The sequence below is a fragment of the Aotus nancymaae genome, unplaced genomic scaffold (genome assembly GCF_030222135.1).
Source record: "Aotus nancymaae isolate 86718 unplaced genomic scaffold, 86718_ANA_hifiasm-v0.15.2.pri h1tg000059l, whole genome shotgun sequence".
NCBI classification, from domain to species: Eukaryota; Metazoa; Chordata; class Mammalia; order Primates; family Aotidae; genus Aotus; species Aotus nancymaae.
The window spans coordinates 13,429,725-13,682,231 of record NW_026988473.1 but is presented as its reverse complement, the minus strand read 5'-3'; the positions used below and the strand labels follow the sequence as shown (position 1 = coordinate 13,682,231).

General features: G+C 38.3%; 21 protein-coding genes across 21 annotated transcripts; 11 read left to right on the top strand and 10 right to left on the bottom strand.

Annotated features, from left to right (window-relative positions):
* Positions 1 to 10,103: 10,103 nt before the first annotated feature.
* LOC105717443 (olfactory receptor 4C3) lies at positions 10,104 to 11,118 on the top strand. Its single transcript, XM_012452647.3, has one exon. The coding sequence runs from the start codon at positions 10,185 to 10,187 to the stop codon at positions 11,091 to 11,093; it is 909 nt and encodes a 302-aa protein (XP_012308070.2). The 5' UTR covers positions 10,104 to 10,184; the 3' UTR covers positions 11,094 to 11,118.
* A 6,648-nt stretch (positions 11,119 to 17,766) lies between these two features.
* On the top strand, positions 17,767 to 94,173 carry LOC105713383 (olfactory receptor 5D13-like). Its single transcript, XM_012447087.3, has 3 exons — positions 17,767 to 17,911; positions 26,357 to 26,559; positions 91,830 to 94,173. Exon 3 carries the CDS (start codon positions 91,849 to 91,851, stop codon positions 92,788 to 92,790), a length of 942 nt encoding a protein of 313 aa, XP_012302510.1. The 5' UTR covers positions 17,767 to 17,911; positions 26,357 to 26,559; positions 91,830 to 91,848; the 3' UTR covers positions 92,791 to 94,173.
* On the bottom strand, positions 28,799 to 29,719 carry LOC105713388 (olfactory receptor 4C45). The gene has a single exon (XM_012447091.2). The coding sequence runs from the start codon at positions 29,717 to 29,719 to the stop codon at positions 28,799 to 28,801; it is 921 nt and encodes a 306-aa protein (XP_012302514.2).
* Positions 42,412 to 43,418, bottom strand: LOC105713384 (olfactory receptor 4C5). Its single transcript, XM_012447088.3, is given in 2 exon segments — positions 42,412 to 43,347; positions 43,350 to 43,418. Coding segments are annotated over 2 exon segments (1,005 nt in total).
* Positions 69,957 to 71,015, top strand: LOC105713387 (olfactory receptor 4C12). The gene has a single exon (XM_012447090.2). It carries the CDS (start codon positions 69,991 to 69,993, stop codon positions 70,918 to 70,920), a length of 930 nt encoding a protein of 309 aa, XP_012302513.2. The 5' UTR covers positions 69,957 to 69,990; the 3' UTR covers positions 70,921 to 71,015.
* On the bottom strand, positions 77,985 to 79,012 carry LOC105713386 (olfactory receptor 4C46). The gene has a single exon (XM_012447089.2). It carries the CDS (start codon positions 78,987 to 78,989, stop codon positions 78,051 to 78,053), a length of 939 nt encoding a protein of 312 aa, XP_012302512.2. The 5' UTR covers positions 78,990 to 79,012; the 3' UTR covers positions 77,985 to 78,050.
* A 4,991-nt stretch (positions 94,174 to 99,164) lies between the features above and the next one.
* Positions 99,165 to 100,109, top strand: LOC135270193 (olfactory receptor 5D14-like). Its single transcript, XM_064365529.1, has one exon. The coding sequence runs from the start codon at positions 99,165 to 99,167 to the stop codon at positions 100,107 to 100,109; it is 945 nt and encodes a 314-aa protein (XP_064221599.1).
* Positions 100,110 to 111,761: 11,652 nt separating this feature from the next.
* On the top strand, positions 111,762 to 112,640 carry LOC135270192 (olfactory receptor 5L1). Its single transcript, XM_064365528.1, has one exon. It carries the CDS (start codon positions 111,762 to 111,764, stop codon positions 112,638 to 112,640), a length of 879 nt encoding a protein of 292 aa, XP_064221598.1.
* Positions 112,641 to 122,659: 10,019 nt separating this feature from the next.
* On the top strand, positions 122,660 to 123,598 carry LOC105713382 (olfactory receptor 5D18). Its single transcript, XM_012447086.3, has one exon. The coding sequence runs from the start codon at positions 122,660 to 122,662 to the stop codon at positions 123,596 to 123,598; it is 939 nt and encodes a 312-aa protein (XP_012302509.3).
* A 6,971-nt stretch (positions 123,599 to 130,569) lies between these two features.
* On the top strand, positions 130,570 to 131,673 carry LOC135270191 (olfactory receptor 5L1-like). Its single transcript, XM_064365526.1, has one exon. The coding sequence runs from the start codon at positions 130,666 to 130,668 to the stop codon at positions 131,614 to 131,616; it is 951 nt and encodes a 316-aa protein (XP_064221596.1). The 5' UTR covers positions 130,570 to 130,665; the 3' UTR covers positions 131,617 to 131,673.
* A 12,532-nt stretch (positions 131,674 to 144,205) lies between these two features.
* LOC135270236 (olfactory receptor 5D16) lies at positions 144,206 to 145,162 on the top strand. Its single transcript, XM_064365601.1, has one exon. The coding sequence runs from the start codon at positions 144,206 to 144,208 to the stop codon at positions 145,160 to 145,162; it is 957 nt and encodes a 318-aa protein (XP_064221671.1).
* A 5,302-nt stretch (positions 145,163 to 150,464) lies between these two features.
* LOC110569409 (olfactory receptor 5I1-like) lies at positions 150,465 to 151,418 on the top strand. The gene has a single exon (XM_021676308.2). The coding sequence runs from the start codon at positions 150,486 to 150,488 to the stop codon at positions 151,416 to 151,418; it is 933 nt and encodes a 310-aa protein (XP_021531983.2). The 5' UTR covers positions 150,465 to 150,485.
* A 5,672-nt stretch (positions 151,419 to 157,090) lies between these two features.
* On the bottom strand, positions 157,091 to 158,032 carry LOC110569407 (olfactory receptor 5W2-like). The gene has a single exon (XM_021676294.2). It carries the CDS (start codon positions 158,030 to 158,032, stop codon positions 157,091 to 157,093), a length of 942 nt encoding a protein of 313 aa, XP_021531969.2.
* An 8,466-nt stretch (positions 158,033 to 166,498) lies between these two features.
* LOC105712996 (olfactory receptor 5W2) lies at positions 166,499 to 167,431 on the bottom strand. The gene has a single exon (XM_021676290.2). It carries the CDS (start codon positions 167,429 to 167,431, stop codon positions 166,499 to 166,501), a length of 933 nt encoding a protein of 310 aa, XP_021531965.2.
* Positions 167,432 to 169,541: 2,110 nt separating this feature from the next.
* Positions 169,542 to 170,482, top strand: LOC135270190 (olfactory receptor 8K3-like). Its single transcript, XM_064365525.1, is given in 2 exon segments — positions 169,542 to 169,902; positions 169,905 to 170,482. Coding segments are annotated over 2 exon segments (939 nt in total).
* Positions 170,483 to 173,096: 2,614 nt separating this feature from the next.
* On the bottom strand, positions 173,097 to 174,020 carry LOC135270189 (olfactory receptor 9G19-like). The gene has a single exon (XM_064365524.1). It carries the CDS (start codon positions 174,018 to 174,020, stop codon positions 173,097 to 173,099), a length of 924 nt encoding a protein of 307 aa, XP_064221594.1.
* Positions 174,021 to 187,309: 13,289 nt separating this feature from the next.
* On the bottom strand, positions 187,310 to 188,305 carry LOC135270188 (olfactory receptor 9G1). The gene has a single exon (XM_064365523.1). The coding sequence runs from the start codon at positions 188,303 to 188,305 to the stop codon at positions 187,385 to 187,387; it is 921 nt and encodes a 306-aa protein (XP_064221593.1). The 3' UTR covers positions 187,310 to 187,384.
* A 9,249-nt stretch (positions 188,306 to 197,554) lies between these two features.
* LOC135270187 (olfactory receptor 9G1-like) lies at positions 197,555 to 198,475 on the bottom strand. The gene has a single exon (XM_064365521.1). It carries the CDS (start codon positions 198,473 to 198,475, stop codon positions 197,555 to 197,557), a length of 921 nt encoding a protein of 306 aa, XP_064221591.1.
* A 29,335-nt stretch (positions 198,476 to 227,810) lies between these two features.
* Positions 227,811 to 234,358, bottom strand: LOC135270235 (putative POM121-like protein 1-like). Its single transcript, XM_064365600.1, is given in 7 exon segments — positions 227,811 to 228,092; positions 231,708 to 232,577; positions 232,579 to 233,397; positions 233,399 to 233,451; positions 233,606 to 233,723; positions 233,862 to 233,939; positions 234,035 to 234,358. Coding segments are annotated over 7 exon segments (2,544 nt in total).
* Positions 234,359 to 235,649: 1,291 nt separating this feature from the next.
* LOC135270186 (neuronal PAS domain-containing protein 4-like) lies at positions 235,650 to 238,243 on the bottom strand. Its single transcript, XM_064365520.1, has 4 exons — positions 237,927 to 238,243; positions 237,010 to 237,161; positions 236,728 to 236,830; positions 235,650 to 236,609 (listed from the first exon to the last, which is right to left on the bottom strand). Exons 1-4 carry the CDS (start codon positions 238,099 to 238,101, stop codon positions 236,338 to 236,340), a joined length of 702 nt encoding a protein of 233 aa, XP_064221590.1. The 5' UTR covers positions 238,102 to 238,243; the 3' UTR covers positions 235,650 to 236,337.
* Positions 238,244 to 241,942: 3,699 nt separating this feature from the next.
* On the top strand, positions 241,943 to 242,884 carry LOC135270185 (olfactory receptor 8K3-like). The gene has a single exon (XM_064365519.1). The coding sequence runs from the start codon at positions 241,943 to 241,945 to the stop codon at positions 242,882 to 242,884; it is 942 nt and encodes a 313-aa protein (XP_064221589.1).
* Positions 242,885 to 252,507: the final 9,623 nt, after the last annotated feature.

Sequence of the window (252,507 nt, the reverse complement as noted above, 5' to 3'; positions counted from 1 at the left end):
TCCATTTCTTCCAGGTTTTCTAGTTTATGTGCATAGAGTTGTTTGTAATAATCTCTGATGATGGTTTGAATTTCTGTGGCATCTGTGATGATATCCCCTTTATCATTTTTTACTGCATCTATTTGGTTATTCTCTCTTTTCTTTTTTATTAGTCTGGCTAGTGGTCTGTCTATTTTGTTGATCTTTTCAAAAAACCAGTTCCTGGATTTATTGATTTTTTGAAGGGTTTTTCGTGTCTCTATCTCCTTCAATTCTGCTTTGATCTTAGTTATTTCTTGTCTTCTGCTAGGTTTTGAGTTTTTTTGATCTTGCTCCTCTAGCTCTTTCAATTTTGACGATAGAGTGTCAATTTTAGATCTCTCCTTTCTTCTCATGTGGGCACCTATTGCTATATATTTTCCTCTAGAGACTGCTTTAAATGTGTCCCAGAGATTCTGGTATGTGGTGTCTTTGTTCTCGTTGGTTTCGAAGAACATCTTTATTTCTGTCTTCATTTCAGTGTTTATCCAGTCAACATTCAGGAGAAAGTTGTTCAATTTCCATGAGGCTGTGCGGTTCTGGGTTGGCTTCTGAATTTTGAGTTCTAACTTGATTGCACTGTGGTCTGAGAGACTGTTTGTTATGGTTTCCGTTCTTTTGCATTTGCTGAGGAGTGATTTACTTCCAATTATGTGGTCAATTTTAGAGTAGGTGTGATGTGGTGCTGAGAAGAATGTATATTCTGTGGATTTGGGGTAGAGAGTTCTGTAAATGTCTATTAGGTTTGCTTGGTCCAGGTCTGAGTTCAAGTCCTGGATATCCTTGTTAATTTTCTGTCTTGTTGATCTGTCTAATATTGACAATGGGGTGTTGAAGTCTCCCACTATTATTGTGTGGGAGTCTAGGTCTCTTTGTAAGTCTTTAAGAACTTGCCTTATGTATCTAGGTGCTCCTGTATTAGGTGCATATATATTTAGGATCGTTAGCTCTTCTTGTTGCATTGATCCTTTTACCATTATGTAATGTCCTTCTTTGTCTCTTTTGATCTTTGTTGCTTTAAAGTCTATTTTATCAGAGATGAGAATTGCAACTCCTGCTTTTTTTTGTTCTCCATTTGCTTGGTAAATCTTCCTCCATCCCTTTATTTTGAGCCTTTGTGTATCCTTGCTTGTGAGGTGGGTTTCCTGGATACATCACATTGATGGGTTTTGGCTTTTTATCCAATTTGCCAATCTGTGTCTTTTGATTGGGGCATTTAGTCCGTTTACATTTAGGGTTAATATTGTTATGTGTGAACTTGATCCTGCCATTTTGATGCTAGCTGGCTGTTTTGCCCGTTGGTTGATGCAGATTCTTCATTGTGTTGATGCTCTTTACCATTTCGTGCATTTTTGGAGTGGCTGGTACTGGTTGTTCTTTTCTATGTGTAGTGCCTCCTTCAGGAGCTCTTGTAAAGCTGGTCTGGTGGTGATGAAATCTCTGAGTGCTTGCTTGTTCTCAAAGGATTTTATTTTTCCTTCACTTATGAAGCTTAGTTTGGCTGGATATGAAATTCTGGGTTGAAAGTTCTTTTCTTTAAGGATGTTGCATATCGGCCCCCACTCCCTTCTGGCCTGTAGGGTTTCTGCTGAGAGATCTGCTGTAAGTCTGATGGGCTTCCCTTTGTGGGTAACCCGACCTTTCTCTCTGGCTGCCCTTAGTATTTTCTCCTTCATTTCAACCCTGGCGAATCTGACGATTATGTGCCTTGGGGTTGCTCTTCTAGAGGAATATCTTTGTGGTGTTCTCTGTATTTCCTGGACTTGAATATTGGCCTGCCTTGCTAGGTTGGGGAAGTTTTCCTGGATAATATCCTGAAGAGTATTTTCCAGCTTGGATGCATTCTCTTCGTCACATTCAGGTACACCTATCAAACGTAGATTAGGTCTTTTCACATAGTCCCATATTTCTTGTTGACTCTGTTCATTCCTTTTTACCCTATTTTCTCTAATCTTGCCTTCTCGTTTTATTTCATTGAGTTGATCTTTGACCTCTGATATCCTTTCTTTTGCTTGGTCAATTCGGCTGTTGAAACTTGTGCATGCTTCGTGAAGTTCTCATGTTGTGTTTTTCAGCTCCATCAATTCGCTCATATTCCTCTCTAAGTTGTCCATTCTCGTTAACATTTCGTCAAGTCTTTTTTCAAGGTTCTTAGTTTCTTTGCATTGGGTTAGAACATGTTCTTTTAGCTCACGGAAGTTTCTTATTATCCACTTTCTGAAAGCTGATTCTGTCATTTCATCACGCTCATTCTCCATCCAGTCTTGTTCCCTTGCTGGTGAGGAGTTGTGCTCCCTTGTAGGAGGAGAGGTGTTCTGGTTTTGGGTGTTTTCATCCTTTTTGCGCTGGTTTCTTCCCATCTTTGTGGATTTATCCACCTATCGACTTTGTAGTTGCTGTCTTTCTGATTTTGGTAATTTTAAGTCTGTAGTAGCTGAACTCATAAACCCCCTTTTCTTCCCCCAGGTGGTCTGTCCCAGGGAATTAGGGTGTTATGATTTTCCGCTGTTGCAATGGTTTTCCCTGCCCACAAGGTGGCAGCCTAGTCACACTCAGCCTGCAGAGGCTTCGTTGAGCTGCTGTGGGCAAATTGTCCTGGGAACTGCAGGGTGTTTCCCGGTGGGTGACGCCCCTCCTCCACAGAACTGGACGGTCCCGTGTTCAGCCGTGTTTCTGGAGGCGTCCTCTTTGCCCAGGAAACTCTTGGGTTGAGTCCCTGCCACAGCTCCCGTTGCTGGCCCAGAGGGGATCTGGTCTCGCTCACTCTGCACAAGGGGCCGCTGCTCCCTGCCTCGGGTGCAGGCAGAGCAGCCGCGCCAGTCCAACCAGCGGCACTGGCAACCCGTGGAGCTTCTCCACCTTTGAATCTCCTGGTCTGTGGGCAGTAAAAATCCGCTGCCCTGTGAGCCACTGCATCAGCCAAAGCAGCGGCTCTGAGATTCGTGGCGCGCCCTTGCCCGGGAGTGTCCTGGCTTGAATCCCTGCTTCAGCTCCCCTTGCTGGCTCAGAGGTGATTCAGTCTCTCTCGCTCTGTAGGTGGATCCGCCGCCCCCCACCTCAGGGCGTAGGCCGAGCGGGGCGCCGCTCCGCTCAAACCAGCGGCGCTGGTGACCCGTGCGGCTCCTCCTCCTGTTAATCCCCTGGTCTGTGGTCAGTAAAAATCTGTCTGGAAATGCGGCGTCCACTCACCCTCTGCGCCTTCTTTCGGAGCTGCGATCCCGACTTCCTCCTAATCGGCCATCTTGAAACAGAGCCCTGGACCTGGGATTTTTTTGGGTGGTAGGCTCTTAATTGCTGCCTCGACTTCAGACCTTGTTATTGGTCTATTGAGGGTTTTGACTTCTTCCTGGTTTAGGCTTGGGAGGAGGCAACTGTCCAGGAATTTACCCACTTCTTCCAGGTTTTCTAGTTTATGTGCATAGAGTTGTTTGTAATAATCTCTGATGATGGTTTGAATTTCTGTGGAATCTGTGGTGATATCCCCTTTCTTGTTTTTTATTGCATCTATTTGGTTATTCTCTTTTTTTTATTAATCTGGCTAGCGGTCTATTTTGTTGATCTTTTCAAAAAACCAGGTCCTGGATTTATTGATTTTTTGAAGGGTTTTTCGTGTCTCTATCTCCTTCAGTTCTACTCTGATCTTAGTTATTTCTTGTATTCTGCTAGGTTTTGAGTTTTTTTTGATCTTGCTCCTCCAGCTCTTTCAATTTTGACATTAGGGTGTCAATTTTAGATCTCTCCTTTCTTCTCATGTGGGCACTTATTGCTATATATTTTCCTCTAGAGACTGCTTTAAATGTGTCCCAGAGATTCTAGTATGTGATGTCTTCGTTCTCATTGGTTTTGAAGAACATCTTTATTTCTGCCTTCATTTCATTGTTTATCCAGTAAACATTCAAGAGAAAGTTGTTCAGTTTCCATGAAGCTGTGCGGTTCTGGGTTGGTTTCTGAATTCTGAGTTCTAACTTGATTGCACTGTGGTCTGAGAGACTGTTTGTTATGGTTTCCGTTCTTTTGCATTTGCTGAGGAGTGATTTACTTCCAATTATGTGGTCAATTTTAGAGTAGGTGTGATGTGGTGCTGAGAAGAATGTATATTCTGTGGATTTGGGGTGGAGAGTTCTGTAAATGTCTATTAGATTTGCTTGTTCCAGGTCTGAGTTCAAGTCCTGGATATCCTTGTTAATTTTCTGTCTCTTGATCTGTCTGATATTGACAATGGTGGGTTAAGGTCTCCCACTATTATTGTGTGGGAGTCTAAGTCTCTTTGTAAGTCATTAAGAACTTGCTTTATGTATCTTGGTGCTCCTGTATTAGGTGCATATATATTTAGGATCGTTAGCTCTTCTTGTTGCATTGATCCTTTTACCATTATGTAATGTCCTTCTTTGTCTCTTTTGATCTTTGTTGCTTTAAAGTCTATTTTATCAGAGATGAGAATTGCAACTCCTGCTTTTTTTTGCTCTCCATTTGCTTGGTAAATCTTCCTCCATCCCTTTATTTTGAGCCTTTGTGTATCCTTGCATGTGAGATGGGTTTCCTGGATATAGCACACTGATGGGTTTTAGCTTTTTATCCAATTTGCCAGTCTGTTTCTTTTGATTGGGGCATTTAGTTATGTGTGAATTTGATCCTGTCATTTTGATGCTAGCCGGCTGTTTTGCCCGTTGGTTGATGCAGATTCTTCATTGTGTTGATGCTCTTTACCATTTGGTATGTTTTTGGAGTGGCTGGTACTGGTTGTTCTTTTCTATGTGTAGTGCCTCCTTCAGGAGCTCTTGTAAAGCAGGTCTGGTGGTGATGAAATCTCTGAGTACTTTCTTGTTCACAAAGAATTTTATTTTTCCTTCACTTATGAAGCTTAGTTTGGCTAGATATGAAATTCTGGGTTGAAAGTTCTTTTCTTTAAGGATGTTGAATATTGGCCCCCACTTTCTTCTGGCTTGTAGGGTTTCTGCTGAGAGATCTGCTGTGAGTCTGATGGGCTTCCCTTTGTGGGTAACCCGACCTTTCTCTCTGGCTGCCCTTAGCATTTTCTCCTTCATTTCAACCCTGGTGAATCTGACGATTATGTGCCTTTGGGTTGCTCTTCTTGAGGAATATCTTTGTGGTGTTCTCTGTATTTCCTGGACTTGAATATTGGCCTGCCTTGCTAGGTTGGGGAAGTTTTCCTGGATAATATCCTGAAGAGTATTTTCCAGCTTGGATTCATTCTCTTCGTCACATTCAGGTACACCTATCAAATGTAGATCAGGTCTTTTCACATAGTCCCTTATTTCTTGTTGACTTTATTCATTCCTTTTTACCCTGTTTTCTCTAATCTTCCCTCCTCATTTTATTTCATTGAGTTGATCTTCGACCTCTGATATCCTTTCTTCTGCTTGGTCAATTCGGCTGTTGAAACTTGTGCATGCTTCGTGAAGTTCTCATGTTGTGTTTTTCAGCTCCATCAATTCACTTATATTCCTCTCTAAGTTGTCCATTCTCATTAGCATTTCATCAAATCTTTTTTCAAGTTTCTTAGTTTCTTTGCATTGGGTTAGAACATGTTCTTTTAGCTCACGGAAGTTTCTTATTACCCACTTTCTGAAGGTTGATTCTGTCATTTCATCACACTCATTCTCCATCCAGTCTTGTTCCCTTGCTGATGAGGAGTTGTGATCCCTTGTAGGAGGAGAGGTGTTCTGGTTTTGGGTGTTTTCATCCTTTTTGCGCTGGTTTCTTCCTATCTTTGTGGATTTATCCACCTGTCGGCTTTGTAGTTGTTGACTTTCTGATTGGGTCTCTGAGTGAATATTCTGTTTGTTGTTGATGAAGTTATTTCTGTTTCTTAGTTTTCCTTTTAACTGTCTGGCCTCTCTGCTGTAGGACTGCTGAGGTCCACTCCAGGCCCTGCTTGCCTGGGGATCACTTGCAGCAGCTGCCGAACAGTAAAGGTTGCTACCAGTTTCTTCTTCTGCTTTGTCCCAGAAGGATACCTGCCAAATGTCAGTCTGAGCTCTCCTTTATGAGGTGACTCTTTGGATATACGGGGGTCAGGGAGCTGCTTGAGGAAACAGTCTGTCCTTTATATTAGCTCAGGTGCTAAGCTGTGAGCCCCGTTGTTCATTCAGAGCTGCTGGGCCGGTAAATTTAAGTCTGCAGCAGCAGAACTCATAAACCCCCTTTTTTTCCCCAGGTGTTCTGTCCCAGGGCGTTAGGGCTTTATTACTACTAATTTTTGTATGGTAATTTTGGATATTATAACTTTACTAAATTTGTTTATTAGTTCTAACAGCATTTTTTTTTTTTTGGCAGAGTTTGTGGGGAGAGAGACTTTAGGATTCCTGTATATAAGATCACACATCTATAAACAGAGACAATTTAACTTCTTCCTTTCTACTTTGGATTACTTGTATTTCATTTTATTGCTTAATTACTTGGGGTAAGACTTCCAGTATGATGTCGATGAGCCACCCAGGTTCCAGCTGTGCCTCTATCACCCATCACTCATGTGACTTTAGATAAACTGCACTTAATCTTTCTGAGTCTCAGGTCCACCATTTACATGGAGGTGATTGAAAAAGATAGTTTGAAATATCATAGGATTCTTCAGCAAATAGAAGGGAAATAAGATGCTACTCTTGGAGGAAACGGGGTGAAGGGCCCATGAGATTGACTCTGTTATCTACTTTTTGTGACTTCTTACGAGCCTATATCAAAATAAAAAATTGAAAAAAGAAAATGAAATATAAACTTTTTCAGATGTGCAAAAGCTAAAAGAATTCATCACCAGCACACCTGCTCAAGAAATATTGAAAGAAGTGCTTCAGGCAGAGGCAAAAATAATACCTAAACAAAGGAATAAAGAGCACCAGAAATGGTAAATATGTGGGTAAATATTAAAAAAAATGAAAAAGGGAAATGGATGATGGAACAAATTCCCAGCGACTTGTTAATAAATAACCCCCCTTTGGATTTTCACTTAGTACTATTCTAAGAGACTCTTAGCTTAGCTGAGCTTCTGTAATCAATAGCAACTTCCCAATCTGTGCCCTGCCTCAATGTAAAAAGCAATTTGAATCTCACCAGGAATTTAAAAACATGAAATAATGAAATTTGGGATCATACGCTTGAAGTTGGCCTTGATGACACTTTAAAAACTCCTCCAGATACGCCATTCCATGAAGTTCAAAAGAAATCTGAAGACCTGTGGTCTGTTGATGCTCTCAGATCCAGTCAATGTAAGTTTTCTATAATGTATTTTTATAATAAAATGCAAGAAAAAGCCAGGCTTGGTAGCTCATGCCTGTAATCCTAGCACTTTGGGAGGTCGAGGCAGGCAGATCAGGAGGGCAGGAGATCAAGACCATCCTGGCTAATGCGATGAAATCCCATCTCTACTGAAAATACAAAAAATTAGCCGGGCGTGGTGGCATGTGCCTGTAGTTCCATCTACTCAGGAGGCTGAGGCAGGAGGATCGCTTGAACCTGGGAAGCGGAAGTTGTAGTGAGCTGAGATTGCACCGCTGCACTCCGGCCTGGGCGACAGAGCAAGACTCCATCTCAAAAAAAAAAAAAAAAAAAGCAAGAAAAATGTAACCCCAAAAAAATTGCAGTGGAATAAATTTACTAGAATTCTTATTATTTTCCACAAAATAATTTTATTTCTCATAGATAATTCAAACAGGAGACTTCCTTACTTTACTAATTTTTAACAAACACTTTATTTGACACTCACAGATTTGAGTCACAGAGATGAATCAGCTTATCATTTTTATTTCTGGCCATATAAATCCATTATTTGGCTACATTGTATACTACTCACACTGATTACATTTTCTCCACCCCTGTTGTGTTCTGTATGAGGATCGGTATTAGAGAATTTTCGTATTTATACCCATATTAATACCTGCTTAGTTTTGAATGCATACATTTAAGTCTTTGCCTCCTTACGCTGTATGAAGAATTTATTGCCCAGGATGTTGATGATGGTGATAGAGACTCCATGTATTGAACGTTTTTCTGTATAAACTCTTGATCTGAATTGTTTTTTATGCCTCTCTGCAGCCTCAGGGTGTTGCTCTACTCTTGTCTTTATTTTACAGATAAGAGCATTGAGTCTTGAGAAGTTGTTCATAGTAACACAGCCAATAAAATGGCAGAGGAGGGATTCAAACCCAGATGTGTCTAAGTGACAGTATGGTACCATGAATCCCACAAACTGTGGCAAGGCTGCCTGGGTACAAGCCCCAGTTCTGCCCCTTATTCGTTGCGTCTCTTACTTTCTTACTCTGAAAAATGAGGATATAAACAGTACTCTACTTCATGGGAATAATCTGAGGATTGAACAAGCTGACGTATTAAGTGTTTGGATGGTGCTTGGCAAAGCCTAAATGCTACGTTTTTTTGGCAATAATGTTCTACCCTGAAAAAGTCCCCATCAGACTTGTCACTTGCAGAGGCTATATTTACCTTCTTGCAATAAAATGCAGAGAGAGAAAAAGGTAGCTGTTTCATGAGGAGTACGTGAATTTTCTCTCCAGTGTTTCTATGTCTAGGTACCTCTTTTTTCTTCTGACACTTGATGGTTTTCCTTTAATTCTTATCACACTGAGCATTAAATCTTCAGCAAGTTGGAGGATGCAGCTACTTTAAGAAGATCTATGTTTCCAGGAAAAGGATAGGGTTGGTGCAGATGGTTGGTGACAGCTTTAAAATTTAAGATAGGCACAGGTGTCACCAAAGTGCCAAGGCTTCTGTCTAAGTCCTGTTGTCCACCGCATAGAAAGGCAGTTGCTGAGACAAGGAGTATTCCTGGGGAAAAAGGCTTTAATTGGATGTTGAGCTGTAAGATAGATTAGTCTCAAAACCATCTCTTCAACCAACTGAAATTAGAGGTTTATATAGCAGGGAGGAAATGTAACGGTGTGTGGGAAAACAGGAGTTAGGGACAGGTAAGGAAGAGGAGTTGGACAATAAGAAATAGGTGGTTGGTTAGGAAAACAGGGAGGGCCGAGGAAGCAATTATGATGAATGTGGGATCTGATACCTTATTGTCTGGATGCAGTGATTTGGTGAGTTTTAGTTCTGTGATCCTTTTTGGGATATCCGAGGGCTGATATTTTGAGGAGGGAATTTGGATAAGAATTTAAAATGTAAATTTTAAGTTTTAAGACCAGAAGAGCAAGTTTTATGTTTATCCATGACTCTATTAGGTCTATTTCACAGACATTTCCTTAGTATCATTAGGGGAATGAAGGGGGAGTCAGGATACTCTGTCATATGAGGTTATGATTGACAACTGGTTAAGACAAGGCATCTGTTCCCTCTGCCCTTGTAGCTTCTCTTATGCAGTTATAGGCAGATAATCATCTAATAGTACGTTTTACTGATGCTCCCCATTTTTTTAAATTTTGCTTTTTACTTTGAGTCCTCCCTGTAGATTGCAGAGGAACTAGTAGTCCTTAACTAAAAGGATTACACCAAGGTCAGAGAAAGCAAAACTCAGAAGTATGTAAAATGTATAAAGCAAGGGAGAGGAGAAAGTTAAGTTGTCTTCCTAGGTATGACGCCGTTGACAGCGTGTGGATGCAGTAAACGAGAAAGTGGAGAAGTAGAGAATTTGGTAAGTCTCCAGCCACAACCAAGTCAGTTTCTCCCAATCCTGCTTTAGTTTCAATTTAGGTAATCAATTTGTATTACCATTGGGAAAACCGACAAAAAGTATAACCAAGCTCGCTGCAAACTCCAAGAAGAAAGCTTTAATTTAAAGTGTGGACCATATATGCAGAGACTTCAGGAGGTCCTAATTCTTCTTGGTTTTCTCAAGTGCGATCTTATCTGTGCTGAAAGTGATTGGAGATTTATTCCAGTTTGAATTAGAAAATAAATGTCTGTTAAATGTTCAATCCCAGCCGCCACAAAAAATGCAAATTTAGATAATTAAGTTATTATTTTCATCTAATAATTGAGATATGTAATGCCTCGTGATGCTCAAGTTAACAGATATACATATGCTTACAATTTGTGGTCAGCAGATTAAATTTGTATAAGAATTTTGGAACAGAAGTGGGTTAAAACACATAAAGGGTATGTTAAAGAAAAACTTGCAATGTTCCCCCCATGCAATTCTCTGTGTCTTTATAGGCAATACTGCACCTGCATTCTCAGTGAACTTGGAATCTATGGAAATACCACACAATATCACAGAATTTTTCATGCTGGGACTCTCACAGAACTCAGAGGTACAGAGAGTTCTCTTTGTGATCTTTCTGATGATCTATGTGGTCACGGTTTGTGGCAACATGCTCATTGTGGTAACTATCACCTGCAGCCCCACCCTGGCTTCCCCCATGTATTTTTTCCTGGCTAACCTATCTTTTATTGACACCTGTTATTCTTCTTCTATGGCTCCTAAACTCATTGCTGACTCCTTGTATGAGGGGAGAACCATCTCTTATAAGGGCTGCATGGCTCAGCTCTTTGGAACTCATTTTCTGGGAGGTGTTGAGATCATTCTGCTCACAGTGATGGCCTATGACCGCTATGTGGCCATCTGTAAGCCCCTGCACTATACTACCATCATGACTAGGCATCTCTGTGCCGTGCTGGTAGGGGTGGCTTGGCTTGGGGGCTTCCTGCATTCATTGATTCAGCTCCTCCTGGTCCTTTGGTTGCCCTTCTGTGGGCCCAATGTGATCAATCACTTTGTCTGTGACTTGTACCCTTTGCTGGAACTTGCCTGCACCAACACGTATGCCATCGGTCTGCTGGTGGTTGCCAACAGTGGTGTCATCTGCCTGTTGAACTTCCTCATGCTGGCTGCCTCCTACATTGTCATCCTGTACTCCTTGAGGTCCCATAGTGCAGATGGGAGACGCAAAGCCCTCTCCACTTGTGGAGCCCACTTCACTGTTGTTGCTTTGTTCTTTGTGCCCTGTATATTTACTTACATGCATCAATTTTCTACTTTATCTATAGACAAAAGCATGGCATTGTCTTATGGTATTCTGACACCTATGTTGAATCCACTCATTTATACCCTGAGAAATGAAGAGGTTAAAAATGCCATGAGAAAGCTCTTTACATGGTAAGAAATTGCAGGTGGATAACGAGTGGTAAAGCAGGAAATAAAAATGACTTTAGTTTTGTAAGTGAAACAAACCAAGGCTTACTTTTTTGTATCATGTATCATCGTATTCCATCTTAAGCATTATTTCATCTTCACTGACATTTTTTTTCTTTGAGATGGAGTCTCACTTCATCACCCAGACTGGTGTGTAGTGGCACAATGTTGGCTCATTGCAACCTCTGCCTCCCAGGTTCAAGTGATTCTTGTGCCACAGCCTCCCGAGTAGCTGCGATTACAGGCACCAGTCACCACTGCCCACTAATTTTTGTATTTTTAGTAGAGATGGAGTTTTTCCATGTTGGCTAAGCTGGTCTCAAACTCCTGGCCTCAGGTGATCTGCCTACCTAGGCCTTCCAAAGTGCTGGGATTACAGGTGTGAGTCACCATGCCCAGCCTTCATTGACTTTTATTGTCTATTATTTTCACTTGAATTGCATAATTTAATTATAATATGAAATATACATGGTATGTCCTATTTTAGAAATCAAAAACTCTGTTTACTGATGTGGTTAGTCAATTAATCAAGATGATCTAGTTTTGAAATGCCTAAACCAAATTTTGATCCATCATCTAGATCTTTAAGTAGCAATTCATGTTGACATCATTTGAGCCTCTGTAATAATTAACTAAGTTGTAGAAACACGAGGCAAAATGTTACTTAACACTTAGCCATATATAGCAGGCTCTTCTGCATCCAGGCCTGGCTTCTGTTTCTTCTCGTCACTCTGTGTGACATTAGCAATACCGCTGCTACACTATAGCAGAGAGGTTAGGAGTTTGGCTCTGGAGACAGAGCATTCTGAGTTTGATTCTTATTTTCTTTCTTTTTTACAAGTTCTGGGGTACATGTGCAGGACGTGCAGTTTGGTATATAGGTAAACATGTGCCATGATGGTTTGCTGCACCTATCAACCCCTCCCCTAGCTATTAAGCCCAGCATGCATTAGCTGTTTTCTCTAATGCTCTTCCCTCCCAACCCTCCCCTGACAGGCTCCAATGAGTGTTGTTCCTCTTCCTGTATCCACCTGTTCTCATTGTTCAGCTCCCACTTATAAGTGAGAATTTGCGGTGTTTGGTTTTCTGTTCCTGCGTTAGTTTGCTGAGGATAATGGCTTCCAGCTCCATCCATGTCCCTGCAAAGGACATGATCTCGTTCCTTTTTATGGCTGCATAGTATTGAATCTTATTTTCTATGCTTACTAGTGGCATGACCTTGAGTAAAGTGGTGAGATTTCTACAAACCTCTGATGCCTGTCTTTAAAATAAAAGTAAAGATATTTTAGATTCCACATATAAGTGAGATTATGCAGTACTTGCCTCTCTGTGTCTGACTTACTTCACTTAGCATAATGTCTTCCAGGTCTATCTACCTTGCTGCAAATGACAGAACCCTTTCTTTTTTAAGGTGTCACCTATATACCTCAATAAAGCTGGTGAAATAAAAGGTAATGATAATACACATCTGAAAGTGTTATTGGAACACTTATTAATCTCTCCAAAGTTCTTAATGGAGTTTCTGGCACACGGTAAACTCTCAACATGCTTATTTGATATTACTGTGTCTCCCTCAACCCTTTCCTAACCTTCTATAAAGAAATTGCTTTCTTTTGTTTTTCTATCTCTTTTAGGCTTGAAATACATGCTGCCCTTAGAGTAATTTTTTTTGGTCGAGTAATACATCATGGCATATATTTTTATTTTTCCTAAGCCTTCTCATTTCAAACTCTGGAATCTAAAATGTAGGTCTGTTTTCATTCCATCTTTGTCCGGGTTTTACAAACTCTCACCATATCCCTTCCAAAGCTTCACCTTTTAAGATTGCAGGCTCCCATAATTTATATTAAACTTACCCTTGGTTTGACAAATAGCCTGTAATTCCTCCTATTACAACATATTCACTTTTTACACTAAGCAAAAACAAACTAGAAATTCATATGAAAAGAAATTTCTCTGTTATAAGAAGAAATATTCAAAATTAATATCCAAGAGGCCATCATCCTAAGTGAACTAGCGCAGGAATGAAAAACCAAAACTGCACATTCTTACTTATAAATGAGAGCTAAACACTCAATACACATGGCCACAAAGGAGGGGACAACAGACACCAGGGCCTAGTAGAGGGAGGAAGGTGGGTGAGGATCGAAAAACCACCCATTGGGTATTATGCTATGCTTATTACCTGGGCGACAAAATAATCTGTACACCAAACCCCATGACACCTATTTAACAAACCTGCACATGTACCCCTGAATCTAAAATAAAAGTAAAAAAGTCACAAAAAGTGCAAAATTAGTCTCCAAGAAATTAGTTTCCACCACATTTGGGAGATTATTAGGAAATATTTCTCTTCTTATCCCCATAACTGTAATGAAAACGACAATTGCAGAATTTTTAGCAAAAGAAATATTGTCTTCTTTCACTTTGTCAAATTTTGGGAAGCTAATTAAGAAAAGCTAGCTATAGCTGAGACCTTGAATTCTGTACCCATTCATTTCTGCTGTTAGATGATAAAAATATTATTTAATTAACTAAGAAATATGAAATCATGATGAGGATCACTAAAAAATAGCCTTTCTTTTGACCAGCTTGCTATGATTTTATCTCAAAAGGCTTTTTAGAAAAGCAAACTTATTTTAGTTGTAATTTAAAGGTACCCTGATTTTCAGTATTAAAATATCAAATAGCAAAAGGACTAATATTAGTGCACCCTTATTTTTATTGTCCAAATTATGAAGAACAACATCCCCATTAAGTTACAAATATTGCTTATTTTTGAAAAATATCAACTTGCTAAATTAAATACATGGGTAAATATTCTGAGTTGTTTTCTAGTAATTAAAAATTATTACTAATCTTGTTTATAAAGGTAGTTGTATCATTTATTTTAGAGACCCTATAAAATGTTTTTCCTTCATAATCCGTATTTGTTTTAGAAAATTTAGAAAATAAGAAAATAAAGATGGTCAACATACATCCTCCAACACACATGTATAAATCCAGCTATAAGCCCATTAGAGATAATCACTATCAACATTTTGGTAGATATTCTTCTAGTCCTCATCATCTTTTTCTTCTCTTTTCCTCCCCCTTTCTCTTCTTCCTCCCTTTTCGTCTCTATTTCCCTTCCCCTCTATATACAGTATATCATATGGTATATATATGACATAAATATATGTGATACATTATATATGGGATAATATTTTATTTGTTTAAATCAGATTAAACAAATATCAGATTTGTTTAATCTGATTTTCATATTTCAATTTATGCCTGTGATATATATCTACATAATGTAAATTTTTTCTGTGACATCAGTATGGATGACTGTTTAGTATTTATTGTATAGCTTTACTAAATTTATTTAACTGAACCCCTATTGATGAATTTAGATTGGTTCTAGTTTTTGCTATTATAAAGAACACTGCAACAGATATTCTTTTAATCAAATATTTTTACACATCTAAGAGTGCATCTTTAGGGAAGAAAAACTTAGTGGAGTCAGAGTTAGGAACAAAAGTAGAAAAGAACATTCTCATTCTAGAGGAATAAGCTCTTTCATAAGTTAGAAGCAAGAAGACACAGTAGGGCAGTCATCAATTACGGGGTATTTTGGAAGCAAGAGTCGAATCTTGGCATGGAAATGATTTCACAATGTGGTGAATGCAACAATAGTGTATGAGCCAGGTATAGGAGATGAGTAAAAGGTGTTCAACACTGTTTGAGTGGATCAAGGAGTATTACATGCAAGAGGCTATATTTCACTAGATTTTGAAGTATGAGTAAAAGGAGTCGGATGAGTCAACTAAAAATGTGAGGGGTGAAAAGTGAATTACAGTCACAGAAACAGCATGTGCTTTCAGGATACAGTGTACTGGCCTCAGTCCTGTAAGAAAATGTTAAGCCACTTGAAGCTTTTAACATTAAATTAGACTCAAACATTTCTTTTTAAAAATTAATAGAAGATATTATTTGAGACTATATTCATGATCTAGGCCAGAGAAAGCTTTCTGAAATGAAAGATAAAATTTGGATCAATAAATTTGGCCATGTAATAAATAAATTGCTTTTGAATGATAAGAAGACATCATAAACAAAGTCAAAAGATCAGTCACTGCCTGGGAGAAGGTATTTGCAACATGTAGCCAGAGAATCAGAATATAAAAAGCACTGCTACAGTATAAGAAGAAAAAGTTAAATAACCAATAGACAAATAGGTAAATGTATAAACAAAAAATTTACTGTTTATACAAACATTTTAAATATGCTCAAATTTGGTGGTAATCGGGGAAATGCCAATTATAGTAACAATAAGAATCAATTTTTGGGCCGGGTGCGGTGGCTCACGCCTGTAATCCCAGCACTTTGGGAGGCTGAGGCGGGAGGATCACGAGGTCTGGAGTTCAAGACCAGCCTGACCAACATGGCGAAACCCCTTCTCTACTAAAAATATAAAAATTAGCCGGTTGTGGTGGCTTGTGCCTGTAGTCTCAGCTACTCAGGAGGCTGAGACAGGAGAATCGCTTGAACACGGGAGGCGGAGGTTGCAGTGAGCCGAGATTGCGCCACTGCACTCCAGCCTGGATGACAGAGCGAGACTTTGTCTCAAGAAAAACAAACAAACAAACAAAAAAAGAATCAATTTTCACATATTATCTTGGCAAATACTAAAGCACTTGACAATATCAAGTGTGGCCAGAGATGGGAAGTGGCAGCTCTGTCATACACTGATGGTGGCATAGTCAGCATGGAAAGCTCTTTGATGGTATTTGTTAAAAATGAGTACAAACCATTTGATTCACTCATAGGTATCTATTTAGAGAACACCTAATTTAGGTATTTCTACTTAACACCTAAGAATTTCATGAATTCACACATGGGAACATGTACAAGGATTTTCACCATAGAATTGTTTGTAGTAAAACATAGACGTAATCAACTAGGGGATTGCTTAAGCAACCATGGTGTATAATGGGTTACTGTACAGCAGTTAAAAGAAATGAACTGTATTTTTATTTGTTAATACAGATCAATCTGAAAAACAGTGTTGAGTGTAGAGTAAGTTGAAAATGATGCGTCTAGTATAACGTTAATAGAAAAAACCACTGAACACCAATAATATTTTCTTTGTGCATGTGTGAGTATGTATTTGTGTGTATGAAGGCAGATAATAGCGTTTTTTTGTCATGAGAAGTAGAAGAGAAGGGGGTCTTTTACTTCTACTTTTTATATCCTAATTTAATAAGCACAATATATCAGCAAGTGACTTTGTGTAATTAAAAATGGAAAGAAACCCCATAAAACAGTTATGTTAGACTTAAAAGTTGTTGCTTATTGATTATAAGAAAACAGCACTTGTTTTTTCTCTTCTTTGTATTTTTTATGTATTTTTAAAATCTCTAAATGAGACAACTTAGATTTTTCTTTTTCTTTTTCTTTTTGAGATGGAGTCTTGCTCTTGCCCAGGCTGGAGTGCAGTGGCCCGATCTCGGCTCACTGCAACCTCCACCTCCCAGATTCAAGTGATTCTTCTGCCTCAGCCTCCCAAGTAGCTGGGACTACAGACACACGCCACCACACCTGGCTAATGTTATGTATTTTTAGTAGAGATGGGGTTTCACTATGTTGGCCAGGATGCACTCGATCTCCTAACCTCGTGATCTGCCCGCCTCGGCCTCTGAAAGTGCTGGGATTACAAGCATGTGCAACCACGCCCAGACTAGATTTTTCTCTAGATGAAGTCAAAATAAAGATATTGTGCTGGTGTCCCTCTCCTGGTCCCATGGATTCCCTATGCCCTTACTTTCACTGCCAATTACTCTGACTTATCCTCCTATTCAAGGTCAGTCTTTCCATTGGTCCGCATGACCCCTCCCATGACATTACCTCCAAGACCTCTTCACTTCCCAATTATTGTTTGTTTGTTTGTTTTTTTTGTCATAACTTCAGCTTAATCTGTACACTTGGTTAAGCCTCTGCTAACCTAAAAGGTGGAAACTACACTCCAGGGCTAAATTACTTATTTGTTCAGCTTACAAGTAATCATAGGCAAATAAATTTATCTGATGCTCTGTTTCATCTATAAATAGATATTTTATTCCTTAGGTCATGCCTTTGTAAAAGGAAAGCGTGTAAGAAGAACACAGTGTTGGGCAGGTGATAGTGTTACTGGGGGAAGGGAGGAACTCACTGTTTCCCAATCGAATGTGTTTTTTTCTAGGTCCTTGGGCTCTCACTGATCCAAGAATAGGGAGGAGACCCCGGAAGCCATGATATCGTTCAAGTAAATATCGGACCCAAAGAGTTTTTCAGAAAAGCGATTTATTAGGCAGGGATTGAGAGAGAGAGAAAGAGAAGCAGGGAGAGAAAGAGAGGGAATTCCCTCTATGTCATGGGAAGGGATCCAGAGGCGGAGTCAGCACAGGTGAGGGACAGGGGGGTTTTTAAATCTGGGAGTTACTCCCGCCCATTCAAGTTCTTCCAATGAGAGGAGCTCTTCTTAACTTCTTCTAGAGTGATTGATTTATTGACTTTGACATCTGATTGGTTGTTGGACCCACAGTCCTCCCATAGCTTTTCGCAGGCTTTCTAAACAAAAGCAGCTCACCTGGGCAGTCTACTTCCGGTGGCTGGAAAGTTAGGCAAAGACCTCTAAGATCCCGGATGGGGTCGTGAAAGAAGGCAGGTCAGGCATGTCGCTGGAAAGTTCTTGTCTTTGAAACCACTCGCTTGTGGACTCGGGAAGAAAAGTTAACACATTCCCTCGATAGGAGCCTGATAAATGTGAGTTTCCTTCCTTGCCAGTGAGAAAAGGGTAACAGAAGAATAAAGGTTAGAAATAATGTGATCCTCTGAATGTTAAGTACTGTGGGAAATATACTGGTCAAGTAAAAAGGGGAGACCTGTGTTTGAGATTTTTATTCCGCAACTGATTGTTAGGCGGCCACTGGCAAGCTACTTAAAAAAAATCATTCTTTTTCACTTCTCTTGAATGCCTTTCCCTTAAGTGGAATTTTGTTTTAATGAACAAGAGCAAAATGAATGCATGCGCATATAAAAATATTTGCTAATTTTTTCTTTTGTTATTTATCAGAGGAAAGTATCACTGTATAAGTTATGGGCTGTTCCTTCATGTACAGAGTGGTGCAGGTGGAGAAAAAGAGTTAATTTCAAAGACGTTTCCTGATATGTGTGAATCAAAACATTTATGGAGTTATTATATATTACTGACAAGTCACTAGCTGGTTCTTTGCAGACACATTTTCAGCCTGATCTGTCTTTGAAAACTAGTTCACCTGCAAATTAGTTCAAAAAGTGATACGCACAATAAAATTTATTAAAAAAAAAGAAGGTCAAAGAATTTCAAGAAAACAATTTCAATGTAAATGTAAGAAATTTAAGACAAATTAACTTGTTTATTTATATTAAGTGGAAGCAGAATAGAATTTGGCAATGCATGAGGGTTTGGGTTGTGCAGACCTAGACCCAAATTCATTTTTAAGCCAAATTTTAGCTAGTTACCTTTGAACATTATAATTAACCTTCTGTCTCTTGGTTTCTTAATTTATGAAATGGGAATATCAAGGTTATTGTGTTTATTGGGCTGCAATGAAAATTATCCACAAATAATAGAAAGAATATAAATACTTTGCACATAGTAAACACTCAAAAATAACCATAATTTTAAATACTATATCATTGTTTTGTTGGTACTCACACCTTTCTGTGAGTAGGGTCACAATTATGTTCAAATAATGAAACCTTTTAGACAGAGGTAAATTCTATGCTTTAAGGCTTAAAAAAAGTAAGCACAGACTGGGCGTGGTGGCTCATGCCTGTAATCCCAGCACTTTGGGAGGCTGAGGACGGTGGATCATGAGGTCAGGAGCTCAAGACCAGCCTGGCCAAGTTGGTGAAACCCTGTCTCTACTAAAAATACAAAAATTAGCCAGGCGTGGTGGCATGTGCCTGTAATCCCAGCTACTCGGGAGGCAGAGAATTGCTTGAACCCAGGAGGTGGAGGCTGTAGTGAGCCGCGATAGCAACCCTGCATAGCCTGGGAAACAGCGAGACTCCGTCTCAAGAGAAAAAAGTAAGCACAGAAATAACTTAACGTCACAGATTCGCTGCCTTCATGGTGTAGGTCAAAGGATACAAAATTTCAGTTAGATGGGAGGAATAAGTTCAAAAAATCTATTGTACAGCATGGTGGACTATAGTAAATAACAATATCTTGTATTCTTAAAAAATGCTAAGAGGGTAGATTTTAAGTATTTTCATCGCAAAAAGATAACTACGTGAGCTAATGCATATGTTAATTAGCTTGATTTAACCATTCTGATGCAGGCAAACCCCCAAATTGGGGCTTTGACCAGCTGCATGATGGGTGGAGTTGTGACTGGTGCTTGGAACACAAGTCCTGCTGATCTACCTCATTCCCCGCTCAGAGATTATATACTCCTTAAAGAGTTGCAGAAGGGTGGAAGTTGTTGAACTTGCAGTTCAACTAACCCTGAATTGTTAACATAAGAACAACAGGTGTGGTTTATTACTGCACATCCTTCTCCTCGTCATGTTACTTGTCTGTGTGTTTGTGAAACAACAGCTTTAAATCTTCTAGGGGTTCACAAGTGTAGGCCATGGTGTTCTTCTCTTGCACCTGCAGGGACTCATGAGAAAATAGGTTTAATTCTATCCAGGTGTACCCAATTAGTGACTCCCCAAAGTTTCATAGCAGCAGGGGAGGGGAATATTTAACAGCACCTGATAGGGGGCCTTCCATTTTGGTTGTAATAGATCCTTGGGGGAGCCTTCTTTACAAGTTTTTAGTAAGACTAAGTCTCCAGATTAAAGAGGGGAGTATTCTTTTCCTTTGAGGGAAGGAGAAATACTTTATTTCCATATTTTTGAAAGGCCTTTTGAAACTGGCCTAAGTTGATAGTAGGAGTGAGCAAGTGTTCTAGGTGTCTCCTCATCAAACAGGAAATCTGAAGTTAAAAAGGGCCTCCCATAGGTTATTTATTTATTTATTTTTAAGACAGAGTCTTGCTCTGTCACCAGGCGCCAGTCTGGAGTGCAGTGGCATAATCTCGGCTCACTGCAATCTCCACCTCCCGGGTTCAATCAATTCTCCTGCCTCAGCCTCCTGAGTAGCTGGGATTACAGGCGTGTGCCACCACGTCCAGCCAATTTTTGCATTTTTTAGTAGAGACGGGGTTTCACCATGTTGGCCAGGATGGTCTCAATCTCTTGACCTCGTGATCCGCCTGCCTCGGCCTCCCAAAGTACTGGGATTACAGGCGTGAGCCACCGCGCCCGGCCTCCGTAGATTATTTCAAATGGACTAAGTTTTAGAGTCCTCTTGGAGCCCTCCTTATGCACAAGAGGGCTATGGATTGGAGAAAAACTCAGGCCTCTGAGGTCTCCCGACAGAGTTTTGCTAATGTCTTTTTAAAAACATGGTTGGCTCTTTCTACCTTAGCAAAGGATTGAAGCCTCCAGGAGGAATGAAGATGACAGGTAATGCCCAAGGCTGAGGAAACCTGCGGGGTCACCTTAGCTATGAAGAGGGTCCATTGCCACTTTGCAAGCTTTTTGGTAATCCAAACCTTGGGATGAAATTCTTTAAGTAAAAATTTGGACCCTTCCAATACTTTTTCTGTTCTTGCGGGAAAAGCTTCTATCCACCTGGTGAAAGTGGCTATAAGTACTAGCAAATATTGTAGTCCTCTGTAAGGTGGTCTGAGTGAAATCTATTTGCCAGTCTTCCCCAGGGTATGTTCCTTGATGTTATAAAGGTTTGAGTTGGTGACTTCCTGGGTTATGGGCACATAGTTCACAGGCCCTGGTGACCCCCTTTTCAGTCTGGAAGAGTCTCTTCTCCAAGAATATTTGGGAAACCAATTTGAAGAGGGAATTCCATCCCAAATGTGAGGAGTTATGATAATGCTTAATGGGCCGGTGTGGTGGCTCATGCCTGTAATCTCAGCACTTTGGGAGGCCGAGGTAGGTGGATCACCTGAGGTCAGGGGTTCGAGACCAGCCTGGGCAACATGGTGAAACCCCTGTCTCTACTAAAAATACAAAATTAGCCGGGCATGGTGGCGTGTGCCTGTAGTCCCAGCTATTTGGGAGGCTGAGGCAGGAGAATCGCTTGAACCTGGGAGGGGGAGGTTGCAGTGAGCTGAGATCACTGCACTGCACTCCAGCCTGGGCGACCAAAGCAAAACCAAAGAAATGAAAAAAAGAAAATGTTTAATGATTTTCCATTGCTTAGCCTTGGGGAGAAAGTTTATTGTTTTCTAGCAACTACGACGAGGGACCGTTTTGTAAGCCTTTCTGTTCTGTTCATTTAATTTCCTCAGGTGTATAGTATGGTTCTGCTGACATGGGTGGAGCATCAGGCATTAGTGCAGTGGCCAGTGGTCCTGATCTTCTTGTAGCGGCGGCCTTGGCGGCTCTGTTTGCCAGAGCATTTCCTCTAACAACAGACATGTTTCCCTTTTTATGTACCCTACAATGAATAACTGCTGTTTCTTTTGGGAGTTGGACAGTTTCTAAAAGTTCCAAGATCTCAGAGTGATGTTTTATGGGGAGCCCTCTTAGCTGTTAATAGTCCTCTTTCTTTCTACAAGGCATCATAAGCATGGAGAATCAGGAACCCATATTTAGAATCAGTAATATATTGACTCTTAAGTCTTTTCCCAGTTGGAGGGCTCTGATTAGAGCGATTAATTCCACTTTTTGAGCAGAAGTCTGGGCTGGTAACGCTTTGGCCTTAGTAACTTCTTATTGGCTAACCATAGCATTACCTGCCTTCTTTACTACTCCCTTATGAATAAAGCTACTCCTGTCTACAGGCCACAAAACAGCAAAGCTATCAGGGGCTCATCTTTAAGGTCAGATCTGCTAGAGTAGGTCTGTTCTATGGTTTTCACATAGGAGTGGATGAATTGGGGATCTGTTTCTTGGTATGTGGAGTCTGTGAACAGGGTAGCAGGGTTTAAAACTTAACGTACCTTAGGGGTAACATCTGGGGGTGTCAAGCAGCAGGGCCTGATATTTAAGTAACTGGTCCCCTATTAGCCATCGATGTCCTTTTGACTCTAGAACCTCCTGTACTTGATGGGGAGGTCATAACATCTAACTAGTGCTCCAAGGTGAACCTACTGGCTTCTTCTACCAATAAAGTGGTGGTGGCCATGCAAGAATGCTGGCCATTCAGCTACCACCTGTTCCAGCTCTTTAGAGAAGCCACTGGTCTAGGATTATTCCTGAGACTTTGAGTTAGAACACCCAAAGTTGTCCCTTGTTTTTCAGCCACATAGAGGGTGAAAGTTTTTTCTAAGTTTGACAGCCCCAAAGCAGGGGCTGTGCCCATTTCTTCTTTTAAGGTTAGAAATGCCTGTTGGCAGGTTCCATCCCAGTTCAAAGGCTCATGATCATTCCCTTTTAGAGCTTCATAGAGTGGTTTTGCTATGAGCCCAAACCCAGGAATGCAAATCCAGCATAATCCAGTCATTTCCGCAAAGGTTCTTAATATTTCTTAGTCTGAAGGGGCTGGAGTGCCAGGATGGTCTCTCTTTATTTCTGGGTTACAATCCTTGTCCCAGGAGGGAACATGTAGTCCACATAGTTAACATTTTGAACAGATATCTGGGCCTTGTGGTTGGGGAAGGGATACCCAATACCCTTGTTTTCTCCCCAGATTAAGGACCTGAATTGTATTTTTATCAGAGTATTCCCTAGTAGGGCTGGAAATTAATAGGTTATCTATATATTATAAAATGAATCCATTGTTTATAATTCCTTTAATTCTTTTGCCAATGCATTCCCAAAGAGATGAGGACTTTCCTTAAGACCTTGGGGGAAAGACAGTCCAGGTAAACTAAGATATAGCATGAGGGTCTGGATCAGTCCATTCAAAAGCAAAATATACTGGGAGTCTGGGCATAAAGGTATGCAAAAGAAAGCATCGTTTAAATCTACCGCTGTGAACCAATTAGCATCTTCAGGGATTTGGGTCAATATTGTGTAAGGGTTAGGAACTATTGGGTAGACAGGGACTACTGCCTCATTAACTGTCCTCAGGTCTTAAACAAATCTGTATTCCCCATTTTCTTTTTTTTTGCAGACAGGATGGGGGTGGTACATGGAGACTGCCAGGGTTGTTGTAGTTTATACTTTAGAAACTTCGCTATCAGGGGTTGTATGCCTGATTGTGCTTCAGGTCCCAAGGATATTGTTTCTTCCATGGGTAACCAGCATTGGGCTTCATGGTAACCTGGACTGGGGGTACATTAACAGCTTTACCAGCAACTTCTGTTTCCCAGAGGGGTCTACTTGAGAAGTAACATTCAGTGGAAGGGAGCTCTCTTATGTATCTATCGGTATTAAGGTATGTACTTAGAGCCAGGAGCAGTGCACCTGCCTGGCCTATTGCCTTATCATAATGCTCCTCAAATTGAACTGTGGCCTGTCATTGGGAATGTAAGTCTCTTCCCAGTAAAGTCATAGGGCACTCAAGTTTAAAACCAATGGTCCGGCACATTGCAACCGAGGCAGTGGGTGAATCTCCTAATTCTTGGATATCAATCTCTGTTATGGTATAAGAGCACGAAGACATTGGCCCTGAGAAATGGGTCAGAACCTAGAAAGAGGCTCCTGTATTTGGTAAGAACTCGGTCTTCTTACCTACCACATCAAGGGTTATCCAAGCCTCCTCTGTGGAGATGGCAGAGTGTCCAGTGGGAACCATGGACAACTTTGGGCCCCCTCCATTCTCTGTTTTCTCAGCCATTATGAGTGTGGGCGGCCAAAGCGTTCTCCAGAGCCTGAGGAAATCCCTTTCCCAGTGGCCCTTTTGCTTACAGAAAACAAGGGGACAGCAGGGGACAGCAAGTCAGGGACTCTCACCTGGGCATCCCAGAGGCTGATTTCATGACACTTTCTCAGAATACGTAACCCTGAGGAGGCACATGGTTTAAGACAGCCATTAACAATTGTTGCAAATTTGCTTAAAAAAATTTTTTTTTTTAATTTTTGAAAAAAATTTAACAAAAAAAAATTTTTTTTTTTCACTTCCTCTGCCCTGTCCCTATTGTTGCAAACTCCAAAGGCCATGTTTAAGAGTTGGCTCTTGGGTGTTTGAGGTCCCATTTCTGCCTTTTGTAGTTTCCTTCTAAGTCAAGGGCAGATCAAGTAATAAAATGGATACCTAGAAGAACTCGCCCTTCCCAGGAGTCTGGGTTTGCATTAGTCTATTTCCTGAGTGTCTCAGCTGTACTGTCCTGAAACAGAGCAGGATGTTCTTCCTTCCCCAAAGTTACTTCTCTAACCTCGTCATAATTAACTGGTTTAATCACACACTTTTCCATACCTTCTGTTAAATAAGTTACCATGTGATTTCTGCATTTGAAATCTTGGGAACCTCTCTGGCAATGCCACTGAGGGTCCAGGTCTGGAACTGCATCTCCCTCCACGTGGTGAATGGCATGGCTTCTGTTAAAAGCAGCTACTCCATCTGCATATTCATGGGCGGTACCCAGAATCCTTTGTTTCTTTCTTATGGTAAAGCAGGTGGACTATAATAGTTGCAGATCTTGCCAAGATGAGTCAAAATATATGGTCAACTTAACAAACTCCTCTATAAACTTCCCTGGGTCCTCCAAAAATTGGCCAAATTTTTCCTTGCATAAAGTCAAGTCAGTCACATGTACTCTGATTGTTCCCCTATCTCTGTCAGCTACCTCTTGCAATGGACACAGGTTCAATTTTAGGGGGTGATATGGGGCCTCACTCCTGGTGGTACTGTTGGGCTCATTTCCTCAAGCAGCAGGAGGTATAGGCTGGACCTCATTGGCTGAAGGGGAGGGATGTCTGATGACCTTAGGGTGGAATCCTGCACTGGAGAACTAGTGGGACTCCCCCAAGAATTGGGGAGCTGAGGAGGCTCCAGGAGGCACGTGGTCCTCCTAGGGGGAGCAGCTAGGAGGGGATCATCTAGGAAGTGCAGCTTCTTGTTATTTAGAAGTAACATGAGCCAGACACATCCTACAGCTCTCCCTTAAGTGAGGGTCCTGGTAAAGGCCCGTAAACACCCTTACATAAGGGACCTCTCTCCATTTCCCCTCCTTTTCACAGAGTAAGTCCAATTGTAAAATCGTATTATAATGTAAAGAACCATTTTTAGGCCAAATTTCTTGGTCTTCCAATTTGTATTGGACCCAAATTGTGTTGCAATACGAAATGAATTTCTTTCTCTTGAAGCTGTCTAATTTGGATTTGCTCCAATTGCCTAAAAGGCATCCTAGTGGTGAGTCCTTCAGGATTCTCACCATTGTCCCTGCGTCTAATGAGCATCTCTACGGAAGTTTTTCTATGTCTAGTGAGAGCCCAGTTATCTTCCCTTTCAAATTCTCACCTTTTTTCCTCAAGAAAGGTCAGTAGAGAAATTGCCACCAGTTCGGGCAAAGAGGGTGTAAGTACAGTTAGCAGGGTGTGATGAAAGTGAATTATGAGATATGAGCGGGCAGTGGAGTGGTGAGTGTATTCACTGGCAAATGGAATACAAGAAAAGAGGTGTTCTAATAAGCAGAGTATAGAAGGAGAGGTGAAAATGGGGTGACAGTAAAAAAGAATGAATTGGCCGGGCGCGGTGGCTCATGCTTATAATCCCAGCACTTTGAGAGGCCGAGGTGGGTGGATCACGAGGTCAACAGGTCGAGACCGTCCTGGTGAACATAGTGAAATCCTGTCTCTACTAAAAATACAAAAATTAGCTGGGCATGGTGGCGCACGCCTGTAGTCCCAGCTACTTGGGAGGCTGAGGCAGGAGAATTGCTTGAACCCAGGAGGCAGAGGTTGTAGTGAGCCGAGATCATGCCATTGCACTCCAGCCTCAGTAATAAGAGCGAAACTCTGTCTCAAAAAAAAAAAAAAAAAAAAGAATGAATTCATGTCCTACTGTTGTTTGCATGTATTTATAACATAGACACTCATAGGAAATTATGACAATGCATTTATTTTCAAAAAGGCATTGTATGTGAGATGCAACCTGATATAATGTCCCAAGAACACAAAAAATATCTGCATCTGGTGATATATAGCTCCATGGGTTAGAAATGTCCTGAAAACATGTTTCTGAGCTCTCCCACAGGAACCACAGGCTGAGTACAGAGACAGAACCTTTTGGTCCCTGACACTGACTCTCCTTTCTCTTTCTTTCAGAGGACCAAACCAGGATGGGATCTGTCATTCATCAGAGCTTTCAAACTTAGTTCTGCTCAGGCACCTCACAGTGGCTCCCACCAGCTCCCTCGTTTGTAACTGCAGAGACATTTAAGAGTATTTTCATCTCCAAACAGAAAGTAGGTGATGGGATAGCCTTTAATTTCCAAAGACCTGGTCCCTGGCTCCAGTGAGCATCCTAGGTGAGAAAACAGCCTACCGTTGTTCTGTCTGTATGTGTAAATGGATGACATTAATGGTAGATTTTGAAATACAGTGGTCTGAGACAGACATTGAATCCTGCTGTGACTGTGATTACTGAAGAAGGGTAGTGATGTTCTTGTCATCCTTTGTCAGGAGCTGCAGTCTGCAGCACACCTTAGTCCCTGGAGCCACCCCTGAGGGGTGTTCAGTGTTGGAGCAATTTTCACAACTTTTCAGCTGACTCAGGGTTTCAATTTAAATCATTTAATTATCATTATTGAAAAAAACATGCAATGCTATTTTACTTTTCACCTCTCTACCTGATGAAGAAATAGGTAGACAGGCGAAACAATTTGCCTACATTTATAAGGCTAATTAATGCTGGAGACTAGATGAGAAATCAGGTCTTTTTGATCCAAGGCTTTTAATCCCTAACTTCAAAGCATCTGACTATATCTGAATCTTTTAGCATTTCATTACATTCATGGCATGGACTCTTTTCTATAATCTAGATTTGTGATCATTGTCATCCAGTTTCATGACACAAACTTATTTCTACATAACTGGCAATTTCCTATTACAGCTGTTTTGTTTACAGAGCTTTCTTTTCCTTTGCTGGCATCTAAACCCAGATTTCTTTTTTGCCTTTATTGTTACTTTTATCAGTTATATTTATCAATCATATTTCTTTTGCTCCAGCCAATAATACTTTCAATTCTTGCTGGATGCAGTGGCTCACACCTGTAATCCAGGCACTTTGTAAGACCGAGGTGAGCTGATTACCTGAGTTTGGGAGTTTGAGACCAGCCTGGCCAATATGGTGAAACCTCATCTCTACTAAAAATACAAAATTAGCTGAGTGTGGTGGGGTGGGCCTGTATTCCCAGCTACTTGGGAGGCGGAGGCACAAGAATTGCTTGAACCCAGGAGGCAGAGGTGGCAGTGAGCTGAGATTGTGCCACTGTACTCCAGCCTGGGAGACGGAGGGAGACTCTGTCTCAAACAAAAACAAAAACAAAAACAAACAACTTTCAATTCTTTTTGTAGATAATTGTATACTATAGGGAGTGGAGGTATAATTTTTTAAAAGTAAGTTTTTGATTGGGTGCAGTGGCTCATGCCTGTAATCCCAGCACTTTGGGAGGCTGAGGTGGGCAGATCACCTGAGGTCAGGAGTTTGAGACCAGCCTGGCCAACATGGAGAAACCCTGTCTCTACTAAAAATACAAAAATTAGCTTGGCATGGTGGTGGGTGCCTGTAACCCTAGCTACTCGGGAGGCTGGGGCAGGGAGAATTGCTTGAATGCGGGAGGTGGAGGTTGCAGTGAGCCGAGATTGTGCTATTGCACTCCAGTCTGGGCAACAGAGCAAGACTCTGTCTCAAAAAAAAAAAAAAAAAAGGTTAAGCTTTCATGAAAATGCTTTGTTTTTAGTCCTTTCATATATAGTTGTTGGTCCTCTTGTAAAATAAAACTTCATTCTAGCTGTAGTGCTGGGTATGAAAGGTGTCAAGAATATTGCTGTTGATCTGTTTCATACCAACAAGCAGGACAACGATATACATTTTGTGAGCCCTTGAAGCTTTTGCCCTTGTGAGTTCTTTCTTCCATAAATAGTATTGAAAATTATATTTTATGGCCGGGCACGGGCATGGTGGCTCATGCTTGTAACCCCAGCACTTTGAGAGGCCTAGGCGGGTGGGTCATGAGCTCAAGAGATTGAGACCATCCCGGCTAATACGGTGAAACCTCATCTCTACTAAAAATACAAAAAAATTAGCCGGGCATGGTGGCACACACCTGTAGTCCCAGCTACTCAAGAGGCTGAGGCAGGAGAATAGCTTGAATCCAGGAGGTGGAGGTTGTGGTGAACTGAAATCGCTCCATTGCACTCCAACCTGAGGAACAAGAGTGAAATGCTGTCTCAAAAAAAAAAAAAATTATATTTTATGAGTGTATTGGCATAAAGATAAATATAATCCAGTTGGACTTAGATTATATTCATTTTCTTCTTCTTTTAAAGAAATTAAGCATTTCAGGGGCCCCTAAAATATCATGGGCTGTTGGGACTATGATTGTCCCTTAATGAATATGTCAGCTCAGTTTACTATATGTGCTTCTAATAAAAATTGATGGAGACAAGATAATTGACTATTCCAAGTTTAATCAATCAAGAATTAGAATAAATCTCTATAAAATATCACCAGATATTCTTGCCCAAATGTTTATATCACACGACTTATTTATCATCAGTTTTCATTATTTGCTTCCAGAGTTGCTTAATGACATTTTTCACTTCTTCATTTCTGAGTGTGTAGATTAAAGGGTTCAACATAGGTGTAAATAGGGTGCAAAACACAGTCACAGCTTTGTCAGTGGGGAAGGAGGTTAGAGGTCTTAGGTACAGGTATGAACAAGGGACAAAGAATAAGATGACAACGATGATATGAGACGCACATGTAGACAGAGCTTTGCGACGCCCGTCAGAGCTGTGAGTCCTCAGGGAGCACAGGATGATAACATAGGAAGCAACCAGCATGGAAAAAATGAGGAAACACAGTGACCCACTGTTGGCAGCAATCAGAGGCCCCAAGGTGTGAGTGTCTGTGCAGGCCAGCTCCAGAAGAGGTACTAAATCACACATAAAGTGGTCAATGACATTAGGGCCACAGAATGGTAACTGAGCTATGAACAAAACCTGGATGCCTCCATGCACAAATCCCAGAATTCCAGCCACTCCTAACAAGAATCCACACATAGGTTGGCTCATGATGGTTGCATAGTGCAAGGGCTTACAGATGGCCACATAGCGGTCATAGGCCATGACACTTAATAAGATGATCTCAGCTGCTGCAAAGAAATGTTCTGTGAAGAGCTGAGTCATGCAGCCATTGAAGGATATGGTGTTCTTTTCAGAGATCAAGTCAAAGATCATTTTGGGGGCTATGGAAGAAGAGTAGAGATTATCTATAATGGATAAATAGGACAGGAAAAAGTACATGGGAGAACCCAGGGCTGGGCTGATGAGGATGATCACTGAGATGAGCAGGTTACCTGCTAATGTGATCAGGTAGGTGATTAAAAACATAACAAACAAGAATTTCTGCAGTTTTGGATTGTGAGTGAGGCCCAGCAGGATGAATTCTGTTACATTGTTCATCTTGTTCATAGATGTAGCTCAGGTTGTGGGTATATGGCCCATCTGAAAAAAAAATAGCTTTTCTGAATGATGGTATTTTAAATTCAATACTAAAATATTTCATTACCTCTTTAGTCTTGGTTTTCGGGGTTGATGGAGCTACATTGCCACTCACCTCTGCTGTTGTGCAGAGAGTTGTAAAGAAGAACAGAAGATTAGATTTCTCCTAATTCATAGTAATGAAATAGTGACAATATCGTACAAGTACCACGATAAAACAAGGTCTTGTTATAAATGTTGACTTCCAAACTTCCTTTCTGGCTCTAAAGTTTCACATATGTCTTTCTTTCATTTTTGGGGAGGAGAAATCTTATCAATGACAATTGTTTTGAAATTATACTTTCTATTGTTATGGTTAATTGTAGGTATATGAACCCAGTATGTGTATTAGATACTAATTTGTGCAATATATACTAAAGTGCAAAGCCTTACTAAATCAAAGCTAGCTGTGTTCTGTGATCTATTACCCTTTTCTATCATATAAACACACATGTACACAGATGGAGAAAGAGCTGAAAATGGAGATATTTTTCTTTTGGAATGCCAAGTAACTATCATAATAACAGCTCATTGAGCATAATTCATTCAGCATCCCTGAATGCTGCATCCTATCCCTTTTTTTTCATGCTCACTCTTTCTGCATCTTTGATTGTGGCTATGTAAATGGTATGAAGTTTTTTAAAATTTAATATTTCATAAAGTTTTCCTCACAGTTGACTTCTATCACATATAGAATTGTACACTGGATTAGATATATTTCTCCATTCACATCTTACAAATGGAATTAAATGAGTCATGATGACTTCCCTGAGTTTTCTATTGGCAAGACAGAAATGTCAGGGTCACCTGAGATAATGCAATTTTCTCTTTAGGCATAAGTTCAGTCAGTTAAGATGAACTTGTAGTTTTCATTGCTAACTGATAAACAACTGGAAATTTCTATTGCTAACTGAAAACATTGAATATATATATAAGAATCTAGATATTTTTGAATAATCTAGACAAAGAGTTTCAAGAGTAAGTACATGTCGCTACAAAAGAGTGTAAGATATTTTATTTCTTCTCCTCCCCCTTTTCTCCTTCTTTCCCTAATCCCTGGCAGAAATATAACCACAAAGTTTTCCTCACAAATTTCTAGAAACAGAAGTCAGTCAGCATCACGACCTCTCAGTTTCATTAAAGGTGAGTAAAAATGTCTTTGGTTTTCAGGAAAACTTGGTCACTAAGTTGCTGCTTCTTTTTTTATGGCTTCTGTAGATGGTACTATATGTTTAACCATTCTCAGTGGATTTAATTTACAAATTCTAACCTCAATGTGGCAATATGGAACTCACAAAACGGGGAAAAGCATTTCAAGCCATGACAAACTGAAATCTACAGAATCAGTGTATTCAGCAAGACATAAATGTTAACCAGGATGTTTTAAAAGTGACTTCGGTAGTTCTTAGCACATCAGGTCTGGGAACATTATGCATAAGCTTTTCTACTGATATTTTTATGTCGGTGTGTCCAAATACATTTTCAGAGAAAAATACTAAACTTCAAGTCAAGTATGTAATGACAAAAACGACTTCACTGAAAACAAATTGGCTAAAACAAGTTAATCTGCCTAAAATTTGGGAAAAAAGATTTAGTTTTCACTGACCAGGATGTGTTGATTGTGGATTCCTCCATTTTTAGATTGAGTGCAGTCACTGCTTTCCTCCCCTCTAGGTGTGGAACGCGGCCACAAATAGACTCCGTGAGCTGACAAGTGGGACACTGGAATTCTCTAGATGGCTCTCCCAATTCTGATATTTTAGTTTACTTTGCTTTCCATTGTCAGTCTGAATTTACTAAGAAAACAAGCTGGTTCAGTTAGAAAACTTCAGTATCTCTAGGATTTAGTGTCTACTCACTTTCTGGGTTTCCAATGAATGTATAAGCCAATCTTCAAAATATATGTATTTTTCAGATCTCTTAGGACTATATTCAATCCAAATTAAAAATTAGGAATAATGCAAAATTCTTCAAATCTGGAAAATGCAACTATAAAATGAATAAGTGAATCAAGTCCACTTGATTGGGTATTTTCTCAACTCTATTCTGATGAGTCCTTGAGTCCCTGAAAAATGTGGTGAGAGAATTCCTTTCATTTCTGATTCAAGTTCTTCTTTCAACTCTGTTTCCTTAGAAACCCACTAAGCTCAGGAGTGGTGTTTCCTGAACAGATCTTCATCTTTTTGGTTCCTGTCTCTGCTGCTGTCATTTGCTCATAGGCCCTTCTTTGTAATTCTTTCTTCATTGGCGCTAGAGAAATATTTAAATAGACTTTCACAGACTGTAGGATTTGGCAATGCATTGACCTTTCAAGTACCCAGAGGATTAGTAATTGGCCTTGTTGGAATGTTTGGCAAAGCAATAGTCAGGTCCTTCATTTACTCTCACTTGGCACTCACAAACATCATTAGTGGCTAGTTTTAGAAATGGAGTTGAACTTGGGTTAAAGAGATGTCTGTGGCTATTGTTTAGGATAAGATTTGGAACCCTTCATTATAGGGCTGTTTTGCTAACTGTGGCATTGTTGAACCTAGCCCAGGATATGGGGTAGTTTTAGGCAGAGGTCAGAGTTTAGAGAATAAATTTCTTTCTGAACGCATATCTGGTCTAAATGGTATGGTTTCTCTGAAGAATGGGGAATACCAGTATTCAAGGTCATGTGTCTGATTACTCTGGGAGATTGTGAGATTTTTATTAATGACTGACTGAGAGAACTTACATGGCAGGATTTTCAAATACCAAAGATTGGGAAATTTCAAGTGACAGAGATATCAGCTTTCTGTAGGATGATTCCTAGATGACATATTCTTATGATGAATTCAAAAGTATATATGTTTTCTTTCTACCCCACAAAGAGGGAATGGTGTGACTTGGAGGAGGTACCATGCTTTCCCACATTGCCATTGAGAATCAATCACACTCAGCCAAGCACTCATATATGATGACATCCAGAGGTGGAGAATAGAGACTCTAGAAGAAGGCTCCACTACTATCTTCTCTCCTTTAGCTTCTGAAGTGATCAAGAACTGACTGCAGTTTTACATGGAATCACTTTTTCTGCTCTCAACTTTTGCTTTTAAAACAAACTACACTTCCCAAAGTCCAGAACCAGGAAACAAAAGCAAAACTTTCCTCTATTCTCAATAGAATGGGGGCCTTCTGGACTGGCTTCGAGCCTGGAGCTAGCCTAGTGCTGGGGCAAGAATGGACCCTGGATCTGCAAAGACTAATCTGGAGTCTGGGATTGCAGGGGCTGGCCTGGTGCCTGGAGTCATGAGGTTCTGGAGTATGGAGCTATGGGGATCTGCTTAAAACTTGGGTCTTCAGGGGCCAGCCTGGAAACTGGATGTATAAGTGCTAGTCTGGGTGTTGAGTTCATGATGGATGCATGATTCCTAGGGCCTCAGGTACTAGGCTGAAATTTGAGTCCACGGTAGCAGTCCTAGAGCCTGGGTCCAGTGGGTGTGGCCCAGTGCTGGGGTTTATTGGGATAGGCCTGGATCCTGGGTATTCAAGAAGCCCTGGGTCCTAGGTCTGCTAAAGTATAGGAATGCTGGGGTCAGCCTGATGAGTGGGGCCACAGGGACCAGCCTCATACTGCATAAGCCTGGAGCCTATGTCTGCGAGTGCTAGCCTCGCAGACCTGGTATCTGAGGTCAAGGTGCTGACCTGATGCTGGAGTGGGCCTGAAGCCTGGGGCTCTGTGGGCCCACCTTGCTCTGAGCTGGTCTGGAACCCGGTGCAGAGCTGGAAACTCAGGTCACAAGGGCTGGCCTGGTACTGGGCAGGCCTGGAGCCTGGATCTGAGGGTCAATTTGGAGTCTGGATCTGTGGATGTGGACCTTATGACTAAGGCTATGGGGCCTGCCTCACACTGGGGTAGGCCTGAAACCTGGAGCTACTGGAGTTGCCCTGGCAATGTTGCGGGTCCAGAGACCAAGTCAGCAGGGGAGTCCTGGAACCTGGGGCCATGGGGTACTGGCCAGTGCTGGATTTTACTGAGGCTATTCTGATGTTAGAGTCTGAGGGAAAGTCTAGTGCTCTTCTCCCTCCTTCCTTCATGCAGAGGCTGTTTCTCTCCATGCCATGCTGCCTGGGATTTATGTGCTACACCCAGGTGTTATAATATCTCAGCTGATTTCCTTAGCTCTTGTGAAGGTATTTTTGAATGTAGATAGTTGAAGCTGATGCTTCTGTGGAGGGACAAGAGTTGTCTGGTGAGACTTTTCATGCCATTATTGAGGAAGAAGCTTAAGGTTGAGAGATTCTGCTTTGGTTCCTATTTTCCTGACAAGTAGGAGGTGTAATCTTCTGAGATTAAAGGAAAATTTGTGGAATATAGATGTATTAGCTCTCATACTGCTATAAGGAACTATCTAAGACCAGGATGTTTATGAAGAAAAGAGATTTAATTGACTCACAGTTCTGCAGCCTGTACAGGAAGCATGGCTGAGAGGCCTCAGGAAACTTACAATCATAGTGGAAGGTGAAGGGGAAGAAAGCACATCTTACTGTGGTGGAACAGGAGACAGAGTGAAGGGGAAAGTGCTACACACGTTTAAACAACCCGATCTCATGAGGACTTACTATCATGAGAACAGCAAGGGGGAAATTCACCCCCATAATCCAATCATCTACCACCAGTTTTCTCCCACAACATTGAAAATCACAATTCAACATGAGATTTGTGTGGGGACACAAACCATGTAACTCCGCCCCAGCCCCTCCTAAATCAAACGTCCTTATCACATTTCAAAACACAGTCATGCCTTCCAACAGTCCCCGGACATCTTAACTAATTCCAGCGTTAACTCAAAAGTCCAAGTCCAAAGTTTCATCTGAGACAAGGCAAGTCCCTTCCTCCCATGTGTGTATAAAACCAAAAAACAAGTTAGTTACTTCCAAGATACAATAGGGGTACAAGCATTGGGCAAGCAAATGTTCCCATTCCAAAAGGGAGACATTGGCCAAAACAGAGCGGCCACAGGCTCCATGTAAGTCTAAAACACAGCAGGGTAGTCATTAAATCCTAACCCCACAAGATAATCTCCTTTGACTACGTGTCTCACATCCAGGTCACACTGATGCAAAAAAAAGTTGGGCTCTCAAGTTGGGCAGCTCCATCCCTGTGGCTCTGCAGGGTACAGTCCCTGTGGCTGCTTTCATGGGTTAACACTGAGTGCCTGCAGCTTTTCCAGGTGCATAGGGCAAGCTGTGGGTAGATCTATCATTCTGGGGTCTGGAGGATGGCAGCCCTCTTCTCACAGTTCCATTATGCAGTGCTTCAGTGAGGACTCTGTGAGGGCTCCCACTCGACATTTCCCCTCTCCATTGCTCTAGTAGAGATTCCTCAATGAGAACTGCAGCTGACGTCTGCTTGGATGGACATCAAGATGTTTCTGCATTTCCTTTGAAATCTAGGCAGAGGCTCCCAAAACTCAACTCTTTCCTTCTGACATGTACAGGCCCAACACCATGTGGAAGCTTGGGGCTTGCACCCTCTGAATCAATGACCCGAGCTGTACTTTCGCTCTTTTAAGCCATGACTAGAGCTGGAGCAGCTGAGAGGCAGGTTGCTGTGTCCTGAGGCTGCACACAGCGGGGCTTTGGGCCTGGCCCATGAAACAATTTTTTTCCTCTTATGCCTCCAGGCCTGTGGTAGGAGGGGGCTGCCGCATTAAGTTCTCTGAAATGCCCTGGAGGCATTTTCTCCATTATCTTGGCTATTAACATTTGACTCTTCTTTACTTATGCAAATTTCTGCAGCCTTGAATTTCTTTCCAGAAAATGAGTTTTTTCTTTTCTACAGCTTGGTTGGGCTGCAAATTTTCCAAGCATTTATGCTCCGCTTCCCTTTTTAATATAAGTTTTATTTTCAGGTCATTTATTTGTTTATGCAAATGAGCACAGGCTTTAAAAAGCAACCAGGCTACATTGTAAATGCTTTGCTGCTTAGATTTTTTTTCTGCCAGATACCCTAAATAATCTCTGTCAAGTTCAAAGTTCCACAGATCTCTAGAACAGGGGCACAATGCTGCCAGTTTTTTTTTGCTAAAGCATAGCAGGAGTGACCTTTACTCTAGTTCCCAGTAAGTTCCTTATCTCCATCAGATACCTCATTAGCTGGGCCATCTCTGTCCATATCACTATCAGCGTTTTGGTCAAAACCTTCACAAGTCTCTAATTTTCCCACATCTTCCTGTATTCTTCTGAGCCCTCTGTCTGTTCTAATCTCTGCCTATTACCTATTTCCAAAGTTGCTTCCACATTTTCAGCTATCTTTATAACAATGCCCCACTTCTCTGAAACCAGTTTTCTATCTTAGTCCATTCTCACATTGCTATAAAGAACTACCTGAGACTGGGTAATTTATGAAGAAGAGAGGTTTAATTGACTCCCAGTTCTGTAGGCTGGGAGGCCTCAGGAAACTTACAATAATAGCAGAAAGTAAAGGGGAAGCAAGCAAGGGAGAGAGAGAGAGAGAGAGAGAGAGAGAGAGAGAGAGAGAGAGAGAGAGAGAGAGAGAGAGATCTCGAGAGCGCGAGAGAGCAAAGGGGGAAGTTCTAGGCACTTTTAAACAACCATATCGCATGAGAACTCACTATCAACAAGAAACAACAAGGAGGAAATCCGTTCCATGATCCAATCACCCCTCCGCTAGGTCCCTCTGCCAGCAATGGGAATTACAATTTGGCATGAGATTTGTGTGGAGGCACAGAGCCAACCATATCAATAGGTTATTGAAACTAGAAGAATCTATAGAAAATAGAAAAACATGCCATGCTCATGGATTGGATAAATCAGTGTGAAAATGACCACATTACTCAAAGCAATCTATAGATTGAGTGCAATTGCTGTCAAAATACCAATGTCATTTTTCACACAATTAGAAAAACAAACCTAAAATTCATGTGAAACCAAAAAAGAGCTCAAATAGCTAAAACAATCCTAGGCAAAAAGAACAAAGCTGGAGGTGCCACATTACCAGACTCTAAATTATCATACAAGGATATAATAACCAGAACAGCAGGGTATTGGTATAAAAGTAGGCATGTAGACAAATGGAAGAGAATAGAGAACCTAGAAATAATGCCAAATATCTACAACCAACTGATCTTTGATAAAGCAGACAAAAAAAAAAAAAAAAAAAAAAAACCCAAAAAACAAACAAAAAAAAATACACAGGAGAAAGGACAACCTATTCAATATGTGGTGCTGGGAAAATTGGATAGCCACATGCAGATGAATGAAACTGGATTCCTATCTCTCATATACAAAAATTAAGATGGATTAAAAAAATTAAATGTAAGACCTGAAACCGTAAAAATTCCAGAAGAACTTAGGAAAAACTCTTTTGAACATTGACCTAGGCAATGAATGTATGTCTAAGACCCCAAAAGCAAATGCACAAAAATAAAAATAAATAGGACTTAATTAAACAAATAATTCTGCATAGCAAAAAGAAAAAAAAACAAAAAGCAGAGCAAGTAGACAACATACAGAATTAAAGAAAATATTTACAAACTTTACATTTGATGAAGGACTAATATCCAGGGTCTACAAGGAACTCAAATAAATTAGCAAGGAAAAAACCAAATAATCCCATTAAAATGTGAGCAAATGATATAAATAGACATTTCTCAAAAGAGGATATACAGATGGCCAACAAACATAAAAATACTCAACATCACTAATCATTATGAAAATGCAAATTAGAGCCACAACAATAGATGTTGGTGTGGTTGAGGTGAAAAGGGAATGCTGAAACATTGTTGGTAGAAATGTAAATTAGTACAACCTCCATGGAAAACATATGAAGATTTCTCAAAGACCTGAAAGTAGGTCTACCATTTAATTCAGCAATCCCACTACTGGGAGTCTAACCAAATGAAAATAAGTCATTACATTAAAAAGAAACTTGCATATGTATGTTGATATTTACAACTGCAAACATATGGAGTCAACCTAAGTGAACATCAACTGATAAAGAAAATGTGGCGTGTATATACCATGGAATACTACTCAGCCATAAAAAAGAACTAAATAATGTCTCTTGCAGGAACTTAGATGGAACTGGAGGCCATTATCCTAAGTGAAGTAACTTAGGAAGAAAAAACCAAATACTATATGTTTTCACTTATAAGTGGGAACTAAGCTATGGATACACAAAGGCATGCAGACTGGTATGCTGGACATTGGAAACTCAGAAGTGGGAAGGGTGAGAGAGAGACAAGGGGTAAAAAGGTCAGCTGTTGAGTACACTGTACACTATTCAGTGACAGGTACGCTAAAAGCCCAGACGTCACCTTTAAACAATTTACCTATGTAAACAAAACCGCTTATACTCATAAAGCTATTGAAATTAAGAAAAGAGATGTTCTAAAATGTAAAATAATGATACTCTTCTAATTTTTTTGTTAGAAAATATATTTGTGGAAAATATATCAAAGAAATGATATCAGAAAAACTTCCAAACCAAAGGATATGTTTCCAGATTAAAATGACCTTCTGTTGCTTAACACAGTAAATGAAAAACAGAAAGAGGAGGAGATAAAAAAAGAAAACTCACACAAGGCCATGTTATGAAATTTCATCACACTGTAGATCCCATGAGCAGCACAAGGTCAGAGATAACCGACACCATGCACACTTGTGTCTCTGTGATGTCCAACTTTTATTGATGGCATCTCAATCATAAAAGCCTCAAGCTACATGGATTTCCCAAGGAGGCAATTCTCCTTAGTCCTTCCCATTCACTTGGTAGTCAGAGTCGCAGGCACAGAGCCCAGCAAGCCATTCCATAAGTCAATATTGCAAATCCTACGTGATAGTACACTTAATATATAAATGTTATAGATTAAACATTCCACAACAAAGTAATGTTTAACATCCAGAGAAAGGGAATAGGAAGAGAGGTTAACAAACCAGTACAGGGAGAGCAATGTAGACAAAAAGAATTTCCTTGTCTGGGCCAAGTGGTCCATTGGTCTTGCAAGAAATCATCTTCGATGTGGGCAGAACCTTCAGTGGCAGGTGCCAGGTGTTTCTCACAAGTGACAAGACAGTGTCTGTTAAGACAGCTGATTCAAGCTACTGAAGTCCTGTTCTTTTTATGGCCACAGAGTCCTCTGGTGAGGACTGAGAGTGGAGGCATGTGCTTGGTTATGTCCTTATCTGGTTGTATACAGTCTTTATTTATTTATTTATTTTTTAACAGTACTGGAAGCTACAAGACAATGCAGCAATGCTTTCATTCTTAGAAAAGATAGTTATAAATCTAAAATAATATTGCCAGGCAAACAATCAATTGTGCATGCAGAGGAAAGACATTTTTAGACATCGTATGGGGGATTGTTATAATGATCTCAAAGAACCACACATCTCTGTATCCACACCACTTTGCAATGGAACTTTGCTGTTTCTCCCAGTGAAAGAGGGAGTCTATATCTTTACCCTTTTGATCTGGGTTGGCCTTATGACTTGTTTTGACCCAATAAGACAAGAAGGGACGTTGTGTGATTTCCATTGCTGAGGCTTTAAGAGGTCTCAAAACTTCCCCTTTCACCTTCTTGGAACCCTGAGACCACCGTGCTCTGAGAAACCATTGGAGAATGAGACATGTCTAAAACTCGTACGTCAAAACACAGCAATGTAAAGTGAAGTTCTTAAAGCAGCTGAATGCTAGTCTCTATTTGACTTTTTCTTTGGAATTATTTATATATTTAGTGCATGAGATTTTTGTTATATTTTGCGAGTGTTTTCATTATAGCTCTTAATTGTGGCATTTAAAAAATAATGCAGAAGGTTTTAAAATTTTTTTGGTGATCCTTTCATGCTTTTGAGGTTTTGTTTCTTGGTTAGGAAGGATTTCTCTATGCAATGATTTAATCTTATTTTTTTAAAAAAAGCAAAACAAAAAAAGAAAAAAAAAAACTAACAGTATAAGCAACTGGTTGGTGCAACATAAGAGAAAGCTAGGAATCTAAAGTAGTTGTCTCTAAGGAGTGTCTGGAGAGGAGGGCCAGGCAGGAGCTTGCTGCTTTTCTATATACCTTTCTTTCCCTAGCATCTTAGCCTGAAAATTGCACTGATAAAGTGTGTCCTGAATCTGACCATTTACTATCCTAACTTCTACTAGTCTGCTCAAGTCCATCATTTCTTCCCTAAATGACTGCAAAAGCTGGCCCACTGGTGTCCTGTGTCTGTCTTCCACCTTTGCCCATTTCAGTTATCTATTGCTGTGAAATAAACCCCTTACAAACAAAAACAAACAAATAAACAAGAATATGTAGAAAGAAGGACCTGTCTATAATAGCCAGAAATTTTGATCAGGAAGATTTGAAGACCTAGTTCATATTAGAGTTCACAATTATTTTGGTACCCCCTTAGTGCATAATTGTATAATTTTCTTCAGCATTGCCTTACATCTTAGGTAGAGGGAAAAAGAAGATGGTTTATAAATTTATGGTTTAAATATATCAGTTACCATAGTGTGTTACACCAAAGCTGAAAAAGACTCTATTTGGACTTGATTTTGTAAGGATTGCTATTCACCCATTATGCTATTTGAGAATCAAGATGATTGCAAAAGTTATGTTAACTGTTATAAGTGTATAAGTCCCTTAAAGATAAAGTTAGTTGTATCATTAGTCAGCATAAGCTGCATTTTGCTGTGGTAACAAATAAATTCTGAACTCTCAATGGTTTAACACATACAATTTTATTTCTCGTTTAAGCCAAATCCGTTGAGCTGAGGGTTGGGTGATCCTCTAGGGCAGCTGTTCTCCCGGTAGTTACTCAGTAATCCAGGCTGTTGTTCCTGTGTGGCTGTTTCATGTCAGTTTGTGTCTCCCAGGTTTGCTGCAGCCACTCCCCAATAAAGCTGGGGAGTGGCTTGCTGGCTTCTAAATGGTTATGCCTGAATGTGACTTATATCACTTCTGCGAACATGGCCCTCCTTAAAAAGGAATGGCTGGAAATCATGGTGGTAGCACATAGATATTTCCAGAAAATGGGTTAGCCACAGTTGAGAAAAACTGATCTCCTATTTGGAATAAATTGTTTACTAAATTGTTGAATATCAATTTATATGTAATATATACTGAAGATTTAAGCATGGTTGTGGAGTCCTGTGGGTTAATTCAGGACGAAGGTAGAGATGAAGTTGTTGAGATTTGCAGGACATCTGGCCTGGCCCTGGTCTAGATCTTTTAAAAAATATGGATGATTTTTCTTAGGATTGCACTATAGCTGCATCTCAAATTACTTCGCATCTCAGTGGTCTGCAGTTGGGCAGCATTCTTTATTCAAATTTGAATGTGCAGAATTTCTGCCTTAATTACTCACATATCACCAGTTCCCTTTTTTCCCCCCTTCTTTTTGAGATGGAGTCTTGCAGTGTCACCCAGCCTGTAGTGCAGTGTCATGATCTTGGTTTACTTCATCCTCTGCCCCCCAGGTTCAAGTGATTCTTGTGCCTCAGCCTCCCAAGTAGTTGGGATTACAGGCAAGGACACCATGCCTGGCTCAGTTGGTATTTTTAGTGGAGATGGGGTTTCACCATTTTGGCCAGGCTTATCTCAAGCTCCTGGCTCAAGTAATCTGCCTGTCTCTGCCTCCCAAAGTGTTGGGATTACAGGTGTGAGCCACGACACCCAGCCACCAATTCTCTTTTGTGTCAGCTACTTTATTCCTATTAGCTAAGGCACAAATCCATCCAATAAAAGCCATTTTTGAAGTGAAGTGGTGTATAGGATATTTTTGACAGAAAAATAGTGCTTCAGGAAATATCTTCTATCTGAGAAATAATGTCCAAGATTGTTCTAGGATCGAACCTGAATGAATTTTCTATTCCTCTTTGGCTTTACACAGAGAAAATAATTTAGTAATAAATTATTTAATAATATATTATTATATAATATGATAATATTAAATATATTATATATTAAATGACATATTTAAGAGTTTCAATATAATATTGAGTGGGATGTTACATAATAATTTATAATAATATAATACTATTGAATAATAATTTATTTTGGAGAAAGCCAGATTATAATGTAAATGGTAACCCTTGAAGTTGTGCAACATGACAGCATTAATTTTGGATGAGTTCTTCCTTAATGACTCTCATTCCTCAAATCCCAATCATTTCTGATCAATCTCTCTCTCTCACATACAATAATAGTTCTACTTTGATTTTATTAGTTGAGATTAAAACTGTGCATTTTCAACAAAATATTTAGCCATTAGGCCTTTTTGTTTATTTTAATTATTTGGCCTGTTAGTTATATACTTTATACTGAAGCTTTGCAGATAATTGTTCTATTAAACACATAAACTCATGGATTTTCCATATACTATAACATTTTTATGTTGACTAGTAATGTCCCCCTGATAAATAATTTGTAAGTGTGAAGAAGTTTCTAATTGGTAGAAACTTTAGTTGTCATTTAATCAAATATTGATCTTTTATGAAAAAGCATCATTAAAGATTCCAGAAAATAAGGGGAACAAAATATACTTAAATGCACATGTTCTGACCTCAAGACCTTTACTCTTTTCATTAGTCATACCTGTGGTTAAAATACGAGTAGGTTTTCTTTTTATCTTCTCTAATCACACAAATTGTTATCCCAGATTATTTGACTCCAGAGCTTCTTTATGGCATTTCTCACCTCTGTGTTTCTGAGGGTGTAGATTAAAGGGTTTAACATGGGTGTTACCACAGTATAAAACACAGATGCAGCTTTATCAATGGGGAAGGTGATCATGGGACGAAGGTACACGAACAGACAGGGAACAAAGAATGGGATGACTACGGTGATATGGGAGGTGCAGGTAGAGAGAGCCTTCCGCTGTCCTTCTGTGCTGTGAGTCTTTAGTGAGCAGAGGATTAGGACATACGAGCTAATAAGAAAAGAAAAAATGAGCATACACATCAGCCCACTGTTGGCGACAACAAAGAGTCCGAAGATGTGAGTATCAGTGCAGGAGAGTTTTAGCAGAGGGAAAAGGTCACAGATGAAATGGTCAATGACATTGGGGCCACAGAAGGGCAGCCAGATTATCAAAAGCATTTGAATCAGAGCGTGAAGAAATCCCCCGACCCATGCCATGGCCACCAGGAGGTCACACACCTGCCTGTTCATTGTGATCAGGTAGTACAGGGGCTTGCAGATGGCTACGTAACGGTCATAGGCCATCACCACGAGCAGAATGATCTCAACTCCCCCAAAGAAATGTTGTGCAAAGAGCTGGGTCATGCACCCACTGAAGGAGATAGTTTTCTTTTCAGTGAGTAAGTCAAATAGCATTTTGGGGGCCACGGCAGAAGAGCAGCAGCCATCTATGAAGGACAAGAAAGACAGAAAAAAATACATAGGAGAGTCCAGGGTTGGGCTGGTGGTGATTGTCACTACAGTGAGTAGGTTGCCTACCATGGTGAGAAAGTAGATGAATGAAAACACAGCGAACAAGAGTTTCTGTGCCTCTGCGTTCTGTGTCAGGCCAAGCAAGATGAATTCCGTTACGTTGTTCACTTGCTTCATACATGCAGTTTGGCATTTGGATAATTGATTTATCTGTGAATAGCACAAGGAGTGCAATTTGGTACACACATTTTGAATAATAAAATAATTTTAGTCAGGATTATTTTCTGTAACACTAATGTAATCCCCAAATCAATAAACCTAAGACTTTAAGTTGCGCCATATTATTCATCACATAGTGAACACACATTCCTCTTCTGTCTCATACACAGACACAGAAACACACACAGACACAGACACACACATACACACATTCATTTATACACACAACCATGATTTCATGATGTTGACATGTCAGGCATTTTTCCCATAATTGTACATGGATGGATATTCTTCTAATCACATTATAGTGTTTTTTTCCCCCATAGATAAACTAGAGTAAAAAGAGGAGGAGCAGAGGTTTGAATTCGTGAGTTGATTTCCTAGTTTCTTTTTTCTAGCCAATCATATTCCTGAGATTACAGTGCAGAGTTTGTTATTCTTGTTATTTTTAACTTGCTTCAGGGTAACTATAAAACATCAGGTGGGTTCAAATTGAAATTAGGAATGATGCCACCACATTTCAGATCAACTGAACTGAGTGAATGTTTGAGGCTGTAGTAAGATAAGCCCTGGCAGTTAGCTTTGTGAATTTATGCCACATCCAAACAGGAATTGTCTAAGAATACAATCAGACACGTCTGGAAGCATATCCTGGAAGAGGATAAAACAGTATGGTGCAAGGCAATGTTCCCCAAATGTATTAGGAAACTTTAGAATTAACTTGCAGAACTGCCATGTTTAGATTTTAGGGCATTTTGCAAATCAAAACCCAACTTAAGAATGACTATGAAAAATTACATGGACCTGTTTAGAAAAGATAATTTTAAGGCGAGTAAACAAAAGCACCATAATTTATTGGACAGAGTGTTTTTTAGAATCAGATGCCGTATTTTTACATTCTATTTTCACTATTAGCCACGTGATATTGTGTACAGATCTTAGTCTCACTGTGCTTAAACTTCTTCATATATAAAATGGGAAAAATAACAAACGGTATGGAGGAATTAAAGAATATCATAATTAAATATATCAAGCTTTGTATCCTAAAGGTAAACCTGTACCTTACCATGTACTCCATGTCTTGATAAAAGAACACAAATGAACAAAACCTTGCATATCATTATTTTTATCTTTAAATTATTTTATTGTGGTAATATTAAGAGAGAAAATAAATGAACTAAGTACCCAATTCAAGATAAAGAACAAGCAATTATTTCAGAAAAAAAGAATATAGAAGCACATTAGGCAATGAAAAAATTAGACTTGATAACTGAATTCAAAAGCTTTTTGATATTTGAAAAATACAAATAAAACTAAAGAAAACAAATGAGCTCAATAAGAAACAAATATAGCAATACCATTAAAGAATATTATTTGTGAAGAATATTTAGAAAGGTATTATGTATAGTTCAGAAAAGAATCCAATTATTTCTTAAATAATTGGATAGGTGTTTTTCAAAACAAAATAAGTCTCTTCTTAATGCCATCATAAAAAAAAGAAAAAGAAAAAAGAATAGCATGTATTTAAAGACTTCAGATAAAATATAGATCTTTACAAAACCAAAAGATAATAAAATCAATATATATTTCATTCATAGCGAATAAAGGATATTTTAAAATAAAAACATAATGGTATAAGATACAAAACAAAACTGATGAACTCAGCTACATGGAGATATGGAACACCCTGGAAAAACAGTTGCAACAAGTATGACAGTTGTTATTATAGAAGCAGTTTTTAACAAATTAAAATATTTACTCACATCCTTAAGGTAAAATAAGGGTAAAACTAATAAAAAGACAATTCTCAGAGAAAACATTAAACATCTAAGAAGTCCTCTATTTCATAAGTTACCAAAGAATTGCAATTTAAAAACAGTGAAATACTGACAAATTGGCAAAGATTTATGACAGTTGTGTTATTCAGTAGTGGTGAATGTGTGTTGACATAAAACATTATAGAAAGAAGTTTGACCCCTTATAATAAGGGTTATATAACTAGTTATGACCCTTGGTACAGTACTCCTTATGTTTAGAAATCTACTCTAGATAAAAAAATATAGACAAAATTATATATACAAGTTGTGTTTCACAATATTTTTTATATTAATAAAAAGGTAAAATCCAAATATACATAAAGAGGAACAGTTAAATGAATTATAGTTATATGTCAAGTGGACATTAAAGTTATTTGCAAAAGAATTGATGTGGAAAGTCTTTCAATGTAATATTGAATGGGGAAATACAAAATATAAAATAGTTGATATGACCCAAACTGTTTAAAATGCCATATTTCCACTAAAAATATATCTGAAAAAAGTAAATCAAGGATAATAATGCTTATATGAATAATGGGATTAAGGGAAATTTTAATGTTCTTTTAAAAAGTTTCTGATCTGAGTTTTCTACAGAGGGAATATACTACCTTTGTAGTCAGTAAAATAATTTAATGAAAGTTTTATTTACTATCAAGTCAGACTCTGTAATACCCTGGGTGAATGTGTTTCTTAGTGGACTGAGTATTTTGGTCATTATTCATACAAATCTGTAACAGTAAAACACATTTAAATATAACTCACCTGTAAATTGAAGATCCTAGTATTATCTTGAGAAAAATTACTAATAAGGTGAAGAAGTAATGGGGTCATTCAGTAGCAAGGCATCTTATTTGTAGAGAGCAGTTTGCATGGAGTTAGCATTCACTGGCTCATCACTAACTGCTGCTTTGCAGATTTCATCCATTTTTAACTTATTATAGATGTTTTCCTCAACTGGTAACCTAAAATGATGGTAAAAGACTTCCTAAATACAGCTGAGTTCTGGGCTGGATTTATTTTGCTCTATTGAGTCACACCATCCTGTGAGTGTGAGACACAAGCACCTGAGCGTAGAAATGAATCTGAATTTCTTTCGTCAGCTTCCAAAGGCTGGCTTAGGTTTCCATTAGTCTTCAGTAGATATTGATGGGAAAAATACCTAGCCATTGAAGGACATCTTTCTCCAAGTTGCGTTATAACGCATTTGCCAGGCTTTCTTGATGACCAGATGAAGACTATTGTAAAAAATCACTTGATCTGAGGTCTAAACCATTTTAAAGCCCTGAATATAGAAAACTTAAGTTAAAATAGAAAAATTTGGAATTGAAAGCATCATGAAATCAGCAACAAATGAAAGCTATCTTGAAGTAGCAGGTCTCTCTCTCTCTCTCTCTGTATTTTTTTTTTTTTTCTGGTAAGCCTGTGCTCAGGCTGGAGACAGCTTCTTTGGTCCTGGAAGTCTGGATCCAAATTTGGAAATTCAAAATGAAACAGCATCTGTGATTTGTGGCTGGTTATGCTTATGTGGTCTTCCTGGGGCAGAAATCCTTAGTCTGTCCTTATCAACGTTTTCATATGTGGATTTGGGAAAATATTTAATGGATATTATTCAAGTGTGAGGAGTTGGGAATGCTCGACATCTCCCAGATGACTGGAATTAGCATCTGCCAAGGTGGTAGCCAAACCAATTTATCCTGTTCTCTCTCTTGTGGCCATGACATCTGTGACCAAAGGGTTAGGGAGAGCCAGCTAGGCTAACAGCCTCTCTTATGATTGTAATTAGGAAGTGATCTTAGATCCTGAGACCCTAGACCCAGAATGTTCTAGTCATGGGGATATGGATGCATGGGCCAGTCAGAGCCTATAAAACAACCCTAATAATACCGGCCCCATAGAGTTACAGGGAGAGTTGAGCAATATAACGTGAAAATGTCTACATCAGTGAAAAACTGCTGTTCTTTAATTAATACTCCAAAGATGCTCTTTAATATTATAAATCTGAATCATGCTTAAGAGTAAAAGTTCTACTGACTCTTCTTTTTCTTTTCTTTTTTTTTTTGGAGACAGTTTCGCTCTTTTGCTCAGGCTAACGTGAAATGGTGCAGTCTCAGCTCACTGCAACATCTGCCTCCTGGGTTTAAGCAATTCTCTTGCCTCAGCTTCCCAAGTAGCTGGGATTATAGGCACCTGCCACCACGTCTGGCTAATTTTTGAATTTTTAGTAGATACGGGGTTTCATCATGTTGGCCAGGCTGGTCTTGAACTCCTGACCTCAGGTGATCTACCTGCCTCAGCCTCCCAAAGTGCTAAGATTACAGGCTTGAGCCATTGAGCCCAGCATCTACTGACTCTACTACTTACTAATTAGGTAACCTTGTTTCCTCAGCCTTGAGTTTCTACATCTGTAAAAAGGGGGCTGATAATAGTTCTTGGCTCCTAGGACTTTTGTGGTGGTTACATGAGATAATGCATGTAAAGTACTTAGTTAGAATGGTGCTTGGGAAAGCATAAAGGCTTACTGTTACCTGTTATCATTTTCTGTACAGGAAATCAGAACTCATGGTGTGACTCAGGTTTCTGGCAAGTATTGTCTCAACTCATATGTATAGCTTGTTTTCTTTACTCTTATGGTTGAGTTCTAGAAATAAAAGCCACATTTTGAGGTATTGAATACTGATTCATAAGTCATAATTATGAAATATTACTATGAGTGTTTGATCTTCTCTCCACTAAAAAATCTGACAATGAAGGGATGATTCCCTGAAATGGTTGCAGGAGATAAAGGAAATGAGGATATGCTGAGAATTAACAAATAATCAGCACGATCACTCTGGTAAGTGTGGAATCTCATCTAATTCACACTTAGTCCCCATGAGGAAGGTATTCATTCCATTTTATGTGTAAGGAAATTGATGCTCACTCTGGGTATCATTTGGTCAAGGTCAAAAAGCAAATAACTGGCAGTTCAAATGTAAATCCAGATTGATTTAATTCTAAGCCTGAGCTCTATTATGTCATTATGTGTGATTAGATACTGATTCCATAATGTGTCTCATCCATTGGTGGTGATGGGAGAGGAGGTGCTGATACATACCAGCTTTGCATTGCTTTGCAAACTTTGATTTGACCACCAATGGCAGGCAGAACAAATTCTTCCATCAGATAACATGGGCATCAGTAGTTTATAAAAGAGGCATAGAGAAAAGAAAATGCCTTTCATCTTCCTTTCCTGCCTTTGGATCTCATCCTGAGGAACTGCTTCAACATTATCTTGGAAGATTTGATTCTGGAAATTTCCTGATGCCTGTAGAGTGGAAGGGAAGACTGAGCAGAATTCAGACGTAGGACCAGGGACATCCTCTACATAAATGGGATATGGTAGGGTCTTGGAGAAATAATACACAGTAGACATAACCTTGGTATAATTTCAAATTCTTCTATTTACCATACGGCTCTATGCTTGCACTCAAAATCCTTTAATATACTGAGCCTGTAAAGCAGCCTTAAATAAAGGTTATTGGGGAGAATTCCAAAAGATAGCATGTGAAATCCATCTAGTATATTAAGAATGGAAAATATTTGGAAAGTTTTTTCTCCACTAAATTGAGAGACATTTGCATTTTCCACTGATGATATAATGTTTGTTATCTTTATTAACTACTGGCCAAGCTGTGTGGTTTTGGGCAAGTTGCTCAAATTCTCTGTACCTCAGTTTCCTCTTGTGTGAAACAGGGATAATATTACTACATGGGGTTGCATAGAATCACATTAGTCACTAAAAAGGGAAGTGGGGTTGATGATAGCTTTTTTTTTTTTAAGAGGGGGAAAATTTATGTCTAAATGCTAGTAGGAAGAAGCTAGGGAGAGAGAGGGAGAGAGAAAGAAAGAGAAGTTAAAGATACAAGAGGGCAGGGAGTTATCAATGAAGGCCTGTTGGATGGGTAGGCAGTTATTTACCCACAAAGAAGCTATTTTCTATCTTCTTCCTCTTTAATAGAAATCCATTTGGTTCTGGTGTGAGGTGGTCATATGTTTGGGGCAAAATGGAATCTGTCCAGGCCATAGGTATGAATCAGGATTAATTGAAGCCAATTATAATAATGCTCTTCACTTTCCAGTGATTTACGTAGGCATGTGACACAATTCTAGCCCATGAGACAAGAAAGAAAAACTGCTGGAGAGCTTCTGTGCGATGCTTCTCCAATCCTAAAAAGGGAGTCATGAGGAAAAATGTCTCTTCTGAAAAATGCCTTCTGCAAAAGATTTGGAATTAACAGTGGTAACTATTAGCATTTTGGACTGGGGAGTTTCCTGAAACAGCTAAAAAGTACACTCTTATTTGAAAAGTGATTTATCATTTATTATTGGACTTCAGTTGAAACTACTTTTACTGAAGGAGATACATTGTTATTATTTTTTTACTTTTTTTCCGTTCTGACTTTTATTTTAGGTTCAAGAAGTACATGTGAAGATTTGTTACATGGATAAATTGTGTGTTTTGGGGATTTCGTGTTCAGATGATTTTGTCACCCAAGTAATCAGCACAATACCTGATAGGTAGCTTTCAGTTTTTACCTTCCTCCCAACTATACCATCAAATAGGTACCAATGTCTGTTGTTTCCCCACTCCCCCGCTGCTTTTTGTGTTTTGAAACGGAGTCTCATTCTGTCTCCCAGCCTAGAGTGCAGTGGCTGGATCTCGGCTCACTGCCACCTCTGCCTCCTGGGTTCAGGTGATTCTCCTATCTCAGCCTTGGGATTACAGGTGCTCACCAGATTGCCTAGCTAAGTTTTGTATTTTTAGTAGAGATGTTCACCATGTTATGTTGGTCAGGCTGTCTCGAACTCCTGACCTCAAGTGATCCGCCCCCCTTCAGACTTCCAGGGTGTTGGGATTACACACGTGAGCCACTGTGCCCAGTTATTGTTCCCTTCTTTGTGTCCGTGTGTACACAATGTTTGGCTTCCATTTATAAGTGAGAACATGTGGTATTTGGTTTTGCTTAAGGTAATGGCCTCCAGCTCCATCCATGTTGGTACAAAAGACATGATTTTATTTGTTTATTTTTTTGAGGATTTCATTCTTTTTTATGGCTGCTAGAACACATGTTATTTTGAGATGGGAAATACCCATATGTCTTGAGCTATATCAGACAGCCAGCAGGTAGGAAAATGAACAGGAGAATTCCCTTATAAAAGAGAAATACAAACTCAAAAACTTGTGAAAGGTGGGCCAACACATTGCCTCCATAAACACATGGCTGCTCTGCCTCTGAACTACCTGTTTGATGCCCCTGAAGAGTTAGCTAACCTCAAGGTTGAATGAGCCCCTGCCTGTGATCAGTTATTAGAGGATGTTTAACAAGCAGCATAGTTTACAGATGGCCTGGGGATTAGTGAAAATTTAAAAAAACTTGCAGATGAGCAATGTAGCCTAGTGACATAAAAAATTAAAAAAGACTTTATTAATGCATAAAATATAAGTAGATAACAGTCTATTTTATCATTTATTACTGTAAAATATATACAAATCTATTATAAAGTTAAAATTTATAAACACAGAAACACAGACCACATGTGTTGTCATTCTAAGTGGAGATAAATGTAAACAAATGTAAAGATGCAATATTAAATCATAACAGCAAAGATTAACTGTATAATTAATAGAATTGATAATCCCTGACCAAGACTAACCAAGAAAAAAAGAGAAAACACAAATTATCCATATCAGAAATCAGAAAGGTAACTAAATTACTAAAGATTCTATTGACATTGAAAATTTTTTTGTTTTATGCTTTTGTTCTTTAAAATGTAATTAATTTATTAAATTGACAAATAAAAATTGTACGCATTTATCCTGTATAACATAATGTTTTGAAATATATATACATTGTGGAATTGCTAAATTGAGCTAATTAACAAATTCATTGCCTCACATACTGATAATTTTTGTGATGAGAACACTTAAAGTCTATTCTCTTTATAATTTTAAAGAATACAATACATTCTTTAAACTGAATTTTTAAATATCCATCTTGATTTCCTTGTTGACCCAATGATTATTCAGGAGCAAGTTATTTAGTTTATATGTACTTGCCTGGTTTTGAGGATTCTTTGGAGTTGATTTCCAATTTTTTTCCACTGTGGTCTGAGAGAGTACTTGATATAATTTCAATTTTCTTAAATTCATTGAGACTAATTTTGTGGCCTATCATATGGTCTGTCTTGGAGAATGTGCTGATGAATAGAATATACATTCTGCAGTTGTTGGGTAGAATGGTCTATAAATATCTGTTAAGTCCATTTGTTGTAGGGTGTATTTTAAGTCCGTTGTTTCTTTGTTGACTTTCTGTCTTGATGACCTGTCTAGTGCTGTCAGTGGAGTATTGATCTCTCCCAATATTGTTGTGTTGTCATCTATTTTATTTCTTAGGTCTAGTTGTAATTGTTTTATAAATTTGGGAGCTCTAGGGTTAGGTGCATATATATTTAGGATTGTGGTATTTTCCTGTTGGACTGTTCCTTTTATCATTATATAATGTTCCACTTTCTGTTTTTAAACTGTTGCTGCTTTAAAGTCTGTTTTGTCTGATATAAGAAGAGCTACTCCTGCTCACTTTTGGTGTCCATTTGCATGGAATATCTTTTTTTTTTTTTTAATCCCATTTACCTCAAGTTTATGTGAGTTCTTATGTGTTAGGTGAGTCTCTTGTAGACAGCAGAAATGTGGTTGGTGACTTTTTATCCATTCGTCAATTCTGTGTCTTTTAAGTGGAGCACTTAGGCCATTTACATTAAATGTTAGTGTGGAGATGTGAGGTACTAGTCTATTCATCATGCTATTTTTTTGCCTGAATACCTTTTTTTTTTTAATTGTACTACTGTTATATAGATCCTATGAGATTTATGTGTTAAGCAGGTTCTGTTTTGATTTATTTCAAGGATTTGTGACAAGATTTACAGGTTCTTTTAGCAGCTCTTATAGTGCTGGCTTGGTAGTAGCAAATTTTCTCAGCATTTGTTTGTCTGGAAAATACTATCTTTCTTCATTTCTGAAGCTTAGTTTCACTAGATACAAAATTCTTGGCTTATTTTGTTTAAGGAGGCTAAATAGGACATCAATTCCACCTAGCTTGTAAGTCTTCTGCTGAGAAATCTGCTGTTACTCTGAAAGGTTGTGTTTTATAGGTTACCTGCTGCTTTTGACTCACAGTTCTTAAGATTCTTTCCTTCGTCTTGACTTTAGATAACCTTATGACTATGTGCTTAGGTGATGATCTTTTTGCAATGAATTTCCCAGGTGTTCTTTGAGCTTCTTGTATTTGGATAGCTAGATCTCTAGGAAAGCTGGGGAACTTTTCCTCAATGATTCTCTTAAATATGTTTTCCAAACTTTCAGATTTCTCTTTTTCCTTAGGAACACCAATTATTCTTAAGTTGGATGCTTAACATAGTCCTGAACTTCTTGGAGGTCTTGTTCATTTCTTTAAAAAAATATTTTTCCATTGTCTTTGACAGATTGGGTTAATTTGAAAGCCTTGTCTTTGAGCTCTGAAGTTATTTCTTACGTTTCTTTGATTGTATTACTGAGACTTTCCAGTGCATTTTGCATTTCCCTAAGTGTGTCCTTGATTTCCAGAAGTTGATTTTTTAAATTTATGATATCTATTTCAGTAAAGAATTTTCCTTTCATAGCCTTTATCATGTTTTCGATTTCTTTAAGTTAGACTTCACATTTGTCTATTGCCTCCTTGATGAGCTTAATACTTAACTTCTGATTTCTTTTTCTGGCAATTCAGATATTTCATCTGGGTTTAGATTCATTGTTGGTGAGCTGGTGTGATCTTTTGGCGGTGTTAAAGAACCTTGTTTTGTCATATTACCAGAATTGTTTCTCTGGTTCCTTCTCATTTGGGTAGACTATGTCAGAGGGAAGATCTGGGACTCAAGGTATGCTGTTAAGATTTTTTTGTTCCACAGGGTGCTCCCTTGATGTGGTATTCTCCTCATTCTCCTATGGATGGGCCTTATTGAGAGCTGAACTGCAGTTACTGTGTTTGCTCTTTTGGGTCTAGTCACCCAGTGGAGCTGCCATGCTCCAGACTGGTACTGGGGAGTATCTATAAGAGTTCTTTGATGTGGTCTGTCTTCAAGTCTTTCAGCTGTGGATACCAGCACCTTGCTCCAGTGGGGGTAGCAGAGGAATGAAGTGGACTCTGTGAAGGTCCTTGGTTGTATTTTTGTTTAGTACACTGGTTTGATACTGATTGGCCTCCAGCCAGGAGGTGGTGCTTTCAAGAGCACATGAGGTGTGGTACTATAGAGAGGACAGAGAGGATACAAACTTGTCCTAGGGTCACCTGATTGAGGATTCAGCTTTCTCAGGTGGTGGGCAGGGCCATAGAGCTCCCAAGAGATTATGTTCTTGTCTTTGGCATTCAGGGTGGGTAGAGCACGGCCACCAGTTGAGGGCAGGATTAGGTGTGATTGAGCTCAGACTCCTTGGGTAAGGCTTGCTGTGGCTGCTGTGGGGATGGGGTGTGGTTCTGAGGCCAATGGAGCAATGTTCCCATAAAGATTATGGCTGCCTCTGCTGAGTCATACAGGTCACCAGGGAAGTTGGGCAAAGCTGGCAGTTACAGACCTCACCCTGCTCCCATACAGCCTGCAGTCCTAAAGGCCAGTCTCACTCTCACTGTGCCCCCACAGCAGCACCAAATCTATCTTCAGGCAGCTGGTTACCAGGGCTGAAAACTTTCCCTATACCACCAGCCTCCCTATTAAGAAAGCAAATAGACTCACAATTTTTCAGCATCTCAGAGGGTCTGCAGCAGTGATCCAGTTCCTTCAGAGGATCCATGGATTCTCTCAGCTTTCTTGGAATATTCCTGGAGCAAAAGGTTATGATGTCCATCTCCACATGCTGCTCTATCTGAGCAGGAACTGCATGCTAGTCCTGCCTCCGATCCATCATTCTCTATTACCACTTTCTAATTCATCTTTCTGTTTTGTGGTCTTCTCTTCTTTCTGAAGTGGCATGGTTTGACTGGGGTAAATACTCAAGGTTTGTCATCTCACACCAAGAAACTTAAAGGTGTGAACACACAAGAAGGGAATTTAATAGTAGAGATTTAATAGGTGAGAGAAAAGAGAAAAACTCTCTCCTGCAGAGAGTGGGGGACTCTTGAGTGGGTCTTCTGGTTTTGTAGTGAAATGCATGGGGTTTTATAGATGAGTTTGAGGAGGTGGTGTCTGATTTATATAGGACCCAAAAGATTGGTTGGACCAGCTGCGCCCTTTACATAGCATGTCAAGAAGCTGGCCGCTCCATCCTAATGGTTTATTATGTGAATGGGTTCTCTACCTGGTAGGTGCCACGTTGCCTGCTTCTTTACTGCACACGTGGTTGACAAAGGAAAGGGAAGATGGAGTCTCCATGGTGAACATGCCTGGCCCCCAGGTAGACTTTTCCTATTGGCACAGCTGCTGGCATTCGCCCATGCAAGCTGCTGCTTTGCTTTTCTATGTCTGCGGCTTGATTTTTCAGGCTGCTCTTTGTTAGAAAAGAAATGATTTTGGGGCTGCTTTTTATTAAAAGGGAAACCTTACCAAGGACTCTCTTATCCTCTCTATCTGCCTAAGTAATTTCTTTCTAGCTCCTGTATTATTTCCCCCCCGTTAGAAGTGGTAACCCTAACTACCGTTAGTGGGTGCTGGATTACGACTCTTTCTGCCTACTTCCTGCTGAAAAAGGGGCGCTGTGTGGGGAATGGCAGCTAGGGCTCCTCCTGGGGTTGACCTAAGGATCCTCAGAAGAATGGCATGTTCATGGATGTTCCCTCTGCAGTACCATTTGGAGTTTAATAGCTTCTTGGTGAAAATAAACAATTTGGGTTATTAGAGGACATGTATCAGAATAAAACAAGGCGGGGTAAGGACAGCTCAAAAAGTCCTGAGGCTGCTGTAACCCCTTGATAACTGGTAGCTATGGTTATACTTGTTAAGATTTAGGTGTGTGGGGCTTGGCTTTTGTTAACCACTTTGGTTTTATTTTCCCAAAGAAACCTCTGGGTTATGGGTATCCTGTTTACTTTTATTACCTGGCAGGATTTGCAGGATGATTGCCAAGAACTAGCATATTGATCCAGATTTTTACATTACCTATCCCTTTTTGTTTCTTCTGAGCTGGGGAGTTTACTACTTAATTCACAGGAATAAGCAAGGTTAGCCTAAAATGTATGCAAAAAACTTAAAAACAACCAATGAGACTATAATTTAATTACAAATGTATGATAAGTTTTGGAGCATAATTTTTCTATGCCCAGTCCTAATTTTCAGTAAAGCCAAATTTTGATAGGATGTGGTGTTTGTAGAAAAGATTACTCCAGACTTCTATTAGTGTAGTTCATGCAGTTAACTCCTGTCTGATATTCATGAACATATCAGCTCTTCATGAGTCTTATACATTTTTTCTCTCTTCCAATGTTACAATATTAAAAGCTATAAAAAAACCCTGCATTTGAGAACATCTGTTAAAGTCCTATAGCCTGATTATAAACCATCTTTTGAAAAGAACAAAGCAAGGCAACAATTGTCTGTGAATGACAAAGTTTCCAGGGTAGTTACAATTTGGTTTACAATAACTTAACATAAAAACCTTAATTACAATTTTTAGCATATACTCAGACAATAGAATTTTATAAATTTCACACAATTATGGAGCATATATTAATATTATTCACAAAAATATAACCTGAAGAAGATTAAACATTATTTTGGCAATCTCACATACCTAAATGTGTTAAATAAGCCTGTTTACCTCTCTTTTGAATGCTCTAGGGGCCCTCTGTAGAGGTCAGGAAAGACAACCTTGAAACTGAGGTTTGATTTTAGGAAGCCTATTACATATGTGAGAGGTTTAAAATACTTGATATTATGAAATAGAATTACAGATTACCATGTCATTAATTTTGCCATAATGATGAAAAAAAGGCAGAACCTTTTATTAACCTTTACTATTACATGAAAATCCTGTTCAAACCCAAATTTTACCCTTTTATTATTTTGTTAATGTGAACTCAATTTTTAAATGAAACCTCATAGACAATTCTTTCCAATCTTAACCAATTTGACCATTATGTGAAATTTTTATAAACCTTTTATAACCCTTTTGCTAAAGGGCAGATTAATGTCTTAAGACAACTTTGTTGTGCTTTTATTTCAGTGCTCATTTTATGAAAAGACCGTATAAAATACCCTTTTGAAATTAGTTCATATTTACACATGGGATTTTTTGCAAGATTAATTTTTACAATCTTTCAATTACTTGCTTAAACCTTCAGCTTTATCATATCTAATTTAAGACAATCCTTTATCCCTAGGCAAAATGTGTACATTTCCATGCTTTCTTATAGCCTTTTACTAAAAACATATTTTACTGTTTTTACACGCCTTGCATCTAAATCTATTTTTAGTAGTTTCAATTGCAAATTATAATGGTGACTTTTAGCATCTTTTAACTTTAATGTGAAACCTGGCAAGTTGTTTTATGTAGAAGGCACAGATAAAGTTTGACTTTTTCCAGCATAGTTAGGGACATGGTTAATTTTGTATATCCCCAGGCCTTACCAAGTTGTAAAGCAGGTAGTTTACATGGAAACAGTTAGCAAACTTAGCAGCTGACTTATGTGATTTAGACCACCTATTTGCATTTTAATGACACCTGTATTTTACTAATAATCCTTAAAACTATTTTTTAAAAATTAAAGTCACTTGAACTAAAAGGCATTACAGATTTTATCTTTCAGTTAAAAACATTTGATTTAAGTTCTCATTTCTCTTTAATTCAGTCAATTAGAGTTCATTTTATAGACACTGCATAAAATACACATAACTACACAGCAAACAGAAAAAGACTCAGTTGTTATAAGATTTATCCCTAATTGGATTATCGGTCTCTGGGTGAGGACCTTTAAGAGCAGGGCTAGGAGAGCATGCAGTTTTTAGGGAAGACAAAAACAGATTTTGAGAGGGATCTATCCACCATTAATTCCTGGAGTTCCATGAGGAAAAACAAATTTCTCCCAAAATGGGACTTGTGGTGCCTTTTCTGTTTTCCCAACGAGTTTCATGATATCAGAAGTTATCTTGGGGCCTCATGTGTGCATTAAGTAATGCATGCATTAAGAGTGACAAAACAAAATGGAGAAAAGGAATTTAGTTGACTGAGAAAAAACATTTTTCAGAAAAACAAGATCCAAGAAGAAAAAAACATAAAGGCCTTTTAAACATACCTGTAACTTGGATATCCACTTTTAATTAAGCTGAGTGCTCTTTAAGAAAATCCTTTTAATCCCTTGTTACTCAACTTTAGCCACACCAAGCAGTTACGATTTTCAGCTTTTGAACTTTACCAAAAGTTACCTCACAGGTGAAATCGACAGGCCTTGGTTAGGTTATGACTTCACCGTGAGTGTACAAGGTGTTTTCCAAGGAGCAATAAGTAGCTTTTTAAACTGTTTTTGCAAAATTGTGACTGAGACAGTAAAAGAGATACAACCCAACCAACTCCATCTTGCTTCCAGCCCCCAAGCTATCCTTGCCCATCCCTGGGCATAGGTGGAACCAACTCTGGGAGGAGCTTGGTTTACAGTTTATAGTTTAAAACAAAGTCAATAACAGCCCTTCTCAAAATAAACCTACCTTTTACCTAGGGACCAGACCAAGAAACTAGCCACAAGATTAGAAAACATGGCTCGAGAGTCATGCAGCTGGAGGCTACAAGATTTAGACCCTTCCTAAACTGCTTTCAAGATCAGGCTTAAGATACTTTGCAAATCCTGCCTTTGTTGGATCAACTGGCATCACCCAGATTGATAAACTGGCTTATCTGTTTTGTGGTCCTCACCCAGGAACTGATTTAACATAAGTAGACAGCTTTGACTCCCTATGATTTCATCTCTGACTCTACCAGTCAGCATTCCTGGCTCATTGGCTTCCCCCCACTACTAAGCTGTCCCCAAAAACTGTGCTCCCCAAATGCTTGGAGAGACCCATCTGAGCAACAACATAACTCCCATCTCCCACACAGCTGGGTCTGTGTGAATTACTCATTCTCTACTACAATTCCCCTGTTTTGATAAATCAGCTTTGTCTAGATAGCATGCAAGGTGAACCCATTGGGCAGTCACACTGTTGCAAAATCTGCAACATTTAAAGGCAACTTAGAGAGAGGAAGATTTAAGAAAGGCAGATAGAAGTTTTTCATGAAGGGGGAAGAGAATCAGCAAATAGTAAAAGCAAAGTATTCATTTCCCAAGCCAGAATTGAATCTGGGCCACCACTGTAAAATGGTGGAGACTAAAATGTAGTATTGCCACATGGTTACAGGTCATGTTCCCAAGGACATAAAACAAGGACATAAAACAAACTTGCCTGCAGCAAAGTTTGTTACTGACCATTTTGTTGGGGCTGGGTTCAACAGCAGACTTTTGGAGTCCTAGACCTCTATCCTAGGCTGGGATATGCTTTCTTTTGACAAAACCATACAGATACAAAATACTTTTGACAAAAACATACAATCTGCTGTGCTTTTGTCTACACAAAGCACAGCAGATTGGCTACAGCTTGAGACCAACCTTACAAACAGTTTTTCACTAATTAAAATTTTGCAGAAAATGTAAATAGTGATCCTTATTATTCCTTTTACTGGTTCGCACAGGGAGAGAGAAGCCAAAATCCGACTGGTTAAAAAAAAACAAAACTTTTACCCTTTGCTGGCCTGTCAGGTTTCTGGGTTCCCTCCCCTTGAGCTCAACTTTTAGCCAAGCAGTTTAACGTTTGGGGAAATTAACTTTTCCAAGTTTGGAGGAACATTATAAAAGAAGAGATAGGAGCCATTTTAAACCATGAAAGGAGGAAGGAAAAATACCATAGAAAAGTCTAAGGGTTTGTGTGGTAGAACTGGAGTAGTTGATGATGTGAATAGGGGGAACAGGAAAAGCTGGGGCATCTGGAAGTTGCATTTGAGAATTTCCTGGGGGTTGTTTCTCTAGTTTGGGGGAATCATTTCCACTGGGCCCACCTGGTATGACTGCTAAAAGAGCTAAGTCGATTGTGCAATGCTTGCAAAGGTCTCGTAAGGACGCCATGCCCTTGTGCAAAATAAAATGATTTTCTTCAAAGTCTCAGGACCAGAGGAATTCCAATGCTTCACAATACACTTCAGAGGAGTACAGGTTGAAGATTTTTTTTGACCATCTACAAAGGGAAGCCAGAAAAAAGGCATCCCTTTAATCTCCTTCCTTTTGGTGTGACCCAAGATGGAGGGGAAGACAGTGGGGGGGTTTATCCCCCCACTGTTTTCCCTCCTTGGTTCCTGGGGCCCCAGCGCCTTGTTAAACATGCTGTCTGTAGTTGAAGGCGTGACCTGCAGCCATGGAGGTGGAGGAACTAAGCAATTGGGATTACTCACAGTTACCCATGTGACTCTAGTCTTCTGTTTATGATTTCCCTTTGACTTCTTAGACTTATGTGGCCTGTGTGGCTCCAGACAGATGGTCTTGAGAAAGACTGTGTAATAGTTGTATTTGGGCAAGCCCCCTTTAATGGAGGTGGTGTATTAGATTGAACTCTAGATCCTGCTATTATGGCTCATGCCAAAGTGTTTACCCTTAAGTCTCCTTACTATGTAAGTACCATTTTAATTGGAGGCAGAGTAGGTGCTTTAAAAGAATGTAGGGACCAAATGGTGGTTTTCCTGCTGATGGGACACTATTGAGACTAAAATTTGGTTTCAGAGGGCATTTTCCTCATCCTTGTTGAAGGAAGAGTTTTTCCCTTTCGCAGAAAAGGCATAAAGCTTGGTGTCTAGTAGAGGAGCACAAAAAGGGAGGAGAATCGGGAAGTGTTTCGGCAAAGGGCCAACAATGTGCCTCATGGAGAGGATTCCTATTCCACTAGGTGGTGCTGTTAACCTTGAGATACTATGTGCTCGCCAGACCTAGCACAGAGAGATGCTCACTGTGAGGGATGAGGGGAAGCCCCTCTCTTCCTAGAAAAGCACAAAAACAGCATTCCCTTGAGCTGTATTTCCAGTTACTATGGCATTTGCTGATCTTTCCTAACAGGACTATTTCCCTGGACTGTAAAAATTTCCAGAGCATTGCATACAGAGAGATGATAGGAGACATAGCAATTGCCGATAGGAAAGGAGAAAATTTGAGACGGAGAAGCTGCAGATCTTGTTGCTGATGGCCGGTCGGGCAGTCAAAGGCTGGGGTTGGTCCAGAAGCCTTCAGATAACACCAGGGCATAGTCCTGGCCAGAAATTCTGAGTCACTCCAGGACCTCTTTCAGCCCCATGTGACAGCTGGGTCCTTCATGAAGGGAAACTGGTTTAAAACATAGGCAATATGCCAAGCAACCCTAGGGCACTGGGAGATTCTCCATGTTCTCCCCAGCAAGCTTGTCACCTGGTCTTGGAAGGCTGGCAGCCACTCTAACCATTTTTAAATGGCTGACAGGGGCCCAGTATTTACTTTGATTTGATTTAAAAATGGAGGCCAAGAGCCTCAAAATGTAAGGGCAGAGTTGGGGTCCACTCCTATACTCACTCTTCTGATGATTATACCTGCATCCCAGATGGGGCCCCAAAGTGAAGCAGCTTTGTTTGTCTCAGGTAAATACCCTAGGTTCATTGTCTTACGTCAAGGAAATCAAGGGTGTGGACACACAAGAAGTGAGTTTAAAAGCATAGGTTTAACAGGTGAGAGGAAAGAGAAAAGCTCTCCCTATTCTGCAGCGACAGAGGGACTCTGGAGTGGATCCTTTAGTTCTGTGGTGAAACGCATGGGGTTTCATAGATGAGCTTGAGGAGGTGGAAAGCACACGATCAAGGCATCAGCAGATTTGGTGTCTGATAAGAGTCTACTTTCTGATTCTAGATGATCATCTTCTTGTTTTAATAATTTAACATGTAGGAAGTAGCAAGGGATCTTTCTGGGGGTGAGAGATCTCTTAGATAAGGGTCCCTATCTTATTAGTGAGATTATTCATGATCTAATAATCTCTCAAAGCCCCAACCTCCAAATACCTTCACATTGGAGGTTAAGTTTTAACATATGAATTTTTGGAAGGACACTAACTTTTTGACCATAGTGTATGTGCACACACACACACACACACGTATACTTTTATATAGACATGTATATATATGTATATTCTAGTTTTCAACAAGAAAAATATGACACATGAAAAAAAACAAAGTATGACCCATACATAGGGAAATAATGCAGTCAGTAGAAACTGTCTCTGGGAAGCCCAGACTTCAGACTCACTAAACAAAGACTTTCAATTAACTATTTCAAATATATTTAAGAAAATAAAGAAAATTATATGTAAAGAACTAAAGAAAATTATCAGAATGAGGTCTCAACAGATAGATCATTTCAATAAAGAGACAGAAATTATTAAAAAAATGAAAATTCTAGAGGTAAAAAGTACAATAATTGAAATGACAATTCACTAGAGGAACTCAGTAGCAGATTTGAATAGGCAGAATAAAGAACTAGTGACCTTGGGTAGACCAATGGGAATCATCCAGTCTCAGGAGCAGAAAGAGAAAGAAAGGAAGAAACAATGAACAGAACCCCAGAGACCTATCAAGCACCATCAAACATATATACAATGGGATTTCCAGAGGTAGAGGAAAGAAAGGGGCAGAAAGAATATTTGAGTGGCCGGGCGTGGTGGCTCATGCCTATAATCCCAGCACTTTGGAAGGCCGAGGCGGGTGGATCACGAGGTCAAGAGATCGAGACCATCCTGGTCAACAAGCTGAAACCCCGTCTCTACTAAAAATACACAAATTAGCTGGGCATGGTGGCATGCGCCTGTAGTCCCAGCTACTCAGGAGACTGAGGCAGGAGGATTGCTTGAACCCAGGAGGCGGAGGTTGCGGTGAGCTGAGATCGCGCCATTGCACTCCAGCCTGGGTAACAAGAGCGGAAAAAAAAAAAAAAAAGAATATTTGAAAAAAAATGTTGGCTTAGAATTTCTCCAAATATTATGCATCCAAAAACCTCCTCAAATTCTAAGTAAGATAAATTCAAAGAGATTATGGGATCATAATGAAATATCAAAAATCAAACACAGTGGGAGAATCTTGAAAGCAGCAAAAGAGAAGTAACATCATATCTAAGAGATTCTCATTAGCTAAACAGCTGATTTCTTGTCAGAAATCAGGCAGCAGTGGGATAATATATTTAGAGTATAGAAAGGGAAAGATTGTTGATTAAGAATTGCCTGTCCAATAAAATTACCCTTTGAAAATGAAGGAGAAATTAAGATATTCATAGGCAAACAAAAACTGAGAGGCTTTATTGTTAGGAGGTCTTCTGTTTAAGAAGTACTAAAGGAGTCCTTCAAGCTGAAATAAAATTCCACCAGACAATAATTTGAATTCACATGAAGAAAGCAAAAGTTCTTGTAAACATAACTACATAGGAAAATATAGAAGACGGTATTTACATATTTTAGCTTGTTACTTGTTTTCCTCTCATCTGATTTAAAAGACAACTGCATAAAGCAATAATTATAAATATGTGTTGATGGATATGAAATGTGTAAAGATGTAATTTGTATTTCAATAACAACACAAAGTAGAAGGGAGGAAATAGAGCTATATAGGAGTGCTATTCTTACGTACTAGTCTATTTAAGTTGGTGTTAATCAGAACTAGATATAAAATCCTGATCCAAATATATGTTGTCTACAAAAGCCATCCTTTAGATTCAAAGGCCCAAATAAGTTGAAAGCAAAAGTGTGAAAAAAATATAAACCACACAAACAGTAAGCAAAGGATAGCTGAATGGTTATACTTTAATAGTAATATCAGACAAAATGAACTTTAAGACATAAATTGCTATCAGAGAGGAAGAAGAACATTTCATAAGGTATACTAGTCAGTTTACCAAGAGCTGCTTATAAACAACAGAAATTTATTTCTTACAGTTCTGAAGGCTTGGGAAGTCCAAGATCAAGGCATTGGTAGATTTGGTATGTGGCAGAAAGGTCCATTTCCTGGTTCTAGATGGCCATTTTGCTATAATCTCAGATGGTGGAAGGGGCAAGAGATCTCTGGGGATTTTACCTTTTGTAAAGGTGCTAATCCCATGTTATAATGTCTATAATTATAGATGTATATGCATCTAACAACAGAGCCCCAAAATATATGACATAAAAACTCACACAGTAGAAAAGAGAAATAGATGATTCAACAACAGTAGATGGAGACTTTGATATCCCACTTTCAATAATGGGTAGACAGCTAGGCAGAAGTGCATCAAGAAAACAAGACTTACACAATGCTATAAACAACCATACATAACAGTACTCTGTTAGGGGTACACCTAACTACATCTATACTGTGCTCTCTTCAACAACAGCAGAATATACAGTCTCTTCAAGAGCATATGCATCATTCTCGAGGTTAGACCATATGTAACCTAAAACAAGACTCAATACACTTAAAGTAATTAATTAGACAAAGTATGTTCTTCAGAATGTAATAAAATTACAAATCATAATAGGAGGAAATTTGGGAAATTCACAAATACATAAAATTTAAACAACACATTTTTAAGTAACCAATGTGTCAAAGAGGAAATCATGAGGGAAATTAGAAAATACTTTGAGATAAGTGAAGATGAAAACACCATAACATAACCTATGGAACGCATCTAAATCAGTGCCTAGGGGGAAATTTGTAGCTGTTAATGTGTGTATTTAAAAAAGAAGACGGATCTCAAATCAATCACTTTACCTTCCCCTGTTAAGACATTGGAAAATGAGAGCAGACTAAGCCTAAAGCAAGCAGAAGGAAGGAAATAGCAAGAACTAAAGCAAAAACAAATGAATTAGAGAATTGAACAGAGAAAAGAGAAACAACAAAACAGGAGGGGATTTTTTAAAACGATCGCCAAAGTGACAAATCTCTAGCTAGACTGACCAGAGAAGAAAAGAGATGGAAGACTCAAATGACTAAAATCAGGAATGAAAGAAGGATATTACTACTGACCTTACAAAAATAAAAGGATTATAAGGCGTACTATAAGCCGTTACATGCAACAAATTATATGACTTAGATAAAATGAATACATTCTTAAAAAGTCACAAGCCACTGAAGTCAACTTAATAGATTATCTGAATATAATATTATAATAAGTAACAATATGAAATTAGTAATAAAAATATTTATCACAAAGAAAACTCAGGGCAAGATGGCTTTACTGGTGAATTTTATTAAGCATTTAGGTAAGAATTAACACCAATCCTCCACGTTTTTCTAAAAAATAGGAGAAAACAATTCCCTATTCATTCTATGATACAAGTATTACCCTGATACCAAAATCAAACAAAGATATCATAAGAAAAGACTACAACCATCTCTTAGTACAAAAATCCTCAACAAAAGTCCAGCAAATGGCATCCAGTAGCCTATGAAAGGAATTATACATCATGACTAAGTGGAATTTACTTAAGAATGTAAGGTTGTTTCAATATATGAAAACCAATCAATGTAATACACCATGTCGATAGAATAAAAGTCATCGTGTTCAGTAATGATAGCTGCTATTATTGCTATTTTTCTCAGTTCTCCATTCACTGCTTACCCATGTTTTAAAATATAGCAGCAGTTACAACTCTTATGATTTATGATTTAAACAGCATTCTATTCTTGAGACTGTGGAGTGATTGCTATAATGTATGTTGGCAAGGTGGCAAAACATATTTGGTTCGCAAATTTTCACTGTCCTGAAAATTATGAGGGAAGAAAATTTGAAGTGTGTTTGCCTAGGTGAGGCTTTTTCCACTGAATGGCTGGTGGAATTTCTAGACTTCCAAGTTTCAAGGTTCATTTCTATGGATGGAATGTGTCCTGATGTGTTTATAGTACAGTTGAGAGATTGATTCAGAATCTCAGCCTCCTCTGTGACCTCAGACAGTGAAGAAACTTCCTCAGAGATATCTAGCCTGAATGAAACCCCATTTTTTTTTAATCCACAAGCATTTAGAATCCTTCATGATACCTAAGAGCTTATAAAAGGAGTGCTCTATTGCATAATATTACAGGCTGGAGATGTAGGATGTTAATAGATTAAAATACATGGCCAAGCTTGATGGCTCACACCTGTAATCCCAGCACTTTGGGAGGCCGAGGTGGGCAGATCACGAGGTCAGGAGTTCGAGACCAGCCTGGCCAACATGGTGAAACTCCCGTCTCTACTAAAAATACAAAAAAATTAGCGAGGTGTGGTGGTGCATGCCTGTAATCTTAGCTACTCAGGAGGCTGAGGCAGGAGAATTTCTTGAATCCAGGAGGCAGAGGTTGCAGTGAACTGAGATCATGCCACTGCACTCCAGCCTGGGCAAAAGAATGAGACTCTGTCTCAGAAAAAAAAAAGGCAGGGAAAAGAACTAATCAGGTGAAGATGTGTTATTAATAGATGAATACTCCCAAATATCTGTTTCTAAGGAAAAATCTTTTAAAAAACAGAGATAATTAATCCCTGGGAGGGCAAAGCCTTACATATAACGATAGATCCTTTAATGTTCTCAGTATCTTCTCTAAACACTATGATTCAAGAGAAGCTGTTTTTCTTATTTTGAAGGCTCAAGAAGAGAGGTGATGGTGGTAGAATATTTGTGTCCCTTGTTCTATAATATAGATCTAGATGCTGGAGAAGATCTGGAGATTCTCTTTAGTAACAAAGGACTTTGGGTTTCAAATTCAACTAACATTTTCTTTCCCTTTAACTTGAACTTCAAAGGCACTGGAGCTTTGAAAATGCTTGCTGAATCCATTTGGAGAAATTGCTGTCATCTTGACATTCTGTGCTTTTTGTAAAATTGTCCAGTCAGTGCAGTTTTGGGTATATACATTACATAACATGCTGTTTGAACAGGTACATATAATGGTTACTTCGTATTTCTGAATACATTGGCCATTCTCCTAAACTATAGACGCAATCACAGTAAGTTAGTTTTAATCCATTTCCTTACATTTCTTCTTTCTCCCAAGGGGTTTATAATTAAAATCATTAAAGTATTACATCTGATATTTGATGGACAATGACTTCTAAATGTTTTAGGAACATTTGCAGAAATATTTATTCTCCTCACTGTGTATTGATATAACTACAATTTGTCAGGAAAAGGTTAACATTTTATGGATTCCTGAGTCAATTTCTAGGCTTTTAAGTGTGAAGAGAGTGCAGTAGGTGGATGGGTCACTAAAGGTTTCCTCCAGGTGTAGGGCATATGATGTAATGATTTATGTACATAAACAGATTGGCTTTTGTACAATCACTCATTTCCTTGAAATAATACTCTAACTTTGAAAGTCTCCAGGGATGAAAAAGAGGTAAAATTTCACCTTATACTAGTAGGAGGAGGTGTGAGAAACAACTGAAAATAAAGAAAGGCAAATTTAAAGTAGAGCTGACAGGGTGTGTGACCTTCACTGAGCTCAGGACAGGTCAGTATGGGAGGGAAGTGAAAGAGAGAATTTGGATTCTGTTTTTCAAAGAAAAACTTCAGCTCTAAGACTGGAATCCAAAAGGGAAGTGCATTAAAATACAGGGTCTGCAAGTAAAGAGTGTAGCCTCTGCTGTAATTGGGAATCTATGTTAAACTGCAGGCTTAGGGGTATTTCTTATTTTGATTCTATTCATGTGTTCTCGATACTGTTTTAATCAGGTGAGAACTTGTTTCTTTTACAATGGATGTAGTCTCATGGCTGAATTTCTGCATCTCTGAACTCAGACTTAGCCCTCTTTCTTAGACAATCAAGACAGGTATTGGAAAAGATAAGACATGAAAGTCAATTTTGTCACTGTAGGGTGATTTTTTCTTGTCTACGCTCGTATTAAGGTATGTTAAGGAAGACCAGATGTGATGGAAAAACCTCACTGTGTTGGGCAGGCATTATTAGACCTGGACTTTCTTATTATTCTCTGTCACAAATAAATTAGCTGTGTTTTCATGGACGTTACCTCTTGAGACTTCAGTTTCTTCATCTTTAAAGTACAGACAAATTGATGCAATGCAAGATGCCTGAGGATTTTTAATATGTAACAATTCTAGAATCTTGTCCAGTTGGACCCTTGAACTCATTACATCTGACTCTGCATTTCTTAGCTTAGCAAAAGGAATGCCATTAATTTCTTACGGTCACAGGTGGTAGCTTTAGGTACTAGTCCACTTGACCAAACTCTGGCGCTGCTGAGTCCCAGAAGTAAACTGGACTGATACTAGAGAAGCACTGGTGAAGTGCTGAAGAGCTAGAGGCAGACATCTTATGCTTGAATACAGGCTTCTCTCTTTTTGTTTTTAAACTATAATTTTGGGTAAGTTGTTTTTCTTTTCATCACAGTTTACTTTTCTTTAAATATGGATAGTTGTGTACCAACTTCATTGTTGTGAGAATTAAGTGAAAAAATGCATGTAAAGCATTTACTGTAGCACCAAGTACATGGCAAGCACTCAATAAAACGAACAATTATTATAGAAAGTACATTAAAAATAAATCTCTGCATGCTAGAAAGTAAGAATGGGGAAAAGCAGAGTTATAGTAAAAGTTTGCATTTCAAAATGAGTATATGAAATTTAAAAACTAACAAAAGTTTCTCTGTTTGGGAAGAAGTTGGTTTATGTCCTGACCTCTCAATTGCAGTCTGAGGGCCCTTTTATGGGATATCAAGGTCTTTATTCTAGGTTGACACTTTTTTCCATTTCTAATTTCTGTAAAAATATGGGTATTAGAGGATTGAAGTGGTAATAGGCACACTATTGGTATTTGGACTAGGACAGAAAAAGAAACTGATCCTGTGCTTGAGTCTGCCAATTAACAGTGAATATTAAAGACGTCAATTTTGACATGGACTGAGTTGTTCTGTTTGTATGTTTGTGTCTGTAGGGAAATAAGAAGGAGATGAAAATTGCAAAAAAAGAACTGTTCTTTAAATATATTCTAATTACTTCAAGATATGCAAGAAATTGAACTACTAAGTGAAATAATGAAAGTGAGTCAAGTTTGGGGTTTTCTGTCTGGTTTTGATCAGGAAGTTTAACCTTTGGCATAGACCTTCAGGAAGTTGTAAAAACATTAGTTGATTATTGGTTCTCTCAAAGGCCATCTCCTCTAGGGAAAAGTTGGCAATTAGAAGTGCATTCAACCTTATTCTCAAGAGTTCTTGTCCCTGAAAAGATTCTCTGGAGCACTGGGCTATCCAGAAGGGAGACCAAGATCCTGGAGCTTGGAGCTCTTAGGCCAGCTTCTCAGTGAAGCATTTGTGGGATCACCAGGAAGATGTTACCTTTTCGTGCACCTCATCAGGTGTCGTACCTACATGTAACAGGGGCAATTGATCTTACCTGTCACTGCCTTTGTGCTTTAAGGTCACATAAAGATAAAAAAAAATTGAAATCTAGGAAAAAGTGAGAATTAATAATAGCAAAACTTAGTTTTAAGTTAAAAACTTAAAACAAAACTCAGTTTAAAGTTAATTGAATGAAATGTACGTTCTTCATTAAGTAAATGAAAATGGACTATATATTAAACAGATTATCATCGATTATTCAGACTTGACTTATTGACTATCGTATTGATGGTTTAAAACCAGAGATCAAAAATCTTTGACTGGTAGACTAAAAATTGTATTAGGAAGATTCTAAAAGATCCATGGGCAGTTATGGCAGCCTCATCCTCTGTCCTGATCTTCTCAGAGCAGTTATGGTCCAGTCAGGCTCTCTCCCTATGTCCGTTTGGTGACTTGGTGAAAAAAATTTCATGAGCATGTTACAGCAACTATACCCAGATATTTCCTGGATTCCCATCGTGTACCAATGTATAATTCCCTGTATTTGTTTTTCTACATATTCTGCTCAATTTAAACATTTATGATTTCAGCCTCAGGACTCCAAGAAAAAAATAGAAACTGTATTTCTTTTCTGACTATACAATTAATTATGCAAGCTGTAGAAAATACTAAAAAACATAAAGAAATAAAAATCACCCTTAGTTTCACATCCAGAAGTAAGTGTCCTAAATATATTATTTCCTTATCAACTTGTTTGTACACATATGTTTTAACATAGGTAAAACAAAACCTACATAAGGTTTTATAAGTGAAATTTTTGAACTTAAATTTTATTAAAATATACATATAAAACCTATAATCTTAAAATACTGAATCTATAATTACTATCACTAACTTTTAGCCTATAGAATACTTGCATAATTATAATTAAGAGATACAGACTATTTTGTGGTTTTTTAGTTCATGTCATTTCATATATACATTTCAAAGGCCTATTAGTCTCCAAAACTATTACCTCTAATGACTGCATTAATTCATCATATTGATGTCTAAGTGAAGTTTTGCAACAACTACCCTCTAGGAAATGAAATCTCTCTCTTCAGGGTGTCCTATGTCTTCTAATAATATTTTTGAGGTCAGGCTAATTAAAAACTAAGAAGTCAGCTAAAGAAGTTTGCAGGTATCTTAAAAATCATGTTTAGGGGAATTAAAAAAAAAAAAGAAGTCTACAGGTATCTATTCCTACAGAGTTTTCAGAAAAGAAGGAATCATCTGTGAGATGGCAGAGTACTGAAAAGGCAAAGTTTTGGACTATTTGATTATATCACGCTTCTTTGTTTTCCTTTCTTTTTTCTGAAGGTAAAATATTCCTTCCTGGAGGTTTTATCACCCACACTACATAGATGGAGAATAAAAGGAATGTGACTGAATTCATTTTAATAGGTCTTACACAGAACCCCAAAATGCAGAAAGCCATGTTTGTAGTATTTTTGGTTCTGTACATGGTAACACTTTCAGGCAATCTGCTCATTGTGGTTACCATTACCACCAGCCAGACTCTGAGCTCCCCCATGTACTTCTTCCTGACCCACCTTTCTTTGATAGACACAGTTTATTCTTCTTCTTCAGCTCCTAAGTTGATTGTGGATTCCCTTCGTGAGAAGAAAATCATCTCCTTTAGTGGGTGTATGGCTCAAGCCTATGCAGAACACATCTTTGGTGCTACTGAGATCATCCTGTTGACAGTGATGGCCTATGACCGCTATGTGGCCATCTGCAAACCTCTGCACTACACAGCCATCATGAGCCACAGCCTGTGCATTCTCCTCGTGGCAGTGGCCTGGATGGGAGGATTTCTCCATGCAACTATTCAGATTCTCTTTACAGTATGGCTGCCCTTCTGTGGCCCCAATGTCATAGACCACTTCATGTGTGACTTGTACCCTTTGTTAAAACTTGTTTGCATGGACACTCATACCCTTGGTCTCTTTGTTGCTTCCAACAGCGGGTTCATCTGCTTATTAAACTTCCTTCTCTTGGTGGTATCCTATGTGATCATCCTGAGGTCTTTAAAGAACTATAGCTTAGAGGGGAGGCATAAAGCCCTCTCCACCTGTATCTCTCACATCACAGTAGTTGTCTTATTCTTTGTGCCCTGTATATTTGTGTATCTGCGCCCAGTGACCACTCTGCCCATTGATAAAGCTGTTGCAGTATTTTATACTATGGTGGTCCCAATGTTAAATCCTTTGATTTACACACTCAGAAATGCTGAGGTAAAGAGGGCAATAAGGAAGCTTTGGAGAAAAAAAGTGATTTCAGGTAATGATTAAATAAGACTGTCGAGCACTCAGCATAGAGGTAATAGGTATCTAAACTTCTTGATTTGTAGATGAATATATTGACTCTAACAAGGGTTTGGCTAATGTTGCAGATAGTCATTAAAGCATAAAGTAAAAGTTTGGACTCTAAAGCATACTCTTGTCATCCCCACTATTGCTTTTTAATCAATATGTATTCGTCAATTGCCTGGAAATTTGAAACATCTCTGGATGCTAAAAAGTATAAATGTAGAATATTAGATTGATGTTGAAACAATCTTATAACGAGCTGTTGGTTACTGCTGATTATTGAAATTCACATGTTTAATAATATTTCTTTACTTTGGACTCTGGCTTAATATATACACACTTTCTTTTGTAAATTTTCTTGGTCACTATATATTGGTTGTATTGTAAAAAGATGTGCTGTTCATTGAATGCCTGCAAGGTTGCATTATATTAAGTTTTTTCTGTACTGTATCAGTTAGGGATCACACAACTTCCCTGATTTGAGCAGTGAAAATTTATATAAAATTATTAATTATATTGAGAGATTAACTATAAAGAAGTAAAGAATGCCCTGTGACTGAGAGATGTGTATCTAAGAAAGGAACACATTCAGGGCTGGGTGCTGTGGCTCACGCCTGTAATCCCAGCACTTTGGGAAGCTGAGGTGAGTGGATCACAAGGTTAGGAGATTGAGACCACCCTGGCCAACATGGTAAAACCTTGTCTCTACTAAAAATATGAAAATTAGCTGGGCATGTTGGCATATGCCAGTAATCCCAGCTACTCGGGAGGCTGAGGCAGGAGAATCACTTGAACCAGGGAGTTGGAGTTTGCAGTGAGCTGAGATGGCGCCACTGCACTCCAGTCTGGCAACAGAGTGAGATTCCATCTGAAAAAAAAAAAAAAAAAAAAAAAAAGGGACACATTTGGGAGCTGGGCTCCCTTCCCAAGGCTGAGATTACAATATTTTGGAGAAAGTGTAGTTGTTGCCAATTGGATGTTGGAGAAGTTCACTGGGTAGTCTTGCGCCAGAACTAGTTCATGGTAGCTGGACAGAAGGTGACACACTAGAAAGTTGTCCTGGACTGGTCAGCTGGGAACCTCCCACTGGGATGCTGGTGGGCTGAGGCTGGTAAATGAGGAACTGTAGCCTGGACCTGCAAGCAGGAAACAACCCTTTGGGGTGTAGGTGGACCAAGGCTACCCCATCACAGATAGGCAGTTTTGGAAAACTTATTGCTGGAGTATCTGTGTGATTCATTGGAATCTCCCTGCAGAGGTACCACTGAAACTCGATGAGAAATTGTCCATGAAGTTTTCAGTGAAACTCAATGGAAGTGAGCACCTCTGAATGTCTCTCCCTCCCCCTGCCCGGCCCAGCCAAACACACATGCTACTGGAAGCTACATAGAGCAAGATGAAAACAGAAACATTTAAATCAGGAGGACACGCCCCTTTCGATTCCCTATACTGACAAAATAACATCAAAGCAGACTATGTGCAGAGAATAAATTCTTACAGGGCTTATTTTCATTATGGAGCAGGCAATGATGGTTGTATTTGGAGCTGAGAGAAAATATATTGATAACTAGCACTCAAATTTTATCCTTAATTCTTATAATACATTTTACAGGATATCGAAGTGCATATATGTTGCATGATTTGACCAAACCTCAAGTTAGTGGCAGAATGAGGTATAAATTGAGATATGGCTCCTTATTCTACGTACTTTGTTGGTAGTAGGTAGCTGCAACTATCTTTTTTATTGTAAAGCCTAAAAATGAACACAATTTATTAAACGATTCTATATAAACTAATGTTAACAATTTCATTTAATTTTACTATTATGCACTGGAATCTGATTAATCCTTTCACTGAAGGTAGACAGAGGATGAACAATTACTCAGAAGTGGTTTTATAGAAAAAAATTTTAACATTGTTATTTAAACATTTTTTTTTTTTTGAGACAGAGTCTTACTCTGTCACCCAGGGTAGAGTGCAGGCACAATTTCAGCTCACTGCAACCTCCGCCTCATGGGTTCAAGCGATTTTCCTGCCTCAGCCTCCTCAGTAGCTGGAACTATAGGAGCGTGCCACCATGCCTGGATAATTTTTATATTTTTAGTAGAGATGGGTTTTTGCCCTATTGGCCATGCTGGTCTCAAACTCCTGACCTCAAGTGATCCATCTGCCTTGGCCTCCTAAAGTGCTGGGATTACAGGTGTGAGCCACCGCGCCTGGCTTATTTAAACTTTTAAGTAAATTTTCATGATTTGGCAATTGTACTACTCTTCAAAGCATGAAAGATCTAGTTTCTGCTCCTTTATCAAAAGGTGTATGATGGGTCCCTAGGCATTAGATTTTGGCACCAGAACGTAGAAAGGTAAAGTCGTGAGAAAATCTGAGATACATAGCATCCAAGGACAAAGCCAGAACTGATATCCAAAGGTGATTGAAATTTCGATCTGGCAGAAAGGCAAAATCACACATAAGTCACCAAGACAGGTACCTGCCTCAAGCTACCCAAGAAAGTTTAGATGGTGGGTAGAAGATGGATCCAGGAGAGATCCTTGGGACACAACTCTAGAGTGTCTTTTGACTCATTCTAGAGTAGTGAAGAAATTAATAAAGATGAACGGACAGTTTGAATAGAAAGGTTGTCAATGAAGCTGGTAATGCTTGTTAAAACTTTCATAAGGGTTCCCCACTGAGCATATGCAGGTGGTCTTAGAGGTGATCATTAGGTAAACAGCCTTAGTAAAGATGACTTATATGCACAGTGCACTTCATCGTTTATGTGTTTAACTTTTTTCCATGCATTTCTATTTCCTTCTATTACTCATGGAATTAAAAAGATTAAAAGCCGTTATCAGAGATATCTCATTCTCCATTCCTGTTTGTATCCCTGAATCTGTGTTCCTCAGACCACCGTGCCTCGACTTCCAGCTCTACCATCCATATCCAGCTCATTCCTGAATGTTTCTGTACTTTGATTTAGCATTAATAATTCCATCAACTGTCATAGAGAAGCCAAACTACACTTAACATATTATGCTTTTCATGAGCACTTTGGATTTAGAAAGATATTAATCACAAATAGTAGAATCTTTTTTTCTTGGTATAATCCATTGTATGTGTTTAAAAAATTTTTTTGCCATAAGTTATTGGGGTCAGGTGGTATTTGGTTACATGAGTAAGTTCTTTAGTGGAGTTTTGTGAGATCCTGGTGCACCTATCACCAGAGCAGTATATGCTGCACCAGACTTGTTGTTTTATCCCTCAACCCCCTCCCACTCTTCTCCCCAAGTCCCCAAAATCTATTATATCATTCTTATGCCTTTGCATCTTCATAGCTTAGCTCCCACATATCAGTGAGAACATACGATGTTTGGTGTTTCATTCCTGAGTTACTTCACTTAGAATAATAGGACAGGTATTAGTATCTTTACAATAAAAAATCAACTACATATTATAAAATAATTACATCGCACAATTTAATTTCCAGTATTTCTTAGCTTTATTGAAGTAATACTGACAAATAAAAATTGCATATATTTAAGGTAAGCAATATGATGTTCTGATATATGTATACACTGTAAAATGATTACCACAATCAAGCCAGTTGACGTAGCTCTCACCTCACATAGGTACTTTTTTTTTTGTAAGATTTAAGATCTATTCTCTTAGTAAATTTCAAGTATACATTGCATTATTAATATTAACTATAATCACCGGGCTGTACATTTGATCTTCAGAACTTTATTCATGTTATTGAACTGAAACTTTGCACTTTTAGACCAACATCTCTCCATTATGCCCATGCCTCCAACCCCTGCCAACCACTATTCTGCCTCTATGCCTTGCCTCCAGGTCTCGTTTCTGAGGATAGCTCCTAGGATCACCTATGTGTGTAATATTTAATAGTACGTTGAGACTTGAACATGATTCAACATATTTGAAACCTCATTAATCTTCTCTCTCTCTCCCTGACATCCAGTGATCTAAGCCGGGGCCCAAGTTTCATCCGTGACTTCTGTATCTCTCATCTTCATCCTATATCAAGTTCTTTTGTTTAGCATTCAAAAATATTCTTCAAGACCTTCTATATCTTTCCATGTTAGTTTGATTTCCCTAGATTCAGAGGATGATATAAGAAATTTAATAAAAGTGATCTATAAGGGGAAAAGATTGAAGGAAATCTTGTATAGCAGGGGAAGGAAGGATGTGCTGTCAACTAGTCTTCCTTTAGCCTGGAGCCCTGGGAACTCTGAGGTACACATTATACTACAGAACTGCTTCCACCTTGAGACAAAGTAACTAACCTCTTAAACCCTATTCCAGTCAATCATCGCTGGTGGGCCTGAGGAGGGGGAACAAAATACCCAAGTGATGCAGCTCCCATTTTATCTGGTGCGATTGTCCAGAAAAGGGTAAGTCTGTGAGCTGTTAGCAGCCTAGGCCCACAGTAGCTGGGGCATGCATGCACTGGCCTGGTGAAGGGGATTTGAGCTGGACACTATTACACTCTGTGTCCTCACTGACAACAGCAGGACTGAGGCCTCCAGCCTTTCACACTGAAATAATGACAAAAACCCCTAGGTGCTCTCCTGCTTTCAGTCTTGACCCTTCAATCCATTTTACATCCTGTAGTTAGGATTATCATTATAAAATTAAAATCTAACTGCATCACTCTCTAGCTTAAAAATACCTTCCTTGTTTGTCCCGTGGTCCTTAGCATTAAGTCTTAACACAACTATAAGACCCTTCTTGATATTCTCTTTTCCTGTCTCTCTAGCTTCATTTCTTACAATTTACAAGATTTTATAAGTTCAGTGTCTAGCATGGAGCCTGGCACACAGTTGCGGTTCAGTAAATAATTGCTGAATGATTGGGTGAATTAATAATCATGGCCGTATTGTACCGACTAGGTTTCCCGCATACTCTTTTCACTTTCTGGCCTTTGTTATGTGTTCTCTTTCCTAGAAGCACTGCTCTCAGCTTCATGCCTGTTCGTTCTGCTGAGTCCTTTTCATCCTTCTGGTCCCATTTTTGATATCTTTTCATCTAGGAATCCTTTTATAACCCCTCAGGTTTATGTGTCTTCTCTTTCGCTCATGTCTCAATGAATCTTCAGCTCTGTGAAGGCAGGACCTGGGTTTCTCTTTATTCACCACGGATGCCCTAGCAATTTTCAGTGTACCTGATGCATTCCTTGGGCTCAAAATGTTGTTAATCAATGAATAAGAAATAGAAGGAAGGAATGAAGACTATTTATTCTGAAATGGCTTTGGGTGTAGACAGAGCTACATAGTCATCAAAACAGTTTTTATCTTGTGAGGTGCTGTAGGAGTGGGTCCTGCAGATCCAGGCAGCTTGGCTTCCTGGATTCAGCCCCCTTCCTAGGGGTATGTGGGGACCTCCCACCTTGCCTGAGTTGCAGACATGTTTGTTGGGGATCCTCAGGCCAGAGTTTGTAAAGCTCCTGGGTCTCTGTGTGTGCCTGAGCAGCTGCTCTGTGGAGACTCCCCACAGCTCTGTGTGTAGGGCCCAAGGCCCTGGTGGTCTGGGCTCACGAGGGGATCTCCTGATCTGCGGGTTGCAAAGATCCATGGGAGAAGCATGGTTTTCCGGGGTTGCATATTCACTCATCACATCGTGGGGGTTCCCTTGGGTCCCTGTTGCTCCTGGGTGGGCCATACCCCTGTGCTGCTTTTCTTCATTCTCTGGGTGGAGTTGTTGCCCTGATCAGTCCCAAATGCGAGTACTCGGATCTTTCAGTTGAAGATGCTGTATTCACTTGTCCTTTTGTTTCCTCTCTGTGAGTGCCACGGACCTCAGCTGCTTCTAATCGGTGATCTTGGCCCCCTCCCCAAAACAGCTTTTAATAATAAAATGTTACCAAAAAGTAAGCTGATTGACAGAGAAAGAGAACATAAATAGCACATAATCATAAAATAAAATATTGCTGAAAGCAGAAAATTTCAAGATTAACTACTTGTTTATATGCTAGGAATTTGCTTCTATTTCCTTTGTATTCAGCATAAGGAGTAAAAACAAATGGTGGTTCCTCTAAGAAGTCCAGTTAGAATTCTCCTTAGTGCCTGAATCAGGTAAGGAAAGAATTTCCATCTCCAGTACTATTTTTTTTCAGCTCTACATTTTGTTGAATTCATTTACCTTTTTAAATACTTCTATTCATTCATTCGATGTTTATTGTGTACCAGACATTGTGCTACCTTGTGGCAATTATCGTTATCTAGCAGGCAAGCAGTTTATGGAACATGATTGTATATTTAACTAATAGAAATTTCTGCCTGAAATTCAAATGCTCTTTTATTGGAGTCATCACTCTTTCTGATAGGTTTTTGTATAACAGGTGACATGAGCGATACAAAGTGGTTCAGAAGCCTGCACTGACATTTGGAAACACCATATAAACTTCATTACCTACCCATGAGAGTTTAAATGGCCCACTGCTATTACAGCCTTAAAGTGGTTAGATACCCTTATGTTTCAGAAAACAAATGACCATCAATTATGATGTATAAAAAAGTAGAGTGGTTAATACGAATTCTTATATTTTTAGTTAGATAATAAATGAATATATGCAATGTGCCTAGTATAGTCTCTGGTTCCAGAATGGTAAGTAGTATAATTAACTGACCTTTTCATTATCACTCTGTGGCAAAATATCATAGCAGTTAAGAGTATGGTCTGGAACATCAGTCACAGTTTGATTACTGGCTCGTTAATATATCTATTTTGATATCTTCCTTTTTCCTGTCAGTTTCCTCACTTGTAAAATGAAGATAATAGTAGTGCTTACCTCTTTGAAGTGTTATAGACATTACTTCTAGATACCAATATATTCTGTTATTTCTTTTGTTTGTGAGAGGAGAGCCTAAGAATCCATATACAGGATGAAGCTAGTAAAACTATAGAATTTCCCAAATAGGCAGAGTTGTCCTGGGTTGTTTTCTCTCTTTCCTTGAACCATTTCTGTACCTTCCATGCAGAATCTATGAATCATATGGGTAATGTTTGCTTTATCCAATCAATTTGCCCCACTGCGATTATCTAAAATGTCCTTTTGACCTTTCCTAAATGGAATCAATGTTGGGCCCTAGTTACATTTATTTGTCACCTGAAATGCCCTTTCTACTACACAGTTTCCGAAAGGCATTTTTCATCTGGGCATTCCTCAAGGTATAGATTAAGGGGTTTAACATAGGAGTTATCATAGTGTAGAATGTAGCAACTGCTTTATCAATAGATAAAGTAGCTGCAGGTCTCATGTACACAAATATGCAAGGCACAAAGAATAAGATGACAACTGTGATGTGGGAGACACAGGTGGAGAGGGCTTTGTACCTTGCCTCCAAGCGGTGGGTCCTTAGGGAGCGCAAGATGACCACATAGGAGATCAGCAGGAGGACAAAGTTTAACAAGCAGATGAATCCACTGTTGGCAGCAACGAAGAGTCCCAGTGTGTGGGTGTCAGTGCAGGCAAGATTGAGCAAAGGGTTCAGATCACACATAAAGTGATCTATGACATTGGGACCACAGAAAGGTAGTTGGAAGATGAAGAGGATCTGTATGGTTGCATGAAGAAAGCCTCCCATCCACACCACTCCCATGAGCAGGGCACACACACGCCGGTTCATGATAGTCATATAGTGCAGGGGCTTGCAGATGGCCACATAGCGGTCATAGGCCATCACGGTAAGTAGGATGCCCTCCGCACCTCCGAAGAAATGTTCTCCAAAGACTTGAGTCATGCATCCATTGAATAGGATGGTCTTCTTTTCATAGAGTGAATCTGTGATTAGCTTAGGGGTATTTACAGAGGAATAGCAGGCATCAATAAAGGAGAGATAGGCCAGGAAAAAGTACATGGGGGAGCCCAGTGACGGGCTGGCAGTGATGGTGACCACAATGAGCACATTTCCCACCACAGTGATGATGTAGATGACAAAAAACACAACAAATATGATTTTCTGCATCTTTGGATTCTCTGTAAGCCCCAGTAGAACAAACTCTGTCACGTTATTCCTGTTCTCCATGTATTTCATGTGATGATTAATTACATTACCTGAAAAAATTTTTTTATTAATAAACCTTTGAATTTATTACACATCTCCATTTTAACAATAAATGCTTGAATTTTATCGAACTGTAAATTCTTACAAGGTTTTTCTTGAGATGTTAATAAAGTTTCAGTTTCTCAGTTCTTGAAGATTACTTGGTGAAGACTCTGTTAAGAGTATAGCCACGAGGATCTCTTGTGAACAAAGTCAGGATGTTGTCTGTATATTCAATCATCTGGGAGCCTAACAGCCTGCTTTGAAGTAGTAGATTGGATACACACTAGCAGCTAAACCTGAAAAGGGAGATTGACAATGAATTTAAAGGCCATGGTTGTAAAGCTAAGGAATTTGCCCTTTATTCTTTAGGAAATGGGGAACATGGGTAGGTTACTGTGAATATGAATGGGAAGATGAAGAAGAATTTGAGGAGTAGGAATCTTGGAATATCCCACTGGAAAAAGTCTTTGTGTGTCTTGGATAATGTGGGCTGAGGTTAGCCAGAGAAAGGAATCACAGTGGGCAGAGTATTTAGAGTGCTTGACATAAGAAGTAACTGGGAGTTGGTGACAGAAATGTAAAAAAAGGATATAAGAGCTACTGAAAGAATTCATAATGCTTATTGTCTAAATCTAACTGTATAATAGCAAATACTATATGCCCTTTAATTAATTGCCTTGCACAAGACATAGTAATGTGTAAGGCAAGACATAGTGTGCAAGACATAGTAGCTTTGCACACGTGATTCCAGTGAACACTTATTTCATCCTAGGTGATTGGTATTATTTCATTAATTTTTCAGATAAGGCAGCAATATTAGAGACGAATGTTAATAGTTATGTTAACATGATGATATTTATATTGTACAATAATGTATTATTTATGTTAATATTATACCACTCATGGTTATAATATTGATAATATTAACTAAAACATACTGAGCATTAGTGTCTTCTAAATGTTTTTTGCAGACAATCACAAAATAAACCCAGAAAATAGTACTATCATTTTTTTTACTAATTTTATATATTAGGAAATAGAAGCATAGGGAAGTTAAAGATCCCATCCAAAATCAAACAGTTTAATAAAGGGCATAGCCAAGATTAATCACATTATACGAGTTAATTTTTTTCTCCCCAAATTCTGAGTCGTTGCCCTATGTTGTTATAATAAACAATGTTGAACTAATAATCTCCTTTTGATATGACCATTATGATTATAATTACTTTAATACTCCTTCAGAGGCAATTTTGTGGAGCAATTTCATTAGCAGCAACCCCCCGCCCCGCCCACAACATAGTGACGTCTTTGAACTCTCAAATATTAAGAAAAATATGGTATTGAATCATTGAAGGTACATCTATTGTAGCTTCTCCCCTAGTCCCAGCTCTTTCCTCAACACTACCCCTCACCAAATCATGGGCCCCCAGACTCTTGGGCAAAATGTTGATAATGACAGCTACAGTGGCCAATTATATTAGATTTAGAATTAGAAATATATTTGATTAGAATCATTGTTTCTCCACTTGCATCTTTTTAAAGGCAGAGCACGTTTCTTGGCACCTTTCGTGTTGTTTCCTCATCTATAAAGTGCGAATAACAGTATCATCTTACAGGTTGTTATGAGAATTGATTGAGGGAACATATAAAAAAACGTCTACCACAGTGCTGTGGATGCGTATAGGACTTTCTTTACTTTTATAAGTGTGTATACAGCTAGGAGATAGTAAGAATTGATCATTAGAGCAGTAACAGATAATCATTACCCATGCAATAACCTCAGGAAGAATAATCGCCAACATTACTCTTGAAGAAGCCACAGTGACTCATATTGTCCATAGCAGTTGATCCCAGGAAGGATTCTTCATGTTAGTGCTTGGACTAAACAGCCACAAGACTATGCCATTTAGTATTCATATTTATATCCTTTGTGTATTTGATGTGTGTTTAAATTTTGTTTTCATCTTTACGGCTAGTCTAATTATTAAGGGGGCATTTCATGGCAGAAGCATGGTACCCAGTGTCAGACAGCTGGGTCCTACAAATTGCTTAATTTCTAAGAGCTTCAAAATTTTCAATTGTCAAATTAGATGAATTATATTTACTGACTATCTTTTGAAAAATTTTGATAAGGATGAAAGACCCTATTTACTATGTTTGAGATGTTGAAAAATAATGATTACCAACTACTTAAAGTAACAGTCTTTAATAAACATCAGGAATAGTGGAAAACTTACCTTAGTAGCCTTAGTAGTTAGATGATCTTAATGATGTTTGGGAGTGTTCAGAAACAATCCTCTTCAAACTGATCTTCTCTTGGAATTAGTAAGTTTTAGTGTGAAAGACTGGACAATCTTTGTAAATATCCTATTCAGATAATTCAATGTTAAATCAACAGTTGTTAAGAAACTGTATACATTAAATTTGTAGTTTTTCGGTATATCAGTTATAATTCAATAAACAAAGCATTCTTATAAGTATAAATCTTTTTATCTGGCCAAAGTCTCAGAAATTTTCACAGAAAACCTGGGACTTGAATTAAAATTGATTCACTGGAAACACCATGAAGAATTGATTATATATTGCTCTGGTTCCACAGTGCGAGAGGCTGAAAGTGTGGAGGAAACAGCTATAAATAGATCACTTTGCCTATGATTAATCTTGCTGTGGATAAGTGAACAAGAAAAACATTTCTGTCTTGCACTGCATGAATATTTAAAGAGGTTTCCATAAAGATTCAGGGATCTTATTTTATAGCTGCTGCTTTCTCTCCTAGGAATTAATTATCTCCTTTGATGGAAAGACTTTGGCACAGAAGCAGTATTCTGGAGAGACATGTTTGAAAAAAAAAAAAAAACAATTCCTGAATGGGGAATTTCATTCCTTACACTTGGAACCTAATACTATGAGTCCTCTTTCTCTATCTGAACCTGGATTTTTAAGAATGCTGAATGCTGTGTGAGTAGCAAGGTAGTGTAACTTGTGTGTGGACCTGTGATATAGTTTCTCTGTTCATACCTGTCACAGGAAGCTTCTATTTAAAAAAAAAATCAACATTACACTTTTTTCTGGAAACCTGCTATTAATTGCTTGAGATCTAGAGCAGTGAGAGCATGAAACTAATTGTGGCCATTTAATTGATTTTAAATTTTAAATTTAAACATATTTAATTGACAAAGATTGTATATATCCAAGGTGGACAACATGTTGATTTGGTAACTGTGTACATTGTGTAATAGTTATTATAGAAAATTAACACATACATTACTAATCATGCTATACATGAGATCCTCAGAACCTGTTCATCTTATAGATGAAAGATTGTTCTCTTTGATAAACACATATCCCATATCCCTCATCCCCCCAGGCCCCGACAACCATCATCCTGCCATCATTCTCTCTGTTTCTATGAGTGTGACTGTTTTAGATTCTGCATATATGTGGGATTATACAGCATTTGACTTTCTATATCTAGCTTATTTCACTTAGCATAGTATCCTCTAGGTTTTTCCACATTGTCACAAATGGCAGGATCTCCTTGAGGTCAAAAAAAATTCTTGTAGAATTTTTTTTTAAATTATACTTTAAGTTCTGGGATACTTATGCAGATCATGCAGGATTGTTACACAGGTATACATATGCCATGGTGGTTTGCTGCATTTATCCCACCGTCATCTATGCTAGGTATTTCTCCTAATGTTATCCCTCCTCAATCCCCCCACCCCCTGTTATCCTGCCCCTAGACCCCGCTATCCCAAACAGGCCCCAGTGTGTGATGCTCCCCTTCCTGTGTCCATGTGTTCTCATTGATCAATGCCCAGTTATGAGTGAGAACATGGGTGTTTGGTTTTCTGTTCTTGTGTCAGTTTGCTGAGATTGATGGTTTACAGCTTCATCCATGTCCCTGCAAAGGATAAGAACTCCTTTTTATGGCTGCATAGTATTTAATGGGTATATGTGCCATATTTTCTTTATCCAGTCTATCTTTGATGAGCATTTGGGTTGGTTCCAAGTCTTTGCTATTGTAAACAGTGCCACAGTGAACATACGAGTGCATGTGTCTTTATAATAGAATGATTTATAATCTGTTGGGTATATACGCAGTAATGGGATTGCTGGGTCGAATGGTATTTCTATTTCTAGATCCTTGAGGAATCGCCACACTGTCTTCCACAATGGTTAAACTCACTTACACTCCCACCAACTGTGTAAAAGTGTTCCTATTTTTCCACATCCTCTCCAGCATCTGTTGTCTCTGGATTGTTTAATGATCGCCATTCTAACTGGTGTGAGATGGTATCTCAGTGTGGTTTTGATTTGCATTTCTCTAATGACCATGATGAGCTTTTCTCTCATCACCATGATGAGCTTTTTATCACATGTTTGTTGGCCACATAAATGTCTTCTTTTGAAAAATGCCTCTTTATATCCTTTGCCCATTTTTGGTGGGGTTGTTTGTTTTTTTCTTGTAAATTTGTTTAAGTTTTTTGTAGATTCTGGATATTAGCCCTTTGTCAGATGGGTAGGTTGCAAATTTTTTTTCCCATTTGGTTGGTTGCTGGTTCATAGTTTCTTTTGCTGTGCAGAAGCTCTTAAGTTTAATTAGATCCCATTTGTCTTTTGTTGCCATTGCTTTGGTGTTTTAGTCTTGAAGTCATTGCCTATGCCTATGTCCTGGATGGTTTTGCCTAGGTTTTCTTCTAGGGTTTTTATGGTATTAGTTCTTATGTTTAAATCTTTAATCCATCTGGAGTTAATTTTTGTATAATGTGTAAGGAAGGGGTCCAGTTTCAGCTTTCTGCATATGGATTGCCAGTTTTCCCAACACCATTTATTAAACAGGGAATCCTTTCTTCATTGCTTGTTTTAGTGGGTTTGTCAAAGATCAGATGATTGTAGATGTGTGACATTACTTCTGAGGTTTCTGTTCTGTTCCATTGGTCTGTATCTCTCTTTTGGTCCCAGTACCATGCTGTTTTGATTACTGTAGCCTTGCAGTATAGTTTGAAGTCAGGTAGTGTGATGCCTCCAGCTTTGTTCTTTTTGCTTAGTATTGTCTTGGCTATGTGAGCTCTTTATTGGTTCCATATGAAGTTTAAGGTGTTTTTTTCCAGTTCTGTCAAGAAGATCAATGGTAGCTTGATGAGGATAGCATTGAATCTATAAATTACTTTGGGCATTATAGCCATTTTTACGATATTGATTTTTCCTAACCATCAACATGCAATGTTTTTCCATCTGTTTGTGTTCTCTCTTATTTCCTTGAGCAGTGGTTTGTAGCTCTCCTTGAAGAGGTCCTTCACATCCCTATTTAGTTGTACTCCAAGGTATTTTATTCTCTTTGTAGCAATTGTGAATGGGAGTTCACTCATGATTTGACTCTCTGTTTGTCTATTATCGGTGGATAGGAATGCCTGTGAATTTTGCACATTTTATTTTGTATCCTGAGACTTTACTGAAGTTGCTCATCAGCTTAAGGAGATTTTAGGCTGAGACTATGGGGTCTTCTAAATACACAGTTATGTCATGTGCAAACAGGGACAATTTGACTTCCTCTCTTCCTATTTGAATGCGTTTTATTTCTTTTTCTTGCCTGATTGCTCTGGCCAGAACTTCCAATACTATGTTGAATAGGAGTGGTGAGAGAGGGTACCTTTGTCTGGTGCCAGTTTCCAAAGGGAATGCTTCCAGGTTTTGCCCATTCAGTATGATATTGACTGTTGGTTTGTCATAAATAGCTGTTATTATTTTGAGAAACGTTCCATCGATACCTAGTTTATTGACAGTTTTTAGCATAAAGGGCTGTTGAATTTTGTCGAAGGCCTCTACATCTATTGAGATAGTCATGTGATTTTTGTGTTTGGTTCTGTTTATGTGATGGATTATGATTATAGATTTGTGTATGTTAAACCAGTCCTGCCTCCTGGGGATAAAGCCTACTTGATTAATGGATAAGCTTTTTGATGTACTGTTGCATTTGGTTTGCTAGTATTTTTTTTGAAGATTTTTGCATCTATGTTCATCATGGATATTGGCCTGAAGTTTTCTTAAGTTGTGTCTATGCCACGTTTTGGTATCAGGTTGATGTTGGTCTCATAAAATGATTTAGGGAGGATTCCCTCTTTTTGTGTTGTTTGGAATAGTTTCAGAAGGAATGGTACCAGCTCTCTTTGTATGTCTGGTGGAATTTGGCTGTGAACCCATCTGGACCTGGATTTTTTTGGTTGGTAGGCTATTAATTGCTGCTTCAACTTCAGGTCTTGTTATTAGTCTATTCAGGGGTTCAACTTCTTCCTGGTTTAGTCTTGGGAGAGTGTAAATGTCCAGAAATTTATTCATTTTTTTCTAGATTTACTGGTTTATGTGCATAGATTTGTTTGTAGTAATATCTTATGGTAATTAGTATTTCTGTGGAATTGGTGGTAATATCCCCTTTATTATTTTTTATTGCATCTATTCAATCCTCTCTTTTCTTTTTTTATTAGTCTGGCTAGTGGTCTATTTTGTTGGTCTTTTTGAAAAACCAGCTCCTGGATTTATTGATTTTTTGAAGAGTTATTTGTGTCTTTATCTCTTTCAGTTCTGCTCTAATCTTAGTTATTTCTTGTCTTCTGCTAGCTTTTGAATGTGTTTGATCTTGCTCCTCTAGTTCTTTTAATTGTGATGTTGGGTGTCGATTTTAGATCTTTCCTTGCTTTTCTTTTTTTCTTTTTTTTAAATATATATATATTTTATTGCATTTTAGGTTCTGGGGTACATGTAAAGAACATGCAGGATTGTTGCATAGGTACATACATGGCAATGTGGTTTGCTGCCTCCATCCCCATCACCTATATCTGACATTTCTCCCCATGTTATCCCTCCCCAACACCCTACCCCCCACTATCCCTTCCCTTAGTCCCCCACAACAGAACTCAGTATGTGATGCTTCCCTCCCTGTGTCCATGTGTTCTCATTGTTCAACACCCACCTATGAGTGAGAACATGCAGTGCTTGATTCTCTGTTCCTGTGTCAGTTTGCTGAGAATAATGGTTTCCAGGTTCATCCATGTCCCTACAAAGGACACGAACTCATTGTATTTTATGGCTGCATAGTATTCCATGATGTATATGTGCCACATTTTCCCTGTCCAGTCTATCATTGATGGGCATTTGGGTTGGTTCCAAGTCTTTGCTATTGTAAACAGTTCTGCAATGAACATTCGTATGCATGTGTCCTTATAATAGAATGATTTATAGTCCTTTGGATATATACCCAGTAACGGGATTGCTGGGTCAAATGGAATTTCTATTTCTAGGTCCTTGAGGAATCGCCACACTGTCTTCCACAATGGTGGAACTAATTTACATTCCCACCAACAGTGTAAAAGTGTTCCTATTTCTCCACATCCACTCCAGCATTTTGTCTCTAGATTTTTTAATAATCACCATTCTAACTGGTGTGAGATGGTATCTCTATGTGGTTTTGATTTGCATTTCTCTAATGACCAGTGATGATGAGCATTTTTTTCATATGTTTGTTGGCCTCATATATGTCTTCTTTTAAAAAGTGTCTGTTCATATCCTTTGCCCACTTTTGAATAGGTTTGTTTGTTTATTTTCTTGTAAATTTGTTTTAGTTCTTTGTAGATTCTGGATATAAATCCTTTGTCAGATGGGTAGATTGCAAAAATTTTTTCCCATTCTGTTGGATGCCAGTTCACTCTAATGATTGTTTCTTTTGCTGTACAGAAGCTCTGGAGTTTAATTAGATCCCATTTGTCTATTTTGGCTTTTGTTCCCAATGCTTTTGGTGTTTTGGTCATGAAGTCCTTGCCTATGCCTATGTCCTGAATGGTTTTGCCAGGTTTTCTTCTCAGGTTGTTATGGTGTTAGGTCTTATGTTTAAGTCTTTAATTCATTTGGAGTTAATTTTAGTGTAACGTGTCAGGAAGGAGTCCAGTTTCTGCTTTCTGCACATGGCTAGCCAGTTTTCCCAACACCTTTTATTAAACAGGGAATCCTTTCCCCATTGCTAGTTTTTGTGAGGTTTGTCAAAGGTCAGATGGTTGTAGATGTGTGGCGTTGCCTCCAAGGCTTCTGTTCTGTTCCATTGGTCTATATCTCTGTTTTGGTACCAGTACTATGCTGTTTTGATTACTGTAGCCTTGTAGTATAGTTTGAAGCCAGGTAGTGTGATGCCTCCAGCTTTGTTCTTTTGCTTAGAATTGACTTGGATATGCTGGCTGTCTTTTGGTTCCATACGAAGTTTAAGGTGGTTTTTTCCAGTTCTATGAATAAGGTCATAGGTAGCTTGATGGGGATAGCATTGAATCTGTAAATTACTTTGGGCAGTATGGCCATTTTCATGATATTGATTCTTCCTAACCGTGAGCATGGAATATTTCTCCATCTGTTTGTGTCCTTTCTTATTTCATTGAGCAGTGGTTTGTAGTTCTCCTTGAAGAGGTCCTTTACATCCTTTGTTAGTTGTATTGCTACCTATTTTATTCTCTTTGTAGCAATTGTGAATGGCAGTTCGTTCTTGATTTGGCTCTCTTTAAGTCTGTTATTGGTGTATAGGAATGCTTGTGATTTTCACACATTCATTTTGTATCCTGAGACTTTGCTGAAGTTGCTTATCAGTTTCAGGAGATTTTGGGCTGAGACAATGGAGTCTTCTAAATATACAATCATGTCATCTGCAAATAGAGACAATTTGACTTCCCGCTTTCCTAATTGAATACCCTTTATTTCTTTTTCTTGCCTGATTGCTCTGGCTAGAACTTCCAGTACTATATTGAATAGGAGTGGTGAGAGAGGGCATCCTTGTCTTGTGCCAGATTTCAAAGGGAATGCTTCCAGTTTTTGCCCATTCAGTATGATATTGGCTGTTGGTTTGTAGTAAATAGCTTTTATTATTTTGAGATATATTCCATTGATACCTAGTTTATTGACAGTTTTTAGCATAAAGGGCTGTTGAATTTTGTCAGAGTCCTTCTCTGCATCTATTGAGAGAGTCATGTGGTTTTTGTCTTTGGTTCTGTTTATGAGGTGAACTACGTTTATAGACTTGCATATGTTGAACCAGCCTTGCATCCCCAGGATGTGACTTCTCCGGCCCCTCCTGTTGGACTGCAGAACCTCGCCCGGGAGCTGAATAAATTCGCATTGGATCCTCTTGTGCTGGTCTCAGTTTCCTCATTTTAAACTCGGCAATAACCCTTACAGCTACAGTAACCAAAACAGCATGGTACTTAAAAAAAAAAAAAAAAAAAAAGGATGTAGACCAATGGAACAGAATAGGGAACCCAAAAATAAAGCTGCACACCTACAGCCTTTTGGTCTTTGATAAAGTCTACAAAAATGAGCATTGAACAAAGGACACTCTGTTCAATAAACGGTGCCAGAATACCTGGCTAGCCAAATGCAGATGCTTATCTTTTCCCAGATACAAAAATTAACTCAAGATGGGTTAAAAATTTAAACATAAACCTTCAACCTCTAGGAATCCCAGAAGAAAACCTCTAGGTTTCTGATGCAGATACCTGGAATTCTGCAACAAAACCACACCATCTACAACAAAGTTTCAATATCTTATGGATAAATAGCTTCTTTTGTGTTAGTGGTCCCTGGTGGAGATGCTGGCAAGGGTTAGCAAGGTTTTCACAAGTCCAGACAGAGCCTAAGTGGATATAGTTGTTGGATATTTAGGTGTAGTAGAATCAACTGATTGGCTTCCACCCAAACGTTTTATAGAGTTAAATGTGCTTCCAAAATATATATATTATTTTTAAGAAGGTGTGGACAAAAAAGGTATTTCAAGACTTGAGTTTATGTTATAAGCCTGGAAAAGTGACATGCTCATATTTAGAAGAAAACACAAATTTGTTTTCATGAAGTAAATCAATTGTTCCAAGGACAATAGTGGTTATTTTATGATAAATGAAAAAGCCAGAATACACATTCTATTGTTCATATATCAAAAAACATACAAGATATATACAAAAAGATAGAAAGATAAAATGTTAACAGTGGTTATCTATTAATTGTTGCATTCTCACTGATTTATCATTTCCTTTGTGTTATAATATTGATACTATGTTTTCAATGTGAATATTATGGTTTTTTTCATGAAAAGTTCTAAAATAAATTAATGAAATAGGCTTGATGAGATGTTGTCTTCAGTGGTTTAGAAGAAGTTACATTATTGCAAAATGCCACTCAGGGAGATATTTAATCTAATTTCTGAGTTTGTGTTCTAAAAATAAGTAGTTCAGTAAAAATTCTCTAGGGTCTAAATCCCCAAGGTCATGAAGGCCTACATAAACCCTAGATTTTGTTTCTAGGAAGCAGAATCAGCTTCCAAACCTCCCTCTCTCTCTCTCCCTTTTCTCCTCCTTTCCCTGAAATTTTCTGTGTATTAGATAAGAAATATATTATTGGAACACTCATTTAAATTTATTGTGGACTCCTGCTGTATTTATTAACTTCTTAATACTTTAAGTGATACTTGAATTCTGAATGGAAACTTCCTTGGAGATAATCTTCAGGTGAATTGACTTCAGGTCAGTGACATATCTTGTGTTATCTTTCACAAGTCCTGAAATCTTTAAAGTGGGAAACTCCCCATTAGTCTAAGTGCCAAATAAACCGAGTCTATTTTCCCAAAGGCTCGATTTGTTGGGTTCTGATCTCTAGTTCCTTCTCTGGGGCATAAATCCTCATTTTTGCTCTCCATGTGCCTAAGTACAGTCACACTGAAAATTATAAAAAGATATTATAAAATATGGAAACCTCTCAAAATCTTGCAGAAAGAATAACAAGCATAAAATAATAGTGAACAGAATATATCACATTTGATTTCCTCATAATAATGGCTGGTGGGTAAACCTGCCAGTTTAGAAAATAATAAAAGTTAAAAGATAATAAACAAGGGATCTAGATGAATGTTACGAGCATCTGTGACACTAAGTGATAAAACGCTTATGAAGGAAAGAAAATAAAAGAGTAAGATAATGTGTTAAAAATGTACCTTTATCATTTTAGTAGGTTGCTACATTATTTTAGAGCACTAATGCAATTATTGTAGCATAAAGATGAAATCAAGAGAAAGGTTGAAGATGTGCAAATTTATGTTTCCTTCAACATCCAAGTATATTTTAAAATCAGAAAAATTCCTGTGGTGACTCATAAAAGCTGTCATTCTTATGATCCTCAGACTGAACATCTGCCATGTAGCTATGACAATACCGTCTCCTCCAGTGCTTCATCTTTTCAGATCCTTTGTCATTTTTAGTGCTAAATGTATATGAATTGTTAAATTAGCGCTATTGAGAGGTGGGTGAATCATTTGAGGTCAGGAGTTTGAGACCAGCTTGGCCAATGTGGTGAAACCCTGTCTTTATTCAAAATACAAAAATTAGCCAGGTGTGGTGGTGGGCTCCTGTAGTCCCAGTTACTCAGGACACTGAGAGAGGAGAATCCCTTCATCCCAGGAGGTGGAGGTTGCAGTGAGCCAAGACCACACCACTGCACTCCAGCCCGGGTGACACAACGAGACTTCATCTCAAAATTAAAAAAAAAATTAGTGCTATTGAAAAGCACAGATCTTCAGAATGCTGGAACTGTGAAAAAACATTTTTAAGAATACCATACAAGAGTTTTCTATCTCTCTTAAAGAAAACTACAGTAGTACTCACTTATTTGTGTTTTTTCTTTCCAAGTTTCAGTTGTGGTCAACTGCAGTATGACAATATTAAATGGAAAATCCTAGAAATAAAAATTTCATAAGTTTTAAATTTTGTGCTCTTCTGAGTAGCATGATGAATTCTTACACTATTCTGTTCCATCCTGCCTGGACATGAATCACCCCTTTGTCCAGATTTCCTGTTCTGTAGATGCTACCCGCCTCTGACTTAGGAGCTGTCTCTTTCATCATCTCTAACAAAGAAGAAGAAAAGTATATAAACTGTGGCAGTATCACAATACTTGCCTTCAAATGACCCTTATTTTATTTAATAATGGCACATGTACTCCAGAACTTAAAGTACAATTAAAAAAAATAAAAATAATGACTCCAAAATGCAAAAGTTATGATGCTAGCATATTGTGGCAATTATTTTCTTTTATTATGTTACTGTTGTTAATATGGTACTATGTCTAATTTTTGAATTAAACTTTTTCATGGGTATGTATGTATAGGGAAAAGACATAATATATATGGCAGTCGGTACTAGGCATTCACCGGGAGTCTTGAAATGTTTGGCCGGGTGCAGTGGCTCATGCCTGTAATCCCAGCACTTTGGGAAGCCGAGGCAGGTGAATTACAAGGTCAGGAGATAGAAACCATCCTGGCTAACACAGTGAAACTCCATTTCTACTAAAAAGCTGGGCGTGGTGGCACGTGCCTGTAGCCCCAGCTACTTGGGAAGCTGAGGGAGGAGAATCCAGGAGAATAGCTTGAACCCGAGAGGTGGAGATTGCAGTGAGCTAAGATCGCTCCATTGCACTCCAGCCTGGGCGACAGAGTGAGTCTCTGTCTCAAAAAAAAAAAAAAAAATTATTGTGGCTAAGGAGGAATTACTACACCCTAGTTCAACTTCTGCCATTCAGCGTCAACTTCAAAATCCAGCTCATCACTAAAAAGCTGTCTAACTTTATACAAGTTCTTAATTTATATATGCTTCAGTTTCCTTGTAATAAAAAATGGGGCTACTCATTTTAAAATTCATTGTGTTATTTGGAAATCTAAATCAATATGTTTTAATGTTTCAGCACCAAGTCTGAGACATGGGTAAATGTTATATGTGTAGGTGATAATTATTACTTATATTATTATAATTTCAGATTTTCTCCAACAACGATCATGTTAGCTGAAGGAAATCAGAGTTCTGGAGCCATCTTTATTCTCTTGGGCTTCTCAGAATATGCAGACCTCCAGGTGCCCCTGTTCCTGGTCTTCCTGACCATCTACACCATCACTGTGCTGGGGAACCTGGGCATGATCATGGTCATCAGGATCAACCCCAAACTCCACACCCCCATGTACTTTTTCCTCAGCCATTTGTCCTTTGTCGATTTCTGTTATTCCACCACAGTTACACCCAAACTGCTGGAGAACTTGGTTGTGGAAGACAGAACCATCTCCTTCACAGGATGCATCATGCAATTCTTCTTGGCTTGTGTATGTGCAGTGGCAGAAACATTCATGCTGGCAGTGATGGCGTATGATCGGTATGTGGCGGTGTGTAACCCTCTGCTCTACACGGTTGTCATGTCCCAGAAGCTCTGTGCATCACTAGTGGCGGGGCCCTACACATGGGGTATAATCTCTTCCCTGACACTCACCTATTTCCTCTTGTCATTATCCTTTTGTGGGTCTAACATCATCAAAAATTTTGTCTGTGAGCACTCTGTCATCGTCTCTGTCTCCTGCTCTGACCCCTTCATCAGTCGAGTGCTTTGTTTTGTCATTGCAATATTCAATGAGGTGAGTAGCTTGGGAGTCATCCTCACTACCTATATTTTCATCTTTATTGCTGTTATAAAGATGCCTTCTGCTGTTGGGCGCCAAAAAGCTTTCTCTACCTGTGCTTCCCACCTGACTGCCATCACCATTTTCCACGGAACTGTCCTGTTCCTTTATTGTGTACCCAACTCCAAAAACTCATGGCTCATAGTCAAAGTAGGTTCTGTGCTGTATACAGTCATCATCCCCATGTTGAACCCTTTAATCTATAGCCTCAGGAACAAAGATGTGAAAGAGAGTGTTAGAAAGTTAATGAATCACTCAACACAATTTTGTTAAAGACTTTGTTCCAAAAATAAATTCCATGTATATATTGAGGCTTTTTCTTTTAGTAAAGAAAAATTCAAATTATTTAGTCGGTTCACCAGTCAGATTTTTAAATCTATTTTAAGAAGCCAGTTGTTTGATCATTTGATTTTTATTCACTTCTGTTTTTAGCAAAAATATAACAAGTGCTGTGGGTTGAATGTTGTCTTCCAAGCTATTTAAGTTCACCCAGAACCTCAGAAGTAATCTTGTTTGGAAATAGGATCTTTGTCAATATAATAAGCTTAAGTGGATTAAAGTGGGACCTAAATCCAAGAACATCTAATGAAGATGTTCTTTTAAGAGACAATGAAGGACAACAGGAAGACACACAGAGAGGAAGGTCATGTGAAGATGGAGGGAGATTGTGCTTTGCTGCTACAAGCCAGGGAGCAAGGGAGGATTCTCCTCCACTGCCTTCAGAGGCATTATAGTCCTGGTAGCACCTTAATTCAGACTTCTGTCTTGAAAACTATAAGAAAGTAATTTTACTTGTTTTAAACTCCCAATTTTTGGTAATTTTTTGTGGCAGCCTTAAGGAATTTATATAACAAGTAAATATCAGATCATAAAATCTAAATCTCTTGTTTTATGTTTTGCCAGGGTAAATAGTTTTTTAAAAAACATTCTTCAATTTTAGTTTAGTAATGAGAATGTCAGGGTTACAGAGGAAATCTTAAAAACTGAATAGGAGTATGCATTTTTAAGAATAAGTAATGACAAGCTGGGACATGGTCTCTAAGATCCTACCAAATTCTTTGTTCTTTTCTCCCTGACATCCTCCTGTGCTTTCATAGGCAGTGATGTGAAACATCATGACTCTGAATATCAAGTAAAAATCTTGATTTTATGTGAAGTTCCTGAAAGATTACCAAGAAGATGAAAATTTTTAAAAATGTTAATCTCACAATTCTCACAAATTTATGTGTTAAACTTGATTCTATAAATTCTATTTACTTTTTAGACAAAATATCATCTCTGTTTATCTCTTGCTAATCATGGTTTGTGTTACACAAGTTTCCCCGTTTCCCCAGGATATGGACTGTGTGAGCCTGGTATTATTGCTTCATATCACCTTAGTGATTAAATAGTAATTGTTAACCCAGAGTTACCATGTTCACATCAAACAAAGCTTTCAACTTCATCTTATACAATAAAGTATACCACCAAATAGACAACCATAAAATGTAAAATAAACCTTATTATTCTTAATTTTTCTTAGCTGTGCACCATGGATCACAGATAACTTTACCGTAATTCTGAGCAATTACTCATATATTGTATCACACAGTTTCCAGATAATGAGATCCAAAGCTTGTTCACTGTGGGAAATAAAATGAAAACTTTCAATTTTAATTTCACCTTGGATTGTGTGGTTTTCTTGGTGTGTGTCTATGGTTTTGTGCTATTAAAAGATGCAAAACATTACTCTCTCTTTCAACACATGTATGACAAATTACGCATTATCAATCATTATCCTTCATAATAAATGTGTTTATTACATACTTACTGTTATATTGTCTTGTATATCGAGAAAGGATAAATGGTCTTTGATCTTGAGTTTATGAATAGAAGAAAGAAGAAGGCAATAAAGAACAATACAAAAAACTGAGTAAAAATTAAATGTTTATTTATGTATTTTTAATTCATTATGATAGCTTTCTAGATCACTAGACTTTCCATTATATCAAGGGTAATCAAATTAGTGATTTTCAAACCTTCACATACATGCAAATCACCTGAGAGGGTTGTTTGTAAATGTCCATTCTCGTGCAGAGGATTCTGGATTTCTAGCAAACTTTCAAGTGATGCTGGTATTACTGGTCCTTGGATCCTCTCTGAATATCAAGGCTCTAAGGAAACATTTATATATATATATATATGGACACATTTTTCTTATATATATCCCATATACATGGAAATACATATTTATATATATGTTTCCTTATATATAAGGAAATGTAATATATATATGTTTAAAGAATCAAATAAATATATATTTATATATCAATAAAATATACATATGATATATATATTTGATATTACACACACACACACACACACACACACACACACACATATATATATGTTTCCTTAGATCTTTGATATTCAGAGAGGCTCCAAGGACCAGTAACACCAGCATACATATATATGATAAAATTCTGTTGGTGTAGACTCATGTCTAATTGTGTGTAGAGTCCCTAGAGGCCATTTAAAACAAATTTTTATTTATCCTATTTTCTACTGGCAATAACATGATTTTAGTGATACAAACTTAATAATTCTAAAAACATAACAACACTTAAAAAAGCATTTAAATTAGAAAAAGTTTTCATTATTCTTGTATGCATCTTAACATACATACTCTCCCTTTTAAATAAATTCTTTGCATTGTTTAAATCTTTGCAGACAAAGTTTTTCCAGAACAAGACAAGTGGAAACTAGTAGAACAGGAGTTGAGAAAGGCCTGTGCATTATACAGTCACCATGTCCCTCAAGCTTTGCTCCATCCCTCCAGCAGGATGTTAGACCAGGGCATATAATCTGTTCCCTGACACTCATTCTCTCATTGTATTGCCTATTGTGGGCATACACAGTTAATGTATTTTAAAATAAATATTCTGTTGCCATTTCAGATTGATGAGTTCATCTGGCTAGTGGTTTTCTTGTTTGCTTGTTTTGCTTTAGTCAATTTCAATGAATTAAGGAATCCTATAGTCACCACTTCTTAGCTTTCAACTTCTCTAAAAGTCACTCTCTACCAGTGCACATCAGTGTTCTTCATGCTTTTCCCACATTACCACCATCCTTCCTCTCTAGTGCACTAACTTCCAAAGCTCACAGGCAAACGTGAAAATCAACTCTATATGTTATGCCTTGTTAATCCCCATGCTGAACTCACAGACTTGTAGCATGAGGTACAAAAATGTGAATGAATCTCTGCAGACGTTAATATACTTCAAAATATTTTAGCATTAAAAGAAATTCTAATAAGAATATTTCTATGAAAGTATTTATGTTTCTATTCAAATATCACCTTCTCACAGAATCCTTCCTTGACAACCTAATATAATGTGACAGTTACCCCTGTCCTGTTAACCTAATTAATGTTCTTTCATAGCTGCAGGTGATATTTTAAATTTTTGAATAATTTTTTATTTGTTTCTCTCAGTAAAAATAAGCTCCAAGATGGTTAAAAGTTCTGTTTTTATTTTTTCTTGTGTCTCCAATGCTTAGAAAAGTACATTAAAATTTCAATGTACTTTTTACAATGAATACATACTGGATGAGTTACAGATGGAAAGAAATAAAAATTTCAGACTAAATTGATAATATTTAGCATTATGTCTTGTTTACCTAGGTAAGACTTCTGGTGCTGTCTCCTCAAAGAATATGGCTCCCACTTCATATTTTAAAAGCCAAAGAACAGGTGTAATATAATCAAAGATGACCATGCTTCTTTATATGAATGCTTGTGCTGCTAATTATTGTACTGTGGAAACATTTCTTTTTCTAATTTTAAGTATTCAGTTAAAGTTGGATACTCTATAATTTTTTGACTGTTTTATATTTGTCAGCACCACAAAAACAGTACTTCCATTATTAACAATATGTCTCATTATTAGGTTTGGGATTAATTTTTAAAAACTGTTAAGTTCAATTTGGAAAACTTTTCCTTCAAACTTAATTTAGATTTCAGAAACCTTGAAAAGTTTCTTCAATATTGTAATTAACATTTCAGAAAATTTTGGTTTATTTGGGTAACCTAATCTCAGAAATCCAAACATTAGCATTCTGCATATAATTGTTAACAATATCTCTGGATTAGACAGATTCTCGTTCATCATGATGGAAAAAAGTTTAGTGCAGCTTGGATTAAGTTTCAGAATACTTGTGGATAATTTTGTATACATTGGCAAAATTGTTTTTGGACATTGATCTATTAATAATTTTTGTTTATTGGAAATATTAAAATAATACAAGGCTATCAGTGTTTCTAAAGTATATTGCCTCAATTTTTTTTTTAGAGTTCAGTAATAATTTTGCAAAATTCACAAGCAAAGGGATCAAAGATATGTAAAAACTTTGCAAAACATTAGTGGAAATGTCTCTCTAAGCAATGTATTCTTGCCTTCCATATTAATGATTCCATAAAGAATTCTTATAAAAGTTGGCTTCTCTTAAGGCTATAAAGGAAAATATCTTTATGATATCAGAGTAGGCTAACATTTAAAGATGTAGAATGCAAAACAAATGGAACTACATTAAAATTAAAATGTATGCCATTAGTGCATGGAAAAGAGAAATCTGAGCATGAGAGAAAAATTTTGGAATATATTTAATTGACAAAATATTAATATCCATAATATGAAGATAACTAAAAATTAATTAGAAAAATAAGGTAAATAAAATGGTGCTAAAATTTGAAAAAGAACAAACTATTTTTGGTTTATCCTTATATATTATACAATAATGTTTTCTGTATGACCTATGACATGAAAAATTGTGCCAAATAACTGCTCTGAAGAAACTCAAGCACGTTCACATCAGAAGAGACGTTCAACAATGTTCAATTTCATATTGCTTATAATAACCAAAAGATGGAAACAGCCTAAATAGACATAAAATAAGCGAGTAAGATGAGTTACGGTCATACAATCTAATTCCACTAGTACAGAAAGCAACTCTTAATGGTTCCATTACACAAGATTCCACTATGCACAGAATGACTTACTGCTTTTCTTTAAAATCCTAAAGGACTGACATGTAATTCACTATAAAGGCCTATCCAAAGTCCTGAACAACCCTACTTGATAAATATACTTCAAGGATGATAATAATGCTGTGCCATACGGGATAAATAGCACAGCAGCTTGCTTGCTTAATGAGTTTGTTACAAGTTTCCTCTTGTGGGATCCACTCCAAATGGATAAACATTTGGGTCATTTTGTAAGTAAGTTGGAGTAACTTGGCCAAAATCCAAGAGGCACACTAAATTTTGGAATAGATGAGGCAGTACTTAAAGTGTTATTGTAATTTTAATTATGTGTAAGCAAAGCCTGATAGTTAATTTCATGCTGCTTTTTTTTGTGTGTGTGTGCGTAATTTCAAAAAACTTCCAGTCACTAAATGTGACATAAGAGACTTGGCATTTGCCTTAATTGCCTGTTTTGATGCTCGGGAAGAGTAAGTTGTTAGTGATCTCCAGAGTTTGAGTCCCTGGGTAATAAAGTTAAATGTAAGAGTCTTGGTGCCTCAGGTATATTCAGCCTGCAGAGACAGGAGGGTGGCAGCCTGTTTCTTTGTATGTAGTAGGTAAGTTTATCTGGGTTTTCTGTGAAACTGAAAATAGTGTCTTTCTGATATGGTAACTGGGCCTTTGATTTTTTAAATCTTAAATCACTGTGTTATTCAATTCTGATCCCAATATCATTAAAAAATGAGGTCAACACTAATGAGAATATTCATTCTTATATCCATTGACAATTATCTCATGACGAATAGTATAAACTTGCTACTTAGAAATGGATATTTATCCATATTTCCTTTATATTCATATTAAATTAGTATGCAACTTTTATACAATTGAAAACCAGTCAGGGTTGAGAGAACCTTCACCTGATAAATCTTGAGACTCTTGCAAGATACTTATGCAATACCTGAGCTATGGTAGATGTTAACCCTTAAGTCATAAACCCCAATAAAATGCCCACTCCACTAAGAAGTCAAAAGTAGGCCATGTCCTTCTCAACTCCTCAGCAACTGAGATATTCAAGGAGAGAAGCAGTCTTTATAGAATAAAAGTTGGTGAAAAGTGGAATTAGTGTGCCCTTTTTCTAGATTTCTTCAACATTTTCATTTATCCTTAGAGACATATTCTAAATATTTTAATCAATTTGTCTATATAAACAAATACAGTATCAATGTATGTTGTTGTTTGAAGTATTTTACATTTTTCACAGAATCTTTATTAGTTTATATATATATTATATATGTATAATAATTTTCTGTAAGTTATGTGCATGTCATATGACATGCTACTAGCTAATGTATGGATGGATATACTACTGTATACACACATATATGCACACGTGTGTGTGTATACATATATACATATATATATGAAAATAGAAAGTGTAACAAAAATGCAAAGACACTTCAAAGACTCAGCTTGGTTTGATATAGACGTAGGAGCTACCTGCATGAGGCATGTTCTTCTTGGATAAAACTAAATCCAATAACTGCTACTTCTCATTTTTTCTTTCAATCATAGAAAGTCATGACATAAGTATTTCTCACCTCATATTTTGCTTTGGCAGGAACAATTCCTCCCATTGAAAGGAATTATGGTGATGGTTTTAAGAAATCTGAGTGTGGAGTCTACCTTTGCCCTCTTAGGTTTCACAGATTACCCAGAGCTTCAGATTCCTCTCTTCCTTGTATTTCTGCTCATGTATGTGATCACCATAGTAGGAAACCTTGGGATGATAGTAATCATCAAGATTAACCCCAAATTTCACACTCCTATGTACTTTTTCCTGAGTCATCTCTCTTTTGTTGATTTTTGTTACTCTTCCATTGTCACTCCCAAGCTGCTTGAGAACTTGGTAATGGCAGATAAAAGCATCTTCTACTTTAGCTGCATGATGCAATACTTCCTGTCCTGCACTGCTGTGGTAACAGAGTCTTTCTTGCTGGCAGTGATGGCCTATGACCGCTTTGTGGCCATCTGCAATCCTCTGCTTTATGCAGTGGCCATGTCACAGAGGCTCTGTGCCCTGCTGGTGGCTGGGTCATATCTCTGGGGCATGTTTGGCCCCTTGGTACTCCTCTGTTATGCTCTCCGGCTAAACTTTTCTGGACCTAATGTGATCAACCATTTCTTTTGTGAGTATACCGCTCTCATCGCTGTCTCTAGCTCTGATACACTCATCCCTCACCTGCTGCTTTTTGGCTTTGCCACCTTCAATGAGGTGAGTACACTACTGATCATCCTCACTTCCTATGTTTTTATTTTTGTGACGGTACTAAAAATACGTTCTGCCAGTGGGCGCCACAAAGCATTTTCCACCTGTGCCTCCCACCTGACTGCTATCACCATCTTCCATGGGACCATCCTTTCCCTTTACTGTGTACCCAACTCCAAAAACTCTCGGCAAACAGTCAAAGTGGCCTCTGTATTTTACACAGTTGTCAACCCCATGCTAAACCCTCTGATCTACAGCCTAAGAAACAAAGACGTGAAGGATGCTTTCCGGAAATTAATACACACAAAAGTTTCATTTCACTGAACCAATCTCAAAAGTTGTTTTCAATCCAAATGAACAACCCAAACAGAGACTAAAATATATCTAAAGTCTAAAGCATATATTTGTATGAGGTTTTATGAAATTGTGACATGTGAATTGATAAATTCAAATCCTTTGAAGAAGCCAAGGAGTTTTATTCTAGGATAAATTTTACATAATTTTGATCCACAAAGCACTGATTTCTTCAAGTTTCTAAAAACAAATCCTCAAACATACTACAAAGCTTAATAGATTATTCAACATGTGGAATAAAGTTACTGGAAGAATGGTGATAACTCGCCAGAAAAAAGAATTTTTTTTTCATTTGTTAATGTGTCTGGCAATAAATGCCTTGCCTTTGAAGTTATTTGTGTTGTGTGTCTCTGAAGCATTGTGTCCTTTTTAGGAGATACGTGTGGATATAATGTGTGGTATCAGGGGAAAAATTCTTTTCTGACACCTCCATTCCTTGGGCTCTGTGAGTTATTTGACTAAGAAGCCTTGCTCTTACAACAGTTAGCTTATGTTGAGAAGTAAACAGGACAAGCACAATTATATCTATTCCATAGATGATCCGGCAAAACTTTAAGAAACTAGCCTAGAATGGCCGAAGTGGCTAATTTAAGACAGGAACTTAACTCTGTTGGCTCCAAATCTAGGATTCTCGAGTACTTCTGAGGCTATTTGTAGGAGTGGTAATAGAAACTATTTGTGTCCTTTGGAAAGAACAATCGATGGTGTAATTTCAATATGTGTAGATTGAACTTGAATACTCTTACTCAAAATGTAGCATTCCCAGTGTTATCAGGTCCAGAAATATCTACAAGTTTTGTCTAGTCCAGTTTATACAAAATGAATGAAAATAAACATTAAATCTGGGAACACTGAGAAACCATATTTCAAAAATTTTTTTCTAACTTTTATATGAATGATCAAATAAACACAAATATTTGGTAACAAATACTATAAAAATTCAAGCAACATTCCCCAAATTTTCTCTAAAAAGAAACATTTTCCCTATAAACAAAACTAGGGCTTCTTGGAGAAATGGCTAATTTGAAGTCTAGGGTAGAAAATAGGGAAGATGAGCCTTGAGTAGTTTGATGCTCCAGAAAGCTGGAATACTGTCAGCAGCTAATCAGATTGCCTCAAAGAGACTATAGGAAACAATTTGAAATGGCTGACGCTGGTTTGTAGTCAGAAAAAAAAATTTTTAAACATAAAAATGAATATAGACTACAATTGATTTAAAGTCCTCATATATGTTTAAATCTAGATACTAAAAAAGAAAAAAAATGAATAAACCATTGTTTAATATCAATGATTAGGGTACTAATTCATTACTCTGAAAACAGAAAACTAGATTATGTATATATATTCATATATATATATATGTATTCTCTTTTCTCCTATGTGAATTGCATTTCAGCATCACCTACCAATTAATGAGGTGACGTTCAGAAGAAATAAAAACATAAGGGCATAAGAATGAAATTAGACAATCACAATTATGGAACTCCACATTTAAAAAAATGAATAAAGGTAATGATTTCAACAGACAAGAAATCATTAGGCAAAATGTTTGTGGGTAATTTTAAGATGAACTAATTAAGTTGACACAACCTGAATCCAGAGATCAGAATGATCATCACTGAAAGTTGGACAAACAGTTATCATCAACCAGTTTTGTGCTTCTCAATGGACTGCAATGGACAGTAGTCAGAACCTTTTATGAAAAATTTTTATTTTGTTAAAAGAAACTAAAAGAATGAACCCAAGCTAATAAATATCATTGATCTCAACATTAGTTTAAAACAATTGATACAGATATAAATAAAATGACACAAAATGAAGGACTAAGCAAAATACAGAGTGCTGCATTATTATTATTTTCCCCCACAAAAAATTACCTAACATGCACATATGCGGGTACACACGTACACACACACAGACACAGACAGGCTCTCACACAAAGAATGGTTACATAATGAAGTAAACTGGCTACAACAACCATATCTGTTTGACTCTTGATCCAAACTAACTGGAAAAATATGTCGTTAAGACAACTGGAGTAATTTAAACATGGATTGGGTATTTAATGACATTAAGAATATAACGATGATTTTGTTAGGTGCAGTTTCGGCATGGGTGTTTGGTTCAAAGACTAAAAACACTCCAATCGAGGAATGAAAAACTACATATCAGGTATTATGTTTATTAACTGGGTGATAAAATAATCTGTACACCAAATTCCTGTGACACCGATTTGCCTTTAAAACAAAGTTGCCCATGGACCCCTGAACTTAAAATAAAAGTTAAAAAATTAAAACACTCTAATCAGAAGTTGACTGTTTGGCCTCTTGGCCTCCACTGTACTGCAGAATCACCATGCTCTGAAGGCACTGACGGCTCACCAGAGAGGAAACCGCAAGATCATTGGAGAAAAATGCTGCTTCCAGGTGTTCAAATCATAGGTCCAGAGATCCAGTAGATTTTCTGCTTGGTTAGGGACAGAGCTGGGAATCAAAAAGGATGTAAGCAGGTGGAGCAGGAGGACTTACAGTGGAAGCAGATTTCAACTTTTGCTCTAGGTCTGCTGTTTGTTTTTTTATTTTGTTAAGATAATTTTTTTTTACACTAGTCATATACTTTTCTAGCTCATCATTCTATCTGATCTTCCCCTAAAAACCAATAGGCCAATTGTTTAAAATGAGAGTTCTCTACATTTTTTTTTAAATATAGAAGTCTCTAATTCAAAATATCTGCCTTTTTTCCATTAATAATTAGGATCTTCACTGGTGTGTATAGTCCAACGGTGACTTAATCCAACAAGATTTTTTATGGAGAGACCAGGAGGTAACTGTCTGGGATTAGAATAAACTTTTACTAGGGATACAAAGGGTCGTCCTAGAGCGAATGCAAGCGCAGCCTCCATGATCCAAAAATTCACTCTCATGTCTCTCCTCTCTCACTGAATGTGAGACACCTTCCATCTTTGACCTTATAATCTGTAACGCTGGGCAGACAACACTGGGATGGGACTTTCCAAGCACAAATCCAAGGAACGAGGTTGAGATTCAAAAAACCATGAGAGCTTGGCATGTTTGGACAAAGAAAATGCTACTTAAAATCATGTGCCTCCATTCCTCAGTCTTTTCAGACTGACCTGTATCTGTGTGTGCTACCTTATGGTTCCTCTCCTTATGACAAATGACACAAAAAGACAAAGACAAAAGAAAACAGATTATTTCTGAGATCAAAAGTATCAAATAGAAATGAATATTCACAAGAACACCAAAAGTCACTTTTTATGGAAGAGCTAGTTCACAAATGTTTTCTCCTGCCGATTCCAATTTAGAGAGAGAAAAAGACAGGGTCTTATCACTCTTCTCAACCAGCCCCTACAGCAGAGATCCACCAAGCTGACAGAAAAAAAGTCGCCCTCTGTAGGCCTTTCCTTAGTGGTCCAGGATCTCAGCTGCAGCAGTTCAGGAGATAACAATGTTCCAGCCAGTAAAGGATGGCTGCATGTTGGGGCCAATTTCTGTAGGGGATCCAGAGATCACCCTGAACCCGTCTTAACTTTTAGTAGGCTCTTCTTCAATACCACACACTCTGACCATATTTAAACATATGAAGTCAATCAGTATCTGATAACAATTATCTTAAAATTACATAAATTCTCATAAGTATAGAAATATATAGGAGTTATCAGAGGTCTGGGGACTTTTAAATATAAATTGTTTTATATGGAGTGTTCCTAATGCTCTTATAAGTTTTTTTCTGCAGGTTTTGTAGTATATTAGAATTACATCAGAAGATGGTGATTAATTTAAATTGTCTTTTTTTGTGACCTCAGGAGACTGGGGCAATAGGTAGTCTCTAGGGTTCATGTCTCCTAGGTTGTAACTGCAGATATAAGAATGCCTGTATCACTCACAGCCTGGAAACTTCCGACCTTTGCCATCAGCAGGTTTGCTTTGAGATTCTAAAGACCAATTGATATGAATTTTAATCTATATAACAACTTTGGAGGAGGAAAATGCACCCTGAAGACTCAACAGGTCTTGAAAAATATGTGTGAATGTGCAAAGAGCAGAAAGTGCTCTCTTTCTGCAAAACATTGTATCAGAAGGCCTGACTCCTGAACAACCTCCCCATGAAAAACTGGTACCTGGGATGGGGAAATAGAAGAACTTTGAGAATATTAGGAATGTGTATTGCCTTGCTTCTGTTAAGTTTTGGAGGAAAAGTCAAGGTAGAATAGACAAGTATTTATGTAAATGGAAATAAATAGAGATGAAATAGACTCTCTAGTGAAAAAAACAAGGGAAGGGACCAGCTTTAATTAAGACTGTGGAAACTAGATAAAAAGATTTCATCTGCCATATTTCCTGGAATCAAATATTGAAACTTTTAATAGCTATTTAATAGTTTCATTTGGTACACAAAGCTTATTGTGTAAAATGTAACATTAGTTTAAAATAAAATTTTAGATGCTTTAGAGAAGTGAAATGACGTATTGGGAAATGTGCTAATTAGAGTATCTGGGTTTCCGATAGACTGTCTTTTGAGATTGTCTTTAATACTCAAATTCATGAGTATAGGAAGAGAGGACCATTGAGTATCCTGGTTTTACACGTAACCCAACATCTTTCTTGATGGTCTAAAACTTTCGTGGGTGTTGTGAATAGAGATAGTGTTTATTATGATAGAGAAAGCGATTACAGAAATGATAGGATCTGAGAGGTGTTGGACACTATAATTAGAGTAATTTAATGATTTGGCTGGGCCCGGTGACTCACGCTTGTAATCCCAGCACTTTGGTAGGCTGAGGGGGAAGAATATCTGAGGTCAGAAGTTTGAGACCAGCCTAGCCATTATGGTGAAAACACTTCTCTACTAAAAATACAAAAAAAATTAGCCAGATGTAGTGGCGGGCACCTATAATTCCAGCTACTCAGGAGGCTGAGGCAAGAGAATCACTTGAATCCAGGAGATGGAGATTGCAGTGAGCCGACATCACACCATTACTGCACTCCAGCCTGGGTGATAGAGCAACACTCTGTCTCAAAAAAAAAAAAAAAAAGAAGTTACAATTCTTTCCTATTAATGTTTTGTGTTTTCTCATAAAATGTCTTGACACTGCAGCACTGCCTCAAGGTTTTAGTCCTTCTCTTTCATAGGTAATAGAAGGACACAATTAAAAGCCAATGTGTCTTGAAGGGAGAGGAGAAATAGAGATGGAGATAGAGAGAGACAGAGAAGACCCTGAAGAAAAGGGAAGTTTGCAAGTCAGAGTCTTACTACAGTTATTACTGGGTGAGAAGATTTTCCTAAATCCCATTCTCATGTGTTTCATCTTGATACTGCTTTCTAGTATATCTTTGTGGCAATTAACTATTGTTGGGCTATTTCTCATACATGTAGAGTCTTTAGTTGGCTTATTAATGGAAATATAGTTATGAATGAAGGGAATATGTTAATATCTACATCCAGATCATGGGGCAGATTTGGGGTCAGGTAAAGGGATACATGGCTAGGAGTCTGAGGATCAGAGTTCTAGTCATGGATGGGTAGATTGATCTTTTTATACTTATCAATGGAAAAGTCAAAGTTTCCCTTTTTTTTCTACTTTGTCACCTCCAGAATAAAGAATGAACTAGATTGTCTGTACAATCTGTTCTTATTTGATTATTTCTCAGGCAATGAAGAAGGATTGGTAATTAGCACACCCTGAGTTAAAGAGCATACTCTCTAAAAAATTAATTAAGATGTATTTCAAAGTTATTTTTATGGGGTTAGACAAATTGTAAAGCGCTATATGGAATTAACAATAAAGACACAAATGTTAAGTGTTAGGGCTATTGATAGTTAACATCACACTATGAACGTATGATGTAAAAACTAATTTATTTTGAAAATTCTGATTTGTATTACTGATTACAGGATTTACATAATAAATCATCATATTATGCCAGGAATATATTTTATGAATTTTCAATATTCAAGGAAAGTTGAAGGTATTATGTAATTTTTCATATAAAATAATTATAAATACTTTAACCTCATCTTATATTTATAAATATTAAAAATCACAGTTCATAACTTAATATATTATTACTCAATAATTATATTTTTCTCAAGAAAATTTAAAAAGATTACAATGTTTTAAAAGTTTAGGGATGGATCCAGTAAACAAACATGGCAGGTGTACCCCTATGTAACAAACCTGCATGATCTGCACATGTACCCCAGAACTTAAAATATATAATAAAAAATTTTAAAAAAATTAGATATTTAGTAAATCTTGAACAATAAACACATATGTTCTGGAAGAGATGTTTTCCTTCATGCTTCTCAAATTCTGGGAAGATTACCAGAATTTGAGAAGGCTTTGCACATAGTGCAGACTTCCCCAAGTTTAATTATGTGATAATTGACTATCTTATGTTATTCCACATTGGGAAACTTATTTAAAATAATAATAAGATTTGTTTTAAATTTAAAATTGTTGATTGTATTAAAACTTGGCAATTCTATTCTTATGGCATTATCTTATGTTGTTTAAGTACGTGTCATCAAAAGCTTAATGCTTCTCATTTATATTATCAATTTATTGATAGTGACCATGACATTAATTCCAACTATTTTAAATTTAAATCAACGTTTAAAGACACCTTCTATTGCTTTAAGCATAAGGTAAATAGATAAGTTAAACAGCTTTCTTGTGAGTGGGTTGTTTATATGATATAAGGCAGTACTGCCAATGATGTTTTTTTATAGATGCATTTTCAGCTTTTCTATCATGACTGTTTCTCAAGAGCGATGCATTTTGTGATAATAGTTTGGTAGTACACTAAGAACAAAATGAATAAGTATTTAACAAAAGTTTTCATTCTACTATATATGTGAGTGTATATAGTATACTATACATGTGTATTAGTTCATTTTTATGCTGCTAATAAAGATGCGCCAGAGACTGGGCAATTCAAAAATGAAAGAGTTTTAATGGACTTACCATTCTACATGGTGGGGAGGCCTTACAATCATGTTGGAAGGCAAGGAGAAGCAAGAAGCAAGTCACACTTTACATAGATGGAGGCAGGCAGAAAGAGAGCTTGTACAGGGAAATTCCCCTTATAGAACCATCAAATCTCAAGAAACGTATTCACTATCATGAGAACAGCATGGAAAAGACCAGCCCCCATGATTCAATTATCTCCCACCTGGTCCCTCCCACAACACGTGCGAATACAAGATGAAATTTGGGTGTGGACACAGCCAAACCACATCATTTTGCCCCGGCCCCTCCCAAATCTCATGTCCTCACCTTTCAAAATCAATCATGCCTTCCCAACAGTCCCTCAAAGTCTTAACTCAATTCAGCATTCACTCAAAAGTCCACAGTCCAAAGTCTTATCCAAGAAAAAGCAAGTCCCTTCAGCTTATGAGTCTGTAAAAGCAAAAGCAAGTTAAATTTCCTAGATACAATGGGGGTACAGGCATTGTGTAAAGACAGCCATTCCCAATGGGATAAATTGGGCAAAACAAAGGCCCTAGAAACATCCAAAGTCCAGCAAGGCGGTCAAATCTTAAAGCTCCAAAATCATCTCCTTTGACTCCATGTCTCACATCCAGGTCATGCTGATGCAAGAGGTGCTTTCCCATGGTCTTGGGCAGCTCCATCCCTTGGCTTTGCAGGGTATATCACCCCTCCTGGCTGCCTTCATGGACTGGTGCTGAGTGTCTGTGGCTTTTCCAGGAACATAGTACAAACTGTTGGTGGATCTACCATTCTGGGGTCTGGGAGACAGTTGCCCTCTTCTTATAGCGCCACTAGGAAGTGCCCCATAGGCACTCTGTATAAAGGCTCTGACTCCACATTTTCCTTCCCCATTACCCTAGCAGTGGTTCTCCATGAGGGCACTGCCCCTACAGCAAACTTCTGTCTGGGCATCCAGGCATTTCCATACATCCTCTGAAATCTAAGTGGAGATTCCCAAATCTCAATTCTTGACTTCTGTGCCCCTGCAGACTCAACATCACATGGATGCTTCCAAAGCTTGAGGCTTCCACCCTGTGAAGCAACAGCCCAAGTTGTACCTTGGCCCCTTTTAGTCATCGCTGGAGAAACTGGCACTCAGGGCACGAAGTCCCTAGACTGCACACAGCAGAGGGAATCTGAGCCTGGCCCATGAAGCCATTTTTCCCTCCTAAACCTCTGAGCCTGTGATGGGAGGGGCTACCACAAAGGTCTCTGACATGCCCTAGAGACATTTCCCCAATTATCTTGGTGATTGGCGTTTGGCTCCTTGTTACTTATGCAAATTTCTGCAGTTGGCTTGAATTTCTCCTTAGAAAAAGGGATTCAATTCATCATGAACTCTGAATGTAATTGTGCTAGATTGCAATAATATGTACCAAATTGGATTTTTTCTCACCCCATTTATATGCCATAGTGCTCAATAATTGTTGGAGTCCCAAGATATCGTGGTTTCCTTGATATCTTGTTTATATCCCACAGAGATCAGTGATTGTTTTGGGAAGGTTATGAAACATGGGCCCCAGGGACACACACACACACACACACACACACACAAAAATGTAAAACATAGCATTTTACATCATAGTGTCTTCAGAAATAGGAGAAGCGATGTCTGTCCAACAGGTTAGCTGGTTGAACTACGTTTTGCATTTTTGAGAATGAACATAGTGATATTTTCTGGGAGCTAGAAGCCTGACTTTTGTTCCTCATGGAGGTAATTTATTATAATCATACATTGCCGAAGGAGGAATTCTAAAGAAAGAAAATAGTATTAGGTAATTTTTAAAATCTGTGTTTTATTTTTTTCTTAATCAGAGAATATTTTTTAAAATGCTATGCTTGGAGCACTCCTTAATGAAAATATTTTTCTCATTGTGTATTAAGGAACAATTTGGTGGGAAGTGAAACCTGGTTAATATCTTAAGTACCAAATATCTTAAAACAACTATTAGTGTGAGATGAAAAGCAGTGTGAACAAATTGGAATGAACGCTTGTTTTCTCTAGCCTTTTCTCTTTCCCCTCTATCACGCCAACTCTGTCTGCAGAACCTAATGGAGACAGCATGGAGATTATCTCCAAAGTTGTCTTGATGCTGAGGGTGGCAGCAAGAGATAACAGGAATAGGACTGTTCATAGAGGGACATGGACATGAGAACCACCTCTGAAGCAGAAAGAAGAGGAATTGCTTTGTCTTATTGAAAAGCATGTTGAAACGCCCCTCTATGACAGGTTTCTCAATGAAGGCACCATTGAAATGTTGGTCCAGACAACGTTTTGTTGTGTGTGCTGCAGGCAGGGACCCTCACGTGCTTTGTAGAGGGCATCGTAGAGTGTTCAGCAGCATCCCCACTATATATCAATAGCACTGCCTTTCTCTTGTAACAACCAAAAATGTCTCCAGACATTGACAAATATGTCATTGGAATCAAACTCACTCTTGACAAACAATCACTGCTCTATGTGCAATTAACAGCTTGATTATTTTCTTTAGATTTTAAAATAGGAAAGGGCTTTCAAAGTATGTACTAGTTTGAACTCAGGGAAAGATATGTAACTCACTTCTCCTGGTCGTTTTAAGAGAGAAAATGTCATCAGAACAGTTTTTAAAATTTTCAGTCTGTCATTTAGTAATATGCATGCTGTCCATCTTTGAAATCAGTTGAAGAATGGGAAAAATAGCTGGTTGGGTTGGTCTCTAGTCCAGAATTTTTTCTTCCTGGAGTGCTTGATTGGTGCCTCTACAATGATGTATGAATCTGTCAAGGGTCAGGAGATGAAAGAATGAGAGGATTCTCACTCGCACTTTACACTTGCTATGTGTCAAAGGTCTGAAAAGTGTGTGCCCCTAATTTTAAAAATTTCACCCTCTTTCTCCATTTCACTCCATAGTAATGATGTTTTGGGATAAGTCGGACAAGTTAATAGATTTTCTTAAAGAAATATTTATGTTATTGGCTGTTGTAAGGATATGATTCAACTTGTTTGTCTATATGGAACAAATGCATATATTTATACATTATTGTAATATATGCAATATTTTTTCTCTACACTCTGGCTGTTTTTTAAACTATTTTATCCCTTTTCACAGTCATGTACTGACATCGTTGAAATGATTTAAAATTATCCTTTATGTAACTGCATGCTTTTTCATTATATATACTACAATTGTGATCATCTTTCTGTTATTTGATACTTTATTTCTAAGTTTTAGTATTACAAATAATACTGCAATGTGGCGGTGGGAATTTTTCTTAATAATTTCCTGTGCACATCTTCGATCAGGTCTTCAAATAGATTGAAAGCAGTAAATTCATTTAGCATATAATTTTTTTTTTTTTTTTTTGAGACGGAGTTTTGCTCTTGTTACCCAGGCTGGAGTGCAATGGCGTGATCTCGGCTCACCGCAACCTCCGCCTCCTGGGTTCAGGCAATTCTCCTGCCTCAGCCTCCTGAGTAGCTGGGACTACAGGCACACGCCACCATGCTCAGCTAATTTTTTATATTTTTAGTAGAGACGGGGTTTCACCATGTTGACCAGGATGGTCTCTATCTCTTGACCTCGTGATCCACCTGCCTCGGCCTCCCAAAGTGCTGGGATTATAGGCGTGAGCCACCGTGCCCGGCCAGCATATAAATTTTTAAAGACTGCCTGTAATCCCAGCACTTTGGGAGGCCGAGGCGGGTGGATCACGAGGTCAAGAGATTGAGACCATCCCGGTCAACATGGTGAAACGCCGTCTCTACTAAAAATACAAAAAATTAGCTGGGCACGGTGGCGCGTGCCTGTAATCCCAGCTACTCAGGAGGCTGAGGCAGGAGAATTGCCTGAACCCAGGAGGCAGAGGTTGCGGTGAGCCGAGATTGCTCCATTGCACTCCAGCCTGGGTAACAAGAGCGAAACGCTGTCTCAAAAGAAAAAAAAAAAAATTTTAAAGACTGAAGAGTCATAGTTACAGTAGGTTGTCCTTAAGAGTACCAATTCCCTGAACCATGGCTGACACTGAAGAGTGTAATTAACCAAATCACGATGCTAATTTTATAGAGAAAATACTAATACAGATTATAAAATAAGTTTCTTCATCTAAAATATATTAATAAAATATGAACACTTGACTGTTAATATCTTAAATAAGTGTATTTCTCACCACTGTAGTGAAAAATTCAAAGAGAGGTATCATATATTCTAAATATTATTTTCTAGGATCTCAATATTTGGAGTTGGCTAAATACTGAATTTGAATTTGAATTTGAAAGAGTAAGGAGACTAATTAAATAATAACTTGACCTCATTCCTATTATTCAGTGCAGAGCTCTCAGTTGTGAAAGAGTAATTAAAGGAACTATACAAATTAATATAAATACTAATATTTTTGTTTGATCTTCAAATTAAAGTGTACATTTTATGCACTTGTATTATACGATGACAGAACTTTTTAAAATTTCACAAAAGTTTTTCTGATAAAAAAAGTTCTTTGCTGATAAAATTAACTATTCTACTTTTTCTGATAACTTTTTACAGGATAGAGCCAAAACTAAATTTTAGACTACATAATAGAGAATAATTTTTAAGTTTAGTTTTTCCTCCACTCTCATATAAATTGGAGACATGGACAAGGAAAACTGCACCACTGTGGCTGAGTTCATTCTCCTTGGACTATCAGACGCCCTGGAGTTCAGAGTCTGCCTCTTCCTGCTGTTCCTTCTCATCTATGGAGTCACGGTGTTAGCCAACCTGGGCATGATCGCATTGATTCAGGTCAGCTCTCGGCTCCACACCCCCATGTACTTTTTCCTCAGTCACTTGTCCTTTGTGGATTTCTGCTACTCCTCAATAATTGTGCCAAAGGTGTTGGCTAGTATATTTAACAAGGACAAAGCCATCTCCTTCCTGGGGTGCATGGTACAATTCTACTTGTTTTGCACTTGTGTGGTCACTGAGGTCTTCCTGCTGGCCGTGATGGCCTATGATCGCTTTGTGGCCATCTGTAATCCCCTGCTGTATATGGTCACCATGTCTCAGAAGCTGTGTGTAGAGCTGGTATCTTTCTGCTACTTCTGTGGGATGGTGTGTTCTCTGATTCACTTGTGCTTAGCTCTTAGGATCCCCATCTATAGATCCAATGTGATTAACCACTTCTTCTGTGATCTACCCCCTCTCTTAAGTCTTGCTTGCTCTGATGTCACTGTGAATGAGGTGCTGCTGTTCATGGTGGCCACTTTCAATGAGAGTGTTACCATCGTGATCATTCTCACCTCCTACCTGCTAATTCTCACCACCATCCTGAAGATGAGCTCTGTAGAGGGCAGGTGCAAAGCCTTCTCCACCTGTGCCTCCCACCTCACAGCCATCACCGTCTTCCATGGAACACTCCTTTCTGTTTATTGCCAACCCAGCTCAGGCACCAGTGGAGATGCTGACAAAGTGGCCACCGTGTTCTACACGGTTGTGATTCCCATGCTGAACCCCCTGATCTATATAGCCTGAGGAATAAGGATGTGAAAGCAGCTCTCAGAAAAGTGATGGGCTCCAAAATTCACTCCTAGGGAAGACTTTATTAGCAGATTCAGGATTCCCAATTAGTGGCAGGTAGGGGGTTCACAGAAGGGATGCAGTGTTGGAGTAAAGAGAAGAAGCAGCTCAGTAGTTATGAGCAAGCCTTTTTTTAATTTTAATTTTAATTTTTTATTGCATTTTAGGTTTTGGGGTACATGTGAAAAACATGCAAGGTTGTTGCATAGGTGCACACGTGGCAGTGTGATTTGCTGCCTTCCTCCCCTTCACCCATATCTGGCATTTCTCCCCATGCCATCTCCCCCCAACTCCCCAACCCCCGCTGTCCCCCCCACTCCCCCCCAACAGACCCCAGGGTATAGTGCTCCCCTCCCTGTGTCCATGTGTTCCCATTGTTCAACACCCATCTATGAGTGAGAACATGCGATGTTTGAAGCCTTTTTTGATTCATTTTGTGCTTCTTAAACTTTAAGGAGTAGGATTGAACGCATTTCAAAAATTGCCACCAACTTTTTAAAAATAAATATGGAATGTTTTAAATGAATATGAGGAACAGTATTGTTAAGATAGAAACGTTTAGTTTTCTCTAAAGCCATTACAAGTCTTCTAATGAAGAACTTACCAGGGTTACGCTTTATTTCAGTTTACATTATGTAAACTATGATTCTTTTCAAAATAAAATTTTCATTATTCTATATTGGTGATTATACCATCATTGAAGTTTGTAGAATTCCATATATATATGGAATATGTAGATAATATATATGTATTTCACATATATGCTAGTAGATAATATATATTTTCCACACATATATTCCGTATATATATAAAATGTGTATATATTTATCATTTTTGACTTTTTGGTTTATTTTGTTTTATTCTTTATTATTTTGTTGCTGTTGTTTTAGTTTTCAGTATTGTTGGAACTTTGGATACTATGTTACCTGATAGATGAAGAAAATAATAATTTCATAGGATTCTAGGAAAATTTAATTAAAGAAGCTGGAATCACATGGAGCTTAGAATAATCCCTGAAACATAATTAGTAGTTCTCTCTCTTTCTCTCTATCTTTGCTATATACATACATATATTATATATATAAACGTGTGCATGATCGTTTAGAAGCATTATTTTGAATCACAGCATTTCTGAATTAACTGTCTTCTCTTACTTTATGTCTTATCTTCACACTAACTCTAAAATTCATTAAGAAAGAGATGCTTACTGACACTTATAAAAGGAATTTTAATCTCTGTTCATGTTCTTTTCATGCGTTTTTGGTTTTGCTGAACTGCGTTTTATTTCACACTTTCCATATGTACTCAAACCACATTTCTTATTCTGTATTGAATTATATGCACTATGAGGCTTTGTTTGTGACTTCGTTATGATTTACGTCAATTTCCTCATTGTATTTACTTGTTTGACAAGATTCTGAAAAATTTTATAGTATGATAACATATGTGAAAGAAGAAAGAAAGGCAAAACAGAAAGCAATAGGAAGGGGTAGAAGCAAACTTAGTAGATAATAAAGATGAGGAATTATTTAAATGTTATTAAAACAAAATTTGCCAGCATATGAGAAAATAGTTACAGTTCTAAAGTTTGAAAAGGTAAATAAAAATCCCTTAATCTTAATTTGAAATAGAAATTTGCTTTGAAATAAAATTTTTCTCCTAATTACCACTAAAACCTATAACCTGGTTGTTGTGAACATTCTTATTCCTCAAATTTTCTCTGAAAAGAAACCTTTTCCCTCTAAACAGAGCTAGTGTTTCTTAGAGAAATGGCTAATTTGAAGTCTAGGACAGAAAATACGTAAGATGAGCCTTGGGCTGTTCAATGTTCCAGGAAGCTAGAATACCATGAACAGTTAATCAGATTGTCTCTAAGACACATAGGAAGCAATTTAAAATGGCTGCCACCGGTTTATTGTTAGAACATTTTAACGTAAAAATGAATATTGAGGCAATTGATTTAAAAGCCTAATGTATGTTTATATCTAGATACTAAAAAATAAAATATATGAGAAATCAGTGGTTATCATTAATGGTTTTTAGGGTATCATTACTCTGAAAACACATTATTAAAAAAATTCATTCTAATTTTGATTCAAAATAACTGGAAAAAATATGTCTTTAAGGCAATTGGGATAATTTAAACATGCATTGAGTATTTAATGATATTAAGAATATGATGATGATTTTGTTAGGTGCAGTTTTGGCATGGGTGTTTGGTTTGAACATTAAAAACACTCCAATCAAAAAGTGACAGACTATCAGGTATTACACTTATTACCTGAGTGATTAAATAATATGTATACCAAATCCCCATGACACCAATTTACGTATATAACAAACTTGCATTTGTACTCCTGAACCTAAAACAAAAGCCATAAAATGAAGATACTCTAATCAGAAGTTGATAGTTTGGCCTCCGTCATACTTCAGCATCACCACACCCTGGAGGCACTGAAGGCTCACCAGAGTATCCTGCAGGAATATTGGATAAAAATGCCACTTCCAGGTGTTCAAATCAGAAGCTAAGAGATCCAATAGATTTTCTGATTGTTCAGGGACAGAGCAGGGAATCAAGTGGTATGTAAGTGGGTGGAGCAGGAGGACTTAGAGTGAGCCTGGATTTCAACTTTTGCTCTATGTCTACTTTTAGTTCTTCAATTTTGTTAAGAAAAATCTTACCGCTAGCCATAATACTTTTCTGAGTTCTCAATTTTATCTGATCTTCCCATAAATACCACTAGGCTGATTGTTTAGAATGAGTGCTCTCTAATTTTTTTTTTTTTTTAACATAGAAGTCTTGGGCTGGGCATGGTGGCCTGTAGTCCTTGCACTTTGGAAGGCTGAGGCAGGCAGAACACTTGTGGTCAGGAGTTTGAGACCAGTCTGGCCAACTTGGTGAAACTCTGTCTCTACTAAAAATACAAAAGTTAGATGGGCATAGTGGTATACATCCCTGTAGTTCCAGCTAATGGGAAGGCTGAGGCAGGAGAATTGCTTGAACCTGGGAGGCAGAGGTTGTAGCGAGCTGAGATTGTGTACTGTACTCCAGCCTGGGTGACAGAGCAAGACACTGTCTCTGTCTCTCTCTTTCTGTCTCTCTCTTTCTCTCTCTCTCTCTATATATAGTCTCTCTAATTCAAAGGATCTGTCTTCTTTCAATTAATAATTAGTATCTTCACTGGTATATATAGTCAAATAGGACTTAATTCAACAAGGCTTTTGTGGAAAGACCACAGAAGATAACTTTCTAGGATTAAAATAAACCTTTGCTAGGGATGCAAGGGGTCTGTCTGGAGTGAGCACAGAAAATGTAGCCTCCATGATCCAAAAATTCACTCAGATTTCTCGTCTCTCACTGAATGTGAGACATCTTCCATCATTGATCTGATAATCTGTGACACTGGGCAGGCAACACTGGGATGGGAATTTCCCAGCACAAATCCAGGGAACAAGGTTGAGATGGCAAAAACCGTGAGAGGTTGGCATGTTAGGACAAAGAAAGTGCTGCTTAAAATCATGTGCCTCCGTTCCTCAGTCTTTTGACACTGACCTGTACCTGTGTGCTGTACCTTATGTTTCCTCTCCTTATGACAAATGACACAAAAAGACAAAGATGAAGGAAGACAGATTATTTCTGAGATCAAAAGGATGAAATAAAAATGAAGAGTACTCACAAGACACCAAAAGGCATTTTTTTTTAATGAAATAACTAGTTTACAAGTATTTTCTTCTGCCAATTCCAATTTAGAGAGGGAAGAAGACTCTGAATCTTACCACTCTTGCCTTAATCTGCTTCCACAGCAGAAATCCAAGAAGCTGACAGGAAGGAATCTGACCTATGAAGGCCTTTTGTCAGAGGTTCAAGATCTGAGATGCAGCAGTTCAGGAGTGAGCAATGTTCCAACCAGTAAAGGATGGCCCCACGCTGAAGCCAACTTCCTTATGGGATCCAAAGATCACCCTAAACCCCCTCTAAGCTCTTTGTGAGCTCTTCATCTAGTAACCAAATTGAAAACAGTCATAATTTTAAAAAGCTCAAGATCACTGGTGAATAGAGAAATGCAAATGAAAACTACAATGAGATACTATCTAACAGCAGTCAGAATAGTTACTATTAAAAAGTCAAATTACCCATCTAACAAAGGGCTAGTATCCAGAATCTACAAAGATCTAAAGCAGATTTACAAGAAAAAAAAAATCTCATCCAAAAGTGGGCGAAGGATATGAACAGACACTTTTCAAAAGAAGATATTTATGTGGCCCACAAACATATGAAAAAAATGCTTATCATCACTAGACAACAAAAAAATGAAAAAATGCTCATCATCACTGGTCATTAGAAAAAGGCAAATCAAGACCACATTGAGATACCAACTTGCGCTAGTTAGAATGGTGATCATTAAAAAATCTGGAAACAACAGATGCTGGAGAGGATGTGGAGAAATAGGAACACCCTTACACTGTTGGTGGGAGTGTAAATTAGTTCAACCATTGTGGAAGAGAGTGTGGTGATTCCTCAAGGATCTAGAAATAGAAATACCATTTGACCCAGCAATCCCAAAGGCATATACCCAAAGGATTATCCCCAAAGATATATACCCAAAGGATTATAAATTGTTCTATTATACTGGGCATATACCCAAAGGATTATAAATCGTTCTATTATAAAGACACAGGCACACGTATGTTCACTGCAGCACTGTTTACAATAGCAAAGATCTGGAACAAACCCAAATGCCCATCAATGATAAACTGGATAAAGAAAAGGTGGCACATATACACAATGGAATACTATGCAGCCATAACAAAGGATGAGTTTATGTCCTTTGTAGGGACATAGATGAACCTGGAAACCATCATTCTCAGCAAACTGACACAAGAACAGAAAACCAAACACCACACCTTCTCACTCATAGGTGGTTGTTGAACAAAGAGAACACATGGACACAGGGAGGGAAACATCACACAATAGGGTCTGTTGGATGGTGGGGGGCTAGGGGAAGGATAGATGGGGGTGGGGAGGTTGGGGAGGGATAACATTGGGAGAAATGCTGGATGTAGGTGATGGGGGATGGAGCAAACTACCATGGCATATGTGTACCTATGCAACAATCCTGCAAGATCTTCACATGTACTCTAGAACTTAAAGTATAATAATAAAAAAGAAGTTTTACATCAGAAAACAAACAAACAAACAAAAAGTCAAACAATAAGAGATGCTGGTGAGGTTGTGGAGAAAATGGAAAGATATACACTCTTGGTGGGAGTGTAAATTAGTTCAGCCATGTGGAAGTCAGGCTGGCAATTCCTCAAAGAACTAAAGACAAAAATTTCAGTCAACCCAGGAATCTCATTACTGGGTATATGCCCAAAGGATTATAAATCATTCTATAACAAAGACACATGCATATGTATATTCATTGCAGCACTATTAACAATAGCATGGACATGGAATCATCCTAAATATACATCAAAGATAGACTGGAAAAACAAAATGCAGTACACATACACCATGGAATACTATGCAGCTATAAAAAACAAACGATATCATGTACTTTGCAGGGACATGGATGGAGCTGGAGGCCATTATCCTTAGCAAACTAACACAGAAACAGAAAACCAAATGCCACATGCTCTCACTTATAAGTGAGAGCAAAATGGTGAGAACACATGAACACACAGAGGAGAACAACACACTGTGACCCTTCAGAGGGTGCAGGGTGAGCAGAAAGAGATGATCAGGAAAAACAAGTAATGGGTACTAGGCTTAATGCCTGGGTGATGAAATAATCTGTACAACAACCCACCATGAAGCAAGTTTACCTTTGCAACAAACCTGCACATGTACCCTTGAACTTAAAATACATTTTTTAAGGCACACTAATTTGATTAGTTTCACATATACATGGAGATCGATCTTCACAAGACAGTGATGTCTGAAGAAGTGGCCAAAGCAAGATGCTTTCACACTTTGTAGACAAAGAACAATAAATTTTAGAAGAATTACAGGACAAAGAAAATATGGCTAGAACAGTGAAATTTTCCAGGGGAGTCACTAAGCGATAGATGAGGACGCTGTAAACCAGGTGGAAGATAAGGGTTTCTCATTAAGTATGTTTATTCAGGTCACTTGCAGTCTCTAATTTCAAGTCTCTTGTGATAAGAGCCACTTTGTAGCCCTGGAATGGAGAAGGTGCCTATCCCAGAAGAACCTTCAGCACTTGCTGTATGCAGGAAGGGACAGATCAGTTCATCTTTTCTAAAACTACATTTTTCTCAACGTTTTTTACTCAGAATAATCAATATACAAATCTGGAATATTTTGGGGTGGCACATCCTTCACTCCATTAAAATATTACAATAGTATACGTTTACATTAAAAAATTGTGTTTTCTGAAAACATTCAGTTTGTGTGTGTGTGTGCACGTGCACATGTGCGTGTGTGTGTACAATGTCTCTGTTCTCTAATTTCCCATAGTTCTTGTAGGATTGACTCTATTTCCAGTTATATAGAAGGTCATATTAATCATTTAAGAAATATTCCTGGTACATATACTTTGTATTAGATCAGTTAGTGATCTAAGAGCATGGAACATGTCAGTAAAAAAAATGAAAAAATGAAAAATCCCTGCTTTCCTGGAACATTTTTCTAGGAGGAACAAACAAGAATATGTAGTCATGTTTCACTTAACATTATCAGTAAGTTCTGGGAAAGTGTGACTTTAAACAAAACAACCTACAGTTGATCCTCAAATAATGTCATTTTATTCCACATTATTTTGTTGTAACATTGTTGAGAAAAATAGTTTTATTATATATTATTTTACTTAAAGTCACAATTTCCAAAATCCCACTGATGATGTTAAGTGAGGACGTACCATAATATAAAAAAATACGTAATGATTAAAAATATGTTTTAACCATGTTAAGTATTTTAAACAATAAATTTGGGTAGTGAGGGGACTCTTAAATTATAATAGTGTATTCACAGAAGGTTTAACCAAAAATTTTACATTTGAGCAAAAAAGTAAGGGAATTCCAGGCAGAGAAAACTCCAGTAGAATAGTCTAAAGGAAGGAGTGTGCTATTTTTTGAACAAATTACAGAAGGTCAGAATAGCTGGAGAAGACAGCAGGGAAAAGGAGTAATGAATAGGACAGAGATTCAACAGGGATGACAATATCATCCAATTGAATATTTACTTTGTAATATTTCTGCTTTAATTCTAAATAAGTCAGGATGACCTGAAAGCTAGATCTTCATATTTTTCAATATGGTCCCAGTGTGTGGTGTGGAGGAAGAGAATTATGCCTGGCAAATAGTAGTCAGTGAATCAGCATCGGATACTAATGATCTTAAAATTACACACGTTCTTATAATTGCAGAAATATCTGGAAGTGATCAGAGGGCCAAGGAAGATGACTTTCAAACATAAATTGTTTTATATGAGGTGCTCCTGATGCTATTATAGTTGTCTGCAGGTTTTCTAGTATATCAGAATTACATCAGAAGATGGTGATTAATTTAAATTGTCTTTTTTGTGACCTCAGGAGACTGAGGCAATAGGTAGTCTCTAGGGTTCATGTCTCCTAGGTTGTAACTGTAGATATAAGATATCTTATATCTTAGATATAAGAATGCCTGTGTCATTCTCAGCCTGGAAACATGCTACCTTTGCCATCAGCAGGTTTGCTTTAGGATTCTAAAACAGATCGATATTAATTTCAATCTATATAACAACTTAGGAGGAGGAAAATGCACCCTTAGAACTCAACAGGTCTTGAAAAATATGTGTGAATGTGAGAAGAACAGAAAATGCTCTCTTTCTGCAAAGGTTTTTTCGGAAGGTCTGACTCCTGAACCACAGTCCCGTGAAAAACTGGTACCTGGGATGGGGAAATAGAAGAGGCTTGAAAATATTGGGAATGTGTATTGCCTTGCTTCTGTTAAGTTTTGGAGGAAAAGTCAACGTAGAATAGACAATATTTAAGTAAACTGAAATGAACATAGACTCTCTAGTGAAAAAAAAAATAGAAGTCACCGCTGTAATTAAGATTATATAACAGGAAACACATGTCAGTCCTAAAAGCAAAAATAATAGTTAAATTTGAATGGAAAGAAATTATAGGTAAGAAGGTTTCATCTGTCCTATTTCCTGGATTCAAATATGGAAACTTTTATTAGCTACTTAATAGTTTCATTTGGAGCATAAAGGCCATTATATAAAATGTAACATTAATTTAAAATAAATATTTAAATGTCTTAGATAAATAAAACCCAGTATTAAGAAAAAATGTTCTGGCCAGGAGTGGTGGCTCACACATGTAATCTCAGCTACTCAGGAGGCTGAGGCAGGAGAACCACTTGAACCCAGGAGGCAGAGGTTATAGTGAGCCAAGATCATGCCACTGTACTTCAGCATGGGCAATAGAGCGAGACTCTGTCTCAAAAAACAAAACAAAACAAAACAAAAATGAAAGAAAACAGAAAAAAATATCCTAATTAGAGTATCTTGGTTTGTGATGGATGATTGTCTTTTGAGATGTCATTAATACACAAACTCATGAGTGTAGGAAGAGAGGGCCCTTGAATGTCTTGGTCTTGCATGTAACCTAACATCTTTTTTGATGGACTGTCTAAAAGCTTTCTTGGATTATGTGAATAATGATAATGTCTATTATAATAGAGAAAGACATTACAGATATAATGGGATCTGAGAGGTGTTGGACAGTAATTAGAGCAATATAATGATTCTTTCCTACTACTGGTTTCTGTTTTCTCATGAACTATCTTCATGTTGCAGTACTGCCTCAAGATTTTAGTCCTCCTTCATAGGTAATAGTTGGACACAATGAATATACAATGTATCCTGAAGGGAGAGAAGAGAAGTAGAGATGGAGACAGGGAGGACCTTGAAGAAAACGGAAGTTTGCAAGTCAGACTCTTACAATAGTTAGTTCTGGGTGAGAAGATTTCCCCAAACCCCTTTCTCATGTGTTTTATCTTGCTACTTTCTAATATATCTTTGTGGCAGTAACTGTCATTGGACTATGAGTCTCTAGTTTGCTTACTAATCGAAAGTACGGTTATTAATAAAGGGAATATGTTAGGATCTAGACCTAGATAATGGAACAGTTTGGTGTGGGTAGAGCATACATGGCTAGGAGTCTGAGGATTGGAACTCTAGTCATAGATGGGTAGATTGGTCTTCATATGCTATCTATAGGAAATTCAAAGTTTCACTAGCTTCTACTTTGTCACCTCTACAATAAAGAATGAACTAGGTTATCTGTATTACCTGTTCAAATTTTATTATTTCTCAAGCAATGAGGAAAGATCGATAATTAGCACAGCCTGAGTTGAGGAGCATATTCTCTGAAACAATTAGTTAAGTTGTATTTTGAAGTCAGATTTTCTGGGTCAGACAAAGATTAAAGTGCTATATGGAATTAACAATAAAGGCACAAATATTAAGTGTTAGGGCTATTGATAGTTAATGCCATCGTATAAACATAGGGTGTGAAAACTAATTTGTTTATAAAATTTTGATTCGTATTACTGATTACAAGGTGTACATAATCTTGTAATCAGTAACTACAAGAGAGCATCATATTATGCTAGGATTATGTTTTATAAATTTATAATGCTCAGGAGGCCTGAAATATTTGATTTAGAGTAATCACAGATATCTAATCTCTTTTTCCTATACTTATAAATGTTAAAAATTATAGTTAGTAACTTAATATTTGACTCAATAATTATATTTTTCTAAAGAAATTAAAACACATTAAATATATTTTACATTTTAGATATTTAGTAAATCTTGAACAATAAACTCATAGATTCTAAAAGAGATATTTTGCTTCATCCTTCAGGATCCGTCAAGGTACTCAACCACGTTTCTTATTTTCTTACTCTCCTTAACATTTTTGTTTTCAGAACTAACTTTCAGATTCTGAGAAACAGAAACGATGTTACTGGCAGATAGAAATACAAGTGGGACCACGTTTACCCTCTTGGGCTTCTCAGATTACCCAGAACTGCAAGTCCCACTCTTCCTGGTTTTTCTGGCCATCTACAGTGTGACTGTGGTAGGGAATATTGGGTTGATTGCGATCATCAAAATCAATCCCAAACTGCACACCCCCATGTACTTTTTCCTCAGCCACCTCTCCTTTGTGGATTTCTGCTATTCCTCCATCATTGCTCCCAAGATGTTGGTGAGCCTCGTTGTCAAAGACAGAACCATTTCATTTTTAGACTGTGTAGTACAATTCTTTTTCTTCTGTACCTTTGTGGTCACTGAGTCCTTTTTATTAGCTGTGATGGCCTATGACCGCTTCGTGGCCATTTGCAACCCTCTGGTCTACACAGTTGCCATGTCCCAGAAACTCTGCGTGGTGCTGGTTGTGGGATCCTATGCCTGGGGAATCACATGTTCTGTGATACTGACGTGTTCTGCTTTAAAGTTATCTTTTCATGGTTTCAACACAATCAATCACTTCTTCTGTGAGTTATCTTCCCTGATATCACTCTCTTGCTCTAATACTTCCCTCAACCAGTGGCTGCTTTTCTTTTTTGCCACCTTTAATGAAGTCAGCACACTACTCATCATTCTCACATCTTATGTGTTCATCGTTGTAACCATCCTCAAGATGCGTTACAGTGGGTACCGCAAAGCCTTCTCCACCTGTGCCTCCCACCTGACCGCCATCACCATCTTCCATGGCACCATCCTCTTTCTCTACTGTGTGCCCAACTCCAAAAACTCCAGGCACACAGTTAAAGTGGCCTCTGTATTTTACACAGTGGTGATCCCTATGTTGAATCCCCTGATCTACAGTTTGAGGAATAAAGATGTCAAGTATACAGTCACCAAGATACTGGACAGCAAAGTCTTCACTTGTTGAGCCTGTTACTTTAGTGGAGTTTGTCACATATGTAAATAGTGTGTCCATATATATTGATCTTAAATCTATCTTTATAAATACATAGAGTTAAGGTTGTACAACTGAACGAAATGGATTTTGTTTTCAACAGATTAAACTTAACTCTGCCTCTTACCTTCTGAGAAACAACAGTAATCGCTCTAATCGTTGCTATTTCACTTATGAAATTAGTATAACATGGGTTAGATCATAGTTTGATTGTGAAGGTTAAAATATAATGGACACCTTGTGTAAGTCAATGAATATTATTAATTCTATATCCCTTTCTTATAAAATACCAGGAATAGACTAAGTGCTCAATAAACATAAGAATTTCTTTTATAAATGTGCAAAATAAGTTAAAGAAGAGATAGTCCTCGTCCTCAAGGATCCAAAACTGTGTTGATAATAGGACAATGAAGTGGCTATTGTATAAGGCAAAAATTGATAAGTACAAAAGAGAGTTTGAGAGAAGAGAAAGTTCAAGTCCATTTAGGAATTTTAGAAGGATGTCTTAATGAAACAGGTATTGTTTGAAACTGGCTTTTGAAAAGGATATGGGCAGAGTCTAGGAGACACATTTCAGTGAGAAAAGAGTTTTATTCAGGAGAAAACAATGTGAGTGAAACTAAGGAGATAAGAATGTAATACACAGTCAAAGAGTCAAAGATCTAGTATGTATTTTATTGAGCTAACATAATAGAATGTGTGTGTGTTGTATTATGTGTATAGTTTTAATACAATATTAATAGTTTTAATACAAATTTTAATACAATATGGGCTATATTCTGACTGTGTTTTTAAAGGAGCTCTAGTGTGACAGTCTGATAAACTAAAATAGACTCTTCCAGAAGCTGAGAAATAATGGATCAGATCTTAGAAAATCTTATGTACCAAATTAGGGATGACGAACACCTGCCCAACCTGTATGTCACACTGTTAGACATCACAAACAGTATCAATCCATTATGACTTTTTTTCTTTTATGATAAGTATGGAAATAATCTCTGAATCCTTCTCAACAGAACTCCCAACTACCTTTATGAAAAGGTAGTTGGAGTAGTCTTTAGTGTTGAAAGCTAGTTGGCTACATAACTTAATCAAAATAAAATAAAAATCAGGTAATCATTAATATCAAGACCTATTTAACATAGCAAATTAAAAATGCTATCTTTTTCTTACCTTAATAACTCACTTTCATTTGAATAATTTGTATACCCTACTCTTTTTCAATGTTTCAAAATACAATCCCAAATAAATCAGCAATATGGTGGAATAATTAAATTTCTAGGTGTTTTGTTATGTAAGAAAAAATAATATCAGGAAAAATTTTATGTAAACTTCTTAAACTTATTTAAAATGTTCATATTATTTTAGCCTTATGGTGATTATTGAAGTTATGATAATTATAGTGATTCATTTAATATTTATTATTTGATTAAAAATCAACTAAATAATCCTCGTATATGGAAACATTTTTTTAAATGTAAGGAACAGTGTTTTAGATAATGAATGCCAGAGGAGGGAATACTTTTTCTCTTGATATCTGTATCTTGAGGTATTAAAAAATTTATTCTTCATATGCATCTCGTACTTATACAGTTTCTAATTTTCTCAAAAGTTGGGACATTGTTTTAATATTACATTGCATCCTAAATTTCACTGTCTTTTGAAATTCTGAAAAGCTGCCATGTGAACAAGCATAAAATAGCATATTTGATAATGAGAAAAATTAACCCATATGCCTATCACAAGGGCTGTTCTCTGCCAACCTAGCAGACTTGAGTGTGAAGCCCTGTTAGATGATCAGACCTGCCAGCTGATAGCATACACACAAGCAAGACAAGCCAAGATCAGCCATGCCAGGGACAGATCGGCAGAACCACCTGGATGACCCATGCAATAGAGTCACAAACAATAAGAGGTTGCTATGTTCAGCCAATAGGTTTTGGAGTGGTTTGTTATGCAGTCATTAGAGTCACTTACTTTCTCAAATTCTGAGAAGGCTACCAAAAACCTTCCCAAAGTTTTATTATGTAATAATTCACCATCTTATATTATTCCACATTGAGGAAACAGTTTAAAATAATAAAATTGTTTTAAATTTAAAATTGTTGATAATGTTTTATTCAGATGGCATCTTATGTGGTTTAAGTATAAGTCATCAAAAATTTAGTGCTAAAAAAAAAAATTTAGTGCTTCACATTTATATTATCCAATTTATGGATAATGACCATGAAATTAATCAAAACAATTTTAAATTTAAATTAACTTTAAAAAACACCTCCCACCCTTTTAAGCCTAAGATATATAAGTTATGTAGCTTTCTTGTGAGTGGGTTGCCTATATCACATAAGACACCGCTGGTAATGATGTTCTTTGTAGATTCATTTTCAGCTTTCTATCATGACTCTCATCTTCAAGAGATACATTTTGTGACAATAGTTTGGCATTACACTAAGAGCAAAATGAATAGATATTAAACAAATGTTTTCATCATTCTACTATATATCTGAGTACATATAGTATACTATGTATGTGTACATTATGTATAAACACATATTCAATAACCAATAGGTAAATTTTATACATATACACATATATATATATATATATAGATAGATAGATAAATAGATGATAGATATATTTTGAGACACGTTCTCTCTTTGTCAGCCAGGATGGAGTGTAGTGGTCCAAACACAGCTCACTGCAGACTGGAACTCCGGGGTCAAATGATCCTCCAGTCTCAGACTCTCAAGTAGCTGGGAATATAGGTGCATACCACCCACCTGGCTAACTTTTGTATTTTTGTAGAGATAAGGTTTTTCCATGATGCCCAAGGTGGTCTGTAACTCCTGTGATCAAGCGATCTGCCCACTTTGGCCCCCTTCCAATGCACTCAGATCAGAGGCACTAGTCCCCATACCTGGCCAAGGTTATATTGGCTAGAATACTTGTCAACTGCAATTCTTTTCGATAAAGAAATTTACAGACAACTTAGAGAAACAGGTCATGCCATGGGTTTGAAGTGTCAATTAAAGACAACTTCAGCCCTCATGGATAACATTTCAAGTTTAGGATTTGGATGTTTGCTTTTGTTTTTCTCATCAGAGTGATTCACATGGTAAGATATGAATGGATTAGAGAAATCCCATGCTTTTTAAAAGAGTGAGAGAAAAGAGGTTGTGAGAATGCTAGGTTAAAAGAAGACCCAGAAAGTCTCCTCCAATCCAGAGAATTCTCAGATCTGTTTTGGAAAACACACATAGATGATAACTGATTACATCAATGGAATTATTGAAATGTTGGTTTCTCTTGGGGCACATAGACTGTGATTTGAACATTGTTCATTCAGGTCGACATTGCTGTATTAGTCAAGAAGGAAGTGGAGCTTGGAGATATCCTTGAGATATTCCCATTTAATGACCACCAGCATTGAAGAGGGAGTCTGCACTGCCAGTACCACTCTGGAGCTCTGTTCTTCCTTACAGTTGCACAGATGGCACAAACCAAAAAGCCACACTTGGGCTGTCTCTAGCAGGGACTCTGTGTGTGACTGTGGGTGAGTTACACTTGCTGTGCCTCCATAATCTCAATTTTAAATGGGAAATAACAACAGTACTTGTGTCAACCACTTTTGTGAAGATAAAATGTGTTCATATAATTGTATTTAGAATAGTATCTGGCACATGAGAAGTACTCAGTAAATGTAAGCAATTATTAGTATTCTTAGTAAAAGAGATTCATTATCCCCACCCCTTTCTGATATTTGGAGGATCTTTGGTATCGTTTCAGATTCTATGCCCTTTAGGTAGGAGCTTTTATGTATAATACAAAGTTTGTAAGACCTATTAATAAAATTTGATAATGTGAAATAGTAATATGAGTACTGCCTTACAGAGGCAGTGCTTGCATGTGGCATACAATGTTCTGCAATTTACATGAACTCTGAATGTAATTGTGTTAGATTACAAAAATATGTAACAAGTTGGATTTTTTCTCATTCTATTTATATTCCAGAGTGGCCAATCATTATTGGAGTCCCAGGATACGATGGTTTCCTTGATACGTAGTGGTATCCCACGGAGATCAATGATTGTTTTGGGGAGATTATGAAACACGAGCCCCAGGGGGACACACACACACACACACACACAAAACACATAACATTTCCATCATAGCATCTTTAGAAATAGGAAAAGCAATGTCTGTTCAATAGATTGGTTAGCTGAACTACATTTTGTATTTTTGAAAATGAGCATAAACTTTATTTTCTGGAAGCTGGATGTCTGACGTTTTTACATCATGGAGGTAACTTATACATTGCAGAAGGGGGAATTCAAAAGGATGGTAATAGTATTAGATAATTTAAAAAATCTGTGTTTTAACCCTCTCTTAATCAGAAAATGTTTTTTTTAAATGCCATGGTTTGAACATTCCTTGATGACAATATTTTTCTTGTTGTGTATTAAGGGCCAATTTTGATAGGAATTGGGAACTATTTAATCTACTGAACCACACATCTTATAACAAGTATTAGTGTGAGATGAAAAGCAGTGTGAATGAACTGGCATAAGCACTTGTTTTCTCTATTCTTCCCCCTTTTCCCTCTATTACACTGACTGTCCATGTAACCTGGTAAAGACTGCATGGAGACATTCTCAACAGTCACCTTGGTGCTGAGGGTGGCAGTGAGAGGCCCACAGGACTGTTCATGGAGGGACATGGATATGACAACCACCTCTGAAACAGAAAGAAGAGGAATTATTTTGTTTTTGTGCCAAGCACTTTAAAATGTCTCTCTATGGCAGGTTTCTCAATGAAGGAACCATTAAAATTTGGGTCCAGATAATGTTGTGTGTGCTGCAGGCAGGGACCCTCATGTGCTTTTAGAGGGCATTGTAGATTGTTTAGCAGTGTTCTCACTAGATGTCAATAGCACCCCCTTCCTCTTGTAACAACCAAAACTGTCTCCAGACATTGAAAATATGCCATTGGGACTCAAGTCACTCCTGACAAAGAAACACTGCTCTATGGGCAATTAACAGCTGGATTTTTCTTTAGATTTGAAAACAAGAAAGCGTTTTCACATGTTCTCACTCATAGACGGGTGTTGAACAATGGGAACACATGGACACAGGGAGAGGAGCACTATACACTGGGGTCTGTTGGGGGGGAGTGGGGGGTACAGCAGGGGGTGGGGAGTTGGGGAGAGAGAGCATGGGGAGAAATGCCACATATAGGTGAAGGGGAGGAAGGCAGCAAATCACACTGCCACGTATGCACCTATGCAACAATCTTGCATGTTTTTCACATGTACCCCAAAACCTAAAATGCAATTAAAAAAAAAAAAGAAAAATAACTTGAGTGAAATTAAAATTTTCACACTATTAGACTTATAATACAATCGGTCCTCTGTATCTGCAGCTTCACATTTGTGGATTCAACCATGTGTGGACTGAAAATATTGGGAATATCAATACCAATAGCAATACGAATATCAGTATTAATAACAAATAACAATGCAACAATAAAAAATACAAATAAAAATCCAAAAAAAAAAAAGAAAGCATTTTCAAAAGTATGTACTAGTTTGAACTTGGGAAAAGACTTGTAACTTACGTCTCCTGGTCATTTTAAGAGAGAAAACCATATTATCAGAACATTTTATTTATTTTCAATCTGGCATTTAGTAATATGTCTCTTGTATATCTGAAGTCAGTAGAAGATTGGAAAAAATACCTGGCTGTGTTGGTCTCTAGTCCGGATTCTTTTCTTCCCAGAGTGCTCAACTGGTGCCTCTACAATGATGTATGTATCTATCAAGGGTCAGGGAGAGAGAATAGGAGGCTTCTCAACCTCACTTTACACTTGCTGTATGTCAAAGATTCGGAAAGTGTGTGTCCCTATTTTAAAAAAATTTCATTCTTTTTCCCCATTTCACTCCATCATAATGATGTTTTGTGAGAAGTCAGACAACTTCATACATTTTTAAAATAAATATTTATGTTCATGAATGTTGTAAGGATTAAATATATGATGAAACTTATGTGTGTAGAATACATTTATTTATATTATACATTATTATAATATGTATAATATTCTTTATATGCAATTTTGCTGTATTATAACTTTCTATTTTATTACTTATCAGTCTGTTTTTTATATCATTAAATTGATACAAAATTATCATTTTTATAACAGCATGCTTTTCTATTATATAAAATACAATTGCAGCCATATTTTTCTTATTTTATCTTTATGTCTAACTTTTAATATTACACATAACACTTCAATGAAGCAGTGGGTGTTTTCTTAATAATTTTCTATGCACATCTTTGATCAGTTCTTCAAATAGATTGAAAACTCTAAATGTATTTAACAAATAAATGTTTTAAGATTGAAGGGTCAGAGTTACGGTGCATTTTGCTCAAGTGTACCAATTCCCTGAATCATGGCCAACATTGAAGAGTGTAACTAACCAAATCACCATGTTAATTTTATAGAGAAAATGATAATACACATTATAAAATGAATTTCTTCATCTAAAATATATCAATACAATATGAACACTTGTGAGTTAACATCTTAAATAACTATATCTCTCATCAATGTAGTGGAAAATTCAGAGAGGGGTGCCGTATATTCTAAACATTATTTTCTAGGCTCTCAATATTTGGAGTCTGCTGGGCAAATGAAATTTGAATTTGATAAGATCATTAGGCAAATTAAACAACTTTACCTCTTTACTAATAATTCAGTGCCAAGCTCTCAATTGTGAAAGATTAATTAAAAGAATTCTATAAGGTTTTATAACTGCTAATGTTTTTGTTTGATCTTTGAATTGAACTGCAAGTTTTATGCCTTTGTGTTATACAATAACAGAACTTTTTAAAATTTCACAAAAGTTTTATTCTTCACTGACAAATTAACTATTCTACTTCTTCTGACAATCTTTTTACAGGATAGAGCCAAAACTAAATTTTAGACTATATAATGGAGGATATTTTTTGGTTTTGTTCTCCTTTAATCCCACATAAATTGGAGACATGGGCAAGGAAAACTGCACCACCGTGGCTGAGTTCATTCTCCTTGGACTATCAGATGACCCAGAGTTGAGAGTCTGCCTCTTCCTGCTGTTCCTTCTCATCTATGGAGTCACGGTGTTAGCCAACCTGGGCATGATCGCACTGATTCAGGTCAGCTCTCGGCTCCACACCCCCATGTACTTTTTCCTCAGCCACTTGTCCTTTGTGGATTTCTGCTACTCCTCAATAATTGTGCCAAAGATGTTGGCTAGTATCTTTAACAAGGACAAAGCCATCTCCTTCCTGGGGTGCATGGTACAATTCTACTTGTTTTGCACTTGTGGGGTCACTGAGGTCTTCCTGCTGGCCGTGATGGCCTATGACCGCTTTGTGGCCATCCGTAACCCCTTGCTGTACCTGGTCATCATGTCTCAGAAGCTGTGTGTAGAGCTGGTATCTTTCTGCTACTTCTGTGGGATGGTGTGTTCTCTGATTCACTTGTGCTTAGCTCTTAGGATCCCCATCTATAGATCCAATGTGATTAACCACTTCTTCTGTGATCTACCCCCTCTCTTAAGTCTTGCTTGCTCTGATGTCACTGTGAATGAGGTGCTGCTGTTCATGGTGGCCACTTTCAATGAGAGTGTTACCATCGTAATCATCCTCACCTCCTACCTGCTAATTCTCACCACCATCCTGAAGATGAGCTCTGTAGAGGGCAGGTGCAAAGCCTTCTCCACCTGTGCCTCCCACCTCACAGCCATCACTGTCTTCCATGGAACACTCCTTTCTGTTTATTGCCAGCCCAGCTCAGGCACCAGTGGAGATGCTGACAAAGTGGCCACCGTGTTCTACACGGTTGTGATTCCCATGCTGAACCCCCTGATCTACAGCCTGAGGAATACAGATGTGAAAGAAGCTCTCAGAAAAGTGATGAGCTTCAAAATCTACTTCCAGGGAAGATTTTATTAGCACAATTCAGGATCCTTAAGTTGTAGCAGGTGATGGTTCACAGGAGTGGTGTAGTGTGGGAGTGAAGAGAAGGAACTCAGTAGTTATGAGTGAGTCTTTTTCTATTCACTTATCCTTGTGTCCCTTAAATTTAAAGGAAAGGGATTAAACATATTTCAAAATTTGTAGCCAATTTCTTTAAAATAAATTTGTATGCTTTTAAATGAATATGAGCAACAGTATTATTAAAATACACACATTTAGTTTGCTGTAAAACCTTCACGAGTCTAGTGAAGAACTCAAACAAGTTACACTTTATTTCAGTATCCATTATGAAAACTATGATTCTTTTCAAAATTAAATTTCCATTATTTATAATGACATTTACACCATCATCAAAGTATGTACAGAATGAGAATTCCATATATCTGTGCATATATATGTTTTTGTCAATTTTTGATTTTTTATATTTCCTGTTTATTTTGTTTTATTCTTTATTATTTTGTTGCTGCTATTGCATTGCCCAATGTCATTGGAACTTTGGGTACTAGGTCATCTGATAGATGACCAAAATAATGGTTTCATAGGACTCCAGGGAAATTGCATTAAAGAAGCTGGTATCATGTACAAGGAGCTTAAAATAATTCCTGGAACGTAATTAGTATTTCTCTCTCTATCTACATTACACACACACACACACACACACACACACACACACATGCGCGCGCACACACACACACACAATAAACATGTATAGGTAATAATTTAGAACCATTATTATGAATCACAGCATTTCTAAATTAACCCTCTTCTCTCACTTTATTTTTACTGCTTATCTTAATACTAACCCTAAAATCCATTGAGGAAGAAATGCTTGCTGACACTTATAAGATGAATTTTAACTTCTGTTCATGTTCTTCACATGTGTTTATTGTTTGGCTTAACTGCCTTTTATTTTATTCTTTTCTTAATTCTGTATTGAATTATATTCACCATTGATGGTTTCCTTGTGACTCCATTATGATTTATGTCAATTTCCTCATTGGATTTACTTGTTTAAATTAAACTTCTCTCTTTGTGTCTCTAATAATATTAGAAAAGCAATAGGTTTGAGTTTTTCAAAGCCGAGATTGGTGTTTTGACCCTGGCTTTTTAATTTGTCAATTAATTTAGCTTTTTCAGTCCTTGGTTTCCTTCATTCTAATATTGGATTGGACTTTTAATCTCATGGACTTTCATTGAGATTAAAAGTTCACAACGTATGTGTACTTACTGACATCAGGAAGAGCCTCACTGTGTATCTAAATGAAGTCATTGAGGCTTGGGGTTTATATAACTTTTTATCTATTTCATCATCAGTGGCATATGAGAAGTTTTAAAAAAAATTTTATTTTTACTAAATGCATGGATAAGTAGATGTTGGTGAATTTATGGTATGCACATTGGAATTAATATGCAGATTTAGAGCACTTGGAGAACCTTCAAGAACTGTGAGTTGGTCCACATTGTCATGAGTGTTTAGCAGTCAGGATCCACTTAGGAAAACAAATGCTCTGCAAGATGTAACTTATGAAATGTTAGCGACTAGAGACCCAAAAGAGCACAGAGGTGATACTCTATTATTTAAAGATTGTTGACTTTAGGAAGCAGCTATTGCTATTGATATTGGAGCGCGATAGGGCAGAAACATTGTCCACAGAACCTCAGAGCTTTGTGGAAGCAGCTCAGTCAGTCTCTGGTTAATCCCTTAAGGAAGAGACGTAACTCTCAGTGTACCTGGGCCTCTGAGACTGGGTTAGGACTCAGCAGATATCCAGTGTCCTGTGGCATGCTCAAACTTGGTCCAAAGACGCCTGTGCTAGACTGTTGCTCCCACCTCTGAAGAGGTTACTATGGAAAGCTGGAATACACGAAGTATCCATTGTGGCTAGATACACACTAACAGAAATTGGAAAATTAAGAGATTTTCTTCTCTCTTTTCCATTTCCTTCCCATCTTTCCTTCTCCCCCTCCTCCCCTTTACCCCTTACTTTCTTTGGGAGACTCTAAAAGGGAGGCAGTTAGAAAGGACACCTGGGGGATGCAGTCTGCAAGCTCCACCAGGAGGAGCACAGTGTAAGGACTAGGAGAGTGGACATGAAGATGACACTAGGTTCAACAAACACAGCTTCTGAGGGACTCACAGTTGACAATGCAAAGTGTTCAAGGAAAAAAATTCTCTTCTCATATTATCAAGAGTGTGTACATCTTTCTATAACTGAACACTTCAGTAAAAATCAGGATTCTTAGTTTTCATCTTTATATATTAACTACAAATGCAGTTGATTCTTGTCAATATTTGTAAGGCAAATACGACAGAAGGTGGTGGTCACCCTTTAAGATCTAGGGAACAAATTTTCATGGTGCCAAATCACATGCTGAATCTAACACTTTTCTCACAATTTCTCTATAGTAAGGAGGCCTATATTTTTCCTGGCTATTTTTAGTAATGGCAACTAAGATGAGACTCTACTGGGCAGCTTGTTTCAAAGGGAATGTCAGTCACCAATAATAAGCTCTCTTAGCAGTTGGTGACCTTGTTGGCCTGCTAGAATGGAAATGGTGATTCAGAATGAGGGAAGGGGTGTAAGTGACCGAACCACAGGTTGTAGACCTGGCATTTAAGTTCACTTCTCTATCCATGTTTTGTATCCACTGAAACGATATGTTCAAAGTGAATAAATCATCCAGACAATTGTGTAAGTAAGCATTATCTCTGTAATAATACATTTTGGACATGATTAGCTTTGGAAAATACCCTAATGTTGAATTATATAAGATAGTAGATTTATTTGTGTCTCAACCAGAAAATTAAGGACAGAAAAGAGAGGGATTTGTAAAATGTAAGCATCTAATTTTCAATGATATTTTCAAGTATTTTTTGTGAGGTTTCTGTTCTATCATTTTCTCTTATTTCCACTCGATGTTAAAGTTTTCCATAATAATTTATAAGATAATCCAAATTTTAAAATTATTAGCAACCAAAGGTTAAAATTTACAAAACAATAGTAATTTGGTAATGTCATTTAATTTTATATAGCAGAAAAACTTTTTAATAAATAGCTTATAATTTCACATTTTTATATTCATATTTTAGGCAACTTAATAATAAATGCAGTAAAAATAAATCTTAAATATATCCCAAAATATATCCATTACATATTTTGTCTCAACTTCATGTGATTTGATGTCTTAAATTTATTTGGTTTTATTTGCTTTGTACATGTTTGTTGTATGAATGGATGCTTACAAAATAAATGTCCAGCTTCCATTGCCAAACTATATAGCAATGTTCGCAACATCATTTATTGAGAGTGCTTTTTTCCCTATAGGTATTTAATTTTCTATTAACATATATATGTTACTCACTAAATTACATTTTTAGAATTGAAATGCTAAGAATATTAAGCCTTTCAGCCATGCCCTGAGTAATATTTCACAGTTGATACCTTAACTTCTTTAATAAAAAGTATGGCTATATGGTTTTATAATTCAGTTTAGTTTTCAAAATACAAGATTTTTTCTGACAGATTCATTAACACTGTGCAAGAGAGTAACATATACTACCTCTCTTCCATTAGTAACTGTTAGATAAATATATAGAAAAAACTATATTATGTCTCTAGTTGTGTACAGCAATTATCAGTGTGGGAAGGGCATTTTTACACATCACTTTTAATGGGAACAAATTACAGAGTTCCTTACAAATATCTTGGCATAACACTTCATGTTTTTCAACATCCACACTCCAAGGAATCAACCATAAGAGCAATTACTCACTTCAAACTAAAAATCTCTTCAACAGAAAAGTCAATAATGAGGAAAAAGTTATGACAAATTTAAAAATCAATTAAACATGTCAACAAGTGATCTTCTTAAGAACACTGGAAATAAATTGCAGGGATAAACTAACCCATATTCTAAAATTTGTTCTGATCTACCAACTTTCACTTTTTTGGAACCACTTATTATTATTATTATTATTGACACCAAGCAGAACCATCTTTTAAAATGTGGGAATTAGAGCTAGTTCTGGATATTTTTGGCCTACAGCAAAACACATTTTATACTTCAAATGTTAAAAACATAAATATTAACTTTGAAAAAAGTTTGTTTCTTTGTTTTTAATATTAGATCACTAAGGAGTAATATTAATATTTAGGTGGAGAATATATACAACAAACCAACAGACAGGTAACAACACTCCTCTTTTATAGCAGATTTTACCTGTGCCATTATCTGTGATTTAAGGCAAATCCACCTAAACTCTTTAGCCACAATTTCATCAATAGCATTTATTTTAAAAGACAACAATAGATTCTAATTACTTTTAAATTATGTCTTCACATAGCTATAATTATCCTGACTATATAGATAGTTACACATTTTCCAAGTCACAAAAATGCTATCTCTGAAATACTTCTCAACACACTGCCTTCTTCTCTATGGTCATTACCATTTCATAGTTCATATACTATAAGATTTACCATCATTAGACATTTCCACAAGAAATAAACTTTGATAATTAAACAATACAATTATTTCTTTACTATTAGTTGTAAGATATATCCAGTCACAGAGATTTTATCATAGATGACTTTGATGTTATCTTCTAGAATTTTTAAAGTTCCAGTTCTTAGAGTTTTAAGTTCTCGATCCATCTTAAGTTGATTTTTTATAAGGCGAGAGATAAGGATCCAGTTTCATCTTCCTATATGTGGCTTGCCAATTATCCCAGCACCATTTGTTGAATAGGGCACCCTTACCCTACTTTACGATTTTGTTTGCTTCATCGAAGACCAATTGGCTGTAACTATTCAGGTTTATTTCCATTAAGCAATGAGTGGATAAAGAAACTGTGATATATTTATGATATTTATATATATGATATATATATATATATCATATATATATATAATGAAATACTACTTAGCCACAAAAAGGAATAAATTAATGACATTAACAGTAACCTGAAAGGGATTGAAGACTATTATTCTAAGTGAAGTAACTCAGGAATGGAAAACCGACGACTGTATGTTCTCACTCATAAGTGGGTGCTAAGCTATGAGGATGCGAAGGCATAAGAATAATACAATGGACTTTGAGGATTTGGCAGGGAAAGAGTGGGAAGGAGTGAGGGATAAAAGGCTACAAATTGGGTTCTGTGTATACTGCTCAAGTGATGGGTGCACCAAAATCTCACAAATCACCACTAAAGAACTGACTCATATAACCAAATGCCACCTGTTCCCCAAAAGCCTATGTAAATAAAACATTAAAAAAAAAAAGAAAAAAGAATTGATTAAATATGGTATGTATTCAAATGCAAATGTTCTTTCCTAGAATTCTGTCAGGAAAAAGAACAACAATGGAGTTCATGTTAGCATACATTTTAAATGGAATTGTTTTGATACTGTCAAGACTTTTCAATTCATGACTATTTAATCCTCATACCTAAAGTGTGAGGATTATACCATAAGGTAAGGCCTAAGGTAGCTCTTAATAGTACAGAATGAAAACCAGTAGGCTAGAAGGTAAGACTTGTGATTCATTTCTGGTCTTTAACAGTGGACACATTCTTACTCCTAACATGAAGAGTATCAGAGAGCAAATATTTCAGATGAAGAAAATAAGGCTAAGCATTCTTATTATATATACTTCTATTTACTACATGTATGCTTGAGTAGACATTAGAAATATCTGAGGAGGATACAGAGGTGAAAGATTATTATTATTATATTATATATAATACATATATAATATATATTATATTATATATTATAAAGATTATTTGTCATCTCCAGGAATTCACACTCTAGTTGGAGAGAAAACCATGCAAATGTATAAGCAGATAGCTACATCGCAGTGCAGCTCAAGCAAAAATAAAATACAGGCTGTTCACAGAAATTGTGAGTACCCCAAAACACTAAACTTGGTCTGGAAGAGTCAGAATGGAAGTTTTCACAACTCAGCAGTGTTTTGCTGTAAGGATAAGATAAATGATAATTTAACAATGGACGAGTTCATGAAACATCGCATAAATATGCAAATACATAAAACAGAATATATGATACATTGATATTGATAATCATGTTTATTTGTACAGAAAAGTGAAGAGAAAAAAGTCTATTAAAGAAAGATTTGGATGTCATTTTTAGGAACTTGGATATGCACATATAAGTGATTGCAAATCACGAAGATTTACACACCAAGGAATAATCCTATTGTAGGACTGATATGACAAGTTATTTTATTTTGCTAGACTTTAATTTGCACAAATCTGACGTTCAGTGAAATTTACATGATTATTTGATTACATGTTGATTATCCAAATTGCTACAGTTAATAATGATTTTACTTGTATGTTTTAAAAATTATGTTTAAAAACATGAGCAGAATTAAATTTATAACAATTGAGAATGTAATCTTAACTTTTATTTATTGAGTTTACACATAATTTATGTATATGTTTGTGAATAAGTGATATATTCCCATGGTCCACTTTCTCTTTTATTATATCAGCTCTGTGAAAACTCCCTATCATATCCATTCAAGAGATTGTTTTTTTTTTTTTTTTTGAGATGGTGTCTAGCTTTGTTGCTCAGGCTGGAGTCCAGTGGCACGATCTCAGCTCACTGCAAACTCCGCCTCCCAGGTTTAGGCAATTCTCTGCCTTAGCCTCCTGAGAAGCTGAGAGTACAGGTGCCTGCCACCACACCTGGCAATTTTTTGTATATTTAGTAGATATGGGGTTTTCACCATCGTGGCCAGGCTGGTTTTGAACTCCTGGACTTCTGGTCCACCTGTCTTGACCTCCCAAAGTGCTGAGATCACAGGCATGAGCCACCGCTCCCGGTCTCAAGAGATATCTAATGAAGATTTAAACAAAATACAAATACAAGCAGATTTCTTTGTAAAGAGTTATTTTAGTGGCAGTGTGACAGGCGTATGTAAGAGGATACATTTATAGGTCTAAGGACCAATTTGGAGGTTATTGAACAGTACAAATGTTAAATAATATAATGACCTAAAGAAATATCAGTGGTGATTTTTGCACATTAATCACAAGCATTCCTATACACCAATAACAGACAAACAGAGAATCATATCATGAGCAAACTCCCATTCACAATTGCTACAAAGAGAATAAAATACCTAGAAATACAACTAACGAAAGATGTGAAGGACCTCTTCAAGGATAACTACAAACCACTGCTCAGTGAAATAAGAGACACAAACAGACGGAAAAAGATTCCATGCTCATGATTAGAAAGAATCAATATTGTAAAATTGGCCATACTGCCCAAAGTAATTTATAGATTCGATGCTATCCCCATCAAGCTACCATTGACTTTGTTCACAGAACTGGAAAAAAACACCTTAAACTTCATATGGATCCAAAAAAGAGCCTGCATACCCAAGACAATCCTAAGCGAAAAGAACAAAGCTGGAGGTATCATGCTACCTCACTTCAAACTATACTACAAGGCTACAGTAATCAAAACAGCATGGTACTGGTACCAAGACAGAGATATAGATCAATGGAACAGAAGAGAGGTCTCAGAAATAATGCCACACATCTACAACCATCTGATCTTTGACAAACCTGACAAAAACTAGCAATGGGAAAAGGATTCCCTGTTTAATAAATACTGTTGGGAAAACTGGCTAGCCCTGTGCAGAAAGCAGAAACTAGACCCCTTCCTTACACCTAACACAAAAATTAACTCCAGATGGATTAAAGATTTAAACATAAGACCTAACACCATACAAACCCTAGAAGAAAACGTAGGCAATAGAATTCAGGATATAGGCATAGGCAACGACTTCATGACTAAAACACCAAAAGCAATGGCAACAAAAGCCAAAATAGACAAATGAGATCTAGTTGAACTTAAGAGCTTCTGCACAGAAAAAGAAAGAATCATTAGAGAGAACTGACAACAAACAGAATGGGAAAAGATTTTTGCAAGCTACCCATCTGACAAAGGGCTAATATCCAGAATCTACAAAGAACTAAAACAGATTTACAACAACAAAAAAAACCCATCCAAAAGTGGGTGAAGGATATGAACAGATACTTTGCAAAAGAAGACATTTATGTGGCCAACAAACATATGAAAAAATGCTCAATATCACTGGTCATTAGAGAAATGCAAATCAAAACTACATTGAGATACCATCTCACACCAGTTAGAATGGTGATCATTAAAAAACCTGGAGACAACAGATGCTGGAGAGGATGTGGAGAAATAGGAACACTTTTACACTGTTGGTGGGAGTGTAAATTAGTTCAACCATTGTGGAAGACAGTGTGGCAATTCCTCAAGGATCTCGAAATAGAAATGCCATTTGACCCAGCAATCCCATTACTGGGTATAAACCCAAAGGATTATAAATCATTCTATTATAAAGACACATGCACAGGTATGTTCATTGAGGCACTGTTTACAATAGCAAAGACTTGGAACCAACCCAAATGCCAATCAATAATAGACTGGACAAGGAGAATATGGCACATATACACCATGGAATACTATACAGCCATAAAAAAGGATGAGTTTATGTGCTTTTTAGGGACATGATGAATCTGGAAACCATCATTCTCAGCAAATTGACACAAGAACAGAAAACCAAATACCACATGTTCTCACTCATAGGTGGGTGTTGAACAAAGAGAACATATGGACACAGGGAGGGGAACATCACACACTGGGGACTGTTGGGGGGTGGGGAGCTAGGGGAGGATAGTGAGGGGTGGGGAGTTTGGGGAGGTATAAGATTGGGAGAAATGCCTGATGTAGGTGACGGGGGGGATGGAGGCAGTAAACCACAATGGCATGTGTGTACCTATGTAACAATCCTGCAAGATCTGCACATGTACTCCATAATTTAAAGTACATACATATATACACACACACACACATATATATATAAATATATATATATAAAGAAATCTTACCTGCCTATTGCATAAGCCTAGAATTAAAGCAAGGCCAGAGCAAAACATAGTTAATACCTTTCTGAGATTAATATGAGAATGAGTAGCTTCCAATAAATAACACTAAATTAAAGTTCAACATGGATCAAGGAAACATGTCCACATACTTATTTTTTATAATGCATCAAGAGAAGAAGAGCATGCTGATAATGTCATTATAGGCCTTTACTCCCTTATCCGGAATTGTTATATCTTAAAAGCCCTAAAAGTGTGGCTTTCCAAATAGTTCTTAATAGTAAAAGTGACCAGAAAAAATTTGAAAAAAAAAAAAAAAAAAAAAAAAAAGAAATATCAGTGGTGATGAAGAAGATAATCAAGAATTTCAGGGGAAGTGTGGGATCTGAAAAGATTTAAGAGTCTGAATGTCTTGATGAAAGTTATATGATAAATCAGAACTAAGGAGGAGATGAACAGCCGATATTACTGGTATTATTATTGCTATTATAATATTTGTTTACTGGATATGTGAGATGTTTGTAACAACATTAGATACCTTAATGTATTGGGTGTAGCTACATATAATTTCTTATGGGGAAACTGAGGAACAAATTTCAAACATTTGCAGTCCTATCCTCTCTACACATGAATATATGCTCTGCATCTAATATCCTTAGTAACAAATTAAGTAAGTAAATGCGAGACCTGAAGGAAGGATCTCCCGGTATCTTTTGTGTGGTTAGTGTAACAGAGAGAACAGTTAAGATTTGCAAAGACCAGGGGCATGGTATATATTTAAGAAATAATTGTTAGCTTTGCACAGTGACGGTATCACAGCCAATGAGATTTATCAGAGGCGCAATTATTGCTAATTAAAAAAAAAAGAAATAATTGTTGAGTAAATAAAACAGAAAACTCCTGCTATACTTCATCATTACACAAAAAAGAGACATGATAGGAATAATCTTGGGACATTAGGAGATGACATTTAAACTTTTAAGTTAACTTTCATAAAAATGTTGCTAAAGCTGTGGTTGTTTCCTTCAGGTTTTCCATGAAACCAGAATTACATCAGAAAAGAGTATGTAATTTTAATAGCTTGTTTTGAGTCTCCTGGGGATTAAGGCAACTAATTGTCTAGGTCATGATGCCAATGGGAGTGGCAATAGAAATAAAAGTCTTAGCATCTTCCACAGATAAGCTCTCCAGAGACAGGAGGGCTGCCTTTTCCACCAGCAGATTTGTTCACAGGTCTGAGAAAACGTGGATATTCTTTTCCATATATAGTATCTAGAAGATGTTTTCAATTTTGTCTATTTTTCCTTGTGAAACTAACTTGAGGGAAATTTCAAGTCACAACAGATATTATGTATCTGGATATCTGGGGAATAGAAAGTACCCCTTTCCTACAGAGATTTGTGTAGAGGTTAACCTAAATATTTCAGAGCATGAAAAAAACAACAGTGGCTCACAAAGGCAAAAAGAAAAATAAAAGGAAGATATTATATGGAAGAAGATTTTGGACACCACGTTGCCCAGATTCAAAGATAATACAACAGTTTAATCCATGTAATAGTATAATTTGGGAGATAAGAAACCATAATATTTAAATTGCACCTTAGTCTTAAACTGAATTCAATGGAAGATACATTACAATCTATTATAATCAAGGAAGCAAGGCAGTATAGAAAATTATGCATTCCCTATCCCCCCCTTTCCTGATGGAAACATTTGGCAATGTCTGGAAATCGTTTTGATTTTCACATCTGGGTAAGGAGGTGGGGAAGTGAGATTTACATCTAGTGGTTGGAAGCCAGAGATGCTGCCACACATGGTACAATGCACAGGGTAGCTTCCTACAACATAGAATAATCCAGCACAGTGTCAGTACTGCTGAGGTTTATAAACCTTGACATAGGGCAATGATAACGAATTTTATAATAGTGAGAAATGACTGGAAAACACTGTCTCCTTACTGGTGCTTTAAATTCTTGGATATATGAACATACAGAACTATGGAGAATTCTTGGTGTTGCCTGAGACCCTGTTAGTGCTGGAACATTTAGAATCTATTTATTAAATTGCAGAATTGGAGATGACTTTACCAAAAATGACAGTCCTCATAAGTCTTAATTAAAAAGGAATATAATTGAGGGGATTTGGGTGTGAGTGGCTGACAGTACTAAAATGAGCAATGTGTCAGGTAAACTAGTGTGTGTTTCTTGCTGTAAGATGCTGAGGTGTTTTGGATATAGGGTTGCAAGACTGAGCAGACAAAAATGCAGGACACTGAATTAAATTTCAAATTCAGATAAGCAAAAATGGTTTTTACTGTAAGTATGTTCCATGCAATATTTGGGCCATACATAGAGCAAACAATTTTTTTATCTGTCTGAGATTCAAATTTGACTGGGATTCTATATTTTATATGATAAACCTGACCCTACTCCCCAGTTTAAGAACACCCCATTCTCTCTGTATTGAAAATTAATTTCTCATGAATGTATTTAGAGTGGGGTGACATCTTAAGAATTTCATCTATATTGTTGACAGGTAAGAGAAGGACAGAATGAGGGTCCTAGCTGACGTTAAGGGAAAGGAGAGGAAATCTAGAAAGAAAATGTGTTTGTCAATGTTTATAGGTTTTTACGATATTTATTCCTGAATGGGGACATTTCTCTAACTTCTATTCTCTATGTCTCACTTTGATAAACATTCAGAAAATCTCTGAGTCCATCAACACTTTCACTGGGCTAATTTCTATAGTTTAATAATCTAAAGATTATCTTAAATGGGGAGGTCAAAAGAATTAGCAAAATGATATATGAAAATGTGATCTTTACAAAGAAGAATGCTGAAATTTCTACCTGTAATGTAGATTAGATCCTGGCATCGAGAGATGAGTATATGACTGGGAGTCAAGAAAACTGGTTCATTGCATGCAATTTGTACCTGTCTTGGTGAAGTCATGGCTTCTTCAAGCTTCTGTTTGTTCATCTGTAGAATTAAGCCATTCAATAGATGGTCTTTAATGAAAAACATAAAATAATTACTGATTTGAATGTCTGACCTATTTAGTCCAAAAGAATAATAATTAAAATGCCAAATTAAAAATTAACCATGGATAGAAGTGATAACTCTAAGACTATAATTCAGTATATTACAATATATGCACTTATTATTATATAGAAAATTGTTGCAATTATAGAATTATATGACTCACTTTTTGTTAGAAATTATAAGACTGATATAATTAGTTATTTCATTTTACTGGATTTTTATTTGCAGAACTTTTGAGGTTCAATGAGATTCAAATGTTTTATATGAGAATTTTATTATATGTTATCACCTGAATTGCTTGAGTTAATAATGACAACTATATGTTTTTAAAAATTTATTTAAGAACATGAACAGAATTAATTTTTTAATTTGAAGAAAGTAACATTTAATGATAATTCTATTTCTGAAATTGTAATTACTCCTGTCTTTACACAGCACCTAACAGGATGTTAACAGAGGTCTATTTTGTCTCACCCTATATTCTACAGAGGGGATAGTTAAGCTGCTTTATTTGTCAATCACTTTCAATATTTTATTTCCACAACTGATTTTTGGATCACAACAAAGGAAAACATGTTTCTGACAGAGAGAAATATGACATCTGAGGCCACATTCGCCCTCTTGGGCTTCTCAGATTACCTGGAACTGCAAATTCCCCTCTTCTTTGTATTTCTGGCAGTCTACGGCTTCAGTGTGGTAGGGAATCTTGGGATGATAGTGATCATCAAAATTAACCCGAAATTGCACACCCCCATGTATTTTTTCCTCAGCCACCTCTCCTTTGTGGATTTCTGCTATTCCTCCATCATTGCTCCCAAGATGTTGGTGAACTTGGTTGTAGAAGATAGAACCATTTCATTTGCAGGGTGTATGGTGCAATTCTTTTTCTTTTGCACCTTTGTAGTGACTGAATTAATTCTGTTTGCCGTGATGGCCTATGACCGCTTTGTGGCCATTTGCAACCCTCTGCTCTACACAGTTGCCATGTCCCAGAAACTCTGTGCCATGCTGGTGGTTGGATCATATGCATGGGGAGTAGCATGTTCCTTGACACTCACATGCTCTGCTTTAAAGTTATCTTTTCGTGGTTTTAACACAATCAATCACTTCTTCTGTGAGTTATCCTCCTTGATATCACTCTCTTGCTCTGACTCTTATCTCAGCCAGTTGCTTCTTTTCACTGTTGCCACTTTTAATGAGATAAGCACACTACTCATCATTCTGACATCTTATGTGTTCATCGTTGCCACCACCTTGAAGATGCCTTCAGCCAGTGGGCACCGCAAAGTCTTCTCCACCTGTGCCTCTCACCTGACCGCCATCACCATCTTCCATGGCACCATCCTCTTCCTCTACTGTGTGCCCAATTCCAAAAACTCCAGGCACACAGTCAAAGTGGCCTCTGTGTTTTACACAGTGGTGATCCCCATGTTGAATCCCCTGATCTACAGTCTGAGAAATAAAGATGTCAAGGATACAATCAGAAAAATAATAAACACAAAATATTTTCATATTAAACATACACCTTAGTATCCATTTCATTTGGTTACTGAAAAACAACTTTTTTCTTTTTTTTTTTTGAGTGGACTTTGCATGAAGAGTTCACTGAAAAAATCACTTTAGATTAAAAACAAACTTTTTCACAATAGAATGACTATGAGGTTTGGATCAGGAAGGCTATTATTGGCTCAGCTTGTATAAGCCAGACAAGACAGATTGACTTTGATGACAAAATAATAATTGTCTTTGCCTAAAAAATATTTTGTCTACAAAATAATTGTCTTTGTCTACAAAATAATATATTATTTATTTATTTGTTTGTTTATTTATTTTGAGACGGGGTCTTGCTTTCTCACCCAGGCTGGAGTTCAGTGGTGCTATCTCAGCTCACTGCAACCTCCACCTCTTGGGTTCAAGCAATTCTCCCATCTCAGCCTCCTGAGTAGCTAGGATTACAGGTGCCCTCCACCATGCCCAGCTAATTCTTGTATTTTTTAGTAGAGAAGGGGTTTCAACATGTTGGCCAGGCTGGTCTTGAACTCCTGACTTCAGGTGATCTGCTTGCCTTGGCCTCCCAGAGTGCTGGGATTACAGGCATGAATCACCTCACCCTGCCATGTAATATTATTTAGTTCATAAGACATTGTAGAAAGCAAATGAAAATGTAAACAATGTAGCTGGCATCTTACATATGTGTAATTAAGGCTAATTATGTCATCCTTTCTTTCCTGGTGACTGATAGATTGTAAGTGTTAATTGAACAAGCAATTTTGTATGATAAGTTTAGTGAAAAAATGGCATTCAGAAAAAGACAGACCCACTTACTAAGATTTCAAAATCCAGTAGTGTTGGTAAATATCTTAAAAGGAGTGGTAGAGTTACTTCAAATCCATTTGGAGATGGAAGAAAGATTGTTTCAGAATTACATGCTATTTCAATTTGGCCTTGAAGGATGATTAGCTTTTTAAGAAAAGCAAAATAGCAAGACAGAAATTTTATTCAGTAGTAAAGAGCATGAATAATGTTCATAATCACCTCCTGAACATTATTCATGCTCTTTACTATACAGTTATTGAAAATTTTAGTATACTTCAAAAATAATTCATTATAAATTTTAATTGAAAAAGAAAAAATATAGTTTCCATTATATGCCATAGTTACCCCATGTCTAACATGATTAATTCAAAATACATAGATTAGCAGATTTCTTATCACTTCTTTTGTCCCTGAACTCACATTGAAGTTTCATTTACTCTCCAGAATTGTATCACTTATGATTCATATGAGCATATTACTTCGTAACTAATAAATGTAGGTAAGTTAACCGTTTATTTCTTGTGGTAATAAAGTTCTACGTGATTTTTATTTACAACAAATAATCACTACAAAAATCATTACCATAGTTTGACTCAAACATTACCATTGTTCTACTCAACAACTTAAATGTGTTACAAATTTTTATAAAATATTGAAAGAGAAACTGTAAAATTATCAATGGAAATGCATCTTTTGATTATATTAATTGAGGTGAATTTCACTTTTTATTTCAATTATTAAAATTATTTATGAATAAATATGTTTATTTCTAGAAGAGCACAGATTTCAGCATTCTTTATTTTTCAAGTTTATTTTAGATTCAGGGAGTATGTGTGCAGATTTGTTACAAAGGTATATTCGTTGATGCTGTGGTTTGATCTATGATTGAACGTATCACTCAGGTAGTGAGCATAGTACCCAATAGGTAGTTGTTCAACACTTCCCCCTCTCTCTTTTCCCTCTCCCCTCTTACATTCCCCAGTGTCTACTGTTTCCTTCTTTATGTCCATGGATGGGTACCTGATGTTTAGTTCCCACTTGTGAGTGAGAACATGCAATATTTAGTTTTCTTTTCTGTAATAATTTACTTAGGATGATGGCTTCTAGCTGCATCGATGTTGATGCAAAGGACATGAGAGACAGAGAGAGAGAGATTGAGAGAGAGAGAGAGATCGTACATGGGGAGAAGGAAAAAAGTAAAAGAAAATATTCAAAGGAAGAACCATTACACATCAAGAGGGGCTTTTCAACATCAGCATTATTAACTTTTTTTTTTTTTTTTTACTGGAAAATGGTTAATGTTGGGCACTATCCCGCAAATTGTAGGATGCTTACCTGTCCCTAGCCTCTATGCATTGGGCGTCAGGAGTACCTCCTTCCAGTTGTGACAATCAAAATATCTCCACCTTTGCCAAATGACCCTTAGTGGTGGTAGAGACACAAATTCATCTCTACTTTAGAACAACAGATCTAAAAAAAAGAAAGCATTACAACAGATTTCCTAGCAGTAACTACAAAAGTTAGTATAGAAAAAAAACGATGAGAAATTGAAAATGTTGATGGGGAAACAACAAAACTGTCAACCTGGAGTCATATACACAATGGAAATCTCTTTCTAAAATTAATAAAAAAATTTAATCTAACAAAAACTGAGATAATTCATTGATAGCACGTTTGTGCTACCAGGAAGGTTAAAGTAAGGTATCCAAGGAGAAGCAAAATCATATCAGATAGAAACTCAAAGCTACGTAAAGAAATACAGACCACGAGAAATTATGTTAATGATCTATATTTAAAAGTTATTTTAAATTGCTCTAAAATATATGAGTCTTAGGAAAAGACACCAATGAATAGCATTTATAGAGTCTGTAAAATAAAATGTACAACGGTAGCATCATGGATAAGGAAGACTTAGATGTTTACTCTTTTAGAGTCTATAAAAAATCAATAATTTCAGCTGCTCGGGAGGCTGAGGCAGGAGAATTGCTTGAACCTGGGAGGTGGAGGTTGCAGTGAGCCGAGGTCACGCAGTGCAGTGGTGCGATCTTGGCTCACTGCACTCCAGCCTGGCACCTGGTGAGAGAGTGAGACTCTGTCTCAGAAAAAAATTCAATTATTTACTAATAAATATATTGTAAACTACTAGAAAACTATCACAATTTTTAAGACTTAAAATAAGAAGTTCATAGAGCATACAAAATAAATGGAATCATGAAAAACAATCCAACTAAAAAAAATGGAATAAAAGAAATGAGAAATACTTAAAGCAAGTAAAGATGAAGTATCAAGATAGTAAACTTAATTCAGCAGAATCAGTAGGAACATCAATTCCACCCACATGTTCATTAACCAAAAGTACTCTAGACACAAAAATTAGAAGATGAAGTGTGCCAGATTGAATAGAAAGGCAAACAAAACTCTGTGCTATCTAAAAATATCTTTTCTGTTATAAAGGCATATTAAGTTAAATATAAAAGGCTCACAAAATTTTATGCAGCAAAAATTGAAAGAGCTGTAGAGAGACTATATTAATATAAAACAAAATAGACTTTAAAAGAAAAACTATCACTCATTGATACCATCTTAATTTTTCTGTAGGGATCCAAACTCTCCTGTTCTTTGTCTCTTTCTTTGCATGCAATGTATTTTGGGAAGCATTCATGGACAGTCATCAAGAGACCTGCTGATTTTTTTCTGAATAGGTACCAGTGAGCCAGTGACTCAGCTGTGGGATTTTGTTAGAATTATTGGAAAAAAAGAGCTTCTTCCTTGTAAGGCTAATCCTCTGGGCAGGTAGAAACTGCATAAAACAGCTCGTAGCTCTCTTTGGTGAAAAGAGAGAATCTGCTTGAGAGTTTAGTCACCAAAAAGAAAAGGATAGCAGAGAGCTGGAGAATGGCAAATTTTTCGAACACCTGTATCCTCTCTCAACTAATCTATGTCCAGATTTTTAAGTTATGTAAACAACAAATTCCCACTTTCGCTTAAGCCACTTAAAAATGTTATTCTGCCACATCCAACCAAAGATGACAAATGCACCTACTTATAAATATTCTTTTAATAAACATTCTCTTTATTAATTGCATAATGTTCTAGTTTCTTGAAGTGGATTTCAAGAAATTTTAGCCATATATATGTGTATGTATGTATAGATAGATACGTATCCACACACACCTATATGGGTATGTGTGTATATAAAGATAAAGCTATAGATATATACATACAGTTTTAAGTTAACACATATATATCTCTATACACACACAGTTTTAAATTAACTTGTTTTATATGTCTTTCAGCTGGACTTCTCTTTCTCCATTAGACAACACATTCTCAATCTCATTTTCAAGTCTCCAAACATGGCATAGACTTTTAAATTTCCACGTAATTGTTTGTGTGGTTTTCTTTACTGCATCTTTTCTTTTCTATTCTGTACTTGTCAAAATACCTAATACTCATTTCAAGTTATTCTTCTCTTCTCCTTTTTGTACCTGGTACCTAGAACAGTACCTGGAAGAAAATACTCATAGAGTGAAGGTATTTTTTCAGTGACGACCTTTTGGTGTTTTCTGACCTTGTGTTGCCAACATTTCATTTGAATGCAGATGCAAATCTATCATAGTGCATATCAGACTTATTAAACTTGTTTATAATTTTCTTTCTCAATCACTAGATATATTTTTGCTTCTTTTCAATTTATTGTACCATCAATATGCATAGAATATTATAGTAGTTGTTTGATAAGTTCCTTTGAGCTGGTTAAATCAAATTAGATAATAAATATAATCAAATTTTTCATATAGTAACCTACCATTTCAAAAGCCAAAATATGTTTCTTTGAGGCATTCTCATGATGTAGAAAAACATCTTACATCATTTCATTTTGTGTTTAATCAATTCCCGAGTGGAACTGTTTAATTGCTCACATATCTTTAGAGATTTGAATATCAGAGTTTGAATTCTTGGGATCTGAGGTGAGATCAAAAAGCAGATCTCAAAAACCTCAAAGCAAAATATAAAAAGCCTGTTTCTCCTAAGGAACCACAGCCTTCTTAAGAAAGGCACAGATTTCTTCTATGAACACAGAATGCCTGCCCCAAATGGATTATACCAAATGTTACAACGGCACAGAGGCCATTTATTAAGAGTTTGCCATGACAAGATGGTTTGCACTATCTCTGGACATTAGTGGTAGATGAAAGAATTGAAGATATTAAGAGTGAAGGTTATGTTTAGGGTTTAGCAACTGGCTCGATGGTGGTGCAATATGATGCAGAAAACAATCACATTAAGGAATTGAGAAGGTAAATGATTGGTTTAATTAAAAATAGTGAAAAATAATTGAAAATGGATGCATGCCTAGTTGTATCAGGATGCCTATGTGGTTTTAGAATCACTGTTTTATTAATTTTGATATTTTTATTTCTTTTTAAAAAATTTTCTTTCTTTCTTTTTTTAAAATTTTGCTGGTGTCCAGGTTATTATTAACATTTCTTTTGTCACTCTGTCACAGCTCCAGAAAACCAGATCATTGTAGATAATGGAGCCAGAGAATGGCACTGTGAAGACTGAGTTCTTTCTCCTGGGATTCAGTGACCATCTGGAACTTCAGAGTCTCCTTTTTGCAGTGTTTTTCTTCATCTACTCTGTTACTCTGATGGGGAACCTTGGAATGATTTTATTAATCACAATTAATTCCCACTTGCACACTCCTATGTACTTTTTCCTCTGCATGCTGTCCTTCATAGATGCATGCTACTCTTCTGTCATTGCCCCCAAATTACTTGTGAACTTGGTTTCTGACAAGAAGACCATTTCTTACAATGGCTGTGTTGCACAGTTATATTTTTTCTGCTCTTTGGTTGACACAGAATCTTTCCTCTTGGCTGCCATGGCTTATGACCGGTACATAGCAATCTGCAACCCACTGCTCTATATGGTGATTATGTCCAAGAAGGTTTGTTGCCAGCTTGCAATTGGAGCATTTTTGGGGGGCACTATAAGCTCAGTTATTCACACCATGAACACTTTCCATCTGTCATTCTGCTCCAAAGACATTAACCATTTCTTTTGTGATATCTCCCCACTCTTCTCTCTGTCCTGCACTGACACTTACATACATGACATCATTCTGGTTGTCTCCGCCAGTTTTGTGGAAGCGATCTGTCTTTTAACAGTTCTCCTCTCTTATGTCTTCATTATAGCAACTATTCTTAGAACAGGTTCTGTGGAGGGAAGAAGAAAAGGGTTCTCCACTTGTGCTTCCCATCTGACTGTGGTCATTATTTATCATGGTACCTTGATATTCATTTATTTGCGCCCCAGCACCAGCCATTCACTGGATATTGACAAAGTGACCTCTGTGTTCTATACTTTGATCATACCTATGTTGAACCCTCTAATTTACAGTCTACGGAATAAAGACGTCAAAAATGCTTTTAGAAAAGTGATTGGAAGAAAATTGCTTTCTTAAGATGAAACTGGGCCTGACAACTTTTTTTTTTTTTTTTTTTTTTTTTTTTTGAGACGGAGTTTCGCTCTTGATACCCAGGCTGGAGTGCAATGGCGCGATCTCGGCTCACCGCAACCTCCGCCTCCTGGGTTCAGGCAATTCTCCTGCCTCAGCCTCCTGAGTAGCTGGGATTACAGGCACGCGCCACCGTGCCCAGCTAATTTTTTGTATTAGTAGAGACGGGGTTTCACCATGTCGACCAGGATGGTCTCGATCTCTTGACCTCGTGATCCACCCGCCTCGGCCTCCCAAAGTGCTGGGATTACAGGCTTGAGCCACCGCGCCCGGCCGGCCTGACAACTTTTAAAAAATTCCTGCTCTCTGACTTTTGGTTCTAACTGTTGGAAAATTCAATTTAATATGAATACTCTCCAAATCTGTGGGTAATGATCCTCAACCACAGAATAGGGCCACAGCCTAGCCTTAGAGATTGGCCCTCTCATATCACTTATATTATGTCTATTATTTTAAAGTTGAAATTTCTACTATTTATTTCTGGGGAAGGTTTACCTTACACTTAATTTCCTGTATCTCATAGTCTTACTCCTTTACTCTTTTCACAATAAACTTTTGAGACAGCCATTTGGGAAGGGCTTCCTGCCAAAACTCAAACTGGCCTAGGTACTGGGAGAAGTGCACACTGAAGTGGAGCCACAGAAGTTCATGACGTTTGCCGTGAGGAGGAGCCTAGCCCCTCCTCTTCCTGAATGGAACCTGGAAATTCAATCTGTGAAGCGGGAAGCCTACACTAGCAGGAACTCTGGCCTTGCTGAGTTCCCGTTCTCTCTTTTATCCTTTTTGCAAAATAAATTCCATTATTATTACCCTTCAAATCATCTGCGAGCCTAATTTGTGGCCATATCATAAGGACCCAGCTCTTAGCTGAACTAAGGAAAAAGTCCCTCGACATTTATGGTGCACAATGTGGAGGCTTGATAAGCAGTGAGTGATATGGGGACTCAAAAACTCTCACTGTCATCTCTAAGCCTTTTTATGCTTGGACTTCTGAGGGAAGGGGAAACTGTGCCCCCACCTCCATCGCTCCTGAAAAAACCAGGTGTCAGGAAAGACAATTTTGAAACTGAAGTTTGATTATTACAAGATATTTTCAAGTGTAATGACTTTTTAAAAGACAATTTTCAAACATTGACTAAATTAAAACTTGTTTCATGAAAGTTTTTCTCTAGAATATGTTGAGTCTGAAATCTCTTGATTGGCAAGCAAACAGCTAAAATTTCTGAGGTAAGCTGTAGGAAGTAGAAAAGTTCTTCTTCAAAGTTTCCTTTCTTGTTAAAGAATAATAATAGTAATAATAATACTAAATGTTAAAAGTAATAGTCTCTTTTAAAGACTAACTTTCTTCACAGCCTTCTTGCTTTTTACTAGTGACTCTTTGTTAAGGCCTATCCTACGTAGCTGTTAGACATGCTCACAGGCACATAGTACATTCTATGCCCTTGTACTTTAACCAAGATATCTGTGCTAGATGTGCTCATGGGCATGTCCCAGCTTGCAGCCTATGCTCCTTCCTAATTTAGACTTCCTTTTTGTTCTCCATTGCATTTACCTGTTTAGAAAAGTTTTAAGTTGTTAGCCAATCAAGTTTTAGTTTTCGATTGTGAAACCTAACTCCAGCCAACAGAGATCAGACACAGCAGTAAAGATGACCCCAAATGTGTAAAAGATAAATATGTCTGTGTTTCCTTTGTTCACTGTACTCTCTTAGCAAGATAGCTAACAAGAGCACTCTTTCTGCAGCAAGTAAAGATTGTTTTGCTGAGAGATCCTTTGTCTCAGTGCTGATTTTTCTTTGTGACATCAAGCATCTGTTTCCAACAAAAGCTATTCTCTGAGAGCCAGGGATGAGAACCAGAGCCTATAGATGGTGGGTGAGAAGTTAGTTGGCCACTGGGGTATGATCTAGAGGGAAGTTATGGCTGGAAAGCGTGAAAACAGTGTTAAACTCAAAGGTGAGGATGAATGCTGGGATAGAGGATAAGCTAGAGAGTAAAGCCTCTGACAGTGAAACTGTTTGCTGTGTCATAAATCTAGAGCACAGTTTCATTCACTGCTGTGGGGTGCATTTTTAAAACAAGAAGGAATTTGTTTATACAGAACACTTTGAGGTAGGACTGTGGCCAATGGGTGCTTTAGTGAAGACTGGAATAGCATTCTGAAATTAATAAGAACTATGTGCTTCGTCCTAAATACTGAATAGGAGATTTTTTAAGTGCATGAGTTCATCACAATGAATAGGTATTGACTTTTTTGTATCTACATGTGGCATGTCAGCCACAGCCCTTGGGATAAAGTTTCACACTACAACATAAAATGAGGTACTCTGGGATTAATTGACTTCTTGGGATTGTGGGGTCTGGAACTTAAATCAATAGTATAGTCTCAGTCTTCTGACCTAAACATGGGAATGGTGCAGCCAGCACTGGTAGCCATGAAGAAACCTCTACTCAGCTCTAACTAGGATCAGAAACAAAGAAGTCCTAAGGTGGCTGGGAAGCCAGCTAGAAATATGACCTGAGACTAGGATTTGTAACTGTAGTGTGACCAACGAGGTGAGCAGGCTGTAAAGAGGATAGAAGAAGATGGAGTCTGCAGAGTATTTCATAACATGATACTGTGAACAATACCATCCTTCCTTTCAGCATGAGGAGGTTAGTACCTGAGAGTGGGCTCAGTATTTTCTTAAAGAGTCCCTTGACCAATATTAAGGAGATAGATAGATAGATAGACAGATAGATGGATAGATTGATAGATAGATGGATATCATTGATATATATCTAATCCCTGAGATGAGGGAGTTTGTGTGTGTGTGTGTGTATGTATATATACACACATATATACACATAAATACATATATATGTGTATATATATACATATACACACATGTATACACATAAGACATAATATACTTCTGTATTTATAGACAAAGATATGCAGCTTTAATTTTATTATACACATATTAAACCCATGTTAAAGAAATGAGGAAACGACTAACAATGTAAAATGAGTATTTTAGGTGTTTTTGGTTTTGTTTTGAGACAGATTCTCACTCTTTTGCCTTGGCTGGAGTGCAGTGGTGTAATCTCAGCTCACTGCAACCTTGATCTCCCAGGCTCAAGCCTGCAGCCTCAACCTCCCAGATTAAAGCAATCCTTCCACCTCAACCTCCTGAGTAGTTGGGACCACAGGCACATGCCACCACACTCAGATAATTTTTTGTTTAATTTTTTTGTAGAGATGGGGTTTTGCCATGTTGCCCAGGCTGGTCTTGAACTCCCAAGCTCAAGTGAATTGCCTGCCTTGGCATCCCAAAGTGCTGGGTACAGGCGTGAGCCACTGTACCTGCCTCAACTATTTTTCTTGTCTAGCACTATTGACTAATTGCTAATTTTCAGTATTTTGAATTCATTCTGTTAGTACTGAGGAGGAATTTTCAATGGCCTGAATTCCTATTCTTCTTTAGAAGTTGTGTCTGGAGGGTATGTTAACATATAAATTAATTTAGTATCATAAAAACTTATGATGGTCACTTCTTAAGAATAAGTTATTTTAATTATTCTAAAATAATGCTAGGAATGACTATAGCTAATAGATACTAAATCACTTGTTTCAGTCATTAGTTGGCTAATTTTTTTGTATTTGTGAAGACAGGCTCTGCCTATTTTACTCGGGTTGGTCTCAAACTCCTGAGCTCAAGTGATCTGGCTGCCTCAGCCTCCCAAAGTGCTGGAAGTGACCATGGGCCACCATGCCTGGCCAAAGTGTGTTTAGTTTTATATAGATATGAATATAATTAATATATTTTTTAAAAACTACATTGAGTTAGGGAATGGTTTGGGAAGTGATGGAGAGATCCTGATAATATATTCTATGAACAATCAATATGCTATTTAAAATTATAGAGGAAAATAAATATTTAAGAGAGAGTAAAATATTCTTGTTTTAAAATTCTGTTCAATTAGTAATGCAAAACAAATATTCTGCTAAACCTTTTATGTTTTTAATTAATTGTTTCACTCCTATGATGCTTTAAAGCATATAACAATCAGTGCAATTTATAACTAAAATGATATATACAATTATAGAAGGCCTAAACAAAACCCTATATAATTCATTACCTTGTCCTCCTAGTACCAGAGAATTGTGCCTTCATGTGTTTCTTTTATGACAACAATTTAAAATAAAGTGAATAATCCTTAGAATAAAAAATCGTGTTATGTTTTTCATAACTTCGTTAATTCCTAAATGATTTCAGTAAGACCAATATATGCAATTAATTAATTTTTTGAAACATATTGTAGGATTACCTAATAGCCAATCACTTAGAGATGACCACTACTAATTTTTTGTTTAGAATAGGATTCCAGTTTATTTCATAAATACACAAAGAAGTAATATAAATTATCATAAATGATATACTAATGTAAATATGACTTGTCATTTGTGTTTTTTTTTCCATTGAACATACTTTGCAACTTCACCCAAATCAATTGGACCTTCCATTTTTGAAATTTTAGTTCACATGAACCATTAACAGAATATAATGGTACAAACTCATCAAGGGAAATTGAGGCTCCTTTTCCAGTGGCCTTTGGAGAAAGTACAGATCCTTCATTCCATTTGTGCAGTCCTGTAGGTTGCCAATAGCACCATGCCTGTTCTCCAGAGTAAGGGCAGGGAGGAAGTCTGGAGGCTGGTGCTGAGACTATGAGACAATAATTTAATATTAAAATAAAAATCTGGGATTGTGATCCTGGGGATGTCTGCTGATATAATGAGGAATAGAGGATTTGAGAAAAATTATTCAGTATATCAAATGATCTCTGTTTGTAGTAACTTAATTCAAACCTAGGTCAAAAGACAAGAGGTACAGATGGATTTTATCCAAGGTGAACATACTAGAATGAAATGGAAGGGACTTCTTTTTCTGGTAAATGTACAAAGACTTCTTTTTGCATAAATTTTCAAGGGACATTGATTTGTGTATTGAATAACTGTTCATAAATGGCATCCTGGAGCCAAGCATTAAAAATAACAAAGCAGAAATAATGGTGAACAAGGCAGGAAAGGACATTACCTTTATGGAATTTTATGTCAAGGGCAAGACACTTCTTATTCGGGCAAGAGAATTCTTATGTGCTTTTATATATTTATTTACCGCTTATTTACTTATAAGTATATGCAGGACACTTATAGGATGATACTCGTACATAGGAAGAACACAAACCAGACTAAGTTTGATTCTCTAAAACTCCCTTTGGATGAGCAACATTTTTTATGGAATAGGAAATTTAGGGAGGGTCTGTTGAATTGGTGTGGGAAAATGGTTCACTAGAACCCACAACAGTTCACTGGGGCATGTTCATGAAGAGAGTGGGGAAATATAAAAGGACCTTCTCTGCTAAACAACAAAAGGAGTCTATTTCTACTCCTCCTTGGTTTAGAGGGAAGACTAAGAGAAATAATTCTTCCCCCCCAACACACACAATTTAAGCACAATGGTAAGTAATTCAAAATACCTTGAAGGCCGTATGGGTGACACTACAGAAACCTATGTCAAAGTACATGAACTTTAAGTCTCAGAAGTTTATTATTTGTGAATGCAAATCACAGTGTCATACAGAACATAATTTAGTGCTTATTACTTTCTTCAGAGCACCTTTCACATCCCTATTCCTTAAGCTGTAGATCAGTGGATTTAATATAGGTATGACAACCGTGTAGAAAACAGAAGCCATTTTGTCTGTTTCCATTGAGTAACTTGAACTGGGTCGGAAATACGTGAACAGGAGTGTGCCATGAAATACAGCCACAGCCATCAAGTGGGAGGTGCAGGTAGAGAAGGCTTTAAGTCTGCCCTCAGCTGAGCTCATTTTAAGGATCGTAATTATAATGTAGCTATAGGAGAGGAAGACAGTGACAATGCTGCACCCCACAACACAGCCAATGAATGTGAACATCACTATCTCATTGATGAATGTGTCTGAGTAAGAGAGGGCTAGCAAGGGTGGGATGTCACAGAAAAAGTGATTGATGACATTAGAATTGCAGAATGACAACCTGAATGTGCAGCAGGTGTGGACTGCAGAATCCACCAAGCCTACAAAATAGGCCACAGCCACTAGCTGGGTGCAGAGCCTCCTGGACATAGTGATCGTATAAAGAAGTGGATTGCAAATGGCAACATAACGATCATAGGCCATGACAGCCAACATGAGACATTCCACATCTGCAAAGGCTCCAAATAAATACATCTGAACAGCACATAAATTATACGGAATCCGCTTTTGGTCAGTTAAGAAATCAGCCAGCATCTTGGGAGAGACAGTGGAAGAGTAGCAGACATCGCAGAAAGACAAGTTGCTCAGGAAATAATACATGGGTGTGTGGAGTGTGAGATCCATCTTGATCAGTAAGATCATCCCTAGATTGGCAATCACAGTTATGCCATAAATCAGGAAGAAAAGCACGAAGAGCCCCTGCTGCACATCCTGTGTACCTGAAAGTCCTAAGAATACAAAGTCAGTAAACACAGTGCAGTTCTCAAGGGTCTTCATTCAGATCTGGAAATCCCTGATTGTGAAAGAAGAAAACAGAAGTGAAAGGTTAACATTATCTTACTATGCTAATAGTCAAACTGATGGTCTTTTTTTTAGTAACAAAAAAATAAAGGTATAAACAATCTACTGGAAAATATCCAATTTAATGTAAATCAACAAAATCAGCACCATAATATCTCTTACATTTCTGTGGCACTGTACAGAGACCGCAGTACACTTTCACCCAAATTAAATCATGCTAATTCATGAAAACCTATGCATTATTTATTTGTGGTGATTTTTGCTACTTCTCTTTTATAGACTAGGAAATTGATGTCGTCAGAGTTCAAGGTAATCGTTCTTAGTATAATTAGTTCGACCAGATAACCCGCATCTTATGACAAGATTATTGTTACTGCTTTTGCTTTCATTTTTGTAGAAATGTTGCGATATCTCATCATAGACAAGCATAGTCAAGTGATAAGTGCGGGTAATAAATATATCCCATTATGTTTCTGTCGTCATCCAAAAATGTGGAGCAGGCAGAGCAATGACAGGTTCTTACATATAACATTCCTCCACTTCCCAATAACCCCCCAGGTCCTATCCAGCATTAATAACCAAGCCTGCATCTCATTGTCACTGGGATGGAGACAGTCTGTGGTTCACAAATCACTGGAGTAAGAAGGGTGATGGTGCCATGAGAAGCGAGTAGAAAGGTCTCCATAATCAGTAAGCTAGAGTGGACAGACAGGAATCTGCCAGGGCTAACTACGCCTTTGTCTGAAACTGCTGTGGCTCACAGGAGATTATAAAGAACATTTTGAAGCTAATCGCAGGATGCTGCAGCACTGGTGATAGAGATGTAAGAAAGAGACTGTGGTTTACTATATGGGTCCCTCTTTCCCGATCAAGTGGAATCCACATTATCCATTCACCAACAGATCAGAGTTGCAAGAACTTTCACATGTCCACAGTCCTATAACCTCAGAAAAATTCATTCCTGAGCTGTGTTCCCCATCCCAATTACGAAGAAGTTGTAACAAATTTTTGTTTGTTTGTTTTCGTTGATTCCTCTCTTCTACACCTCTGAAACCTGCTAGACTTTAGTTAAAAAAATTGGCTGTCTTTGGGGAGCCAATTTTGTTATTGATCCCGTTGTTATATTTCCCCTAAACAAATTATATCTTGTGTAATATCACACATGTCTCCCTCTGCTCTGTGAGAGAGAAGAAAAGTAGACCTGAAGTTAGATGAAAAACAGAAAAAGGATGACATCTGAATAATGGTCTAGTGATCAACATGCAGGTCTCTAAAATTTCAGTCTAAACTTATTAAAAAACTGCCTTTGTAGACATATCTTTAAAAATGATAATTTTCTTTTTAATATAACATTCAAATATATATGTAAGCATAGATATTAAAAATACTAATAATGTCTGAACATCTCTATTGCTCATGCTAGCATTTTATTCCATTCCTTGCCATCTATGTATACATATTTAAAATAATAATTAAGGCGATTATTATAATGTTCACATTGTTTTATGCTCTCCTTTAGTTTTATATGATACTTTTAGTGGAAAATAATAAAAGAACTAAAGAAATATACAAAGTAAACCAGAAAATAACAAAAAATTAGTACCTGATCCAGAACTGCTGATTTCTTTACTGGAGCCAGCCCTCTCTTCACAAGGGTTCAGTATTGTTTCCTGACCTACCTAGATTATATAAGTAGCTCTGCTATGACTCTTGGGTGTTGGATACTTCGTCTCTCAGGAATAAGTGGCAAGTTTAAGAATGAGGTTTAACAATTAATCTTTTATACAGGTAGGGTAATGATTGAGAAAAAAATACAGACCATTTAAAATATTACTTTTTTTCTATCTAGCTTATGTTCAATATTATATTTAATTAGCAAAAGTAAAATGACTCTAGTCAAACAGTATTGATTGTTTCCAGTCCAGCAATCTCTACATAGGCATTTTCTTTTAATTGCACATTATACAAAACAAATACTCCTCCTACAAACACACTTAAACATACATACAACATTTCTCCTTTAACACAAAAATATTTAATTGAAAATAAATATTTTAGTAAAGAGAACAAAAGTAGGAATAATCATATTGTGTGAAGATAACTAGGTTCTGTTGTCTATGCTATTAGATTTCTGCTTTTTAAACAAAATGATGTCAGAATAACACATTTTATATGGAAATAAATAATATGATTAGAGAAAATGCATTCACTTCTATTTTTATATATATTAATTTATTTGACATATCTTCTACTAATGGCCATTTCATTTATATTACAATTCTTCATATAACAAGAAGTCTGTTATACATGCATAATTTATCATATCCAAGTGTTTCATTAAAATAAGTTTTTAAAAATGGCCTGTAAGGATAAAAGATTTGATATTAAATAAAGATAATTTTTTCCTTCTTACCAAGTCAGGTGTTTTATAATTATCTAATTATCACCACATATTCTCATATATTTCATATATTGTCACATATGTCCTGAGTTGTCTCAAACAACCTCATTATATGATGCAGAATCTGAAGCCCACAGCTGATAAGTTAACTTATAGTCTTATAGACATAGTTTGATTGAATCCATAGAAATTTCTCGCAATAGATTTTTTAATAAAGTGCAATAAAACAGATTTCTCTTAAAAGATAATTTTTTAAATACTCCTATAGAATATTGTAATGTGTTTATGCTAAAGTGATGTTTGAAAATTCACAAAATTAGTGGCCCATAGAATCTCAGAGATCACTCATGTCACTTCTCAACCAGGACAGGAGGATTCCAGCAGTGACTGAAGATAGAAGGAAGAAATAAGGTTTGCTAATGGGGAGTAATTTGTCTTGTTTATATCAACTAGGCACTTGATCATTATTAATATTGGTGCTAACAGAAAGTGATGTGGTAGGTCATTGCATTGTAAAATTGCAGGAAACAAGTAGAAAATAAAGAAATCAGTGCCCCTTAAAGTTGTGCAGCCTGACAGCCTTTGGGGTGTATCCTTTATATTGGCCATCTTCTGAGTGACACTTTATAATGCATTAATCATTACAGTGTACTTACAAGCACAAGTTACTATGTGATCTTTAAATGTCTAATGTTGATTGATATTTAAAGAATATGTACAATTATCATGTATATTAGCTGTAGTTCTTGAATTGTAATGTGGTTAATTACTATAAGTTCTGTATATGCAAAATTTGTGCAAACAGAAGTACAGTAAAATGAGCAAGACATGTACAAATTTATACACTTCAGTACTTTAGGTTCATTTCTGAAACCCCACCTGGAGTAAAAAGTTGTAGGTTTGTTGTTGTTATTTTTATTCGTTTGTCTTGTTTCTTGTCATAGTATTTCCCACGTGGTTTACATAAAGCTGGAGTACTTAGGTGAAATTCATTGAAACTGATATAATTATAGTTTTTGGAAAAGTGGTTCTTAGTAACAATTTTTAATTTTTTGATATTTCATTGTCGTTTTTGTGAGATAATCCTAATAGTAAAACGCCAAATATACTTTTGTAGGAGAGAATGTTGAAGCAAAGCTCATACCACCTAAGTAATTGCTAATAGTCTTCCATCAGGTAAACTCAGTAAACTAATATTTTGTTACCCAAGAGCTTTACCATCACTATTTGCTTCTCTGGCGCATATTTGGAGGATGTGGAAGTGTCTTTGGTCACCTTATTCTGATTTTTTTCCAAGCTTATGTTTATTCAGAGATACCAAATTTCCTTAAGCTACACTCTGTTTAGGCAGGATTAAAATTTTAATTTCAAAAACACAGCTGCCCCTCCAGACAACATAGTCTAATTCTCAGTCCCCATTTGTTTCAGAGCATGAATACCAATATATTATAAACAACTGGATAATTTAAATTATCTCCCAAAGGGACTTGTGCCTTAATAGAGAATGATTTTTTAAAAAATCATGAGTGAAAAAAGGTAAAATTTAAGATTTCACAAACAATTGAGAAAATAAAAACAAAAATGTCTGTATCTAAATGATGCCTTGGGTGTCGCTAAACATAGTACTGCATAGTCAACTGTCTACTTATAAGTTCTTCCTTCAGGAGATCATTTCCTGGTAGTGAATCATGGGCCATTATCAAGTAAGTTCAGTGCGTGATACTGGTACCAAGGAAAACCAGGATCATTAATCTCCTTGTTGCTGAGACCAAGCAGTGACTGTGGGCTGCCAGCATCTCTGTTTTAGAAGCAAGGAAGCACATTTTTAGTAACATAGAGAATAATTATTTAATAAAATATTTTATGAGGGTTGTGTGCTTTATTAGTTTTACAAGCATAACTTGAAAATGTATCGTGTTCTAGAAACTGCTAGAGACTTAAAAAGTGGCTATGAAATCCTGCAGTTGCCTACAATCTGGTAGTAAATACCCTTTGGTTTTTGGAAAACATTAAAATATGTATACATTTTAAAGTATGCATGTATATACACACGTATCTACATATGTGTGTATATATATACACATTTTAAAGTAAATATCAAGTAAACTGTCAGAAACGAGAAGATTACTGTATCTAAAAGCCAGAACATAAATTAGAACACACCAGCAATTCAGAGACTGTCCCTGCACCCTAACATAAATCGGCACCCAATGTGATAGTTCAGTTTTGTATTTTCAAAAACCATTTAGAAATAAAATAATTGAATTTGTATTCTTCTATGCCTGGATTATTTCACTCATTTTATGTCATTCCTCCATACTGTTGCATGTAGTGGTAGTTTCTCCATTTTCATTGTTGTGTAACCTCCTAATAAACAAACTGTATGTTATTCAACAAATTCCAGATAATGTTGCTGTGATTATTTTTGTACAGTCTTTAGATAGACATATTTACTCAATTCTATTGGGTATCAAACAAGGAACAAAACATTGGAATCATAAGGTATGCATGTGTCCAGCTATAGTAAATGCCGCCAACTAGTTTTCCAGAGGTTGCCAATCTGACTTTTACTAGCCATGTGTACAAGCTATGGTTGGTTGTTCCACATCCTTGACAATACCTGACTTTAATATTGTCAGTCATATTTATTTTGGTCGATTTTTAGGTGAGTCATAGTACTGCACTAAGATTTTAGTTTTTATTTCCCAGAATACTAATAGTTATATAACCACTTCTGTGATGTGTCTATGAAAGTCTGAATGCAAAATGGAAGGTCATTTAAAGGGACTATGCTCCTTTTCCGTATCTCACTTTTCACAATTCTCACACTCTAGCTAATACCATTGTCATTGCCATTTCAGGTCAAGTGAGTCTGGAGACACTGGTGGTCCTTTTGTGTAAAGATGAAGCCACTCATCATGTTTGTATTTGTTTGTTTGTTTTAATATACTGCATCTCCAATAGAGGAAACAGGTTTACATGTCAGTAGACTCATAGATACAGAGAGGAAAAAATACGGCAACTGAAAAGAGTCTTATAAATAAACTAGCATGAGGCTTTTTATTAATGAGGGGTGATGGGACGGGACTCATTGCTGTGAGGAAGAGTCTTATTAAATACCATGGTAATTTAAAGATGCATCAGGTGTCTAGTTCATAACATGATTCTAGAGAGAGATTTGAGGGAGGTTAAAAGTCACTGCCTCTGGTTTCAACATAGGACCTCCCACTTTCTGCCTCATTGAGCATCACTACTGCTCTATTTTAACAAGTGTAGTTATACAACCTATCACCATTATGTATCTGTCTGTTCATTGCATTACATGTATATGCAAATCTACCATTGTATTTCATTATTATGTTTAATTATTTCGGTGTCAAGGCTGAAGGAACGGATTCAAGATATAGAAATGTTCTTGTGTTAACCCACTACACAAAGTCATTGGTAATATCATATTTGGACAATACTACTTTTCATCGGTCACTGGTGACTCTGTCATTAGAGAGTGATTTAGAGAGATAGAGAGTGGAAGGAAGTGGTGGGAATTGAGTTGGACAGGCTAGAATGAATCAAAGCCTTTTAAGAAATATTTTACCTATTTCTGTTGACTCCCAAGATGGAAGGGTTAGTTCAGGCTATCTGGCCCAAATCTTTATTTAAGTTATGAATCTTCTAAGCAATATTCCCAATAAGTGATTTGTCAACCTTTAATTGTAAATAAAAATCAGAGAAATAAAGATTGCAATTAATTAATTTGATTTCTTCATTTTTAGACACCATTTATTGAGCTTAATATCCTGCCTTTGTTGAGGTTGAAATTTCCTTCTCTTTAGACGTCACTCATTATATATGATTAAAGTAGCTAATAGGCAGATCAAATCAACTTTTTCAAGACATAACTGTCATATGTTATGTGGAAGGAGGTGACGAGTTTATATCTTAGCACCAATTTACTGACCTTCCAAACTGTCTGGACTTAATAATATTTCAATAGAGTTTCCCACCCTGCTGCTGCTCATAGAAAAGGTTAACAGAAGAGTATGAGTAAATTGCAAATATGTGGCCACAACCATGTTGTCTCAACACGTTTCTTGTAGGGTTTTAACATTATAAACTTGAGCAGAGCTGAATGAAAGTAGTTTAACATGAAGAAAGCACCCGCATGAATGCTTGTAACTGCCTATATAATTAATATGCCTGTCTTTGTAGACTTATCACCTCAGTATCTATAACACCCATTTCATTTTCTTGGAGCTAAATGATGAGAAAACATAAACACATAGAGGAGAACAACACACACTGAGGTCTTTCGGAGGGTGGAGGACGGGAGGAGGAAGAGGATTTGGAAAAAATAACTAATGGGTACTAAGCTTTTTACCTGGGTTCAGAAATAATCTGTACAACAATCACCCATGACATAATCTTACCTATGTAACAAACCTACACTTGTACGCCTGAACTTAAATATTTTTTAAAAACCTATAAAATATATATTCAAAGCACACATTATGCCCTCAGTTAACTATACTTAGATAACTCACAAATATTAAAAAATATTATACCGTGTATTGATTTTTATTATTTATTTATTTTTTCCATTTGGTGACCCAGAAACCATGCAGATGCTTTGGTTGGGAAGACAGACATGCAGTCTTTGAGTAAAGAATGCTCGCAGTCTCACACTGGAGGCTACGGTTCAATAAAAAGATGGATACACAGAATAGTACCTTTGGGAGAGTATTATTTATGAACCACAAGAGAGACATTTAAACAGGACTAGAAAGAGGAAGAAAGGAAGAGAAGCAGAGTGGAAATGAATGAATCGAGAAAATCAGCTCAACTAGATTTTACTGGGTGTATCACTTTGTCCTTCAATTCAATTCTTTCCTCTTGCCCTGTCTACCTCAGGATCTCTAATTTTCAGCCTCTCCATCTAGAATTCTTTCTTCTCTCCTCTCACCCATTGTATCTCCACTCACTTTTATATCTAAAACCAAATGTCCTCATTTCAAAGAATCTTCTTCTATGTACTCCAGTTAGACATTTTGTTTATGCTTAAAGTATCCTGCCTTTTGACTTCATGGCATTTTATAGTTTATTATGAATTATTTGTTAGTTTTCTTAATTAATGTTTCTAGTTTTCACTACATTCTATGGCTCATTAGCACAGAAAACAGTGGATTCAGTATGAAATGCAAAGTACACAGCAGTGTGAAAGGCATGTACTAAACACTCAATAGCTCTTAGAAAAAATACTGCCAATCAAGCCTGAAATCCCAGCAGTTAGGGAGGCCAAGGGGGTGGATCACCTGAGGTCAGGAGTTCGAGGCCAGCCTGGCAAACATGGTGAAACCCTGTCTGTACTGAAAATATAAACATTAGCAGACATGGTGGCAGGTGCCTGTAATCCCAGCTACTCAGGAGACTGAAGTAGGAGAATCACTTGAACCAGGGAGGCGGAGATTGTAGTGAGCTGAAATCGCAACACTGCACTCCAGCCTGGGTGACATAGCGAGACTCCATCTCAGAAAAAAAAAAAAAAGAAAGAAAAATTACTGTCTGAAATATATATTAAACAAATGAAAATTTGCCCCACTAACTCAAAGACTGGAGCATTTTTCAAAAACAGATATTACCTTACCTAAATTGAAAACACATAAAGAAATATGGCATATTTAAAGAAACATGGTATATTTATTTAGTTTTTTTCTTCCTCCAAGAGTTTATTTCTGGTAAAAGACAAACCAATTAGTTTTTCCACAAGGAGAATCTGCTTCTAAATAATTTGAAAATCTTGATATGTATTATATATTAAAAAAGACACACAAAAATAACAGAAAAGTGGGAATAACAGATTAGTCTATGCGATATTTCTTTATGTGTTTTCTATTTAGATAAGGTAGAATTGCTAGGTGATGGCTTAGTAAAATATGTACTATATTAAATTAAGTTATTTGAGACAACTTTGTGTTATAATATATAATTTCAAGAAAACACTAATTTGCATTTTTGTGTGTATAAATACATATTTGACTATTTTCTTAAAATAAAATTTTATTTTTCAGTTTTTTCAGGGCCTCTTTCACATCCTTGTTCCTCAGGCTATAAATCAGGGGGTTCAACATGGGAACCACGAGGGTGTAAAACAATGAGGTCATTTTGTCTTGTTCTAGAGAGTAGCAAGAACTTGGCCGGAAATACATAAAAAGCATAGTTCCCTGGAAAATTGCAACCGCAGATAAGTGGGAAATGCATGTAGAGAAAGCTTTGAACCTCCCCTCAGCAGAGTGCATCTCCAGGACCGATAGGATGATATAAAAATAAGAGATGAGAACTCCTGAAATGGTGCTCAGTTCAATAAAACCAAAGACAACGAATATCACTAACTCATTGACCTGTGTATCTGAGCAAGAGAGTAATAGGAGAGGAGGGATATCACAGAAGAAATGATTAATCTCATTAGATCCACAGAAGCACAGGCGGAATGCCAATGTAGTATGTATCAAAGCATCTGTGATTCCCACCAGATAAACCCCAGACAAGAGTAGATAGCACACTCTGCTGGACATATTGGCTGTATAGAGCAGGGGGTTGCTGATGGCCTTGTACCGATCAAAGGCCATCACTGCCAGCAGTAGACACTCAGAATCTGCAAAGATACAGAAGACCAAGAATTGCAGAGCACAGCCGTAGAAGGAAACTGACTTGTTCTTGGCAAGTAGATCTACCAGCATCTTGGGCCCAATTGCAGTGGAATAGCAGAGATCACAGAAAGACAGATGACTGAGGAAGAAGTACATTGGTGTGTGAAGTTGGTAATCCATTCTAATTAAAATTATCATTCCAAGATTTGCTGAGAAATTAATGACATAAACAGATAAGAATATGGCAAATAGGGTCACTTTCATCTCTGGGTTATTGGTAATTCCCAGGAGAAAAAATTCAGTTAAGGAGGAGCAATTTTCCTGGTTCATTCTTCCTTGTTCTTGTTTCAAACTGTTACAGAAGTCATTATCAGAATGACAGATTCGAGTTTGACTTTCCCAGATATCCAAAAGAAAAAAAAATGTATCTGTAAAGCAGAACAAGATTTGTTTATGTAAATTATCTTCTTTTCCCTCAAAAAATACCCCAGGTGAGTGTCACTTTTAAAGAGGCATTACTAGATGAAACAACAACAACAAAACAACAACGTGTCTAGCAAAGGAAGTTGATCAACTTTGACTCTAAATTTATATGCAGTTTCTGAGACATATCATTTGTCTTTGCTTCTATTGCACAATCTCAGGCAGTTAATTTGATTAAGCTGAAAGCTCAGTACAGATCCAAGAGGATGTAAAAGAAAAACCAAACTTAGAGTAACAAGGCCAGAAAATACAGGATTAAACATCTCATATAGTTGACAAAAAAGCATCACATTTATTACATTATTTGGAAATACATGGTTTTTCTGTCACTGACAGTGATATTATACGTAAGTTAATAAACAAAAAATTATAATGATACTATTTTTTATGTGGTGTCTTTGGTGTTTACCGAAAAGGAAAAACGTTTTACTTAACTGTTACTCGTTATCACTGGCTTGTCACAACATTTATAATCCATTTGGATGACTTACCTGGTTCCAAAGGACAAAAGCCAAATGTAAGTGGCAAAAGAAGCATGAACGACAGACTATTTACATTTGCTTATAATTGACTTTTTAATTAAAATCAAAATGTGAAGAAGAACAATAATTGTTTCTGAGATGTACAGGCTTCTGTTCCTTGTGTTATATGTGCATTTACTTTTGTGTGGGCATGCGTGTGTCTGTGCATGTGTCTGTTACATAAAAATTGAAATGTGGGGTGAGTCTGATTGTATTTCTTCTACACTTAAATATTATGGCATGTGGTCCATATGGACTTGAATTTTCATAAATTATTATCTCTAATATGTTATCTCTATTATCATTTGAGTTAATCTACAACCAATCTTAAATTTACATGTACAATAATATCACTTGCACAGTAATGATTTCTTATGAATGTTGATTAAAACGTAAAAGGGTAAAATCTATACTATCTTCTTAGAAATGACAAGCAACAAGGTTAGTCAAATTCACACAGATCCAATAAGAAAATATCATTGTTTTGGCCATTAGATTGCAGAGGTGCTTCAACTGAGTAAGCATCTATAAAATCATTCATTTGTAAATTCCTCAATACGTGATTCCTCATTCTTCAAAATTATTTTTTTCCTCTGTTCTTTAAATTGGCCATTCAGAAGCCTACCTGAGATGAGCAAGTCTTTCTGTCCTTACCTCTTGTATGTGAACGATAGGCAGATCACATTTTATTTTTACCTGGTGACTGTTGGGACTTAAATCTCTCAAGCCTCTGCCTTTATCCTTTATGGTATTCAAACATAATTAATTAGATTCCTAGTTTGGCATTTTCCCCCGTGAATGCTGCAATGGATTTAGCAAAGGCTGAACTTTTAATTTTTAAAGCTTATCACCAAATTGACCAATGTTAGAAATTGATCAGAATTCATTTAACAGTATGCTTCATGGTTATCTTGAAATAAGACATCTAATAAAACTTGAATAGACTGTCTACTTAATGGCTTGTGTGTCCTTTTCATTGTCCATCCTGTTTCTTCTGCTTCTGAAATTCTCCTTCACCTCCCATTTAAAAATATGACAATCTTACATGATGCTTTTTTTCATCGATCATTGTCTAAATACTTTTCCCTAACTACATTGACAACTACCCTCTTTTCAATTATTTTATGGCTGTGCAACATCCATCATACTGAAAATACTTTTTCTTAATTTATATTTCATTTGTCTGTTGGCATATGTGTCTCTGTACATTCCCACAATCTGTAGCACAGACATTTGCATGAGTAATGTGTGTTTTTATATTTAAACGTTTTTATTTGTGAGAGATATGTTTGTTTTTAAACGTCGAAAATTGTGACATTTAGATATATCTTACTTACGTTAGCTTTACATACTAAAAAATTTCTTAGGTGATAATAGAGAAAAGCTGCTGACTATGTTGATGTCTCTATCCAGAATAGGTTTTCTGATGAACCTGGATGGAAAACCACAATCTAACAGTGGTGAATGAATTCATTCTCATGGGAATCACGGATATTCCTGAGCTGCAGGCACCATTATTTGCATTGTTCCTCATGATCTATGTGATCTCAGTGATGGGCAATTTGGGCATGATCATCCTCACCAAGTTGGACTCCAGGCTGCAAACCCCTATGTACTTTTTTCTCAGACACCTGGCTGTCACGGATCTTGGTTATTCAACAACCGTGGGACCCAAAATGTTAGTAAATTTTGTTGTGGATAAGAATACAATATCCTATTATTTTTGTGCAACACAGCTGGCTTTCTTTATTGTGTTCATTAGTAGTGAACTTTTTATTCTCTCAGTGATGTCCTATGACCGTATGTGGCCATCTGTAACCCTCTGCTATACACGGTAATCATGTCAGAAAGGGTATGTCAGGTGCTTGTGGTAATCCCCTATCTCTACTGCACATTCATTTCTCTTCTAGTCACCATAAAGCTTTTTACTCTATCCTTCTGTGGCTACAATGTCATTAGTCATTTCTACTGTGACGGTCTCCCCTTATTACCTTTACTTTGTTCAAATACTCATGAAATTGAATTGATAATTCTGATCTTTGCAGCTTTTGATTTAATTTCATCTCTTCTGATAGTCCTTGTGTCTTACCTGCTCATCCTTGTAGCCATTCTTAGGATGAATTCTGCTGAGGGCAGACACAAGGCATTTTCCACCTGTGGAGCTCACCTGACAGTGGTCCTAGTGTTCTATGGGACTTTGCTTTTCATGTATGTGCAGCCCAAGTCTAGTCAATCCTCCGACACTGATAAAGTGGCTTCCATATTTTACACCCTGGTTATCCCCATGTTGAATCCCTTGATTTATAGTTTAAGGAACAAAGATGTAAAATATGCACTACAAAGGACATGGAATAACTTATGTAATATTATTATTTAAACTTTGTACAATATGGTGCCTATAAATTAGGTTATCGGCATCAGTTTTTGCTCTGTATACTTCTAGAAAACATAGTAAGTGTAACTGATTCAACATATATTTACATATGTATTAAACATGATAGACTCTTCTAATTGCTATAAGTAGATTAATAAACATAACAGTATAAATATTTGCCTTCCTTGATGATAGGTGAATTATATTCACAGTAAGCCCATCTTACATAACAGTAGAATGTGCTAGATGGATATAGACAAAGAAGAAAGGGAGACAAGGAAAGCTATTATGCTTGGTTTGAGTAGGGAACAGTGGCAATTACAGGAGGGAGGGGCAAGGATACTAGTGTTTTTATCAGCTATTGTAATTCATTTGCACTGTGTGTTTCTGTATGTTTCTGTTTTGTGTGTTTGTGTATGTTGGCACTTTCCTTCTGTTTTAGCCTTCATATTTTTACTTGTATATTTTGACATTGCATTTAATACTGGTTTTTTACATGATATGTATGTGATGATTTTAAGTCTTATGAATGTGCTTGAATAATAACTATTCCAAATATTAGGATCCCACTCATTCTTTATCAGTGCCTTTATTTACACATGTAAGTCTGTTAGTTGAACATCCTTTGTAGCTCAATAATCTGTAAATTCTGATTAGCACCTCAATTTGTTTCTGTCAGTCCATTCTTTTTACATAAGTAGATATATAAATTATGATTAAGTTTAGAAGACATTGGTAGAAACTATCAGGTTTATACCTTTCCTCTAGTTGCTCTTGTTTAATAAATGCCATTTTCATGAATTTTCCCTTATTTATCTAAAAAAGTAACAACCTGTGCTTGAGGAGACAGTCTGTCCTTTATAGGAGCTCAAGTGCTGAGCTGTGATCTCCGTTTTTTATTTAGAGCTGCTGGGAAGGTACATTTAAGTCTGCTGCAGCAGAACTCATAAACCCCCTTTTTTTTTCCCGAGGTGCTCTGTTCTGAGTAGTTAGGGCTTTATTTATCAGTTTCCATTGTTCTGCTGCCTTTTCATCAGGGCTGCCCTGCCCAGCGAGGAGGCAGCCTAGTCACTGTCTGCCTGCAGAGGCTTTGCTGAGATGCTGTGGGCTCCACCCAGATGCCGTGTGAATTTCCCTGCAGTCCTGTTTATACGGGTGTAGTTAGGACTGCCTCGACAAAGCTGGCCCACCTCTGTAATGGTGGAGTCTTTCTGTAGTGGCGGGTTGCCTCAGCAACGGTGGGCTGCCTCAGCAATGGCGGCCTACCTCCATAGTGGTGGAGTGCCTCGGTAATGGCAGACACCCCTCCCCCACAGAGCTGGACCTTCCCGTGTTCAGCTGTGCTTGCTGTGAAATTCTCAACCCAGAGCATTTACAATTGCTGTTTTTTTGTGGGGGTGGGACCAGCCGAGCCTGAGCACCTGGCTCCCTGCCTCAGAGCCTTCTTTTTCAGTTGAGCGGTTGACTCTCTCCCAGGTGTTCCAGTCTCCCATTGAAAAGGTGCCAGGATCTGTGTGATTTCCTGTGTGGCAACCCACTGCACCGGCTGAAAAAGCGGCACTGAGATTTGTGGCATTTTTTTTGCCCGGGAATCTCCTGGCCTGGCTCCCTGTTTCAGTCTCCTTTTCAATCAGATGAATGGGTGACTCTGCCTTCCTGGAGCTCCAATTGTAAGCTAAAATGTTGCCCGGACCTGTGTATTTTGTATGGAGAACCACCGCCCCAGGGCACCGGCAAAGCAGCCATGCTGGGCAAAGCAGCTGCGCCAGCCAAACCAGCCACGCTGGTGACCCGTGGGGCTCCTCCACCTGGGAATCTCCTGGTCTGTGGGCAATAAAAATCCATCTGGAAATGCGGCGTCCACTCACCCTCTGCACTTTCACGGGGAGCTGCAATCCTGAGCTGCTCCTAATCGACCATCTTGAATCTTCCTCCCCAACATTTTTCAAATCAGAAGCTTGCAGCTCAGATGTTATCACTTGGTTAATGAAAGGCTATAGCATTTGCTTTAATGAGCATATTTACAAAATTAATTAAAATTAAAAAATTTATGACAAATAGTTGTAGCCATTTCATCTGTCTTTGCTTTGACATTTCTCATCTTTCTGTTCAGCTGCATTTATTTTCTAACATGTCCTACCTCTTTGTATCAAAATAATCTTAACATTCCTTATGCCTCTATCAAAAAGGAAGCTTTTTGAGTACTTGACTAGAAGGATTTGGGGTGTATTCCCCAAATATTAATGATCCATATTATGTTTTCTTTTCTTCTCCATAATACTCTCTATGTAGGAAAAACATTAGGGGAAAAAACAAAGTAAAATATAATTTTACTTTAGGATGCCAGAAGTATTACTCTTTCATTTTGCATTAATCGAAGATACTGATATTTAAAAACTGTATTAATATCGAATGGAATCTACAATTCTGTAGTATATATTATAGTCTAATCTCAAAATCAAAACAAACAAACAAAAAATGCAAAGAAACAAAATTTTTCCTGTTGAATTTTGTTCAATGGTAAAAAAGATACAAAAATCCAGTTCCGCAACCTCTCTGAGCAGTTTGTTATCACTTAGCACTGATTTGAGAACTTTATGTCAATTCAGACTTTGGATTATGCTGACTTGAAGAATTTTTTCAGAGCTTCTTTCACGTCTTTATTTCTCAGACTGTAGATCAAGGGGTTCAACATGGGAAACAGCACAGTATAAAAGGTAGAAACTATTTTGTCCCTCTCGAGGGAGTAGCTGGAACTTGGCCTAGAGTAGATGTAAAGAATGGAGCCATAGTACAAAGTAACAGAGATCAGGTGGGAGGAGCATGTGGAGAAGGCTTTGAGGCGGCCCTGGGTGGAGCGTATCCTCCGGATGGTGGCGATGATGGAGAGGTAAGAGGCCAGGATGAACACTATAGGGGAGATGACATTGGAGGCCAGCAGGAAGCACAGCACAGCCTGGTAGCTCTCTCTCACATTGCATGCCAGCTTCACCAGAGGTGGGACATCACAGAAAAAGTCATCAATAACATTGTCACCACAAAAATCCAATGTGAATGTATTGCTGGTTAATATTATTGCATTGACAAAACCACCAGCATAGGAATATAAAACCAAACAGATGCACAATCTCCTTGGCATGGCCTGAGCATAAAGCAGGGGCTTGGAGATGGCCACGTAGCGGTCATAAGCCATGGCAGCCAGCAGGTAGCACTCACTATAGGCAAGCCCAGCAGAGAAGAAAAATTGACACAGGCAGCCAGCAAAGGAGATTCTTTTGTCTTCAGAGATGCAGGTCACTAGGATCTTTGGGGTGTAGACAGAGGAGTACCAGAGATCCAGAAACGACAGATTTCCAATGAAAAAATACATGGGTGTTTGGAGACGGGAGTCATTACAAATCAACACCATGAGGGTGATATTTCCTACCACAGTCAGAGAGTACACACCCAGGAACACCACAAATAGTCCCAGCTGCATCCCTCGATCTGTGGTGAAGCCCAGCAGGATGAACTCAGTCACTGTGTGATTGCTCCTCTCCATGGCTTATGGATACTGCACCTACAAATAGAGTAGAAAAGAGTTTAATTGCCTCAACCAATACCAAATGACGGCATTTTCTATGCTAAGCACCTGACATGTCATCAACACTAAGGAAGAATTTTGGCTACTTTGGGCAGGTGGTGGGAGTTTTCTGAGCTTCACTATATTTCTTGTGATAAAATGCATTTAATAACAGGAAAGCCTTAATGCTATTAATATGGTTATTAATTTTACTTGAAGAACAAAATTTTTATTGAGTCTCATGTGCTGTTCCAGACAGTGGGATATAGCAGTGAAGATGACAGGCTGACTCCTATCCTACTGAGCTTTTATTCTAGAAGAGATAGATATGTAAAAAACAAATAAGTACAGTGTCAATTAATGTTCAATGCTAATAAGAAAATAAAACTAGATGATGGGATAAAAACAAACTAGGAAGAGTTAATCAAATTTAGACCCAGGGAGAAAAAAATCCTTTTCCTATTCCCAGCTGTGGATGGACAAATTGTTCAGTGCCTGTGAGATCTGGGAAGATTCCTATGGTTTAGAAGATGGTAACGATGTATTTTTCCACAATCACAGAAAAAATTATCCTCTCAGTTACTCTGCAGGAGTCTATGGTACATTTATCTTAAATCTCAGGGAAGGAATCAGATTGAGAATCAAGGTGAAGCTTGGGTAAAAATCAATGAATTTATCTGTTTCTGCCAAGTAAAAAAATGTGTGATGTCTTTATGGTCTTTAGCGTATAAAATGTTGAGACTCAGCATTATTTCTTGGTCTCTGTAAGTAGTCATGGACATAAAATGTAGCACATATACACCGTGGAATACTATGCAGCCATAAAAAATGATGAGTTTGTGTTCTTTGCAGGGACATGGATGAACTTGGAAACCATCATTCTCAGAAAGCTGACACAAGAACAGAAAATCAAACACTGCATGTTCTCACTCATAGGTAGGTGTTGAATAATGAGAACATGTGGACACAGGGAGGGGAGCATCACACACAGAGGTCTGTGGGGGGCAACTAGGGGAGGGACAGTGGGGGCTGGGGAGTTGGGGAGGGATAACGTGGGGAGAAATGCCAGATATAGGTGATGGGGAGGAAGGCAGCAAACCATATTGCCATGTATGTACCTATGCAGCAATCCTGCATGTTCTTCACATGTACCCCAAAATCTAAAACACAATAAAAAAAGAGTTATTCCAAGTTGATATTATCTACAGAAATAGTTCTGAATGCTATTAAATTGGAAAAATCTTCTTGTAAAACAAACATTTAGAAATACTTCCTTTAGAATCTTGAAATAATATGTATAGTTAATGTAACCTAAGTATAAACATATGTATGTATGTATATGTAAACTATCTTGTCTAATGTAAAAGAGATATAAAAGAAAAATAATTCATAATACAATTATTACATGTAATAATTATAACATAGGATTCATTATAAAATAATTTGAATTTCCATATATAAATGCTTGATCACTTGGTGAGATATAGAGAGTAAAATCGACACATATAGAATCATCATAAATGTGTTGGTGACTCAAATATCAGGAGTCACATTTACATTGGTGATATTTTTCTGACAAGTTGGTCAAGTCTTGACAAAGTTCCAAATAAAATATATGACAATCTTTCTTTGGTTTTATTAAATTATTATATAGAAGAACCTTGCAAAATATAAGTTTTCTTTGTAGAGTGGATTTCAAACTCATGTAATTATAACAATCTTTCTAATGTACAAATATGCATTGAGAGTCTGGATGAAAGAAATGGAACATTTTTCTTTGCATAGGGCTGTCTGTATAAATGCAGGATGTATTCATACTTGTCTACTACATATTAAATATCCAGCAGTCCTCTGATCTTTGTGATCACAAAACATGCAACCACACACTTAAGAAATGCCCATCAATGATAGACTGGATAAAGAAAATGTGCCACATATACACCATGGAATACTATGCAGTCATAAAAAGAATGAGTTCATGTCTTTTTCAGGGACATGGATGAAACTGGAAGCCATCATTCTCAGCAAACTAACACATGAAAAGAAAACCAAACACCGCATGTTCTCACTCATAAGTGGGAGTTGAATAATGAGAACACATGGACACAGGGAGGGGAACATCACACACTGGGGCCTGTTGGGAGGTGGGGGGCCAAGAGGAGGGAGATCATTAGGACAAATACCTAAGCATGCAGGATTTAAACCTAGATGATGGATTGATAAGTGCAGCAAACCATCATGGCACATGTATACCTATATAACAAACCTGCACCTTCTCCACATGTATCCCAGAACTTAAGAGTAAAATAACAATAAAAATAAAGAAAAATAAAAACCAGCAGCCATGAGCACACATGATGCACAAGTTTTGGTAACTAAATACCATTTTTCCACTGAAAGGACCAAAAACTCCTTGAAGAAATGGCTAACCCAGGTTTGGATTAAGGAATGGAGAAGATGAGTCTGGGACATCTTGTGGCAGAAACTTATATTAAAAAATTATAGGGACATGTTAAAAGGACCCCGAAGCTAGCTTGAAGAACCTTCCATTGGATACATTTTAGACAATTTCATATCAAAAAGTATAATGACAATAATTGAATAAAACATATTGAATATAAAATAAAAAAGAACACTCTTTAAAAGATGTTATCATCTATGGAGACTCCACCCCAAAACTTTGCATTTTACTTTGTGAATCTTCATAGATTTTTCCAGGAATTATGTAAAGAAATACAAAATAATGAAAACATTCCGAAGTGGTCGAATTACCTGTGGCAATACAGCTGTCAACTTGCTTTTTATCACTGGGTTACTGGGGTGAAGTAGAGATAGAAGCCAGCAGGATAAACTCTGTGAGAGCACGGATTTTTGTTTCCTTTGCATGTTACATATCATACCTCCACTGCCTAGAATAGTACCTGGCATATAATAGACATACAATAAATATTTACAAAATAAACAAATGGGTAACCCTGACTCAAAAGAGAAACAAGTCAAGAGAATTGATTTTCTGGGTGTCCTCTAATGATGTCATTACACTCTAAAACCATTAAAGAATTGCTTGATATTCCACATGCATTTTGTGGCACAAGCAATCCCAGGTCATTTGTGTTTTTTGAAGACAGGTGCAGGGACAAACAAAGAAATCATTCCGTAATATAGTCAGCCTAACCAAATATTTGCTTTCCCAAATGGAGTGTCTGTGAAGAAAGTGTTTTTCATCTGAGCAACAGATTGCATGTCATATGTCATGACGTTTAGGAAGCATGCCTAAGATATCAGAGCTGACTGCTCACACTAGAGACAGATGGGATATCCTGGAAAAAGCATTTGTCTTTCAACGATTGAGGATTCAAGTCCTCCATCACTAGTCAACAATGTAAATTTCTTCACTTGTAAGATAGGGATGATTTATCACTTCTTAGTGTTGTTATAAAGGAGTTTACTTAAGTAAGGACTATGTACAATACCTAGCATGTGACAAACACTAAAGTAACAAGTGGTTCTCAAATTCTTTGCACCTAAGAATGCCCCAGTGTTTTTAACTCAGCAGGCTGCAGGTGAGCCCCCAAAAATCTGCTTTCATTAAAGCAGTCCAAGTGTTTGTAATGTGGATTGTCTGTAGATTATGTTGAGAAATGCTAAAACGAATATCAGTTGTATTTATAAAAGTTGTCAGAATCAAAATGAAATAACTCATGTTAGAAAAAAAAAAGTGACAAATATGGCTGGGCATGGTGGCTCATTCCTTTAATCCCAGCACTTTGGGAGGCTGAGGTGGGGGGGGCCTCTTGAGCCCAGGAGTTCATAAACAGTGTGGGCAACACAGTGTGACCATGTCTCTATAATACATACATACATAAGACATAATTTAAAAAGTGACAAAAAGAGCCAGAGAAGGCAATTAAGAAGGTTTCTCACGCTTGTATGACTGATAAAACTATCATGAAAGACTGCAAAAACCACATCCTCGCACAGAGGTCATCACAACCTTACACAAAAAGTATTTCTGCAAGGACATTTGCCCAGAAGCTGCCTGTCCAACTGGTATCTACCGGGCCATGCACCCCATCTGCTACTGCTGGGTGCCGGAGAACCTGGTAAAAGCACATGGTGAAGCAGATGAGGATTCTGCATGTTAATGGGTTTAATGGAGAGGATGCTGAAGAGGACCTGCAGGCTGCAAGGAGCAACAGTGATGAAATATATTATCTCTAGATGAGGGCTACAGTTTCTCATTTTCCTAGGTATGTCCTGTCTCAATTCGCATGCCGGAATTGCTTGGTTCTAGGAACTTTTAATAAGAATACTATTCTGTTGTCTGGCAGGGGAGGGGGCAGCGGGTCCCTACTACCTGACCTTGAACTATGATAAAAAAAAAAAAAAAAGAACTGAAATTTTTAATTGGTAAAATGTTTTATGACAACTTTCCAAAAAGGCATCTATATAAGAAATGACTAATTGACAATCTACTGTACCAAAATTTGGCATTTGAGCAAAATATGACAAGTCCTTAGTGAGCAACCTACTGTGTACTAGATGTTGTGCTAAACCCTTGAATCCTACTAATACCTTGCCTGCATATATCTCTGTGACTCTGTTCTGCAAGTAAATATAAGTATTAACATTTTTGATAAATAAAAATTCTCTGCATGTTTTAGCAAAACAAACAAAACAAAACAACAACAACAAAAACCAGGCATCACCCTTGTCATCTATCTTTGTAGCCAAGGATTATTACTTCAAAATAATCACATAATTCCCACTTTAAAAAAACACTTTTTTTTCCATTACCTCCTGAATATGCATATAGTTTACTGTGGCATTTGTATTCCCATGGCAACACTCTATCCTCAGATAAATCTACTTTTCTTTTAGATAGCCTCTCTGTGTTTGTTATTTAGGTTGACATATGTGGTGTCAGAATTAGAACCTGAAAAAGATAACGATTGAATGAAATTGGTGATTCTTGAACAGATGTGCAGTGATCACTGGAGGCTTTTGCACTTTACTTCCTTGGCACACTTTTCTGCCCTAATGAGTCTTCTCTTAGGCTGAGCCTGCCTCTTTCAGTAAAGGCTTTTTGATACCAGTTAGGATCTGTTTTTTATATAGTTACCTTAATAAGGGACCATGCATCCTTCCTGGGGTGATAAAAGACTTTTTGTCTTTTGTGGTAAATCTTTTTTGGTGTAAAGACACCTGTCTTTCTGGATTGAGTACTCTGGTTCTACAGAATTTACATTCTATCTAAGAGGCATGTCTTTTCTGGTGAATTCACTTTTGATCTCTGTGCCTAGTTTAATATTTTGTTTGATTCGTATGCTGAGCTTGAAATTTTTATGAACACTCTTATCTTGGTTTCTTTTGATTTGATTTGATTCTTTTCCTTTGTTTTTTTCTAAAATTATTCTGAAAGCAAAAATACATTCTAAATGGTGGGTGCAGAAAGGCCAATTAAAAGCCATTAGTGCAATTGCTACCATGTAAAACCCTGGTCTAAACTCCTGACATTTCCTGATAGTAATGGTAGGAATTTCTTTGCTCTCAAGAGATGAGTAAGAAACAGAATGGGTTTTTTAAACATAAAGGCATAACAGGTTTTTGAGACTCCAGTTAGCCAAATTTTATGACCCATACTTATGCATACTTTAAAATTGATAAGCAATGCTACATCAAGAAAAATTCAGAGCTCAAATGTTTGTTATTTAAACTGTTTGTAAAGACCTGCAACTGTCATGCTAACATTTAGAACCTTCTAAGTTCTCTCTCTCTCTCTCTCTTTTTTTTTTTCTTACTGCCCACTTTGAATTTGCTGACTTTTCTACTGGGGTTGACATAAAACTCACTGCTTATGGCATTCTAGTCAAGATTTTAAAAAAAGTCTTAAAGGGGTTTTAAATTAATAGCTTCACAAATTACAAGAGCTCCATGGTTACCAACAACCTAGGCATCATTAGAAAATGTAAATTTAGGTTTGCCTGACTAAAATTTGTTTATGGTGAAGACATAATTTATTGAAAAATTAGTAATCTATAAAAAGTACTTTATATATGCACACATATATATACACACACATATATATGTGCTAAACCCTTGAATCCTACTAATACCTTGCCTGCATATATCTCTGTGACTCTGTTCTGCAAGCAAATATAAGTATTAACATTTGTGATAAATAAAAATTGTCTGCATGTTTTAGCAAAACAAACAAACAAAACAAAACAACAACAACAAAAACCAGGCATCACCCTTGTCATCTATCTTTGTAGCCAAGGATTATTATTTCAAAATAATCACATAATTCTCACTTAAATAAAAAAACAACTTTTTTCCCATTACCTCCCGAATATGCATATAGTTTACTGTGGCATATATACACACATATATGTGTGTGTGTGTGTGTGTATGTGTGTGTGTGTGTGTGTATGTATATATATATATATACACATTAATGTTAGGCTCTCAGGTCTAACCAGGTCAAAATCTTGAACTCAGAACAATATAAGGCATCTCTGTCTGGCATAAAATATTTGCTTTTTCTGCCACACAAAGACCAATCCCCTAGTCCCCGCCAAAAACCTGACAAATCCTGCTAAAATTCTTTCTTGCCTTCATTTCTTAATTAAGCAGAATAGACATGCGAAAAAAAAAAAAAAAAAAAAGGATAGATTTGTTACTAGTTCAACACTGTTTGGAGATTTTGTTTCCTAATACAATTCAACCAGTCCTGGCTAAAATTTAAACAATGGAAAATTTAACCCTAAACTCATTTGAGACTGAATAAATAAAATAGAAATATTAAAGAGGCTAAGAAAAACAAGCAAACAAACAAACAAGAAAAAAACAAAACTACTGTATAAATTGCATCACCCCAAATTTTGGTTTGCAGCCTTCATTAGATTACTCATTGATTAAAGCTATCACATCTTTATTTGTGTGTGCACATATGTGTTTAGGTGTATTTATGTGTACAAACATGTTGCATGTTTCTACATGGTAAAATCTGGCATTCTTGGCAAAAAATTTCTTAAGAAATTCTATTCACATTAGCTTAGATAAATGAACATTCATATAAAATGTATAATAATCCACTTTTTAGTTCACATGACTTACGTAAATCTTTAATAAATAATATGGTTTGAAAACTATCAATAAAATGTAACTGTAAATATCTTCAAAATTGTCAACATGTGTTTTTGCCCAGATGTACTGGTCGAAGTTTTATATTTGTCTTTGCTAGATGTTTTAGTGTGTTGGGGTTTGACACAAAGGTTATAAAACTATAAATCCAGACTAAAATAGAATAATCTTTGTGCAGCTCTTTGTAATTAAGACTAGTTTAATAATGTTTGTTTGGCAAAAATAGCTGTATCTTCTAAGTTATAAGTTAATTATTCATGTATTTATCTTTAAGATTTCTACTTAGGTGAATAGCTGATATTCATAAGCTTTAAAAATAGGAAAATAACTAGAAATTATGATTAGCTTTATTTCATATCTCAATATTCATAATGAATCTCTGTAAACTGTAAAAAATTGAATAAATTAGATAATAGAAATGAGGTAAATGTTTGTAAATATAGTTTTCATGTAATTTGAAATCTTAACGTTATGTTATATTGAATGAAAAGATAGATATTCATTAAATGTGTGAGTCATTTCCAAATAAGATTATAAGATAAAACAAAACTCTGACCATAATGTATGTTTCTTTTCCTGGATTTTTAAATAATATAAAAAGACTAAATAGATTTGATTCTACTATTATACATAAAAATATGTTTCTAAAAATTATAAAAGTTTTTCTGTATAAAATACTGATATGACAGATAATTGAAGATTTCTGGCTTCCTAGGTTTTCACTAAAATTTAAGGTTATTAAATTAAAAATACTAATTAATATGTATAGAACTATAATATAAAATCTCTCAAAAAAAGTAACATGTGTTTTAGTGAAAAATTATAAGAAAGTCATAAAAGTATATTCTTTATCAAGGAAAAAGAATAATTTGTCCAATTTAGGGGTTACTTAAAGTTTTCTTTTGCAAAATATAAATTTAAGAGGTATAAAAGGATAGGATAGAATGCAATGGAAAAGAACCAGTAAGTAGGAGAGAGACAAAGCTAGGAAAAAAGTTATGGGTGTGAAAATACACTTTTGCCAAAAAAAAGTTAAAAAGAAGATATGCGTGTGTGTCTGTGTGTATATATATATGTATACATATAATATATATATATAACCTGACAAATAGAGCTGGGGAAAGCATGAAGAGAAGGCTGAGCTCAGGAGTTCAAGACCAGGCTGGGCAACATGATGAAACCTTGTTTCTACAAAAACTAATAATAAAAAAATTGGCAGTTGTGGTGGGGTGTGCCTACAGGCCATGTTATTCCAGAGGCTGAGGTGGGAAGATTGCTTGAGCTTGAGGGATTGAGGCTGCAGTGAGCCATGATAGCACCACCATTGCACTCTAGCCTGGACAACAGAGTTAGACCCTGTCTCAAGGAAAAAAAAGCTTTCCTTAGCACTTGTTATATATTACTATGTAAATGGTTATTGGACTGGTTGTGAGGAAGATGCACAATTTTCCATCTATATTTAACATTTGAATTAAGCAACTTACCTAAAATTCTCAGCAACACCATCATCTCAATAGAATTTAAGTTTGTCTTTCCCAGAATCTTTTATGTCAGAATATGAATTCCCAGGGTTACAAATTCCTGAAATCCCTCAGGATTTCACAGTTTGGAGAATAGCAAACAAGGCAATTAAGCAAAATTGTGTGTTGACAAATCAGGGATTATTACTAAGAAAGGAGGAAAAATTCTGGAGACTATGATTCCCTGGTGAAAAATGTAATTCGTTGTAATTTTTATTCTCATTCTCCCTTGAGTTGCATAGAAGCTTAACTATAATATGTATACACATATATTACGTGTGTTATAAATATTCATATGTATATATATGCCTATTAAAGCACATATGACCTTCCTTACTATTTCTACTGTATGTTGGATATATCTCGTTTGTCCCTCCAAATCCATTCTCCATCCTTCTAAACTCCTTTTTTTGCTCCAAGATCTTCACCTGTATTAATTGCATCAGTGGGATCTTTGCTTTCTATTTAATAGGTTTACCCAATGGTTATCAATGGCAGGGAGGAGAGTGAAGGCCGAGGGTTTCCCCCAGGCTCCTTATCTCCAGAGATGGCACAGCTGGTGTATCCATGGCCTCAGACCATAGCTCCTAACAGGTGACCCTTTTTCAAAACTCTTTCTTCAGTGCCCATAACCTCTCTCTCTTCTCGTACCATTAAGGATAGAGGTGGCAACAGCTCTCAGAAGTTATTAGTCCTAGGATATGTTAGTGAGGTTTCTCCAGAGAGACAGAACCAATAGGCAATAGATAGATAGATAGATAGACAGACAGACATAGAGGTTGACAAGAGGAGGTTTATTAGTGACAGCAGATTACACATGTGGCATCAGTTACACTATATCTACCTTCATGTACTTTCAGACATCATCTTCAATAGTTTAAGTTGATCAAACATTTTTACCTCAATAACTGTAACCTCTTTTGGTTTAATATTCAGTTAAACAGCTTAGAAAATTATTGCCATTATTCCAGGAGCTCAAGCTATCACATTAAATCTCAAATCCTTATTGAATATGCCCAAGTCAATAAACTTGGCTATATGAAACTTAATATTTTTTTCTCTTTGGTCCCATAAGAATCCATTCCTGCACCTGTTCCCCAGATACTTGCCAATAGAATTTGATAAGGCCCTGTAAATATTACCAGATCAGATTTTTTTTTTTTTTGAGATGAGGTCTCACTCTGTTACCCAGACTGGAGTGTAGTGGCACAGTCTCAGCTCACTGCAACCTCTGCCTTCTGAGTTCAAGCAATTCTCCTGCCTCAGTCTCCTGAGTAGCTGGGATTAGGTGACTTCCACCTAATATATAATCTCTATTATATAGCTCCATCATATAGCTCCATTATAATCTTATGGGGCCACTGTCATATATGCAGTTCATCATTGACTGGCTGTCATTCTGAAGGGCATGACTGTACTTACATCTTTTTCCGAGCATTTTTGTGAATCATTTTCAGGCATTTACCAGAGTAATCCTACACTCTGCAAAACACGTCCCAGAATTTTTGGCTTTGATACAGGCTTTGAACTAACACTAATGTCTAGAGGTGGAAAAATACCAGTGAGGTACATTGTCACCAATGTGGTAAGAAAGATTGTTTTGGCCTGAGTGCATCTCTAGGTGGGCTCAATGGCACCAAGTTTATAGTTCATGCCCAAAATCATACTGGGTACAGATACAGAGAAAGAAGCAAGAATCTTCATTTTAGTTTTATTTCTCTGACACTTGAAATGAAAATTATCATTGTTGAAAGGTTCACATGCAAATGAAGTTCTTGAAATTGCTCCCTGTAAGACACTCTCTGCTATAATAGTAAACAAAAGTCAACATCACATCCCTGAGAGAAGTGCTTTTTGATGGAATCCCCAAGAATTCATGCCTGAGTTCTGGAAATAAAGGGATGAGAAAACACTGTGTCAAGCAAAATACTGTATCTTTGAATGTCTGAAAACCTGCAAGTCACCTCTTTATTGTGCCATGGGAATAGTATATCACCATTGCAAGTGGATTTGAAGAAAAATTCCTCCACCCAACTCACCCAGTGCTCATTCATACAAACCCACTCTTGAAGTTCAGAATGGAGAAAGGACTGATGGAAGACAAGGGACAGAGATCAGCACAAAGCACTGCTCAGTAGGCCAACTCCAGTGCTGGGTAGCGTTAAGACCTTCCTCCGTGGCCTGGATTGCCAGGTTCCCCAGTGGGCGTGTATACCCTGATGTAGTTCCTCCCCATCTCATGCTCTGGAAACTCACAGTTTTCCACCTGGCATGGTGAAGGCTGCAGCCACGACTTCCTTCAAAGGGTCTGTGGTTTCTTTCAGTTTTCCTGTTAAGTTCCTGTGTTGCTTCTTGGAAAAATCCTCACAGCATGTCTTTGCACTATTTAGTCTGTCCAAGTGTGAGACGCACACTAACCAAACCTCCAATCTACCATCTTAAAAAACTACTAAGTCAATCTTAAATAAGAAAACCAATCAGTTAATGGCCAAAATAGAAAAAAGAAGAAAAAGAATAGTCCCTCCCTAAGCAAGAAGGACTTCTCTGGCACTCTGCTCTTGGACTTAATCTGCACCATTGACTCTCCTGGGTCTCTAAACTGCCAGCCTGGAAGTGCACCCACAGCTCTCCTTGGTCTCAAGTCTCCTGTGCCACACTGCAGATTTAGACTTGCCACCCTTCAAAATTAATATGTGTCTATTGTAAATGTAATATGCAAATTGAATACACACACATATGCACACATTCTATTGGTTCTGCTTTTCTGAAGAATCCAGACTAATACAACCACTAGGAGTTGTGCATTTTTCAAAGGACATTAAGTTTAAGAAAATTTTTGTAAGGAAGAGACCACCCATATACTTTTGTACTTTTAAAAATGTTTTATTTAAGAAAACATGTATAAGAAAAATCTTACAAACCACTTTATCTCAAGAATTTAAACTTTATTTTTGACCTCAGTAATCAAATTCCTTTAGGAATTTATATTTTAATTTCAAATTAATATAAAATATTTCTCTGAATACTTCAAATCCATAATTTGCAGGTGAAACATTTCCAAAAGTGAGTGAAAAACTTACTGCTAAATTTACACTTAAACAGATTTATAAATTATTTTATAAAACATCTGGCCACATGCTTAATTACATTTTATGTTCTTCTTTATTTTTATGTCTTCCTAACATTATTATTAGCTGTACTTTATCTTTTCACTAAGATCTCTGCAATATTACTTAGACATGATTCTAGAGCTAACTTCCAAACATAAAACAATATAAATATGTATGTAGGCCAGCCATGTTTACAATATATGGGCATATTCTTATTTGAAGAATAAATTTTGGTAGCCTCCCCTAAAAATATTAGAAAAGAAGCCCTCAAATAGTTTGAGGACTCTCCTCTATAGTTACCTGTCAGGGTTTATGACACCGCGGTGTTTTAAGAATAGTTGTGTCACATCAGTTTTACTTTCTGTAATTGATGCTTCCCTCTGAAATGATGTATTTTCTAGTTACAGTCAAGCAACATAAAGTAATTGATTTACTACACTGTAATATATTAATTGAGTCTGTTAACATTACGTTAAAAAATGTATTTTATAGGAATTTTAATATCATTAGTGAGCAATAGAACATGTATTTTAGACAACCAGAAGACTGGGTTGGCATAAACAGCCTTCCTTTTTAGAACATTGCCTAAATTGAGCATCTTAGAATTACACTGTTGGACTCTGTTTCGGCTGTGTTACTGAGTGTTACAACTTGTATTGATTTTATTTCTTGCACCCACTTACCATGTTAATGCCCATGATTGCCAATGTGGATTTACTCTTCCACTCTGTGTGACTCTCCTACATTTTCTGGGTTTACCTGCCTGATTTAGTTTCTTGCATTTTCTTTCTTTACTGCTTATGCCACTTCAAACAAGGAAGTATATATGTTTATAAACAAATTACATTAGTTCTGACTTACATTGAAAAACTAATCAAAATTAAATGCCACTTGTCATATTCATCTTTTTGTTTTTAAATTTTTTTTATTGACAAACCATAATTTTATATGTGTACGGGGGTAAAATACAATGCTTCAGTATATGTTTACATTGTGGATTGAACATCTCAGACTAATTATTACGTCCATCACCTCGTACACTTATAATTGCTTTGTGGTGAGAACATTTAAGATCCACTGTTTAAGTGATTTTGAAATACACAATACACTACTATTAACTGTAGTCACCTTGTCCTGTAGTAATTCACCAGAACTGGTTCCTCACATCTACCTGAAACTTTGTTCCCTTTGATCAACAATTCTCCTTTCTCCACTCACCCTGCCCCAGTCACTGGCAACTACTATTCTATATGTACCAGTCAACCAAATCTTAGGCTAATGAGGTAGGCTGTTCATCACTTTATGAATATATAGGAGAGGCTTTGGGCCTTAAGTTTTAGGTTTGCTTTTAATTTAGAAAGACAAGACATTCACCTCAAATTCTTATATATTCAGAATTTTTCTTCTAAATTTTCCTAGTTTTCTTATATTACATGTCTGTAACTGTCATGTATCATGGGTGGGATTGGTCATGATGGAGCACAGTGGTAACTCTGCTTGAAATTAAAAAAAAAAAAACTCAATCTCAAATCATCTTTGTTTCTCCTCTGGTGGAGATAATCTTGATTTATGGGAGGAGTTTATTTAGAGCCTCTTTCACATCCTTATTCCTTAGGCTGTAGATCATGGGATTCAACATGGGGAATACCACAGTGTAAAATGTAGAAACTATTTTGTCTGATTCAAAGGAATAGCTAGATCCCCGGGGGAAGGCATAGATGTAGAGAATGGAGCCATAGTATAAAGTGACAGAGGTCAGGTGGGAAGAGCATGTGGAGAAGGCTTTGAGACGACCCTGGGAGGAGGAGATCCTCAAGACAGTGGCAATGATAAAGAGGTAAGAGGCCAGGATGAGCAGGGCGGGGGAGATGACGTTGAAGGCCAGCAGAAAATACATCAGAACCATATAGCCACCCTTCTCGCCACAGGCCAGCTTCACCAAGGGAAGCAAATCACAGAAAAAGTCATCAATGATGTTTTCACGGCAGAAGTAAAAGGAAAACGTCTTTTTGGTGATGATTGAAGAGTTAATAAAGCCCCCCAAATATGAGACTGCTACCAGAGATGCACATAGCTTTATGGACATGGCCCGAGCATAAAGCAGGGGCTTGGAGATGGCCACGTAGCGGTCATAAGCCATGGCAGCCAGCAGGTAGCACTCACTATAGGCCAGCCCAGCAGAGAAGAAAAACTGACACAGGCAGCCAGCAAAGGAGATGCTTTTGTCTTCAGAGATGCAGGTCACTAGGATCTTTGGGGTGTAGACAGAGGAATACCAGAGATCCAGAAATGACAGATTTCCAATGAAAAAATACATGGGTGTGTGGAGGCGGGAGTCATTACAGATCAACACCATGAGGGTGATATTTCCTACCACAGTCAGAGAGTACATGCCCAGGAACACCACAAACAGTCCCAGCTGCATCCCTGCATCTGTGGTGAAGCCCAGCAGGATGAACTCAGTCACTGTGTGATTGCTCCTCTCCATGGCTGTAAGGAATCTCACCTATGAGGAAGGAACGTTAGCTCGTTGTGAATCACTGTGATGAATATGTAGAATTATGCTACATAAGATCACATCTGTGGTAATTCTTGATGTCTAGAACCAACAATCTAATTAATTGTTTGTTTTAGAAAGTTTTCATTTTGCAACAATTAGACACTGTAATTATGTATTCAGTTTTAAATTTCTTAAGTTGATTAATTATGTTTTTCCTTAGGAATGACTGTTCACGTAAAGAAAAAACATACTCATAATTCCTGTTTTTCTTAAACTTTGATCATCTTCCTCTTGTTAATTTTCTTTTTTGCTAAATGTGTAAATTTCTATCTTTAAGTGTTACTTGTTTGTGTTTAAAATACTGGGCTTCCCTCTTAAATATATTTTTTAAAAAGTATTTTTATTCAAGTGCTTCTATATATTGAAACATTATGAAAGTGTTATAAATTCATATCTAAATATTATATATAGGCTTAAGAAAATACTAAGAAAATTATAAAGGAAAAAGAGAATAGATGCAAAGTTTTGGGGAAATTGTGTACAGAATGATATACAATGATGAAATTACAAAGTACACAGTACTTGCTATATTTTACATATATTCTGGAATAAATACAACAATAATAATTTTAAACACCAATTTTAATTGCATATACTACAGTATCGCTTATGATGACTTGTATATTCACCCACTCTTTTAAGGTTCTCTACATATAGAATTTACAAATGTACTATTGAAATTGGTAGACACAAATATATCTATCAAATGTATATCCATCTTACACTTTGAAGACAATTCTTGTTACACTAACTTCTCATTAACCTAAATCATTTTTTAGGTAAATAAATAGAAATTCAAGTGTACATGATTTTTATTTGTATGCTCATCCTCTTGGGACCTAGGATAAAACACCCGCTTCACACTCAACTCTCAATATGAGCATTAATAAACATCGATGTTAATAAACAGTGTTATTTCTAAGTAAATAGAGAACAATATCAAATTGTTCCTTTTGAGCTTTTGCTACCTCTACTTCACTCAGGTTTCAATGACTTTACATGGCTAAACCCAATGTGAAGTCCTCATCTGATTAGATCTATCTCCAGCATTTCTCATAGTTTATTGCTCCTTCTTTCTAGAAAATCTTTACTTGGGTTTCAGGTTGCCATACTTGTCTGGTTTTCTTCCACTTCTCTTGCTCGCTGAACCAATGCTTGAACCTCTTGTCTTCTCCGTCTGCCATCAATTTCTGGTAATCTCATCCAATCTGATGACTTTAAATGCTTCAACATGCCCATGACTCTAATGTTACCTCTCCTGACTATGCCTCCTCCCTGAAGTGTGACTCACGGATTCAAATGCCTAATTAATATTTCTTCTGTAATGTCTCCTGGGCATCTCCAGAAAATTTGAGTTCACAGGGAATACTCTTCTATCATTGTATTCTAAGAGCTATATTATTTGCTTAAGTGTTATCATTAAAAAGAAATTTTTACTGATAATTCTTTCTAAACCTGATCCTCATTCAGTCTTCTCCACTGCAGTGAATGGCATTATTCCATGTTAGGGACAGTCATTTTATGTTATTCTTGAGCACTCTCTTGCTTTCACTCTGTCACTTATTAATTTGCAACATGTCCTGGATTCCGTCTTTGAAATATAAATGGAACCTGACTAGTTTTTCCCAGCCCTAATGTTTTCACTCTATATGAGGTCATGATTAGCCTCTAATTGGTCTTCCTGCTTCCATTCTTTTCTTAAAAATTTATTTATTTGGGGAGGGATAGCATGGGGAGAACTGCCAGATATGGGTGAAGGGGAGGAAGGCAGCAAATCACACTGCCACGTATGCACCTAAGCAACAACCTTGCATGTTTTTCACATGTACCCCAAAACCTAAAATGCAATTAAAAAAAAAAAAAAAAAAAGAAAAAGTTTTGCCAAAATAAAAAAAAAAAAAAAATTTATTTATTATACTTTAAGTTCTTGGGCACATGTATACACGTGCCATGGTCATTTGCTGCATCCGTCACCTCGTCATCTACATTAGGTATTTCTCCTAAGCGATCCCTCCCCATTCCCCACAGCCCCTGCTATCCCTCCCCTGGTCCCCAACCCCCCAACAGACCCTGGTGTGTGATGCTCCCCTCCCTGTGTCTGTGTGTTCTCATTGTTCAAGACCCACTTATGAGTGAGAACACGTGTGTTTACTTTTCTGTTCTTGTGTCAGTTTGCTGAGAATGAGGGTTTCCAACTTCATCTATGCCCCTTCAAATGACATGAACTCATCAGTTTTTATGGCTGCATAGTATTCCATGGTTTATATGTGCCACGTTTTCTTTATCCACTCTACCTTTGATGGGCATTTGAGTTGGTTCAAGTCTTTGCTAATGTGAGCAGTGCCACAATAAACATATGTGTGCATGTGTCTTTATAATAGAATGACTTATAATCCTTTGGGTATATACCCAGTAATGGGATTGCTGAGTCAAATGGAATTTCTATTTCTAGATCCTTGAGGAATTTTAGCACTGTCTTCCACAGTGGTTGAACTAATTTATACTCTCAACAACAGTGTAAAAGCATTCCTATTTCTCCACATCCTCTCCAGCATCTGTTGTCCCCGGTGTTTTGATGATCGCCATTCTAACTGGAGTGAGATGGTATCTCAATGTGGTTTTGATTTGCATTTCTCTAATGACCAGTGATGATGAGCTTTTTATCATATGTTTGTTGGCTGCATAAATGTCTTCTTTTGAAAGTGCAGACACTTTCTATCCTTTGCCCACTTTTTGATGAGGTTTTTTTTTCTTGTAAATTTGTTTAAGTTCTTCGTAGATTCTGGATATTAGTCCTTTGTCAGATGGGTAGATTGCAAAATTTTTTCCCATTCTGGAGGTTGCTGGTTCACTCTAATGATAGCTTCTTTTGCTGTGCAGAAGCTCTTAAGTTTAATTAGATCCCATTTGTCTATTTTGGCTTTTGTTGTCATTGCTTTTGGTGTTTTAGTCATGAAGTCCTTGCCCATGCCTATGTTCTGAATGGTTTTGCCTAAGTTTTCTCCTAGGGTTTTTTTATGGTGTTAGGTCTTATGTTTAAATCTTTAATCAATCTGGAGTTAATTTTTGTATAAGGTGTAAGGAAGGGATCCAATTTCAGCTTTCTGCATATGGCCTGCCTGTTTTCTCAACACCGTTACTAAATAGGGAATCCTTTCCCCATTGCTTGTATTTGTCAGGTTTGTCAAAGGTCAGATGGTTGCAGATGTATGGTGCTATTTCTCTGGCCTCTGTTCTGTTCCACTGGTCTATATCTCTGTTTTGGTACCAGTACCATGCTGTTTTGCTTACTGTAGCCTTGTAGTATAGTTTGAAATCAGGTAGTATGATGCCTCCAGTTTTATTTTTTTTTTTTTTTGCTTAGGATTGTCTTGGCTATGGGGAGTCTTTTTGGTTATGTATGAAATTTAAGGTATTTTTTCCCAATTCTTGAAGAAAGTCAATGGTAGCTTGATGGAGATAGCATTGAATCTATAAATTACTTGGGCAGTATGACCATTTTCATGGTATTGATTCTTCCTATCCATAAGCATGGAATGTTTCTTCATCTGTTTGTGTCCTCTCTTGTATCCTTGAGCAGTGATTTGTAGTTCTCCTTGAAGAGGTCCTTCACATCCCTTTTTAGTTGTATTCCTAGGTATTTAAATCTCTCTGTAGCAATTACGAATGGAAGTTCACATGATTTGTCTCTCTGTTTGTTATTGATGTATAGGAATGCTTGTGATTTCTGCACATTGATTTTGTATCCTGAGACTTTGCTGAAGTCGCTTATCAGCTTAAAGAGATTTTGGGTTGAGATGATGGGGCTTTTCTTATCCCACTTGAGTCTTTCCACATGGCAGCCAAAATGGTCCTGTTTAAATGTCAGTTAGATCATGTTATTTTTCTGTTTGAAGAACTCCAACGACTTTTCCACTTTATCAGAATAAAAGTCAAATTCCTTGCAAAGATGTGCAAGATCTCCGTGCTCTTGCCCTCTTTACCTATTTGTTCCCATCTCCTACTCTTTTCATCTCTGTTCAATCCATTCCAGCCATGCTATCTTCCTTTCGGTTTCTAGAATAACATGGTATGATCAATGCCTTGCCTTCACTCCACCCTGTTGTAATGCTCTCCCCTTTAGGAATCTTTACTGTTGTAATGCTTTTCCCCTTAGGAGTCTTTATAGCTAGTTCCCACATATTTTTCAGTTCTTAATGCTTCTAATATTGCCTCCTAAAGGTGTTTCCTGGTCACCATATTGCAGTCTACTTCTCTGCAATTCTTATGGCCCTTTCCTGCTTTATGGCTCTCCTGTAGTTCTGCTCATTATCTAATATTACATCTCATTAGTTTAACTTCTTTTCTTTTCCCTTCACTAGAAAATTTTCTTTTCCATCTGCATTTGATGGAAAACATATATCAGTTCAATGTTAAATCATATTTATTTGTAGTTTTGTTCTGTGGCTATGTGGGCTGTTTTTTTTTTTTTTGAATTGACTACTTTATACAAAATAAGAGCAATTTTTTTGGAGCAAAATCTTTGAAAACGTGATTCCAGGGGAATTGCAAGAGGTTTCCTGAAGAAAAAAGCTGAAAACTGCTGGGCTCAACATCTTCTGATTCTAATATTCTCTCACTCTAATGACGATTAAAGATTTTGATCATTTATAAAAGTAACAGGAGATATTTGGTTTGTCATTTTTTAAAATTTATTCTGCCATTCTGTATTCACATTCAGTGTTAATATTGAGGTATGAGGTTCTGTTCCAGTCATTATGTTGATTGCTGCCTAGTGACTTTGTTTTCTTTACTGTGTTTTTGTTTTAAAGGACCTGTGAATTTTATGCTTTCTAGACATTGTATTCTGGTCCATATCAACTTTTTACTTCAAGATTCAGAAATCCTTTTAGCATTTCCTTTCTGGTAGTGACAAATTTCCTCAGTCTTTGCTCATCCGAGAAAGAGTTTACTTCCCTTTCATTTATGAAAGTTAGTTTTGCTGCATAAAAATTAATTGGCTAGCCATTATTTTTTTTAAGGAGGCTACAGACAGGACCCCAATCTCTCCTGGCTTGTAAAGTTTCTAGTGAGTATGCTGTTAGTCTGATAGGTTTGTTTTATAGTTTACTTGCTGCTTTTTTCTCACTGCCCTTAGAATGCTTTCCTTTATGTTGACTTTAGAGAGCATGATGACTATATGCGTTGATGAGGACCATTTTCAGTGAATCCCCCAAGAGTTCTTTGAACTTACTGTATTTAGATGTCTAGATCTCTTACAGGGCCAGGGAAATTTTCTGCAACTATTCTCTTTAATAAATTTTCCAACCTTTTTGCTTTTCCTTGTCACACAGGAATACAAGTTATTTTTAGATTTGGATGTTTTATATAATCTTATATTTCTTGGAGACTTTGTTCATTTTTTTTTCTTCTTCTCTTCTTTAGTTTTGTCTGATTGGGTTAATTCAAATTCTTGCCTTCAAGTTCTGAAATTCTTTTTTCTACTCTGTCTAGTCTATTGTTAAAATTTTCTACTTTATTTTGTAATTTTTAAAATATGTCTTTTGTTTTCAATAGTTCTGAATGGTTTTTCTTCAAATTATTCTATCTATTTAGAAAACTTTTCATTTCTGTCCTTGTTTTAAAAATTTCTTTATGTTGGTTTACACCATTTTCTGGTATATCCTTGAGTAGTTTAATAATCAATCTTTTAATTCTTTATCTTGTATGTCAAAAATTTCATCTTGATTTGGATCCATTGCTAGAGAGATCGTGTAATCTTTTGTCAGTGTTACAGAACACTTTTTTCACATTATCAGAATTATTTTTCTGCTTTCTTCTTACTTGGGTAGACTATTTCTTCTAATTTTTTTTATTTTCTTTTTTATCTCGTGGTTTTGATTTGCATTTCTCTGACTAGTGATCTTCTAATTATTTTTAAATTTATTTTTGATTTGACTGTTTTTTTAAGTTTATTTTTTACCCCCTTGAGGATGTGACTTTATCTTTATAGTTTATTATTGTAATCTAGTTCAGCTCTGAAAGTTTTAAGGGTTGCAGACTCCATGAGTTTCTTGGTTATAGAGAGTCTTTGTATAGTGGCTTTCTCAGATGCTGATTGTAGAAGCAATGTTCTCAGTGTGTGAGCAGGTTCACTGTCTCTTGTGGAGCTCGAATGGCAGAGGTCTCATGAATCTTATCTTGTTCCCTAGTAATGTGCATTTTATTTATTATTAATTAATTAATTCCCCCAGTACTTTATTCCCTGGATTGATAAGTTCAGGTTTCAGGCCAGCAGGAGTTATTCATGGGTAAAAACTAGCTATAGCTAAAGCAAGTGGGTAAATACAATACCCAATGGTAGGCAGAGGTCCCAGCCTTGACAGAGACAGCTGAGGGAGTCCACAGTGAAATACAGTGAGCTATTTACAGAAATAGGGAGAGAGCAACCTTAACTCCTCTATCAAGCCAGCAAGAAAGTGATTCACCTCCCAGTCACATGAATCACACTCTCACCCCTGACCTAGTGTTCCGGTCATTCAGATCAGACCAGCACCTCTTTTCATCTGCAGGAATGCTGATGTTCCATGTAGAGAGGGATTGTGACTTTACTTCTCAGGCAAGCCTGAATCTGGAGGGCACTCATCCTGGGGGGATGCAATTACCCTGAAGCATTCCAGAAATGCTACAGGTACACTGCACTGAGGTCCCTTGGGAGAAGCCCCTGCTGTGTCCACAATGGTAGGTGAGAGGGAGAAGAAGTAACCTCCAGACCCTTCACAAGCATCAGGGCTGCCTGACTGTCAAGGTACAGCTACAGATTTTTCCCACTGAGCCAAGCATTGCACTTGTCCCTCTGCTAAAATTTACCACAAGTGGAAGTCTAAGACTCAAGACCTGACATCTGGATTATTTGTCGCATGGGGTGCTCTCTTGTTGTAGCATACTTCCTGTTCCCTTAAGAATAGGAGTCTCTCAGGGACAGTCTACTGTGAATTCTGCTTCTTCTCTGGGTTTAGACACCCAATGTTGGTGCTACACTCCAGTCTGGTTCTGGGAATGTCTGCACATGATCCAGCAATGTGACCTGTCCTCATGTCTCTCAGAAGCAGGCATCTGATGGGGTGGTAGGGGAGTGATGTAGACTCTGTAAGATTTCCTTGGTTATAGATAGCCTTAGTGTGATGGTTTTCTCAGATGCCAGTTGTAGTAATAATGAACAGGTCACATGGGCAGATAGAAGACCTCCTGGTTAGCCAGGGTGATGCGGGCAATATTGACAGCTGAGGTCACACGAAAGTTTTTTCCTTCCTGGGTGCTGTGTTGCTCTGCCTGCAGATACCGTAATGAACAGTGTTGATTTGACTCTATAAAGCAAGTTGTACTTACAAAACAGCACCAGCTGCGGTGGTAGCAGTGGGATTTGTGCTTGCCTTATGTTACCCAGAGAGGCTACTCTGCTGTTTTAAGCAGTGGGCATGGCCATAGAGTTAATAAATCATGATTTTATATGTTTGTGGGGATAAAATACAATGCTTCAGTATATGTATACATTGTGGATTGAACATCTCAGACTAATTATTACGTCCATCACCTCGTACACTTATCATTGCTTTGTGGTGAGAACATTTAAGATCCACTGTTTAAGTGATTTTGAAATACACAATGTATTACTATTAACTGTAGTGACCTTGTCCTGTAGTAATTCACCAGAACTGATTCCTCACATCTACCTGAAACTTTGTTCCCTTTGATCAACAATTCTCCTTTCTCCACTCACCCTGCCCCAGTCACTGGCAACTACTGTTTTACTCTCTACTTGTAGGAGTTCTAACTTTTAGATCCCACACCTAAGTGGGACGATGCAATAATTTTTCTTCTCTGCCAGGCTTATTTCATTTATCATAATGAGCTACCACCTCATATATCATACATTAAACATTATATTATGATGATTATTATTAAAAAAATGAAAGTTAACTAGATTTGGCCAGGATGTGGAGAAAAGGGAACTCTTGCACACTGTTGATGAGAACATAAATCAGCACAGCCATTTTGAAAAACAGTATAGAGGTTTCTCCAAAACTAAAAATAGAATTACCGTATGATCCAACAATTCTACTTCTGGATGGATGCTTAAAGGAATTTTTTGAAATCAGTATGTTGAGGAGATGTCTATGCCCTCGTGTTCACTGAAGCATTATTGACAATAGCAAAGATAAAAACAACCTAAGTGCCCATCAACAGATAAATGGATAAAATAAAAAGTGACATATAGTACACAATGGAATACTATTCAGCCTTACATGAAATGAAATTCTGTCACTTGCAGCAACGTAAATGAACCTAGAATATATTATGCTAAGAGAAATAACCTTTTGTTGAATCAAACCTATACATAATCTCTCTGTAAAATATCTATTGAAAATAAATAAATAAATAAAAGTGTACTCATAGACTTTTAGTTTTTAAGTTGTTTCACTTTGGCAAAATTGTTATTTTTTAACTGATGATACTTGCCTTTTGATGCTTAGGAGGTCACAATTTGAATGTAAAAGTCCTTGCAAGTTCACGCCTGTAAAATAAAGAGGAGCTCTGGGAGTTACGTAGTAAATTACAAAAATCATATGTATGGGATCTTGAAGCGTTTTTTCATAATCAAGAAACTTATATAAGAGGCATACATCTTAGCAAGATCATGCCTTGCTGGGTCTCATTTATACTGAGTTATTTCTTGGGTATCTCTGGAACTTTGTGCTAATACTTCTGGGGAGAAATAACATGTATAACAATACTTAAGATATTCGGTTAAGGGAATGGAAAGTCATGAATGTCATCTAGTTACTAATCATAGGAAAATATTAAAAATAGACTGAGCACAATTCTTCCTAGTTCTAGGAATTATATAGATACTATTCTATATGTATCAGTCAGCCAAATGTTAGGCTAATGAGGTAGGCTATTAATCACTTTATGAAGGTATAGGAGAGGTTTTGGGCTTAGGTTTTATGTTTGTTTTTAATTTAGAGAGACAAGAAATTAAACTCAAATTCTTATAAATTCAGAATTTGTTCTCCTAAATTTTCTTATTTTACATATCTGTAACTGTCACATATCAAGGGTGGGACTGGTCATGCTAAAGCACAAAAACTCCATCTCAAATCATTTTTGTTTCTCCTCTGGTGAGATAATCTTGATTTATGGGAGGAGTTTATTCAGAGCCTCTTTCACATCCTTATTCCTTAGGCTGTAGATCATGGGATTCAACATGGGGAATACCACAGTGTAAAATGTAGAAACTATTTTGTCTGATTCAAAGGAATAGCTAGATCCCCGGGGGAAAGCGTAGATGTAGAGAATGGAGCCATAGTATAAAGTGACAGAGGTCAGGTGGGAAGAGCATGTGGAGAAGGCTTTGAGACGACCCTGGGAGGAGGAGATCCTCAAGACAGTGGCGATGATAAAGAGGTAAGAGGCCAGGATGAGCAGGGCGGGGGAGATGACGTTGAAGGCCAGCAGGAAATACATCAGAACCATATAGCCACCCTTCTTGCCACAGGCCAGCTTCACCAAGGGAAGCAAATCACAGAAAAAGTCATCAATGATGTTTTCACGGCAGAAGTAAAAGGAAAACGTCTTTTTGGTGATGATTGAAGAGTTAATAAAGCCCCCCAAATATGAGACTGCTACCAGAGATGCACATAGCTTTATGGACATGGCCCGAGCATAAAGCAGGGGCTTGGAGATGGCCACGTAGCGGTCATAAGCCATGGCAGCCAGCAGGTAGCACTCACTATAGGCCAGCCCAGCAGAGAAGAAAAACTGACACAGGCAGCCAGCAAAGGAGATGCTTTTGTCTTCAGAGATGCAGGTCACTAGGATCTTTGGGGTGTAGACAGAGGAATACCAGAGATCCAGAAATGACAGATTTCCAATGAAAAAATACATGGGTGTGTGGAGGCGGGAGTCATTACAGATCAACACCATGAGGGTGATATTTCCTACCACAGTCAGAGAGTACATGCCCAGGAACACCACAAACAGTCCCAGCTGCATCCCTGCATCTGTGGTGAAGCCCAGCAGGATGAACTCAGTCACTGTGTGATTGCTCCTCTCCATGGCTGTAAGGAATCTCACCTATGAGGAAGGAACATTAGCTCATTTTGAATCACTGTGATGAATATGTAGAATTATGCTACATAAGATCACATCTGTGGTAATTCTTGATGTCTAGAACCAACAATCTAATTGTTTGTTTTAGAAAGTTTTCATTTTGCAACAGACACTGTAATTATGTATTCAATTTTAAATTTCTTAAGTTGCTTAATAATATTTTTCCTTTAAGAATGACTGTTCAAATAAAGAAAATATGTGCTCACGATTCCTGTTTTTCTTAAACTTTGGTCATCTTCCTCTTGTCAATTTTCTTTTTTGCTAAATGTGTTAATTTCTATTGTTGTCACTTGTTTGTATTTAAAATACTGGGCTTCCCTCTTAAATATATTTTTTAAAAAGTATTATTTATTCAAGTGCTTCTATATATTGAAACATGAAGGCATTATAAATTCATATCTCATAATATTATATATAGGCCTAAGAAAATACTAAGAAATTGAAAAAAAGGAAAAAGAGAATAGATACAAAGTTTTGGGAAAAATGTGTACAGAACAATGATATACAATGATGAAATTACAAAATACAGAGATTTACTGTGTATTTCATACATTCTATAATAAACACAATAACAGAAATGATTTTAAATACCAGTAAAATATAATTTAGATATACTACAGTATTGCTTATGATTACTTGGTAATCCGCTCACTCTCCTAGGATTCTCTGTATATAGAATTACAAATGTTCTATTGAAATGGGTAGACAGAAGTATACCTAGCAAATGTACATCCGTCTTATGCTTTAAACACAATTCTTGCCATATTGACTTCTCATTAGCCTAAGTTATTTTGTAGGTAAGGAAATAACAATTCAAGTGTACGTGATTTTTGTTTGTATGCTCATCCTCTTGGGACCTAGGATAAAACACCCGCTTCACACTCAACTCTCAATATGAGCATTAATAAACATCAATGTTAATAAACAGTGTTATTTCTGAGTAAATAGAGAACAATATAAAGTTATTCCTTTTGAGCTTTTGCTACCTCTACTTCACTCAGGTTTCAATGACTTTACATGGCTAAACCCAATGTGAAGTCCTCATCTGATTAGATCTATCTCCAGCATTTCTCATAGTTTATTGCTCCTTCTTTCTAGAAAATCTTTACTTGGGTTTCAGGTTGCCATACTTGTCTGGTTTTCTTCCACTTCTCTTGCTCCCTGAACCAATGCTTGAACCTCTTGTCTTCTCCGTCTGCCATCAATTTCTGGTAATCTCATCCAATCTGATGACTTTAAATGTTTCAACATGCCCATGACTCTAATGTTACCTCTCCTGACTATGCCTCCTCCCTGAAGTGTGACTCACGGATTCAAATGCCTAATTAATATTTCTTCTGTAATGTCTCCTGGGCATCTCCAGAAAATTTGAGTTCACAGGGAATACTCTTCTATCATTGTATTCTAAGAGCTATATTATTTGCTTAAGTGTTATCATTAAAAAGAAATTTTTACTGATAATTCTTTCTAAACCTGGTCCTCATTCAGTCTTCTCCACTGCAGTGAATGGCATTATTCCATGTTAGGGACAGTCATTTTATGTTTTCTTGACCACTCTTGCTTTCACTCTGTCACTTACTAATTAGCAACATCTCCTGGATTCTGCCTTTGAAATATATTTAGAACCTGACAATTTTTTTTCCAGCTCTAATGTTTTCACTCTGTTTGAGGAGCATAATTAGCCTCTAATTGGTCTTCCTGCTTCTCTTCTTATCCCACTTGAGTCTTTCCACATGGCAGCCAAAATGATCCTGTTTAAATGTCAGTTAGATCATGCTAGTTTTCTGTTCTAAGAACTCCAATGACTTTTTCACTCAATCAGAATACAAGTCAAATTCCTTACGAAGATGTGCAAGATCTCTGTGCTCTTGCCCTCTTTATCTGTTTGTTCACACATCTCCTACTCCTTTCATCTCTGTTCAATCCATTCCAGCCATACTATCTTCCTTTCGGTTTCTAGAATAACATGCTGTGATTGATGCCTTGCCTTCGCTCCACCCTATGCTCTTCCCCTTAGGAATCTTTATAGCTAGTTCCCTCATATTTCTCAGTTCTTTCTGGTTTCTAGTGTTACCTCCTGGAGGTGTTCTCTGATCACCATATTGCATTCTACTTCCCTGCGATTCTAGTGTCCCTTTCCCACTTTATTGTTCTCTTGTAGTTCTGCTCATTATCTAGTATTACATCTGATTAGTTTAACTTCTTTTCTTTTCCCTTCACTAGAGAATGCTCTTTTCCATCTGCATGTGATGGAAAACATATATCATTTCATGTTAAATCATATTTATTTTTACCTTTATTCTGTTGCTATGTGGGCTGTTTGTTTTAAATTGATTACTTCATACAAAATAGGAATAATGCTTTTTGGATGAGGTAGAATCTTTGAAAACATAAATCCAGGGGAACTGCAAGAGGTTTCCTGCACAACAAAGTTGAAAACTGCTGGTCTCAACATCTTCTGATTCTAATATTCTCTCACTCTAAAGATGATTCAGGAATTTGATCATTTATAAAAGTAGTAACTAACAAGAACAGTTTACTCTAAATCTAGTACTGTGTTTAGTGTTGTATTTATTTATTCCTCACAACATCCATCATAGGTATGTTTCAAGATTAACAGCAATGATTTTACACAAGACCAAACTAAGGTTTAATAAGTTACTAATTATTATGCAGTTGGTAAATGATGTTGTCTTTCTCAGAGGATGTAATACTTAACAGTAAATCACCTTCTTTCATACTTCATGTTAGGCTAGCAGTTGCTATTGGGCTTCATGGGTCCCCCTCTTTTTGGTTACAAATCCTAACTCAAAACTGATAGGATAATGTTGAGAGATTCAGATTTTGTCACCAGTGATTATGTCATATATGCTGGGCCAATAAATGTTTCCAAGCACTGGCTCAATTGTTTGCTATGTCTCTTATATTTACAGTCAACCCTGAACATGAGTAAAGAAACATTGTATTATCCCCACTCAGTACCAGAACACTTACCTGCAATTGTCACAGTCACAAACAACAGAGGATTACATGGTGGATGCTGTGATTTATACCTGGTCAGGGTCCTCAGTGTATTTGATTCCTTAAGCACCTCAGGAGTTGATAGTTTTGAAAGTCTCTAAAAGGGAAATTAATTTAAAAAAATGTGGCTTACTTTATTTTATTACTGAGTGCAAATGAATGAAATAATTTAAACATAATGATAATATCTATTATATATTGGGAATATATTCTTTGCAAAATGACTTCCTGGGAATTTTATTTGTTAAATAATTCCTTGAATATGTATTACTGTTCATATTCTAGACAGGAAAATATATCGAGACTAGCATTAACTTGCCCAAAGTAAATTTAGAAATAAGTGCAATTAGGATTCGACCCAAGGCAATCTGATTATAAAATTCTTGGTTTTTCACCTATATCAATGATATTTTAGAGAAGTATAATATTTGATTATCAATTCACTTATGACTATATGCCTTTACAAGTGGACTTTACTTATTCTGAGTGTCTAGAGAGGTATATTTTGCAACAAACATATCCATTCTCAATTCTCAACTCATTATTTAATTTTGAAGTGATAAGAAAATTATCATATTAGCAAATGTGGCAACTTTGGTTAATGTAACAATTTTAACCAAGGTGTCATACTGGCTAAAAGCAACTTGTCAGCCTTCCCCATAGTAATATTTTTTGAGCATTTATTATGTGCCAGGTACCCTGCTAAGTGATTATCATCTCATTTAGACTTCAAAATAATCTCGTAAAGTAAGTGTAATTGTGGTTCTTATTTTACAGATGAGATACTTGATACATAAAAATGGTTGTATATATGTTGTTCAAGGACGTAAAATTAAAAGGTGCTACAGCCTTGATTCAAAACCAATCTTTCTAAGGCTCATCACTTGTCCCAAGAACTGCATATTTTTCTAGAATTATTATGTTCTAGATACTCTGAAAGGCACTGGGGACAAGATATAGGACTAAAGCATGTGCTCTGGTTCTAAGAATGAGGTAGTTTATTGGGAAAAATGAATTTTTTTAAAACAACTACTGCAATACATCTGAGAAAATTATCATACCAGATGATAAGAAGCAGGCCAGAGTGGAGACCCTGTTGGGAGAGGTGAGAGCAGGTTTTATGTGCTATGAGAGGCTTCACACAGGAGGAGAAAACATACCTCTTTGCTTGAAAAATGAGTGGGCAGTTACCCATTTTTTCTGTTAAAGGATCCCTGACTCTAGTAACTTTCACTGGCTTACCAAAAATAATTCCTATCAGACTAATCTCACTGCTTTGAGAGGATTATTTGACTGGTGAAGCAGGAAAGTAAATGTTTCCAGACTTCAGGAAGGCAATAATTTTGTGTGTCAATGTTATCCCTTTTATAGAAAAAGATCTGCCCCATGTGGTAGGAATGCATTCTTGCAAAAGAAACCACAACTTTTCAAGGCACAGAAGCAATCAGTGGAGTGTAGGGTGGAGGAATGGTTGGAAATGTGTCAGAGCTCTCTGGTGTACAGAGTGTATTTGAGGAAAGAACAGGAATGAAGTTAGATGAGTTCAGAAAGGATTTTTTAGGGTGTACTCAGAATATTGTTGGAGGTGGTATTAATCATGTTATTTTTTAAGTTTTCTGTATTTTATGATACTTGGGGGCCTTGCTAATCCTTAAGCAAGATTGCTCATCCCAGAGCCAATTCCTAGATATAAGAATCAGTATGTCCGAGTGACTGTTTTCCATATGCAAACCAGTCAGTTTAAAGCCTGTGTCCCCAACCACTTCCTTTGTCTTACTCCCACATACACCAAGCCAATTTTTCTTCTGCCTTAAATCACTCCAGGGCCAGGTACCTGACATCTAGAAACCACAACTACAGCCCAGAGCTGGTGAAAAGCATTCAAATTATCCATTTGAAAACTTGCTCAAGCTTACGTACCCTGCCTTGCCCATTCCTTCACACAGAAGCCTCAATAAGGGCTCTGAGCATTTTGGGAGATCCGCTGCTCTCTTCAGAGCTGGTAGCAGGAAGATTTAAGTCTGCTGAAGCTGTGCCCACAGATGCCCCTTCCTCCAGGTGCTCTGTCCCAGGGAGATAGGAATTTTAGCTATAAGCCCCTGACGGGGGCTGCTGCCTTTGCTGCCTTTGTTTTAGAGATGCCCTGGCCAGAGAGGAGGAATCCAGAGAGGCAGTCTGGCTACAGCAGGTTTGTGGACTGAGGTGGGCTCCACCCAGTTTGAACTTTCCAGAGGCTTTGTTCACACTGTGAGGGGAAAACCACCTACTCAAGCCTTAGTAATGATAGGGCCCCCTTCCCCACCAAGCTGGAGTTTCCCATGTTGACTTCAGACTGCTGTGCTGGCAGTGAGAATTTCAAGCCAGTTGCTGGGCTCTGTGGGGATGGGATCCACTGAGTTAGACCACTTGGCTCCCTGGCTTCAGCCCCCTTTCCAGGGGAGTGAATGGTTCTGTTTCACTGGCCTTCCAGGCGCCATTGAGGAATGAAAAACAAACAAACAAAAAACAGCTTCTGCACTAGCTCAGTGTCTGTCCAAATGGCTGCCCAATTTTGTGCTTGAAACCCAGGGCCCTGGTGGTGTAGACACCCAAGCAAATCTCCTGGTCTACAGGTTGCAAAGACCATGGGGAAGTGTAGTATCTGGGCTGAAATGCATTGTCCCTCATGGCTCCCCTCATGGCTTCCCTTGGCTAGGGGAGGGAGTTCCCCAACTCCTTGTGCTTCCCAGGTGAGGTGATGCCCCACTCTGTGTTAGCTTGCTCTCTGTGGGATGCACCCACTGTCTAACCAGTCGTAATGTGATGAACCAGATACCTCAGTTGGAAATGAGGAAATCACCTGCCTTCTGTGTTGATCTCACCGGGAGGTGCAGACCAGAGTTGTTCCTATTCAGCCATCTTGCTAGCCAGCACTGATCTGTGTTTTTCAAACCTTTCTTACATCCCTGAGAGGAATCCCACTCTGTCATGATAAATGACTTTTTAAAAAAAATTTATTTTACTTTAGGTGCATATTATATCTGGCATTTTTAACACGTTGTTGAATTCAGTTTGCTGGTATTTTGTTGGAAAATTTTACATCACTGTTCTTCAGAGATATTGACCTGAAGTTTTCTTTTTTTGATGTGTCTTTGTTTTTATTTTCACTTTTGCAGTGTCCTTAGGTTTTTCCAAATATAAGATCTGATCAGCAAAAACAAAAAGAATTTTACTTTTTCCATTCTAATTTGTCTCACCATGTCTTTGTCAGGGTCATACTACTGTCATAAATGAGTTTGGAAGTAATCCCTTCTCCTCTATTTTTTAGAATAATTTGAGTAGAATTGGTATTAATTATTCTTTAAATGTTTGTAAAAATTCAGCAGTGAAGCCATTGGGTCCTGGGCTTTTCTTTGCTGGGAGACTTTTAATTATTGCTTTATTATCTCATTACTTGTTATTGGTCTATTCAGGTTTTGGATTTCCTCATGGTTCAATCTTGGTAGGTTGTATGTGTCTATGAATTTACTGATTTCTTCTAGGTTTTCCCATTTATTGGCATGTAGTTGTTCATATCAGTCTCTAAGGATATTTTGAATTTCTGTGGTATCAGTTTTAATGTCTCCTTTTCATCTCGGATTCCATTTATCTGGGTATTCTCTCTTTTTTTCTTAGTCTGACTAAAGGTTTGTTGATTTTGCTTACTTTTTTTTTTAAAGAACAACTTTTTATTGCATTGATTTTTGCATTTTTTGTTTCAAGTTCGTATATTTCTGCTCTGATCTTTTTTTTTTTCTTCCACTGATTTTGGATTTGGTTTGCTTTCACTTTTCTAGTTCTTTAAGATGCATCATTAGGTTGTTTATTTGAAGGTTTTTTATTTTTTTGATGTAGGTGCTTTTTGCTATAAACTTTCTTCTTAGAACTGGTTTCACTGTATTCCACACATTTGGGTATGTTATGCTAGCACTTTCATTTGTTTCAAGAAATTTTAACATTTCCTCTTAATTTATTTCCTCACTGTTCATTTAGAAGCATATTGTTTAATTTCCATGTGTTTGTTTATTTTCCAAAATTTATCTTTTTATTATATCTAGCTTTATTTTATTGTGGACAGATGAAGGGGAGGTGTTGATCAAAGGGTAAAATGTTTTAATAATACTGAAGAAATATTTCAGTGATCTATAGTGTCTGAAGTTAATAACAATGTACTGTATATTTTAAAATTGCTAAAAGAATAATGTTCTCACCCCGAAAGAATGATAAGTTAATGAGGTAATGCCTATGTTACTTAGCTTGATTGAATATTTCTGCAGGTACACATAGATCAAAACCTTACATTGTACTCCATAAATATACACAATTAATACTTTTTGGTTAAAAAAAGAGAAAGAGAGGAAGAGAGAAAGAAAGAAAGAAAAAAAGAAAGAAAAAGAAAGGAAGGAAGGAGGGAAGGAAGGGAGGGAAGAAAGGAAGGCAGGAAGAAAAGAAGGAAGGAAGAAAGAGAGAGAGAGAAAGGAAGAAAGAGAGAGAGAGAAAGGAAGAAAGAGAAAAGAAAAAATGAATAAATGGATGTTCGTGAAAGTGAAATGACATATTTGAGGTCACACTGCTAGTAAGTTTCAGTGAAGCCTTGTTGTTCCCTTACACTTTGTATAACTGTTATGCAGTAAGAGAAAGGTCCGGAGTGTGCTATGATAAAGGCAAAGACAACCTAGAGTTCAAATCTGCTATGGGAGTAATTGAAAATGTTCTAGAATAATAACTATCTTTAAATTCCTGTTGATTATGGATTGTCCCTGATGCCTGTATTTTAGGTATTGCTGTTCCTGTGATGAATAAACTCATTTTTATGACTAACCATGACAAGCAACACAGAGGGGTGAAAATAACCTGGTCACTCAGATAGCCTGCCACATTTAAACAATGGACAAAGTTTATATTCAGGGGAGGAGGAATGGGGGGAAAGCAATAAACACATCAATACATCAATAAGGAATCCCTCTAAATGAGTAATTAAATTTTAACTATTCATCTGGGACATTATCCCTCAAGAATTGAAGATTAAGCCTACAGCCCTAAAACAAAAAAACTCAGATGACTTAAGGATTTTGCTGTGTATGCATTCATTATCATGATCTTCTTTTTTTAACATATAAAATAACTGAGTTGGATTATAACAATATCTCCTTTATAGTTATCATAAAAATATTTATTTTATTTCCATGGAGTTGTATTTTTTCACATGGATAAAATTTGCTTTGTCTTTTATGGGATTTTGTTTGCATGCATGTGTGGATGTGTGGAGAGGACAGATATGAAGCAGATTGTATCCATACATTCCTTATGACCTTAGGGTATGTTTTGTCTGTTCTTCCTAAGAGGCAAAATGGTTATAATAAAATAATAATTAAAAAACCAGCAGTTATTTAACTAAGGACTTATTGTTATTATTCAGACTTGAGAACTAATTACAATTCTGATAAATGTTCTAACTTTGAGAAAGTTGTATAGCCTCTCTGATCTGCAATATCTTAATCTTTAAAATGGATATAAATATATTTTAGAGTTGTGAAGATGAAATTTGAAATTTACTGTCTTTAAAGTACCCAGCAAAATGCCTGCCATTCAATAGAGAATCACAGTGCGTAGCAATAGATATCTATTTTGGTGATTTTTTTCCTTTTCTGTATAGAGAGTTTTTATTAGAGGAAGAGATGACTTATTCACCTCTATGAAACATCAGGATTTGCTAACTTTTGTTATAAAATTTTGCAGCATAACCTTCTTGCTGATTTAAAGTTTGCCTCCCTATGAGGGCATGGAATTCCAGAAGCCTCTGCTTGTATATTCTCCTCTTTTTTCCTACATGCTTTAATCAAAACCAGGTCCCAGTGATTAATTCAAGAGGATTTGTGAAGCTATCTCACACTAAGTGGTAGGTTCTTATTTATAGTGTAATTTTTAAGCACTGTAAATGATGTGTTTTTGTTTTATCAAGTGGTAATTACTTATCCAGAATACTTTTTATAACTCAATGATAGATTAACTAGAAAGATATTTTTTGGCCTGTTTGGCAACCTTCCCTAATGTTCTTACTTTATTTTATGGGGAATGAGATTATGATATGATACAATATTTATCCTGCTTAGCATTCAAATTTTTAGTTTTTAAAATGGATTTTTAAATAATATTATTTATTGGCAAACTGATAATCAATGAAAGGATATAAAAATATTGGTGATGCTAAACACACATAGGGTTTGTGTGAGTTTACGTAGGATCTAAATGCCTCTATAGTGGCATATCAGGTGTTCCCAATATGATTGTATCTAGTAGACTTTCCATTCTTAGAACCCAAGTAAATTGGTAGCAAATTTAATAAATTTGGAGTTTATATAATACTATTAATTATAATTTATAAAGTACTTACCATGTGTCAGACACTATGTTAGAATTGCTAGGTTCACTTTCTAATATAATCATCAAAATAATTATATGAATTAGATATTAATATAGTTCTTGCTTAACATAGGAAAAAGATGAATTTAGAGAAGTTTAGAAATTTGCCCAAGTGATTCAACACTGAAATGGCAGAGTCAGAATTTATGTCCAAATTGTCCATGTCCATAGTTTATCGTCTTAACCCCCACACTATATTGCTTTTCAAAATTATCCCCTGAAAATGAAGTATTACTGGAGATTAACAATATCACCAGTATCTATCAAACCTGTCTACCGAATGTAAGTAATAAATTTAATTATGCATTGGAGAAAGAAATGCATTCACTTATACAGGTGGTTTAAATTACAAAGATTAAAGTTTTTAGCTTTTACAAATTTTGAATTTATGAAGGAAAATTAGACTTTTCTACTTTGATGTAAAAGGTATATTAGATTTCTTCCTATTATTTGCAGACTAGAAAGATGAGTCATTTATCCATTTATTACATACAATGCCTAGTGTTGATACAATTCCATAAACCCTGGCATAGGGTATAAAGTATAAGTTAGCTACAGGTTGTGCCTTTTTGTCAACTTTTTTTGGATAGAATTAGATGGCTTTTGAGGATTAGACAGTGCTGTTCAGAAAAGAACAGATAAATGACTGCTTGACAATAAGCTTTGACTGAATTAAAGCTTCGACTGAATTAAATTTACTCATATAGTACATCATAGTTACTATAAGAATAAATTTATTCCTAATATAAGATAAATATTTAAGATGAGTAGAGAATAGGAAGGGTTTATTTGAGCTCTGGCAGCATTTAATAGTGTTTATTATGTGCCATGGGTTGGAGAAACATAAACAAACCTATGAGGACCCCCAGAAACCTAAAGAAAAACAGGATGGCATGCATGCCTAGTATTAAAACACTTAATAGGAGATTTCCAGGAAGACAAACTGAAAAGGCATTAGGCAATAGCAGCATTTGCTTTGTGAGGTAAATCAAGGGTATATAACTAATTTGGCAATTGCTTATTTAATCAAGAGGCATATGTGAAATCTATAAATGATTAAAAATTCTTGAAACTCCAGGTTTAATTTGGTGAGTTTGCTTCATACTGTGGGTATTACTCTTTTTTTCCAAAGGTGCCTTTATTTCTCTTTCCTTACGAAGGAGATGAAACTCTCTGTGTTATGATAAGAACAGAATAGATTTATATTCTGAAGCACAGCACAATTGAATAATTTGTAGCTGGCTTTCAGCAGTACAGCTGTAAAGTGACTGAAGATGCTCTTTTAAGCAATTGCCAGTCCAGAGGGATTAAGAGGTTATTCTATTTTTTTGAATCTTCAAAATGTAGACAATGTTTAGAAGTTGACCTAAAATATTTAATGTTTCTTTTTATGATCCAGTTTTATTTGTACATGCATAACTATTGAACCAAGGCTATTATTTTTGGTGTGGTCTTCTTACTATGTTTAGACATAGATATAGATGGTATAGATATAAGTATTCTATTTACATATGTTGTAAGTACCTGTACATATGTTAAAATAAATCCTCAAAAGATCTTGGATACATTCTGTCATTTTTCGGAAGAGTCGCCAATAATTCTTATTTTGTGCACATAACAAGAATCCTCTAATAGGGACCATACAGTTTAATGAAATAGTATTATTATAAATATAGATAATAAAATAATAATTAACATGTATAGATAATGAAATGATAATAGTTAACATGTATTGAGCCCTTACTATCTATACCTAACTCTGTTTTAGGTGATTTACATGCATTATCTAATTTAATTTTTTCAGCATCTCTAGGAGATAGATGCTAGTTTTACCCTATCCTGTAGATGAGGAAAATGAGGCATGAATAGGTGGTGTAAATTGCACAGGGCCTCTCAGTGGGCCAGTGGTGGACCTGGCATGTAATTCAGGCTCTCTGATGGTGGGTCCTGTGTGCTTCACCACTAGTCACATGGTCTTTGGATTGGATCATGTTGTCAGTAGATCATGTTGTCTTGATCATGCTGTCAATAGAGAAATTCACTGTGGATATCATTTGTTGTTACTATAATCACTTCTAAAGATCATCAGAACATTTCTTATTTAAAGCAGAACTTTCTGATTGCTATTTGGAGGGCTTGGAAGGGAACCCTGCAGCCTCTCCTGTCCACTGACCTCCCTGCTGCCTCTGATGAAGGAGGACACTGTGACTTGACTTCTCGCTCCTCCTTCCAGGTCCGTCTTTTCTTATCCCTGGACATGACATTTTAAATGAAAATGTTTTCCAGTTCATAGAATTATTTGATTTGAAAACCATGATTTAAATCAAAGCTTGTGTGAATGCCCTCTTAACGCATACTACATATGAGTCAATATTATCTACAAAACGATGCTTTGATATATTGCTTTTCCTGACCTGCAACTGCTTGTTTCTTAAATGTCTTCTTGAGCAAGAGTCTTCACTCCCTTAGGAACCAGTTTGCTTCCTTTATTGCAACTTACTGTGACTATAAGCTCATGACAGTATTATGAATGTATGTTATGTTTACCAATGTATACTCTATGTCTAGTACATACTACAATATCAGAAAGATAATTTTGAAAGCAAGAAAAAAAGACCAAATAAATAAAAAAAGAATTAATACATGAATGGATGAATGATTGACACTACTTTTTGTTATTTAACTATGCCTACCTCTAGGCTTTTTCATTACCAAATATCTTTCTAAGTTGCTCCTCTTGAACTGCTTAGGGCTAGAAGTCATTAACCAAACATACTGACATGGTGTGTGAACTGAGAGCAAATGCGCACAGGTAGGGGCTCACAGAGCTCTCAATAAATAGATACTTTTCATTAATATTATTTCCTTGAAATGATTATTATTAGAGAAGTAAATTCCAGATAAATGTAGCATCCCTTTATGTTATTAAGGCTATTAATAATAGATGCTGTTTCTGAATTGCTTCCCATGTGTAGACATTGTCTTTAATTCATTGTATACATTTTTAATTTTAGCCCTTAAAGATTCTCATGAAATTGATTCTATTATGATTCTCATTTTATGTGTAATGAGATCCTCCCAGATTCCACAGTATGGAAATGGTAAGGTGAAAGAATTGACAATTAATGTGCCTCATGCTAGTTTTTGTTGGTGTCCACACTCTTTGTTCTTTTGGTATCAGGGTTTCTAGGGACTAGAAGGTTGCATCAGGGCAATGTGGGAGAAGCTTGGCTTTATGCATAGATTAGTGGGGTAAAGCATGTAGCAATAATCTTCATTGCCATTTATTTGAGTGTTGTGTTGTGCTCCTCTGTTGTTAGGTGGAGAACAACAACAACAACAATGAATCGAGTTTGAAATGATTATGAATAGGCAAGAGAGCGTCCCTTTTTAGAAAAGGAAAGAATATTTGCTTAACTCTTATCACTATCTGAATTTGACATTCTGATCTCATCAAATATTCCCTGAAAAAGCAGAAGAAAAGCTTTCCATTTGTACTAAAACTCAGATACTCAGGACACAATCTTAGACCTAGATTTCTCCTTATTTTTTTTCCTTATTTTTTAATTTTGAGTATACAAAATTCTGACATATAGGGCATTTGATTTTGTCTTCAGGTGAGTTAATGGTTCTGTGAGAGGAAGGTGCCTTGAGAGATGGAGTCAATAAATACAAACTTCACTGTCACTGAATTTGTCTTCCTGGGCTTGTCCCCTGAACCAAAGATGCAGCTGATTCTTTTTATTATGTTCTTGTTCTTCTATTTATTAACGGTGGCTGGAAATGTTATAATCATCACTATCATCCAGATGGAACCTCACCTCCAAACCCCTATGTACTTTTTCCTCACTAATTTATCCTTTCTGGACATTTGCTACACATCCACCAATGTTCCACAAATGCTGTCCAACATGGTGGGGAAAAAGAACACCATCCCATTCTCCAACTGCGCTATTCAGATGTACTTCTCCCTCTCCTTTGGAATGATTGAGTGTATCCTCCTTGGTGTCATGGCTTATGACAGATATGTAGCCATTTGCCATCGTCTTCATTATGCTTTCGTTATGGACCAAAACACCTGCATTCAACTGGCAGTCATTTCTTGGTCCAGTAGCTTTCTGAGTTCCATGGTTATCAATGTTCTCACTTTGAGTTTGCCCTACTGTGGGCCTAACATCCTGAATCACTTTTTCTGTGAGGTACCTTCTGTCCTGAGGCTGGCTTGCACTGACACCTCATTCACGGAGCTGGTTGTTTTTATCTTCAGTGTCATCATTGTCTTCATGCCTTTCCTCTTCATTTTTGTTTCCTACGTCCGGATCCTTCAATCTGTTCTCAGGATGCGGTCAACCTCTGGGCGGTATAAGGCATTATCCACCTGTACCTCCCATTTGACAGTGGTAACCTTATTTTATGGGACTGCCATCTTCATGTACATGAGACCCTGGTCGAAGTCCTCCTGGGCTGGGGGCAAGATCATTGCGGTTTTCTACACGGTGGTTACACCCATGCTCAACCCCTTGATTTACAGCCTGAGGAACCAAGATGTGAAAGGAGCTTTAAGGAGAGCTATTTCAAAGCAGAGGACGTGACAGCTGGTAATGAGACACTAACCTTCACTCTTAATCTAAGATAATTACCTTCTGAAAGTGAGAAAGTAAAAAATAGCTCAGATAGCCAACATCGGCCCATAGTCATTTATGAAGGGTACATAAATCCAGGTGCAAACTCAGCAGCAAAAAATGTTTCCTCCAAGCACATGGCAGGGCTTTCATGTGTCCAAACAACTCCCTTCATTGAGCTACTGCTATTATGTTACTCACTGAAAAATAAATAAATAAAATAAAACACATTTCTTTAAAATCACAGACTATCTGAAATTATTTTTTTGAAATTATATCAATGAGGTAAAATATTTTTCTCTCTTCTGGAGAATCTAAGTCATTTTGATACAGAGGAGAAATCTCAATTTCCAACTCAGGTGCAGAAATTCAGATTAATGGTTTTCTAATGCAACAGTCCACATCTACGTTAATTTTGTAGTTTCCAGGGAAACAGAACCCTGCATCTACCTTTTGGTTTGGACTTCTCATTGTTCCCTTTACATATCCTGCTTTGTAATATTCTATCAAAATATTGCTTCATTTAAATTTCACCTAAACTCCTTTCTTCCCACAAATTCGGTGATAGCTCTAGTTCTTCCTATGTTTGAAGAAATACTCCATGGTTTCCCTGATGTGTGTTCCCTCTCTTTGCAATGTGTCAGAAAAATCTTAATTTGTCTATGTATAAGTTTGTTCCTGGTGACCTTAGACTAATTGTGTATACAGGAGGAGGACAGTGATCAGAAGCAGAAGATTTGGTCAAATGTTACTTAATATATTAAAGGATTCATTTACTCATTGATAGCCCATTATTTCATTACTATGTAATATAATGTTAAACAAAACAGAAATGTATCTTGTTCTCAAGGCATATATATGTCATATACTTACTCTCTATGTTTATAAATATATATTATATATGTATATACATACAGTGATAAATTATGATAGCTTCAATAAAGACATAATTTTCAAGAGGCAGTGATAGGCAATAGGAAGGATGTCCTCCTCTGAGGAGATTGCATACAAGAACCAGAAGGAGAGATAAGAGAAAGATTGACGTCTTTCTTAGTTAAGAGTTATTGGACCAAAACTAGAGAAATAAAAGAGTGTGCTCACTTTGCGGGAATAAAAACACTAGTGAAAGAAACCAGTGTGGCTGGGGAAGCTGCTGCTAGCTAGCTGAGGGACTGTAGAGAGCAGTAGGGGCTTACTTTTATTCTTAGGAAAGTGTAAGTATTCTGAAGAAGAGAGATACAGCACAACTCATGTTTTCATGAGATTTTTCTGTGTGATGTGTGGAGGAAATTAATTAGCAGCACACAATTGTGAAAGAGTTTCCCACGTATTGATGCTTTTGAGCCAGTATTGGTAAGGATAATTATTCTCTGAATTAAAAGAATAGCTAAATATAATTTAGTATTAATAAAATTAATAAATTATTGATACTATTATTAATATCTAATTAAATGTGGTTTGTGATTTACACATTATTAAATCAGAGAAAAATCCTTCTAAAATAGTTTCTCACTGGTTTATTCAACAAAGTTTTTAAAAAAGTTCATCTTTCAGATATATCTAACAACTAAAATGAAATCATTTTTTCTAACTAAATATAAAGATCATTTATAATCAGTAAATAAGACATGTCTAATTGCATAGGTAGAGTAGACATCACTGGCTTAAAATTTAAAATATTTTAAAAGTTAAAAGCAAAATCACTAACCAAATAGTCAAATTCATTACACAGTAGTTTTTTTCTTTTGTTGTTGTTTTTTATATTCAACTGGATTTATGGATGACTTGATATCTTTTATATTTGGTTAATATGTGAAGTAGGATGAGCAATATATAGTTCTAACAAATTTCCTTTTGAACAATTTATTAAAAGTAGGAATAACATTTAAAATTCTCTCAGACATTATCGAATAAGCATGCTTAGTAGTTAACTATAATTCAGAAGCATTATATTTTACTAATTTTGAAAAAAACACAAAATATCTAAATGTATATTCAGTTAAAACATTTATTTTTTGATTCACAGTGTTATTAGCTTATCTTACCTCTTGAACTCTAAAAATAAGTGAATTAAAAATGCAGAAGAAATTACAAAACCATTCTCACAAGGGCTGCACTTAGCCAAAAAATATAAAACAAGTGGAAGTAAATATTTACTTTTAGGCAATTCATTATTTAGACAATTGCTTGACTTCATTTATTCATTTTATTTTAATTTTTTTGTTTCTATAGGTTATTGGGGCACAGGTGGTGTTTGGTTACATGAAAAAGTTCTTTAGTGGTGATTTGTGAGATTTTGGTGCACATATCACCTGAGCAGTATGTACTGCACCCTATTTGTAGTCTTTTATTCCTCACCCCCTTCCTGCCCTTCCCCCTGAGTCCCTGAAGTCCACTGTGTCATTCTTATGCTTTTGCATCCTCATGGCTTAGCTTCCACTTATGAGTGAGAACATAACGATGTTTGGTTTCTCATTCCTGAGTTGGTTCATTTAGAATATTAGTCTCCAGTCTCATCCAGGTCTCTGTGGATGCCACATGATTCATTCCCTTTTATGGCTGAGTAGTATCCCATCATATATATATATATACACACACACATACACATACATCACAGGTTCTTTATTCGCTCGTTGATTGATGGGCATTTGGGTTGATGCCCCGTTTTTCCAATTGTGAATCATGCTGCTATAAACATGAGTGTGCAAGCATCTTTTTTTGTATAATGACTTCTTTTTTTCTGGATAGGCGCCCAGTAATGGGATTTCTGGATCAAATGGTAGTTTTACTTTTAGTTATTTATGGAATCTCTTCACTGCCTTCCATAGTGGCTGTACCAGTTTACATTCCCACCAGCAGTGGAGAAGTGTTTCCTGTTCACCATATCCAGGGCAACATCTATTTTTTAATTAATTTTTTGTTATGGCTATCCTGAGAGCTTGTTGAAAAAGGAAATCCATTCATTCATTTTTGACCAATGTGATTGTAATCAGTAATTTGCAGTTGGGTGAACTAAAACAAATAATGCAATCCAGACAGCCTGTTTCCTATCCTATGTCTCATCTAGACTTCTTCAAAGTTTTCATCTTGCCTATGTTAATTTCTTTTGACATAAGAAGAAAATAAAATATTTTAAAGATATTTAACTGGTAATTCTATGTAATATGTATTACAATCATTATCAGAACAAAGAACAATGACTTTTAAGACTAACACAAATAATGATGAACTAAACAATTACTGGTCCTACACAACCTTCACAACCATCCAAATGTTCAAATGGATGATTTTCTTTCTACATTTGTTTAGGACTACAGCAATCGAGAACAACATAGCAAGAAAACAAGCTAGCATTTTCAATTAAAATCTAGAGTAAACAAAATAATCGGAGAATAGATTTGTCATAAACTACATTTTTTAGTGCTTGATTGATCAGTATTATTGTGTATTATTACACTATATTTAAAATGAGAAGAATGAAAGTGTAATTCCATGGTTCTAATTTAGCTGCAAATGTGGTAAATAATTTCTTTCCTAATTGACTTCAGTTTCTTCATTTACAAAATGAGACAGTCCTTGGATGTGCTAATCTCTATCTATCTAATCTATCTATCTATCTATCTAACTAACATCATCATCTCTATTGTTCTTGAAAATAGATTTACTATAAACTGTCGAAATTTATTCTGAGATGCCTTTTTGTTTTCACTTTTTGGACTTGGACTTGGTTTAATTTTAAGAACAATGCAGTATTGGAAGGCTTTAATGTCATCACTTTTGGTGTAGAGGATATAATAAACACTGCTATCATAGATTCTGTTACCATTTTTCCTAATGGATGTCTTTTCTCTTAACTTGGAAAAACTTATTTAGTACTACAATTACAAAGTATGAGGTTTATAAAACATGAAGGAGGACTTTGTTACATGGTGACACTAACTAGGATATCGAGCCTAATCAATATCACTCTTTCAGCAAATATGGAATCTGAAATGGTTCTTGGATATCAGTTCTTATTTTGCCTGTTTCTTTCTATCTATTCATGTTTTAATTAATCAATTAATTATAACTGATTAATCAAATCACTAGACTGAAGGATTCATAAATCCTTCCCTTTATAGAAGTTTCCTAAACTTCTTCCCCAATTCTAATCATGGCTGCCACTTTCTACAATGCGATGTATTTCTCTATTCTATGAAATATTGGAGTAAGAATCAGGAGAGATTACATTTCTGATTCCAGCTCCATTACTTATAAGCTAAAAGCATATTGACATGCCATTTAAACTTTCAGAACTTCAGTGTCATTATCTTAAGAAATAAGGCTACAAATACTGTCCTATGAATCTGAGGGAGCTCATACATATCTCCAGTACATTTTCTAAGACCCAGAGTTGAACTAGGTTTCAGTAGTTCTTCTTTAACCCAAGAAGGTGTGGTCATTCATTTGTTCAATGAACATTTGTTGCCCATTTAATATGTCCCAGGACATATTGCTAGGGAAGCAGGAGCCTAGGGGAGCTAGAGTGACACATTTTAAGTCAATTCCATTTTTTTTTTTTTTTTTTAATATATATTTATTTATTGCATTTTAGGTTTTGGGGTACATGTGAAAAACATGCAAGGTTGTTGCATAGGTGCATACGTGGCAGTGTGATTTGCTGCCTTCCTCCCCTTCACCCATATCTGGCATTTCTCCCCATGCTATCCCTCCCCAATTCCCCACCCCCCCCGCTGTCCCCCCCACTCCCCCACAACAGACCCCCATGTATAGTGCTCCCCTCCCTGTGTCCATGTGTTCTCCTTGTTCAACACCCGCCTATGAGTGAGAACATGTGGTGTTTGATTTTGTGTTCTTGTGTCAGTTTGCTGAGAATGATGGTTTCCAGGTTCATCCATGTCCCTACAAAGGACGCGAACTCCTCGTTTTTAATGGCTGCATAATATTCCATGGTGTATATGTGCCACATTTTTCCTGTCCAGTCTATCATCGATGGGCATTTGGGTTGGTTCCAGGTCTTTGCTATTGTAAACTGTGCTGCTATGAACATTCGTGTGCATGTGTCCTTATAGTAGAACGATTTATAATCCTTTGGATATATGCCCAGTAATGGGATTGCTGGGTCAAATGGAATTTCTATTTCTAGGTCCTTGAGGAATCGCCACACTGTTTTCCACAATGGTTGAACTAATTTACACTCCCACCAACAGTGTAAAAGTGTTCCTATTTCTCCACATCCTCTCCAGCATCTGTTGTCTCCGGATTTTTTAATGATTGCCATTCTAACTGGTGTGAGATGGTATCTCAATGTAGTTTTGATTTGCATTTCTCTAATGGCCAGTGATGATGAGCATTTTTTCATATGCTTGTTGGCCTCATGTATGTCTTCTTTTGTAAAGTATCTGTTCATATCCTTCGCCCACTTTTGAATGGGCTTGTTTGTTTTTTTCTTGTAAATCTTTTTTAGCTCATTGTAAATTCTGGATATCAGCCCTTTGTCGGATGGGTAGGCTGCAAAAATTTTTTCCCATTCTGTTGGTTGCCGATTCACTCTATTGACTGTTTCTTTTGCTGTGCAGAAGCTGTGGAGTTTGATTAGGTCCCATTTGTCTATTTTGGCTTTTGTTGCCAATGCTTTTGGTGTTTTGGTCATGAAGTCCTTGCCTACGCCTATGTCCTGAATGGTTTTGCCTAGGTTTCCTTCTAGTGATTTTATGGTGTTAGGTCTTATGTTTAAGTCTTTAATCCATCTGGAGTCAATTTTAGTGTAAGGTGTCAGGAAGGGGTCCAGTTTCTGCTTTCTGCATATGGCTAGCCAGTTTTCCCAACACCACTTATTGAACAGGGAATCCTTTCCCCATTGCTTGTTTTTATCGGGTTTGTCAAAGATCGGGTGGTTGTAGATATGTTGTGTTGCCTCCGACGCCTCTGTTCTGTTCCATTGGTCTATATCTCTGTTTTGGTACCAGTACCATGCTGTTTTGCTTACTGTAGCCTTGTAGTAGAGTTTGATGTCTGGTAGTGTGATGCCTCCTGCTTTGTTCTTTTTGCTTAGAATTGACTTGGCTATGCGGGCTCTCTTTTTGTTCCATATGAAGTTTAAGGTGGTTTTTTCCAGTTCTGTGAAGAAGGTCATTGGTAGCTTGATGGGGATAGCATTGAATCTGTATATTACTTTGGGCAGTATGGCCATTTTCACGATATTAATTCTTCCTAACCATGAACATGGAATGTTTCTCCATCTGTTTGTGTCCTCTCTTATTTCGTTGAGCAGTGATTTGTAGTTCTCCTTGAAGAGGTCCTTTACGTTCCTTGTTAGTTGTATTCCTAGGTATTTTATTCTCTTTGTAGCAATTGTGAATGGCAGTTCGTTCTTGATTTGGCTCTCTTTAAGTCTGTTATTGGTGTATAGGAATGCTTGTGATTTTTGCACATTGATTTTGTATCCTGAGACTTTGCTGAAGTTGCTTATCAGTTTCAGGAGCTTTTGGGCTGAGATGAGGGGGTCTTCGAGATATACAATCATGTCGTCTGCAAATAGAGACAATTTGAGTTCCTCCTTTCCTAATTGAATACCCTTTATTTCGTCAATTCCATTTTAAAACTAGCAAGGCACATTCCTTACAAGTCATGACCCATGGTCCTAAGATGTTTACAGCTAAGGAAGTAGCTTGGTTATGCCTGAAAGGACAAACTCCCACAACAACAGAAAGTTCAGATGTCCCAATACCCGTAACAACATACGTTTTCAGAATAATCATAGCCACTGTTAAAGTCACACTGAGCTAAGTACAACAGGACATTTTTCCCTGTGCATGATTTTCTTACACTAATCCTTATGCTCCAGACTCCACTAACCCACCTGCAAAATCCTTATCTACTTGGATTGGCTGTGTGGCTGCACTAGTTTTCCCAAAGTTTGCTCTACTAATGGATATGTGACAGAATCTCTGCTCTGAAGGGATAAACTCTCATGTCTTTAAATTGGTGCCTGATTGTTGAGCTACATTCCACTTTCAACACTCCCACTGGCACCCAGCCCAAATGGCCTCATTCCATTGTTTCCAGCCTCTTTGCTCTCATTCAGTATGTTTCTTCCCTCTGGTATTTTCTAACTCATTTGTTTCCCTCTATCTTTGTTTTAAAGACAACCCAAATGACCTCTTCCCCATAAAGCCTCTAATCTAATGCTCTCTTGGGAGAGGATGTCTTCCTAGTATGAGCTATTACAGAACTTGTGATTCCTTTTTAGCATTTATTATTATTTTTCATGTGATACAGGGTATTTGATCTATCTTATCTTCCTACAGATGCAAACTGTGAGATCAGGTATATCTTATATTGTCTACCAAGTCTTATGCACAGATTGCTTAGAAAATTTTCACTTGAATCCATATAGTTCAACAACAGTGAAAGCAGAATTGAATCTTAGCTATATCTCATTCTGACATCTCTTCTTTTAACCATTTCTGCATCATTTTTAGCCTTCACATCCCCTGGTACAGTGGTTACCAACTCTTAGTTGGTTTGAGGAAACATCAATTCATATGGTTTTGCAGCATGCTGTAGAGAATATGATTGGCATGTTTACCTTTGTTTGATTTTATTATTGGAAAAGTTGTTAATCTGTGAAAGAGAAGTCAGGCTTTTTAAAACACAAAATATTTATTGATTTCTTATGTAGGCAAACATATAGGATATATAAGATATCAATAACAGTTCTCATTTTATTGATGAAGAGACTGAGGTACAGTGATTAAGACATTTGAGACAATCATTGATGGGACTGGGACTAAGACCAAGATTGTCCAACTTCCATATATTTTTATCTTGCCATTATAAATTTTTGTGAATATTTCTGCCACTAATTACATGGAAAACAAAACATTTACTGTTCTTATTGTATTACATCACATTGATGGCATAATTATGAATACTTAACATATAAATAAAGAAAAATAAAAGGAATTCATGTTTATTAGGTGTGATTTATGTGACAAATACTTTATGGAGATTGCAACTTATTCTTTGTAAAATGCTAAACGATAAGTATTATTATTCACACTTGGTGCATGAAGAAATGGAGGCTTAGAGAGAGCAAGTAACTTGCCCAAGGTCACACAGCTGGAAAAATAGCAGAACCTATGTGAGGGCTCTTTTATGAATAGTCCAAAACCTGAATGTTTGCCAGTAGTCAGTGGAAAGTGCAGGCTTGGATTCACTTTTTTTTCTATTACTTAATGTTGACAAGTTTGTTGACCTATCTGAACTTTAGTTTTATCCTCTTTAAAATGAGGGTGATGCCTGGTTTGTTTCACTTAACATGATGATCTCCAGTTCCATCCATATTGTTGTGAATGACTGGATCTCATTCTTTTTTATGGCTGAATAGTAAATAAAGACGAGGTTTCACCATGTTGGTCAGGCTGGTCTTGAACTCCCGACCTCAGGTGATCTGCCCACCTTGGCCTCCAAAGTGCTTGGATTACAGGCGTGAGCCACCACGCCCGGCCCAAGAAATTTTTAAAAGATGGAAGGAATGGAGAGATGTTCCTCAGAGAAGAGGGGGCTTGAGGGGGTGATTTGGCATTTGCAGATGTTTGAAGGACCATCAAGAGGCAGAGAGAGAGACATGGTCCGCGTGGAAAGGCTGGCGGGTGGGGGTGTACCTGAAACAGGACAGGAGGATCTGGGCTGAGTTCTGCCTCCTCCACAGACTGCCTTTGTGACATTGGTCAGTGAAGTGGCTTAACGTCTTGTGCCTCAGTTTAACGATTTGTTTAAGACAGAAGTGGGGAGAATAATGGCCCCTCCACCAAGGGACTGATGTGTACATTAAAGGAGTTAAGTAGTTAAAACACTCAGAAAATGCCTGGTGCATAAAAGAAGCACAAGAAATGCTCAATGGCAGAATGTTGGTCATTATTTTAACTTTAAGAAAAACACAATTTTGAACAAGGCTATGCAGAGACAGCAAGGGCTGGTTCAGGAGGTGAACCCGTCCTGGCACTGCAAGTATAGAAGTAGCCTGGGTACCCACTGGCAGTTTTGGTCCAGGCCAGGTCTGAGAGCACCAGATGGAGTAAGCCAGGCTGGGGCTGCAGCCTGGAGAAGTCGAGGGATGCACAAAGTGGCCCTCAGGGCTCTGGCTCGGGCCCCAGCAAGCCCCTTTCCTGGGCAGCAGCCGCCCCCTCCACTGCTCACCAAAGCCAGGGATGGAGGGCTTGGGCCAGGCCCAACACACCCTCCTGGTGCTCAGCAGCCCAGCTCCCCTCGCCATTCTTCCAGAAGCTGACCTGGCATGCTCTTCCCAGCTTAAGGTCCTCATGGCTCCCACTATCTCCCGTTACTAAACCTCCTCCAGGCCGGCACCTCCTCTCTTCCCCTTCTGCCCACAGGTGCCTTGGCCTCCAGAGGCTCCAGCTTCAAGTCTCTCCTTGTTACTATCAGGGCACAGCTTGTAACATGGGAGTTTGCCGATGCGGCACCTACCCACACCTTGTGTACCTGATGAGTGTGTTAATTCATGAAAACTCACAGCCTATGACATGCCAGCCATTATTACTCCCACAGGCCCTAGGCCAGCCGAGAGGGAGTCTACAGGGAATGGTCCAGGGGTCCCAGGAAAGACTAATGGGGTTTAAGGCTCCAGTGGTCAGAGAGGGGCAGGGACTGGGCCTAGGAGCCACAAAGAAGAGACACCCACGAGCAGGGAAAATGATGCTCTCCATGCCTGGGAATGTGGGAACCACAGGGAGTTGGGTGAACCATGGTGAACAGGGCAGAGTTACTGTTATGGCTGCTGATGGAGCAGCTTTTGAAGCCAGGAAGGGCTGAGCACTGGTGGGAGGGGAGGAGCACCAGGAAGCTTTGGTGGAAAGGACCACCGGGTTGAAGGGAAAGCTCCTGAGTCCCCAGCCCTGACAAGGTGTGAGCTGGGAGAGCCTTCTGCCAAGGAATCCAAGGTCCAGGAAGAAGAAGAGGTGAGCTCAGTCTAGATGTCAGCAGATTGTGTTTGGTGCAGGGGGATAGTTCTGGACAGGAGCAGCGGAAGACGTGGATTCTGTTCCCAGCTCTGCCACTAGCCTGTTAGAAGTGTTCTGCAAACCTCTTCCCCTCTCTGGGCCTCAGCTTTTGTATTTGCGAAATGGCAGTGGGTCGGACCCCTTAGCCTCAAAGGGCCCTCCCAACCCTCTGGAGCATCTCCGGGCCTGCTGGGCCCCCTGTCCCAGAGCCTCTTGGCTTTGGAAGCTGAATGCTGCAACCCCAAGCCCCAGTTTCAGGTGGCGACAAGCCCATTGTCCAGGGCTAGGGTCTGAGTGGCCCTGAAGGCTCCCAGAGGACCAAGTCCTCGGCCTTGGATGGGCAGGGACCCTGGAGACCTGGCCTGTGTGGACGCAGGGGAGCAAGTACTGGGACTGAGCCTGTAGTTTTTCTTCTTCCACTCAACCCATCGGGGGCCATTCTCACAGCTTGGTGCTAGGTACACCAGGGGACTCACCGCTGGAGGGATCCGATGGGTTCCAAGGTGCACAAAACAGACGCCCAGATCGTCCTCAGGTGGTCTACACAGCCTGTGGCTAAAGCAACTGCTGTCTCCAGCACTCCTTAGCTTCAGTCTGGTGGGAGGAAAAAAATCCCCTTGGCAGTGTCCTACAGGCGGCCACAGAGGCCCCCACAGCCTGGCCAAGATGCTCAATTTCAGAAAATCCCAGTCTCATAATTGGAGTGGGGGCCTTTGAAAGATGGTCTTGGATAACTGAGGCCTAATGCAGAGAATGGAGTGACCCAAAGGACACGGCTGGCACTTGGCGGAGGTGGACCTGGACCAGGTCCTTGTTTCGTGGTGCAGTGGCCATGTGGGCCTCCCATGGGCTGGCCTCTCGGGTCCAGGTGGCTGAGAAGGAGCCTGGGCCAGGGGGTGGGGTTCTAGGTCCTAGTCTCAGCAGCTCCCTGACTTGCTGTGTGACCTTGGCAAATTGTGTCTCTCCAAGGGCTGCCTGAGTCTCCCCCTTCTGCACTGACTGCGTGGCACTGGGAGTGGATGCTCCACGGAGGAACCATTCAAGGTCCCAGGGCCAGCTGTGTGAGAGCAGGAACTCTCCTCACCACCCTCGGAGCCCTCAAGTGCTGCCTTGTGTGTTCAGCTCCACCTCTGGGTCCCCCATCCTGGTCCAGAGAGGGGCCTAGGGATGTCTGGAAGCCGTGCAGCTCCTTGAGAAGGGTCAGGCACTTCCCAGCTGTCCTGCGGGTCCTGGTCAAATGCCTCCAGGAAATGCTGCAGGGAGAGGGCAGAGGTCAATAAGACCGGCAGCGGGTCCAAAGGGCTGGGTCCATTTGGCTCTGGGGATCCCTGCCGGACCCCCCACAGGCCACACCTCCATCCAGAAGCCGACTGGTCCTTGTAGGCAGTCTGGGGAAAGGTTTGGTTCCAGAAAGTTCCAGAGCTGGTGGCTGCAGGAATCCTTCAATGGAGGTGACGTTTGCAAGCAGCAGCAGCCTAGTTGGTTGGTCGTGGAGTCCGTGACATCCAGAAGCTTTTCCAAAAAGCCTGCCCAGGTTCAGACTGCGCTGGGGAAGGGGAGGCAGCTGGTGGCAGAGCAGAGGTGTCCAGCACCTCTGCTTGGTGCACACAGACGGGGCTGGCTGTACTCAACTGTAAGGAACAGGGCTTGACCTCTGGCCAAGAGGTCAGCAGCCGTGGACTCTGGCCCACGCTCTTCCCCCAGGAACGTGCCGTGTGGCCCTGGTCAATCACAACTTTCCTCCGGGCCTCAGTTTCCCTTCCAGTTTAAGGAGAGGGTTGGAGCAACTGGTAAGGGGCTTTCTCGGGATCCTAACTCTGCTCCAGGCCGAGCTCAGGAAGAAAAAAGTTAAGGGGCCGGGGGCCTGGAGGAGGCAAAGGCCTCCAGAGTTCCAGGGTGGCCCCGAGGGCAGTGAAGTCCTCACCTGGTGTTTTCACCCTGTGGCCTTGTCCAGAGAGGATCTCCGAAGGCGCTAGGCCTGGCATCTCGCTTCCTTCCAAGGTTTGGACAGAAGTCTCCCCTGTCGGAGGAGGGGGGAGGGGGCGAGGGGCAAGGGCAGGACCTCCTTTCTCTCTGGTTGAAATGTCCCCATAGTGGGTGGGGGCGCTAAGATGGGGGTGGGGGTGAGCCAAGATCACCCCACTGCACTCTAGCCAGGGTGACAGAGTGAGACTCCATCTGAAAAAGAAAAAAAAATTAGCCAGGCATGGTGGTGGGTTCCTGTGGTCCCAGCTACTCAAAAGGTGAGATAGGAGGATCACTTGAGCCTGGGAGGTCGAGGCTGCAGTGAGCCGTGATCGTGCCATTGCAATCCTGCTTGGGTGACAGATTGAGATCCTGCCTCAAAAAAGCATTTTGCAAAATTCAACAATCATTCATGATAAAGACTTTCACAAAAGTAGGAATAGGAGGCCGGGTGCAGTGGCTCACACCTGTAATCCTAGCACTTTGGGAGGCTAGGATTGAGATGGGTGGATTGCCTGAGCTCAGGAGTTTGAGACCAGCCTGGGCAACACGATGAAACCCCATCTCTACTAAAATACAAAAAAATTAGCCAGGTGTGGCGGCAGGCACCTGTAATCCCAGCTACTCAGGAGGCTGAAACAGAAGAATCACTTGAACCCAGGAGACAGAGGTTGCAGTGAGCCAAGATGGCACCATTGTACTCCAGCCTGGACGACAGAGCAAGATTTCGTTTGAAAAAAATAATAATAATAATAATACATTAATAAAAATAAGAATAGGGGAAATGCTCTGAACTTGATAAAAAGCATTTACAAAAGCACAACAGCTAACACTATACTTAATGGCAAAACTGAATGGCTTCTAAGATTGGGAACAAGGAAAGGATGTCAGATCTCACTGCTTTTATTTTTATTTTAGTGTTATTTTTGAGACAGGGTCTTGCTCTGTCGCCTAGGCTGGAGTGCAATGGTGCTCACTGCAACCTTGACCTCCCGGGCTCAGACAATTCTCCCACCTCAAACTCTCAAATAGCTAGAATTACAGGTGTGCACTACCATCTTAATTCAACTTAGTACTAGAAGTTTTTGCCACTGAGATAAGTCAAGAAAAGGAAATGAAAGGCATACAGATTGAAAGAAGGAATGAAACTGTGCCTATTTGCAAATGATATGATTCTTTACATAGAATCTACCAAAAAAAGAAAAAACAAAACAACAACACTCAACTCTAGAAGTAATAAATAACAAAATTGCAGGATATATGGCTGGGTGTGGTGGCTAACACTTCTAATCCTAGCACTTTTGGAGGCTGAGGTGGGCAGTTAGCTTGAGCTCAGGAGTTCAAGACTAGCGTGGGCAACATAGTAAAATCCTGTCTTTATTAAAAAAAAAAAAAGATTGCAGGATATAAGCTCAACATACAAAAATCAATTGTATTTTTATGCACTAGCAATGATCGCATGGACACGGATATTAAAAATCTACTGTTATTTGTTTTATATATATATATATATATATATATATATATATTTGTTTGGTTGGTTTTTTCAGACAGAGTCTCTTTTGGTCACCCAGCCTGGAGCACAGTGGTAAGATCTTGGCTCACTGTAACCTCCACCTCTCAGGTTCAAGTGACTCTCATGCCTCAGCCTCCCAAGTCGCGGGGATTACAGGGGTGCACCACCATATTCAGATACGATTTTTTTCTTTCCTTTTCTTTCTTTCTTTCTTTTTATTCTTTTTTCTTCTTTTTTTTTGAGATGGAGTCATGCTCTGTTGCCAGGCTGGAGTTCAGTGGTGCAATCTCGGCCCACTGCAACCTCCACCTCCCAGGTTCAAGCGATTCCCCTGCCTCAGCTTCCCGAGTAGCTGGGACTATAGGCACGTGCTGCCACGCCTGGCTAATTTTTTGTATTTTAGTAGAGAAGGTGAGGCCAGGTTGTAATTAGGAGGTGGAGGAGCTGAAGGGGTTTGAGGTTTATCATAAGGCGGAGGATCATTGGGTCGGGCCAGCGGAAAGGAGAGTTCCTCAGACACATCAGGGTCAGAAAAGGAAGAGGAGGGTGGAGGGGCTAAGGGCAAAGAGGAGGTTTCTTTGGCCAGAAGTACCTTGGTGGTGGTGCAAGAGGAACAGAGGGTGGGTTGGGAACGAAGATACCAGAAAGCCTGCACGTTTTTAATAATCATAATTAGACAGAAACCAAGAAAAGACATGGCCAGGGCTATGTGCCACATGGCTACAATTAAGACAGTATTACATACAAGACTGACAAAGAAAGGGTGGGTGTCCCCCAGATGGGAGACCAGTCTGATGCTTTCCTGGTCACGTCCCTGTGGAACCGCGGGTTGAGGCCCACACAAGCCCTGTAGCTGTTAGGCCACGGAACTACACATACATTCACTCACTCACTCACTCACTTACTTACTCCGGAATTAGGAAGAAAAAGGAGAAAAAACATGTTCTCACTCATAGGCGGGTGTTGAACAAGGAGAACACATGGACACAGGGAGGGGAGCACTATACATGGGGGTCTGTTGTGGGGGAGTGGGGGGGACAGCGGGGGGGTGGGGAATTGGGGAGGGATAGCATGGGGAGAAATACCAGATATGGGTGAAGGGGAGGAAGGCAGCAAATCACACTGCCACATATGCACCTAAGCAACAACCTTGCATGTTTTTCACATGTACCCCAAAACCTAAAATGCAATAAAAAAAAAAAAAAAAAAAAAAAAAAAAAAAAAAAAATAAATAAATAAATAAAAAAGTAGAAAGCAGGAGATGGTAGAGTTAAAAGTAGAAAGCAGGAGAAAGTAGAATTAATAGAAAGCGGGAAAAAGCAGAGTTAATAGAAGGAATTAATAGAAAGCGGGAGAAAGCAGAGTTAATAGAAAGCAGAATTACTAGAAAGCAGAGTTAATAGAAAGCAGAGTTACTAGAAAGCAGAGTTACTAGAAAGCAGAATTACTAGAAAGCAGTTACTAGAAAGCAGAATTACTAGAAAGCAGAATTACTAGAAAGCAGAATTACTAGAAAGCAGTTACTAGAAAGCAGAATTACTAGAAAGCAGAATTACTAGAAAGCAGAATTACTAGAAAGCAGTTACTAGAAAGCAGAATTACTAGAAAGCAGAATTACTAGAAAGCAGAATTACTAGAAAGCAGAGTTAATAGAAAGCAGGAGAAAGTAGAATTACTAGAATTCTACGGACTCACGGCGGGAGGCCTCCTGGGGTCACGGACCCGTGGGGAGGGAAGCCGGGGGTCACGGACCCCGCGGCGGTGGGAATCCCTGACGCTGCGCAGCGGTTTCCTGACAGGGACTCCCTGAAAGCAGCAGGTGGGGAAGTCTTACCTTGTGGTGAAACAAACGGCAGCTTCCCGGTCCGGCTCTGCGTGGAGGAGTCAGTTTCCCCGGGGAGGAGTCTTAAAACTCCTTCCCGGCCAATGCACCATCTGTAAGGTCTGTTCTCACCGAGGACGAAATGAAGAAACTGAGGCCAGCACAAAAATGATCCAATGCAAGGGAATTTATTCAGGCTCCCGGACGAGGTTCTGCGGCCCGACAGGAGGGGCCGGAGAAGTCGCGCGGACTCCTCTCAGGCACGGGGTGGAGGCGTCCGATTGGCTGTGGCCAAGGTGAGTGGGACAAACTGAAGGGGAGTGGGACCCGGATAGGACAAAATAGTAGACAGGGAGTGGAGCCTGGATGGGACAAAATGGTATCAGGTATGTCCTGATGGGGCTTTTTTCCCGGGCTCCCGGCGGGGGGGAGGAGGCATGTCTGAGCTCCTGGCAAGGGAAGGAGGCGTGTCTGAACTCCCCGCGAGGGGAGGGGGCGTGTCCGAACGCCCCGCGAGGGGAGGGGGCGTGTCCGAACGCCCCGCGAGGGGAGGGGGCGTGTCCGAACGCCCTGCGAGGCAGCCAACCTTACAGAAACAACCTGGGATTCATTTTATTTTATTTTATTTTTAGAGACAGAGTCTCACTGTGTTGCCCAGGCTGGAGTGCAGTGATGTAATCTCAGCTCACTGCAACCTCTGCCTCCCCGGTTCTAGCAATTCTCCTGCCTCAGCCTCCCAAATTGTTAGGACTACAGGTGCATGCCATTACGCCCAGCTAATTTTTTGTATTTTAGTAGAGACAGGGTTTCACTGTGTTGCCCAGGCAGGTCTCAAACTCTTGAGCTCAGGCAATCCACGTTCCTCGGCCTCCCAAAGTGCTAGGATTACAGGCGTCAGCCACTGCGCCTGGCCGCCTGGGATTAATTTTTACGATAATTTATCAGCTTAAATTTCCCTCGGAATAGACTGAGTCAGGCTCCTTGCCGGCCTGGAGATAAGGAAACCTTGTTTTATTGCCAGCCAAGGCAACAGCTGAGACGAGCTTTCTGGTTGCCTTCCTGGCCAGTGGGAAGCTTATTGGTCTTCCTTACAAAGTGATTGCAGCCCTTCACGGGTCCTGGCTTTGTGCAAGGATCTTATTGCTAATTTAACCCCTGTCAAAACCTGAGATTCCATCTTCTGTTCCCGAATGCGGTTAAAAACCAGTCTTTCTCCCTTGGGGAACTCGTAAGCAAATGTTCGACTGCCCCTTTGTGGAGACTTCAGGCAAGGCCGAGATGGCCTTTTTAGGCAATCTGTTTTTATTTGACAAATAGTCTCGCTCTCTTCCCCAGACTGGAGTGCAGTGGCACAATCTCAGCTCACTGCAACCTCCGTCTCCCAGGTTCAAGCGACTCTCTGGAGATTAACAAATTAGAGTGGTAGACACACCCCTCCCTGCCATCCATCTATAATCTGAGAGGGCGCCCACCTATGTTTAAGGGGGAATACTTTTGCACTGAGTGACACAAGAGTGACTCAGCTCTGGAGGACCCTAGGATGTGAAATTGTGTGATGTTCCTGATCCCTGTCTCTCTGCTTATGTCTACATATATATAAAGAAACACGGTCTTGACCAGGCGCGGTGGTGGACACCTGTAATCCCATCTACTCAGGAGGCTGAGGCAGGAGAATAGCTTCAACCGGGGAGGCAGAGTTTGCAGTGAGCCAAGATGGTGCCACTGCACTCCAGCGTGGGTGACAGAGTGAGAGCCTGTCTGAAAGAAAGAAAGAGGGAGAGAGAAAGAAAGAAGAAAGAAGAAAGAAAGAAAGAAAGAAAGAAAGAAAGAAAGAAAGAAAGAAAGAAAGAAAGAAACAAGCAAACAAACATGGTCTCACTCTGTCACCCAGGCTGGAATGCAGTGGTGTTCTCTGTGCAACTTCTGGACTCAAACTATGCCCCTACCTCAGCCTCCTGATCAGCTAAGACTACAGGCACATACCACCATGCCCAACTAATTTTTTTTTGGGGGGGGGATGGAGTCTCGATCTTGTCCCCGAGACTGGAGTGCAATGGCACGATCTCAGCTCACTGCAACCTCCACCTCTTGGCTTCAAGAGATTCTCCTGCCTCAGCCTCCTGGGTAGCAGTGAGGAATGGAAATGTTGGGTGGGAGCCCCTACACGGAGTCCCCACTGGGGCACTGCCTAGTGGAGCTGTGAGAAAAGGGCCACCATCCTCCAGACCCCAGAATGGTAGATCCACCCACAGCTTGCACTGTGCACCTGGAAAAGTTGCAGACACTCAACACCAGCTCGTGAAAGCATTCAAGATGGGGGCTGTACCCCGCAAAGCTTCAGGGGCAGAGCTGCCCGAGGCCACGGGAGCCCACCTCTTGCATCAGTGTGACCTCGGTGTGAGAAACGAAGTCAAAGGAGATCACTTCAGAGCTTTAGGATTTGCTGCCTGCCGGGCATGGTGGCTCACGCCTGTAATCCCAGCACTATGGGAGGCTGAGGCGGGTGGATTGCTTGAGGTCAGGAGTTCGAAACCAGCCTGACCAACATGGCAAAACCCCATTTCTACTAAAAATACAAAAATTAGCCAGGCATGGTGGCGTGCACCTGTAATCCCAGCTACTCAGGAGGCTGAGTCAGAAGAATCGCTTGAACCTGGGAGGCAGAGGTTGCAGTGAGATGTTACTCATCTTTCTTCTTATCATGCTGGCATATGGTAGTAACATGTGCTGCTTCAGGACACCAACTCAGAAGCAAGATGTCCTGGGTTCGAGTCCTGGCTCTGTCTCTTTCTATCTGCAAGGCCACAGACAAGTGACATAACTTCTGTGTGCTTCCATCTCCTCCCCCATAAAATGGGGAAGTTACAGCACCTCCCTCATAAGGCTGTGATGATTAAAAGAGTGGATACATGTGAAGAGCTTAGGACAATGACTGGTGTATGCAAAGTGTTCAATCAATGTTATTTTTAAGTCACTAAAAGCAAAGCAAGGGCCGGGCATGGTGGCTCACATCTGTAATTCCAGCACTTTGGGAGGCCGAGGCAGGCAGATCACCTCAGGTCAGGAGTTCGAGACCAGCCTGATCAACATGGGGAAATCCCATCTCTACTAAAAATACAAAATTAGCCAGGCGTCATGGCACATGCCTGTAATCCCAGCTACTTGGAAGGCTGAGGCAGGAGAATTGCTTGAATCTGGGAGGCGGAGGTTGCAGTGAGCTGAGATCGCACCATTGCACTCCAGCCTGGGCAACAAGAGTAAAACTCCATCTCTTAAAAAAAAAAAAGCATGCCACCCAACAGAGTTGCTCCTGGTGCTGGGTCCCCCAGTCACCATGGGGGTGCTCTGCCTTTGGTGGGGGGCCTCATTTTCAGGCCCCCTCACGTTGCATTGCCTTGTGGTTCTCAGGGCCTTTCTCTTTGCCACTTTGCTGCTGCAGCCCCATTTATGTTACAGAAACCACCAACCTCGAGGGGGCCAGGGTCCTGCTTCCAAGTGTTTAGTGGAGCCGCCTAGCTTTGGCCAAGCCACAGCGTGAGAAGGGAGCATGTGCATCACGGGGAGAGGTAGAAGTTGGGCCAGCTAGGGTCCCAGCCGGGCCTGCAGCCCGGGCCGACTTTCTTTTGGCGGGGGGGCTCGAGGTGGAAGTGGTGGGTAAGGAAACCCCTGCAGCTGAGTGTGCTGTGGGGCCCTGGGCTGGCTGTCTTGGAGCAGAAGATGAGGCCTGGGCTGCAGCTGAAGCAGCTAGATCTGAAGATGGACGAGCCCGCTTCAAGCCGCGGGTTCCCTGCTGCTGCCCATGAAGGACCACAGGTTTGGGCTGGGTGGTGGCTGCAGCGGTAATGGGAAGTTTCAGCCCTGGGCTGGGACCACTGACCCTCTGTCCGGCCAGGATGGTGGTGCCCTTTCCTGAGGCTGTGCTGGGGCCCTGGGCTGGCTGTCTTGGAGCAGAAGATGAGGCCTGGGCTGCAGCTGAAGCAGCTAGATCTGAAGATGAACGAGCCCGCTTCAAGCCGCGGGTTCCCTGCTGCTGCCCATGAAGGACCACAGGTTTGGGCTGGGTGGTGGCTGCAGCGGTAATGGGAAGTTTCAGCCCTGGGCTGGGACCACTGACCCTCTGTCCGGCCAGGGTGGTGGTGCCCTTTCCTGAGGCTGTGCTGGGGCCCTGGGCTGGCTGTCTTGGAGCAGAAGATGAGGCCTGGGCTGCAGCTGAAGCAGCTAGATCTGAAGATGAACGAGCCCGCTTCAAGCCGCGGGTTCCCTGCTGCTGCCCATGAAGGACCACAGGTTTGGGCTGGGTGGTGGCTGCAGCGGTAATGGGAAGTTTCAGCCCTGGGCTGGGACCACTGACCCTCTGTCCGGCCAGGGTGGTGGTGTCCTTACCTGAGGCTGTGCTGGGGCCCTGGGCTGCAGCTGAAGCAGCTAGATCTGAAGATGGACGAGCCCGCTTCAAGGTGCTGCTTGCAGCTGGGAAGCGGGCAGGAATCAGCGAGGTGACCTGGGCTGAGTCCCGGGAGTGTGCAGAGGTGGCAGGAAGGGGGTCTGAGGAGGAGACCAAGGGGTCTGCTGACCTGCGCTTCCTCCCAGACACAGGAGGTCTAGAGGGGGACCCTGCAGCAGATGGTAGGAGGGCCACGGGGGTCCCGGCGGCCTTGGGACTTGCATCTCTCCCGCTGTGCATCCCTGCTGGGTGCTTTAGGGACAGAAGGCAAAGAAGACGCCCCTGTTGCAGGTGAGGACAAAGCGTGGGAAAGCAGTGAGGCTCTGCAGTCCCGGATGCTCTTGGCCTCACCCCGCAGTGCACTGTCAATGCACAGGAGCGCCACCTTTTTCTCCAGGTCCAGGTCTTCAGCAGTGACCCGGAACCCCAGCTGTAAGGGAGGTGACAGCATCAGAGGCTCCCCTTGCCTGCGTGGCAGCAGAGGGAACTTTCGTCTAGGAGGCCTAGAGGCCTGAGATGTCTGGGAGCCACTCCTGGGGGCCGGTTTCTCCCCAGGTGCTGAATCTGCCACCTTTTCACACTGGGTCTGACCCCGAGAGACAGCCGGAGGGCTGACCTCACTCACTGTCTTTGAAGAAGTGAGGGGCAGCTGGCAGTGGGATGAGGCTGGCCCCTTCCTCCTCTTTAGCCACGGGAAGCCTCCCGTGGAGCTGTAGGAGCTGGAGATGGAATTTCGTTTGGGGCAGCAGCTCATCCCGGAGGGCTGGGATATCTTGTCAGATGGGATTTCTGACCTCTGGGTATGGAGGTCTCTCTGCAGGGGCCCAGGCCTGGGCACGAAGGGAGAGAGGCCTCCATTGTCCCGCAGCGGCCTAAATGCAGACCGTGCATCCCTGGTGCCCTCAGGGCCCCCTTTCTGATCATCAGGCTTCTCTTGGGCTCTGGGGTCCTTGCCCTGCTCAGGCATCCCTGCCCCACTCACCTTGAGGGCCCTCGACATGATCAGGTTCTCTGGATAGGAATGTGGGGCACAGCTGGGTGTTGTGGGCCCCAAAACGGTGACTACCTGCTCCAGTGCCTCACTAAGAGTCCTCATGCTCAGTGCACTCGCTGAGCTGCAGGACATTCTGCTATTGCGAGCACACAGCACTGGCTTGCTGCGGTACCTGTGCCTCAAATTGAAGGCAGGATCGCCGGAACGGAACACAGGGCTTGTAGGATACCGAAAACCTTGGAATTCTTTCGACACCAGGCTGATTCCGTGTGTCTGGGTACTTGCAGGATGGCTTGCCACTCCGTCCAGGGGCAGGAGCAACGGAGAGGTCCCACAAGGAAAGTGAACTGAGGGATGCGGGCAGCAGGCTCAAGGCAACTGAGTCCTACTGGCGGGTCCTCGGCCCCGGGACGGGACCGGGACAGGGATAAGGGGCACAGAGTGTCCAGGTAACCGCTCCTGGGAGCAGTGGGGTATTTTCAGACCCTTGAACTCTCGAGAGCTGGGCTCTGAGCGTCCTCTCGTCTGCTGCCAACTCGGTCAAAGGCTAAGGGAGCATTCCCCTGTTGCCAGGAAACGCATCATTCAAATCTGAGCGAGTGGGGCGCGTGCAAAGACGCGCGCAAGTGACAGATCCGCGCCGGAAGTGCGACCTTACGGGATTCCCGGGACAAGGTATGCGCGCCAGGCACCCGCTGGCAATGCGGAGTCGGCGGACAAAATATGAGCGCGAGGCACCTGCGGGCAATGGCGGCGGGGGAGGGCGCGGGGGTAGAGAGGGCGCCTGATAGGTACTGGAAGGAGAGGCGCGCGCACAACGGACGCCAGACCTTAACGGTTTGGCCGGCAAGGTTCGCGCGCAAGGCACCTGATGGCAACGGAAGGGGCGGCGCGCGCACAACGGACGCCAGACCTTAACGGTTTGGCCGGCAAGGTTCGCGCGCAAGGCACCTGATGGCAACGGAAGGGGCGGCGCGCGCATGAGGTACTGTAGGGAGAGGCGCGCGCACTAACGACCTGGGACCTTAACGGATCGGCGCGGCAAGGTAAGGGCACAAGGCACCTACTGGCAACTGCGGGATCGGGGGCGGGGTAGGGAGCGGTGCGCGCACTAGGTACTGGAGGGAGAGGCGAGCACAAAGGACCCTGGTTGGTCTTCCGGCTGCCGGCCTCCTAGGCACCGCTGCCGCCACTGCCGGGGCCCAGGAACCTCTTCAGCACTACGGACAGCGCTCATTCGCCCAGTCACAGCCCGCGCCTCAGCCGGCATCGTTTCAGGACCACGGACACCTCCTTGGCGCACCCCCAGCCGGGCCCTGGCGGCAGGGCTCACACACCCCAGGAGCTCCATCAGCACCTGGGGACACTTGGGGCCAAGGCCAACAATGTTTTGTTTTGTTTTTTTGTTATTGTTTGTTTGGTTTTGGTTATACACGGGGCAGGGAGCCTCTTGAGGAGCCAGTCTGTCCCTTGTCTGCCTGCGGAGGTGCTGCTGGGCTGCCTCAGACTTGGCTCGGCTGCTGCGTAGGCTTCCTCTGGCTTTAATTTACACAGACACAGGTGAGATTAGAACCCTCTTTGCAATGGTGGATGTCCTTTCCCCTACTGAGCTTGATTGTCCCAGGTCAAGCCTGAACTGATGTGCTGGCCATGAAACTCTCAAGCAAAAGGGCTTCGATATACTGGTCTTTATGGGGCTGGGACCTGCCAAGCTATATCACCTGTCTCCCTGCTTTTAGCTCTCCCTCTATCTGGGAGGTGGGTAGTCCCATTCTGCTGGCACTCTTGCCATTAGTCAAAGCCTCTGCCCAGTTTTGCGCCAACAACTCGTGGCACCTGGCCAGCCATAGCTGTCGCTAAGATCTGTGTTAGTAACTTGGGGTGCTTTTTGTCTCAGTGGCATTGTCCTGGACTGTGGTTTGCAACGGCCATGGAAGAAGCACAGTATCTGAACCAGGGCGCCAAGAAGTTAAACTCCCTGATTCTCCAGTCAGTTGCACTTCCTGGGTGGGGCAGCAACCTGCCCTGCCTTGTTTTGCCCTCCTAGGGCAGTCCCATTGAAAAGAACCTGGTACCTCAGTTGGAAATGTGGAGATCACTCCCCTTCTGCATCTCTCTCACTGGAAACTGGGCTCTGGAGCTGTTCCTATTCGGTCATCCATATACAGTTTTAACATGCATAATACAAATGTAACACCTGTGAGAGTGATCTAACATTCCTAATAGAACTGTAACACTCATAAATGCAAAAATAACCACTCATAACACTAATGTACCATTCACAATACAAATATAACAATCATACTACTTATCTAACACCCATAATAGAACTGTGACACTCACAATACAAAATACAATACACAATATTAATAAAACATTGGTAACACTGTTGTAACATCTGTAATGCTGTCTTGACACCTGTAATTCAACTGTAATACTCATAATACCAATATATCATCTACAATACAAATGTAAAAACTGTAATACTGATGGAACAACTGTAATACTTATCTAACACCTGTAATACTAATGTAATGCTCATAATAGTAATATAGCATTTGTAATACAAACAGATAATAAGACTGATACAACACATATATTACTGATGTGATGTCTGTCATACATATGTAACACCTGTAATACTGACATAACGTTTCTACTCTTACCAGGGCGCTTGGTTTTACAGAGTCCACTGAGCTAGATTTGGGTTGGATTTGGCCTCTATAATGAAATTTGATGCTGCTGTCTCTGCTTTAGTGACATGATATTAATCTTGTCATTTTTAATTAAAAAGTAGTTTACTTCCCAATAGTTTTACACTTCTAGAAAACTTGCAGTAGCATTTAGCATATCTTTCCTTTCTCTGCCCCCCTAAACCCCATCCTCCCTGCCCCTGACTCCAGAATCTAGGGTTCCCTCATCTCCGGCCTGCCTTTCTCTTGGAATCTGAACACTCCAAGCTTACCTCTCAGAGATGTCCAGTAGGGCCAGGTCTTTAGCATGACGGCTCTGGAACATGGCCAGGAAGAGTGAGGCAGGGCCAGGGCCAGGGCCAGGGCCAGGGCGGGGTCTCGGCTCCAGTGGGGCACAGAAAGCTGTGAACACGGGGTTTCCTGCCCAGTAGGCCCCAGGTGGGTGAGCATGGAATCGGCCTCGAATAAGCACCAGTTTGTTGCCTGCACTCTGGCGCCTGAGGGACTTGGAGGTGTTGAAACGGCAGCGGAAGAGGCGATCTAGATGGGTGAAGAGAAAAACCGATAAGAGGGTGAGTGGCTGAGCGAGACAGTGGATGCAGGGGAGAAGGGAAGCAAGTAGGAAATTGGACCGAGGAGGGAAGAAGGGAGTCCTTACCAGTGTCCAGGGCAGAGGGCAGGGTGAGTTGCTGGCGCACGGTGAGGTGGTCAGCTGGGTCAATGACGTCGTAGATGCTGTCACCCTGGGCAACCAGGTCCACCTGGAGAAAGGAAAAGAAGAGATGACCATTAGTGAGAACAGAGGGAGCCAATCTTTGATCTATGGTATCTTGCAGGGTATAACCTCTCTCTCCATTGTAATTCCCAGTTCCTCAGGAGTGTAAGGCTTATGGTGCCCCCTTCATGCCCAGCCTCAGCTGAAATGACTCTCAGCACTCACCATGGAGTGGCCCAGATGCTCGCTCACACTCTCAGACAGGTAGAGCAACTTCCCCTCAGCTGTGAACACAAGCAGAAAGCCGGGTAGTGCTGCTACGATATCCTCAAGTTCTTGAGCTGAGAGAAGCCCCGTGGGGCCCGTCAGAGGAGTGCCTGCAGGGCGAGAAGACATGGTGAGTCAGGAGTAAGACTGGGAGGCAAAGCAGAAGTGAGGAAGGCATGGCCTGAGTTTCAAAGAATCCAGAGGAATTTCTCATGGACCTGCCTCTGCAAACACCTGTTGACCCGCTGCCCGCAGTTCTTGGCCAGGGAACCTGTTGCTGTATCTCCATAGCCCGCAAGCCCTAGACTTCTAAACCGGATCGGCGCCTCCTCGGCTCTGAATTTCTGAACCGTGGTCAGAGCTCCCAAGAGGCTCTGAATCTCAGAACCGCGGACAGAGCTCCAAAGCGGACTGTGGGTTCAGAACCGTGGACAGCTCCCTGCTCGGCCGAAGCGGTCGTCAGCACCACGGGCAGCACCCCCCGAAGGCGACAGGAAATCCCTTTCAGCACCGCGGACAGGGCTACGCTCTCCTAGATTCAGGCCGCTCCATCCCTGCAACTTCCCGGGCTTCCCTCCCCAGCTCCCCGAGCGCCTTTGCACTGTCGGGCACCGAGGCCGCTCTGTCCTGGCTCTTCTCCTCTCCTCTCCTCTCCTCTAAGGCCCCTGGTGTTAGAGATACCGTCCAGGCTCTCTAACTCTCATTCAGAACTAAGATGAGGTTTGGAGGGAGCTCAGGAGGAAAAATAGACAGTCCCGAATCTCCCCAGCTCGCCAGCACGCTGCCCTAGACATGCAGCAGCCCCAGCGGGTTCCCCAGCTCCAGGGTCTCCGGCTCCCGGCAGCTCGGATCTCCGGTAGTCCCAGCATGCTCACCTCCAGCAAAGAAGACGCCCTTGCGAGTGTAGATGCAGGCGAGGCTCATGATGTGCAGGTAGGACAGCCGGACCTTGTCCGCTTCGGCCAGCGGCAGCAGCTCCTTGAGGTTCCGGATCTCGGCGTTGATCTGGTCCCGGCGCGCCTTGGAGGCGCCCTTGGTGGAGCGGTACATGACCGGCGGCTGCGGAGCTCCAGCTCGGGCGCCCGAGCACCTTCGCTCCCGTCCCGACGCACCGGCGGCTTCCTCCTCCGTGCTTCCCCGTCTCTCGCTCAGGCTCGCTCTCTGTTCTCCTGGGCTCCGCTCGGCTGCGCTGCCCCCTTCGCCTGCCTCACGCCGCCTTATATAGCTCCTGCCAGGCGTGGGGGGCTCGTTTTAGAGCTGGGGGGCGGGAGAGCGGGAGGCTGGGCTAAGCGAGCTGCAGCGGGAGCCGCTGACTGGGGAGGGGGGCTCCTCCTCCCGCCCGGCTTCCGACGTCATCCCATGACGTAGAATGAGAGCGGGAGGGGGGCGAGCGAGGGGGGAGCAGGAGGCTGCAGAGGGGGCCGAGCCTGGCGGGAGCTGAGCGGAGAGGCAGGCGCTGCGTTAGGAAAGCTTGAATGGGGTGTGGGGACCCAGGCGTCCGAACGCGTTCAGTTGAGGGAAGCGACAGGGCCAGGGTTAGGGCGGCCTGAAGCCCCCGGCAGGAGTCTGCAGAGGGCAGAGAGGGGCCGGCACTGACACTAATTTTTCTGAGGACTTGAGGGAATGGGTAGGAACAGGGCTGTCTACAAATCTCCCTCGTTACTTGCCAGACAAGGTCACGTTCACATGCAGTGAAGGAGGACTTTCCCTGGCCTTCGTGGGGCAGGTCACAGCTGGGGTTCCTCTCTGGGGACTACTCAACCTGGGATTCCCTTGGCCGTTTTCAAAAAACAAATCAAATCCCCTCCCCCTCTTCCCAAACCGGGCCTTGGCGGTTTATCAGGGGGTGTTCATGGGGGTCTAAGTCCCTAGGATGGGTGGAAAGGGGGTCCAGTGGGAAAGGGACCAGCTGAATTTGGCGTTGATCCTGTCTTCTCACAGCCAGGAATAGAAACCAACACAAGCGCTAGGCTGCAGTGATTCTTGGTTTCCCTGTCAGCTAATTAACCTTAGCTGCTGAAGGGGGAAACTGAGGCAGGGACGCGGGGGCAGCGAGGACCTGGATCTGCACTTAGGCATCCCTTCCCCCCTCCTCCACCCCGTTACCGGCCCCCAAGCGAGCGCTTCCCCCCGCCCTGCTGCCAGCCTCGGTCTCCCCGCGGGCCGGGGGCGGGGGCGGGGCCGGGGGAATCCCAGCTCCATATTAGGACAGGAATCCTCCGGCGGCTGCCGCGGCTGCGGCGGCGGCGGGCGGGGCATGACTGCCTCCGCACAGCTCTGCAGGGCTCCCCGCTCTGCCTAGGCGGGCAAGATGGGGGAGCAGCCGAGAAGCGAGGGGGCCTCGCCGGACCCTCCGTGACCCCTGCAGCTACCAGGGACCCTGTAACTTCGCCAGGCTCCCTCTACCCTTCTCCACGTCTGTGGCGCTAGGGCTGCTGGCTCTGCCTCTCCACCTTCAACTCTCCACCTCTCACCTTCGTTTCTTTTTCTCCTAGCGTACTTGGTGGTCGGTTCAGCTTAGTGCCCCGACCCCTGAAGCTTCCCCTTTCTTTCTTCTCCATATCCTGTCACCTTTGCCCTATCCGATACTCCTCCTTCTTTCTCTTTTCACCACAGATGATTGCTCTCTACAGGGGCGAGGAGATGCCGTTCTTACCTGGGGATTCAATAATGCAAGAAGCAAGTGGGCTAGCGAATGTTCTTATCTGAAATCTCATTTGATGGAGTAGCTGTGTGTGCATGGAATCACTTAAGGGGCTGGAAATCAGGCCACTTAAAAATTGGGGTAGTGGGACTGGGAAGTCCCAGTCACACAGGAAGCCTGGAGATGAACTTTGACATCAAAAAGGGCAGTTTGAGACCAGGGAATTCCCCATTCCTCGTGGAAAGGGATGGTAGCAAGAGAGGTAGAGTGGGAGGAGAGGCAGTCGAGGAGACCTATGTCTTAGAAGAGGGGTACAAAGCTGTGGAGACCCTATCCTGGTGTCTTATGCATTTGGCAGAGGTTGGGGCCATCCTGCGGTAAGCGTCACAACTGAGGTGGAGGGAACGGTGTCCATGTGTCTGTCTGCCACTGTCTGTAATCCTATTGACCTGGATGACAGAGAGATGGTTCCTTCTGGACATGGGTCTGTGTTGCTTCTTTCATTTCGATCTGGCCTCTGATGTGCCCATCCACCCCTCTCTCAAGCTTCTATTTGAAGAACCCCTTGATCTTTGGGTCCCCTTCCGTATGATATTCTAGGGGGGTTGTTCCTGTGTTCTTCACCCACTGATGCTAAAGCTGCCTGGGAGACATTCTGAGTGTCCTTCTCCACAATCAGAGGAGTCTACTGGGGGGGTCCCTTGGCCTCCAGAAATCTGAGCGAATCTGCACGGAAGGAATGGGGCGCTGGAAGCTGTCCGTGGTGCTGGAAGAGTCACCACGGAAGTGAGATAGGCTACAGTTTGCCTGGGACATCAAGGTAGGGCTTGGGTTCCCACAGGCCTCAGAGTGAGCCTCCTCTTTGACTGTCCCCTTATTCTATGTGGATGAATATGGGGGAGTTGCAGGGGGCCAAGATTCCTGGGATCTAGTAGGAGTGAAGTAAGCAAGGGAGGAGAACTGGGCTCAAGGGAAGAGCCCCTGGCTTTTTCCAGAATGGAATAGAAAGAAGCACTTTGGAAGGGAAGAAGGATCTAGAAAGGGACAAGGGAGGTGGTAGAGAAGAGCGCTCATCCTAGTTCGCCCACTCTGATTCAAGTTGAGAAGCTCTGTATGCCCCGATGTCTCCTCTCCCTAGGCCAGCTCCCACTCCCCTTGCCTCCCACCTCCATGAAGCTATTTTTAACTGTGCAGAACCAAAAATAGCTTGGCAGCAGCTTCAGGCCGTGGGAGAGGAGCTATTTATATCACCAGTGACGGTTCCGAAATAGCAAGCAGGAGGAGGGGGGTGGCTGGCACACTAGAGAGCTCCTGGCCGCTGCTAAAAATACTGGCAGTGTGAGTCATCCTGGCCTGGCTGAGTCACCCCACTGTCTCCCCCAAGTGGCAGGCAGCAGCAGCAGAACAAGCTAAGAATTAGAAGCCTGAGATGGGGGAGGCATCAGAGCCTGCTGGCTGTGGGAAAGTGGGCAAGGGAATGAATTGGGAGAGGGGCTTTGGGGTGAGTGTGTAGAAGGAATGGGAGAGCAGAGCCTCTCAGCCAAACCTACTGGGCAAGCGTGCAGCATCCCCAGCCAGCTATGCACTACTGCCCAGAGATGCTTGGGCAATGGAAGGAAAAGAGTATATATATATATATAAAAGAGTATATATATATATATATATATTTTAAAGTATTTAACTTTAAAAAATATATATATATACAGATATGAATTTCTATCTGTATCTCTTTCTCTCTCTTTCTCATATGAATCTATCTGATCATCCATAATCTATCTATCTATCTATCTGTCTATCTTTCTATCTATCAATCATCTACTTATGTATGTAATCAGAGTTTCTTAACCTTAGCACTACTGATATTTGGGGCTGATTATTGGGATGGGCTCAATATCGATTATAGTACAATGTTTAGCAGGTTACTGGCTTCTAACCATTAGATGCAACAGTAGCCCACCTCCAAACTGTGAAAAAGAAAATGTCTCTAGACATTGCAAAATGTCGTTGGATGAGTAAAATCAAAACCAAATGAAAATTGCTGACCTGTCTTATCTCTTTCTTGAATTATATTTAAACATGTTTTTATTTGTGAGAGATACATTTGTTTTTAAATGTCACAAATTGTGAATTTAGATATAACTTATTTATGTTACCTTTGCATACTAAAACATTTCTCAGGAGATAATAAAGAAAAGATATTGACTATCTTAATGTCTCTATCCAGAATAGGTTTTCTGATGAACCTGGATGGAAAACCACAATCTAACAGTGGTGAATGAATTCATTCTCATGGGAATCACAGATATTCCTGAGCTGCAGGCACCATTATTTGCATTGTTCCTCATGATCTATGTGATCTCAGTGATAGGAAATTTGAGCATGATCATCCTCACCAAGTTGGACTCCAGGCTAGAAACCCCTATGTACTTTTTTCTCAGGCACCTGGCACTCACTGATCTTGGTTATTCAACAGCTGTGGGACCCAAAATGTTAGTAAATTTTGTTGTGGATAAGAATACAATATCCTATTATTTTTGTGCAGCACAGCTAACTTTCTTTCTTGTGTTCATTGGTAATGAACTTTTTATTCTCTCAGCAATGTCCTATGACCGCTATGTGGCCATCTGTAACCCTCTGCTATACACGGTAATCATGTCAGAAAGGGTATGTCAGGTGCTGGTGGCAATTCCCTATCTCTACTGCACATTCATTTCTCTCCTAGTCACCTTAAAGATTTTTACTTTATCCTTCTGTGGCTACAATGTCATTAGTCATTTCTACTGTGACTGCCTCCCTTTGTTACGCTTACTCTGCTCCAATACTCATGAAGTTGAATTGATAATTTCAATCTTTGCAGCTTTTGATTTGATTTCATCTCTTCTGATAGTTCTTGTGTCTTACCTGCTCATCCTTGTAGCCATTCTCAGGATGAATTCTGCTGAGGGCAGATACAAGGCTTTTTCCACCTGTGGAGCCCACCTGACGGTGGTCATAGTGTTCTATGGGACTTTGCTTTTCATGTACCTGCAGCCCAAGTCTAGTCAATCCTCTGACACTGATAAAGTGGCTTCCATATTTTACACCCTGGTTATCCCCATGTTGAATCCCTTGATCTATAGTTTAAGAAACAGAGATGTAAAATGTGCTCTACAAAGGACATGGAAAAACTTACGTAATATTTTTCTTTAAATTTTGCACAATATGATTCCTATAAATTAGGTTATAGGCATCAGTTTTTTCTCTTTATACCTCCAGAAGACATAGCAAGCATAACTGATTCAATATTTATTTACATATGTCTAAAACATGACAGACTCTTCTAATTGCTATACATAGATTAGTTAAAAAAAAAAAAAAAAAAAAAACAACAGTAGAAATCTTTGCCTTCCTTGATGGACCGATTAATTACATTCACACTAAGTCCATTTTATATAACAGTAGAATGTGCAAGATGCTTACAGACAAGGAAAAATGGAAGACAAGGAAAGCTAGTATGCTGGGTAGGAGTAGGAAACAGTAGTCATTACAGAAGGGAGTGGCAAGGATTCTAGTGTGTTTATTAAGTATTGTAATAAATTTGCAGTGTGTGTGTTTCTGTATGTTTCTTTTAATGTATTTTTTGTATATAATCATTTTCCATCTGTTTTAGCCTTTATACTTATTGCTTGTGTATTTTGACATTGCATTTAATACTGGTCGTTTACATGATATGTGATGATTTTATGTCTTATAAATGTGCTTGAGTAATAACTATTCCAAACATTAGGATCCCCCTTTTCCTTATCAATGCCTTTATTTCCACATATAAGTCTGTTAATTGAACATACTTTGTAGCTCAATAATCTGTATTCTGATTAGCACCTGATATTGTTTCCGTCAGCCAATTCTGTGTACATGAGTAGATATATCAATTATAATACAGTTTGGAAGACAACCATAGAAACTCTCAGGTTTATACATTTCCTCTAGTTGTTCTTGCCTTTTTTCATGGATTTTCCCCTTTTTATCTAAAAAGAGCAATAATCTGTGATCAAAATTTATGTTCCAGTTGTTTTTACATCTTTGGGTAAGAGAACCATTTTATGATGAATTAACTTTATAGTCTCTTTCTCATTGAGTTGACAATTCATAATTTTTATCAATATGCACTACATAGAATGCATTATATTTTCATTGGCTTCACTGTTTGATTCCATCTGTTGATTGTTCTACCTGAACAAAGCAAATAAAAGTAATAAAACACACTATACCATACTGTATTTATCTGCTGGCTGTTGCAGATGTCCTTGGACAGCTACAGACCTTCAACATGCAAGTCAGGTGTGATCTGTATGTAGTGATGTCATTATCTTGCCTTTTGAACATGGTTGCTTTCATTAACTTTCTTATGTATTTTGATTTCCTTTACTCTTTTCAGTACTCCTAAGATTCTACTGAAAGTATCAGTGTCTACAATATTTCCTTAGTTCACCATCATAAAATAAAATCCCATGTGCAGTCAAAGAAACTTGAATCAATGCATAGTACATTGTCATGTGATTGTAAAGACTACCGTATTGTTGTTGTACTGAAAATGAATTTTCAGGATGGTCATAGAAATTACCAGGTAATAATAATATCTCACACTTACTGAGTACTATATTTTAGGGATTCTTCATGTCTCAATTAATTTAGCCATCATAACAGCTCTGTGAGTTAGGTTCTACATCACATGTTCTCACTCATGGGCGGGTGTTGAACAATGAGAACACATGGACACAGGGAGGGGAGCATCACACACTGAGGTATATCCTGACATCTTTTAAGTTCAAATGAATGTTTTCAAAAATGCTATACTTATGGTTCTTACTTGTAAGAGAGGAAAGAGCCAAAAAGACAGAGTGGAATTTAATGAAGAAAGAAAAGACAGCTTCCTCTGGGAAGAAAGGTTGCCAGCAGCACTCCAATCTCTGCCCTTGCTCTCCTCCCCTGTTCTTATTTCCTGAATCAGAACAGCAAAATCTTGACATAAATCTAATCAGTTACTGCGAACTTCCACAAGGTGTGAGTGCTCTAACTCCTCTAAGCTACAGGTTTGGACCTTGTGGTGGGCTCCAGAAGTTTCTACCCGACAGTTGTGTGGGTTAAAGCTGACATTCCATTAAATCATAACTAAATTCCGTATTTTACTTGACTAAACTTTTTAAAAAGCAACTACTGCACCAACTGAAATTCGTGCTTGCAGAATTCCATGTTTTCACTGAGGAGAAACTGAATGGTAGAAAAGAAGAGACAAAGAGATTAGGCTAAAGCAGATTCTAGTAACTTTAATCAAACCTGTTGCATTTCTTTTGTTCATGTCCCACATTAATTAGAGATGACCAGTACTTATCAGTGGAAATGTTTGAAAATTACAGTGTAATGATATGTACTCTATTGGGCAATATTAGAAATAAATAGTAATTCATACGTGATGTGTTAAATGTCCTGTAAACCCTATGTATTTACATTGTTATCATAAAGGAAAGAAAACATGTAAAATTAAATACTAAAAATCCTTATATATTGACACTTAACAAATATTTTAGTAGGAATAGATGTACATGTTGGTTATCATTAAGCTTATATATGTTTGGGAGTTTTTCTTTTTTCTTAAAAGAATTCCACATTTAAGTTGAAATATATGTAAATATTTAGAAAGAAAAAATAATAAAAATTTTAGTCATAAACTGATGGTCAAAAAGATCATAAAATCTATAAATATAATTGTATTAATAAAATTCCAGACGAATCTCTGCACATTTGGTGGTAAGAGTGTTCTTAGTGATCATTCCTACACCAAAAGAGATAGCATTATTTAATAATAAATATTGATTTTGAACCACGTAATATACCCATTAAACATCAAAGTATCATTAACTAAATCCCTTGTTAACTGGGTCCTACAAATGCCTGCAGACATGTTAAGGCAATATTTTCTTAGATAAAGTGTGATAAGGTGGAAGTCAGAATATGAAAAGAAAGTGAGCTTAATTGGTTATCGTTAAAGTATCTTTGCTTTAGGAACTTTTATAAAGACACATGACTTGTGAATTTATTGCTAAATCCCTAACCAGGAAGTGCAAGTGAGGGAAACTAAAATTTAAACTGCAGTAGTTTCATGCTCTCTATCTCACTCTTTAATAATATCACAGCTCCACAAGAATTCTTTGGCAAACATGGAAACATACTAAAAAAAAAAAATGTGATGTCACTGTGTAGATGAAATAAAGTCTAGCATTTCTATACTAACACCTATATAATTTTGTTATCAATTGTTGTGTTCCAAACATTTTTGATATTTAGAGTTTAATCTACATCATAATTATGTGTGTTTTTCATATAGGTTCCTTCTTTTGGTAGTAGAAGTTTCTTTTCTTTGTTTTTAGTTTTAGAATCAGATCTGAAAATAATGTTTATTTCCTATTGTGAATAAAACCTTTTGTCTACAAATGTTATAATTTGTTTGGATGACATTACATGAAAGCATGTAACAACCACTCTCTTTCTTCCTAGAAGAGATAACTGGACTAAATGGGCCAAAGGAATCTAAAAGTGCTTACTAAATTCATCCTGACGGAAATCATGAGGTGGCTTGAGCTGCAGCTCCCCCTTTTTGGGGTCTTCCTCATCATGTACACATTCACAGTGGTGAGCAAAAAGTGCATAATCATTTTGAACAACGTGAACTTGGATCTACAGAACACTTAGTATTTTTTAAACCAGGTACCTGAGTTTTATTGATCTTGATAATTCTAAGGTCATTTATGCCAAGATACTGTGGCTCAAAATGCCATTTCCTGTTATGCATGTACCACGCAGGTGGCTTTCATTACGTTCATTATCACTGAACTTTTCGTATCATCAGCCATGGCCTATGACCACTATGTGGACCTCCATAGCTTTCTGTATAAAATGTTATGGCTCATGCCTGTAATCCCAGCACTTTGGGAGGCAGAGGCGGGCGGATCACGAGGTTAAGAGATCGAGCCCATCCTGGCCAACATGGTGAAACCCCGTCTCTACTAAAAATACAAAACTTAGCTGGGCGTGGTGGTGTGCACCTGTAGTCCCAGCTGCTCGTTAGGCTGAGGCAGGAGAATTGCTTGAACCCGGGAGGCGGAGGTTGCAGCGAGCCGAGATCGCGCCACTGCACTCCAGCCTGGCGACACAGCGAGACTCTGTCTCAAAAAAAAAAAGTTATAGCTCAGCAACTCTGTCATGTGCTCGTGGGTATTCCATGCCTTTATAGTACCTTTTAGGCTCTGATGGTCACTATGAAGATTTTTACATTGACCTTCTATGGTTCTAATGTCATAAGTTATTTCAACTGTTATGATGTTTCTTTGTTAGCCGTGGTATGCTCACATGCATGAGAAATAGAAATGATCTCACCATTTTCAGTACTTAATTTGATATTCTTTCTTCTGGTACATGCCGATTCTATTAACTATTTGTCAAATGCATTCTGTAGAGATCAGTAAAAAACCTTCACATGTGCTTCTTGTCTGATAGTGGTGATTGTGTTTTGTGGGTTTCTACACTTTATGTGCTTGCAGTGCAAATGCACTCCCTTTTTTGATAATAATAAAATTGCCTCTATGTTTTCCTCTTTAGTAATTACCATGCTTAACCACTTGATCTACAGTGTAGGGAGCAAAGAGGTTAAAAAAAAATGCCTTCTTGTAGCTTTTTTATGAAGCTGCGAAAACTTTGTATTTTAATGATCAATATGAAATATTGTTCTAGGAAGCTATGATAAAGGTAAATGTCACTAATAAATATTTCTAGTACATATAAATACATTATTTGGGCTCCACAGCAAAAACTGAGTATAACACAGACAAATAGGTTTTTCATTTTCTTTAGGCAAACTCATCTTCAAGTTTTATATCTCAATTGTCAAGTTCTTATCAACAGCCTTTGATTCTGATTCAATATTTCCTTTAGTTATGCCATAGAAGCTCATATTTCTTGCCACATAAACACTTATTAAACTCTATATCGATAAAATATGTGTTCATTTCTTTAATTTTTTTAGACAAGTTATGTTCTCAATTTTTTTTTTTGTATTCTCTAAAACTAAAACAACAATGTAAATTATGAGAATTCAGGCAGCATATATTTTGGGTGATGTTTCTTTTTTTTTTTTTTTTTTTTACTTACATTTGTTGTAATTATTGTAATGAATATATTTGACTACCACTTTGCTATTTGTTTATTTTACTTTATTTTATTTTTTTTAACTTCTGTGTCCCTCTTTTAGTGACTTCTTTTGGATTAATCAAATGTGTTTTAGCATTTGTTACGGGTTAAATTGTGCCCTCCACCCATATTTGTATGTTGGCGTCTAATTCTTTGGTTCCTCAGAAGATACATTTATTTGGAAATAGGGTTCTTTTTTTTTTTTTTAAATTTTTTTTTTAATTTATTTATTTATTTATTTTTTTTTATTTTTTTTTATTTTTTATTTTTTATTTTTTTTTATTTTATTTTTTTAATTGCATTTTAGGTTTTGGGGTACATGTGAAAAACATGCAAGGTTGTTGCATAGGTGCATACGTGGTAGTGTGATGTTTCTTTATTAAATTCATTCTGACAATTTTTGCCTCTTGAATCAATAATGTAATCCATTTATACTTAAAGTAACTACAGGTATTGATTAGTCAGGAGTGGGGCAAAATGACTGACTAGACAAAGCCAAAAAGTTCTGCTCCCATTGAGAGAGACCAAATTATGACTAAACCAAATAGTATGAACAGATTTTCAGAGAGAAAACAAGAGTTATGGAGAAGTAATGCACACTCTGAAGTTGAAGACAGAGAAAGCTGGGAAGCCTGAGTGGAATACCTGAATGATAGAGCTAGTTCCAAGTCCCCAAACAGCTTCTGGGGAATGGGTCAGAGAAAGGACTGTGGGATGGCTCACTCTCACTGAATCTCTGAGATCCTAGCTACAGGCAACCCCATGCCATGTATGAACATTTGAGCTGGCAGGAGAACTTATCCAAAGAGTAGACAGAGACAAGGCTTCGTTGGAGTGGATCTGGGGGCCTTTGTGCATGGAAGAGCTCCACTGAAACATGGCCATAGGTGCCCATCCCCTAGGGCTCTAAATCTCCTTTTGAGAAGCTCTATTCCCAGCTGACTATTGGGCTTGGAGAAAGCAGGGCCAGCTCCCCCTTAGAACTGGGGGATATCTGTTCTGCAAAGTTTCCTACCTTCCAGCCCCTCCCATGGCCTCTGTCTGGCTACCCCACAGAAGTGTATGCACAGTGCAGACTCTGTTGCCCAGCCTGAATGTTTTGCTCCACTTCAGTATGTAACTGGTGGGGTAGGAACATTTTGGATCCTCTAGGACACTCAGAACCCAACCCCAAGGGTAAAGAGAATTAAGCTGTGAGCCAGTTCTGGTGCCCCAGGGCTGTGGCATGCAGGTTGGGAGAACCAATCCAAGATCTGTGGCTTGCACTTGCCTGGGAGAGTACCCTACATTCTCAGAGGACTGAGGGGGTGGAATGCACAAGTTAATAGTCTTACATTGGTATGGGTTGTGCTGTCTTCTGCAGAGTTGGTCTTGGAAGGAGGTGGCCTATCTCCCTGATGAAGCTTCTGCCCAAGGGAGTCCTGTGGCCTGGAACACCTAACAAAATAAATGCAGGTATAGTTCCAAGGATCAGAAGGGGTTCCTCTAAGGTCCAGGAGTGAAGCTAGTGAGAGGGGTTACTTATCTCCCCTTCAAACTGCAGACACACAGAAGACAATACAAAAGAGTTCATGCAGCCGAGTCAGAGCTTATCTACTGCCCATTACTCCTAAGCATCATCTACTGGATAGCAGCACCAAACTACAACACCCAAAATATTTTGCTATTAAACCCACCTATGAAACAAAGGGCAAGAATTCAGCCACAGATAAAGACTCTGTACTGAGCCTTGGCCCTCTGAAAACATCTAGAAACAATACCAACTGACTATACTCAACTTACATCACAGTTAAAGGAACAACAGTTCTCCCAGATGAGAAAGAATTAACACAAGAACTCTAGCGATTCAAAAAGTCAGGGTGTCCCCTTACCTCAAAGTGAGGCCACTAGCTCCCCAGGAACAGTTTTTCAATCAGTCAGAAATGATCGAAATGATATGCATAGAATTCAGAATCTGGGTAGCAATAAAGATTATCAGAATTCAGGAAAAATTTAATACCCAATCTAAGAAATCTAAGAAATTCTGTAAAATGGTTCAAGAGCTGAAAGATGATACAGACATTTTAAGAAAGAACCAATTTGAGCCAGGCACGGTGGCTCACAACTGTAATCTCAGCACTTTGGGAGGCCGAGGTGGGTGGATAACCTGAGGTCGGGAGTTCAAGACCAGCCTGATCAACATGGAGACACCCAGTCTCTACTAAAAATGCAAAATTAGCTCAGTGCGGTGCTGCATGCCTGTAATCCCAGCTTGAACCTGGGGGGAGGAGGTTGTAGTGAGCTGAGATTGCACCATTGTACTCCAGTCTGGGCAACAGGAGCAAAACTCCATCAAGAAAGAAAAAGAAAGAAAGAAAGAGAGAGAGAGAGAAGGAAGGAAGGAGAGAGAAAGAAGGGAAGAGAGAAAGAAAGGAGGGAGGGACGGAAAGAAAGAAGGAAAGAAAGAAAAAGAGATAAAGAGAGAGAAGGAAGGAAGGAAGGAGAGAAGGAAGGAGAGAGAAAGAAGGAGAGAGAGAAGGAAACAGAGAAAGAAAGGAGGGAGGGAAGGAAAGAAAGAAGGAAAGAAAGAAAGAAGGAAAGAAAGAAAGAACGAACCAACCAATTTAAAGTATTAACAGCAGAATAGATCAAAATGAGGAAAGAATCACAGAGCTCAAATACCAGTGCTTTGAATCAACTCAGTCTGAGGAGAAAATAAAAATAAGGTTAAAAATAAACAAAACCTCTGAGAAATATAGGATTATATAAAGAAATCAGATCTACAACTTATTAGCATTCCTGAGAAAGGAGAAGGAATAAGCAACTTGGAAAATACATAAGAGGGCATAGTCCACAGAAATTACCCTAACCTCGATAGAGAGATTAATATTCAAACTCAAGAAATACAGAAAGCGCCAGCTAGATACTACACAAGAAAACCATCCCAAAAGCTCATAGTCATAAGATTCACCAAGGTCAATACAAAAGAAAATAAATCTTAGACTCCCTTATTGCTGGACAGGGCATCTCTGATAAAAAGGCAGCAGCCCATCAGGGACTTTATTTATAAATAAAGTCCCACCTTCCTGGGACAGAGCACGTGAGAAAAGAAAATAAATATTAAAGGCAGCCAGAGAAAAGAGTCAGATCACATACAAAGAGAATCCCAACTGCCTACCAACAAACATCTCAGCAGGAATCAAACAAGCCAGAAGAAATTGGGGCCTATTTTCAGCAGTCTCAACCAAGAATTTCATATTTCACCAAACTCACTTCAGAAGTGATTGAGTGATAAAATCCTTCTCAGGCAAGATAATTTGTTTCAACTAGACCAGGCTTGCGAAAAGTCTCCAAGAAGGTCCTAAACATGAAATTAAAAAAAAAAAAAAAAAAAAAAAAAAAAAAAAAAAAAAAAAAAAAGAAACACCTCTAGGCTTTCGAGTTCCACAAAGCAATGTGAGGGAATGCTAGAGACAATAGTAATACGCACTACCTTCTCTGATTATCCCTTTTCCCTAATGCTGGCTCCAATGACTTTAGAATTACAAATTTTATTTGAGGGGTATGATGTGCCCAAAGCAGTCCACACCCTTTCGTTTATCACCCGTTGATTATATTATGCCTGCGATCTTACTTATATTTGGATAGTGTCTCATCTTTTCTACTGATATGAACCAAATGGCCAGGACTGTGTCTTATTCAGTAATATCTCACCTGCTCCTAGAAAAGTACCCAGTATATAAAGTGACTTAAATAATTTCCTTTTCTAAATGCTTTGCAATCTATCTGCTACTTCCTACATAGACAGTATCAATTCTAGGACACATTTATTTTTTTTTAAAAAGTTGTCTTTCCTTCGTTTTAATAAAAAATATCCATTCTATGGTTAAAAAAAAAAAGAATGACACTTACTGCATTTAAGCAAAAATGCACTTAAACACACAGCCTGCAGACACTACAAAGCAACTACACAATCAAGTCTGCATAACTACCAGCTAAGAGCACAGATGACAGGGTTAAAATATCACACATAAATACTAACCCTAAATGTAAATGAGCTAAATGCTCCACTTAAAAGACATAGAGTCGCAAAGTGAATAAAAAGACGGACTCAACAATTTGCTATTTTTAAGAGACCTATCTCACATGTATTAACACCCACAGGCTCAAAGTAAAAGGATGAAGAAAGATCTACCATGCAAATGAAAAATAAAAAGGAGAAGGAACCACTTTTGTTATGTTAGATAAAACAGACTTTAAACCAATAACAAGGACAGAGAAGGTCATTACATAATAATAAAGTGCACAATCCAGTAAGAAGACTTAACTATCCTAAACAAATATGCAGTCGACTTTGGAGAACCGAGATTCATATAACAGCTTGTACTTGACCTATGAAAATACTTAGCCACAGGATAATAGTGGGACACCTCAACTCCCCATTGATAGCATTAGGCAGATCATCAACACAGAAACCTAACAAAGAAACTCTGGACTCAAACTTGACAATTGACCAATTAGATCTAATAGACATCTATAGAACACTCCACCCAACAACCACAGAATAGACATTCTTCTCATTGATCATATATTTAGTAATAAAGCAAGTC

Bases quoted from the DNA above. Each gene is read 5' to 3' on its own strand.
- LOC110569409 (XM_021676308.2), top strand. From the start codon at position 150,486: ATGGAGCCAGAGAATGGCACTGTGAAGACTGAGTTCTTTCTCCTGGGA.
- LOC135270189 (XM_064365524.1), bottom strand. From the start codon at position 174,020: ATGGAGAGGAGCAATCACACAGTGACTGAGTTCATCCTGCTGGGCTTC.
- LOC135270193 (XM_064365529.1), top strand. From the start codon at position 99,165: ATGGTGATGGTTTTAAGAAATCTGAGTGTGGAGTCTACCTTTGCCCTC.
- LOC135270188 (XM_064365523.1), bottom strand. From the start codon at position 188,305: ATGGAGAGGAGCAATCACACAGTGACTGAGTTCATCCTGCTGGGCTTC.
- LOC105713387 (XM_012447090.2), top strand. From the start codon at position 69,991: ATGGAGAATAAAAGGAATGTGACTGAATTCATTTTAATAGGTCTTACA.
- LOC110569407 (XM_021676294.2), bottom strand. From the start codon at position 158,032: ATGAAGACCCTTGAGAACTGCACTGTGTTTACTGACTTTGTATTCTTA.
- LOC105712996 (XM_021676290.2), bottom strand. From the start codon at position 167,431: ATGAACCAGGAAAATTGCTCCTCCTTAACTGAATTTTTTCTCCTGGGA.
- LOC135270186 (XM_064365520.1), bottom strand. From the start codon at position 238,101: ATGTACCGCTCCACCAAGGGCGCCTCCAAGGCGCGCCGGGACCAGATC. The intron at 237,162-237,926 runs GTGAGCATGCTG...CTCGCCCTGCAG, and splicing joins GGGCGTCTTCTTTGCTGGAG to GCACTCCTCTGACGGGCCCC. The intron at 236,831-237,009 runs GTGAGTGCTGAG...TCCTTTCTCCAG, and splicing joins AGCATCTGGGCCACTCCATG to GTGGACCTGGTTGCCCAGGG.
- LOC105713386 (XM_012447089.2), bottom strand. From the start codon at position 78,989: ATGAAATACATGGAGAACAGGAATAACGTGACAGAGTTTGTTCTACTG.
- LOC135270187 (XM_064365521.1), bottom strand. From the start codon at position 198,475: ATGGAGAGGAGCAATCACACAGTGACTGAGTTCATCCTGCTGGGCTTC.
- LOC135270192 (XM_064365528.1), top strand. From the start codon at position 111,762: ATGGACAAGGAAAACTGCACCACTGTGGCTGAGTTCATTCTCCTTGGA.
- LOC105713382 (XM_012447086.3), top strand. From the start codon at position 122,660: ATGTTACTGGCAGATAGAAATACAAGTGGGACCACGTTTACCCTCTTG.
- LOC105713383 (XM_012447087.3), top strand. From the start codon at position 91,849: ATGTTAGCTGAAGGAAATCAGAGTTCTGGAGCCATCTTTATTCTCTTG.
- LOC105717443 (XM_012452647.3), top strand. From the start codon at position 10,185: ATGGAAATACCACACAATATCACAGAATTTTTCATGCTGGGACTCTCA.
- LOC135270191 (XM_064365526.1), top strand. From the start codon at position 130,666: ATGGGCAAGGAAAACTGCACCACCGTGGCTGAGTTCATTCTCCTTGGA.
- LOC135270236 (XM_064365601.1), top strand. From the start codon at position 144,206: ATGTTTCTGACAGAGAGAAATATGACATCTGAGGCCACATTCGCCCTC.
- LOC135270185 (XM_064365519.1), top strand. From the start codon at position 241,943: ATGGAAAACCACAATCTAACAGTGGTGAATGAATTCATTCTCATGGGA.
- LOC105713388 (XM_012447091.2), bottom strand. From the start codon at position 29,719: ATGAACAATGTAACAGAATTCATCCTGCTGGGCCTCACTCACAATCCA.